Source organism: Canis lupus, chromosome 7, assembly GCF_011100685.1.
Source record: "Canis lupus familiaris isolate Mischka breed German Shepherd chromosome 7, alternate assembly UU_Cfam_GSD_1.0, whole genome shotgun sequence".
Taxonomy (NCBI): Eukaryota; Metazoa; Chordata; class Mammalia; order Carnivora; family Canidae; genus Canis; species Canis lupus.
Genome location: NC_049228.1, coordinates 10,315,200 through 10,603,557, shown reverse-complemented (window position 1 = coordinate 10,603,557; position 288,358 = coordinate 10,315,200). Strand labels below are relative to the sequence as shown.

The 288,358-nt window shown below is 44.6% G+C and overlaps 3 protein-coding genes and 4 long non-coding RNA genes across 25 annotated transcripts; 4 read left to right on the top strand and 3 right to left on the bottom strand.

The window, feature by feature from the left end:
- The first annotated feature begins 13,350 nt into the window (after positions 1 to 13,350).
- LOC102155202 lies at positions 13,351 to 95,724 on the top strand. Of its 10 annotated transcripts, XR_005361929.1 has the most exons (9): positions 13,366 to 13,474; positions 14,438 to 14,520; positions 22,693 to 22,801; positions 23,259 to 23,362; positions 56,930 to 57,045; positions 68,513 to 68,594; positions 72,948 to 73,080; positions 79,908 to 80,199; positions 83,605 to 85,445. It is a non-coding gene; the product is annotated as an uncharacterized LOC102155202 (long non-coding RNA). The 10 variants fall into 10 exon arrangements; XR_005361932.1 differs by lacking the exons at positions 79,908 to 80,199; positions 83,605 to 85,445 and adding an exon at positions 94,052 to 95,724; XR_005361928.1 differs by lacking the exon at positions 83,605 to 85,445 and having other exon boundaries at positions 79,908 to 81,833.
- Positions 13,881 to 16,957, bottom strand: LOC106559018. Its single transcript, XR_005361935.1, has 4 exons — positions 16,763 to 16,957; positions 15,504 to 15,605; positions 14,408 to 14,487; positions 13,881 to 14,275 (listed from the first exon to the last, which is right to left on the bottom strand). It is a non-coding gene; the product is annotated as an uncharacterized LOC106559018 (long non-coding RNA).
- A 6,027-nt stretch (positions 95,725 to 101,751) lies between the features above and the next one.
- Positions 101,752 to 125,236, top strand: LOC102155131. Of its 7 annotated transcripts, none has more exons than XR_005361921.1 (7): positions 101,752 to 101,901; positions 103,087 to 103,130; positions 104,813 to 105,013; positions 109,451 to 109,587; positions 120,737 to 121,553; positions 121,866 to 122,131; positions 124,077 to 125,236. It is a non-coding gene; the product is annotated as an uncharacterized LOC102155131 (long non-coding RNA). The 7 variants fall into 7 exon arrangements; XR_005361920.1 differs by having other exon boundaries at positions 101,752 to 101,914; XR_005361922.1 differs by lacking the exon at positions 103,087 to 103,130.
- A 296-nt stretch (positions 125,237 to 125,532) lies between these two features.
- On the bottom strand, positions 125,533 to 136,191 carry NENF (neudesin neurotrophic factor). The gene is made up of 4 exons (XM_038542081.1): positions 135,990 to 136,191; positions 127,551 to 127,611; positions 126,691 to 126,794; positions 125,533 to 125,843 (listed from the first exon to the last, which is right to left on the bottom strand). Exons 1-4 carry the CDS (start codon positions 136,170 to 136,172, stop codon positions 125,667 to 125,669), a joined length of 525 nt encoding a protein of 174 aa, XP_038398009.1. The 5' UTR covers positions 136,173 to 136,191; the 3' UTR covers positions 125,533 to 125,666.
- Positions 136,192 to 143,342: 7,151 nt separating this feature from the next.
- PACC1 (proton activated chloride channel 1) lies at positions 143,343 to 182,193 on the top strand. Of its 3 annotated transcripts, none has more exons than XM_038542079.1 (8): positions 143,345 to 143,532; positions 147,864 to 147,960; positions 169,221 to 169,430; positions 170,826 to 170,959; positions 175,696 to 175,838; positions 177,039 to 177,183; positions 179,430 to 179,537; positions 181,242 to 182,193. In XM_038542079.1, exons 1-8 carry the CDS (start codon positions 143,497 to 143,499, stop codon positions 181,401 to 181,403), a joined length of 1,035 nt encoding a protein of 344 aa, XP_038398007.1. In that variant the 5' UTR covers positions 143,345 to 143,496; the 3' UTR covers positions 181,404 to 182,193. The 3 variants fall into 3 exon arrangements, with proteins under 3 accessions (XP_038398008.1, XP_038398007.1, XP_038398006.1); XM_038542078.1 differs by having other exon boundaries at positions 143,346 to 143,532; positions 170,808 to 170,959; XM_038542080.1 differs by lacking the exons at positions 177,039 to 177,183; positions 181,242 to 182,193 and having other exon boundaries at positions 143,343 to 143,532; positions 170,808 to 170,959; positions 179,430 to 179,541.
- Positions 182,194 to 183,747: 1,554 nt separating this feature from the next.
- PPP2R5A (protein phosphatase 2 regulatory subunit B'alpha) lies at positions 183,748 to 246,983 on the bottom strand. Its single transcript, XM_038542077.1, has 13 exons — positions 246,767 to 246,983; positions 218,423 to 218,619; positions 215,592 to 215,693; positions 201,828 to 201,920; positions 197,814 to 197,944; positions 196,708 to 196,767; positions 195,725 to 195,833; positions 194,766 to 194,819; positions 187,999 to 188,049; positions 187,587 to 187,706; positions 187,378 to 187,505; positions 186,423 to 186,524; positions 183,748 to 184,951 (listed from the first exon to the last, which is right to left on the bottom strand). The coding sequence occupies exons 1-13, from the start codon at positions 246,966 to 246,968 to the stop codon at positions 184,819 to 184,821; spliced, it is 1,482 nt and encodes a 493-aa protein (XP_038398005.1). The 5' UTR covers positions 246,969 to 246,983; the 3' UTR covers positions 183,748 to 184,818.
- Positions 246,540 to 283,830, top strand: LOC111096623. Of its 2 annotated transcripts, XR_005361916.1 has the most exons (4): positions 246,548 to 246,611; positions 278,908 to 279,198; positions 280,193 to 280,386; positions 282,310 to 283,830. It is a non-coding gene; the product is annotated as an uncharacterized LOC111096623 (long non-coding RNA). The 2 variants fall into 2 exon arrangements; XR_005361917.1 differs by lacking the exon at positions 278,908 to 279,198 and having other exon boundaries at positions 246,540 to 246,611.
- Positions 283,831 to 288,358: the final 4,528 nt, after the last annotated feature.

Below are 288,358 nucleotides of genomic sequence, written 5' to 3'. Positions count from 1 at the left end.
GCTCAATATGCTTTCAATAAAAAAATCTCAATAAGATTCACTTTAGAATTTGACATTAACATTCAAATACTTACTGAAAGAATAATTCGGTACAAACAGCAAAGAAAATATTGAGCATGAAAAGTTATAACAAAGAGGCTCTGTCAGGTATGAAACCTTTTAAAAAAGAAGTATTAATAAAAGTGTGTAATTGATAAAAGAATAAACATACAAATGTACAAATTAATTTTTCATTATATTATCTAACAGAGTAGATATTTTGAGACCACATTGTACATAACAACTTCATCTATGATGAAGAAAGCATGCTAAATCAGTAGGAATAAAATTATTATTTAATAAACTGTGCTGGGTTCATTGATTATTTAGAAAAGAAATAAATTTAGAGATTTATTCCAGGTAAATAACTTTAGATGGATAAACAGATGTAATTAGATATAAAATACAAAACTATTAACATAAAACTAAAAGAAAATTAGAAGCGCATTAAAAAAATGTTCAAAAACTTTAGTCATCGAGGAGATACAAATTAAAACTATAATAAGCCAACACTGTACGCTCAACAGAACGGCTAAAATTTGAAAAGACTGACAGTATCAGATGCTGGCAAAGATAAGGAGCAGCTGGAACTCTCGGCGTTGTTGCTGGAGACCTAAAACAGTACATTCTCTTTGGGAAAAAGTCACAGTTTCTTATAAATCTAAACATACATCTCTTCTATGACCTAGCAATTCCATCCAAAGGTATTTCACCCAAAGAAGTAAAAGTATATGTTCACAAGAGGATATGTACAAGAATGTTCATAATGGCCCAAACTGGACATAGCCCAGGCAGGTGTCTATCGATAGAGAAATGGATAAACAAGGTGTGACGTAGATACGTAATGAAATATTACTCTTAGCAACAACAACAACAAAACTCCTGGGACGCCTGGGTGGCTCAGCAGTTGAGCGTCTGCCTTTGGCTCAGGGAGTGATCCTGGGGTCCGGGGTTCGAGTCCCGCATCAGACTCCCTGCGAGGAGCCTGCTTCTCCCTCTGCTTATGTCTCTGCCTCTCTGTCTCATGAATAAATAAAATCTTAAAAAACAAAACAAAGCAAAAACAAAACTCCTGATACAAACCAACACGGATGAATTTTTAAAACATGCTGAGTGAAAGAGACTTTACCCAAAAGAGTTCATCCTGTTTTATTTATTTAAAGTTTATATTTATATAAATTATATAGAATTTATGTAAAAATTTTTAATATAAAATTCTAAAACAGGCAAATATAACCTACAATGAAAAAATTAAAACCTGTGGCTGCCTCTGAGTTAGAGTGGGAGTGAGGGGCTCCTGGGAAGGGATGCCATGGAGTGTCTCGCATGATGTTAATTTCTCTCTATATATATTTTAACAGCTTTATTTAGATATAATTCGTATACCATACAATTCTCCCATTTAAAGTGTATAATCCAATGGTTTCTAGTATATTCATATATGTCTGTGCAACCATCAGCTTAAAAAAAACACAGCCCATACCCTTTGAACTTCTAAATCTTTAGAGGCTTATGAATTTGTCATTTGTTGGAATTCAGTGAATGATCCACTTAAGATTTGTGCATTTTACTCTAAATATATAAAATATATAAACTTTATGGTTACCAGAGGGGAGGGGGAGGGGGGTGGCAGGATGAATGGAATAGGTTAAGGGGATTAGGAGAGCTCTCATTAATGTACGGAACTGTTGGATCACTATCCTGTATACCAGAAACTAACATAGTGCTGTAGGTTAACTTCATTGGAATTAAAATTTTTTAGAAATTTAAGACCTTTTTAATTAGAAGAAAATGGGAAATAATTTTCAAAGTTCTATATGGAAAAGCTGTTTCTTCAGAAAGGAAAATATTGATAGTTTTGGTTACTTTAAATCTAAGCATCTTTGTAGGTCAAAAAATATATAATCAACATAAAAGTACAAATATCAAGCCAGAGGATGATTATTATTTAAAAATATTAGACAAGGGGGTCTTTGTCTGTATATTTTATATATGTGGAAACATTCTAAGTCATTGCAAGTATACCAATCAATATGTGGGCAAGAGTTCTAAATAGGAAATTCATAAATAAGAAATAAAACTTGTTAACAGACATGGGGGAAATTTCTTTATGTTTACAGAAACTTAAAATTACTTCAGGAGCAATATATACCAAAGGTTCTAGGATTTGTCTACTCTGATGCATTTTCCTTTGAGAAATATATTTCTTCTTGAGAAAACATAAAGTAAAAAGGAATAGCTATGCACAGAGGTTTAAGTACAAGCATGTTTATTATAGCACTAGTTAAAATAATGACAAATCAGTTATTACTCAAATGTTTAACATAGACTATTTATTAAATAAATTATAGTACAGATATAATAAATTAATTTAGGACTCTTGTATAATCTTTATGAAAAATATTATAGAAAAATACTTAATGATGTTGAAGATATTTACATTTTGAGTTAAAAAAAAAAAAAAGAAAAAACACTCCAGATTTCCTTGATCCTCTTGGGCTACTCATTCTCCTATATCCCTGCTGTGGACACAGAGACATTTAGCTTCTGTTAGCTCTCTTCCTTAGCTTCTTCCCCATTTCCCTTTGGAAGCTGTTTCTGTCTTTCACTTCTGGCTCAGAGGAAATAGACTGGCATTAAAATTGGGAAAGAAGATAAAACACTTAAAAATGGGAAAGGTATGGGGGCCCCTGGGTGGCTCAGTGGTTGAGCATCTGCCTTTGGCTCAGGTTGTGATCCTGGGGTCCTGGGATCGAGTCCTACATGGGGCTCCCCACAGGAACCTGCTTCTCCCTCTGCCCATGTCTCTGCCTCTTTGTGCCTCTCATGAACAGAGATATAAAATCTTAAAAAAAAAAAAAAAAAAGGAAGGGTATGAAATACTGCTTCACTAACTAGTTTTTTAATTGTGAAAAAGCATAGGTGCACATGATGAAAAATTGAAACAGTAAAAAAAAAAAAAATGCATATGATGCGAAGTCTCTATCAGTCCTAGGCACCTTAATCAGTTGTTCTCAGCTCCTAGATACATTTTTTAGAAAGAAATTTACCACAAGCACCAAGCAAACAAAACATAAGAAAACAAAGAAAGGGGAACGAAGGAAGGAAGAAAGGAAGGAGGGAGGGAAGGAAGAAAGGAAGGAAGGAAGGAAGGAAGGAAGGAAGGAAGGAAGGAAGGAAGGAAGGAAGGAAGGAAAGAAGGAGGGAAGGAAGCTAGAGGAAAGGAAGGGAGGAAGAAGGGGAAGAAGTCAAGAAAGGGACAATAAAGGGGGAAATTAGAATTAGCTTTTTCTTATAAGGGGTTTAAAAAGCCAAAATTTATTTTAGAACATTGGTTAAACATTTGGGTCTCAAATGTTCCGCAACCTGCCACCAACTTAATAATACTGTTAAATGAATATTAAACTATTTATAAATATTTATAAAATACATAAATGAGGATCAAAAGCTTTTTCTACTTGAGGTGTCTTAGAGGGAACAGTGACCGTGTCATTCAAACCCAAATTGGAGTTCCCGGCTTGACAAGCATCAATTTACCTGTAGGGATGATAGAGTAGGGGCTGTGAAATCAGAGCTGCCCTGGACATGCAGCCCTGATATGAAGAGACTAGTGGAGGTTCAGAACCTTAGAAATGCCCCCAGCCTGCACTTACCCCACTGGAGAGGGTGTCTAGGGTAGCAACACTAGTTGCTGTATGACAGCCACTGGGGCACACACATTTTCTCTCCAGGCAGATGTCTGAGATGAAACCACAGATCCCAATTCTTTTTAGCAACCACTTTGGGCTGATTAGCCGTGAATGGACTGGCTTATATTTACTGCTTGAAGTAAGACTGACAATATTATATTAATGAGTGAGGAGAGGACAGATCAGTCGATCCAGGTCATCTACAAAAACACACCTGGGCTTCTCAGTTAAGAGCAGTCTCATGGGGGCCCCTGGGTAGCTCAGTGGTTGAGCTCAGGTCATGATCCTGGGGTCCTGGGATCAAGTCCCGCATCAAGCTCCCTGCGAGGAGCCTGCTTCTCCCTCTGCCTGTGTCTCTGCTTCTCTCTCTGTATCTTTCATGAATAAATAAAATATTAAAAAAAAAAAAAAGGAGCAGACTCAGGGTCCTCAGTGTGTGTCTTTCTCTGGGAGTCCTCCCTTTTTTCCACAGTGCAAATGTAGAACGTTCAAAAGGATGTATGCTCAAGGGACGAGATTTAATTACTTTTTTACTGCTTCATCAAAGACATTCCTAAGTGAACAGGAATATTTTTGTGTGTGATTAAGCTTGGTAGCTTAAAAATAAACAACTTATTTATGAGCAGTTCATTTATAAGTGACCTTATAATTAGTTCAGGGCTTTTTCTTTATATATATATATATTTTTTTTAAATGTTATTGACCACTCACCACGTGAATGACTCCTTGAGGAAAGCTTTAAGAAAGTTTACACTATGAGAAGGAATGCTGGGGGAGGAAAGCAAAATTGGAACAAGAAGGGAAAGAAGGAGTTAATGTAGGGACAGAAGGGAGAGGAAAAAGAAGAAGACAAAGGCAGAGAAGCCAAAGCAGGAATGGAAAGAACAAGAGAACAGAGTCATCTGATGCAGATGTCATAAAAAGCTATAGCCACACTTGCAAGCCCATATCAAAATTTAGAAATCTGTCCTCACATATAAAATCAAGCGGATGTTTTTCTCATGGGAAAAAATGGCACAGTAAATTTTTCATAATTTCTCCTTTTCTTTTACACCTTTAAAAACATGCATGAGAGTGGAACTGTTGTTTTTAAGGGCTTTTCCAGCTCAAATATTTATCTTTCACCTGCCATCACAATGCTCAGACACTGAGTCGACTTTATGGTTATTGCACCTGTACTGATGATTGCAGTTCAAGAATCAGCAGGTGACATTAAGCCTGACAGTCTCCTGATCTACCTCCAAAGTATAAGCAAATTAAATTACTGCCATGCTTTTAAGTAAGCCTTCTCTAAAGAGTTTCTGGGTTGAGTGTTCTACTTTCATCTGATTTTAGCAGTGAGTCCCTAAGGAGATGAGTAGTTATTTTTCCTTATTAGCGTTAATGCCATGGGTCTCCAAGCGTGGCCCCACCTGTTGAGCACCCCTGGCTTTGGGCAGGGAGAACTAAAGGAAAGAAGACTAAATAAACAGAAGAGTAGAGTTCTGGTCTTCAAAGCTCTTACCTCATTCATTAATTCTGCAGGTATTTACAAGTACTTACTATGTGCATGGTCCAAGTTAGATGGAGGACTATGGTGATGGAGAGACCCTATCTTTGCCTTCCCAGAGCCCAAGACTCTTTCTCTGAGGTGGGTAAAACAAGTGTCTTTAATATTCCCATTAAGAGTCTGGGAAACAGGGACACCTGGGGGCTCAGTGGTTGATCATCTGCTTTTGGCTCAGGGCATGATCCCGGGGTCCTGGGATCGAGTCCCGCATCAGGCTCCCTGCAGTAAGCCTGCTTCTCCCTCTGCCTGTGTCTCTGCCTCTTTCTGTGTCTCTCATGAATAAATAAATAAAATCTCAAAAAAAAAAAAAATCAGGGATCCCTGGGTGGCGCAGCGGTTTGGCGCCTGCCTTTGGCCCAGGGCGTGATCCTGGAGACCCGGGATCGAATCCCACGTCGGGCCCCCGGTGCATGGAGCCTGCTTCTCCCTCTGCCTGTGTCTCTGCCCCCCCCCTCTGTGTGTGTGTGACTATCATAAATAAATAAAAAATTAAAAAAAAATCAGAGACTCAAAGGCAAGGAACAGACACAGTTCTGGAACAGGACTGAATAGGGGAGCCCTATTCTTCTCTCCTGAGGTCAAAATACTTGGCTAACTGTATTCAATGGCTCTCAAAATTTTCTCTTTAGAGTTTGACAATAGAGGGCATTTGCTGACCCCAGCCTTGGCCCCCATGGGCTTTCACTCCATATCCTTAAAATTGGGGAAATAAGTTGTCTTCCCGCTCCTGCCTTAGAAGCAGTACATTTCTTCACACAACTTTAGACTATAATTATAATACTGGCAATAAATTGGCCTTAAGAAATCATTTGCTGAAGTCTTTATTGTTCTCTAGAGTTGGGTATATAAAAATTAAGACCATAAGATTATTTTTTTCATAAAAAAATGATCAGACGTCTGGGTGTTCAGACAGCGATGCTAGAGCTGGATCCCTCCTAAAAGGGGACCTCTGAATTCACCTGCTTTTCATATCTGAATCCTTCCCAAAAACAAGGAACCCAGAGAGAAAGGTAGTTTTTCCCAAGAGCATTTTCTTATTCCTTCGCTCATTTCAGCTGTTAGCAGCAGCTGGTTTTTTCAGTGTGCCGAAACGCCCGCTGCCCTGTAAACATACTCTCTAATACCGTGCATTACTCATAGTTTGAAAATCACTTTGACTCCTGAAACATAATTATGTTAATGTCAGATGAGTCAGCAGGAGGGTGGCATGCTTCTCCTATGGCAGCTGCACCTCCTGCCAGCCTCTCAACCCCAGTGCCTGGGGCTTCAAAAAAAAATCAAAAAAAGAGAAACCCCCTTTTGATGGAAGGGAAGCCAATTTATACTTCTGGCTCCAGAAATGGCTTCAAAGGAGTGGTCAATTTCATTTTTGCTGCAATGTGAAAGGGAAACTCAAAGTAAAATCGCTAACCCTAGGTTAATCGGTTTACGTGAAGAATAAACAGGAATTTGGAGAGTTTCTCTAGAAGATCTGTGATTTTCCCGAAGAGATAAGTTGAGCCAGGTCACTCTAGTCCATATACAGTCGTGTGTTTTTTGTTTTTTGTTTTTTGTTTTTTGTTTTTTATTTCCAGGCTCCTCTCGGACGTGTTTTCACACCCGTGGGAGGTGATGCTGAGCCGGGAGGTACTGGGCTATTACCCTCACACATCCATAGGAAACAAGAGGCTGCTCCTTTGCTTGGGGATTCCAGGCCCTTGCTGGGCCCCCCGTGACCCTATGCTTTGGCGCTGTGCCCACTTGGACAGCACGGCTCCTTGGACAAGAATTTGTAGCTATTTTCTTGGACTGTCTTCAGCATCATTTACAACTCTCCATGGTTTCCCCTACCCCAGCTGCTAGGAAATCAAGAGGAACTGAGAAGGACAGGGCTGGAAGTTTCTATGGCTGACCACAACCCCTATCTCTTCACGCTCCTAGTCCTCGTCCAGCCTGCTAGTAACCCAGCTGTGCCCTTCTCAGCTGGCCTTACGCCCCCTTCTTCCCCTTCCGAATTCAGGGCATCACCTGAAAAGGCTTCCAGGGTCATTTTTGCATCCACGTCTCGTAATAACCCATGTTTTATAGGTGGGAAAAGTGAGGTTCAGAGAAGGGGTGTCTTTGTGCAAGATTGCACAGTGAGTGGCAGAGCCAGACATACTCAGACCCTAGGCCCTTTGTACTCTGCCAACAACAGAACAGTGAATCCACACTCAGAGGATGACACTGTGTCACTTAGGGTTGGCAGGACCCCAAGAGCCCATGTTTTTTGCAGACGACACAAGTAACCAAAATCTAAAGAGAGGCAATGATTTGCCCAAGGTCACACAGCTCAGAAAGTGGCAGAACCAGCTACCAAACAAAGTCTCTTAACCTTTGGTCCAAGGGCTTTTCCTCTCTGACCTCCTCATGTCCTCATTCTGGATTTATTCCAGTTTAGACATAGCGGGGGCGGTGTGGTCTGCTCTCCCCAGATAACGTATGCATCTTATACAGCGGACGCAAAGCATTCTGTTGCCAAAGCACAAGACCCTACAAGAGCTAGAGACGTCAAGGGGGAGGACACACGGTAAGGAAGGGGTTAACCACGTCCCGCAGCTTCCCATTATGATATGACTAATCAATATCCCAGATTGACTACAGCACTGATTCAGTGATATCTTCAAACCATGGCTTCATCCAGGCTCATTTCAAAGGCTAGGAGGACACTGTTGCTCAACGGGGTGCTGACAGGTACTCCCTGTTATGTAACCTGAGAGAGGAACAAATGCCTAATCCAATCTGGAGACTCTGCAGCACCCCAACTCCAGGCCTTTTCAATCCCCCTCCCTGGGGCAGCTACTCCCGGTGCCACATGGCCATCTTGTACCTGGTGCACAGAACTTCTTGCTTTCCCACCTTGCCACAGGGCAGCGCCCACTCTGGCCACGGTGGGTATTCCCCCCCCACCACTGAAGGCTTCCTGACCACACATCTTTCTCCTATGACACTTTCCCTGCTTGGCCCTAAAGACAAAGAAACGTCAAAACTCACGTTTTGGGATGAGGTGCCGAAAATCCCAAGGAAACTGTGGAGCACCCTATTTAGAGAAGGATTTCTCCTCTTGTCATGTCTTTCTGGCTGGTTCCATCCAATTTATCCTGGAGGTATGGTTGGTTGACAAAAGCTGACCCCGCCCCTGCCCCCCAAAGCAATCAACAGCTGTTACTATATTGAGTGGCAATATGATGTCATGTCATAGGTGACTAACTCACCGAGGCTTCCCTGCGAGCCATCATCTAAATATGACAGCCTTCCATCACCCTGACCTTTTCACGGGAGAAAGCTGAGTGAGGGGCTTGACACTGCCTCCCAGGGCTCAAGTTCATGGCTGACCTTCTGTGGCCAGCATTTCTGACTGAGCATGTGATTACACACACATGCCCACCCCCACACACAGATTCCCTTCCTAGGAGAAGGTCACTTTCATCCAAGATAGCTTTCTCCCACTGGCCTGACTTTGAAATTGGTGCATTGAATAATCACAGATATTATAGAGGAATCGGGGCGGGGGGGGGGGTGCTGTATCTATTTACCCTCGTGTTTATCCAAGGTACTGGGTTAGAAACCTTACATAAAGTTTTTTAATGCAGTACTCAAGATGTTCTGAGGAAGGCGTGATAGTCCTGTGGAGTTAGACAAACTGAGATCAGAGGGGTTAGGGAACTTTCCCAAAGTTAAAGAGCTGGTGGTGGTAGGGTCAAGATTTCAGTACAAGTCTCTGACTCCACAGTGGAGTGAACTCTACATACAGAAAGGTGTGGTCACCTCGTCTGGATTAAAAAAAAACAAAAAACAAAAAAACAAAAAAACAAAAAAAACTTCATTTTATAAAGCAGTTAGAGGTTCACAGAAAAGTTGAGCAGAAACTACAGAGATTTCCCATTGACCCCCTGCCCTCACTATCAACATCCCCTCTTGCCCACCCCTGCCAGGGTGGTGTGTTTGTTGTCATTGATAAACAAATCCACGACACATCATCATCATGCAAAGTCCCTAGTTTACAATATGGTTCACTCTTGGTATTGAGCATCCTGTGGGTATGGATAAATGCATAATGACAAGGATCCATCGTTATAATACCATGCAGACTATTTTCACTGCCCTAAAAATCTCTGTGTTCCATTCATCCCTCCCCCCAATCCCTGCTAATCATTGATCTTTTAACCGTCTCCATAGTTCTGCCTTTTCCAGAACATCATATAGTCGAAATCATACAGTATGTAGCCTTTTCTGATTGGTTGGCTTCACGTAGTAATACGCGGTTCGGTTTCCCCCACATCTTGTCATAGCTTGAGGGCTCAATTCTTTTTAGCACCGAATAATACTCTGTTGTCTCCGTGTACCACAGTTTATTTGTTCATTCACCTACTGAATCCCCTTGGCTTTGAAAACTATTCTAGTGTGGTTCACTAGGTCTTCCTCTTTGGGACCCCATCCCCACCTCCTCACTCTTGCCCCCCACACGGCCCGTGCAGGGGGAGATGTGCAGGGAGCTGGATATGCTTTGGCATCTCTCATCTACGAAATCATTTCAGCAGCCTGGGAAGCAGCTATTCCTCCAGGACAAGCTCTAGGGCCAATCTGAGGAGAGTGCTCACATGCACATGTACCATAAAATCAGAACATCCCCTGTCCCCTCCATTCCAGGTATACTCATGTTTGCGCTCTAGCCCCCAATACATCCTTCTTAACATGTCACCAGTTACCACATGGGTTTTTTTTGTTTTTGTTTTTGTTTTTATTCCATCCATTCAACAAGTGTTTACTGAGTACCTACTAAATGTTGGTCCTAGATGGCAAGTCCACAGAGGACGTTGTATTTGCATAAGTTTGCATACAGAGTTACACCCACAGCAGGGCTCCATTCCACTGAGAAATCCTATTTGATGGGGTGGGGGTGTGTGTGCATGGAGATAAAGACAAACATAGTGACTGAAAATAGGCCTGTGAGACCATCTGATTTAATCATTATCATCTTATGATAATATAATTATATTTATTATTTATAAAATTATAATTATTAAATTATTGTTGGTTTAAAAAAAAAACTCATATAGCACTTTCTGGTTTTTAGGTCTTAGGTGCATGCACAATATACTTGTTGCCTGAAAAGAGTGTACAGACTGAAAGAGAAGTAAAGAAAATTTCAAATAAATTCCTGGAGGGCAGATCTATAACAAGTTATTAAAGTGGAGTTAGGAATAACCAGGGTGCATTCCTAACCAGTGAGAATGAGGTCATGAAGGGTAAGTGCCATAATCCAGTCCAAGCCATTTTAGTGGCTCCATCCAGAGGCGTGTGCTCAAGTGGGGCAGAGTTCTGGGCTGACCCGGCGGGCCACTGCTAAGCAGTTACCATGGAACTGGATTTACCCAGGGACTTCTGAGCTTCCACTATGCTGGGAGCAGGCTGACCGGCTTCTCCCTCCACTCTGGCTTCTCCCTCTGCTCTGTCAGGGGAGCAGCCGTGTGTAATGTCCCACATGTCTCCCCCAACAAAAGCAACACTTTGCTGTGTGTCATCCAGTGAGTCACCAGCACGGGTGGGAACAGACCCAGGATTCCTGCTCCTTTCTTTGCTGGGACTGTTTGTTGGAGATGACAATCCTTCCACATTAGTGGCCAGTTACATTTGTGGTTCTTAATGACATTTAATGGGGCTTATGGGATAGGAAAATGATGGGAAGCAAAGGCTGAGAGATAAAAAATCAGAACCTGAAACGACACACCAGATCCTGGTTACCAAAAGTTTAAAAATGGCAATCCAATTCACCACGTCTTCCACTGAGAAATGGTTCCTAAGTCTGAGGAGGAATAGCCCCCACACCTCGACTCCAGATTGGGTGGGAGAAGAGAAGGAAAGGGGAGGAGGGAACAGCCAGGGGTCCTCAGAAACTGCCTTCTTCAATTCGCCCCTCTGATTTCACCTCTGTATCTGTTTCACGTCACCATTTGTTTTCCCTCTCATCGCGTATGTGACATGTCACAGTTTATCATGCACATTGAATGCCCATTGTCCCCCTTGAATGCCAATGCCCAAGAGACTTGTCAGAGAGGTCTGATCCATGGAAAAAGCAGTGGGTAAGGTCAGCTGGCCGGGATGCTCTACCTAACAGGCCGTGAGAGCCCGAGTAGGCCACCCCACCCGGATCCTTGTTCCCTCAGTTACAGAACAAGGGCTAGCTACGCTGGGGAGGCCTACTGCTCTAAGCTGCCACGTCTGTGTGTCCAGCCCCACAGAGGAAGACGCTGCTTCCCCCATCACCCATCACCCATCACCAGTCCCCACTAGCCGAGGCCGCCGGTGGGTTTCCCCATCTCCTCCTCAAGCTGCAGTGGAAGCACACAGGACGTGTTCGGTCAAAGGGAGAATAGAAAGAGCAGTGGACCGTCAGTACGACACAGAGGACGGGAGCAGGGGAAAGAGGAGTGATTGGTCCATCAGTACGACACAGAGGACAGGAGCAGGGGACACAGGGAGGACAGGACAGCTTTGCGGTGGCCAGAGACTGGGTACGAGGGAAGTTTTCAAAGTCTCTGAGGGGTGAGCTGCAGGGAGGAGGGTGCTTCTGCTAGACCTGGCCCATGTCCTCGGAGGATGTGGGATTGACACTCAGCCAAGGACGGTCAGAAGATAGGAGTGACAGCGGCCCACCCACACAGGCACCATCATTTTTGCTCAAAACTTTGAGAAGCCGTCGTTGTCTCTAGTTTGTTTTTGGCACAAACATGCCGTTCCCACAGGAACCTTTCTGTTGTTTTTTGGGGAAGGGGTTATGGGAGGAGAAACAAGATATTTCTTCCGCACTTGGGTAGAGCTGGCTGCGGGTGGGGCAGGTGGGGACGTTTTAAGCAGGACGGCCTCTCCAGTTTCAGGAGAGGGATCACAGGGTCGAGGGCGGGCCTGGCAGGGCTGGGACCAGAGCCATGGGGGCGAGATGCCTTGGGCCCTAACCTCCAGGAGGCACCTGCTCTCGGGGTGGTGCAGTGCAGGATGGGCACCTCCTCCCTCGCCTCAGCCCGTGTGCAGGCCCTGGGGCCTGGCAGCTTCCGGGCATCTTCTGGCAAGCAGGGGTCACTTGTTCAGAGGACTGGGCTTGCGTTATAAGAGAAGCACTGGGTCTAGGGGACTCAACCTACAAAACAAGACATATTTCACAGCCCACCTATATCCCCAACAACGTGGACTGGGGAGTCCAACCGACCTGGGAATGGTTCACGGTTTGCAATTCTTTGGCTGCGTGGCCGAGGAAAACATACTAATGTTTCCCCATCAATATTAAAACGGGGACGACTCCACCTCCCCCAGAGGGGAGGGATGAGGCTGAAAGGGTGAGGAAGGTAAAGGAAACACCTGCCTCTCGGCAAACCTCAGCGCAGCAAACCTCCCCGCGAGGCTGCGACGGTGCTGATGACCAAGTGCGGGACAGGGAGGCCTCTTGTCCTGAAGCTTCCTCAGGCGACACGGGCATCAGAGGAGGGCTTGGACACCACATCACCAGGGCCGCACCCAGGGCTAATAACTCGTTACAGGATGCACGACGAGTAACAGTTTGGGCACAGTCAAAACCCTGATAAATGGGCCGAGCTGCCCAACTTGATGGATTACATAAACATTCAAACCCCCGCTTCTCCCAGCAGCAGACATACCAGCATACGAGGGGGGATTGTAAAGGAAGGGACAGGGAGGCAAGGGCCATGAAAAACTCTGGCTTTTGGGTCAAGATCAGATTCTGGCGAATCAGGGAGGGCTCCTTGGAGGAGGAGGTTCTGGGGCTTCCAGCAGCCTCCAAGGAGGCTCAGTCGCTCCCTTTTTTTGCTTTCACCACCATCGCAACAGTCAGCACATCGCGGTACAGAGGACGGAAGGCGGACTCCGAGCCCACGGTTCGGCGGACCCGGGTCAGCTCCCCCGATCTTTCCCCCCCGCCCCCCGACGTCGGGTCCCTTTAAGGCATCGAAACTCAGTGAACGTTCTACGGGGCGGCCTCGCGGCCTCCGCGAGGCGCGCTGACGTCACCCTTCGGGGAAACGGCTGACGTCAGCGCGTCCTCGGCGAGCGGGGGCGGGGCCGTGAGTCATCCGGACCGCGCCCCCCGCCCGCGGCCGAGCGCACGTGAGCGCGCGCCGCGCTGGTTTCTAAGTTTAGCTCGGCGGCCTGTGTGGGGTCGGGAGAGGTAAAGGCGGCCGCGGGGACCCGGCGGGCTGGGGGCGGCTGTCCCGGTCCCTGCTCGCCTCGCCGGCGGGGCTCCGGGAGGACGAGGCCCGGGCCGCAGGGTGGAGCGCGGGTGCCTCCCGGCGCGGCGCCCCGTAAACGAGCCAGAGTTCCCTTCTGCTCGGCGACCCGGGACTTCCCGGACGCTCCGGGGTTCTGGAAAGTTCTCGGTGGATGGGGTGCGGCGGTGTGGGCTGGAGGCGGACTAGGCGCGGGCCCGAGCCGTCGGGGTTCAGCCGTCGGGGGCCACGTGGGGCCGGAGCTCGGCGTTTCCGGGCTGGCTGCGGGGCCTCCCGGGACGCCCCCTCCCCCCATTCCCCTCCGGGCGGTGACCCGGCCTGTGCCCTTGGAGGCGGGAGGGCCGCTGGTGGCTGTAGGCTCAGCCCAGGTGCGGGGCCCTGAAGGATGGGGAGCCCAGGCCGGCCCCCGCCCCCAGCCCTCCCGGGGGTTGTTCCAAGGTGACCTCCTAGGAAACAGATTAAGACCTCCGTTTTTTTGTTTTGTTTTTTTTAAAGCAGCGTCAGACCCCTCGAAAAACCGACACTCTCCCTCCCCCCCCCCCAAGTTCTTCTGGGGTGGGGGAGAGTTCTGGAAAGAAGCTGGGTCGGCCTAAGGTGAACGGAGGTTGTGACCCCGCAGAGGGGTCGGCGACCCCGTGACCCGCATCCTGTCGTTGCCTTGCGTCCTCGGGTTTCACAGGCTCGGTCCCCACCGGCAGCTTCTAAGGCCACGTGCGTGTGAAGCTTCTGACCTTGTTGGAGGACTGTTGGGTATTGCAGAAGAGTATTAAATTTGATAAACTGGTTTAAAAAAAAAAAAAAAACGGTAATAAAGGAACATTTTCTACCCGTAGGCCCGTTAGAAATTTATATTCCAGATTTTCGAAGGCCGTTACCTTGAGTTTTTTTTTCATGTGTTTTCTCAGAAGCGGCGGGAAGTTAGTGGTGGAATAAAGGTAGCTCTGCGGAAGATGACCTGAATGAAGGACAGAAACCCTGAAGTCCAAATGTATGGTTTTCATTTTTTGGTTTTGTTTTCCCAAAAATAACGACCTGGGCCCCTGCAAATTGGAGATTTTCAGGTATAAAGATGGAAACTGCAAGTGTTGAGGGCTTTATTCCCCATTCAGGATCCATCTCCACACAGTTTAAAAAAGGAACGGAGAGTTTAGGATCTAGGTCCAGACTGTGCATACCATTTTATATTGTTCTGTAGCAACAGAAATCGCACGTTCTTAGTATTGTACCATTGCTACCACATTTTCCCCCATGTGATGCCTATTTTGGGAGGGCCTGAAACGGAGCAGGTGTCAATGATGATGAATCACGTTCTCAAACTGAGCTAATTTCCCTTTGTGTAGGTTATTGTTCTGTGTGTATATAATGTATAAGAACCTTAACATAAACGTTCTTAACGTTCAGAGATTAAGGTTTTTTTAGTCCGGAAATTGAGTTTTTTGTTTATAAAAATACTTATCCTTGCAGTGGGCCACCTGCATCCTGTAGGCAGCCTGGTAGCGTTTCTGTAAAGTCCTCCCTGCCCCCAAGTTGTACCTGTTCTCTTCGAGCTACATCTGTCACTCGTCTATTGTGCACTGTGTTTTGATTGTTTGCTTACATACAGGTTTGTTTCTCCCACTACACTAAGCTCTTGGGACCATGGACTAGTGCGTCTTTGTATCTTTGGCATCTAGAATAGCACAAGCATATAATAAGGGCTTTATATTTTTCATAGTGTTTTGTTCCATTGAATAAATGAGGGGTTTCCCAAAGCAGATTTTGGGAAGGGAAAGGGTTTTTTTTTTTTTTTTTTCTATAGTTGAGGGGATTGAGCTGCAAACCTATCTCATTGCTGTAGGGGACATAGTTTCCTTCTTTTGCAAGCCCACCTTCCCCCACTCCCATCACCACCACCACTCATGAGAAAAGAACCAAAGAAAATAAAACAATCAAACCCTAAATTATTTTGGAATCTTAAGTCGTATGGTGTACCTTTAGGTTTGAGATAGTAGAACGTTGTCCTGCTTTCCAGGCCATAACTGTAATCCACACACTGGCATTAATTAGGTCCTTGTCTCAGGGAAGTTAACTAGTCTTTATTAAAAAAAAAAAAAAAAAAAAAAATTGGAACACCTGGGTGGCTCAGCAGTTGAACGTCTGCTTTCGGCTCAGGGCATGATCCTGGTGTCCGAGGTTTGAGTCCCACGTCCGGCTCCCTGCAGGGAGCCTGCTTCTCCCTCTGCCTGTGTCTCTGCCTCTCTCTGTGTCTCTCATGAATAAATAAAATGTTTTAAAAAAACAACAAAAAAAGGAAAACCTGGGTGGCTTGGTCCTACTCGTGATTGGGGGCTCAGGTCGTTATCTCAGGGTTGTGGGCTTGAGCCCGGGCTCGAGCCTGCTTAAGAGTCTCCCTCTCCTCTTGCTCCTCCTGCCTCCCCGCCCCCCCCCCCCCCCCAATTAGGAATTTCAGAAATGCTGCTGCTTTTCTAGGCCTTAAAGACTGGTTGCTAAATGGAATGTTTACATTGAGATAGATTTGGTTTCTGCACAGTACTTCATACCTACCCTGAGAGAAGACTTAAGGATATGAGATGAAGAGATCTAATTTATTCTCTCCCTTAGAAGTTACCATGGTGTGATTTTTACCATCAAACTTTACTCGCTAGAACTCACCAAGCTGCATTGATACCACACTCAGTTTTACAAAAGGCTGATGAAAAAATAAGTTACTATCAGAGATTTAATTTTGAAAAAACATACATAGTTTGTTATAGAGGCTACTGATATTTTCAGTAATAACCTATACCTCTGCAAAATCCTAAATTGGAAGGTCCACATTTTAATAACTACTATGTTTAGTCAATGAAGAGTGGTATGTATTTGGAAGATTTTAATTAGGATTTTAGAAAGTGGTTCAGCTAAATTTTCTCACACAAAGAGTTTCATGACTATGATGAAAGACAGCAACTTCATGGAAACAGAAGAAACCTGGAAGGGAAGACCCAAGGGATGCCTTGGTATTAGCTAGGTTCAGCTTTGACAATTCCTACTCCCTTTCATACCACCCTCACTATTTTTAAGCACTGTTTAATGTGGATTTTTTCCTCAAAATAGAGCCTTCTGTCATAATAAAAATAACTACCATTTGTTGAGCATGTGCCAGGCCCTGTGGTCAATAATTTATGAAATTATTTCAGTTAATATATATATGTATGTGCATAAGAGATTTATTATAAAGAATTGGCACTCACGTGTATGGAGGTTGGCAAGTCCTAAGATCGGTAGCGTGAGTCAGCAAGCCAGAGACCCAGGAGAGCCAATGCAATGGTTCCACTCCAAGTCCAAAGGCAGGAAGAATTCACTCTCACTGGGAGAGGGTTAGTCTTTTTGTTTTTGCAGGCCTTCAACTGACTGGATGAGGCCCACCAGCATTATGGAGGAGCTACTTAATCTACCAATGTAAATAATTAATCTCATACAGGAACACCCAGAATAATGTTTGACCAAACATCTGACCACCCTGTGGCCCAGTCAGGTTAATAAATTTGTTAACAATCACAGGCTGACTTGATTTCCAAAGCTCATGGGATGTGAACCCACTTTCCCCACTTACCTGGAATGTTGTCAAAACGCATTGCACTCACACCTGATGGACACACCTAATTAGGGCAGGTTTTTAAATACCAGTAACCATTTCAGAATCCCCTCCCCTAGTAGCCTATATACAACATAGCCAGTTCCTTCCTTAGTCTAACTCTCCAGCTTTCTAATTCTATTCCAAGCTCTCTGGTTTTCTCTTCACCTAACCCTTTAATTCCCTCCACACTAGCACATCTTACCTGACTCCTTGGTCAGTCCCCTTCATGTCCTCTTCAAAGGGCACCAAGACAGTGAGCCCATAGCCTTCCCTTCTCTCAGTTGCTTCTTTAGGACCAACCTTTGCTATTGCTTACTCTTGACTCACTCCTCCCATCATTGTCACTGTCCTTTTAGAGCTCTGACCTCTCCAACCCCCCTTCTCCGAACACAAGCAACTGTCACTGCAGGGACTTCACTCCGTTGAGTTTCAGACTTGTGAACCCACATCCCAGAGATAGCTTATATAAAAATAATTCCATGATCTATGTACTTTTAATAAATACTGTTTATTTACTTGATCACCGTTTTGGAAAGAATAAGAATTCTTAGAGTATTTTTTTTTAACCTAGTTGGCACTTTTTCTGTTAAATGCTAGGATACCTTATGTAGATATCATGGATGCCCTGATACCACTTCTTCAGCGTTTTTTTCCCACAAACAGCCTGAGAGCATTTGTTCTCAGCAAGTTAGTTGTCCTTTAATATCCAGAACGGAGTCATTCCCAGTGAAATAATGCTTTGAATGCTTTCTCAGATTTTTATGGAGTTTTTCATTGTTATATATTATTAAAGTTAAAAACGTTAGAGAGCACTTAAACACATGGGCAAAATCAGATTTTACTGGTATTCAAAAGATACAGTTGAGCCTGTGTAGCTTGTAAAACTGAAAATGTTGGAATCTGGGTGGCTCCGTTGGTTAAGCGTCCAACTCTTGATTTCGTTTCAGGTCATGATCTCAGGGTTGTGAGATCAAGCCCTGCGTTGGGCTCCACCCTGGGTGTGATGCCTGTTTAAGATTCTCCCTCCTTTCCCCCCTCTCCCTCTCCAAAACAAAACAAAAAAACTGAAAATGTTAAGATGGATATTGAGAGATGGCAATTGTTGCAGATGTTATAGATATTTGCACTTGAGGGATTTTTATTCTTCGCAAAGTTAATTTACCAAACAACACACTTAAAGGACATTTTTAGTACGGTCACAAATAAAAAATCTACTTCTGTATTAGGAAATAATCATGTATTAATTGATTGATAAATGATATCTTCCACAATTATATTCATTTAATCAAAATGAAAAGTTCTTTCTACTACACAATACCTTTGTTACAGGGTTTCCAGGGCTTGGAATTACATAAACCCTCTTAATTTAAATTGACTTGGTTGGCTTTGGTATGTCTGATAAAAACAGAGGGTATTCAAGTAGAGATCTTAAAAATCTAAGTTGAGAAGTTTGATTTGGTACTGTTTTTACCAGCCAGATACAGGGACTTTGGTCTAACAATTATGACACTGGGTCTTTTGTAAATGGTTTCTTGGATGCATTTTCATCTATTGAAACCTTAATAAAGAGGAGACATCACTTAATTACCCCTTCCTGTGTGTTTTTTTTTTTCTTTTTCCTTCCTGTGTTCTTAATATTGTTATCTTTTTAAATCCAGGTTTGTTGAAAACAATCCTGTCTTTTCCTATGCCTCTTTAAATTTTTTTTTTTTTTTTTTTTTTTTAAGATTTTACTTATTTATTCATGAGAGACACAGAGAGGCAGAGACACAGGCAGAGGGAGAAGCAGGCTCCTTGCAGGGAGCCTGATGTGAGTTCGATCCCAGGACTCCAGGATCATGCCCTGAGCCAAAGGCAGACTTTCAACTACTGAGCCACCCAAGCATCCCAACCTTTGCCTTTTTAAGAAGCAGAGCTACAAATGTTTTAGAACACAATGGAATCTATCAAGTAAAAAAGCTAGCTGGCAATACTTTGTCTTTAATGATTAAATGTAGAATTTCAAAAAAAAAAAAAAAAAAAAGGGATCCCTGGGTGGTGCAGCGGTTTAGCGCCTGCCTTTGGCCCAGGGCGCGATCCTGGGGACCCGGGATCGAGTCCCACGTTGGGCTCCCGGTGCATGGAGCCTGCTTCTCCCTCTGCCTGTGTCTCTGCCTCTCTCTCTCTCTCTCTCTGTGACTATCATAAAATTAATTAATTAATTAATTAATGTAGAATTTCCAGCATATTATGTAAGCAGCATTTATGGTGATCTTCTGAAAGTTTAAGTCATTGAAATTTTTAACAGACTTAGATTATCTTGAGATTTAAAAAAATATAGAGAGCATTGCCTTAGCGACATTAAGATTATAATAAAGATTTTGCAGTCCAAATTCCTTAAAAGAAAACTCAAAACATTTTTCTTATATCCTATTTTAAAATGTTGATATTATATTGAAGTATATAAAGTCAAATTGGATTATCAGTGTTATAAATAGAAAAAATTACTAGATCTGCTTCACTCTTGTAAATAAGGTTTGTTTTACATCTAAATTGTAAACTATTTTTAGCTGGGTAGTTAAGATCTCAGGCTTTTTTTTTTTATTTTATTTTATTTTATTTTATTTTATTTTATTTTATTTTATTTATTTATGATAGTCACACAGAGAGAGAGAGAGAGACAGAGACACAGGCAGAGGGAGAAGCAGGCTTCCATGCACCGGGAGCCCGACGTGGGACTCGATCCCGGGTCTCCAGGATCGTGCCCTGGGCCAAAGGCAGGCGCCAAACCACTGCGCCACCCAGGGATCCCTCAGGCTTTTTTTTTTTAAGTCAAGTTTACTGAGGTGGTTTACATGCAGTAAAATTTATTCTTCTAGGTGTAAAGTTCTATGAATTCTGAAAAACACAGCCATATAAGCATTACCACAATCAAGAGAGAAAATTTCTACCACCCCAGAAAGTTCACTTGTGCCCCTTTTAGTTAATCCCTTATCCTGAAAATAAAATTTTATTTATTTAAATATTTTATTTATTTATTTATGAGACACAGGCAGAGGGAGAAGCAGGCTCAATGCAGGGAGCCTGACGTGGGACTCGATCCCGTGTCTCCAGGATCACGCCCTGGGTCAAAGGTGGTGCTAAACAGCTGAGCCACCCGTGCTGCCCTGAAAATAAAATTTTAAATAAAATTAATGAAATAAGACTTTTAAAAGCATGCCTGGTACACTGGCCTTGGACCAGTGTTATTGTAAACCAGATTATAACTCACTTTAGTGGGAAGGCAAATGTAATTGAAACAAACTTAAGTTTTTAAAAATATATTATTCTAAAATGATTGGATAGAAGTGTTAAAAACAAAGTGAAGGATCAATTTTATTCTCTTATTCTATTTCCCTGATGTATGTTTACTTTTCTTTGACCTACGTCCATCTCCTATATCTTGATATAACTAAATCCTTAAGGTATTTTCTTTTGCCTGCTTGTATTTTAGTCTTTTCAGTGAATATTAAAAGTGGAATAGTTTTTCTGTCCTTCTGAAATAAATAAGGGCAAGGACTACGTCTTCATTGTTTATTGCCGTCTTTTCCATACAAAAAACCCCCAATATTTGTTAAATGAATGAAATTTTCTTTGTTTCAAGCCAAGCAGAGAGGGATGTAAGAATGACTTGGATTTTTTCAAGTAAACATTGAGAGTGTTGGTAGTGCTAGGTTAAAACTTAAAACTCAGTTAAAAACCTAGGGTTTAGGGACGCCTAGGTGGCTCAGCGTTGAGTGCCTGCCTTTGGCCCAGGGCGAGATCCTGGAGCCCTGGGATCAAATCCCACATCAGGCTCCTTGCATGGAGCCTGCTTCTCCCTCTGTCTCTCATGAACAAATAAATAAAATCTTAAAAAAAAAAAAAGCCTAGGGTTTAGAGTTGCATCTAAGTTTCTTTCATTCTTTTTTTAATTGAAGTATAGTTGATGTATAACGTTATGTTTCAGCTCTACAACTCACTAGTGATTTGACAATTCTATACACTGTGCTATCCTTACCACAAATATAATTACCATCTGTCACCATATAACATTATTATAATATTATTAACTATATTCCCTATGCTGTACTTTTAATCCCCTCGACTTACTTATTTTATAACTGGAAATTTTTATCTCTTAATCTCCTTCACCTATTTTGTCCATCCCAACCCCTTCCACTCTGGCCAGTGTGTTCTCTGTGTTTATGAGTCTGTTTCTGGTTTTTTCTTTGCTTGTTTACTTGTTTTTTAGATTCTACATATAAATGCAATCATATGATTTTTGTATTTCCATGTCTTATTTCACTTAGTGTAATTCCCTCTAGCTCCATAAATATTGTAAATGTCAATATCTCATTCTTTTTTATACCTGAGTGATATTCTTGTGTGTGTATACATACCACATCTTCTTAATCCATTCATCTATCAGTGGACATTTAGGCTGCTTCCATAACTTGGCTATTGTAAGTAATGCTGCAATAAACAGGGGTGCATTTATCTTTTCAAATTAGTTTTGTTTTCTTTGGTTAAAAATCCAGTGGAATTATTAGATCATTGGTATTTCTATTTTTAATTTTTTAAGGACCTTCCATACTGTTTTCCATAGTGGTTGTACCAATTTACATTCCTACCAGCAGTGCCTAAGGGTTCCCTTTTCTCCACATCCTCACCAACAATTATTTCTTGTCCTTTTGATGCCAGCCATTCTGACAAACATAAGGTGGTAGTTCATTGAATTTGCATTTCCCTGATAATTAGTGATGCTGAGCATCTTTTCACGTGAACCCACATTTAAATACTTTATCATTTATTTAGCTGAAACTTTAGGCAAATTCATTTCTATGAGCATCAGTTTTCCTATCTATAAAATGATAATAAAACAATCCTATTAGAATTGCTATGAAGAGGAATTTGAGATTAAAGCCTTTGCAGATCTTGCTGATAACTCAATTCTTTCAACTTGAAATCTTAAGGCATTTTATTTTTTTTTTTTTTTTTTTTTTTTTTTTTTTTTTATTTTTAATTTATTTATGATAGGCACACAGTGAGAGAGAGAGAGGCAGAGACACAGGCAGAGGGAGAAGCAGGCTCCATGCACCGGGAGCCCGACGTGGGATTCGATCCCGGGTCTCCGGGATCGCGCCCTGGGCCAAAGGCAGGCGCCAAACCGCTGCGCCACCCAGGGATCCCTCTTAAGGCATTTTAAATCAGATAACACAGCTGTCTGTTGTGGAGGAGAGAATTAGCTTTTTTTTTTTTTAATTTTTTTTTATTATTATTTATCTATGATAGTTATACAGAGAGAGAGAGAGAGAGAGAGGCAGAGACACAGGCAGAGGAAGAAGCAGGCTCCATGCACCGGGAGCCTGATGTGGGATTCCGGTCTCCAGGATCGCGCCCTGGGCCAAAGGCAGGCGCCAAACCGCTGCGCCACCCAGGGATCCCGAGAATTAGCTTTTAGAATGCAGATGTAGGTGGCTGGATCTGACCTGTGGGCTCAAGTGGTATAATTGCTCGCCCAATTTGTGTTTTGGTTAATTACAGATTTTCATTTAGGGGATTTTCTCAGAGGAAAGAAAGAAGAGTGGCAATGGTGAAGAGAAAGGAAGAGAGATATTGACTAAATGAATGATGAATGAATGAACAGAGCAAGGTACCAAGAAGAGTTGGTAATATTATCCCACATAAGCCAGTTTACCATATGGCTTCTATAATAAAAAAGAGAAAGGAGTAAAGGAAGTTATACAAACAACATGGAAAAAAATAGGTACCTAAATATTTTGAAAAATATACAGTGAGAACCTCAAAGTTTTCCTTTATACAGTGTTACGTTGTATATATTATACAGGATTGAGGTTCAGAAAACTGGTTCAGTTTTTTGCTTTGATTTCCTAAAGTTGTTAAATAATTTGATCAGTACAATGGTATTAGAGCAGCTAAATCATTAACCAATATAATGAAACAAAGAATGCTACTTTTCTATGCCCAATGAGCACAGAAAAAAAGACTTTTCTTTGCCCGGCCAAACTATCAAGGGTGAGGGTAGAATAAAGACAATTTCAAATGAGCGAGATCTCAAAAAAATTATTTCTCATTTGCCCTTGTCTCAGGAAACTGCTAGAGGGGGTGCTCTGTCAAAATGAGGGGAAAATCCAAGAGGAAATTGTCAGATCCTGGAACCAGGGGCCCCAAGTAGTGTTGCAAAGGACTAAAGGTAACTTTCAAAAATATTACTAACATACATGATTGAAATAAAAAATCGAAAGAGTACAGGGAAAAGAAAAATTTAGTTAAGAAAATAGAAGCTAAGTTTAAGAGGAAAGAGAAACACTTTGAACCTGTACTGTTTCAAGAATGAGATGGCAAAATGGCCCTTAAGTTTTCTAGCATCCAAAGCAAAAGGGAAAGTATGTTTACTTGTAAGTTGTATAAAAATCCTTAAGATAAAAACAAAATGGTTGTTTCCCAAAAGACCTGTTGCGGATCTTATAAAAAGGATCCCTTGCTCTTAATTTTATCCCCACAACAGAATATTGTGTTTCACGTGACTTTCTTAGAGTGTACCTTATGGCCCTAAAGGATTATTAAGTAAAGACAATTCTAAAGAACTAAGTAGTACTGTCCAAGGTGAACCAAGAGCATGTGAATGGCTGGTCAGGATATTATTAATTGACATCCCATTAAACTTCACGGGAGGCTAGAAGGAGGTTGGTAGGTTAGTCTGTTATCCTGAATCATTTAGCTCTTTCCCCACAGTAGCCCCCTTAAAGCAAAACAAGTTCTCTTAACTTCACTTGTCCTCAGTAAAAGGTAGTTTAGTGACTCTGGATGTTGAAGTATGTTCATTTGGGGGTCTCACGCCCTACTCCAAATGGCTTATCAGAATATGCTATCCGATCTCAATTTCTGAGAGACATTTTGGTAAATGCGACTTTCTCTAATGCATTACATTTCCATTATTGTTTTAGTACCTTTAGACTATATTTTTTTGGCTCTCCCATTAATCTAACTCTGAATACAATCTAGACAGAAAACTTTCTGAGAGCCCTGTTCCTTTAACAGGTAACATTCAGGACATCATAGATATCAAGCAATCTTTCATAAGTACTTATTTCATATAACCAGACATATTAATAATTAAGATTGCATTTAGTTAGAAGCTGTAGTTTGGACAACTAACTAGAACTTTCAGTTACCTATCGCATATCATCCCCTAACCACTGATGAGAATTTACAGCACCATCTGTACAGTTATCAGTTTTGAAAAATTCAACTCCTTATGCTTTCATGTGATATATTTTCCATTAATAATAATTCTTAATGGAAAATGAAGTGTAATTTTTGTAACTTACTGTTTGCCATTATTTAACCTATAGTTCACTGGTTATTGAATAAACCTTAGAAAGAAGTATATTTTTTAAATAGCTTTTAAACTAAACTTCAGAAAGAAAAGTTTTTGCTATTAATCTCTTCTGTGCCTAGCAGAATATTTATTTACACATAAATAACTAAATCTCTCTGACACTCTAAAATTTGAAACCTTAAAAGTCGACTTCTCTTTGTACAGTATTATTATTTGTTTTTTTACAGGAAAGTTATTAATTGAATTATACTTCAAAATAATAAACTGCCTCCCTCCTACTTATAGGTCAGTTATTACTGTGGTAGCATTTTGTTGTCTTTAATAGAGTTTAGATATGGTCGAAACTTAAAGACTAGAAGATGCTGTGGTAACCCAGTTAGAATCCATGTGACATTTTTATTCTGACCTGAAGTAAATTTCCATATTTTAAATAAAGGTTCAGTAAAACAATATTTCTCCTCTATTAAGTCAACATTTGTCATTGCTGCAAAAATTATCTAACCAGTTCTTTTATTTTTTATGACTGTTGTTAATTTTTGGCTCTTTTTAAAAATAGAAAAATGTTTTTCTCAAACTTGATATGATTTATAAACAATGATCTCTGAAATCCTGAATGATGTATTTTTATAAATAAAACTGTCATAAATTTAGAAATCAAGTTTTGTAAGTGAGAAAATATCACAGATGTTGAAGAGGGATTTTTTTGTAAAAAAATTTTTTTCCAAATTTAGGCAAACTATTTTGAGTTGAAAAATATATACAATAAGAATTTTCAGAAGTGATGTTAGCAAGATGGCAAAGTAGGAAGCCCCGGATCCTGCTTCCCTCACACTAATTCATCAGCAATTCATGAACAAATTCATTTTATGTAAAATCTAGAAACTAATTGAAAGGCTCTCACACCGTAGGTGAATACAAAACCAGGCTCACCAAAGCCAGTAGGGAGATTCAGGACCCCTTTTTACCAGAGTCCCTACTCCGAGCACAGAGCCATGTAGTCAGGAAGATAACTTTATTTTTTATTTTATTTTATTTTTTTTTTATGATAGAGAGGCAGAGACACAGGCAGAGGGATAAGCAGGCCCCATGCCGAGAGCCTGATGCAGGACTCGATCTTGGGACTCCAGGATCGCACCCTGGGCCAAAGGCAGGTGCCAAACCGCTGAGCCACCCTGGGATCCCCAGGAAGAGAACTTCTAACTCCCAACTACTCCTAGGGGAGGGAGAGTTTGGTTGATGCATCCAACTCCCTGGAGTTGCGTAGGGGGCTCCCAGAGGACTGGTTTCTATCTTTTAAGTCTTAGAACTCTGGTGGGTCCAGCATAATCCAGCCATCTGAGGGGGAACAACAGACACAGTAGCTTCGGCTAGTAGTTGTCATAGATCCTCCCTCTTGCTAAACAAAAAGTGAACAGATGTCAGTCTTGGACCTCTTGGTGCTGTCCAGCCACCTCAGGGAGACTGGGGACTGTGGTTTGGACTGGTAGATACAATAACTTCCCCAGCCCTGGCTTAGCACAGAACAAGCAGATAAAGACCACAGCTTCCTGCTTCTCCCTATGGACAGAAAGAGTTGACAGAGGCCCTCCACATCCCTGGCAGGGCTGACAGGTGGGAATCTTTTCTTATATGGGGTCAGTCCATGAAGAATGAAGACTGGTTCAGGTACCTGCTTTGTCCAATATACAGACACCAACACAGAGAAAGTGAATCAGGCTAAGGGATTCTGAACAAAGGACAAAAATAAATTTCTAGAAACTGACCCTAATGAAATGGAGTTACAGGATTTTACCTGACAGAGAATTCAAAATAACTGTCATAGAGATGCTTTCTGAGGTCAAGAGAAATGCATGGACACAGTGGAAATTTGAACAAAAACATAGGCGATATTAAAAAGTACCAGACAGAAATCATGGAGCTGAAGAACACAACAACTGAACTGAAAAATCCACTAGAGGGGTTTAACAGCAGACTAGATGAAACAGAAGAAAGAATCTGTGAGCTTGAAATCAAGTCATTGGAAATAATTCACTCAGAAGAGCAAAAGAAAAAGAATGAGCGAGAATGAAGAAAACTTAAGGGACTTCTGGGACATCATCACACAGAATAATATATACATTATGAAGAGAAGGAGAGAGAAAGGATCAGAAAGTTTATTCAAAGAAATAAAATCTGAACAAATCTGGGGAAGGAAATGGACATCCAGATCCAAGAAGCCCCCAAAACACTTAAGATGAGTGCAAAGAAATCCACACTGAGATGCACAAATTGTCAAATATCAAAGACAGAATTTTGAAAACAAGAAAAAAGCAACTTGGTACATACAAGAGAACCCTCATAAGACTATCAGTGGGTTTTTCAGCAGAAGCCTTGCAGGCCAGAAGAGAGTAGAATGATATATTCAGAATCCTGAAAGAAAAAAAATGTCAGCAAAACTGTCCATCATAAAGGATGGAGAAATAGACTTTTCCAGGCAAACAGAAGTTCAGGGAGTTCATCATCAATAGACCTGCCTTACAAGAAATATTACAGAGAATTCTTCAAGTTGAAATGAAAGGATGCCAAATAACAACATAGTAGCATAAGAAAGTGTGAAACTTTGGTAAAGGTAAATACATAGACAAATACAGAACATTCTATTACTGTAATGGTAATGGGGTAAATCAACTTAATTCTAGTACAAAAGTTAAAAAGTAAAAGTATTAAAACTAAATATACCTAAAAATATGTTAAAAGATGCACAATATGAATGCATGTAAATTGTAACAACAGTAGTAAAATTTTGGGGAAGAAGTTGAAGTGTAGAGTTTTTATATGCAATTAAATTTAAGTTGTTAAAATAGACTATTACAGGGGTGTCTGGTTGGCATAGTTGGAAGAGCATGTGACTCTTGATCTCAAGGTTGCAAGTTCAAGCCCCACATTAGGTGTAGAGATAACTTAAAATTTCTTTTTAAAAACATAGACTGTTATAACTATAAAATATTTTATGTAAGATCCAAGGCAACCCCCGACATACACATAAAATTCCTATAGCATTTACACAAAAGAAGAGAAAGGAATTAAAGCATAGCAATGCAATACATAGAGACATATGTGTGTATATATATGTGTGTGTATATATATATGTATATATATGTGTGTGTGTGTGTGTGTATATATATATATAGGCATATATATCCATGAGTGTGAATCCATTTATCTATATATATGTACAACCATACACAAAGGAAGACGAGAGGAAAAAAACAAACAAAAGAAGTACAAGACTTCTAGAAAACAACAAAATGGTAATAATAATTTTTCCCTATCAATAATTAAATGTAAATGGAATGAATTCCCTATCAAAAGGCACAGAGTGGCTGAATGGATTAAAAAAATAAGACCCAACAATATACTGTCTACAAGAAACTCATAGTTTTAAGGACACACATAGGCTAAAAATGAAGGGAAGAAAAAATGTTCCATGTAAATGATAACCAAAAGAGTACAGAGGTGGCTATACATATATTAGAAAAAATAGACTTTAAGTCAAAAAATGTCACAAGACAAAACACATATATAATGATTGAAGTGCAATCCACCAGGAAGATATAACAATTATATATGCACCTAACATCAAAGCACCTAAATACATAAAACAAACATTGACAGAAATGAAGGGAGAAATACATAGCCATCCAGTAATAATAAGAGTTGTCAATATTCTACTTTGAATAATGGATAGAAAATCTGGATAGAAAATCAATAAGGAAACAGGACTTTAACAACACTGTTGACTGAATGGACCTCATAGATGTGTATGGAACATTCCACCCAAAGCAGCATGTACCTTCTCAAGTGCACACAGAAATTTCTTCAGGTTAGATCATGTGTCAGGTCACAAAACAAATCTTAGCAAATTTAAGAAGATTGAATCATATCAAGTATCTTTTCTAACTACAGTGGATTGAAACTAGAAGTCAATGGCAAAAGGAAAACTGGAAGAAAATTCACAGATATGTGCAAATTAAACCACACACCTTTGAACAACTATTGGGCCACAGGAGAAATCAAAAATGAAATTAGAAATACCTCAGGACAAACAAAAATGAAATCATATCATACCAAAACCTATGGGATGCAGCAAAAGCAGGGACGTTCATAGTGATAAACATTAAAAAAGAAGAAAGATGTCAAACAGTCTAACCTTATACTTCAGGGAACTAGAAAAAGAAGCCCAAAGTTAGCATAAAGGAAATATCAAAGATTTGAATACAGATAAAGATAAAAGCAGAAGTAAAATAGAAAAAGATAAAAAAGATTTTTTTTAAAAAAAGGAGCTAAGAGTTGATTTTTGAAAGGACAAACAAAATGGGTGAATTAGACCAAGGAAAAAAGGGAAGCCTTGCGTAAAATCAGAAATGGAAGAAAAGACACTATAACTGATGCCACAGAAATAAAAAGGATAAGAGACTACTGTGAACAGTTATAGACCAACAAACTGGATAACCTAGAGGACATGGATAAATGCATAGAAACATACAGCCTATCAAGCTACATCATGAAGAAGTAGTCTGAATAGACTTCTAACTAGTATGGAGATTGAATCAGTATAACTTCCTAACAAAAGCCCTGGACAAGATGGTTTCACTGGTGAATTCTACAACATATAAAGTAGAATTAATACCAATCTTTCTCAAACTCTTCCAAAAATCTGAAGACTAGAGAATACTTCCAAACTCATTTTATGAAGGCAGCGTCACCCTGATACTAAAGCCGGATGAAGATACTACAAGAAAAGGAAACTACATGCCAAGACTCCTGATGAATATAGATGCAAAAACCATCAACAAAACACTTGCAAGCCAGTCCAGCAGCATGGAAATAAATCCACATGTGTACCATGAACTGGTCTTTGACAATGGTGTCAACAATACACAGTGGGGAAAGGATAGTGTCTCTAACAAATGGTGCTGAAAAAACTGGATATCCATATGCAAACAAATGAAATTGGACCCTTTTCTTAGACCATACACAAAAATCCACACAAAATGGATTAAATACTTAAACACAAAACCTAAAACTATAAACGCCTAGAAGAAAGAAGGGAAACATTTCATCACATTGACCTTGGCAATAATTTCATGAATATGACACAAAAACACTGGCATCAAAAACAAAAATAAATAGGACTACATTGAACTAAAAAGTTTCTGCACAACAAAGGAAACAACAGTGCAAAGGCAACTTATGGAATGGGAGAAAATATTTGCAAACCATGTATCTGATAAAAGGTTAATCACTGGAATATATGAGATGGTTAGTTTATGTGTCAGCGTGACTGAGCTCAAAGGTGCCCAGATATCTGGTAAAATATCATTTCTGGATATATTTGTGAAGGTGTTTCTGGAAGAGCTAAGCATTTGAATCAATAAACTGAGGAAAGAAGATCCACCTTCACCAAAGTGGACAGGCATCATCCAATCCATGGAGGGCCTAAACAGAGCAAAAATGTGGAGGAATGGTGAATTCTTTCTTCTGGAGCTGGGACATCAATTTTCTCCTGCACTTGGATGTCAGAGTTCATGGTTCTTGGGCCTTGAGATTCTAAGCCTTCCACCATAGGTTCCCCTGGTTCTCAGGCCTTTGAACTCCTACCGAGTTATACCACTGGCTTTACTGGTTCTCCAGATTGCAGATGGCTGGTTGTAGGACTTCTCAACCTCTGTAACCATATGAGTCAATTCCTATAATGACTTTATTCTTGTATAAATAGATATATTGATACTGTTTCTCTGGAGAATCCTGACTTACATAATATATAAGGAACTCCTACAACTCAATAGTAAAAAAAATAAACCAACAACAACAACCTAATAATCTGATTAGAAAATACATTAAGGACTTGAATAGACATTTCTCCAAAGAAGACATAAAAATAGCCAGCAGGTATATGAAACAATGTCCAATGTCACTAATCATTAGGGAAAAACAAATTAAAATCGCAATGAGATACCACTTCACGCCTTTCAGAGTGGCTATTACCACAAAACAAATGACAGGTGTTGGTGAGAATGTGGAGAAATTGGAACCTTGCATCCTTTTGGTGGGAATGCCAAATGGTGCAGCTGCTTTGGAAAGCAGAATGGAAGTTCCTCAAAAATTTTTCAGTAAACGTACCATATGATCCAGCAACCCCATCTCTGAATATTCAAAAGAATTGAAATCAAGATCTCAGATATTAGCTCTGCTATGTTCATTGCAGCACTATTCACAATAGCCAGGATACAGAAAGAGCCTAAAATTGCCCATCAACCGATGAATGAGTAAAGAAAATGTGATATATACATGCAGTGGGATACTATTCAGCCTGAAAGAAGGGCAACTCTGCAACATGCGGTAACATGGAGGAATCTGAAGAACATTATGCTAAGTGAAGTCAGTCAGTTACAGAAAGACAATTATTGCATGATTCTACTAATAGGATGTATCTAAAATAGTCAAGTTAATAGAATCAAAGAATGGAATGGTGGTTGTCAGGGATTGGGGAGAAGGGGAAATGGGGATTTACTAATCAACCAGCATAAAGTTTACTAAGCAAGATAAATAAGCTCTAGAGATCTACTGTACAATGTTGTACCTATAGTCAACAATAATGTACATTTAAATTTTTGTTGAAAACATAGATCTTACCAGTATTCTGGAATGACTCAAAAACTAAGGTTCTCTTATTCTTTGTTCTGAAATCTCCCATTTCATACCCTTGAATGGGCATGGTCTGTTTTTGTCTATATTCTCGGTGTGCTTGGTATACTTGGTTTGTGTGTGTGTGTGTATGTGTGTGTAATAGGAATGTTTCGACAAGGTACCTGCCTCTCCACACCTACCTTTTCTTCCATTTTTGTACCATAGGATCAGAAGAATTTGAGGGATAGTCCTTATTTTCCCACACCTTTCATAAAGGAGGTATCTTTACATAGCCTAGGTGTCCACCAAACATTTTCCTCAACTAAAGATATATGATCCCCTTGTAATAGATTTACAAATCCATACAATTCATAGAGGGAAAAGAGAAACATAAAATCATTTTTAGAAGAGGGGTAGGCATAGGATGGGCAAACATCAAGCCACTGGAAATGAATATTCTATGGGAGGAGGGGGCCAATAGGAAACTGGAACGCTGACTTGGGGCATGTGGATTCCACTACTGGTGCCTCTCTCTCTCTCTGTGAGACCTAGACTAGTCCCTGGGTCCCGGTTTGTTTCCTTGTCTGGAAAATGAGGGGGCTCAGTGACCTTTAAGATTCCTTTCACTTCTATGTTTCTGTGCCTTAAGTGACTTTTAAAAGAGTACTTGAGTTGCCAGAATTTAGGCCTTTGCCTTTTTTTGCTTTGCTTTGTTGTGCCTTCACTACACTGTTGTGATGTAAACATGAGTCCTTCAGAGTTTCCATTTTTCAGATGGGAGTCTGAGCTGGGTGACTTTGGGTCATGTGATAGATTGCCTAACCTCATGTTAGGCAGCTTCCTCAGATCATCGTATGTTTAGGGGAAAAACAAGCTAGTCTCTTCAGAACAAAAGAGCTTATTCTACATCGCTAGGATGTTGGCCCAATCAGTTATTCCTTAAACTTTTCAGCTAGATTAAATGGAGTAATTTCATTTTTTTTTTTTTTGTAATTTCACTTTTTATATTTTTCCCCAGCTTCCCTCTCATTCTCAAACCTATATTTTTTAGAACAACTGCAAAGTGAATTCACTGGCCAAGTTTCGTGGTATAAGCTCCTATCACAATTCCCTTTAGCCTCTGCGAGGAACTCATAAGGATTATTCCCTTTCCAATATTAAGAGCACTTTCCTGGAGTCTTGATGTTAACCCGTCTCTTCTCCACCCCTAACACCAGATCTCTACTCCTTTCATTAGCATTTTAAAAACTTTGAGGGATGGATCCTCAGGCAAAACATAAGGATGCCAAACATTGCCCAACTATCCACACATACTCTAGTTTTTCAGGCAGCAAAATGAATGTATATGCAAACAAATTCAGTTTGCATATCAGACAGTGGAAGAAGTAACTTTTTTTCAGACTCCAGACCCTGAGTCCTTCTTCCCAAAAATAGTACTTTTGAGTTTTCTGCCACAATTAATACTTTTTTCAAATAAACTATATATTATATGAATTACCTTCTCTAAATGAAAATTACTGACTTGTTGCTTTTATGCTGCATACACAAATTGATTTGGTATCATTGTTAAACACCTTTACATGCTCTACTTTAAGATGAAAAATAGACAAAATCAAAATTATATTGGAAATGAAAAAGGATTAAAGGAATACCAAACTGAAAGCAAAGTCTTGGTTTGGATACCGGCTCTACCATGTGAATCAAGTTATCGGTAAGAGCTGTCCACTCTAAATTCTGTAGTTCTGTAACTTACTTACTACACTTACATCTATAGTTACATGACAGTCCTCCATGATCACAATCACAAATTCATGTGATTCCTCTGTTAATGAAGGGAAGAAGGAAACATTTTTTGAGAGCCTAATATACCCCAGATCTGGTGTTAGTGATAGATAACTACCTCATTTTGTTTATGAAGAGCTTTAGGAAATAAGTTTGTTCTTCTTTCTTTCTTTTTTTTTTTTTTTTTTGAAATAAGCTTGTTCTATGTGTAATCTTCAGGATAGATTGTAATTTTTTTTTAAAAAAGGTAAAATACAGATGAGCATGTGTAGCATGATCCCATTAATTTTTTTTTTTTTTAATTAGGTCCTGTATATGCCTAGAAGAATTCTGGAAAGCTCCAGAAGAGAATGTTAACAGTGATTAAGTCTGGTAAAAGTTAAAAAAAAAAAAAAAAAAAAAAGTCTGGTAAAAGTTACTGGAGGTTGAGAGTAAAGAGAAAGATTTTTGCTTTCATTTTATATCCTTTCGTGCTTTTTTTAAAAAACCAGGAGCCGGTATTAATCTACCTCTTATATCCCCTTTAGGAGAAAGGAAATAAGAGTAGACTTTGAACAGCCAAGAGAATCGGTATTTGTAGTACTGCTTATTTTATTGTTTTCTTCATGTGAAGAAAATGATATTAAAGTAAAAGAAAAGATAATTACTTAAGTGTAGATAAACCCATGAGATTGTTTTGTTTTTGTTTTTTGTGGGGGTTTTTGGAGAGTTAGAGGGGAGATCCTAAGTTGTCTTTGTTCTGCTTTTAGAATCTAACTTCCAGCTTTTTAGCAAATGAGGCTCAGAGATAGATGGATGTGGGGTGAGAAAGACTTCCATGTGTAGTATGATATAATCACAGGATTAGTTCTGGTTGTTCAATGTAAGACTTACTCATTTCTTTATTCTTCTTTGCTTTGGTGTATAAAGGTGTTTTGTATTTGAATAAAATGCCCTCAGGTATAGGAAAAAATTCTGAAACTCTACATGGTACTCCTATCCTAAGACCACTCCACAACTCAGAGATACTCATCCAAATATAGAGTCGGCTGAAGATGTGGTATGTTATGTTTACAGGTTTGGGTTTAAATAAAATGGCATCCCACCCTTAGTCCCAGGCAGGAGAGACTTCTTCCGTGGATGCTGGGCTTCAGAGGACCCTATAAATACACAGACACACACTGTGCTAAAGAACACATGGGTACCTCTATCTTAGAATCTGGTGCTTAGCACTGACATGGCACAGCCTACAGCCCTAAACATCTGCTTCAGCGACTAACACAATGCAAGTCCAAAAGAACAAATTATGCGGAAATCTTGATTATAACCACATACCAATTGATTTTACTAAAATGAAAGCAATTATATAGCAATTATGAATTATGCATGTCTTTTTTTTATTATTCATCTAATACAGCTCATCAGCAGAACACCCAGACATATGAAATAATAAGGAAATTCTGTTGTCTTTAATATTTTGCTCATGTAAAAAACCACAACTTTCACTGATTTTTCAGCTTTGGTGTTTTATTAGTCAGCTTGGGCTGCCATAACAAGATGCCACAGACTGGATGGCTTAAACAACAGATATTTATTTTCTCACAGTTCTGGAGGCTGACAGTCCAAGGTCCAGGTGCCATAGGTTGTTTTCTGATGAGTCCTCCGTTCCTGACTTGCATATATCTTCCTCATCTCTATTTTCTCACATGGCCTTTCTTCCACGTGCCTGCAGAAAGGGAGAGATCTCTGGTGTCTCTTCCTCTTATAAAGATACCAGTCCTATCAGATTAGGGCCCCATCATTTTGACTTTATTTAACTTTAATTACCTCCTTAAGGGCTCTATCTCCAAATATAGTCTCACTGGGGGTTAGGGCTTCAATGCATGAATATGAGGCGAGATGACGCATTTCAGTTCATAACAGGAACTGTTAGGAAGATGTTTTTGTCAAGGTAGATATAAGGAATAAGCTTTACTCAATAGTTTGCTAGCTTGATTTATGACTTTTACACATTTAGACATATGACATGTGGTCCTCCATTTGTGGTCTTGACCCAGACCCCACAAATATGATGGGCAGACCTATAACAAAGAATAAGTATATGCTACAGTTTGTGGCTAAGAGTGGCTTCCATCAAACCTAGCTCACGGGGTATTTACGAAAGAGTTTGTCAATGAGTAAGGGTGTCTTTCAGTGGAATGATCTATAGGATGAGGTAGTAAGCTCTCTGTCCCAGGACATGTGAAAGCAGAGGATGGTTGACCAAATGGCAGGAATGTTGAGAGGTATGCCTATGCTGAGTAGAAGGCTAAATGAGATGATCAATAAGACCCTTCCTAATTTTAAAATCCTATGAAATCTCCATTATCTCGAAATATAGGCTGTCAGGTCTTTTCCTTAGTTATATCTTTTAAAACAATACTAGCTTTCTAAATACTGGAGTCAGAGAAATTTTCCTAGGGTACTTAATGTCTCCTGAATGTTTTGCTTAATATCTATATGATCTTTTGAGCCACAAAAGCTGTTTCTGAGTTGTATGTGCTTTCAAAGACAAGAAGACTTTTGGCATATTTCAGGTTAAGCAGTAAAACTGCTATTGAATGAGAAAACAGTGCTCGCTTCGGCAGCACATACACTAAAATTGGAACGATACAGTGGAGAAAACAAAATCCCAAACCAAAAATGCATTGCTTTCTATAAGTGTAGTTCAGATAATCTCTAGACAAGTTATTTGCTTCATATTTAATCACAGTCATAAGGGGATATTACAACAGATTTTATGTTCTCTAGAAAATAGATGATATACAGCTATATGGAGAATATGAAAGTTTTGTTTGCTAAGATCTAACTGTGAAAAAGCTGTTATTGATGGTCTTCCTTACCCCAGAGAGGTTTTTTTTTTTTGACTAATGAGAACTGTCTTTGTTTTTATAGGAAAGGAGACAAATGTACTGGGAATAATAAAGTAGGGAAAGACCTTAGTGATAGGTCATCTAATCCTTTCAACTCATTGTACTAGTAGGAAAATAGAGGAGATGGACAACTTGCCTAAAGTTACACAGCTAGTTACTAGTAAAACCAGGATAAGACCAAAGTCTCTCCTGCTTCCAATACAGTATTTGTTTCCATATACTTTGTTGCTATACATATAGTATAACACCCAGTGCTCATCCCATCAAGTGCCCTCCTCAGTGCCCATCACCCAGTCACCCTTTCCCCCCACCCGCCTCCCCTTCCACTACACTACCCTTTGTTCATTTCCCAGAGTTAGGAGTCTCTCATGTTTTGTCACCCTCTCTAATTTTTCCCACTCATTTTCCCTCCTTTCCCCTATAGTCCCTTTCACTATTTTTTATATTCCCCGTGTGAGTGAAACCATATGACAATTGTCCTTCTCTGATTGACTTACTTCACTCAGCATAATACCCTCAGTTCCATCCACATCGAAGCAAATGGTGCTAGTAATATTCCATTGCTATGACCAGTTTCATTAAACCACTTAGAACCTGGATTCCCAATAATAAGGATCAAAAGCACACTAGTTAGGATCATGTTCTTGTTTACAAACAAAACAAAATTTACCTAACAAAATATCTAATGTTGTGATGATAATTTCTATGAGTTCTATTATTCTAGGTATTGAAATCATACAAATAGTCCAGAATTTCCAAACTAGAAGGCCATCAGTGGAGGTATCACATTCTCTCTCTCTCTCTCTCTGCATCTCAGCAAATGACATTGAAATCCCATACTTCCTTCTGTCACTGTTTACCCTTTCTTTATAAAAACTAACACAAAATTTGTAGGCATTTATAGTCCTTTCCAATATAATATTTTAATACACGGCAGAACATGAACCAGAAAGTTCTTTTTGAAGTTTAGAGGGCTCCAGAGGAAACCCCCATAAGGCACTTGTGTGTATGGCAAAAGGATATAGGAAAACTAGAAAATCTTCAATGAAGAAAGAGATGGAAACCATAAAAGGTAACTTCACTTGCTAAATGCAGACTGTGCAAGGAACTGAAACACGAAGGAAAAGGCACTCAAAGTGGAACTTAGATCACATCCCCTGAGAAGGGGAGTGAGACAGGGCAACACTAAGGCTCGTGGTGCTCACAGCAGAAAACCCCAAACAGGAAATGAAAGTCAAATGACAAAAGGCAAAGGGAAATTAAAATTCTTTATAGAAGGAACTAGAGGAATAAAAAGGAAAATATTACCTTATTAGGTGTTGGGGAGGGAAGTACATACCCACTAGCCCAGTCAGCACACATGGATTCTGAGGGAGTCAGTGCTCTTCTTGTCTCCCAAGAGGCTTCACATGTGTTACTCATGGGGATTTATCTCCAAAAGCCCCAATTTCCTGAACTGTAAGTTGGTAGTAACAGTACCTTCCTAAAAGGGTAAATCAGACAATGTGGGTGAAGCATTTAGCATAATGCTTGGTACCTAATAAATGCTGGATACTTGGTAGCTGTTATTAATGTCATTATGAACTAATTAAACCAAATTTCTATTCTTTCCTTATGCTAATAATTATCACAGATATAGTATGGCAGTTACATGACCTTCAAATACACGGGTAACTACGCTTCCAGAAGATGAGGCCATTGTTTGTAATCATCCGTTTTTGTCAACATCCTTGATGATGGGTCATCAGTTACAAATTTTACTGCCTCAAATTAAAAAAAAAAAAAAAAGAGTCAGCTTAAGCAGTTTTCCCAACGTGATACAACAAGTCAGTGACTTAGCTGAATATAAGACCTGCATTTCAGAGTCCTGTACTCTAGCTAGGATGTCCTGCTAGGATAAAAATAACCAATTAGTTATTTTACATTCTTATTTATAAGCTGCATCATGAAGCATAATCTAAGCCATGATTTAGACTGATTTAATTATAGAAAATCTGCATTTTCCATATGGTATTAAATATTTCTTGAAAGGAATACCTAAAGCACCATTTATATTTGCAAACTAGGGACAGCAAACAAGGGATGGAAGGGACAGATGCATTTAATATTTAAGGCATGTTCATATTATTGCAAAACAAATCATTGACAGTTTGATGTACTGATTAGAAAACCTCCTGATCTTACATTCTTATCACATGAAAAATTTGTATTTCATTTATTTGGCCTTATTTTCTATCCCTCTGCAATACTAATATAAATACAAGTGATACTGCTATTAATACTGATATTAATAATCAGTATTTTTTCCTGAATTTTTACCATACCCTTCCCTACCTCTCAGGTCTCCAGCTTTTAGTTATAAGACATTAACATAGAAGAAGGATGTAAATTGATAAGGAAGCCACAGAATGAGCATTTATTCATCTTGAATACTCTAGTAGGACCAAAAAGGTCATAGAGGCTATAAACATCTAAACAAGGGGTTTCAGATTTAAGGTTTAGAGCTCAGTGAATTCCCAAAAAATTGGGGAGATTGGCATTTTAATTTTTACCAAGTAAAGACATGTAAAACAACAACTAGTACCATATACTAACAACATTCCTTACTGAAAGAAAGACCATGTGAACTTTAAAAAAAAACCTGCTAGGGGGACTTCTGGCTCAGTCAGCTGAGCACCGATTCCTGATTTTGCCTTAGGTCATGATCTCAGGGTCATGAGATTGAGCCCTAAATTGTACTCCACAATAGGCATGGAGCCTGCTTTTAATTCTCTCTCCCTCTCCCTCTGCCCCTCTGCACCACCCCCACTCACCCTCTCTCTTTCTCTCTCTCTAAAAAAAAGAAAAACCTACTAGGAAAGACCAAAATATCAGTGTAAACTCAATTAACAAGAAGTGATAATAAACTGTCTCTTATGCATGTGTGTGTATTTTCTAAATTTTTAAGTTTTTTTCTCATTTTTCTGGAGACCAGTGAAAGACTGGCTTAATTCATGGACTGATGTTTGAGAGCTGCTCCAGAGACTTCCAAAGAATCCTTTTGGGGGCCAGATAAGTAATAAAATAAGTAATACAATTCTGTAACAAAATACAGAAATAACTTGGTGACTCTTATTGGGGGGTTACTCTGTTCCAGGCCTTGTGCTAAGCATGTGGCTTGCCTGCAGGGTAATACTTGGTGATGCTTGAATAGAGGAACCAGTCTCTGCTTCTTTCTGATTGTCATCACCATGAAGGCCACTAGGACCCCACTTGGACCCCAGAGATCTCATTGGTGAGCTGCTCTTTCCAAAAACATGATCATTATATGACAATTTAAAAGTATAACATAACAATGGCTTGACTAGCGCTTTGGAGGCAGCAGGATCTAGCCACAACTGGGATACAGTGTTCTTTCACAAAGGGACAAAAAGTTGCCAGGTTTTTTGCCACAAGCTTCTGTGCTGTGACAAAGCACTGCTTTGACCAGTGTACTCGGCCTGGTCTGAGACTACAACAGCCAGCCAGTGATGACAAATCAAAAATAGCCCCAGAGTCTAAATCAAGACACATGGTGAGTGACCACCCTGAGTCACCGCAGACCCATTTGTTACATACTTTATTTTTGGATAATTTTAGTAGGGACCGAAAGTATTTCATTTGCTCTTTCTTCTCTCCAAATAAGAGTACAAAGAAAGGAACTAAGTCATGTGGTTTTGTTTAACTTATCATAAAGGTTGCAGCTGGTAGAGATGATGTGATTCCTCAGCTTTGTAAAGCCCATGGTTAATTGGTTGGGATGATTCGTCCCTCTGAATCGCCTAAACTGCCACCAAGATAGTGGCTCACAGTCTATTGCATAAGAAAATTTTGCTCCCAGGAATGCCTGTTATCGTCCTAAGATCTTTGTTGCCATTCAAGGTGACAAAACAAGTGAATGAGAATGTTGATATGAGACATTTCCTACATGTAGGAAAAAGTTAGTTTGCCTTATTTAAGCCTATTTCCTATTTAAGATTTGAGTTAATTCTATACATGTTTATAATTTGCATTGTAAATATTCTAAGTATAAATATTTCATCTTAGCAAATGTATTATCCTTGTCTTTAAAAATGATTCCCATGAGTACATGTAACCTAGATTTTTCACCATATCTGGTCCTCCTACCACTCCAAAACTATATCCTATTGTTTTCCTTCTATGCGCTGCTCCTCAGCCTTCTCTTTGTTCTTGTAAACTGCCAAGATCATTCTCACCCTAAGGCTTTGCATTTGCTGTTTCTTCTGCTTGAAGTGATCACTCTAACATCTTCACATAACTGGCTGCTTCTTGTCACTTAGGTCTCTGTTCGAACATCGTTTCTTGGAGAAACCTTCTCCAAGAAACCTTGGCTGGAGTAATCCATCTTTTCAGTCCCTCTCTAATACTTTATCTTATTTTATTATCTTTATAGCACTTGCAAATATTAGAAATATCTTATGCTCACTTATTTATTAATTTATCATTTGCCTTCTCTAGCATGAAAGCCCTAAGAAAACAGGGACTTTGTCTTGTTTGTTCCTACAGCCCAACTAGAATAATGTCTGCCACACAGCAGTGCTCAATAAATGTTTGTTGAATAGATGAATGAAAAGATGGAAGAATTCACTAGCATTTTCATATTTTGTCATTTTTATCCCATAAAGTTCATGTCTAAATGGTACAAAGGCTAATGCATTCCATTAATTCTGTTGATCATTTTATCAGTAAAGGTAGGCCAATTGACTCATTATGTAAGTTATCTGGGCTTCACTGTCTCTAACTGATGATATCACTGAGCAGTTGCCAAAACTCCCCTTACATTATATAGCTCAGTCTAAAAGAACAATCAGATAAGAGCACAAATAAAATTTTAATATAAAAAGTAAAGGTTGGATATAATGATTTTAGGGTACACAAATAGTTCTTTAAACAAATATCTGGGGCAGCCCGGGTGGCTCAGTTGTTTAGTGCCGCCTTCAGCCCAGGGAGTGATCCTAGAGACCTGGGATTGAGTCCCATGTCAGGCTCCCTGCATGGAGCCTGCTTCTCCCTCTGCCTGTGTCTCTGCCTCTCTCTCTCTCTCTCTCTCTCTCTCTCTCTCTCTGTCTGTCTCTCATGAATAAATAAGTAAATAAAATCTTTAAAAAAAATCTAAACCAACAACTAACATGATCATTTTTTGTAGGAAAAAAGTCATTAAAAGCAAGAGACCTATTCTTTCCATTTAAAAAATATTGGTATTGAAATTCTAACTAATGCAATAAGATAAGAAAAATAAAATGATAGAACTGACTTAAAGACAAAACTATCTTTACAAATAATGATTATCTACCAAGAAAACTTAAGATAATATTTTTAAAGGACTAATAGTGAAGTTCAGTGAAGTAGAGTTACAAAATAAGCGCATAAGAAGTGATTTTATTATAGAGAAGCCATAGTTCCTTAGGAAACATAAATAGCTAGCGGTGCCTGGGTGGCTCAGTCAGTTAAACATCCAGCTCTTGATTTCAGCTCAGGTCATGATCTCAGGGTCATCATCAAGCTTGAAATTGTCCCTCTCCCTCCCTTCTGCTCCTCTCATCACTTGTATGTGCACATGCATGCCCTTGCTGTCTCTCTCTCTCTCTCAAATAAATCTTGGGGCGCCTGAGTGACTCACTTGATCTCTGGGTCATAAGATTGAGTCCTGCGCCAGGCTCTGGTCCTCAGTGAGGAGTCTGCTTGGGCTTCTCTCTCCCTCTGCTCCTACCCCTGCCTGTATGTGCACATGCTCTCTCTTACTTGTTCTCACTCTCTCAAAAAATAAAATAAAATCTTTTTAAAAAGATAAAGAATGTTATGGATGTTAATATACCAGCTACAGTTTTTATTTTCTTTTCCTAGTGTCCAAACATGGTATTAATCTTAGACTGTAGAACAGGACTATGGATTTTAACATTAATACTGTGTTTTTCTATAAAAATGCATAACTTATCACTTGTTCATTCTTCTAACACTTATACTTGTCCTGTATGTGTAGTTTTGTAAAAGAACTACATAGAAAATGAAGGGAAAAGAGGAAACGTAGTCCCTACTCTTAAGGGATTTATAATCACGATGGAAAGAAATAATGCATGAATGTGAAACCATTAGAAAATTGTTTCTGGTAACCTCTATTTAATAAATACTTATTCAGCACTCATAATGAGAAAACCCTTTTGCAAGTTATATGTGGGGCAATGGGTAGACTTGTCACAAATGTGATTAGAACTCAGTCCTCAACGTCTTTGCAAGCTGTTAGGGAGAACAAGGCACACATCTTTGAGTGAGCTCTAACTTGAAACAGAAGAGAATTTGAGGAGTGCCTGGGTGGCTCAGTCAGGTAAGCCTCCAGCTCTTGGTTTCAGCTCAGGTCATGATCCCAGGGTCATGAAATTGAGCCCTGCATTGGGCTCCATGCTTAGTGCAGAGTCTGCTTAAGATACTCTCTCCCTCTCCCCCCACCCCCCACCACACTCACTCGTACATTCTGTCTGTCTCTCTCTCTGGCTCAGTCAGTCAAAATCTGACTCTTGATTTTCGCTTAGGTCATGATCTCAGGGTTGTGAGATCGAGCCTTGTGCCAGGCTCCCTGCTCAGCATGGAGTCGGCTTGAGATTCTCTCCCCCTCTCCCTCTGCCCTTCCCCCCACTTATGCTCTCTCCTCTCTCTCTAAAATAAAATACAAAAAAAAAAAATCTTTAAAAAAGGAATTTGAGAGAATAGAGGTGGACCAAATGGCATTCCACTTGGAGGGCACAACTTTGCATAAGACAAGAAAGTGTGGGATATGTTTGTGAACCCTGAGGAACCCTATCTGGTTGGAAGACAGGTGTACATGAAAGGGAACAGGGTAGTAAGACCAGAAGGAAAGATGAGAGCAAGCTCAGGTCACAGGATGGGAGTCTTGAATTTCTGACTGCAGAATTGAGATTATATTTGCTGAGCTTTCAACATTTCAAAGCAAGGAAGCAACTTTAGAGGTCTGGTGCAGGAATATTTGATGGTGGCATCTGGGCTGAGTTGAAGCACAGAAGAGAGGGAAGATGGAGGGTCTGTTAGTAAACTTTGGAAGATAAAGAAACAAAATTTTAATAGAAAAAGAAAAAGGAAAAGTTAGACCTAACGATTTAGGATAGACAAATAGTTCTTAAAAGTATCTATCTTAAACCAACAGCTAACATGATAATTGCTAGTAGAAGAGATAAAATACTAAAGGCAACAAGCCCATTCTTCCCATTTAAAAAAACATTGATCTGGAAGTTCCAATCAGACTTAAACTCAACTAGAGTAGACTTGAGAGACACTGCAGAGGTGGGATTGAAGGACTTTGTACCCAAAATTGTGCCTGGCTTTTAGTAGTTATTCATGAAACATTCATTAAATGAAGGAATAATTTTCTGTTCTTCCCTTATAATAAGTTCTCTGGGATAAGATCTCTCTCCCTCCCCCACTCCCCTTTGGTTTTTCCACACTACATCCCCAGAGTCTGGCATTTGTAGGCATTCAATTAATGCCACCTTATTATATATGTCACCTCACTAGATATGGGATTGAGAGAAATGAAGGAGTGGATGATTATTCAGTTTGGGATGTATTTCAAAGTCAGTGACATGTTTTCTTTCACAAGTATTAAAAAGGGAAGTTAGGAGGGGCTGGTTTGAAGGGAATGTGATTCGCTCACTTTTAAATGGCTTCATTCGAAAGACTAGGATTATTTACACAATGTGGTCCAGCAGAAAGCTGAAAATATGAAAATAGAACTCTGTAGATAACAGTAAGGGATAAAGATCTGAGAGCATCTGCACAGAGGTGTTAATTGAAAGAGTAGGAGTAGTTGAGATCCCCAGGAAGGAGGTATAGACAAGAGACATTCAGTTGAGGACACATCTTAGGATACACCATGTTTTAAGTGAGGCACAAGAGGAGCCAACAAAGGAACAGAGATGAAGTTAGAGGTGGGAGGCAAACTGTATTCTAATCACTCCGAAGATGAGGGAAGGAGATTTATCAAGAGGATAGTTAATAGCTACATCAAATTCATTGGGAAGATTAGTGAGGGTAGACTTTAAGAAAAGCTTTTTATCTGGATGTTAGCGGGAGCATTTCAGAATATGTGCATCTGTGTGGAGAGAGTGGAAAATAAAATCAGAATTTTTTAAAAAAGATTTTATTTATTCATGGGAGACACACACACACACACACACACACACACACACAGAGGCAGAGACACAGGCAGAGGGAGAAGCTGGCTCCATGCAGGGAGCCTGACGTGGGACTCGATCCTGGGTCTACCAGGATCAGGCCCTGGACTGAAGGTGGCGCTAAACCGCTGCACCACCTGGGCTGCCCTAAAATCAGACTTAAATGGACAATGCATGAGATAAAAGGAGTAGATACATATTCCTCAGTTAAGAAATTTGCTGGGAAGATGCCTGGGTGGCTCAGTGGTTGAGCGTCTGCCTTTGGCTTGGGTCATGATCTCTGGGTCCTGGGATCGAGTCCCACAGCGGGCTCCATGCAGAGAGCCTGCTTTTCCCTCTGCCTGTGTCTCTGCCTCTCTCTCTCTCTGTGTCTCTCATGAATAAATAAAATCTTAAAAAAGTAATTTGCTGGGAACAGGAGGGAAGACAGAGGAAAGATTAGAGGCGTTTGACTAGTTTCTTATAGATGCTCCACCATTAAGTGGTTAACTTGCCCCAAATTTTCAAACCATGGCCCAGTCCAGTTTGGAACTATCTGTTACATAGCATCCCGTCATATATTCCATTGCCAATGGCCAAGCAACAGATAGTTGCAGATGATCTCCATGTAGCAGCATGGACTGGATTCTGTGGAAGAAGATGTGTAAGTACAGGGGAAAGCAAGAGACAGCATGTCAGAAGAAACTACATATGAGCCAGCAAGGAACCACACAACGAGTGATTAACTTGGATCACTGACATCACAGACCCCTGTTCTGAACTAGGCCCTGGGATCTGGTTAAAGGATGATCCTAGGGTTGACTATGATCTCTGCTTAATGGTGGGATGAGTCTAATGATGTCTTCAAAGCTGGAATAATGAGGGACTGAAATAGCAGGAGGGGTGTTCCTAAGTTGAATGTGAAGGTTGGTTTTAATTAGAGTGGGGAAGAGAAGCAATTTCCAGCCTGTGGGACACACCTGAAGATAACACACGTATGAGGACTGCCTTCCTGTGGGCCAGTGAAATGTCCTTCTGACCACGTGGATGTGGAGGTCTTAGAGGTGACTGAGATTTACAAAGGTGATCCTGAAAGCTATTCACTGACATAGAGGTACCAACACCTCCTTAAAGCTTGAATGAAAGGATTTTTTCTGTTTGTTTTTTTTTCTCTCCCACTATTTCTCTGAGCTGGAAGCGGAAACATTCTTCTGTGTCACGATCACCACACTAGTTAGAAAAACATCTTCCACCAAAATAGAAAATAAATAAATGCTCACAATCTATGATATTTATGGGAAGATCCATCTCAAGACCAGGGAATGCTTTACCATTCACCTTTTTGGAAAAAGAGAAAGGAAGAGCTCATGATAGTCATCAGAATCAACCCACTCTTTCACCCATAAACTGCAAGGCAGATGCAAACATCTTCCCCAGATGCCCTGTCATCTTGTGTCATCTTTGTCATGAGACCAGGACTGTGCCCCTTAAAGACTCATGTGACTCCAAGATCCTCTCCTGCTATTTAGCATCCATCATTTCAAAGAATTTGGTTCAACTTTATCCTTCTTAATACCACTCGGTTTAACTGGTCAACTCTCTTGAGGTCGGGAGATCTCTTTACTCCAGTAAGAAACATCTAAAATATGAGGAAATAAGAACTTCCAAAGCTTTAGGAGAGCGCGGTTGTAAGGAAGTGACTTTATGATGTTCTACCAAGGGCTGTTTCCTCAGGATAAAACAACAGGAAGCAGAGATATCCACTGGGAGTGAGGACTGCAAATCCAGGCAGTAATTTAGAGGACAGGTGGGAGTTTCTTTCACCTATGATATTCCAGAATGGCTATCCTTGAGTTAAATGCAATACGTTGTACATCTTCCATGATTCAAAAATTTACCAAGAAATGTAAATTTCAGGTAAGTCCTGAGGGCTTGGGAACTGCAGAATTGGTATGAGATACTCAGTGAAGAATAGCAATCCTATCTTACAAGTATTTAATATCCATGAAGTAGATGTGCTAACAGTCGCTGTCTAGAAAATCATGATCATCCCAACAAAAGTTCCAGTTCAATGAGTTTTGAAGAATCCACAACCTAACTTTTCTGTTCAGTCTGGCTCATGTAACTAACTTTTGGAATTCCTTGGGGGTCATTTGGGACTTTTAGTGTTTAAAATCAAGGGGTAGGTCTAGGAAAAGGCCTAATGTCCAGGAGCAAAAACAACATAGTCTTAGGCATCTCAATGTACTCATCTCAGCTGGCCTCTAGAGAAGGGACCTGTTAGGCATGTGTTGGTGGCTATGCTTCAATCTTACCTAACAATTTATAACAAAGAATTAAGAACAGGTGGCACAGTTGTGCTATGCTAATAAGCACACAGAGATGGATACAAAGATTTCTTTGGACATCATTGTTTTGGCTGTTAGAGGCTCATGGCTCAGGTATGCAGGTTGCTGTGAATGAGAGGAATGATACACTTTGTTAAAATTTGCCACGGTTCCTGAGTACAGTCTAGATTCCCTTAGTAAGAGGCTGAAACCAGGAGGAATTCTGGCTTTCATTTACAACAGGACAGTTCTGATTCCCTTCTTTTTTTCCTTCCTTTATGTGTACAAAAAATATTTGGCAATAGTCAACTGTAGTATAGGGACTCAGAGCTCTCATTCACTGCATGTTAAAGGTTTCTTAAAGGGTCTCCATGTTTTTACAAAGGAAGGGACCAGGGAGAGGACCCCACATGAGAGAAGGCTCATCTACACTCACAGTTAGTCCTTCAACCCTCTACCCTACTCCAACCACTGCTAACCCTACTGACCTTGTGGTATCTATCTCCTCCCCTAAATTGGTGCTTGAAGTTTACTTTAACTCAATTTCACCTGGATACAGATGTTAATAGGAACAAACTATTTCTAGACATGAGCACTTGAATTTTTCATACAGTCCTGATCTAGAATGTAAGAGCCCACGGGAGTATAGCAGGACACAGGTTTTCTCTGAGTGAAGCTTTCTTTGTTCTCTCAAAAGAAGATGACTCTTGGATTAGCTCTGGCCACTTGATCAAGTCTGGAGTCTTGGGAGTTTCATCCTATTACTTAATTCAGTGTGAGCTCGATAAATCCACAATATGAATTCTGAGAGACCACTGACTTTCTCAGACACTCACTTTCTACCAGCATAAAAGAGAGAATAATGTTCCTCCTCTCTTAGGGTTGTTAGAATTGTGAGCTAAGGTATTTTTGAAAGTGCCTGACACAGTGCTTCTCAAGAGTTTGCCTCTTTGTCAGCTTTTACTTGAGCTGCTGGAAGCACTCTTTCTCCTGAAGAGTGCTCGAGAATGCAACTGCAAAGTGACACATAGTCTTAGTATCATGGGGAATACAGTTAATGGGAAATGACTTCAGTTTACTGCATCTGCTAGTAATCCTGTGATGCCATCGCAAAACAAAAGGCACATGACTACTCGTAAGCCCGCTGCACCTGAAAAAGAAATTGGATTCGACTCAGAAAATCAGACTGTAAAGCTAATCACTCTGATCCAATAACGTGGCCCTGCAGAGTGGCATCATCAGCCCTGAGACACAGAGAGGAGGAGGGAGGGCAAGGAAGGAGAGTGAGCACTCCGGGAGGCAGCTGCCCAGCTCTCCAGACACTCAAACCAATGAAAAATTCATAAGGAGATGCTTTATAGCCAATGTCTAATACCACGCTGGGTCACAAGCCCATCTGAGCCAATCAATAGTATTCATCATCCTGAAAGGAACTAGTGATTGCATGTTTACAAGAACTGGGAGGTTTTCCAAGCCAAGGCCAGTTTCTGGTTACTTGGCATGTGTCACCCCTAAAAATATAGAACTTAGTTTGAAAAATGGAACCCAGGACTTAAAAAAAATATTACACAGGGTGGAAGAGGAAAGGAACTTTTCAAATCTAGGTATGGGCGGGGGGATTTTGAGTTATTTTTTAAGTCAACTTAAGGCCTAGTTTTTAAACCAAAGCTACTTTTTTGTTTCAGTCTTTAGTGGCTATTCTTTGTATCTGATTTCTTTTTATTTAGCTCCAGAGTTTTTGTTTAAGATTTTATTTATTCATGAGAGATACACACAGAGAGAGAGAAAGGGAGAAGCAGAGACACAGGCAGAGGGAGAAGCAGGCTCCATGCAGGGAGCCTGACGTGGGACTCGATCCCAGGTCTCCAGGATCACGCCCTGGGCTGAAGGCGGCACTAAACCGCTGAGCCACCCGAGCTGCCCTGTAATCATTTTTGAGTGTCAAAATATTCCAACTATGGGGTTTTTTTTTTTTTTTATTGTCTAGTTAGAAGTCTGTTAAAAGAAGTTGCCATTATGTGCCATTCCTCTGTTGACAGATGGGCCATGCGTTTTTAAGCCCCAAGCTTTTGTTCATCACAGGCATGTAGCCCTGCTGTCTCCATCCGTTGAACAAACCATACCTGACCAGTGCCACCTATGCTAAGCCTGCCCATCTCCTCAGGTACAATGAACGGCACTTAGGGAGTGTACTGGTAGATGCGGGGGGAGGTGGTCTTTGGGGGCTGACAAGCCTGGGCTGTGATTGGGGCAGCTTTACCAGCCGTGCGACCTTGGGAAGCTTCTTCACCAAGACTCAGTTTCTTGCCTATAAAATGGGAATAATTCTCCCCTCCTTGGACAGTTAATATAATGATGTGTTGTTTCCTGCCCTCTGCCATTTTAGCTTTTTGGCTTCTCCCAAGAGCAGCTGTAGAGTGGGAGTTAGGAGCTTGAGTGAGCTTGAACAAGCAACCTAGCTTTTGTGCCTTAATTTCTTCCTCTCAACCATGGGGATGATGATACATATTATCCCATCTCTGCATTCATAAGTTTGTAGGGAAGATTAAATCAGATGATCAACATAAGGTACTTGGTGTCTGGCACAAGTAGGAGCTCAGTAAATGTTGGTTCTTCTGTAATCTCCCAGGACCTCTCATGATGTGATTGTTGTTTTCACCAGAGCTCCTTTATGGCTTCGCAGTGGTTGGTACATTCCCCACTGTTGGCTGCCTCTTGGAGTCACTCTCTGGTGAGGCTTCAAGACCCGGGGAAGGACCCTTCCTTACCTGTGGCCATATCCTGTGAAGGGTCACCCAGATTTCCCCAGCAAGCCCTGCTTGATGGGTATCTGGACCAGAGGAGCCCTTTGGGGCGACTGGTCTGAGACAGAGAAATGCTACTTAACCCTGCTCAGCAATCAGATGTCAGGCCAAAGGAAAGAAAGTTAAACTGTGAGAGAACCACCTGAGCACGGACTGAGTCACTTCTCAGAAAAAGGCCTTAGTGACCTCAACCCCCTCTTGAGCCTAATCCTCTTGGCAGGGAGTTCTTTTCCTGACAGAAGGTGGTACCATCCTGGCTTTGGTGCCATGAGGCAAGATCAAAGTGAAAGAGTGGGATTCCCTCAGAAACCAGGGCGTGGTAGCAGCCTTGGAGGGTGTCTGCCCTACACCAACAGCCATGTTATACTCTAGCATTGGTTCTCAAAGCATGGGCCTTGGGCCAGCAGTGTCAGCATCACCTGGGAATGTATTAGGAATGCAGATCCTTGGTCTTGCCTTGGATGTGCTCAGTCACAAACTTGGGGATGGGCTTCCCAGAAGTTGGTGTTTTAATGAGCCTGTTGGTGATTCTGGTGCATTCTCAAGTTGGAAACTTACCGGTCCATGAGAAGCGATGAGGAGAAGAAGTGTGCTAGTCCTCTTTCCCAGGCTCTCTCTGAGGACTGGCTAGGTTCCTACCTGACATTCTTATGTCTGCTTGAGCTGGTTTCAGCAGACTTCTAAGCTAAAGCATTCTGAGTAATAAACCAAGGAAGGTCCCTTCCAAGAAAACTTGTAAGAAAAATGAAGCATTGGGGTGTCCCCTGCTTTGGCATTTCCCCCTTTGGGTATCCCTAAAGTTCATGCTCAGAAAGTCTGGTGGTGATGAGTGCCACCCCATCCTTCCTTCTGGGCAGAGACAAACCATGCCAAAGTGGTTTGTCACGCTGTCACTCAGAGTTCAGCCCAAGGGAAAAGTCAGATTTGTGCACAAATATTTAGGTACAAAGATGCTTATCACAGTATTACCTATTTAGGACAAAATGGGGGTGGAGAAGAAACAACCCAAATAAATTATGGCACACCCATATGGAATTCTATGAAGCCGCTGAAAATAATGTTTTCATAAAACATTTGGTCAAGAGGCAAGTCAAGTGATACAATATTGATACAAAATAGTATGTACAGAATAAATCCGCATATGTGCATAGAGAAAAATCTAGAGGTAAACACACAAAATGTTAACTGTAGTTATCCTTTCTGGGCAATGGTATCATACAGTGTTTTATTTTTTTCTTTATACTTTTGGTAATTATAATTTTTTACCTTCTTTTTTTCTTTATGCTTTTTAGTATTTTCCAATTTTCTGCAATGACTATGTATTACAAATAGGAAAATAGGGGAAAAAATCAATAGCATTGAATAAACTTGGCTTTTACCCCTTTTACCCCTCGCCCCCAAGTTTGTTTCTTGTGCCTCCATGGAGCCCCTCTGGGACCTTCCATCCAGTGAAGAGAGAGTGACTATTGGCAGCTCATCCCCCCAAAAATGTGTCCTCTTATAATCTCCACTTTCACCATGTTGTTTATTAAGAGTCAGATAGATCTGGTGGCTGTTTCAAGTCTTTCCCATCCTCTGAACACCTTACTTTCATGACAGCAGTGTGTTTCCTTTACTGGAACAGACTTGGAGGTAACCATGCCAGGCTGAGGTCTGGCAGGAAAGGGCAAGAAACCAAGCCAGAGTGGGCTGTTAATGCATAGGGGAGATGGAAAGGGGTCCAGCTGTGCCACTGGGGCTGGCTGGAGCTGGCCACAGCAGCTATGCCAGGGTGCCCCAAGGACAGAGCAAGCTCTGGCAACTGATGATCCTTGGGTCAGTGGCCCAGCTTTGGGCAAATTCAGGCAGCCAGAAAAAAACACAGTAGCCCAGCACCTGACAAATAGGGGATACTCAGTAAATATTTGTTGGGTGCAGCTATAAATGAAGCTTCACCACAGGCTCTGGTGATCAAGGCCCTCCACCAGAGGAGGCCAACAGGGCCAGGGGTCTGGGCAAAGACTAGCTTGCAGACAAGGGAACTACGAAGAAAGCGCTCAGCTGTGTAGAGAGAAATGGTGCGGAACGGCGGGAAAAGCAGAGGCCTTAGAATCCAATCCAGGTTGAAGTCCCACCTCTTCCACTAAACACTGGGTCATTTGGGGTGGTTTTCCTAACTTCCCTGGACCTCATTTCTTCCTGAACTACCTGGGAATACCTCTCCCCACCTTGTGGGTTTTTTTGCTATATCCGTGAGATAATGTAAGGCTTGTGAAGGACAGTTACAGATCTGCTCCAGTGGCTCAGCAGCGGCCTGAGAGCAGATGAAGGCAGGAGCGGTACTGTGGTCCGGGCCAGCACCCTACCCAGGCGAGGTCGGACGTGCTGCCGCTCGCCCAGAAACCTGAGCAGGTCGCTGGCATCAGGTACCGACCCTGCTCAGCAACTGGGGCCACTGCCTCTGAACTGCCCAGTGCAGGGGCTGGCCAGGCCGGCCTGGAGCTGGGTGGAAAAACTGGGCTGGGGAAGCAGAGAGCTTGAAGGAGAGGAGGGGCATGGCTCAGAAGCCAAAAGGATAAGGAGACAAAGGTAAGGTGAAGGCTTGGGTGCCAACAGGATCCTCAGATCGACGATATAGGTTTGGCTTTCTCTTTCTCAGGGGTGATTTTGGAATCTCGTTTACTTGAAGTGACTTGGGAGTTCTAACAGCTTTGATGTGTGTGTGTCAAGGTCACTCAGACCTCCTGTGCACACCCTGTTTTCAAAATAGCTCCCTAAAACCGTAGCAACAACCAAAGGCCCCCAAAGCCAGGTCATTTTCAGAAATGAGAGGAATTTCCCCGACACACACATTCCTTCTTCTCACACCCGCTGGCTCTTCTTCCCGGAACTTTCTTGGTGCCAAGTGCTACCTTCACATCTTTGGGCTTATCCTTACCTGGAAAATGCATCATGTTCATTGTTGCCTGGCTAATCCACCAACCCTGTCATTCCTGTCTGCATCTTGGGGCAAGATTTGCCAGCACACTTCCCACTCTCTAGAGGCTGCCTTCTGACATAATCACCTCTGCCTTATGTCAGATTGTACCAGACCATGAGCGTACTTGGCGTGAGGGTTGTACAGTATTCATCTTTCTGCCTTTTGCAGATCCTAGCACAATACCGGTCACACAGCAGGTGCGCTCAGCATTGGCTGGGTGTAATAAAGACGGAGGGGGGTTAGCAGACACTGTGGATTGACCACCCAGAGCCTTTCATGACTTTGTCTCCTGGTCTCCTCTGTTGTGTGGTTGGAAACAGAATACAGTTGATCCTTGAACAACATGGCTTTGAACTGCATGGCTCTACTTCTGCATGGATTTTTTTTACAGCACACTATTCTAAGTGTACTTTCTCTTCCTTCTGATTTTCTTAATAACATTTTCTTTTTCTCTAGCTTTATTGTAAGAATACAGTATGTAATACATATATAAAATATGTCTTTGTTGACTGTTTATGTTAATGTTAAGCCTTCTGGTCAACAGTAGGTTAATAGTTGGTAAGTTTTTAGGTTGTCAGAAGCTATACATGGATTTCCCACTGCACAGAGACTTGGTGCTCCTGATCCCCGTATTGTTCAAAGGTCAACTGTCCTCAGTTTTAGCTACTCTTATAGCTGGAGGTGGCCATGTGAAACAGTTCTAACCAGTGAAATATAAGTGCAAATCTTCAAGAAAAAAGCTTTCTTTCCTGAGTCAGAGGCAAACCTCTCTAAGAAAAAGCCTTTGATCCTCTTGCCATTCCCTTTCCTTCCTACCTGGAATGCAGACATGATGGCTGGAAGTGCAATAGCCTTCTTGCAACCGTAACACAATAAGCAACAGTCAGAAGGGCCAAGTTAAAGAAAGAAAAGAAACAAAAACAAAAGAAAAGGAGAAAAGAAAAGAAACAAACGAACTTGATTCTTGATGGCATCATTGGTGACCATTATTGCTAGGTTGACCAACCTCTTGGTTTGCTTGCGACTGAGGGATTTTCTGAGATGCAGGATTTTTGATACTAAAACAGGAACAGGTGTGGGCACATCTGATCCCTAGCCCAAAGTTGGTCACCCCATCCTAGCCCTGGGTGCTTATTTCCAGAGATGACTTACTATATAATAATAATAAAAAAGAATTGCAGAAAGTTGGTATTTCTAAGATTCGATGAACAGACATGGATAGAGTTGCAGATCACTGGTGCTAGCGGCCTTCACAGACATTCTCCCAGTTGAGTCTCATAATGATTCTTCATGGTAGGTTTTGCTAAACTCATTCTACAGGTGAAAAAACTGAGGCACCAAGAAGGTAAATCCAACTGGAATTTAAGTCCTGTATATTAATGCCATGTCCTTTTCCCCTAAAGCCATTCTGGCTCATTTTCTCTTAACTCAATATGTGATCATTCAATGTTATTCTAGGAATGGGCATCATGCTTTTCAAATGAATAGAACCACTGTGAGATGCAGTCATTCCCTTTCTTTTTATGATTTCTTTCTGGACAAGAAAAAAAAAAAAAACAAAAAACAGTGATCTGACTTGTTTCCCCATCACTACAATCAGTGAACAACAGAGAATTGGTTTGCATAGATTGTTTTTTAAAAATTACAAATGAATGATTCAAAAGTTGCAAAGGGGCATGTAGCAAAAAGTATTTCTACCCCTATTGCTTTATAGATGAATATTAGGAAAACATCTATCAGTTTTGAATTAATGGTTTTGAATGTGGGTAATAATGATAGTATTTGTCTTCAATTTTTGAGATTACAAAATACTCTCAAAGACACAGTCTCATTTTCTCCTCCTGGCTCATTGGGGACTTTTTCTTCAGACCCTCCTCCGTACTCACAGATCCTCTCCCCCTAGTCCACCCCACCCCCATCTGCTGAGGCCAAGACTGCTCTGTGGTCCCTCACACCTTTCACAGGCTATGTGCCTGTGACCAAGACCCCACTGCGGCTGGTGTGGACTGTCCCAGGGCCTCCTGAGTTGTTTTTTTGTTTTGTTTTTTAAGAGTTTATTCATGAGAGGCAGAGAGAGAGAGAGGCAGAGACACAGAGACACAGGCAGAGGGACAAGCAGGCTCCATGCAGGGAGCCCGACGTGGGACTCGATCCGGGGTCTCCAGGATCATGCCCTGGACTGAAGGCAGCGCTAAACCGCTGAGCCACCGGGGCTGCCCCCTCCTGAGTTTTAAGTGAAGGCCCTCCATGTGTTCCTTGTATCACTCACCATGGTGAGAACATGCCCTCCTGGGAGACCTGTTGATGGGCTGGCTGGCCTGCTTTTGTACTTGTGCCACATGGGAACCCCCCTCAATCAGCACATCTGACTCACATTCGCTGACAGTTTGCTTATTTATTCACAGTTTGCCCATTATTCAAAATAATGTTTATGAAACATCTGTAATAATGTGAGAAAGTATTATGTTAATTGAGAAAGCATAATATATCAATAGCTACGTAAAGGTACATCACTGGGTATCATATAATTTAGACTTAGCACAAACCCTACATGTCGAAGAATTCTGGAAATAACTCATTCTTTCTTCCCTGTCAGCCCAGTTGTACTTCTTCCTCCCAATTTTCTCATCTTCACTGGGCTCCACCTAGCTTCCTGAGCCAGGTTCCTTAGCATTCTCATTCTTGGCTCCTTTTCCTATACCCGCATCCCCAGCACTCTTGGCCCCCTGCCAGGCCAGGCTGTCACTAGTCCTGCTCCTGCTAGCTCCTGCCCGCTCACAAACCCCTCTGCTGCTCTCTGTCTCTGCAACTAACTCCCTAGGGCATCCTCTGTCAGCTCACACCCAAACTTCTGTAACATCCTTGAGACGGGTCTTCTGAGTCCTAAGTCTTGCTCTGCCTTGGTGCATTCGCTCTATTTCAGTTAGGGGCCTCTGTCTTTAAAAGAAGGAAAAAAAAATCATCCTATAACACACCTGCTTCAAGGTCTACTTGTGCCCCATTGTCCTCAGGAAAGAGTTGAATTCCCTGGCTCCTGCTCACTTCTCCAGCCCCTCCCTTGCCTTTCCAGACTCTGCCCATCGCCTCCTGCTGTTGCTAAGCCCTCAGCTCAGGCCCTAGGTCTCACTTCCCTCTGGACATACTCAGCTGCTCTGCATGTTTTGACTTGTCCCTGGTTTAAGCCTCACCAGCTTTAAGGAAATAAGGTAAAAACTAAAACATCAATTAAGTTTTAGCTGAATAGTGATGATACATTCATCATGATGTATATATAATTCAGTCAATCCATCAACCATTCATTCGCCAAAGAATCATTAATTCAGATTTATTAGGCATCATACATACAATGAATAGCTCAGGGCCACACTGGCTTCTAGGTGTCAGCCCATATGGTCCTGTAGCAGGATTCTTGCAGATTTGTTCATTCAATCTGCATTTCTACCTTTCATTTGTATTTATTCAACAAATGGCCCTGCAAAAATCAACAGAATGGAATCCCTGTTCTTAAGGGTCACAGACTCATGAACACATCATCGTGCCACCTGGTCAAAGGCATGCAAAGGAAGGCAAAGCACTGCAGGAGGGAAGAGGTGGTCTCATAACTGACCAATGTTGACAGTTAGATGGGACATGAGACATAGGGGGACTAGGAAGCAAGGGAGAGAGGTTCTTTCCAGAAGAGGAAATAGGTAACAAAGGCTGGAAGATAAAAACTTGGCTCTCTTGGGACTTGGGTAATGTGTGCACTGCGGCCAGAGTGCTAGGAGCCATGCATCCCACCATACAGTCCACCTGCTGTTGGCACTTCATCCTCCACCAGAATAGAAAACCTTCCCTTCTAAGTCCTATCCATTCTCAAGACCCACTCAAGACTTACTCAAGACCTACTTCCTTCATAAACTCTTTTTGGACTATGTATCAAATAGATGGGCACTTAATTCTATTCTGTTTTGTACAATGCCATTCAAAATTTCATAACAAATTTCACCTGCCTACCCAACTGTAAACTCTTTGAAGATGGGGACTATGATACACACTTTTTCTCAAATTTGTGAGTATCCAGCAAGAAACCAAGCACTACTCTGTGAATGCATATTGAAGCAACACTCACCAGGCCTAGAACCTCTAAAGGCAGAGTCCCAGGCAGTGCCCATGCACCTAACCTCAAGCAATGACTGGTGAGTCCCTTCGTATATGCCTTTTGTCCTCCTACAACACCTGCTAAGATATTGGATCATGGGTCTATGATGAGGGTAGATTAGATGTCATTAGCCTGATTTTATGATTCCTAGAGAAGAGATAAGTAACAATGTTATAAGGAATTTAAAGGGATCCCCATTAGAAGTGCCTAGCTCTAGTCAGCCTTTGCACTGTTAATAAACTTGACGGCCATGGAAAGTTAAAAAAAAAAAAATGTTATCTGTGAAAATCCCTGTACTTATAGATAGAAGGACCAGATCTTTTGTCCATCTCTACCATGTATCAGCTTTGTGACTGGAAAAATCATCTATGCCTTTTAAACCTCAATGTCCCCAGTCTTTAAGATGGGAATTATAATACCTCATAGGGTTGCAGCTACTCTCACAGGGCTATTGTAAGGATTAGATGTGGTAATGATGTGAACGTGATTGGTAATATGTGAAGTGTGTCACTTAAAAGTCAGAGAACACATTAATTTTTAGTATAAACTAGAGTTCTCTTCCCTCTGTTTTATTCTCAGCATTCAAAATCCAGAGACAAGCTCTCCACAGGGAAGTACATGAACTGTGCTTATTTTTCTTTAAGGAGAGAGAGAGTCCATCATCTTGCACCTAGGAGATCTACCCTAACTACCTTCTCAGAGACTGTATGTGTTGGAACAGTTGTGTCTGCAGTCCCCAGGGCAGTGTGGAGCCCGTGAGGTAAGGTGCCCTGTCATGCTCAATACCTCCATGGAATTGCACCTGCTTAGAAAAATTGCCCAGGCTCCACTTTTCCCAGGGAGAATTCTGTGTTCCAGGCCATCTCCTTCCAAAAGAGGGTTCTGCATAGATTTGTCAGGGAAGGTGGTTAAGCAATCAAACAACAAAAGTGGGCCCCAAACCAAGACCCTAAAAAAGAAGAAGAGGACACTCTGGAAGGAAAGACAGTTATGTCTACACAGTGGGCACCAATCTAACCTGTAATGAGTAGCCTGGACTCAAAGCTTATCTCTGATGCAAACTGACTGTGTGGCTTTGGGAAACACACCCACCTCTCTGATCCTTTAAAATTATGCTTTGTAAAGTAAGCATAATAATGCTAATCTTCTGGTGTTAATTAAGGGTTACACTTATATGAGTTTTACAAAATGGAAAATGCCATGTAATTATGAGTTGATTATAAATTTCTCTGCCTAAAGTAATCGGTTGTTCAGAATAACCCAAATGAACTGTGTGTCTGTGGGCATCCATAAGGTTGTCCACCAGGGAGCCTTAAGTGGGATTCTAAGAACCAGCCCAAGATCTGAAAAGGCATCTCCTGCGGATGAAGGACTAAAGGCCTCCCTCAAGTGGTTGGCCTTGGTTTCCTGCACACCTCCCCTGCCCTGGGACAGGGATGGAGGACCCGGCTGCATCTCCCACGTCTTCCTGCACCCCAGGCTTTATGGTTCCCAAGGCTCTTCCTTTTGCCCCATCTTTTTAATTTTCCCAGTTAACCTGTCAGGCTAGCAGAGCAGATAAACCCTCTCTTCACCCACATACACCTGTTCTGGATGACTTGCCCAAGGCCACAGAGCTCAAAACGACAGTGTCAGGTCTTTGGCCTCTGTGGTCTGGAACCCCAGCTTGGAGGGTTAGCTGGGATTTGAGCCCAGGTTTCTAAAATCTTTGCCTATAGACCACACCGTGAGCCCCTGAGCCCAAGCTTAACCAAAGCCCTATGCCCCACAGCCTTGGAGGTAAACGGCCCCACATTGACACAGAATTAATTCCCTGGCAACCCTGGCTAGGACCTGAACATCTTCTACCTGTGGCTTTTTTTTTTCTTGCATGTGTTTCCAAGGGGACCAGTAGGCACTTGCCCTCCCCACTTTGGTCCTCGCTCCCTGTGTGTAATTGGGGTGCATCCTGTTGGCCCTGCACCGTGATGAATGGGCTTCTTCAGGCAAGCCGGCAGTGACTGAAGCCCTGCCAGCCCTGTGGGCTGCTCCTGTGCAGCATCGTGCACTCAGATGCGATTAGCCCTGTGTGTCACAATGCTTGGCAGCAGTTCCAGGAGGCCGGGAGGTCTTTGTTCATGCCATTGTCCTGTCAACTAGCTATAACTTCATTTGGCCGTCAGCTTGCTTGGCCTTATGCATCATCCTGGCCCGCTGTCTGCTCCCTTGGGTCATGGTTAGTCTAACATTCCAGATATTTTTCAGGGAATATCCAGGGTATGTGTTTGAAGTTCCTGCATCTTCCCCCCGAAGCCGCTTTGGAATGAACACTGTAGACAATGAACAAATTCTGCGTGGTTTGGGAAGTAGGCTTTCTGGGACTTGCCCCATTCCCACTGGTGCAGGGGAGGAGCAAGTGCATGTGGTAGACTGGCTCCAGCACCCAGGCACTCTAAGCTGTATAGCAGGGGCGTGTTCAGATATTCTGTGCTTCCACACAGTTTAGTTGAGCACATACTATGTGCCAGGCACTGATCTAGACCCTGGGAATAAAGCAGTGAACAATTAAGACAAAAGAGCCACATTCTGAGGTGGGGAAGTGAGTGAGGAGAGACAGGCAAATAAACTGAAAAATGGGTTAAAAGATGCTATGGAGAAAAATAAAACTGTGAAGAAAAAGCTGGCCATATGGGGATGCTCATCCAAGACACACACACACTTTCCCCCAGTGCCTAGTGCAGCGTAGGTCCCTGAATCTGATCTGGCCGGCTCCTGGGCTGGGGTCTGATTCCCACACCCCTAGCTACAGTTGGTTAGAGCTGCCAAAATGGAAAGAGCCCCTAGAATTACCCACCAACCCTGCCAGCGGGGGTATCCCCCATGAGCCAGACTCCACCCGATGCAGCCCCCTCCACCAAACTCTGCCAAAACATCCTCTTCTCCCATATTTTCCTTCTCCCGCCCCCAAATACTGGCTTTGCAGCCATCCAGACCTGTATAGTCCAGTGGGGAGACCGGCTAGCCAACAGAGTATGACAATGCAGAGACAAATGATTTGGTGGGCCGGTGCATGGGTTGTAGAAGCCCTGAGGTGGGGATGGGAGTGGGTGGAGGGCAGAGGTTTTTGTAGGGGGCTGTCCTGGGCAGTGTAGGGTGATGAGTGGCATTCCAGGCCTCGACCCACCAGATAACCAGAACCACTGGTTTAACTCCACATCATTCAACTTATTTGACCCAGAAGCACCTTTTTTTTGGGGGGGGGGGGGTTGTCTATCAATACCGCATGTACCGTGTGCCATTCTAAACACTGTGGGTTGTGCTGCTTCTGGACAAAGCCAATTCCCTACCACAGGATCCGGGGCCTTGAGCTCTGGGCCCTGCCTGATGCTCTGGCCCTGGCTCGGACCACATCTGTCTCTACTTTTTGCTTCAGCAAAGCCCGACCATTTGTCATTGCCTATATACACCCTGCATTTTATGTCATGGGCCTTTGCTTAGGTGCTCCTGCTGCCTGCAATGCCCTTCCCACCTTGCCTCCCATGGTTCACTGTTTGATTCTTCAGGATTCCACTTGGGCGTCACCCCCGGCAGGAAACTGCCCCTGAAGCCCAGACAGTGCTGAGTGGCCCACTTTGCTCCTGAGCTCCATGGCACCTGGCCTTGGTCCTTCCTACCTCTGAGGCCTCAGACAGGCCCTATTGTCCTATAATCCTCCCATACTGTAGTATGGGTAGTTGGTGTCCCCTGGTATAGGCAGTAGGGGTCCATTTCTCCCAGTCTTTTCATCTCCAGAACCTGACAAATTGCCTGGCACAGAGTAGGTGCTCAGTAAAATGTCAAAATGAATTGACAAGTAAATAGAACACAAAGATGGGTGTGATAAAGGGAGTGAGGATGAGAGAACATAGGCTTGAGGACGGAAAGAACCAAGGAGAAATATTCTTTTTACAACCAGGAAGGGATGGTTAAGCTGCCTGCCTCTCATTTCTTTCTCCTTTGGGCTAACCTTTAATCTCACATCCATCTCATCTCCCAACCCTCTGATTGATCATCTTTGTCATTCACATCCCTCTGTGCCTCCTCCACATTTTCCATTTTCCAGTGGCTGCTTTGGTGTTTAGTGTGATATGTTCAGAGCAGCAGGAGCACAGAGCCTGTCTCCCTAGAGCAAGAGCATCACTTCCTCTTAATTAGCTTGAGATTCCATAATTCCCTGAGCCTCACCATCTCCCTGGCCTCGTGGCTGTGAGAGGAGCAAATTATTTTCACAGAGAAGAGAGTTGGAGAGAATTGAATTGGTGATTATGCTAATTATTTCCTTTTCTGTGTCAGGGCCTGCTCCACAGGAAAGCCCACTCCTGGAACCAGGAGGGTGGGCAGGGAAGAGGTGGGGGATTCGGAGGAAGAAGCCCGGGGCTCTGAGCTGGGGTATGGGAAGTCTGCACTTAGGAGACACCTGAGGGATGTGGCTTCTCCGTGGAGTTAGGGTCTTTGGCTGTGAAGGGGTGGGTGGAGGTGCAGGGTCTGTATAAGTTTCTGGGCTCTTTCATCCACAGCGTGACCTGTGAGGGAGACACAGCTCTGTCTTGCTTTGTTTAGCCTTTATTTATTTGGAAGAGAAAGTGCGGGCAGTGGGGAGGGGCAGAGAGAGAGGGAGAAGCAGGCTCCCCACTGAGCAGGGAGCCCAGGACCCTGGGATCAGACCTGAGCTGAAGGCAGACGCTTCCCCCACTGAGCCACCCGGGCGCCCCAACACATCTCTGCTTTACAGATGGAAGGTGTGAAGAAGCAATCACAGATGGACGGACCCAGCCAGGGGGGAAGGTGCAGTGAGCAGAGAGGGGGTCCGTCCACCCCCTCTTGTTAGGTCTTGTGACTCCCAGTCCAGATGGTTTCCCTTACCTCCCGGCCCCTACTCCGGGCAGACTGTCGGGGTCTGCGACGGCAGCAGCCGTGGGGCCGGGAGCCTTTAGCAGGCCTGGCGTTGTTAGACACGGGCCCAGGCCCGGCTGGCCAGCCTGCTGCTCTCTGGTTGGCAGCTGCCCTCCACCCGCTTGAAGCAGAGCTGTCGGTTCTGTCCCACGTCCCTCCCGTCCCTCCCGCGGCCTGCCCGTCCGCCCCGCCTCAGCTCTGTCTGGGGAGCCATCCGGGCCCCCTACCCTTTGACAGCCCAGCAAAGTCCTGCCACACCGGGTTCTGTTTGTCCCCGGGGCTGGCCGGTGTTGGTCAGTCTGTCAGGCAGTCAACAGATGTCTGTCGAGGGCCTGGCACGGTTCTGGGTGATGGAGGTACAGAGCTCCTACCCGCGGGGAGGTGGGGTGGGGCGGCTGTAGGGGGGAGGGACAGAGGACCCTGTGGGCCCTGGGCCTGCCTTGCCGTTGAATGAGGATGAGGTCTGGCCCCATGGCGGACGCTCAGAGGTGGCTGTGAGGCAGAGAATCCTGTGGAGGCTGCTGCCGGGGCTGCGGCATGGAAGCAGCAGGAGATGCCCCCTCCAAGCCCCTCCTCCTCCAGCACACAGAGGCTCCTGAAGGGACGCAGCGTCGGCCGCTCCTGCCCGTGGTAGTGGGTGGCAGTCCCTTAGCCTGGATGTGGTTTCCAAAACTGAGTGCTGTGGCCCAACTTTATGCCACCCCGATGAGAGGCAGTAGGTGCAGAGATTTAACACCACAGGGGGACACGCAGGTGGAGCCTGGGGCCAGTGACCTGAGTGACTCTCCGTGCCTCATTTTCCCCCGTACGGTAGGAACTGCACTAGGTTCACAGGAGTATGTGGATTGACAGAGACACAGCTGATGGCGTGGAGGGCACAAGGCAAGGGCTCAGTAAAGGACAGCTCGGAACTGCACCCTCCAAAGGAGGTCCTCTTTCGGCCTGCTCATTCACACCTCCTTGGCAACCGTCCAGAGTCCAGAGAGTGAACTGCCTGGGAAGAATGCAGTGACAAAAATACTCGGCCACATCCGGAACTTCCCTGGTACAGCTGGTCCTTGATCGTGGGCTTCCCCTGGGAGCTGCTCTATGGGAGAATGATCGCAGATCCTGGCTCTGTCACGCCCCTAGCGGTGGCCTTGGGGAAGTCACCCAAACTCGCCCAGCCTCAGTTTCTACCCTTGTCAACTGTGGGTGAACTGTCAACTCCCTCAAATACTAGTTGAGATCATTAAGTAATCCAATGTAGGAGTGGCCACCTTTCTTTTACTCGCAACAGAGCATGAGAGGACGGAGAGCCAAAGGAGAGGACAACGGGAAGCCAAGTGAGGGGTCATGAGCCAGAGGGAGGCACGTGGCCCTCGACTGGAGTCCGTGATACCAACAGCTGCGCTTAGGAGCACTCGCTGCGGGCTGGCACCATGCTGAAGGTTCTCTACCTGACGTACCTCACTGAATCTTTACAAAATCCTCGCAGATTAAGGATTATCTCTGTTTCACAGATGAAGAAAGGGAAGGCTAGAAGGATCAAGGAACCTGCCAAAGGTAGGCTGGCTTAGAAGTGGCAGGATTCAAACCCAAGCCCCCTGCCACCACAGCCCCTCCACAGTGCGGCCTGCTGGGCGTGGGGTACAGGGTCTGGCCTGCGGGGCCTGGGCCTCAGGGGCCGAGTCTCTGCATCCCTCACCTGTAAAGTGGGCATCCTCATTCCAGCTCCACAGGGCATGTGTGACATAGACTTGGTGGTCCTCGACCCCTCTCCAGCCCTCGGCAGGAAACAGTTTATAAACAGAGGATGACTTACCCGCCCTGCTGCCTGGAGCCAGATCTCTCGCCATGCCAAATTGTTGGAATGGTTCAGTGACAAGTGTGTTATTAGGAAGAAATTTACGATGCCTTATTCAGAGTGAGTCACCGAATCCCTGTGGTGAGAGGCATGGGGAAGGGGCCCTCTGCTGAGACAAGCTGACTTGGGGACCCGAGCCCCAGCTGCCCTGGGCCTGGCTACCTCCCCAGGCCCCCACTAGAGGGTGGGCACTGACCAATGATGAGGGTGGGTGAGGTGTGGGGTAGGGGGACAGCCTTCCACCTTAGGGAAAGGTGGTGCCCTGTGGTGGGTTTGCATGGACCTCACAGTTGGCGTGCTGGGCCCCAGAAATCTCTTTCTGCTTGCCACCAAATTTCTAAGCCTGTGTGAGTCAGGCTCCAGTCACTCTCTGACCACTCCCCCCCCCCCCCCCCCAGGAATGGGTCTGCCAGCAAATATGGCACAAAATGTAGGCGAACCCTCTTCTCTGCCTTTGAATCACAAAAGAGGAAGTTGGTCTAGAATTAAACTTCAGGGAGAAAGAATTAGCTGAGATATTGCAATTCTGCTGGGACTCACTTTCTTCCCTTAAAAACTGCAACACTGTGTTCATGAGAAAAGCCCAAGACTTAAAAGTTGACTCTTGTAGGCATTAATGTGATGGTAGAAGAACTGGAACAGGGAAGTATCTGTCAAGGAATAGCAGGTGACCTCCTTGGAGAGATGTCGCTGCAAGTAGCCAGATAAGGCTGACCCTTCTCTGTCTGCTCCTGGACTCAGCACGAGATTTCTTTTTTTTTTTAAGATTTTATTTATTTATTCATGAGAGACAGACAGAGAGAGAGAGAGAGAGGCAGAGACGGAGGCAGAGGGAGAAGTCCATGCAGGGAGCCGGATACAGGACTGGGATCAAGCCCTGAGCCGAAGGCAGACGCTCTACCACTGAGCCACCCAGGCGTCCCAGCATGAAGGATTTTTTTGATGCACCCAAACCCTGAGGGTAGGCTGGAACATTCATGCAGGGCTCAGGACACGTAGACCTCCTGCCAGCACTGGCAATGTCTATAGCATGGACAAGGTGAAAACCAGCTCACTTCGCTGCTGGCTGCTTACCTAGCCACCCATACTTCACAAATCACTGAAGAGCAGCCAGGAGGAAAGAGCAGACCACTGGGCAGCAAAAACAAAGTCTACAGTGTTATTAACATGATAATTTCATTTTTCAACCCAGACCCCATGAGAAGCATATACGTTGGAAGGATGAGAGAGTCTCTAGAGCTCAGATGTTCAATATGTGGGGGATTCCCAGAGAGTGATCTCTCGGGAAATCTAACCCAAACTGTGGACTTTAGCTCCAGAAAAATGCATACGCTCCCAGCCTGTGTCTCTGCCTCTCTCCGTCTCTGTCTGTCTCGTGAATAAATAAAGAAAATCTTGGGACACCTGGTGGCTCAGCGGTTGAGCGCATCTGCCTTCGGCTCAGGACATGATCCTGGAGACCAGGGATCGAGTCCCACATCGGGCTCCCTGAGAGGAGCCTGCTTCTACCTCTGCCTATGTCTCTGCCTCTCTCATGAATAAATAAATAAAATCTCTAAAAAAAAGATTATATATAAAAAAGAAAATCTTTAAAAAAAAAAAAAAAGAACGAGAGCTGTAGAGATAGGCACACGTGTGAGCTGGCTGCCCAAACCCTAACCCTGAGTGAGCACACACAGTGACTTGTAGCCCTGTCCCCACTGTATCAAGCCATCTCCCCCAGACCTGACTGGTAGTGGCATTATCACAATGGCCCTGCCAGGGCCGGGCTATGCTTAGTACCTCCAACCTGAGAAAGCAAGGATGTACACAAAACAATTACTGAACATGTGTGAAGTGTCAGGCATTCTTCTAGATGCTTTCTCCATTTGAATTTACTGGATCCTCGCCGTGGCCCTGTAAGATATTTCTGTAAAGAGCCCGGACTTAGATTAGTCTTGATTTCTCAAATTCCATTACCAGTGGTTACATTATTAGAGATGTGATGTTTTTCCAGAAAAATCCGTTACTATCGCTATTAAACACTTGCTTTGTGTCAAACATTGTGCTAAGGATGGATTTTACACATCTTGATTCATTTATTATACACAAAGCCACGTTTTACAAAGAAGGAAATTAAGGCCTTTTACCTTTTGGAACAATGCTCTGAGATCACCCATTAAGGAAGCTAGTCTGGGTTACTGGAGGATGGGGGACCAGTGAGAAGAACTGAGGCTCCCCAACCGGTAGCCAGCACCAACCACCAGACATACGGAACAAGGCCAACTTTTATTTCCCAGTCCAGGCAACCAACTGAATACAGCTGCATGGGTGAGGCCAGGTAAAACCAGGTGAGGAAACACCCAATCAATCCTCAGACTCATGAAAAATAGTAAATGATTGTTGTAAGCCCCTACATTTTGGGGGGATTTGTTATTCAACAATCGATAACAAATACGGCCTCCTAAATCCCATTTCACTCACTTCTTTCCCCTAATAACCACTAACAATGGAATTACAAAGACAGTAAGCCAGAATGAAGAGAAGAGGGAAGATCACTGAGGAGGGAAGACCTCTAAACATTTTTAAGATGGGCAGGTGAGGGGATCCCTGGGTGGCTCAGTGGTTTAGCGCCTGCCTCTGGCCCAGGGCGCGATCCTGGAATCCCGGGATCGAGTCCCACGTCGGGCTCCCGGCATGGAGCCTGCTTCTCCCTCCTCCTGTGTCTCTGCCTCTCTCTCTCTATGTCTATCATAAATAAATAAATCTTAAAAAAAAAAAAAAAAAAGATGGGCAGGTGAGTAGAGGAGCAGTCTCTGACGGAGTAGAGCTGAGAAGCTCACAATCCACATGCGTGCAAGAGAGGCAAATGATGACACCTGGACCAAGGAACACCATGAGCGCTCCAAAGTTTGGGCACTTAAAGGTACCAGGTACCACATAAAAACAGAATTCCATGATAAAGGAACAGTCAGAGGAAAGAGTTCTTGAAAGTTTAAAATATAATAGGGTTAAAAATACAGTAGAAGGTGCCCAGCATGATGCATAAAAAACAGTCCACACCAGTGCCCATCGGTATGAAATTTTAGAACACAAAAGCATAAAGCAAATACCTGGAAAGCCCCAGAAAGAGAAAAACACTTAACCGACAAAGAAAGAGAGATGACAAGGGCATTAGACTTCTCTCTAGAAACACTGACTAGGAAATAATGGAGAGATATCTTCAAAATTCTGAAGGAAAATGATTTTCAACCTAGAATCTTGTGCCCAGCCAAATCAATCCAACGTGAAGGGAAAACGAAAAACCTTTTCAGACATACAGGACTCAGAAACTGTGCTGGTTGGGAAAGAGGAAGCCATGGCACTCAGGAACAAGGGGCTTCCATGAAGGAAAGTCAGAGGGAAGTCCAGGGCCAAGAGCGAAAAGCCAGCCTGGGGAGGGGAGGTCACCAGGACCCCAGAGCCAGGAGGAGGATTGACACATGATCTGGATGAGTGGTGGGAAGATGATCACTGGGACTCTGATGGATCCACTAAAGGAGTTGGGGGAAATTGCTTTAAATAGAGGAAACTAAGAAATGAGAAAGAGGTGGGAGGATGACTTATTCTCAAAAATAATATATTGGGGGAAATTGCTTTAAATAGAAGAAAACTAAGAAATGGAAAAGATAGACTCATTTGCAAAAATAATATGCAAGGAATAGAATTTAGATGACTTTTTGAAATCCAGGAGTTAAGAGCGGGGGGAAGAAGCTGCTGCTGAGTTGGAAGTGGTTGCCTCTGGGGAGCAGAGGAGGTTGGAGCTCGCTTCTGGGACTTCTTCTTTTAATGCTGTGATTTTTCACTGTGGGCATACATCGTGTGAATAAAATCAACATTTTTACATGGAGGGCATCTGGGTGGCTCAGTGGTTGAGCATCTGCCTTTGGCTCAGGGTGTGATCCCGGGGTCCTGGGATCGAGTCCCACATCTCCCTCTGCCTGTGTCTCTGCCTCTCTCTGTCTCTTGTGAGTTAATAAATGAAATCTTAAAAAAAAATTATATGGAAATCAAGAACATGGGCTTGAGAGTTGGATCACTGGGTTCAAATCTCTCTGCTCTCTTACTGGTGGCAGGGCCTGGGTCAAGCCTCAGCCTCCATGTCCTTAGCTACCTAGCAAAACTGAGGTGAGGATTCAACCTAAGTTCTGCAAAAGGCCCAGCACAGAGGATGTGCCCAGTAAGTGATAACCATTATGGTTTTTAAGGCTTCTGAGAAATCCCATGGGAGACAGTGAAAGCAAACCCCACTCGACGAGGTTTAGGAGGAGTCGAGAAAGCCTGGAGAAATGTCACCCTTGCATCTGGCAGGAAGCTGTCCAGCTGTTGTTGAGCGGCAGGCCTTCCGCAGGCTCCCGCCCCGTCCACTCGGTATCTCGGTTATTAGCGATGGCACGGTCAGCTTCCAGAGCGGGTTAGAAGGAGCTGGGGTGTGCCGGGAGCAGCTTTTCACATAAAGGCCCGATTCATCCCCAGGGGACTGCTGGCTGGCGGGATTTCCTGCTGACACAATTGTCCCACACAAAAAGCTGCCACCATGGAAGATGGGGCATTCGGGGCAGGGCTGGGAGAAGGCGGCTCCAGGCTCATCTGGGGGCGGGCACACTGGCAGCAGGCAGAGGGGTCCTGCCCCCATCCTCTGGGGCCTGGGCTGGAGCCACCAACAGGGCCCTGGTGTCCCACCCAACGACGGCGGTCTCAAAGGATGGCCTGAGGCAGGAGTATGCTGACCCCCTGGCCTAACAGTAGACACATATTTATTAAACAAGTATAGTTAATGGGGGAAAAGTCTGGAGAAAGAGAGAGAGAGAGACCCTAAGATGTTAACGACAGTTCCATCTGACTGGTGGGATTTGAAGTGGTTTTCATTTCTTCTCACTTATCCATATATCTCGATTTTTCTACAATAATCGCACATTATCTTTGGTTTTTCAATTAATAACAATCCTAAAGGACAAGATGACGACTCCCTGAAAGGGGAGTGAGTGCAGTAGATGCTCTTTGGCCTCAGAGATTCGCGAACAGCTGGGCACATGTCAGTCCGCTGCCTGCCAGGATTTCTAGAATTCAGAGAACCCGCTTCGGGGGGCGCAGGAGGATTGGGGAGCGGAAGGATGATAACCTGATGACGGCCTGGGGCTTCCCCACCCCTAGGCCTGCCCTGTGCCGCTCCAGCCTCCAACCCACTCAGTCCTCACCGTGACCTCGGGACATGCGGTCAGTTATCATCTGCACGGGACAGAGGACAGCCTGAGACCCAGGGGAGTCAAGCCCTCGTCCAAGGTGTCAGCTGGAACTGGGGGTCCAGCATCGGGCTGCGGGGCCTGGGCCGGCATCCACCGCAGTGGCGCAGCTGCAGGCGCTGGGCGGGGAGGGTGTCTGGGCAATGCTTGAGGGCCGGGGAGTCTCATCTTTCCCTGAAGAAAAGCCCCCTTTTTTTTTTATTTCCCAGGGGGCTTCCAGTGGGGGCACAAGGTTGCAGCCGTGGACTTAGAAATCCACCACTTCCAGGGGCTCCTGGGTGGCTCAGTAGGGTAAGTGTCGCACTCTTGATATTGGCTCATGTCATGATCTCAGGGTCATTAGATTGAGCCCCACGTTGGGCTCTGCGCTGAGCATGGAGTCTGCTTAAGATTCTCCTCCTCTCTCTGCTCCTCCCCCTGCTCTCACACATGTGCCCTCTCTCTCATGGAAGGGGAGGGGAGGGGAGGGAAGGAGAGGGACGGGAGGGGAGGGGAGGGGAGGGGAGGGGAGGGAAGGGAAGGGAAGGGAAGGGAAGGGAAGGGAAGGGAAGGGAAGGGAAGGGAAGGGAAGGGAAGGGAAGGGAAGGGAAGGAGGGAGGGAGAAGAGAAGAAATCCACCACTTCCAGCTTGGAACTGAGGCTCCACTAGTATCTAGCGAGCATTTCCTCCACAGTCGTCAGTTGATTCCACCTCTCACTGAGTCTGTCAGCGTTTCCTTCCCATCATACCAAGAACTCCCGAGGCCAGGGATGCCAGGCACCTGGCTAGGTTACTTGGTATCATCTGTGTCTAGACCTGTGTCCCGCACATCAGCGATTGTTCTGTACTGATGATGTGGTCAGTAAGGAAACTGAGACTCCGAGAAGTTGAGGAAAGCACTCAAGGTCCCACAGCGAATAAATATTGGGGCTGGAGTTGGAGACTGGATTCTGACCCCAGGAACCGTGGCTCACACTCACCCTGATGGTGAGTCCTGTTTCAAGGCAGAGTGTGTCACAAGAGACACACCTGTGGCCGCCTGGGAACAGCAGTGGCCAGCCATCCCAGTGGGCGGTAGTCTAGGGGCAGGGGTGAGGGCCGCTGGGCCACAGGAGGACTGAGTACGTGGTGAAGCCAAGAAACAGAGTCACGGACAGGAGACAGCGTGGAGTGGTCGTCAAAGGCCTGGACTTGGGGCCAGATGTCCAAACCTGGTCCTACTTAGTGACCCTATGACCCTAGGCAGGTTGATCACTCCGAGCTTTATTTTTTTTTAAGATTATTTATTTATCTATTTATTCATAGAGACACAGAGAGAGAGATGAGAGGCAGAGACACAGGCAGAGGGAGAAGCAGGCTCCATGCCGGGAACCTGATGTGGGACTCGATCCAGGGTCTCCAGGATCACGCTCTGGGCTGCAGGCGGCATAAACCGCTGCACCACTGGGGCTGCCCCACACCAAGCTTTAGCTGCTGTGTTGTCAAATGGAGGCAATATCACACAGAGTTGTTATAAAGATTAATTAAATTAATATGTACAGAATTCTGAGTACAGCAGCTAGCCCATGACAGGGATGTGTTTGTGTGTGGGGTGGTGGTGGGGGGTGTAATAAACAGCACCAAACTGGGTAAATATCCACACATGAGGATCCAGACACTTCTGTGTTCCATGTCACGTAGAGAATATGTGCAAATACACAGCAAGGGACCGCCATTCACCAAGTGTCCTGTATCGACCTTTGCTGCATAAAAATTTACCCCCCCTAATTTTTTTTTTTTTTAGATTTTATTTATTCATGAGAGACACAGAGAGAGAGAGAGAGAGGAGAGGCAGAGGGAGAAGCAGGCTCCATGCAGGGAGCCCGATATGGGACTCGATCCCGAGACTCCAGGATGACACCCTGGGCCAAAGGCAGGCGCTAAACCGCTGAGCCACCCAGGGATCCCCTGAAGCCTTCTCTTACATCACATTTGCTGATATTCCATTGACCAAAGCGGATCATATGGTCAAGCCCAGAGCCAGGGTGAGCAGGGACTACACAAGGGTGTGGGAACAGAGGCGTACTGGTCTGGAGCCGTCACTTATAACCATGACCACAGTTACTTGTCCACCTCGACAATGGTGAGTGTTGCCGGTACGCACACAGCACCAGGGGGAGGGGCATGTGACCTTGGGCAGGTCTCTCTCTCTCTGTGACCTCATCTGCACAATGAGGGAGGGGCTTTTTCTGAGTGGTCCCTAGCCTCAGCAGCTCAGATGTGCTAAGAGAGAGAGTTGATTTCCTAACAGGCGCATGCTTCACGTCGGCAGAACATTCCTTGGTCCTAGTGCAACCCAAACCCTCACCAGCTGGCCCTGCTGGCCTTTCCAGATGGTTTTTCCCAGGCTAGAAAACCTGGGATTTTAAAATACAAACAGGACAAAATGCTTTCCAATCCAACAACATCTTGCGGTTCTCAAAAAAACATCTCCATGCTCTATTAGGTAAGATAATGCTCAGATTTTCAGTGTCCTACCCCAATAAAATCTTAGCTAACTGTCCAGTGCAGGTGGTCCTGACTCAGTGGGGGAAGGCACCCTGTCCATTCAGGAGTCCGGGCTGAGAAGATGCTCCCTTCTTGATAACAGAGCTTCCATGTTACCCGAGGCAGGGACATCCTACTGGCAGAGGAAAGGAAAGGTGAAGAATCACATGGGAAGCAATCATGAGCCAGACCCGGGCATGGCCACCTCCCTCTGCCCATGATCCATGACCCAGAACTCAGTGGACATGAGAAGGGACAAGAGCTGGAAATGAAGGTAGCTGTGAGCCCAGGAGGAAAGGCAGACAGACTCCTTGAAGTCAGAGTAATTTCTGCCACTAAAACACACTTCCTCTTGTCTCCACAAGGTCCCTGGTAGGATGGGGATGTTCCTGTGTGTTTTCCGCTGGGCCTCTGTGTGCTGAGACAGTAGGGACATGGGCTCACCTTTGACTGATCCAAAAGTCAGAGCCAGAGCTTCTTTCTTTTGCCATTTCATCCAATATACAATTTATAATATGATATATGATATATGTAATATAATATAATGTAATATAATATAATGTAATGGCAGGCCCTGTGGGGCATCTTCGATTTCTGTGACCCGGTTACTGGTATGCCCACCCCAACTTCTTCTGTCCTCTGCATCAGGGCTTGGGTTGACTCAGGAAGTGCGGCACAGCTAGAACAGGGAATCCAGCCTTCCCCTTCTCCCCTGCTCAGGCTCAAGGTGTCAGCCCTGTCTCAGCCCCTCCTTCTGCTCCCTGGTCCATTGAATTTGTTGTTGAGCTCTAGAGCACATCTCCTGGGTACACCTCCCCCGCTCCCACCCTGCAGTGCCAACACTGCTCTGGGGTCACACCCCCATTACCAATTCAATACCCCTCCCCCCCCTCCCAGCCTTGGGCACAAGCCCAGCTTTGAAGCTGATCATTAGCATTGTGACTTTGAACAAGTGACTTCAAGCCTGTTTCTCCATCCATAAAATGAGGATGATAATAATGTCCAAAAGACACAGAGTAAAAATTGTGTGAGCCAAAAATTCGGTAAAATGCCCTTTGGAAACTACAAAGCACCAAACAATGCCCCTTGCTCCCACTGCTCCCCATCTGGGGAGGGGACCCTTGTCCACACCCCCAGGTCCCCTGCTGCCCACAGGGACCGTCCATCCTTACCCTGTCAGTCTATATCTTCCACGGTCCAGATCCAACTTAGTTTGCTCATTTTCCCTTTCTGGATCCAGCCAGAAAGAAGACTTGCTATCTCCCATGCGTGCTCCTTGTTGTCCCCTTCCTCAGAATTTGTCTCCATGCCTTTGTCTGACTCCATTCCTCCTCCTAAAATAAATGCCTCTTGGGTTTTCACATGCATCATCTCTCCCTGTGTTGCAAAGCATAGCAGGATACCAGCTCTTTCCTCGGGGAGCCTCCACCTCTTCGGAATTCTTGTCATTCCCACTTGGAATCACTGTTCTGCTCATACTTAATGCTGCAAGTTAAATCACTGCACATCAGCCTGGGTGTCCGGGGCGGGCACGCAGAACAAGACACGGCCAGACCCGTGCAGGGAAAGATCTGATCCTGGCTCTCGAGGGGCTTCCTGACTGCCCAGGGGAATGGACACCAGTACAGTCCAGTACCCAGCAGCAGAGAAAGGCCCGAAGATTCAGTGCTGAGGGGACGAAGCAGGTCTGGATTCTGCAGAGAGGCTTCCCAGCGGAGGTCAAGTGAACCGGGCCTGGCTTTGAAAGGTGCCTAGGATGCCAGCAGGTGGAGAGGGAGAGGGAGGGCCCCCAGCAGGGGAGGCAGGAGGTACAATGCTACCTGTGGTTCAGGGATGTGGTTCACACTCCTTAAGGGTGGGATTCCTGCTGGAGTATATTTGCCTCCCCCAGCAGTTTCCAGCCACAGGACAGTTTCTGCTCCCCCGTGATGAGTGCCATGGGGCCACTGAGCATCAGGGGCACCAGGCTGGGGGTGCTCTGCGCCAGGAAGAGCCACCCTGCTGTGTCCCCAGAATGCCCATGGTGTATACTCAGAATATCTATTAAAAGTGATAGCAGCCTCCGAAAGAACCCCTGGGCGTAGGCTCAACTGTGCTGGAGCCCTCTGTGACCTGAAGGAAGGCATTCTCCCCTCCAGGTCTCAGTGACCCCACCTGTCAAGTGAGTTGATGGCAAAGGCCCAAGGGAGCCCTACGGCAAGGAGATGAAGCCCATGAGCTGCAGAGTCAGGATACCGGGGTACAAATCTCCAGCTTCCTGAGTGATTTAAAGTAAGTAAATTCATCTTTCTAAGCCTCAGTGTTCTCCTGCATAAAAGGGAACAGTAATACTGCAAAACCTAATCAGAACACCCCAAGGGGCATCCCAAGAATTCAGTTGCACAAAACTTGGGAGTCTCGTTATGGTGAGGATAAAGAGAAGATGCGGAGATTGGAACGTGTAGTGTTGTGTCTGAATTCAGTTATGACGAGGTGTTAGCAGTAGGATTCTTGTGGATTAAATGTATTTATATACGTATGCACACACATAAATGTTAATATATATAAAATGCTAGCCCCGTAAGTGTGCAATGGATGTGACTAATTGGTAGTAGTAAAACAAGAGCCCCCTAGCTGGGCTGAAGTGTGAGCTCACTGAAGACTGCTTGGTGGGCGGGCTGGGAGCATTCAGGGAGGGATTCTGGCGGCCAAAGTACTGCCTGAGGCCTGGAATCCTGCTCGCCTCATACTACAAATGCTTCCAGGGCTGGTTCTGCTCTGTCCAAGGTTGGATCTAGAAAGTGGGTGGGCAGGGGGGAGACCTGATTTGGGCATTACCTGCAGGTGAGCAAAAGAAAGAACTATTTTTCAAGTTCCCAAGAGGATAGCAGGAAGACATGTCAGAGACCGCCCTCTTCCTTTTATATAAAAATGCCCCAAATCATGTGCAAGATTAATATCCCAATCACTCACTCCCCTGTTGGCCTCTATCACAGGAGAATGTTAAGCTGGTTTTTGCCCACAGGGGGAAAGCAGTGTCTGAATAAAGCCAGATCCTGGGGAGCTTGGGGGGCTTGGTCAGTTAAGCATCTGACTTCAGTTCAGGTCATGATGTTCAAGGGCCCCGGGATGGAGCCCCACGTAGGGGCTCAGCGGAGATTCTGCTGCTTTTTCTCCCACTCCCTCTGCCCCTTCTCTCTCTCTCTCTCTCTCTCTCTCTCCCTCTCGTGCGTGCGCACGCACACACATATTCTCTCTCTCTCTCAAATAAATGAATAAAATCTTAAAAAAAAAAAAAAAAAAAAAAAAAAGCTCTTACCACTCCAGCCCAGGTAAGAACCCCTTGGCACTGGCCTTCTCCCCTCCCCAGACGGGGCCTGCAGACGGCTTGCTGGGGCAGGGCTGCCAGCCTCCTCACTCCTTACCCCTCCTGGTGACCAGCAGCGTGAGGCCATCTGCAGATGCTCCAACACCAGGGAGCTCAGTCAGGAGCCTGGGTCCCCACGTGCCTAGAAACGGACGAGGCCTAGAAAGGGCCTTCTGCTGTGATCTGGGCACACCTCCATTCTGCATCCTATAAGCGCAGGCATTAGAGTGGGAGGGGAGGCCAGAGAGCACCCCTTTTACGGATAAAGAACTGAAGTTAAGCCAGGCCTCCCTGGCTGATTCTTCTCTCTCACTTCGTGCTTCCTTCTCACCTCTTGATTGTTAAATATTGGCGTGCCCCAGAGCTCAGCATGTGGGCCCCAGATGCTGTCTCAGGGGTCTCACCCAGGCCTGCGGCTTTATATACTATACATGTGTACCTGGGAACCACTCAACTGCGGATCTGCAGCCCAGGCTCTGTGCAGAACTCCAGACTCCTACATCCAGCTGCCCACTGGGCGCCCCCTCTGGGAAGACTCATAGGCATCACCCTCCGCGTGGGTCCAAACTGAGCTCCTGATCTTTCCTCCTCCCACACTCTGCTCCATGTGAGTTTATGGCAATTCCATCATTGCTCAAGCCAATAACCTTGGAGTCACTCTTGGCTCCTGTTGCTAAGAGACTCATGCCTAAACCATCAGCAGACCCACATACATACGGATTCTGGCCATTCTTCCCATCTCCACTCCCACCAGCTTGCTCTGAGGCACCACCAGCCCTTATGTGCTTTGCCATAGTCTCCTCCATGGTCTTCCTGCCTCTACTCACGCGCCCTGCAGTCTGTTACAAACTAACTCAGCAACCGGGCAATCCTGGGAAGGTGAAAGTCAGCTGAGGTCCCTCCTCAGCTCAGAGCCCTCCAATGGCACCTCCTCCCATCCATAGGTGGTCCATGTTACCTCTCCATCTGAGGCGGGTCGTAGCCCTCACTCCCTCCCTGCTCCCTGCACCCCCGCCACAGTGGCCCCCAATGCACCAGGTGCACTCCCAACCTTGGGGCCTCGGTGGCGTTTGCATCTTTGCTTGGACACTTTCCCCCCACGCCCACCCCAGGTGTCTGCATGCCTGCTCCCCCTCCTCCTGGGCACAGCTTTACTCTGTGTCCTTATGCAAACCCCATCTCTTCAGTGAGGTCTTCCCTGACCTCCTTCATTTAAATCGTACCCCCCTCCCATTTTCTCTCACCTCTTTTGGCCTTATTTTGCTCCATGACACTCCCCACCAAATATACTATGTATTTATTTTGTTCATTATTTGTCTCCCCTAACTGGAATGTAAGTTCCCCAAGGGTAGAGGTTTTTATCAGACACACAGTAAGTGCTCAATAAATATTTGTTAAATACACGAAAGAACAGGAGTCAGCGGTTCCGGTGTGTCTGTGTCAGCTGTCCCCCTGAGTACCGTTGCCCTTAGCCGATGAATGGATGAGCAAGAAAACACCTCAGATCAGGTTCAGTTCCTCCTTCAGTTGAGAGACCCTGAGGCCCAGTGAGGGGGAAGGTATCCTGGATAATCACAACACCCTGACTTTAGAGCTGGGGCTGGGCCTGGATACCCTCCTGCCCCCACCCCCGCATCTCCCAAACAGAGCCCGTGCTCTCACCTCCCTGCCACCCACAGCTAGAGGTCACTCCATTTTGACAGCAATTTCCAATCTCGTGAGCTTAAAATAAGAACCAGGAACTACAGAAAATGGAGAAATGAGGTATAGGGAGGGGGTATTTTTAGCTTTGCTGGTTTCTAAGTGTATACATATATAGACCTCTGTCTATAAGTGTGGCTATATATAGGTATTAAATCAGGAAGCGAGTTGAGTGGTGGGTCAGCTTTTCCGGGGGCGGCTGTGAGCCTGTTGCAACAGGACCAGTTTCAAACCAGAGTGGCTGATTCCAAGGAAACTGGCCTGCTGAGTCAACGGGAAGCTGCACACCTCACATGAGATGTTCAGAAAGAGCTGAGAAGTTAGATCCTCCTTTTCCTTCTCCTCAATCAGCCAAAGCACCAGTGAAATTCCAAGGCCCCCCCAACCCAGTAACTGGCCAAGGCTTTTGCAGTCAAAATCTGCCCAAGGTAGATGGGGATTCTGAAGAGGGACACTGAGCGGAAGCCTAGAGTTTTTGCAGCACCCAGTTGACCAGAGACACCTCCCTGGGCTCCAGCCCCTTTGGCTACCAGGAATTTTCTCAGGCCTCAGATCAGGCCTAAAAGCTGAGGCTGCGGTCAGTCAGCACGGAGCATTTCTGTTAGCCAGACACTGTTCGCCACCTATGATCTCATTTCATACAATGTAGCAGGGAAGTACATTTATCATTTTCTCCATTTTACAGCTGGAGAAACTGAGGCAAAGAGTGGGTAAGTAATGTGCCCAGGTTTCAGTTTAAGGGGCAGATCCAAGCAGTCTAGCTGCACAGTCCATGTGCACAGTCCCTGGCTGGAAGGCAGGGAGCCTGAGTCAAAGCCCAAACTATGTGGCCTTCATTCATTCAACAAGTATTTACTATTTACTATGTGTGGAGTATTTCTGGGCTCTGAGATGCACGGCTGGATCCAGGGCTGGATGCCACAAATCTTTGGCTGGACATGGAGCTAAATGATGAGTGTTGGAGCAAGCGCATTGGTTGGTTGTGGATAGTGAATGAGGGCAGGTCTTTCTTCTCACCTGTGGCACCTGATGGAAGTATCCTGATTCATGCTGTGGAAATAGGGGCTAGTATCTCTCTGCAGGGCAGGAGAAGGACCAAACACTGGATTTGGAGCCGATCCCTATCCTCACGTAGATTATGTTACAGTTGGGGAGACACAGAGATGTTGGGGAGACCACAAATAAATGAGATAATTAAGATGATTATAAGGGTCCTAAATAAACCGGGGTGATGGGGCTGTTATAGGTTGAACTGTGTTCCCCAAATGTTACGTGTTGAGGTCCTGTTCTCTAGAATGTGGCCTTATTTGGAGATAGGGTCCTTACTAGGGTGATCGAGTTAAAATGAGATTAGGGTGGGCTCCAAAGCAATATGATTGGTGTCCATATAAAAAGGGGAAGTTTGGAGACAGGTACATGGGGAGAATGCCACGTGAAGATGAAGAAAGAGATCAGAGTGATCTGTCTACAAGCCGAAGAACACGAGAGAGCGCCACAGAGCGCCAGAAGCTAGGGGAAAGGCCTGGAACAGCTCCTCCTCCCTGCCCTCCAAAGGAACCAACATTTCTGACATCTCTATCTTGGCTTTCTAGCCTCAGGGACTGTGAGAAACTAAATCTCTGCTGCTGAAGCCACCCAGTCGGTGGTACTTGGTCACACAAGCCCTAACCAACTGACACAGAGACAAAGAGGGTCTGGGGAAGGAGAGGATTACTTTGGCCAGTACACGGGATGAGGCCCATCTGAGGAGCAGATGCACAGGCTGAGTCCTGAACATCGAGAAGACTGTCCTGGGAAGAGCTGCAGCAGATCCGCAGCCCCAGGGATGAGCACAGACTTGGCATTTCTGCAGGAGACATGGCAGGGCCAGGTGGCTGGAGCGGGGGGGTGAGGGCAGAGAAGTTCAAGGTGAGGTCAGATGGAAGGCAGAGGCCCAGGTAGGCAGGGCCTCGTGGGGACATGCTGGGTATGTGGATCTCACACTGATTGCACTAATTCACAGTGGAGGGAGTGACAGGAGACCTGACTTTCCCCTTCGAAAGGTCCCCCTGGCTGCAAGTGGAGATGGCACTTGAAGGTCAGGTAGGCAGAGGCCAGTTAGCAAGTGAGGCTCATGTTCCACAGAGAAATGAGTGCCCTGAGCTGAGGGCACTGGAGAGGAGAGGGTGGAATGGTTGGGTGGCAGTAAACTCTGGAGAACCCCAACAGGACCCGTCAGGCCTGAGATGAGCGGAAGAGAGACATCGAGGATGAGCCCTGGGATTTTGGTCAGAGCGACGAGAGAACAGCAGTGCTTTTTACAGTGAGAGAAGGAAGAGGGGGGAATAGGGGCTCCTCGAAGAGATAAATGAGAGCCAGCTTCCATCCCAATAAGATTTCTAAGATGAGGCCAAAAGGCAAATTGAGAGACTCATAGTCCCCGTGCTAGGACTCCCAGCCAGAGAGAGTCAGACATGGAAGCAAATACTAGAAATACCACGTGCCGAGTAGCTGACTGCACACAGCTGAGGGCATTACTGTGGGGCAGTCGGGAAAAAGAGGAAAGGTTTTTGTTTTGTTTTGTTCAAAATAATTTCAGACTTACATAAATGTTACAAAAATAGTACAAAGAACTACCGAGTATTGTTCAACTAGTTTCCCCAAACGTTGACAGCCTACAGATTTACAGCTCCATCCTCAAAACGGGAGTCAACATTAGCTAGAAAGCTCTTTCAGATTTCGGCAGTGGCCTCACTGATGTCCTTGGTCGGGTCCAGGAGCCACCAGGCCCACGCGCGGCCCTTAGCTGTCGCCGTTTCCTTAGGCTCCTCTAGTCCGGGCCAGCGGGGAGGGCCGGTGATGCTGTCGAATGTCCTTCGGTTTGGCTTTGGCTGGTGTTTCCTCAAGCTGTGTGTGTTTTTTGTTTGTTTGTTTTTTAAAGATTTTATTTATTTATTCATGAGAAACACCGAGAGAGAGAGGCAGAGACACAGGCAGAGGGAGAAGCAGGCTCCATGCAGGGAGCCCCATGCGGGACTCGATCCAGGGACCCCAGGATCACGCCCTGGGCTGAAGGCAGGCGCTAAACCACTGAGCCACCCAGGGATCCCCCAAGCTGTGTGTTTTGACAAGAACACCACAGAGGCGATGCTGTGCCCCCTCGGCGCATTGCATTGGGCCACCCAAGGCCTACGTGTCGCGGGCCCTGTTACGTTGACTCCGATCAGCTGGGTAAGGCCGTGCCTGCGAGGCCTTTGCACCGTCCAGACACCGTTCTCCCCTTTGCCATTAACAAGCACCTTGTGGGGAAATACTTGGAGGCTGTATAAACATCCTGTTTCTCATTCATTTTCACCCACGAATGTTTGTTCCCACTGACGATTCCTGCTTAAAACAGGAGGTGTTTGCCAAATGGTGGCTTTCTATTTCTGTTGTGCCTTCGGAACATCTATTAATTGGAGTTTTGCTGTAAAAACTCAAATACCTGTCTAGGCCGCCTGGGTGGCTCCGTGGGTTAAGCGTCTGCCTTCAGCTCAGGTCGTGGACTCGGGGTCCCGGCTCCCTGCTCAGCGGGGAGTCCGCTTCTCCGCCTCCCACCACCACCCACCCTCACACGCTCATGCTCTCTGTTGCATGATCTCTCCCTTTCAAATAAGTAAATAAAATCTTAAAAAAAAATACCCATCTATATCTGTATAGACCCATATTCTTTATTTTGCCTTTAGTTTATGTTATAGTCTATTTGATTATCATTTATTTTGTTGCTGAAATTACCTCAAATGTGGCCATCGTGAGCCCCTTCAAGTTGGCTCCTCTGTTGAAAAGGAAAGTTTTGAGCTGGGTCATAAAGGAGGCCTAGGGACTTGTAGGGAGGAAGGAGGGCTGAGGCTTCGAGGCTCCAGGTGACCCTAAGGGCAACCATGGGCCATATATGCCCAGGGCTCTCTGGGGATGCTGGGCGGCCTCTGGGCTCACCGTCCCTGACCGTGAGAGCCAGCAGGAGGCAGCCACATGCCTTGCTCAGGTGGAGACGCCTCCACTGATGACACCTCCCTCCCCACCCTGCACACAGGACTTCCCTAGGGACCAACCCTTTAGGGACGCAGCTGCTACAGCTCCTTCCAGCATTTGGGCTCTTGGCACACCTGCCGGGATTTGCTCAGGAGAGGCCTTCCACCAAGCCCACCGGCCCCTGCAGCCACTTCCTGCCTGCCTCTGCTCTGCTGGATAGGCCATCACTCAGCCTGTGCTGTTCCCACCGCTTGGCCAGTGACCAAGCTGTTCCCTGGACTCCTCTGCTGAAGGGCTTGATTCGTGGAGGTGGTGAGGCTCGCGGAGAACCACACGTCCCAGGGGCCATCTAGGTGAGACTGGCTCTTGTTCTGACTGGTTTGTTGCCTTTTTTTTTTTTCTCTTTCAACCTAGGGCCTCTGTGAAGTCTTCAGGGATGCCCAGTAGTTTACCTACCGGGCATAGGGGGCAGGACAGTGACAGCTGGATGACTCTCAGTCTGGTCCATCATGGCCCTGCTGAAAGGCAGAATGACTTATCTTAGGTCACAGTGGCAGCTGGTGGCAAGGGAAGCCTAGGACCCAGTGTTCGGACTCCTCGTGTCCTCCTCACCATTCCAGACTCCCAGTCTGTTCTCCTCCTTGTTTCTCAACTACTGACGAGGCCACAGTCTGGGTGACTTGTCCATGTCCCTCATGCCCCCAGCAGGCGGAGAGACAGAGGCCAGTCTTCCGGCCCCTTTCTGGGGCAGAGCCTCTAGGCACATGAGCAGCATGGACTCCTCACCCATAGGGAAGGAGAGCTCTGGGTCCTGGGTCGTTTTGCAAGTGCAAGGCTGAGGTCAAGTGCGGGCTCACCTGGCGACCTCTCAGGGCTGGAGGCCTGTGACCTCCCCCAGACCCAGCCCTGAAGGGCTAGAGGCTGGCCACCCTTTCTGCCTTCGCTCATTCCTCTTCCTTCAGTTCAGGATTAGAAACGGGGTCCACTCTTTTTCTCTTTTAAATTTCAAATTAAACTTAAAGATAAGTTAAATAGTCACGATTCAAAATTTAAGAAGTACACAATTTCCACTGTCGGAAATCTCCCTTCCAATCCGTCCTTTGCATACCCCCTCCCCAGAGGCAACTGCCGAGGGTCATTTCTTATGCAGCTTTCCAGAGAGAGTCTATGTAGGATCAGCAAACTTTTTCTGTACAGGACCAGAAAATAAATCTTTCTGGCTTTGCAGGCCCTGGGTCCTCTTTCCCATTGCCCGACTGCCATCGTAATGGGAAAGCAGGCGCGTTGGTACATAAATAAACGTGCCTGTGTCCCAATAAAATTTGATTTATGAACACTGAAATTTGGATTTCCTGTAATATTCATATACCATAAAATATTTTTCTTTATGTTTTTCCAAACATTAGAAAATGCGAAAACCATGCTTACCTCCCAAGCTGTACGAAAACATAGTATTTCAAGGTACAGATAAATCATAATGTATTTGAACAGTGTCCCATTGATGGTCTTTCGTGCTGGGTCTGGTCCTTTGTGGTCACATAAAACAGTGCAGGGAATATGCTTGCTCATATGTTATGTCATGTGCAGACGATCTATCTACAGGATATATTTTGGGACAAGTCTGATCAAATCTGAACAGCCTTGGGGCTCCTGGGTGGCTCATTTGGTTAAGCATCGGATTCTTGATTTCAGCTCAGGTCATGATCTCAGACTCATGAGATCGAGCCTGGTGTTGGGCTATGGGCTGAGCATGGAGCTTGCTTAAGATTCTCTGCCTCTCCCCACCCCCACTTGCACCCATGCTCTCGCTCTCTCTCTAAAACAAACAAAAAGTCTGAACAGCCTTTCTTCTCCTCCCAGGCTCCTCTTACCTCTCTTGACATCTCTTTAAAGTCTTCATCTTGGGGGCCCCTGGGTGGCTCAGTCGGTGAAGCGACTGCCTTCGGCTCAGGTCATGATCTCAGGGTCCTGGGATCGAGCCCTGTGTCAGGCTCCCTGCTCAGCAGGGACCTGCTTCTCCCTCTCCCTCTGCCTACTGCTCTGCCTCCTTGTGCTCTCTCTCTCTTTTAAATAATAAATAAATAAAATCTGGGATGCCTGGGTGGCTCAGTGCTTTAGCGCCTGCCTTCAGCCCAGGGCGTGATCCTGGAGTTCCAGGATCAAGTCCCACATCGGGCTCCCTACATGGAGCCTACTTCTTTCTCTGCCTGTGTCTCTGCCTCTCTCTCTCTCTCTCTCTCTCTCTCTCTGTGTCTCTCGTGAATAAATAAATAAAATCTTTAAAAAATAATAAAATCTTCATCTTGTTCCCTCAGTAATGCACAGAGAGCTTCACAAGCCGGGCTCTGCTCCAGGACAGCTCCTCAAGTATTTCTTGGACTCCAGCCTCCTAATGGGCCCTGTGCCTTGACTCTCTCCCTCCACCTGCCCTTCCTCATGGAGCTCCCAGGGGATGCCTCAAAGTCACAAGTGTAATTCTGAAGGTCTTGTGTGTATTTCACAGATCCAAGCAGGGAAAACCACACCCCTTAGGGTGGTTTAAGACCCCCACCCCACCATGGTCTGACCCCTTCCGACTATAGCTTCATCACTACGGGGAGACCCTTGAGCCAAACTACGCTGAATCTGGGCTTTCCTCAGGGCTTTGACATTGGTGAGAGCTTAGTGTCATGACCTGTAAAATGAGCAGAACAGCAGCCCTCGCCTTCTAGGGTTATTGTGAGTTAATTCACAGAAAGCGCTTAGAAGGGTCGGCTGGCACCTCTTACAGGCCCAGGGCCTGCTGACCACCATTAGTTTTATTTTCAAACTCAATCATAGCTTTATCTCCCACACTCAGCACCCAAGGTTCACTGCCTCTGGCTCCCAACACTTGTAGCCTTGCTAGGCTGTGACCATTTTGGAATCACTCCATGCGGGTGACCTCGCTGTGTCCTGTTCCCTCTGCTCCTTCAGTCTGGGCCAGCCCTCCCCACCCTGCCCCCTGTTGAAACAGCACTCCTGGGGATCCCCGGGTGGCTCAGTGGTTTGGTGCCTGCCTTTGGCCCAGGGCGCAATCCTGGAGTCCTGGGATCGAGTCCCGCGTCAGGCTCCCTGCATGGAGCCTGCTTCTCCTTCCTCCTGTGTCTCTGCCTCTCTCTCTCTCTCTCTCTCTCTCTCTCTCTCTGTGTCTATCATAAATAAATAAATAAATCTTTAAAAAAAAAAAAAAGAAAAAAGAAAAAAAGAAACAGCACTCCTTTTCCAGAGCCCAGCTCAGATGCAGCTCACCTCTGAGGCCTCAGACCTCCCCTCCTCTCTGTTTCCTCCTCCCTCTCTACCTCTATGATTGCCTCTCCACATCCCCTACTCTCAGGGGGAATCGTCTGTGCTTATGCCATCCCCTAGCTAGATTGTCAACTCCCTCCCCGAGGGCAAGGCTTGGGTCTTCTTCCTCTCTGAGTTCCCCCAGCACGAAGCACAGGAACTTGCACGCAGGACATGCACAGCAAACGCCTTTAGATTTAACTGCGAGCTTGAGCTCACGTGAAGAAATAATTACCTTGGCCCAAGGTGGAACTCAGTGCTTCCCCCTGATCTAGAGCCCATGCACTTATAAACAAAATGGACTAAGTTTTCCCCAACCTCAGAGGTGAGCTGGAGGTCCCCCGGCCTCTGCTGGTCACCCCCCCTCTCGCTGCCCATGAGGTAGCAAATCCTGTCGAACTGCAGTGTTGGCTTCTCCATCCGCACTCATCTGCCTCGCATTCCTCCCATAGGTACCAGGCGGCGGAGAACTTGAACGCACCACCTCATCGGCTGTCAGGCACAGTCACCCTTTGGGAATCTAAAACTTCCTGTTCCTCACACATGGGGTCCCCAAAAGTCTAGATTGTTAGGCAACTTTGCTTATGACCTGAGTCTCCTGGAATACAGTTGTGACCATCTGTGTGAGTGGAGCTCAGGCAGGGCCACCAAGCCACTGATCCATGGGATCACATGGCTCCATGTAACAGGACTCTTAGAGAACCCGTGCTTCTTCCCTTATGTGACATAAGCCCTGAACTCCGGTGGACCATGCCTTCGAGTGTCCCAGGCTGCTTCTACTCTTTTGCTCTGCCATACTTAGCATGTGACTTCTGTTTTCAGGGCTGCCATGTGGTCATGTGACAGGGCCCCTGTGACTTCAGCTCATCACATTCACCTTCCAGCCAAGGAAAAGGGGGAAATAGTGAGGGACAAGAGCACAGCTGAATCTGCCTATTTTAAGGCGCCTTTCCCAGTGACTATCACTTACATCTCATCGGGCCTACGTGTGACCCATGTGCACCCTCACTGCAGAGGAGTCTGGGAAATGTAGCTTCTCAGCTGGGCACGTTGCTGCCCATAAATAAAAAAATTGAGATTCTGTTCATGAAGGAAAGGGGGGAGTAGGGTTGGAGTGGGTACTTCGCTGTCTCTACCCCAGTTGGGATAATCGAGGAAGACTTCATGAAGAAGCAGAGCACTGTAGGATCAGATAAGTTGCCATGCACCAGGTGCTTTACCACTTACAGGTAGGGGAAGGGAGGCTTCTCCTATTACCCTCCCACGTGAAGGAGCAGTTCCAGCGCCCATTTTAGAGATAAGGCAAACAAAGCCTAACGTTCAATAACTCACTCAGTGTCATACAGCTAGTAAATGGCATCCAGATTCAAACTCCAGACTCCACCACACTCCCTTCTCCCCTCCAGGCTCACCTCCCATCTCAGGATGCCTCTGCAAAGAAGGAAAGAAAGATCCAGAGAGTGTGTATCCAGACCAGGACCCTGACAGGGAGGAATAGGGAATAGAGATTCCCAGATTGCTCCAAGTGGCAATTTTTGAACATAAAGATATTTACCTATGGCTGGTTCCCAGAAGAATTTATTTTACACTTTAAGAAAAGAAAAGGCATTTGCATAAAGTAAAAGTCAAAAATCACATGGAAGCCTGGGATGAGAGCACCTTTTGTGGGGAACCCCAGGGGCAAGGCAAGGGACAGAGGAAGAGGCCGGCCCCTGGCTGGGAGGAGCAGCAGGGCAGGGGAGCAGTGGGGCTCTAGGCACCACCAAGTCCCTCCTGCTCTGGCCAGCAGCCAGCAGTCTGTCACCTGCCAGGAGCTGGGGGGAGGGAGGCAGGTCATGTGAGGAACAAAGCCTGGCAGCTCAGTGTCCTGGGAACACTGTCACCCGTGGCGAGGTGACCCTTGGCAAAGCTCTGAGTGCTCTCTGCTTGGGGCCACATTCCTGTCCTCCGAGGCTTCTGTGTGGCTCAAGTGGAACAGAACTGGAGTCCCCGACTCCTACAGGGGTGTCCCCAAACCAGGGAAATCCTAGGGCCTCAGGTTTCACCTCAGTTTTGGAAGTTTAGGGGTTAGGGTGCACCTGGGGCGCCCCCTCTAGGCAGGACCTGGGACTGCAGTTACCTGCTAATCTCATGAACGGAGAACTTAATACTGTTGTCTGGTAGGTGACCGTCCTGTTAACTAAAATCTGGAAAAATAGGGACGCCTGGGTAGCTCAGCCGTTGAGCCTTTGGCTCAGGGCGAGATCCTGGAGTCCCAGGATCAAGTCCCACATCGGGCTTCCTACATGGATCCTGTTTCTCCCTCTGCCTAGGTCTCTGCCTCTCTCATGATTGAATAAATAAAATCTTTAAAAAATAAAATAAAATAACTTTAAAAAATAAAAACCTGGAGTGTAAAAGGAGGGACAGGTTGGTGGGGGTGTCAGGAGAGGCTGGGCATGTTATTGTCTTTTCAAAGAGAAGATGGAGCTTAGCCCTAACTTCAGTTAATAAAACGGCTGAAAATGGCAAACAGAGCAAACCATATTTCAACTCTGCATGGATTTATCAGTAAACGGGAGTCTGCTAAGCCCCCATAATGTGCTCAGCATGATTCTAAGATCTCTGACAAATCTATGAAAAGTAGAGTGAAAACCCAGCTAATCCAACCGCTGGGATATGGTGGCTCTTCTGGACACCTAAAAATGCACTAACCCCACACTTTTTTTTAAATGGTAAACATTTTGGATGAAAATATGTTTAAAACACACTATGCTCATCCCTGACTTCTTAGAGGCTATTGAGCTTGGTTTCATTGTGAACGTCATCTATTCCAATGGCCCTGGAGGCTGTGGAGTGGAGGTGGCTGTTTGCTTCCACACTGTGGGGTCCCCAGGCACTATTTTGTTTATTCATCGGCTTTTATACTTTTTCTAGGTATTATCGTACTGTCAGGCCTTCAAATGTTCATTTTTCCCTGTTCTTTTTTTTTTTTTAAGATTGTATTTATTTATGACAGACACAGAGAGAGAGGCAGAGAACCAGGCAGAGGGAGAAGCAGGCTCCCTGTGGGATGTGGGACTTGATCCCGGGACCCCGGAATCACGACCTGAGCTGAAGGCAGAGGCTCAACCACTGAGTCACCCAGGCACCCCTTCCCTGTTCTTTTAAAGCCTCCTTTCGTTTTATTGCTTCTAATCTGTTCTAAGTTTGGAGCTCAGACTTAAATGATTCATCTTTTACAGCCCATCTTGGTCCAAAATGGCATTAAGGAGACTGTTAAAACTTATCAAGTACCTACTGTGTGCAGCGCATGTTATCAGCTGTCTTGCAACCATTATTTCGTTTTTCGCAACTGCCCTTTGAGCTGGGAATTTTTATCTCCACTTTACAGATGTGTAGACTCGGAGAGTTTCAACAACTTGCCCAAGGTCACACAGCTGCTAGGGAGTGTCAGGGCTAGAACTCGGATGCAGTGTGTCTAGCGCAGGGACCATCCATGCTTTCAGTGCTCTGTGTTTGTGGTGCATGCTGTTCCCTAGTGCTGCTTTTTGTGCTGGCCTGTGATGGTTTTATCTTCCTAAATAGAATGTAAGCCCCTGGAGGGCAGGGACCTGGCTACCCACTCGCGTACTGCCCACACCGTGGCCCAGTGGCAGGATGCCAGGTGATCAACAGTTGCTGGTTGAGAGCCTGGAAGAATGGGGGCAAGAGAATGGAGGGGGCCATTGCCCTTTCCTTTCTGATTCCGCATACCTCCCTGCTACTCAAAACCTTCAACTCGCCACCAGGCATTTGCTCAGCATTTGCTCAGCTGAATGCTCTGTCTGTGGAAAGGCCAAACCTTCCCTTAGAGTTTAAACCAGCAATATCTGAAGCTCCCCCACATGGGCCACTCTGGATTGGGAGGAAGGGGCGCCAGCTTAGGCAGCCTGCCTCTCCCCGGGGGCCCACACGGAGGCCAAACCCGGATGGGACAACGTGGAGACTGGAGACGTAGTAGCCCAGGAGGGGAAGGCTGGCGTTGGGTCCAGCATTTTCACTAAAGAAATTCTTGAGCAGATTCCTTTGAGGAAACTGTCATGCATAGCTTCTTTCCTGAAAGGAGAGTAACTGGGATTCCGACTTTCCAGCCAAGCCAAAGCAGGCCAGCACCCCAGCAGGGCCTGGTTCTGCTGAGTAACGCCTGCTCTGGATCTTTGCTCTGTGTCAAACTCTGGGAGAGAAAAACTCACGTGACTTACAGATTTCATCGTGACAGGACAGTTTCTGTTTGTGTTTTGGTTCTTCATCGGAAACACGGAGGTCAGTGGGGAACCCTCCCACCCCCTATGTGACCGGTTGCACAGGAGACATTACATGACTGTTGTCCTCACCGGGTGAGTGAGCATTTCTCACCCTTGCTGATTGCCCAGGTGTCTCAGGGCCTCCCGGGGCTGACATGGTGTTTGCATCATTTCTGATACTTGGCTCTGGATTTGTTTGCCTTTGGTTAATAGTTAATCTGGACTGGGGTTGAGGGAGTTTGTTGAGACCAGACGACGAGACGACGAGACGGGTCCCATAGAGAGCTTGCTGGGACTTGGACAGGAGCTCCCCACCCATCCCTGCCCCAGGAACCTTCTCAGGTCTTCTCAGCTCAGATCTGAGGCTGGAGGCTGCTGGGCCAGCCCCTCCTAAATCAGGCCCAGGACTTACTGCAGATTGGGGCCAGCCTGGAAGGGCCAGAGCCAGGTGCTTCTGTGTGCCTCTTCCCTGGTTTCCCCTCCTTCAGAGGAGCCAGCACCGGAGGCCCCTGAAGTCCCCTCCTTCCCTCTGCCCTGGCCATTTGCCTGGAGTCAGAGCTCAGCCTTCCCATCCTTGGGCCCATGGCACGTCTCTTCACAGAGCTGTAGAGGGCCAGGGCTGAGGCACTCTGCCAAGATCCCCCCCACTGTTACTTTTTGGGAGAGGTGACCCAGGCAGGCAGGGTGACAGCTTAACCCACTTCACTCACCCTCACTTTCCAGAGCACCTTCACCTCTCTGGCCTCAGTTTGCCCACCTGCCAAGGAGTGGGAAATGAGCCCCATTCTCCCTACCGCAGGATAGGACTAGGACAAGCCGGGTTTGCAAGAGGGCACATTACCCATTGGCTCCAGCAGTCCGCACACTTGAGCATGCATCAGAAGCCCCCAGAGGGCTGTGAAGACACAGAGTCCTGTTCCTCTTGCCTGAACCCCAAGGTCTCTCATCATTCAGTCTGGGGTGGGAACAGAGAATTTGCATTTCTAACAAGTTTTTGGTGACCACATGCTGAGAACCCCTGCTCTAAATCCCATAGCTCCTGGGCACAGCCCCACCAGACCAGTTGCCCAGAAGGGGTGAGAGTTGGTATATGCAGAAGCCAGCTCCAACTGGCTTTGGGAAGTTGGTAGCTTGAAATCAGCCATGGTGGGAGTATTTACACTTTGGAAATCAGCAAATGCTACAAACCAGAGCTTTTTCTCCAGATTGCTGGTTGTTGTGTTCTGTTTTGTTTTAAAGATTTATTTATTTGGGGAGAGGGGGGAGGGTGCAGAGGGAAAGAATCTCAGGCAGACTCCCAGCCACAGGGCTTGATCTCACAACCTTCAGATCAGGACCTGAACCAAAATCAAGAGTCAGACACTTAACTGACTGAGCCACCCAGGCACCCCCAGATTGCTGGGTCTTGAACATTAACTAGCACAACTGGATAAAAGTGCAGCCTTTCTCTTCCTTTGCACTCTGAGACAGGTGTTATGCCTCAGAAACTGGACAGGAAAGCTCAACCAGAATTTTCTGTACCTATGTTTTCTTGCCTATAAATTGGAAACAATAATAGCATCTGCCTCTCTGGGCCACAAGAATTAAGTAAGAGAATATGTGTAAATCAGTCAGTGAAGTAACCGGCACAGAGTAAGCGCTCAAAGATATCAGCTACTGTCATTAAAATCCTTTGGATTTTAGGAACAAAGGAACCTATATTATAGGTTGGATTATAGGAACCTGTGTATTTCCTTCCTACAAGATTAGAAAGTTTTCTGTATATACCCAGGAAGGGTGGAGAGCATGGCATACTGAGCTTGGCAGCATGGGGGTGTCTGCTAGTACAGTCTTCTGGGGGTGATCCTCAGCACCCATCATGAGCCGCAGCACCTGGATTTGTTCACGTGACACCACTGGCCATAGCAGCTTATGCTAGATGCTCTGGGAGCTCTCAGAGCCTCTCTCTTGAGAACTTGGACCTCCAACCCAGAGCCAGCCTATGACTCACCACCTGAAGGGCTATGGGGCAAGCAGGACCAAGGGAACGGGTGCAAAGAGATGACATAGATGGGCAGAGGCAGACGTGGGAGGGAGGGGCCTGAGGATACCCCACTTCTGAATCAGGGCTCCTCTTGTCATCCTGCCCTGGACCTGCAGCCTCACAACCAGCATCCCCTTCAGTGTAAGTCAAATCAAGTTGGTTACTTCCATCAGCTACAACCTTAGAACCTCAGCTTCTCCGCTTGCTGCCCTCTTCCTACACCCCCACTGCCCCGCTTCCCCCCACACGGGCACAGGGTCCAGTGCCAGCTCGGCCCTGCCCACTGAGGGCCTGGGGCAGGTCTCCAGGCCTCTCTTCTTCGATCTGCTCATTGAACGTGAACTTGGGCAACAGCAGGCCTCCCTCTGAATTCCCCCCGTTATGTGACTCGAAATGAAAACCTTAACATTATCATCACCCCCTGTGTAAGGCCCTGCAGCAACTCCCCAGGGCTCTTGGATGGAGTCCAGTCTCCTCTCATGGACCGAGGTTGCTGCCTGAGTCTCCCCTGCCTCTCGCCCCTTCTTCTTCACTCCCTTCCGAGCCATGCCAACCTGCCAGCGGTTCTCCCCGAGAACCCTCATTGTCTCTGACTTCTTCCTGTGTAGAACAGAATTTCCCCCAAGCCTATAGCCGACCTCCAGTCTCTCTCCAGGCCTCCCCTTGGACATTATTTCCCCTGGGTCACCTTCCCCATCATGGCCCTGGCTGCCCCTCTGTGCCTGGCACCACAGCACATGGCAGTGGCCTGCTCGTTGGCCACATCCTCTGCGGCCCCACCACATCCCAAGGCCCAGGCACCACGTGTCTGCCCCCCATGGTTCCCCAGAACCCACACTGAGTGCTCAGTGAACGGTTCAGTGTGTGCCGTGGCCTAAGGCACGTGGGCCCCAGGAGACCCCACCCCTCGCTGACTCCAGGGCCCATAGTCATTCCCACGGTGGCCTCTGGGAAGTCCAGTTTCCTAGAGCAGGGAGGGGGGTAGGGTGGCCCCCAGATAAGTCAGGTAGAGGTTATTGAAGAGTCAGTTCCCCGGGTGACTATATGGGGAGCTCCAGGGGAGGAGAAGGTGTGGCTTGAAGGAGCCATGAGCTTGGCAGGAAAGAGCTAATGTGAGGTGCACGGGATGCAGGTGCAGAAGCTGGAGGGGAAGTGAGGGAGAGAAAGCGAAAAAAGAGCCCTGGACATTGAGTCCAAGCCCTTCCTGGATGCCAGGCTCGTACCATGCATGTTCCCAGGGCCCCAGGGGCTCCTGGGCTTGCCCACGGCCTGGCCACACACGTGCCTGACCTGATGGAAGTCCTTGTTGGGCCAGGTTATGTCAAAAAAATTCCCAGGGATTCTCTCACTGTAATCAGCTTGCTAAAGCCTCTCTCCAAAGCTCACAGTGGGGCAGTCCCAGGGCCCGGTGCCAGGTGGGATGTCACAAGGCCCCCGGATTCACGGCCGCCTTGCCCTCTGCTCCAGGGGGGGCTTCTCTGTGGGGTCAAGTGGAGGAACAAGCGGTTCCCCTCCCTGGGGCACAGGTGCCAGGGTCACGACACCTCGCGGCCTTGCCCCGGCTCATGGATGGCCCCCCTCAGCTGCCACCGAGGAGGGCTACCGTTCCTCCCACGGGGCAGAGGTCCTCATTTCTCTAACCTTCAGAGAACCCTCCCAACGAGCTAGGCGGAATGAGGAAGTGGGGCTTCTGGTCCGTAAATTTTCAGTCTGGGAAGCCTATGGCGTGAGGCCTCCTGTAACCTGTGACAGAGTTTTCCGAGTTGCCCAAGAAAGATTTTACCGGATGCCTAATAGATGGCCTTATGAAAATTGGGTACACAGACAAGAAGCTGAGAGAGTTTAGAGAAAGCCTGCATTCTCCTGCCTTCGCCCAATATACAAAATAGTTTTACCCCGTAGAAGCTTAAAAATGAGGCGGGGAAGGAAAATTGATGTGCGTTTTTTTTTTTAAGTGCAGAGAATAATTAAATATTAAATGGTGCAATGCTTGCCGGCTGCAACAGGATTGTAATGTGGCTCAGGGAGTCAGTTCTGCGTCAGAGAATTCACGAGAAGGGGGAGACCAGAGCCATAGATTTGGATCAGTGGAGAAAAGAAGGGAGGGGTTCCAGAGAAGGGAAATTGCATGGGTGATTGCCTGCAGAGTATGTGGGCCAGGAGGGGATGGACAAACCAGACTGTAGGTTAAATGCAGGAAGATACAATTGGCGAGAAGGAGGAGGGGTGTGGGAGGGGGCGGGGGGGGCAGTTGTGAAGTCTCTGCCTTTGGGATGATGGAAATGATGGAAGGAAGGATGGTGAAGGTGGAGGAAGCATCTGAGGGCTGGGGAGGAGGGAGCTGGGGAAGTTTCTAGCAATTGTGGGTCACCAGCCGGCAGGGGTGGCTGGGTTTCCTTATGGGGTGGCTGACTTGAGAGCTCAGGGGACCACCCTTCCAGCCGGGGCCTGTGTCCCGCAGCAGCAGCACAAACTCCACTAGCCCCACCATGAGCCTCCCTGTGTGCCTGAGGTCCCAGCCTGTCACAGGCCCCAGGGAGCCACCGCAGGGCTTTGCACAGGGAACGGCAGGGTCCAACACTCTGACCAACATTTGGGGGCAGTGACTAACACAAAGCAGCTCAGGATGGGTGACAGGGACCCACAGTCTAGGGGAAGAAACACTGATGGGAGGATGGAACGGGGCTGGTGCGCGGGGCGACCGGGCCCTGTATCCCTCACGAAGGTCACGTAGCCCTTCTGTGAGCAGGTGACAAGCTCTCAGCCCCTGTACCTGAGCTCCTGTTACTCCCCCTTCGGGAGGCTGCAGGTAGAGCTGGGGACGTTGAGGCAGATGCTGAGCGCCAGGTAGGAAGAAGGGCTCAGACTGTGGGTGCTGGGTTTGGGCGGCATTCCCGGAGCACCTGGCTTGAGCGAGACGGATTAAAGCGCCAAGAGGCATGAGACAGCCTCAGCACCGGGGTCACCGGCCAGGAGTAGACGCCGGATACAAAGATTTCTGCTGGGCATTGAAAAGGCTCGGTCCTGTGGGTGCACTGGCCAGGGAGTGCTGAGCTCTGCCCTGGACCTGGGCCTTGGGGCAGGGTGGGGGTTCCCTGAGTTGGGGTTGCGAGGGGGCTTCAGGCAGGGTCAACACGAAGAATGGGACAGTGCTACTAGAGGGCAAGAAACGGAGACAGGCTGGTGTGGTGTGTGCATGTGTGGGGGTGAGGGGAGAGAAAGAGGGAGAGGGAGAGGGGGGAGAGGGAGAGAGGGAGAGGGCAGAGAGAGGGGGACAGAGGGAGGGAGAGAGAGAAGGAGGGAGAGAAGGAGAGGAAGGGGGGAGAGAGGGAGGGGGCAGAGAGAGGGTGAGGGGAGAGAGGGAGGGAGAGATAGGGAGAGAGGAGGGGGAGAGGGAGAGAGAAGGAGATGTGGGGAGAGAGAGGGAGAGAGGGATGGGTTAGAGAGAGGGAGAGAGGGGGACAGAGGGAGGGAGAGAGAAGAGAGAGAAGGAGGGAGGGAGGAGAAGGGGAGAGAGAGAGAAGGGAGAGGGCACAGCGGCACCAAGGCGGTTGACGGGAGAACAGAAGCCAGCAGAAGCCATTCCTGGGCGGAGGTGCACGGGCCTTGCTCCCCAGCAGCAGGAGGGGTGAGGAGGGAGGGATGGGGGCGGCAGCAGGCTTTCCAGGTTTCAAAACTGGGGAAGGGAGTGTGAATGGCACAAAGAGAACATCTAGGAGCTGGCTATGGGGGTCACATGCAAGGTGGCCCAGGGTGGCCGTGTGGGGAGGAAAGGGAGGACCCCATGGGAGAGACGCACGTGGATGGAGCCTCAGCCGACCTTGGCCACTGGACATGGAGAATGGCTGGAACAATGAATCATGCTGGTGCTTTAGGGGAGAGGCTGCACTGGGGGGGGGGGGCAGTGAACCTGCTCAATCTTGGGGAGCACGGGGCATCACTGTCAAGGCGTCCGTCTGAGCGGGTCCTCCAGGAGGGACCCAGTGAGCCTTGAGCCAGTGATGGGCAGGGTGGCAGGACCGAGAAGGTGGCTGAGCCCGGACGAGAATCCGGTCCCCTGGCCCCAGCGGTCGTCCATGGCCCCTCAGGGGCAAGTGACTGAGCAAGGCTTGTTGGGAATGGAGAGTTCTAGTTCATTCCTCTGAACGCCCCCCCTCCCCGGGGCTCCCTCCCCAGTCCCTCCCTCCCTGGTGATTCCTGAGCTAACAGGTGTGTGTCCTGTGCCCAGCAGACCAGGGGCTCTCTGAGCATGGGGGCCAGTGTCTCCCTCCCTCGGGCTCCCCAAGCCCAGGACGGGGTCCACGTGTGCAGGTGGACGGGGGGGGCACACCGTGTGATACTCAGTCTCCCAAGTGGACAGGAGTGCTTGAGATCCAGTTGCTTCCAGCAGGAATTTGGGCCGGATCCCACGGGCACACAGACTTCCTGGGTCGGACAAGGGCATTCAATCCAGAGGGTGGTGTCCCTGCCCCTGACTATTCACCTGACCCGGTCCAACTGGGGAGGTGCCTGGGTTCGGGGTGAAAGGGCAGGAGAGGGTTGTTTTCATCTGGACCTACTCGGCCCACCTGTCCAAAGGCCCCATGTTATCAAATGTTTTCCTGTTCCTAGGGAAACCCGATCCCAGAGGCAGGAGTTGTGATTATTCTGGGGAGAAAAGGGAAAGGCCACAGAGTGAGGACTGACGTCCATGCGCCATCCATCAGCCAGGCAGCTGAGTCACTGACCACGGTCTGGTGTGTTTGCAGAGTCACTTCCCTGTGGTCTGAGGCTCCCATGGCCTTCCCTCTGCCTGGAGCCTGGTCCCTGGACTGGACTGCATCTGTCAACAAGTGCAGGTGACAGGGCGCCCCCCCCCAACATTGCAGGTGGCGAGCAGGGTGGGGAGGGAACTACTGAAGGGGGCACAGTCCTGCCTTTGGGGAGTGACAGTTCATGGGGAGAGAGGACATCCTCCGCCCTTCCAGAGTACGCTTGTGTATTCACAGACAGCTTCTAGGGCCGCCCAGCAGCTGGCTTATGCTAGGACCTCAACCAAGATACCTGACCTATCTGAGCCCCAGTCTCCTTTTATACAAAGCGAGGAAACCGGTACCGTCTCATCAGCTGTTATAGGAGAGGAATGAGCTTGTGCCAATGCAGCGCTCAGCACCGTACCTAGCTTTCCACAAAGCACTCCAGAAATACGCATTTATGGTTATTGCTGATTGGCTCGACGCTGCCCACACATCTCTGGACCACCTAGAAGATGGAGCAGAGGGAGCTCCTGCTGCTTCCCCCCCAAACACAGGTGCTGCCTACCTGTTGAGCAGCCACAGGGGGGCCTCGGTGGGCACAGCCACCCCCAGCCACTGCCACCAAGAAGTGAAATAAGGAGCCCCAGTCTTCAGACATAGAAGGGAAGAGAACAAGAAAGTTCATAGGTCAGCAAGAGTGTGAGGACAAAGGAGAGACAGTGAGGCAGACGTCTCAGAGAGAAGGTGCTCGGGCCATCCAGGTGTGCTCTGGGCTCCTAAGACCTCCCTTGCCCCCAGGGGCCCAAGCCCCTTCTGAGGACAGCCTGGCTTTCTGGATAAAATTCCCCGCCAAAGGGAGAGCGCTGATGGGTGAACGTGGTTCATCAGCCCACTCGGGGCTGTATCCTCACTGTGAGTGGCTGACTCAGCACTGGTGCTCACGCTCGTGTTGGAGTGAGTCACCCCTGAACACATACATCCATCTCTCAGGCTTCTGAGACCAACTCAAGAGCCGAAGCCTGGGAAGTGGAAACCCAGCACTGGAACATGATGACCACAGAAAGGAACTACCCCCAAAGGGGAGGCAAGCCTTTGGCAAGGGGAGTCCCACATGACATCCATTCTGCAGTCACCTGATGGCCCCCATGGCATGTTCCATGCTGACCTCTAGATGCCATATCCAGGCCAGCTGAGAGCTGTCTCGACGGGGCTGACCTGTCCTGAGCAATGCTCTTCACACTGGGGAATGGAGACCCCAAAGCGGGTCATGGAATTAGCTCCGTGGATCAGATGAGCATTTTTAACAATTAGAATAGAATCACACACATCCAAGTGCATTAAGGGAGTAAGGGTCGATGTTACTTCAGAAGTCTTCTGCATTCATGGGTGTGTGTGTGTTGTGTGTGTGTGTGTGTGTGTGTGTGTTGTGTGGATGTGCGTATATACACACACACTACATGGATATGGCAATAGAAAGATGGCACATTCTGATCAGGTCATTGATTTCTATTATTATTATTATTTTTAGATTTCACTTATTTATGCATGAGAGACAGAGAGAGAGAGGCAGAGACACAGGCAGAGGGAGAAGCAGGCTCCGTGCAGGGAGCCCGATGTGGGACTCGATCCCCAACCCTGGGGATCACGCCCTGAGCCGAAGGCAGATGCTCAACCGCTGAGCCACCTGGGCGTCCCCTGATCAGGTTATTTAAAGGGCATTAATAAGAGGGACTATTTACAAAGACGTGGGCAGGCTGTAGGGAATCACAAGAGCTAGGGCAGAGCCAGGTCTAGGAACTGCAGGGTTTTGTTATCACCCTGAGGCTCGAGGCTCGAAGGAGGAAGGTGTTTCCAGAACTTGGAGACAGGGAGATGCAGAGAGGGCGCAGACAGGAGCTGCGCTCATCAGCCAGGGCATTGCCAGCCAGGCTGGGCTGACCTCCAGGGGGAATAAATACTTACTTTCGCCCCTCTCCCTGCCTCCGGCTCCCACCAGGGCTTCCCAGCAGCTGCACCCTGGGGAAGCCTGAAAGCAGGGAGCTGCATATGGGGTCCACGTGTGGAGGTCGTCGGGTGCCTGATGTGTGCACAGGATGCGGTGTAGGATGCACAGTATTTCTTAACCGTGGCTCCCAGTTGCTGAAGTTTTTAAAACCCTAGACGCACGTGTCTAACACTGAGGTTGCTCCAAGGAAGCAGCCAAAGGTTTGGGCATAGCCCCAGGTCAGGGTCGGTGCACCTGCGGAGGGCTCAGGGCGGCAGTGCCCACGCCGGGCAGGAGACGTTTGTGCTGCTTTCATCAGCAGCACATTCCAGACACGCTCTCTGTGCCCAGGGTGGGCAAAGCACCTGGGCCCAGATGCCAGACGGTGGCCCTGAGCGCAGGCCCTGGGGTCCAGGTGGGCGAAGCACCTCAGCCCAGATGCCAGACGGCGGGCCTGAGCGTGGGCCCCAGGGTCCAGGTGGGCAAGGCACCTCGGCCCAGATGCCAGACGGTGGGCCTGAGCACGGGCCCCGGGGTCCAGGTGGGCAAAGCACGTGGGCCCAGATGCCAGACGGTGGGCCTGAACGTGGGCCCCGGGGTCCAGGTGGGCAAAGCACGTGGGCCCAGATGCCAGATGGTGGGCCTGAGCCTGGGCCCCAGGGTCAAAGTGGGCAAAGCACCTGGGCCCAGGTGCCAGACAGTGGGCCTGAGCGTGGGCCCAAGGGTCCTTGAGCTGTGAGCTAAGGCCAGGGGGGAGGGACGGAGGGGGACCATGTGAGCGAGAGGAACAAAGGGGCCTGTGGTCAGGGACACCCACCAGGCAGTTGCCTCGCTGCTCAGGACGAAGGGCAGAGTGCTATTCCGAGCTGCCCGTGGGAGCAGGGTGAGGGCCGTTCTGTCCACAGGCTGGCGCTTGGCGCGCGAATCCTTGGGCGACGTGAGGTTGTGCCGGACTCACAACACCGTCTCCGGGCCCCGTTCCACGGCCCACGCTGCTGCTGAGCCCCGGGGCCGGAGCCGCCAAGCTCCGAGGCTGAGTCTCCTGAGCCTCAGACGGTCCAGCCACCGGGAGCCCCCGTGATGCCCAGGTTCGGGTCCCGGTCAGACCTGAGGGTGTGAAAACCAGGCCCAGTTCCCAGAAAAGATAGACTTCTGGAAAGGAAAGGAAATTGTTTGTTCAAATGATAAAAAAAAAAAAAAAAAGGACAGGTATCAAGGATCAAGGTTCACAGCAACAGAACTCTCATTTTACCCTCGCGGGTTCCGTGGGCGAGAGAGCCGCCCGCCCCTCAAGACCGGGGTTCCTTGGCGCTGACTCACCCACACTCGGGGAGGTGTTTACTCAGGAGTTAACAAGGTGAAGAGCATTCTTTTGCCCTTTGAACCTTTCTCTTCTTCAGAGGCTCTTAATTTCTCTGGGCCATGTTGTGGTTACAGGTAAGGGCAGGGGGCAGAATGCCAAGGGCACGTGGAGGGGGCTCCTGGACGCACGTCCCCTGCAGCCCAGACCAGCAGCAGGCCGCGGCCTGGCCCCGGTGTTCCGTCCTAGAGACCTAGGAGATGTCTTGCCGGTGTCATATTTTTCTAAGTCAACCAAACACAAAGTGGTTGCTTTACTATTTCATCAGTCTCAACCGAGTCATTATTCAACTATCAGGTAGGGGAAAAAGGAAGGTCCCAGAGCATCAGTGTCTCCCCACATTCTGCGCGCATCAGCTTCAACCCCTGGACCTGTGGCAGCCAGAGTGCCAGTGGCAATCCCGGGTTAGCGTCTCTTTAGTGCTCTGCTTTTCTTTCTTTCTTTCTTTCTTTCTTTCTTTCTTTCTTTCTTTCTTTCTTTCTTTCTTTCTTTCTTTCTTTATAATTTAAATAAATTAAAATTTTTATTTATTTTTAAATTTTTATTTAAATTCCATTTGCGGGCAGCCCGGGTGGCTTAGCGGTTTAGCGCCGCCTTCCAAGTCCCACGTCGGGCTCCCTGCATGGAGCCTGCTTCTCCCTCTGCCTGTGTCTCTGCCTCTCTCTCTCTCCTCTCCGTGTATTCTCATGAATAGATAAATATAATCTTAAATAAATAAATAAATAAATAAATTCAATTTGCCAGCATATAGCCTAGCACCCAGTGCTCATCCCATCGTGCACCCTCCTTAGTGCCCGTCCCCCGGTTACCCCATCCCCCACCCCCCTCCCCTTCTGCAGCCCTTTGTTTCCCAGAGTTAGGAGTCTCCCATGGTTTGTCTTCTTCTCTAATTTTTCCCCACTCAGTTTCTCTCCTTTCCCTTATGGTCCCTTTCACTATCTGCTTTATTCTTCATTGTTCTGCCAAGACCTGCATGGTGTTAAAGCCCTCTCTGTTGCACCTTGCACGTCGACCACGTGAGATCAGTGGTTGGCTCTGTCTCCCTTGGTGACTCGGGATACTTCTCAGAGGGCAGCAGCTCTGCCTTCTTTTAGCCCCGCTGTCTACAACTGTACCTGGGCTGTCAGAGGGGCTCCAAAACCTGTGTATGGGTTGAAAGAATGAATTAAACCTTCACTACACCTAAGTTTTTCAGTATGGAAAAAAAAAAAAAAAAACACATGAAGAGCTAGCCACTTTCATGCTTTTGGCAGCGAAATCTTAAATCCAAGAAAAATCTAACATAAGCCCCAAAGCACATCAAAGAAAGGCAGCACACCCAAGTAAGGTTGCCAGGTTTAGCAAGTACGAATACAGGATGTCCAGTTAAGTTTGAATTTCAGAAAAATAAATAATTTTTAAAGTATATCCCAAACCTGCATGGGACACACTTACACTACAAAAATTGTTTGTTTATCTGATATTTAAATTAAACTGAGTGTCCTATATTTAACTGGTGGCTCTCCCCCTGGCCTGTGCACACATGGAACCCCGGGGGCTTCCTGGGGCTGTGCAGACCTGCTTATGAAACACTGTTTTAGGAAAAGCCACGACCCCCATATTGTTTTCCTTCTCCCATCTCTGGAGCTGCTCTCCTAAGCAGGGCCGAGGCCTCCTCCCCCAGCATCCATGCCCTAGGCTGTGGATCCCAGGCTGTGGGGAAAGGCTATTGCTAAAAATGGGTCAAAATAACTTGATTCATAGCCACCATTTATGACAAGCAGCTAGTCCGCTCACCCAACCATTTCAAGTCCAACATAGGTTGCTTCACACCTTGTTTTCACTGGAACCTCGCCTCTCACTGTTGTGGCTGTTCTGTGAAGGCATCCGATGGAGCCGGGGCTGTTGTGTTCCTTCTTCCTTCCTGTTTCCCAGCCCATCCTTCTGGGGCAGAAGAGCAACCACCTCCAAGCCAGTTAGCTTGGTTCTGCTGGGTGGACGCTGGTGGTCCCTGTGGAACCGATGCCGAGCAAATGCATACCTCTCTCTCTTCACTCTCCCTGAAAAAAGCAGTGAAGGGGCTCCGTAGAGAAGCACATGAATTCCTGAATGCCTTCCAGATGAGCTCATTTTGGAGAGGGAACAGGTAACTATCAGTAGACAATGTCTGCTGATTTTTGCCTGCCCACATCAGAGCTCCCTTCCCTGTTGGGGGAGATCCACAAGTGTGTGGTCTTAGAGAGGGGCAGACAGTCCTCTAAGCCTGTGTGTGATGCAGACTCAGCCCCTGGGATGCTCATGCTCTGGGCTTTGACCCTCAAGGGACAGACAGACAGCTAGAGGTGACGTGATAGGGTCGAGTCAGCAATCAACGGGACCAGTAGCAGCATCTACACTGGTGTCCTAACCAGACTGAGTGTCTGTGACTGGGCTCTCAGCTGCTGGACCTCCCTTGGGGGTACCCTGCCCATTTCACTGAACCTGGTTTGCCAGGCTTCTGGTCAGTTCTCTGAATCACCCAATATCCTTTCCCATCAGCTCATTAAGAAGGCTGAGTTCCTGCTGTTGGCACAAGAGCACTCCCAGGTAAAACCTGCAGGTTGTCAGGTCACCCTTGCTGTTCATTGCTCCCTTTCCTTGTGCCCTGGTGGGTACGGAGACCCAGTCAGAGATGTGATGACTCTGTGCTAAAGGGTGTAAACCAGGATCTTCCTCTGGAGCTACCTCGTCCCATGGTTCCCAAAACTGTAGTGCTTTCTAAAAACTAGTACAGGACCCTCCAGGGGCCTCATACAGGATTGCACTCCCCATCATGGGAGAATCAGCGGCCAAAGAAATACAAGTAGCAGTGATGAGTGTCACTTCCGGGAGGAACTGGTGTGAAAAGCCAGCTCACCGCGTTTCACCACGTTCCCCCTCCTTACCCCCATCACAGAGGTCAGACACACTCCAGATAGTGGCCACTCTGTCAGTCTGGAACCTGTGATAAGGACAAGTCATGTGAGAGTTCCTAGCTAACCCAAGGTGATCATTTGAAAGGAGTAAGCAAGAAAGAAACTTCCCTTATGTCAAGTCAGGAGAAGTTAGGGTTGTTTGTCACTGTCACAGAACCTACCCGATGCTGACGGATACACCAGCCCTGTCCCAGACCTCCTGGATCTGAACCACCGTGGGAGCCTGGACTGAAGCACTTTCCACGTCCCATTAACACACTTGTGATTCTGGTGATCGGCCAGATTTGGGAGCTGCCCGCATTTGTTCCACACAAATTCTGAGGGCTGGCTCTGACCAGCCTCATAATGGAGACTGGTGTGGGTTGAATGGTGGGCTGGAGGCATAGCCTGGAGCCCCAAGCTGACATTCCTGCGTATTGACATATTGATGCATATTATACAGCCAAATGGTAATTTGAAAAATTGTCTATAATTTCAAAATAAGACGAAACTGTTAAATTCAAGATTGTATTGATACTCTGACCCCAGCAACAAATATATACGTGTGTCTATATATATATATATATATATATATATATATATATATATATATATAAAAGAGGGCAAAACATGACAAAATCATGGAATGGACTTATGAGTTCTTTTTCTTTCATTTCTCATTGTTCTTGAAGTGGCAACACTTTAATGAACAAAAGAACCCCCAGAATGAGATGTCTGGGGTTAATATGGAAAGCATAAGGAGCTACTGAATGTTCTGGAGGAAGGGTGGGGTGAGGGGGAGAAAAGGAAAAGGGATAAAAGTACTTGTTAGGGGGATCCCTGGGTGGCGCAGTGGTTTAGCACCGCCTTCAGCCCAGGGCGTGATCCTGGAGACCCGGGATCGAGTCCCACGTCGGGCTCCCTGCATGGAGCCTGCTTCTCCCTCTGCTTGTCTCTGCCTCCTGCCTCTCTCTCGTTCTGTGTCTCTCATGAATAAATAAATAAAATCTTAAAAAAAAAAAAAAAGTGCTAGTTAAGGAAGTAGTTAAGGAAGTTGGGGCAGCCCCCGTGTAAGGAGCGAAGGAGGAGCAGCAGAGCCGGGCCAAGGGGCTGGGCACCGTCCCAGGGGGGATGGCAAGGCCAGCAGCGCCGCGGAAGGACAGGAGGACGGCAGGACAGCAGGACCGCAGGGGACCCCGGCGCCCGCGGGCTCAGGGCGCCCTGCACCGCACTGCCCCCCCGCGGCCGGAGCCGGGAAGCGCGTCTGGGCCGCGGGGCCGCGCGGCGGGTCCCGGGAGCGCGTGGGAGCGGGAGGCCGAGCTCCGCGACCGCAGGGCCGGCGCCTCCACCGAGCGTGGCGACTCGTGGCAGCCCTGTCCCGGCGCCCGCCCGTGAGGCCCGGGGGTGCGAGGCCCGCAGCGCGCAGGCGGGGGAGCGAGGCCAGGTGTTCGGGAAGAGCAGCGGGAGAGGTGAGGCCCACAGGTGAGCCGAGGCCGCGGGGCGGGACCTGGGAGCCAGCGGGGTGCAGACCGGCTGCACCGCCCCCCCTCGGTGCTGATCCACGGGGAGCCCCGACGTGGGGAGCGGTTTACCTTCACCTCCTTCATTCAGCCTGTGTCCCCCTCCCTGAAGGTCCTCCCGTGGCTCGATGATCCCAGGGATCCCAGGGGGTGTCACACAGGGAGAAAGGAAGGTAACAGGATCACGTTGGCACTTGAAAAAGGGACTCCTCTGTCCCTTCCTTGTTGGTTCATTAGACAGGGTGCCAGGGACGGTGTGCCAGGCTGGGGTCCCCAGGTGCCCGCATACACCCCCACCCCCGCCTGATGCAGAGTGGAAGGAAGCCACCCACCCGCCCACATGCTGAGCCAGAGAATCTTGGCCCTGAGATACACAGACACTCAAGGGATCTTTACCTCTGGGCGAGCAAAGATTGTGCAGGAAGACTGGGCGCAAACCAACAGTGGCACCATCCCTGTGCTCCCCCTCAGGGGCTGGTCCAGGACCTGGGGAGCCTCAGAGAGGCCAGTGGGGTGAGGCCTGGAAAGCAGTGAACTCCCGCCGCATAGCCAGGCCCAGGAAGCAGGTGACCCTCAAAAAGTAGGATTTACATAATGATGGCTCTTTAAAAAAAAAAAAAAATTATTTATTTATTTGTGAGAGACACACAGAGAGAGGCAGAGGCAGAGGCAGAGGGAGAAGCAGGCTCCATGGAGGGAAACTGATGTGGGACTGGATCCCATGACCGGGGGATCACGACCTGAGCTGAAGGCAGATGCTCAACTGCTGACCCATCCAGGCACCCCCAAAATGATGACTCTTAATATTAATTTATTGATTAATAAATAACTGAATAACTAAATAACTAAATAGCTGAAGGCAGACACTCAACCCCTGGCCTCAACTTTGGGTGGAAGTGTTTTGATTCCCACCTTGACTTCTTTGGGAGCAGCCACCTCTGTGGGGGTTCGGGGACTCCCCACCCCTTATACACACTTAGCATGAGCTCTTCTATGCTTTACACTGACCTTCGCAGGCAGCAGCTGGAGCCTGGTTTGCGCGGGCAGGTCAGCGGCCTTCTTGTTTAGCACCAGCTGGCATGTTGATCCGTCACAGCCTTAAGGACTAAATATTATTATGTCCCCATTTTCTAGATGAGGAAATGGAAGCACAGAAGAGGCACCCCACAGTCGCACGGGTGAGGCAGCACTGGCAGGAGTAGAAGTTTGGCTCCCCAGTCTCTGTTCTTAATCACATGCTACGCACCCCCCCCTTTGTGCTGATCACACAAGGATGCCCAAAACTACTTTGGGGAGCATTTTACCTTTCACCACCCTCTATCCCATTCACCACCTCCATTCAATGACCTCCCTGAAGGTCATTTTATGGCTACATAATCCCAATTAAATAGTGACTCTGGAAGGGCCCCTCTGCCTTCTCCCCTGGAACCTCCTTCCCCATCTGCTTAGAATCCCAGTGGTCGCCACAGTGTCTGTGTTTTCCGAGGATCCATGGATGCATGGGTGCAGTCCACTAGGACTAACCGGAGGCTCAGCCTCTGATCTGGGGCCAGATCTTGATTGAGGAGTCAAGAAAAACTCTCTGGTCTGTTCCTTTTTCTTGCTATCAGTGTGGTCAGCTAGGTTTTTGTTGTTGTTGTTGTTGTTTTTAATTGTGTGAGTTGCCACACATTGGGAGTCATGAAAACAATTTAGTACATCTCAAACCGCATTTTATTTAAATCGAGTAAAATAAAATTTTACTTAAATGAAATTGAACAAAGTAAAATTTTTTTTTTGAACAAAGTAAAATTTAAATGAAATTGAATAAAATTGAAATGTCCGGTGCGTTTCATGTACTATGGCTAAAAATTGTTTCAGGGATATTTGTTTTAGCTGCGTGCACCTGTGTGTGTGTGTGTGTGTGCACGTGCACTTGGCTGATATGAAATGTTTCTCACCATGAGTGCAGTCAGAAAGATTAAAGAGCCACATGTCTAAATGTTTCCCCTTTTGCTTTTCCAACACTTACTTTGCAGCAGTTTTTCAACTGGAAAAGTAAAAGTGAGTTTCAATCAGCTGGTCTACACTTCCCGTGCTGGAGCAGAGGAGCCACACAGATGGTGGCCCAGCTCACGCTCCCCTGACCTGCTTAACTCGAGCACTTAAACCCTGGGGCCTGTCAGTGAATTACATTGTTTGAATTAACACACCTTGTTGGAGGCCAAACTCAGCTATACTTTCCCAGTGGATATTTGTCATTAAAATCCTATTATAAAATACATATTTTAAAAACCCAGTTTAGGGCACCTGGGTGGCTCAGTGGTTGAGCATCTTCCTTTGGCTCAGCTCGTGATTCTGGGGTCCTGGGATTGAGTCCTGCATCGGGCTCCCCACAGGAGGCTTGCTTTTCCCTCTGCCTATGTCTCTGCCTCTCTCTGTGTCTCTCATGAATGAATAAATAAAATCCTTTTTAAATTAATTAATTAATTAATTAAAAACCCAGTTTATGAATTTGCCATTTATTCTTCCCTGATCCTCTCCAGCCAGTCCTGGCATAGTTTACTGGGCTTCCTCCCCGTATCCCAGGTACAAATGCACGGGGGTGTGGGTGGGAGAGTGGTGTGGGCACCACTCACCAGCCCGGAACCAGCAGGCCTGGTTTGGCTGCTCCCAGGGAGCCCCTCCCACCGCACCCACCTCCACTAGCAAGACCCCCAAGAGCATCCCAGACCCTGGGATCACAGGGATTCCCGGTGCTGAAGCCAGATAAACACTCACACACCTGTAATACATTCCTCTTTCCTCGACAAACCTGATACCCCTGAGCCACCTTCTGGGCAGGGTGGATTGTATCTCTGTTTTTGTTTTTTTCAAGAAGCAGATCTTAAGAAGTCAGAGAGAGTGGAATGCAAATTCAGACAGCCCGGACTCTCTCATCCCAGATCTTCTGCTTATGAAATAATGCCTTTGGGCAAATTGTTGAACCAGTTCAAGCTCCAGCGGCCTCATCTGTAACACGGAGGATGCCGATGACACCTGTGTGGGCAGGTGACTCTGAGGAGCCAATGAAGTGATACAGGTAAGGCATGTTAGCCCCATACTGAGCATACAGTAAGTGCTCACTGTGTATCACCTGCCACTGTCATGGTGGTTATGATTATTACAATGTATTATTTATCATTACAGCGCCCTGGGCAGCCCCAGAGTGGCCAGAGATCTGAGAGCCACACAGGCCCCTCCTGGTTAACCCCAGTGTCTATTTCTCCAACCCTCCCCTGTCCCTCCCCACTATCAGGCCTCTGGCTTCCCACAGGGCCCCTTTGTCCTGCCCCCTGTCTCACCTGGCCATGGCTTCTACCTGCAGCTGCACTTCCTCCATTCCAAGGCTGGCTTTTTGAGGGATGCTGGGTCCTCAGTCCTCACCACAGACTGAACAAGATAACGTGTGGCATGGCATGGGAGGACCCGGGTTCGAGGCCTCACTTTGCTGCTTCCCTTTAGGAGGCATAGCTGTTTGCTTGGAGGGAATGAGAACGGGCTGGGGGGAGGGTCATGCCAATGAGGCAAGGCCCAGGGCTTGAGGTATGTTGGCAGCGGATGCTCACAGCAGGCCGGGGAAGGAACTGGGACTGGGGGTGGGGTGGGGGTGGAACTGGATGCAGGCTCTCAATCCATGACCATCTCCTGTGGGGCTCAAGGGAGCCTGGAGGGGAAAAGGGACACACAGTGGGAGCAGGGCCGCAGATCAAGGGCACTGAGGTCAACACCCAGACACGTGAACCGGGCAGGACTTATTTTCATGAGAAAAGGTTGGATGCACACCCAGGTGATTGACGGGTTGCCACCTCTGGAATCCATACGGGGACAGTCTGTGAGCACTGTGCCAACAGATAGGCTGCAGTGGTCAACCTGGATTCCCTCTTGCCCCGAGAGGCTATGTAGGGAGGGGCTGTTGGCCACCTGGGGCTTCCTGGCTCTGCTGGAGGGAAGCCAGGGAGGCAGAGATATGGGAAGTGGGGTCTGGGGTTATGAGGACATCCCCCGAGCCTCCTTTAACTCTTCCAGAACATGGGAAAGGTGATGTCCCAAATAGGTGGGTTCCTGGTGTGTCATAAGATGAATATAAGAAGTGGTTGGGAGCAAGCTAAACTAATGTTCTTCTATTGTCATTACTGTCGCTGGTGTAGGCGCACAATCTCCTCTCAAGCTAAGGACTTTACTAAAATTCATTTACAATATAAAAATGATGCAACAAGTTGGGGGATCCACTCTCTGAAATCAGAGAGTGCATCTGAGCAGGAATGGTCCCTGAGGATCAGCCCAGCCTTGGTGACAATGAGTATCCGTGTGGGAGGTGAGGGAAGAGAGTTATCTTGGTTCAAAACTGGTGACGAAACAGGGCTTTGAATGTTTCTGAACTAGGTGCCTGCCCACCGCAGTGCTGGGCTGATGTCCAGGCGTGGTGCCACCATGACTGGGGGCCCCTGGCCTGAGACATCCCTGCTCTGAGCCAATCCTGAGGGTGTCTGGGGAAGGCCTTTGGTCAATGTGGGCAGAGTGCGTACCGTCGTGGGCAGGGAGCTGGTTCAGCACTAGCCTGGGGTTAAATGAGCCACAGCAGCCACATCAGGCCAGCACTCCCTTTATATCTGAAGAGATTTGGGGGCTTTGCAGTTTTCACATCCACTCAAGCCTTTCATCCTCTCAACAAATCAGTCCAATTATTATCCCTTTTTTAAACGAATAGAAAAACAGGACTCAGAGTGATTTGCCTAAGGGCACACAGCAAGCTAATGGCCAAGTTGGGCCTAGAACTCAAATGCTGGGGTCCAGATCTGTCCAACCTCCCCATGCGTTTGGAGGCGCAGTGGCCCAGGAGCCAGGATCAGACCCAGGCTGTGGCCCAGGAGCACAAGGCACCAGACAGAAACCGGCGGTTCTGAGCCTGAAGACACATGGACAATGTCTCAGGGGATGAAAACAACGTCTGGTCATAGCCTACAGGACATAAGTCCTTTCCTTTTTATAGATTTCTGTATTTTTTTAAAAAGATTTAATTATTTATTCATGAGAGACACAGAGAGAGGCAGAGACACAGGCAGAGGGAGAGCAGACTCCCTGTGGGGAGCGTGATGCAGGACTTGATCCCTGAACCCCAGGATCACGCCCTGAGCCAAAGGCAGATGCTCAACTGCTGAGCCACCCAGACATCCCTAGTTTTCTGTATTGATCAGAATTTTTGCATAAACAAGTTTCACATTCATAATCAGAGAAAATAATCATTACTTTTCTGGGCATGGAGCAGGTGGAAATCTGTACACAACCACATTAGGGACTTTGCACAACGACAAATGCTCTCACGGGCGGGTCTCTGGTCTCATAATACCTGAGCCCCCAGTGCTCTTTTCCCAGTGATGGTTTCCTGAGTTCCAGCTTGCAGTTTTCTGGGCACAATCCACTTTTTTTTTTTTTTTTTTTTTTTTTAACAAACACAGCCACCCTCCCCTGTCCTTCAAGGGTTTTCCAGCAACCCTCTGCACTCAGTTCCTTGGCAGACGATTAGGGGATCACATGGCTGAGTGAGTGGCATTTTCTGAATCATGGAATGGAAAGAAACACTATACACAAAAGCTGCACACAGGGCCTCTGTTTCGAGCCTGGATGACAACACAGCGTGGGAAGTGATTCATCCCAGCCCGCCTGGCATGTGTGCTGGCCAGCGGAGGGTGTGCAGCTCCGGGCTCATCTTCTGTGGTGACTAATGGGGTTTCTCACCCAGAGGGCAGCCCCAAGTGCCTCCCACACACACCAGGGCCCAGGCCACCAGAGGCTGCTCGAGAGGTGTCTGGGGAGGTCACAGAGAACAGGGCAGAGGTGAAAATGATGGAATATCCAGGATAGGGGAATAAGAGAAAGGAATTAGGCAGACAGATGTGGGGAGAATATGGTCAACCTCTCCTGAAAGCCAGGAAGCAGGCTCCAACTTTTTCAATCCACCTCCCAGAAACACAGCCCAGGGCCCTGCAGGCACAGGAGACATGAGCTCGCCAATGCCAGAGCGGGCTTCATAACTGATGAACATGCTCATGAAGACTTTACGGAGTCCAGGCATGGTCTAAGGCCTTGACGTGTCCTATCCCACTTCATCCTCCCAACAGCCCTATGAGAACATAGGTGAAGCCGTTTTGCAGATGAGGAAATTCTGCACAGAAACATGAAATGGCTTGCCCGAGGTCATGCACTCACTAAGGAGAATTCTCGCCCCAGGCATCCTGTCCCTGTCCTGCATCTGTGTGCAGAGCTCCTCTTGTCGGCCAGATACTGCCCTTCACCTACATTGTCCAATTTAACCTGCACAACAATACAAAGAAGGTATTATTTCCATTTTTAAACATGGGAAAACTGAGGTTCGGAGAGGTGAAGTGTGTTGCCCAAAGTCACACAGCTGGTAAGTGGTGATGGGCTCACCCATGTCTGCCTCACTCCAAAGCCCTTGATGTGTTTCATGACATCCGTGTTCTCATCTTCTGGGACTGTATCCCTCTTCTCTGAGTCTCCAGCATGCCCACCCGTGGTTTGTATAGGTTAAACCTTGACTCAAGAGTAGGATCCTCTTGGTTGTTTCACACAAGGGGCCTCCCTTGTTGGAGAGGGAGGAGAGAGGGGATGCCCCAGAGCTAAAGGGACAGTGTCCCCAGGGTGGGCTTGGAGGGTTTTGTGCAGGTGGGAAAGGATGAGGGAGGTGAAGCAGAGCTGGCTGGCCACCAGGTCCAGTGGGTCTTTCCTGGCTCTGTATCAAAATCCCCTTTTAGAAAACATAAGTTAGCAGTGGTAGAGATTTGGGTGGAAGTTGGGGGTGACTCCAAGGAGCAGCTAGGGCTGAGAGGTGCTCATCACACCCACTGCTGTTTATGCAAAAATTCTGATCAATACAGGAAACTAGGGATGTCTGGGTGGCTCAGCAGTTGAGCATCTGCCTTTGGCTCAGGGGGTGATCCTGGGGTTCAGGGATCAAGTCCTGCATCACGCTCCCCACAGGGAACACCAAGCCCTGAGCTCTTTATTTCACATGCTTGGGGGAAGAGTCGAGGCTGTCACATGGAAATACACATCCGCTGACACACCCACAGGCATAAGGACACGTTAATTCACATCCTTGGCTTTCCCAAGTGAGGGATGATTGGGCCTGGCTTCAAAGTGGCTAGAGGCCATTGATGGAGAGGGAGGAGAATCTTCCTTCTCGTGTGTTTCTTGCTCCCATTATTCTTCCCCACAAGCATGGAGGACTTCAGTAATACAAAGACGTTCCCAAGGTGCCTGTGGGCAGGGCAGCCCTGGGAGTATGTGCAGCCTGGGGCTCACTGTTCTCCTGACCCCTGGTTCTCTGTGATGTTCTCTGGGTGGACAAGCGAGAATGTAGGGCTGCGGTGGGGACCGGGGCAGACCTCACAAGGTCTGCATGTCCACAGCTCCCCTCCTGGGACCTGCCAGTCAGTTACTTCCCATTCTGTTACAGGTCACTCCAACTGCCATGAGCCACTCCTGATGTGCCACCTGCTTCCTTCCCCTCTCTTGGGAGGCATCCTTCACCCTGCCACTGACGTGAGCTTCTCCTGTGTCCGAAACTCCCCCTCTTCCGGACCTCCCACTCAGGTAACGGTCCGGGACCCCACAGGCCACATCTTTCCCTGCTTCTACTGGTGGGGGAAGGCAGGGAGGTTAGTTTAGTCAGTTGAAGGGTGGAAGTGAAAATTGCTGTCGTGCGGCTGACTCTGAAGGCCCAGTGTTATGCCTGCTGTCCCCAAAGGCCCTGGAGCCCTCTCAGGGTGTCTGTCTAGGGACACTCACTTCATTTTTAACAAAACTCCTAAAAGCGGGGCACCTTCAGTGGTTGAGCATCTGCCTTTGGCTCAGGTCGTGATCCCAGGGTCCTGGGATCGAGTTCCGCATCAGGCTCCCCAGAGGGAGCCTGCTTCTCCCTCTGCCTGCGTCTCTGCCTCTTTCATGAATAAATAAATAAAATCTTTAATAAAAAAAAAAAACCTCCTAAGAGCCCAACTGTACCAAGAATGGTGGATGTGGCCGTGCTCTCCCAAACATATCCCTGCCCACAACTGAGCTGGTGACTCTCCAGGTCCCGTAAAGCTCAGCTCAGGAGCATCAGACAGGAGCTGCTCCAAATGCCTGCTGTCCTCACAGGTTCTCAACCCCAATCATCCTCCTGGAAGCTGCAATAACCCGGGGCAAGGGCTCCCCAGAAGGGCCACCTCCCCTCCCACACACATGGCTGGGAGCCCAGTGAACCAGAGGTAGAGAGTGGGCAGGATGCCGAGCTCCCTGCGTGGGCCAGGCTCAGGTAGGGCAGGCACTGATTGTAAGGCTGGTGTGCAAAGCTCAGTCTCAGAATCCCCCTCCCCAGCTCAGCTCAGGAGCCTTCTTACCCTCACGCTTCATTCTTCTTCGATGCAGGAAAGCCCTCATCCCCCTAGAAGCAGGCATCAGCCATTAGTCACTTGAGGCCACTCCTCAGCACTCCTTGACTGGACCCAAGTCCTCCTCTGAGCTCTAGGCTCAGAGCTTCCTAAACAAGGCTTAACTGTGAACTCTGTTTAACCTGCTTCTGGAACAGGCTGGGTCAGGCCTCCACCCTTTCCTGTCTTGTGGCAGGCAAGGGGCACATCAGACCAGGGCTGTCCCTAAGCGTGAGAAGGCTGTGGTGTACCTTACGGAAGAGACACGTGTAGAAGACAAGCCGCATTGTCACACAGAGCAAGATTCTAGGTCTGCCGGTAGCTTGTATCTTCTGGGGCCCACTCCGTAGGCTGGGCCTGCTGCTCCTTCCGCCCCATCCCCGTCCCTGCTTCAGCTGGTCCTGGGCAGCAGGCGGGGGGCAGGGCAAACAAGAGTGTCTGAGGGGGGTTGGGGGGTGTTCAGTGATATGTCAGCTCTAGGTGGGAGGAGGGTGTCCCAACTCCCCTGAGATCCTATTCTGGAGGTGAGAGCAGCACAAGGTTTGGCCTCGGCTTCAGCTCTAACACGGGCCCAGCTGTACACCCCCCTCTTGGAAATGTCCTCAGAGCTGCTGGAGGCCCTCAGGCCCATGCCCATGACCTTAGAGGTTGTCCGTGACACAGTGGGCAGCAAGTGGAGGGAGGCTTGGGGCTCCAGAATGTCCCTTCCCTGGCCTGTCCTCACGGATCTCCTCTCTACTCCCCCTTCCCATCTCCATCCCCAGATGCCTGGGCTCCTTCCCTACAGGAAAGCCTGACCCTGGCTGTCACCCCACCTCACAAAACACAGACCTCTCCCACTGCCTGCCCAGCAGGCACCTGAGACCCTGCTTGAGGACCCCCTGTCCACTGCATTTCAGGGCCCCAGAGCCCCGTGAGGAGCCTGGCTGGGGTGTGAGTGGGGGTCTGTGGTGAGGGCTTGGGTCGGTGCCCTGCGATGCCACTATTTTCCCTAACCAGGCGGGATGGGCCTCTGTGACCTAGGCTGAGGACCAACCTACCGAACATGATTTCTGCAGGGAAACCAAATTCTGAATCCTGAGCCAGCAGCTTGCAGAGACGTGGAAGTCCAGGATCTGTGGTGCTTTGGGTGTGAGGGGAGGGCAGCGTCATAGCGCAGATCCCACGGGGGCTGCTCGGCTGGCTTCGAGGCCCTCTGTGGACACAGCCCAGGCTGTTCTCCCAACCCTCCAGAGCACCCCCTCACCTTCTGTCCTCTGCACCTTCTAGCACCCCCTTCCCACCTCCCCTGCCAGTTGCCTTCAGACGCAGCACTTCGCTGGGCAAACGGAGCTATAAAGACACAGTGGATCCTCACTATTCATGGATTCCGTCTGCAGATTTACCTGCTCGCTAAAACTCGTCACCCCCCAAACCAATCCTCAGGGCTCTTTTGTGGTCATGCGTGGCCAACACGCAGAGTGGCGAAAATCTGAGTTGTCCTTCTGGACACTCGCAGCCGAGGGCGCGACATGACGCGTCCAGGCTGGGAATAAGGGTCCTTTTCACAGTCTCAGCAGGGACGTGGTTTTCTGTTTGGGTTTTTTCTATTTTTGTGATTCTGTTGGTGATTACACCAGGGCGGTGCTGCAGGGCTGTGTGGTGCTGCCAAGCACAAGACGGCTGTGGTAGGCGCTGCGGAGAAAAGGGGGAGTGTTCGGCAAGCTTCGGGCAGGCACAAATTACAGGGCCCTGGGCCGTGGGTGCAGCATTAAGGAATCGCAATACGTGTGACAGTCTCTCAACTAAAACACACATAAAACAAGGTTATTGATTGAAAAGTTCGTGTCCAGAGGCTGCAGGAACCCAACGCTGTGTATCCCCAGGGGCAAAGGTTCAGAAGGTGCTCCTTCACTATAAAGAGACTATATGGGACGCCCGGGTGGCTCAGCGGTTTAGCGCCCGCCTTCGGCCCAGGCCGTGATCCTGGAGACCCAGGATCGAGTCCCACGTTGGGCTCCTGCAGGGAGCCTACTTCTCCTCTATGTCTCTGTGTGTGTGTGTGTGTGTGTGTGTGTCTCATGAATAAATAAATAAAATTTAAAAAAAAGAAGAAGAGACGCAGGGTCTGGGTGGGAGCCACTGCTGCGACGCCTCGAGGCACCGTGTGAAACCTGCTGGGTTTGGACAGTCAGGGTGGCCATCTCGAAACAACCTTCCATCCAACTGGAAGGCGATGCATGCGTAGCACCATGTGGGGAGCAGAACATAGGACTGACCAGGTGTTAGGGCTCTGAAGACTCTGTGTGACCTCAGGCAAGTCATGTGATATTCAGGGACTCGGTTTCCCCACCCATAACATGAAGATAATAGAACTGACACCTGGCTGGATTTGCTCTGAGGGTCAGACGTGTCTTGTGAGCTCGGATACCAGGACTCCACTGGTATCTTTTGAGAAAGAATTCATCCCAAGGGAAAAGGCAGATGGTCTTGGCCAAGAGTGACTAGCACATTCCCAGGGAGGAAAAGGAGGAAGGACAACTTGGAGAACCAGTCTGTGTCGGCCACTCACGTTGGCTTCTAGCCTGGCCCTAAGGACTTGCACCTGAGGGGACTACCATGAAGGCTGCTTGCCTAAGAACCTTGGTGAGACCCAGGGAGCCCAAAGCTACCAGCATTGGAACTGACATATGGCCCCGGGCAGAGGCAGGGTGTCTCCCCTCAAAGAAGGGTGCCATGTACCATGGCCACCTGGCTCACCCTGTAGGAGCTGGTACCCACATGGGCAGTATCCCACCCACCCCATCCTTCTCCCACAACCGCTTGATGCAGCACCTTCCGAGGGAGCTGAGGGAGGCACAAAAGCCCAAGAAAGACTGTTAACTCCTGTTCACATGACCTTTTTTTTAATAATTTTTTTTTAGATTTTATTTATTTATTCATGATAGACAGAGAGAGAGGCAGAGACACAGGCAGAGGGAGAAGCAGGCTCCATGCAGGGAGCCCGACGTGGGACTTGATCCCAGGTCTCCAGGATCACGCCCCGGGCCAAAGGCAGGCACCAAACCGCTGAGCCACCCAGGGATCCCCCCATGTGACCTTTTTATTTTCCCTCCAGATTTGCACAGCTAGGGAGACGGGGGTCCCAGATGCTTGACAATCAGCTGGGCTGGTAGCTATGAAAGATTTTGAAGAGGTGCCAAAAAAGCCAGACAACGCAAGGGTTTTTTATATTGGTCCTTTCAGAAACACCCCCTGGCAGGGTGGCAGCCCTCATGAACCGGAGCTGCGTGGGTCCTTCGGGTGCATCTCTGCAGTGAGGCCAGGCCTGGTGGAGGACGTGTGCCCGGAATGTCCCTCCTCACCCAGAAGCCCGATACCCAGGCCAGCCGGTGTTTACCCACACCACCTGCCTGCTCTTTCTGTCAACAGGGGTATATTTTTCACAGTGTTTGTTTGTTTGTTTGTTTGTTTGTTTGTTTGTTTGTTTGTTTTGCTGCTTTGGGTTGAGAAACTGTATCTCCCCAGTCACCTCCATCAATGGGAGCTGCTCCCGGGACGGTGCTGCTACGTGGCAGGTCCTCGGTATATAAATGCTGGGTTCCTCTTCCTTCCTTCCCCTTCCCCTTAGATTCCACCTCCTGGGCTTTTCTGGTGCTAAGTCAAGTTACTGCAGGAAGAGCTTTTATTGGCAAGAAAGACACGAATGGGAAACAGAAACTCTTGACGAGCTGAGGCAGCAGCCCCTGTCCCTCCCGGAAAGGCCCCAGAATCAGTCTGTCCTCCATCTCCCAGCTCTGCCCAGCTTCCCTCTACCCCTGCTCGGAGTCCTGCTGGCATTGGCCACCTAGCTCAAGAACTCCCCCCTCAGTGCCCTCAGCTAGCTCAGCTTCTATGATCCGTTGGAACTTTCCAACACGGGAACCGAATAGCCCACCTCTTCAGGGCACGGTTGCTGGCTGGCCAACCCCGTGGGGCTGCTGCAGGGGCGGGTGACCGCGTGCTTCAGCTGTACGGCAGATCTGGAGCCCTCTGCTCTGGCCTGGGCTTAGGCATGGCCACATCACACTCACAGAGGGACATCCAGAACAACCACCCCTTCCCCAAACTTCACTGGACACTGGGAGCCATAGAGAAGCCTGCGGCCTTGTCTCCTGGGAGTGCTCTGTGGACAGGCCAGGCCGGGGGTGGGCGTGGGGGGGTAGGAAGGTGCAGTTCAGCAAGGAGACAGGGGAGGGGTGAGGTGTGCCAGAGACACCTGGACCTGAGACGGCACTTTTCCCCTTTTTCCTCACTGTCCCCTCTCCCGGAGATGCAGAGGCCTGCACTGGGGCTGAGAACAGACTCTGACCTCTCTTGGGACAACGTGGCCCTTCTTTCTCAGGGGATGTCAGTGACTAATCACCTGCAGGGTTTTGCTCTTCTTCCCTGAGTCCACTCTGGCACGAAAGGATCCCAGAGGCCAGAAGATGGTTTGGGCCCCCTGACACTGATGTCAGAGAATGCTACAAATGTGTCACACAGGTGGCATGGAAGTACCCACCCCCCCCACCCCCCGGGACGAGGCAACAACAAGAAGCATTTGGAATTTTGAAAACTTAGAAACAGGGGCGCACCCAGGCCTCAAAGGTGGGGGCACGTGCCTGCAGGTGTTGACATCTCTGGGGTGGGTGAGGGGGTGACAAAGCTTCCCAGGTGTTAGAGTGGGAGGTAAGGAGGGGGCGGCAGGTGTCCCCTCCAGCTTTCCAGCGCCCTCTAGCGCCTCCTACTGGCACCCACCAACAGGCAGCAGCTGGCAAAGCCACAAGTGGTTTGAAGCCGCACAGAAGGGAGGTGAGAAGAAAGATGGGCACACCGGTGAGCTGGAGCTGGAGTCAGCTCCCATGCACCTGTGTGTGTGTGTGTGTGTGTGTGTGCGCACACGCGTGCAGACCATAAGCTCCCTCCCTGCCAACAGACTGTGAGTCCTGCCCTGTGGGTGTCAGAGCTGTCAGCAAACCTCAAGGCTCTGGCTGCCGGGGACTTCTCTGTTCTGAACTGCCAGCCCCTGGGCCCCATACCCTCTCACCCCAAACAGGCCCTGCGTGGAGATCTTCTGTCCAAAGGAAGCTCCAAACCCTTCATCTCTGGAGGGATCCAGTAGAAAAATGTTATAATGCCTGCCTGCATGAGGATCCCAGGAGCTCAGAGAAAAGTACCCTCTGGGCTACCTTGCTCAGCACCTAGTAAACACAGCGGAACTCCTTTACGGATGGGAGGTACAAGCTAAAAATGCAGCATCACCTCCTTAGAGAGGTCTTCGCAGCCCGCTCTAATTAGGGCCCCCTGCCACCCTGTTGTTCTCCATCACCGTGCGTTGTCATTCTCATCAGAGCACGTGTCATGAAGCGCAGTTCTATTTTTCATTATCGTGTGTTTATTGCCTGCCTCCTCTAGACAGCAGACTCGCAAGGGCAGGGCCATGCGGCTTCCTTCACCACTACAGGCCTGGGACCTCGCCCAGTGCCTGGCACACAATAGGTCTCAATAAGAGTAGGTGAAATGCATCACCTCAAAAATATAAAATGGCATGTCTGTGTGGCTCAGTTGGTTAAGCATCTGATTTTGGCTCGGGTCATGATCTCATGGTCTTGAGATCGAATCCCACCTCGGGCTCCACACTCAGCCTGGATCTGCTTGGGATTCTCTCTCCCTCTGCCGTTCTCCCTACCATTTGCATGCTCTCTCTCTCTCTCTCTCTCTCTCTTTTAAAGAAAATGGCTCTAAGGATCCCTGGGTGGCACAGTGGTTTGACGCCTGCCTTTGGCCCAGGGCGTGATCCTGGAGATCCGGGATCGAATCCCACGTCGGGCTCCCGGTGCATGGAGCCTGCTTCTCCCTCTGCCTGTGTCTCTGCCTCTCTCTCTCTCTCTCTGACTATCATAAATAAATAAATTTTAAAAAAATGTTTTTAATGGCTCTAGATGAGTTGTGGTAAACCAATGGGTGAATTGGTGATGAATTGGCAGTATTTGTGGCAAAACTCTCCAAGAAGAATGCTGTAGAAGGCAATCACCCTCCGTTGACAGGATGGCAGGCAGGAGGATTGCTGGGCCCTCCGTGTGGTTTCTGTTGTGCCTCTGCCCTGCTGTACACCCAAGAGGATTAGGGCCTCACCCTCCGTCATCAGGACTTCGCCTCCAGAACCCCAGATGGAGTTGAATACTGGAGCTGGAGGGACTCCATGGATTCGAGGATAGCTCCACATCATGATCACCTGGGGAACATCTAAAAACACCACTCTGTGGATCCTGCCCCTAGTTCCTGACTCTTTCAGGCCCATAATTCAGTGTAGCAGAAGCGTGAACCTGAGTCCTGACTGCCGGGCACTGTGTGCTTGGGAAGGTTACTTATCCTCTCTGTGCCTTGATTTCTTCACTTATAAAATGGGAACGATGACCCCAACCTCAGAGGTTTGCTGTGAGGATCAATGTGACATACCTAAGGCTCCTGTTGCAATGGCTGACCCGGTAAATACTGAATCAGTGCAGCTCTTACTGTGCTTATCGTCTCACGGCGAGGCAGCGGCTGATGTGGGGTGAGCCTCCAGGCCTCCTGACCCGGACCCGGGGTCCTTTGCAACACGTCACTCCGATGCACACACGGCATTCCCTCTGAGGCCAGACTCGGCAGGAAGGACAGACGGCCGCTGTCCTGGGCCCCTTCCATCGAGCCCCGTGGAGGGGAGCCTCGCACCTGAGACCAAGAGCGGCCGAGCCCCGCGACCAGAGGGCTGGAGGGCTCTGCCCCGGGCCCTTGAGAAGCCCTCTGGCTGCTCCCCTTAGCCTGTCGCTATGGAAATATTGGGAACCCAAAATAGAAGTTCTTGAGGAGAGCTTAATCCTCTGGGCTTTAGGGAAACAGCTGCTGGGGAGCGCTGCGAATCACCCACCAGGAGGCACTGTCGCCCCGTGCAAGTGGCCACGGGCGGGCCAGAAGTTTCCATGAAAATCCCAGCATCCCTCAGCAACCTCTTGCCCCAACTTTTTTTTTTTTTAAGATTTTATTTATTTATTCATGAGAGACACAGAGACAGAGAGAGGCAGAGACACAGGCAGAGGGAGAAGCAGGCTCCATGCAGGGAGCCCGACGTGGGACTCGATCCTGAGTCTCCAGGATCACAGGATCAGGCCCTGGGCTGAAGGCGGCGCTAAACCGCTGGGCCACCCGGGCTGCCCCCCACCCCCACCCCACCCCGTCCCAGCTTTGTCACACTCGGGACCCTGTGGCTGGGGTCCCTGCAGATCACCAGCTCCTGGGGTAGGGAAACCGCTTTGCCACTCAAGCCACTGTTCTCCTCCTCGGAGACCCTTAAGGGCCCGGCCAGTCCTCACATTTATTTTCCGGGCTTCTTCCCGACCCCAGCCCCAAGACCGCACACAGTGCCGCGCACACAGTGGGCACGAAGTATACCTACGGCAGCCGGGTGAACGGCTGTGTGAGACCTGGGGACAGTCACACACTGTGGAAAAGAGACTGCCCGGGCTTCACGGGGACGGGAGCCAGTCTGCAGCGGCGGGGACCAGAGAGAGGGTTCCTGCTGACAGCTAAGGGGAAGGTCATGGCTAAATGGGAAGAGGGGCCGAGAGGGCTCAGGCAGGCGGGAAAGGGACAGATGTCTTTCTGGGACCCAGCTAGTGAGAGCTGCCCAATGCTGACGGCAAACCCTTAGGTCAGGGCGTAGGGCAGGAGCCCCAGGAACACGGGCTCGAGCCCAAGCGGCCCCCAGCCATGGCTCGGCTCCCTCCACGTGGGCACTGCTGCTCGCGTGGCTTGTTCGCCTCTCCTGCTTTCCGGGGTGGCTCGCGGCTGCCACTGTCAGGCTGTGAGCTCCTCCTGGGTCACCCAGCCTCCCTCTGGGGTGATGCCATGGGGCTCAGCATCCTGATCCTGTTACCACACATCCTTGGCCCAAAGGAGTCTCTTTCGAGAGAACCTCAAGGATTTCCGAGTCTCTGCCCCCAGGCCAGCCCGCCGCCTCCTACTACACCTGCCCTGGGCCAGGCCTCGCCTCGCGGACTCGATGTTCAGGTGGAATGAGTCAGGGTGGGAGGAACACAGGATGGAAGGAAGACTGGTGCTGGGGGCCCAGCTCCAGGCCCCGGCTGCCATCAGAGGGGTGGTTTCTCTGGCCCGTTGCGTGCTCCTCCGGAGACCCAGTTTGTCACACGTAGAACGTTTACACCTCCCTCCAGAAGGTCAAATGAAGTAGCAAGTGAGCAGTGCTGGCTCAGGGCTCGTGCCGACCTAGCTCACGACGTGCCACGTCTGCTACGTCACCGACAGAGCAGGGGATGCTAACAAGGGGCCTGCAGCCTGTGAGTGGGCAGAGGAGGCAGGAGGCAGTGGCAGCGGGAGGGGCGGGTAGAGGCGTGGGCTTGTCCGAGTCGAGGTGACCACAGCTGGCAGGACACCGCAAAGTCAATGTCCCAGGAGGGGGAATGAGCGGGCGGCCAAAGGCTGGCTCAGTCACCCGCAGGGAAGACACAGCTGCAGCATGACGGCCAGGCCGCACCCCGCCCAGGGCCACAGCCACCAACCACCCCTGGAAACCTTGGGCTCCCCATCCAGACACCTCAGCACCCCAGCGGCTCACTCCGGGTCCTGCCCCCGCCTTTTCCTCTCAGAGCTGGGTTCCCCCCTCAGGGGGGCCTCCCCTAGAGCCCAGCTTCCTGCAGACTGCAGCTCACGCTGGCCTCACCCTTTGGCAGTGCTTTTCTGTTGCCTTCCCTGGCACCCTCGGCAGCTCCTGACACCGCCCCCCCGACTCCCACACCCCAGGTGCCTCCAGAACCTCAGTCCGTGGAGCCCCAGGGCCTGTACTCATCCTAGAGGGGAGCTAGGTGGTGACAAGAGCAAAGCTCAGGCAGGGCTGGGGAGGAGCAGGAGGGCTGCCAAGACCCAGGCTGTGGGCCCGGCTGGAGGGTTGGGGGAGGATCTGGGACCCGGGGGCCGAAGGCTTGGGCAGAGACCCAGACACTCCAGGTGAGGCCGGGGACAAGCTTGGCACCATGGACACACCTGGTAGGAGTCTCGTGGTGGGAGCCTCATCTGGACAGGGCAGGGCGGCCAGCGGAGGACCTCACTGACCCCACAGGGAGGGGACAGAGGCAACAACACGGGGAATGACAGTGATACATGGTAGGGCAGATGGGCAGCTCCTCCAACTCATTTTTTCCCTTTGGGCCTCGGAGCAGGTGGTCCCCAGGAAGCCGAGAGAGGAGGAGAGGCCGCTCAGATGGCCCCTGCCCGGCCCAGTCCGGAAGCTACCAGTCGGAGTGGGCTTTCTCCTCCCCCCCGCCCCCCGCCGGCCTCAAGGCTCTCCAAGGCTGTCCGTGCTGGTTACCATCTGCTGTGGTGGTTGCCAGGGGAACCACTTACTATTTTTGTTCATTGCCCACATGAGGAGGCTTTGGAAAGGCTCAGGCATGGTTGGTCCAGGAGTGATCCCGGAGGTGATGCCCAGTGGGCTCTACTGGGGACCTTGGTGAGGGGTGGGAAGTTGTTGTGGTACCCCAGGATGGGGCCCAGAATGCAGACCTATGTCCCCGAGTGACGAAGGAGGGGGGCCGCCAAGGAGAGGGGTACCCCACCTGTGGGAGTACATTCACTCTCATTCACTCATCAAGCACAGGAGGTGCTGGGCATTCACTGTGCCAGGTGGTGAAGGGATGGACACACATTAAAACACAGTTCTGGGGCAGCAGGACCAGTGCTGCCACAGGGGGTGCAGGCTGCCATCTTGGCAGGGAGGGGTCGGGGAAGGCTTCCTTGATGAGGTGATACCTAAGCCAAGATAAGGTTTTGTAGGGGATGCGGGCAAGAGGAAAGTCATAGGGTAGGCAGTTAGTTGGAAGAGCATTCGAGGCAGAAGGAACAGCATGTGCAAGGGCCCAGGGGACATTGTAAGTAAGGCATCTTCTGGAACTGAAGTCACCTGACTTCTAGAATGTGAGGTATGGCCCAACCCCAGGGGAAGTGAATGGCAAGCAGGCACCCAGACCATCAGCTGAGGTAGGGGGTGGGACAAGCTGCACCACAGTGGGTACACCCCAGCACACCTGATACTAGGCCTCTGGCAGGGAGACTGCAGTCCAGGCATTGCTCCTGGGGGAGGTGGGCAGGTTTCCCCACTGCCCATGGGACTCTGGGAGAATCTCTAGGCCATCTGAGAAACCAAAGAGCCTGACGTGTGGGAGGGAGATGCCATAAGGGGAGCTGGGTTACTGCTCAAAGTTCTGGGCTGAGCAGCAAGTGTCCGGGGAGGAGAAGCGAGCATGCTGAAACCGGTCACCCTGACTTCTTCCACCCAGCCTGCTCCCAAGACCCTGGACGCACAACTGAAGATTTCTTCTGCTGTCGGTCTGTGAAACCTGCTGGGAAGTCCAAGAAGCATTGAGTCCTGAGGTGGCTGTGGAATGGAATGGAAGGGGAAGAAACCGAAAAAATGGGCACCCACCGGGTATTACAGTCTGCTCGGCACATTACAGCACGACACATCCGGTGCTAGCACCAGTCTTGTGAAATGGGAATTTGGGCTTTCATTTTAAACATTAGGAAACTGAGGTTCTGAAAAGCTAAATAACTTGTCCAGGATTATGGAGGCAGTAAGCATGGATACCGAGACTCATACCCACGTCAGTCTGACCCTAAAACCTGTCCCTCTCCGCAAGAGAAATGCAATGTACTGCCCACCTGCTATGTGTCAGCAGCAAGCTAAACACTGGAAACCTGGAAAGATGCAGGTTCTTCTGTAAGAATCTAATGAGATCATGTGCAAGGGACCTGTAGTAGATTGTATTTCCCCAAATCGGCCTGGTGTCCCTTGACCTGGGCAGGACTTTGTGGCTGCCATGGTGAGTGGGAAGTGACACTGCCTGATGCTAGAGGTGGGGTCATAATAGGAGGCACAGCCCAGCCACCCGGCCATGAGAAGTCACGCGTGGAGAGGAGTGAGTGGAACTCCCTGCCAATAACCGGCTCCACCCGCTGGACACGTGAGCGAGCCAGCCTTCATCATTCCAGCAGAGGCCCCAGCAGCAGGGTGGACAAGCATTCCCATCCACTGGGACCTCCCAGAGTCACTGACCCACAGAATCTCAGAGTACCAGGAACAGCCGTTTCATACCAGTAAGTCCCGGGGGTAATCACTTATACAGCTATAGTCACGGGAATGAGACTTTGTAAACTGTAAAGCGCTTACACGTGGAAGATGTTACTGGTAAACCTGAGTTTGGTGTAAGGCGATCGTGTTGGTGTCTGAGGAAGTAAGCTTGTGTCTTGCCCTGGGATCTACCTCCACTGGGTAGGGCTTGTGTGCAGGGACACACATGTGGGACATGATCCATGGGCTCCGGCTCAGGACACTGGGGAGAATGACACGGGGAAGGAAGCTCAGCCAGTTCAAGGGAGGGTTACTGAGCTGATTGCCACTGTGTGCAGGTGGTGCTTCCTCGGGAGCCTGCAGAATGAGCCTGGGGTATGGCAGTGGTCTGCGGACTCCAGTGGTCTGCGGACTCCAGCCCCTCTTGGCCGAGGGTTGTTCCTGGGGGATGTTCGCTGCTCCTTGCCCTTGCCGGTTGGAATGCCCTAGGGTGGCTCAGAGGGCTCGCTTGGCACAGGAGCCCAGGGAAGAAAACGCTGAACTTGGCGCTGAGAGATTACACCACGTGGGCCGGGCTGACAGGCAGCGAATTAGAGCACAAAAGGTGAGTGGCATGTCCATGGTATTAAATAAGTCTGGAGGCGGCGCTTACGTGTGATGTCCTGGGTGGATGCCTCTGCCCGGCCAACTTCCCCACGGCCCAGGAGGCAGCCTGCCTGGCCTCTTTGGAAAAGCCTGTGCGGTTGCAGGCCTGCTTAAAGCAAGCCTTTGTGTCCTCAAAGCAGAGACCTTTCAGAGCTGGGCCCTGTAGGTGGTCTCTAGAAATTACAGGGATCCTTGGGGGAGGCCCGGGGTCTGGGCACTCACTGCCTGGTGGAGACTGGGCTCCAGGCATGGATTTCCAGCTTTAGGCCCTTGTAGAAGCAACCGCAAGAACCGACAGTCCCCCAGCAGGCCATGCTCTTTGGAGACAGGGGCTCTGAGAAGTAGCCTTTTAAAGGCAGCCAATGCAGAGGGTGAGGTTGCTTATTCAGACCCTTAGCTTTTCTCCTAGAAGCTAATGATGTGGTGAGGAGCACCTCCACCCACAGGAGCAGATGCATAAAGGACTGAGGGGTCTGAGTCTGCAGGCCTGTCCAACCAAGGGTGAGGCTGGAATGTGGGCCAGATGCCCTCTGCATGACCTTGCCTCCAGGAGCTGGGTTGCTGGTCAGCTCCAGCGCTCACCCCTCTGGAGCATTCAATACTTGGCGGTCTTATTTTCCAAATGGAGAACAGGGCTCTGTTTCCTGCCTTTAAGCCGCTTCTTCCCTGTTATGCAAGGGAGCTGGCTTGTGCCAGCAGCTTGGGAGGAAGAACCTGCAGCTGCAGACCCTGGAGCACAGAGAGGGAGGGAACTGGGCAACACTCCGGGGTGCAGGGAAACATGACCCAGGAACTGCTCCCTTTCCCCTGAGAGAGGCTGTGGATGGGCTGCACCTGTGGAAGGAACTTAGATTTAGGAGAGGAATTAACCAATTATGTCTGCATCAACAACACGCTGATGTGGGGACTGGCGGGGAGCTGCCCCTCTGAGAGGTTGAACTTGAACTTGTATGGGGACTGGTTAAGAACCCACCCCCTTCCCACTCTCCAATGCCTCTCCTTCAGCCCTCTCTTCTCCTGGGTAAAGGCGCAGAGCTCCTTCCTCCCTTCTTCATCCCAAGCTGGCACTAAGCCTCCCCATTATGTCTGCAGCCCCTCTGCTGGGAGGAGGCCTGGCTTCAGCAGGTGCTATGGCTTGGTCCCCTGGGGTTTGCTCCACACTGAGTTTCCTGGGAGGCAGAAGGTGAGCCACTGTCAGTGAGGATCTGTGCTGGGCCCCGAGGTCCTCCTGTTTGGGGGGCGGCAGGCTTGTAAGCAGGCAGTTAGAGCCAAGCAGGTGAGTGAGAAGCTATAGAGGACCCCAGAGGATGTGTGTCCAGAGTCTTGTAAGGATATAATACTTGAAAGCAAAGAAAAGATGATAGGTAAATGCGGGAGTTAGGGTCGATGGGCCATCTGCCTTTGGGTCCTGTGCACATCCCATGATGCCAGTCCCCAGGCAGGCCCGTTCTCCTTCCCTGAGATGCACACATCCTATGTGGAGCCCCTTCCAGCCACCCAGGTTTCTGGGAGCTCTATCCTGGAATCTCTAAGTGAGGGGCATTCTGCTTCAGAGAAGCCCCTTGCTGGGGTGTAGGGCAGTGAACTGGGCATAAATGCCCCAGGAGTGGGGAGCCTGAAGCCCTGAGGGAAAACTGCTTTGCTGGGGGAGGGGGCAGGGGCAGAGAAAGAGGGGAGTGGGGGAAACAGTGGTCCTGGAAGTTCCCACCCTGCAGACCAGGCTCTAAGGAATGGAATCCTACCCCTCTCACTGCCTGATGATGGGGGGAGCGCGTGGCACATATGGAAAAGAAGTCCTCTCTCAGGTGTTTCCAAGGACTCGTAACCATTTGTCTTTTTTTTTTTTTTTTCCATTTGTCTTCATTCACGCGTCATTTGTTTTCGGGCCACATGTCCCAGTACAGACCGCCTTGGCCACGTGAAGGACTTTCTGAATTCCAGGCCAAAGGATCCCGTCTGCTAAGTTCCAGGCCCCTTAATCTTGGGCAGGTGGCTACCAAGCTCCCAGCTTCTGAGCGGGACCCAGGAGTTCACCAGGAGCATCTCTAGTCTGGACGCACAAAAGAGTAAGGCACAGGCCAAACCTGGTTCTCAGAAAGGCTCTGGCTGGGTTCTCCTTGAGGTGAGGGGGAAGGCGGAAGGCGGAAGGCGGAAGGTAGTATTTCTCAAAGTCTATCTGAGCCCATCCATATGGACTCCTGGAGTGGGCAGGGGGAGGGCAGTCATTAAAAATGCAATTCCCAGGCCATGTTCTAGAAATATGGAATCAAGAGCCCTGAAGGTGGGACCCAGAATCAGCATTTTGAATAGTCACCTTAGGAGATTCTTCAGCTTAATGTAAAAATTCTTTCTTGGGAGTAGTTGCTATTTATTTTATGTCAAAGAAATTCATCTCTACTATAAAATTCCCAGGATAAGTTTAATGTAGGCTTTCTCAAGCTCAGCACATTTGACATGCTGGGCCAGATCATTGTTTGTCTGGGGAGGGAGGGCTATCCTGTGCCCTGAGTTTAACGTCTCTGGACACTAGAGGGAAAAAAATCCCCCCTCAAAAGGGATGAAATCCTTAGGAGGCGGAGGTCTGACCCTAGTCCTGTGTGTGGTACGTGCATTCCCACACTCAGGACGACCTCCAGGCCAGACTCTGGCCACACGGCCCGCGGCCTCCTCACTGCTCCAGCTGCAGAAGAGCTGAAGCCAATCCACATGGTCATGCTCTCCTGGAGGTGGCATAAAGCCAGACCCTTTAACACCCCCCTTACTGTTCCCTGCCACATCCGTGCATCCTCCCGGTTTCTGCCAGCTTGGGGACAGCCCCTCACAGGCGGGGGGCGGGCAAGGCAGGACGGAGATGGGGTGGCCCAAGCACAAGACTGCCCCTCCCCACGGAGCAGATGAGGCCTCAAGGAGAGGGCGTGCTCTCTTGTGAAAATGAGACTCCTGGGTTGCTCAGCGGTTTAGCACCGCCTTCAGCCCAGGGTGTGAATTTGGAGACCTGGGATCGAGTCCCACATCGGGCTCCCTGCATGGAGCCTGCTTCTCTGTCTCTCTCTCCCTCTCTCTCTCTCCCTACCTCTCTGTGTCTCTCATGAACAAATAAATAAAATCTTTAAAGAAAACAAAACGCACAGTGTATTTTTGCACTCACTCTAAAGTAAACCTGGTCACGGTAAATTTGGCAAGTACAGAAAAAGAGAAATCTAAAGAAAAAGTAAATCCCACGTAACTCCACTGCCCAGATAGCCAGTGGTGACACTAGAGGGCTCCCCGCTTCGGCCATCCTTCCCCACCTGGCCAGTGTGTGGGGAGGATGCCACGGGGACAGAACCCTCAGCCAAGCTCAAGAACAGGCATTCGGTGTCCCGGGTTCAACATCGGCTTTATTCAGGTCCGGGGAGCCCAGAGGCTCAGGTGGCCTGTTTTGCAGATTTGGCACATGAGGTCTCCCTGCCCGCACCCCCACATATCAGGAACAGGCTTCTGCAGATAGAACATCAAAACTCATCTTTTGTGTCAAAATGGGGCTGGTCTTCAGGCTGGAAGTCCAGGTTGGGGCTGCCGTCCTCGTTGAGAATCCTCCGGGCTGTGTAGCCCACAATGGGGTACTTGGCTTTGTACACTTTGTTGAAGACGTCATCCAGGGATTTCAGCTCCTCGGCTGTCAGGCCCGTCTTGGGTGGGGGGGGGGGCGGTGTGGAAGCCCAAGCAACATGGGGCGGGGGGGTGGGATGAGCCAGTCGTGCCTCGCACTGGACCCTCACCACCCCACCCACCTCCCCGCACGCCCCTAACGCCAGCCAAAAAGTATCTCAGCTAATCAACTGACTTTTCAAGAGTGTCTGTGGGTAGGGTGGTGGTGCCAGGGGCAGGCCTGGCCTCATCAGGGCTTGCCGTTTGACTGATGGAGGAATTCAAGACTCCAACCAACACCAGGCCTGGGGCAGGGTGGGGTACACTCTGTGCAGTCTGCACCCACCTCCTTTTAACGGCTCTCTGCCCCCCTCCCAGTACAGATGCATGCGACCTTCCCCGCTCCTTGACTTCTAAATGTTTCTGTAATGCTGTGGTTTAGGAGTTTGACTCATCTGAGCACAGTCAGCGTGAATGCTGGCCCCTCTGCTAGAATTACTGAGGCCCTGAAATGGCTTTTGCCAATGCTGTTTTCTCCTTCACAAGAAATATGAACAGAGGGGATACTCTGCTTCTCAACCCTGCTCACGCTCAGTGGCCTGGGGAGTGGGTTATCCGAGACCCAACCAGCAAACCTACAAGAGGCTGGGGGTGCCGGGTGCAGACTGCAAGTGGGATGGGGCTGCCAAGGCAGGCTGGAGCCAAACTGTGAAGATCACTGAGTGTGATCACCAGTTCACAAGAGTCTGGAGACTTGACCATGGAAGGGTCCTGAGTAGGACTGGAATGTCAATATGCTAATTAGGAAGCTTTGCTATTGCCTAGGGGTCAAAAAGGCCATGGCCAAGGGGGTGGGACATTTTAACAGAAGCTCATAATGTGGCTCACAGTGTCATGGGTGAGGTCTGCAGGATCCAGGGACATCTTGGCCACCCCTCTGGTGGAGTCCTTCCCAGTCAAGGCATTATAGGGGGCTCCTCGTCCATAAAACTCTGCAGCGAAGGAGAAGGAAGAAGACATGAGTCTAGATGTGCGTGCGAAATAGGCAGGAGTCTGTACAGGGCAGAGAGACGGGGGCTTCTCAGATCCAATCCAATACTGAAAAAGCCTCCAAGCCCAAGGAGAGGGGAAGCAGTGAAGATGTGAAGCCCAATAAGCCACCCTTTGCCATTGTCTGGATTCCACTAACTCAGAATATGGAGTTAAGTCACCCATGCTGGACTGAAGGTGATTTAAAAAATGCATATATATACAGAATGAAAATAATCTCTTAAAAATATTTAAAATGCAAACAAGAAGAGAGTTCAGTCTTCTTAAACGTTCGTGGAAGCCAAGTCTACTTCCGTTCAACACCTTTTGTTTGGTATCAGCTAAACAATGAACCGCAACAAAACTACCTCCACAATATCATCTGTCGTCACCACTGGAGAAACCATAGAATGGCATGAATATGTTCCATCATGTTCTATGACCCCAGAGCCTTGCAAAGCAACACATTTCCTCTCACTGCTTCAACCGTGGTAAATTTGAAATTGATGCCATTAGGCAGTGGGGAGCCATGGAAGGTTCTTGAGCAGGGGCATGGCATTATTAGAAAAACTGTGGTAGTACAACACTGACAAAGACTGTTAACTCAGTCTGAGGGTAAAGGACCTGGCCAGCGTTCCCTCCTTTTCTGCACGCATCCAGTGCCCACTCTGGCTGCAGAGCTCCCCAGAAGTAAGCATTCGTAAAGCCGAGCCACTTACCCTTTCCAGAGGTGACATCAAACACCACTCCTTTCACAGCCATGTAGATGGGCTGGTCCTCCTGGGAAGCAGGGGAGAAGCTGTTAGGGGGAGCCCAAGAGCTTTGCTCCTCTAGCCCAAGTTAGTAGCATCTCTTCCCACCACAGGCTGTGCACACGGCAGTGGCTGAAGGTACAAAGCAGCCTGAGCGGGTCCTCAGCAAGCTGGTCACTCTTAGGAGCTTGCCCCTACCTGCCCAATGTCATGTCCACCCACAAACTTTGGAAAGGTGATAAAGTATCCTGACAAAGGGCATGGCAATACCATTGGGGGCGGGGGAGGGAACAACCCAGGGACTGAAGTAACTCTGCACAGATAAAAATTCAAAGGATGTAAAATGATTAATTCTCTAAATCAGCCTAAATTTCCTTTTATCCTTGTCAATGCACCTACATGCAGCAATCACTATAAACGATCAATTTTATTTTATTTTTTAATAAGATTTATTTATGGGATGGCTGGGTGGCTCAGCGGTTGAGCATCTGCCTTCAGCTCAGGTCGTGATCCTGGGGTCCTGGGATCGAGTCCCGCCTCAGGCTCCCTGCATGGAGCCTGCTTCTCCCTCTGCCTGTGTCTCTGCCCCTCTCTGTGTGTCTCTCATGAATAAATAAACACAATCTTTAAAAAAAATTTTATTTACTTGACAGAGAGAAAGAGTGAGTGCATAAGCAGGGGGAGGAGCAGAGGGCGAGGGAGAAGCAGGCTCCCCGCTGAGCAGGAGCCCCACTCTGGGCTCCATCCCTGAGCTCAAGGCAGATGCTTAACTGGCCGAGCCTCCCGGGTGCCCCTAAATGATCAATTTTATATCTTGCCTCTTACAGGCAATATTGCTTCATATAAACATTCCCATGTATTGAAATAACCAAAATGGTTGTCACTGAAACAGCAGTCTCTTATATTAGCCATACTGTGTACCTGTTGGTTTAGCTATTCTTCTATTTTGGGTATTTGTGTTCTTTCCAATTCCTTAAAATTATAAATATATGGAAGGATTATGAATATCTTTCTATAAGCTACTTTATAATTTGGTGAGTTATTTCCTTGCAGCGTGGGATATATGGAATTCCTGGACCAAAGTATATGAATGATGTAATCACTTTTGTTAAAAATTTAACCAGTTTTTCCTTCAAAAAACCATTTATAGTGCCAGAAACACACAAGCAATGCTGTTTCCCCAAAAGACTAAGTGAATCTTATACTGTATTTTTTGCTATATCTGTAGGTATAAAATGTTATCTTTAGATTCCTACCCCCACCCCCCATCCCTGACCAAAGAGAATTACACAAAAACAGCAAGAATTTTCTGGATTCTATCCAGGTGGACTGGGGGCTGGGGCGACTGGCACAGTTCTTAGACAGACAAGCCCAGGTTTCCTTTGTCTTGGCCCCCCTGGAGGTCCAGGGTCACCGACCAGTCGGCTCTTAGACTGGGGTGAAGGGGGGCATTGCAGCCAGGGGTTCAGGAATCTCTGGATCTCCAAGAGCACATGGCTTGGTCTTCTCTGGGAGGGGCCTTTAGGCTCTCACCCTCCATGGAGCTTAAAGCCAAGTATTTTCATGACCTCATTTAACCGAGAGGAGCTGGGGCTCAGAGAGGTAAGCAACGTGGCCAAGGAAACACATCTCACTGTCACATAACTTTGCAGGCCTCAGTTTCTCTAACCGTTATATACGGTTAACACCCACTGGCCTTGCAGGAACGCTGAAGGGAACAGTGTACGTGCACACACGGTAGGCCCAGCACAGGAGCTCAGTAAATGGCTGGTTATCATAGTCCCTATTAGCTCAGACATGTAGTCCCCAGAACTTCTGCTGCTTGGTGGACGCTTGCTCCACTTCAACTAAGAGTTATTTTTTTTTATTTTAAAATTATTATTATTTTTAATGATTTTATTTATTCATGAGACACACAGAGAGAGAGGTAGAGACACAGGCAGAGGGAGAAGCAGGCTCCCTGCGGGGAGCCCGATGTGAAACTCAATCCCAAGACCCCGGGATCATGACCTGAGCCAACAGCAGATGCTCAACCACTGAGACACCCAGGTGTTCCTTTTAATCGTTTTTTTTTTTTTTTTAATGATTTTATTTTTAAGTAATCTCCACACTCAATGTGGGGCTCAAACGCACAGCCCCGAGTTCAAGAGTTTCGTGCTCTACATACTGAGCCAGCCAGGTGCCCCAGTAAGGGTTATTGTAAAAGGCCTTTTAAAATCACCAGCCAGCAGCCTGCATTATTCTTTACGGCCTTTCTTTCACTGTGATTATCTATATCTTGATTTCAGTTGCTTATCAAGTGGGGTTATATATCATTTCAATTTAAAACATATATTAAGTTATAATTTTACCCATGGCATTTTGTCATATTTCTCATTCTGTTGCTTTTCCTTTGATAGGTTATTCCTTTTTTGCGTGCAAAAAGGCATATAAACGTGACATTCACATACGTATAAAATATAAACGCGTGCATCTTATCACTCACACCCTCAATTTCTCCAACAGTTACATTGCTTATCTCCCCATGAAACCATACTTTGAAGGTCTAAGTGCTAAAAGGAAGTCCCTGCAAAGGGGTAGACAGGAATGTTGTTACCGACATTCCAGAGAGGAATGGCTTTATCAAAACCTCAAGTGTGCTGGGAGTGGGCGTGGGGGTAGTTCCTGGCCTGTGGAGCTGGGTGTCCGCGGGCAGCAGAGCAGCAGGCATGGTTTCCAGGCCCCGGGGGTGGCAACTGAGAAGGTAGAAGGTGAGTAGAAGCCTTGGGAGCATAAATGCAGACTCCGAAACAGAAATGTCCACAGAGACACGACAGAGGCACACATGCTCATCACCAGCTTCACACCCTAGCCCCCCACCTTCTCATCCACCTGGAAGGATGCTTCGGTTTTTGTCTGCACAGAGGGTCTGCCTTTTTCCAAGAGCCCAAGGGAGTAGTGGTGACTCCAAGCACAAGTGTTCAAGTCAAACAGGCCTGGGTTTGAGCCACCACTCATAAGCTGCGATGCCTTGGGCAAATGACTTACCCTCTCTGTGCCTCAGTTTTCTCCTCTGTAACAAGGACGATAATGAAAGTATCCACCAGGCTACTGTCAGGATTAACCAAGGCAAGAGATATGAAGCACGTCACAGTTTGGGGAAATAAATGTTAGTTCCCTGGATCCTGCTCCAGATTTTGAAAGTTATAAGATCAAAGAGGAATCAGATAACCAAGTGGAAGAAGACTGGAGATCTTCCCAAAGGAAAGATAGAGAGGAAAAAAAAATGCAATTCCCAAGGGACAAATAAGGCTTCTAGAGGAATTTTAAAACTGAAAGGGCCTTGAAGATAATCTATCCAACACCTTCATGTTACAGCTGCAGCTCTCCAGGCCAGGAAATTAGGAGACCTGCCCAGAGTCACAGAGGGAATTAGAACAGTCTCTGGAACCTGGAGCCTTGGAACCCAAGCTCATTCCACTCTCTGGCCTGCTCCACCAGAGGGCACACAGCACGAGGACAACACACTTGCCTGGGACCAGGAGGGTGAGGGTGGCCTGGAAAACTCATCCACGAGATTCAGGACCACCAGGTGAGACACGGGGTGGGTCAGAGGCACCCAGGGGGAATCAGGGAACCACCTGCATGAATGAGACCTGGCCTTTCTCTCCTCTGGGTCTTGGGCTCGCCTCACCACCTGGCCTTCCTCCCTGCTTAGAGTCAAGCAGGGCCAGTAGCATGCCATGGGAACTACATGGAAGGGCATATGAAAGCAGCAGGGCAGAGGAAAGAGGGACTCTCCCACAGCTGGGAGGGAGAGGCCAGGAGCCTGGGTGCAGGCAGGAAGATGGGCCCCTGAGCCTCAGACCCTGCACCAGGGCCTGGGGACAGAGCCAAAGGGCCTCGCTGGTAAAGAGCGAAACCGCTGTGGATATTTTCTTCTGCAGAAATAATGGGGCCCTCTGAGGATCTGAGGCCGGGTTAGTTTCTGACTACAGTTGGCATCGGTAACCTATTAGTGGATCACGGGATTAATTTAGTGATTTATTAACCAAGTTTTGTGTAATGAAGCAGAAAAAGAAAAGTTTAAAATAGAACAGAAAATAGAAAACGTCGAAGTGCATCACACATAGAAAGAAAGAATAGGCATTGTCTTCTGGAACTTTTGTTGTGTATGTGTGTCTGTGTGTGGACGAGGGGGAGGATGGAGAATGTATTACATAACACAGGTCAAACGTCTACAAGCCATCACTTGATTGTACGATTAGAGATGGTGGTTTCACCTCTTTATTCACCAGCCTCCATCCCACAGCCTTCACTGCTTATATAATCTTTGTCCAGAGCGATCCTTTTGGAGAAGTACAGTCTTGCTCTTCACTATCACTAAGTTTTAGAAAAGCAGAAAACAAATGTCACCCTGTCCGCCTCCCCACCTTAGCACAGATTTCCCAGGAGAGCCGGTGCTGAGCACAGACAACGTCTATCTATGAGGAATAACCGTGAAGCCGAGGGGGCCTTGGCAACTCAGGGCCCAACATCACACTGAAGATATCCAGATGCTAAACTACATTTCTGGTCACGCTTGCACTCTGATATGATACCTTCTTCTAGAACCACTATCCCCCTGGATCAGGTCATTGCCTGAAGCCATGGCGGGGGGGGGGGGGGGGGGGCTCTTGGTAGTTCATTTCCCTTGTACAAGCCAGAGGGAGCAGCGCCTGGTTCACCTCTATAACTCACTTGCTGTGTAATCTTGGGCAAGTTACTTAACCTTCCCTTGCCTCCTTCACCTCTGAAAAATGAGATAATAGCACCTACCTCATGGGCCTGTGGTCATCATTAAATGAGTTGGTGCTTTAAAGTGGTTAGGAGGGGATCCCTGGGTGGCTCAACGGTTTAGCGCCTGCCTTTGGCCCAGGGCGCGATCCTGGAGTCCCGGGATCAAGTCCCACATCGGGCTCCCGGCATGGAGTCTGCTTCGCCCTCCTCCTGTGTCTCTGCCTCTCTCTCTCTATGTCTATCATAAATAAATAAATAAATCTTAAAAAAAAAATAAAGTGGTTAGGATAGTGCCTGACAGAGTTAGTGCTATATGAGTTAAATACATACATCTGTGCCAGGCCCAGAAGTCAGGTGGGTGTGGGGGCAGGCGGGGTGACCCTCTCTGCCCTTGATAGCCTCCAATGCAATTAAGGCAGAAAATACATTTTTCTGATGGTAAAAATCATGTTGCACTAGGAATGTGGAGGATGACATCCCCTCTGAACCAAAGAGAATCCTCAAAGTCACCTCATCTTCCCTATGGAGGTCTCAGGCAGCACCCCAAATCAACTATATTAATATTGCCACAGTAAAGAATGAACGTGAATATTCACTCTAAGTATAATATGTAAAGATGATAAGTAGACTCGAGTCAGTTCTGGCAAGGTTCTATCACCAAAGGAGTTAAGATCAGATAGGGTTTTGCTATTAAATGATTTATTAAAAAACAAAAACAACTCTTCTGGGGCACCTGGCTACCTCAGTTGGGAGAGCCTGTGACTCTTGATCTTGGGGTTGTACGTTCAAGCCCCATGTTGGGTGCAGAGATTACTTAAAAAATAAAATCTTCAAAGAAAAAGACAAATCCTACTTGTTTCAGAGCTTATTTGATTTTTGAACTGCATAAAATGATTATGGACCTGTTATACTGCCTCTTGCTTATAACTTTAATAATAAGCTAATAAAAATAGCAGCTAAGATTTATCAACTTACTACGCTAAGATTACTGCAGGCCTATCCTACAGTTTGTATATCACTATCTCGTTTTTTCTTTTTTAAAATATTTTACTTATTTATTCGCAAGAGACACAGAGAGAGAGGCAAAGACACAGGCAGAAGGAGAAGCAGGCTCCATTCAGGAAGCCTGATGTGGAACTCAATCCGGGCACTCCGGGATCATGCCCTGAGCCAAAGGCAGGCGCTGTAAACCGCTGAGCCACTCAGGAGTCCCTCACTATCTCATTTAATCCTCAATCAACCCCTATATAGAGTAGGAACTCTTATGATAGCCATTATGATGGTCAATTTGATGTGCCAACTCTGAGTAACTACAGTATCTGGGTGTTGCTATGAAGATACTCTGTAGTCTACAATCAGTTGACTTTACACAACGGAGATTATCTTGAATAATCTTGGGTGGGCCTAACTGCATCAGTTGAAGGGCCTTAAGAACAGAATTGAGGTTTCCCTGTAGAAGATGAAATTCCATCAGTGGGCTGGGGCATCAGCTACTGCCCAGGGGTTTCTGGCCTGCTCAAAGGATTTCAGACTTGTCTGGCCAGCACCCATGATTAGATAAGCCAATTCCTTGCAATAATGCAAATATAGGTTCTATTTCTGGTGGACTTCTGACTAATAAAAGCATCTTACAGATGTGGGGAAAAATGTGATGCCAAGAGCTTCAGTAATTTGCCCAAAGTCACATGGTCGAACAGGGACTCATAGCCCGGCATGATCCAAAGGTGTAAGGCTCTAACAAGGATACCGTATCATGTATTATATAGACAGTCACACTTCTGAGAGTAAAGGGGGGTGCTATTAGTAATTCTTCCCAGGCAACAGGCATAAACCAGAACCATCTAGGGTGGATCAGAGCACAGCACGCTCTACTCAACTGCACTCAACTCTCCTACCTGACTCTTCCTCTCTCTGCCTATAGACACCCAAAACAATTCTCTCCTTAACTTGTTTCCATCTCAAGCTTCCCTTTCCCCTTCCCTTAGTTAAGTATCAATCAATAATGTCAGCATAAAAAAGCCAAAAATCTTTTCTCCATCCTCACCCTGCAGTCCCTGGAGCTGTTGCGGCAAGTATCCTCGACCCTGAACTCTCTCTTCTCTTGGGTTCTGGATGGGGAAGGGGGTCCTCCAAGTTCGCCCCCATGTTTGAAGATTTACTAGAAGGACTCACAGAACTCAGCATCCGGTTGTACTTCCAGCTCAGATTTATTACACCCCTAGAGAAGGATACACAGCCAGATCATAAAAGGACACGGGCAGAGTCTAAAGGAATCCATGGGCGGATTTCCTTATGCTCGGTCTTTCCCAGGAGGGGTCACACACAGCACACTCTTCCACCAGCAACACAACACAGCAACACGTGTGCGATGTTTCCACCCAGGGAAACCCATTAGAGACTCAGAGCCCAAGGTTTTTACTGGCAGCTGGCCACGCAGGCCCTCTCTGCTTAGCAGTGTTCAACATAAATACACTGTATAAAGAGCCCAGATTGAGCCACCCTCCTCCATTACGGAAGTGTGGAACACCCTGGAATTCCAGACATCAGCCAACAGCCGCTCTTGCCAGCAGGCCTTTCTAAGGAGAGTAGGCCTGTTAACTCCTTTCAGCACAGATTCCTGGATCCCCTATTATCTGCTTCCCTGCTGCCCTGAGATATGTGTCCCTTAACATCTAGTCACATCCCGGTCCCCTCCCTCTATGTTCTCTTCCACTCAGGCTTCTAAACAACATCTCTTTACAGAGATATTCAAACTAGCCATCCCTGCCTAAGGGCCAAATTTCTGACCGCACCCCCCCACCTTGGGAACCCCTCCCCCCTTGCGAACCCAGTCTATCGAAGGGCTAGCCAACTTACGGTGAGGGAGCCCAGGCTGGAGGGTTTTAACAAGACAACACTGGGTCTCTTTGTCGTTCTACCACTAACTGGTGGCATGCCTCAGTTTCCTCGTGTGTAAAGGCAGGACGTCCGACATGCTACTACGGTAGGGTGGTTTCCCCACCAAACTGCTCCCCTCTCTTCCCACATCAGCCCGCTATGGCCCTGCCCCCCGTGCAGCATCTCATTCCCGCTCTTCTTGGGCATCACACGGACCCCAGCAGCCCAAATGGACGCGGGGTGAGGAGTTTCCTGGACACCCCCAGGCTACTGACCGATGTGGGGTGCTGGGGGGAGGGGGATGGCTGTCTCTGCCTCTAACCTCCTCTCCCCCACCCTCACCCCCACCCCCAGCTCCAGCTCAGCCGAGAGCACAGGCACTAGAAGTGGGTTTGAGGAGTCCCGGCAGGAAGCCGGATCGCCCCTGCGCCTGCCCCACTTCCCACTTCCCTCTCTCCCTCCCTCGCCACTCACCCCGCGGAGGACGCGGAGGCTCTGCCCCCAGCCGGTGCTAGCATTTAAAACCCCGGAGGTTCCGAGGCTCCCGGGCGGACCCCCGCCCAACGCCGGGGGGGGGGGGGGGGGGGAGGAAGGAGGGGGAGGGGGGAGAAGGGAGGGGGAGGGGGAGGGGCAGTTCGCCGGAGGGAGGGGGCCGCGCGGGGCGGGGTGTGCGGGCTCGCTGCGGGGGCCTTCGGCCCGGAGAGAGGAAGCCCGCAGGCCTGGCGCCCAGCTCGGGGCCCGCGCCTCCCGCGACGCCTCCCGCCGCCTCACCTCCTCGCCGCCGTAGCGGGCCAGCTCCTCCTCCGTGAAGAGCCGCACCGGGGGCCCCTGCTCGGCGGGGCGCGGCGCCTGCCCGGCTCCAACTGCGGGCAGCCCCGGGGCCAGCGCCAGGAGCAGGGCCAGCGCCGCCAGCCGCCGCCACCGCCACCGCCGCGGGGGCGCGGGGCCCGCCATGGTGCGCGCGGAGCCGGGCCTGGTGGCCGGGCGGGGGGCGGGGCCGCCGGGGGCGGGGCCTGGGAAGGGGCGGGGCCCGTGTGGCCTGGGAAGGGGCGGGGCTACCTGGAGCGGGGGCCCTCGGGGTGGGCGGGCCGGGGGCGTGGTCTTGTTGGGGCGGGGCCCGCGGGGCCGGGAGGCGGGGCCGGTGCCCACCAGCCCCGCCGCCCCGGACCCTCGGGACCGCGCCCTCGGGACCGCGCCGCTGGAGGCGGGGAGCCTGGTTTCTCCTGCCCGGGGTTTCTGACTCCCCAGTCACGGGCTGGAAGCTGTGCCAGAGAGCGAGCTATGTTACAGTAGCTCCTGAGCAGGTGACACGCGGGCGACACAGCCCCGCGATTCGGCACCTGGGAAGATCTATGTATAAACCCAGTGATGGAACAGAGGACTAGCTGAGGACAAAACACATGGACAAGTCCTTGAAACAGGGAGAGGGGCACTCCTCTACAGACTCAACTGCCTCGATGTTCATACTTTGCTAAGGGCAGAAGGCAAACTTAGCCCGACCTCAGGATCCTGTAAGTCTACTTTGACATGTAAAAATTCCTTTAGAAATGTCCTTTATCTCTAAATCCCCAGGATACATGCTGGCAATCATCCCCCCAGCACATGGCCCACCAATACACATCTGAAGAGTCTCATGATTCAGGTTTTATTAGACGGTAATAAGTGACCTTTTCCCAACAATAGCTAGGCCCCTCAAGGTCCTGGAAACCTTGCTTCCAAAACTCCTCAGAGAGTACGCTGTATCCCCAGACCCCTCCCAACTCCCAGGTCTACAATCAGCCAGGCTCACAGGCCGGGGGCAGCAGCTCTTCCTGCCGACGGGTCCTAATCCTGTGCTTTAATAAAACCACCATTTTGCACCAAAGACATCTCAAAATTTCTTTCCTGGTCATCGGCTCCGGACTTCACTAATTATATTCCAAAACTTCATCACCTAGGACCCCAGCTTTATTCATTCCCTTACTTCTGGGGTGCACCTGGTTGGCTCAGTCCTGGAACATGAGACTCTTGATGGGGGGGCGGTGTAAGTTCCATCCCACACTGAGTGGAGAGTTTACTTAAAAGTCTTTTTAAAAATCCCCTTTTACTTCTGGCTGATTTCTTTTCTTTCCCAGTTGTATCCCCAATGGGATTTTTGCAAATGGTAGGGCATGGCGCAGAACTGCACTGAAGTGAAGTGCTAATATTTGTGCAAAGATTCCTTCATTCATTTATTCAGCAAATACTTTTTTTTAAAGATTTTATTTATTTATTCATGAGAGACACACACACAGAGGGGGAGAGAGGCAGAGACACAGGCAGCGGGAGAAGCAGGCTCCATGCCGGGAGCCTGATGCAGGACTCGATCCTGGGACTCCAGGATCAGGCCCTGGGTTGAAGGCAGGCACTAAACCGCTGAGCCACCAGGGGATCCCCAGCAAATACTTTTTGAGAGCCTCTGTGTATCAGGTCATTGGGAACAGCTCCCTGAACAAGGGATCCACGTCCCCCATGGAGCTTACATTCCATGAGTTTACATTCTGTGGGTGAAATAGACAAGAATAAGATACACACATTTTGGAATAGATGATGAATACCTGGGAGAAAAATAAAGCAGGGCAAAGGGATAGGGAGGATTGGAGGGTTGCAATTTTAAATAGGCTGACCAGGGCTGCCTGGGTGGCTCAGTGGATTGAGAGTCCAACTCAGAGTCAGCTCAGGTCATGATCTCATGAGTTATGGGAAAGCCTCCCCTCCCCCCTTGGGAGCTTGGTTCTTGCGATTCTCTCCCTCTGCCCATCCCCCTGCTCCTGCTCACTTGCTCTCTCTCTCTCTCTCTCTCTCTCTCTCTCTCTTTCTCCCTCCTCCTAAAATAAATAAATCTTACTAAACAAACAAACAAACGGGCTGATCAGGGAAGGTCCCACTGAGAAGGTGATATTTGTATAAGAGGAGGTGAGGGAGGTAACAAGGGGGGAGGGCATTCTCTGCAAAGAGAAAGACAGGTGCATAAATGTTGAGGAATGGGATGCCTGGGTGGCTCAGAGGTTGAGCATCTGCCTTCAGCTGGGGTTGTGATCCCAGGATCCTGGGATCGAGTCCCACATTGGGCTCCCTGCATGGAGCCTGCTTCTCCCTCTACCTCTGTCTCTGCCTCCCTCTCTCTCTCTTTGTGTCTTTCATGAATAAATAAATAAAATCTTTTTTAAAAATTAAAAAAAATGTTGAGGAAGGACAGTGCCCTGCTTACTGGAGAAACAGTAGGAGGGAACAGTTGTGGGAGATGAGGCCTGGGAGATCAAGGGGAAAAGAGAATAGAGATGGGGGGCAGGTCTCATGGGACCTCACAGCTCATTTTTAAAGTATTTTGGCTTTTATCCTTAGTGACTGGAACAGAGGAAGGAGTCAAAATGTTAGTGGAATGACTATGGTATTGAGAACAGACTAAATCAGGGAGCTACTGCAGTAAGCCAGTAATCAGGCAAGAGGTGATAGTGGCTTGCACCAGAGTGCTGGCAAGGGAAGTGGTGAGCAGCAGATGTGTTTCGAAGCTGTGGCTGGCAGGATTTGCTGACAAATGAGAGGAGACACGGGGTCAGAGAGACAGAGCAGAGTCAAGGATGACCCAGAGGGTTTTGGCCTTGGCAACCACAAGGGTGGAGTTGCCGCTTACTGAGATAAGGAGAGATGGTGAGAAGAGGAGGTTTGGGGGGAGAAGCGCAAGATCAGCCTTGTTCAGTATGAGAACACATAGATCTTGAAATAGAAGTTTCAAATTGACAGTTGGCTATATGAGTCTGGATTTGAAGGAAGAGTTCCAGGCTAGAGATATAAATCATGGGATCATTAGCATGTAGGTTGTATTTAAAGCCACAGAATGGATGAGCTCATCAAAGACATGCAGGTGGATAGGAAGGTGGAAAGGACCAAGGACTGAGTTCTTGGGCCCTGGCCAACATTTTGTGGGTGGGAGAACTGGCAAAGAAGGACTTACCATGTGCCAAGCACTGGCTCAGCATTTTGACAAGTATTAACTCATTTAATCTTTGATTTAACTCCATAAAGCACTAGTATCATCACTCATTTTTATAGATAATGAAACTAAAATGCAGAGATCTTAAATACAGTGCAAAGATCGCAGATAGGTGGCAGAGCCAAGAATTAAGCCCAGGCCCCCTTCCAGCGTCTTCCCTTAACCATCAGGCTACACCTTCCCTCAGTGACTACCAAATTTTCATACATTTACTTATTTACAGAATGAGCTTCTAGTACAGAGCGACCTGAACAGAATCTATCACAAACCCTCTGAATCTTAATTTCCGTATTAGTAACATACCAACCTGCCTCCTTGATGGAATTGTGCTGAAACCAAAAATGGTAATGGATGTGAAAGTCCGTGTAAGCTGCAGCGTGCAGAATCTATGTTACACTGTGTCACAGGATCTTCAGGTAAGAAGAAGCCCTTCTAAACCCTTAAATAGAATATCATCCCCTTCCTGATGCATCATGCTCCTTAATAATGTCCCTGCCATATAGTGTGCTGCTTCTTTGCTTGAGCCCTTTCTCTCTACAGTTCTATTTGTTAGTAATTTCTTTGAACCAGAAGATACTCCCTATAATTTCTACTGATCAGATCTAGCTTCCCCTCTCTGAGATACTGAGTATAAGTCTAGGATTTCATAGCATGCTCACATATGCCCTTGGATTTTTCTAGGCATTCCTCTGATTGCCCTTTCCTACTTGAACCCAGTTTCGTCTTCCCAAATGAATCAGTCACCTGCAAAGAGAATACAGAATGTTCTAAGAGAAACAGAATGATTTGTTTTTTTATAAATATTTTATTTATATATTTATTGAGAGAGAGAGAGCACGAGCTGGGAAGAGAGGGAAGAATCAGGCTCCCTGTGAGCAGGGAGCCGATGTGGGGCTTGATCCCAGGACCCTAGGATCACGACCTGAACTGGAGGCAGACGCTTAACTGACTGAGCCACCCAGGTGTCCCAAACAGAATGATTTGTAATAAGACAGTTGGTTGCACAGGGGCTGAAGGAGGCTGAGAAGAATCCCTGAGGTAACCAGAAGATTAGAAACAGCAGGAAAGTTAACACCATCCTACCCTTAGAAGGGAAAGGGTGGTAGTATTAGAGTCTGAGGACCTGGGTCACCAGTTAGAACCACAAAAAGCCTTTGCATCAGGGGCTGGAGCCATGGAAGGGAAACTTCTAGGAACAGGGAGCCAGGAAAAGAAGAACCCTGGCTTCTCTCTTGTCCTGACCCCCTCCAATCTCTGAGCAATGCTTCCTCTTAATTAAATTCAGTGGAAACCTAGCCAAGGGCCAGTCTCTGCCCTCTGTGAAAAATGCGTTTTCATCGGTAAGCAGCAGGTGAATAGTTAAACCCACCTTGGTTGGGAGACGCATCATTGTGATCTCTGCTTCTGCTGTAACAGGGCATTCTCCCTGTGTGTCCATCTTCCTATCATCTTCCATCTTTGTGTAAAGACCTGAGTCATAACAGATGAAGGGATCACCTTACTTTGTATGATCTCATTGTATCTAGCATGTCTACAACAATCTATTTCCAAATGAGGTCACATTCTGAGATACCAAGGGTTAGGACTTCAACATATCTTTTTGAAGAACACAATTCAACCCATAACAAGAATCTTTGGGATACAGATGGTAATTCAAACCATGAGACTAGAGAGGAGCCCATTTCACTAACCCCTAGGGAGTGAGTGGAAGGGAGATCAGAGATCTAGCTTGGTTGGGAATGACATCTTGGAGAATTGAGTGGATGGGGAGAGACAGCAAAGGAGCCTGGAGAGAGAGCAGTGAGTGAGACAGGAGGCAATGTGGGAGCATCTGGGGTCCTGGAAGCCAGAGGAGGAAAGGAGACAGGGAGCTGAGGAGCGGCTGAGGCCAATGCTGCTGGCAGATCAAGAAAGAGGTTAAAAAAAACGAATGAACAAAGAAAAAGCAGAATCATACCTATAAATACATAGAACAAACTGATGATTGCTAGAGGGGATGGACAAAATGGGGGAAGGGGAGTGAGAGATGTGGTTATGGAACTTATGAGCCACTGGAATAAAAGGCACAGTATAGGGGATATAATCAATGATATTATAATAGCATTGTATGGTGACAGATGGTAGCTACACTTGTGGTGAGCACAGCACAACCTATAAAATTGTTGAATCACTCTGTTGTGCAGCTCAAAATAATGTAACATTGTGTTACAACTATACTAAAAAAAAATTAGAAAAGAGGAGGATAGGGAAATGGACATCTGATTTGACAACTCTGAGGTCATTTGTGACCTTGACAAGCATATCTCTGTGGAGTGGAGAGGATGAAAGTCTGATTGATGCGTATGTGCTCATAAAATAAAGGGAGGAAAGGATTTAGGAAAAGCTAATACAGAAAATTCTATTTATGTGTTCATGGTTTCTCCATTCTGACATGGAAGAGCCAGAAGGACGAAGACCTGAGAGTATTCCATTTGTTTCTCTATCCCAGTGTCCAGGGCTGTATTTGTAAAACCATGTTAAATGTTGTTGCACCAGTATCTCCTTCAAAGGTGGGACTCTGTACTTTTTCCAGTTTGGCCACAGCAACAAAGAGTAGAAAGGAATGATAGGGCTGAAGTAGATTTTTCCGGTTCCTTCTAGCTCTAAAAATCTATGATTATGTGACCCACTCTATCAACCAAACTTGTATTAATACAGCTAGGAATTTGATGAGTTGTTTGTTGTCATTTGTATTTACAAGCAACAGTTAGATGGCTGGAATAAGTGTTCCGTTCATAAATTGAACACTGTTGAGCACCTTCAATATGTTAGGGGCTATAAATATATACACAGTCCCATTAAAGATGCAAGACCTAGAAACCCAGGATGGGGAGGGTGGTCAGAAGAGGGGAGGGAGGCCTCCCACTGCTAATGATCTGGAGGTCCAGGGGGCTTTGATGTGGTTGGTGCTACTGTGGTTGCCGCTGAGGAGGGAAGAGGCCCCGAGTGGCCTGCATGCAGGGCGTTGCAGAGCTGCAGCTGCCAGGACACAGAGTAGCATTCACCAAAGCATAAGCAACCTCTATTTGCCTCACCACTAATCAGCCCGGGGTGGCCACACAGAATAGCCCTTCAGGCAGTGGGAGGACGGGAAGATGCCATCCTCAGATTCACCGGGCTACAAGGCAAACACCATATTCTCCACCACGTTCAGGACAGAAGGCTTCTGCTGCAGGGAACAGCGCTTTGGGTTTTTGTTGCATGATCTGTTTAGACTCATTAAGGCCCTGTGAGCAAGGCACGGTTTAGGCAAAGAGAGGAGGGTACTACAAGACCTGCGGGAGAGAGGCTGGGGGCCTGGCCAAGAACAGAGGGATCCTGACTCCAAGTGTCTGCCCTAGGAATAATGGAAAGCACTTGGATCCTGTAGAGTCCATTCCTGGATTAAATAACCTTCACTTCAAAAGAAAAACAAAAACAGGGGATCCCTGGGTGGCGCAGCGGTTTGGCGCCTGCCTTTGGCCCGGGGCGCGATCCTGGAGACCCAGGATCGAATCCTACGTCGGGCTCCCGGCGCATGGAGCCTGCTTCTCCCTCTGCCTGTGTCTCTGCCTCTCTCTCTCTCTCTCTCTCTCTCTCTCTCTGTGTGACTGTCATAAATAAATAAAAAAAATAAATTTCAAAAACAAAAACAACCACCACCAAAACTTCTTTGCTGCCCTTCCCAAATCCTTTCTGAAACGAGGTTCCTCAGTTTCCCCTTCTGTAAAACAGGGAGAAAGATGTCCGGCTCACACAGTTCCTTGCAGGATCGAGGGAATAATATGAGTGAAAGTGCTTTGTAAGATAAAAAGTGCCCTGCAGACATTTATTAGTGGTTATAAACCACCAGGCTGCCTCTTGCAGTTATAGATTAGGCTCTCCCACATATCTGACTTGACCTCTTTATTGCACTTCCACTCATTTCCTCCGTCCCTCCTCCTCCAACAAACAGAGGAAGTGAGAGATGGAGAGAGAGCACGTGCCTTCTAGAATACCCTCGGCTTAAAGGCGGCTCAAGCTGTGCCTCTCGCCCAGAACTACATTTCCCGGCGTCCTTCGCGGCTCCAGCGGGAGCGAGGCGCAGGCGCAGGCGCGGAGGGCCGCCCCGCCTGGTCTCCGGGCCGCACCTCCGAACCGGTTTCGCCGCGGGGAGCCGGCAGCTCGGGAGGCTGTGGTCCCGGTGCTCGCCCCGCGGCTTCTCCCGGGCCGCAGCGGTGTCGGGGTGCCTCGGCTCGGGTCAGTGCCATGATCCGGCAGGAGCTTTCCACATCCTACCAGGAGGTACAAGGCAATGGGGCGCCGAAGCAAAGTTTGTCGTGGGGCTCGGGAGCCGGGTCCCGGGGGCGGGGCGGGGGGAGTCGCGGCGGGTCGAGCGCGCTTTCCGAGGCGTGCGGTGGGGGGGGTCCCCGCGTGCGGAGGGGCGGCAGCGGGAAGGAGGCGGGACGCCGAGCCTCCCCCGGATGCCGCGGGCGCGGGATGGAGCCGGGGCCCCGGAGCCGCGACCCGTAACCGGCAGGTGAATGATTAAAGCTGCGTCGGGCCCGGGCTGCCCGGGCTGCCGCGCGCCGGCCTTGACCTCGGCTGTGCTTTGCAACAAGTGGAGGCACCGGCGCCCCGCTCCCGGCTGCAGCGGACGTGCCGGGGTATCAGCCCCTCTGCTAGCCCAGGGCCTCGTGGCCCCTTGCAGGTGTACGTGCCGGGAATTAGCAGGGCTTGTTTGGGGGCCGCCCGACTTTGGAAAGGTGCCTTCGCCCCCGCCACCCAGGTGCTCCGCGCTGTGCTCGGGTTTTCTCACCAGCCCCCAACCGCCTCCTCCCACTACTTTTACTATCACTTTTCCAGCTCTTTGTCTCTTTCTTGTTGGTCCTGAGCTACGGGTTCCAGCTTTCCCGCAGACCTCCTGGCTCTCTGGAACTAGTGACCTGCTCTCCACCTCTTGTCTGGCCTTACACCCTGGTCATCTCTGGTGATCATCTTCCCCCGTGGCCCGCGCGGTGGTCCCCTCACTTGCAAGTTGGGTCAGTTCCACATCTTCGGCCCTCAGGTTTGTGTCCTTATGTCTGCTCTGGCCACCTGAGAGACGCTGTGTGTTACCACCTCTCCCTTTGGTGTCTTCTATGCTGTGCAGGTTTGTTTTGTGGCCCTGCCATGATCCCACCACATCCCTTTTAATAGACCCCTGATGCTGGCCTTGCCTTGATTTACCTGCAACAGTCCAGACTTCTTTTTTATATTTTATTTTATTTTATTTTATTTTTATTTTATTTATTTTTATTTTTTATTTTATTTTTATTTTTATTTTATTTTATTTTATTTTATTTTATTTTATTTTATTTATTTTTTTTATAAGAGACAGAGAGAGTGAAAGAGAGGCAGAGACACAGGCAGAGGGAGAAGCAGGCTCCATGCAGGGAGCCCGACGTGGGACTCAATTCCGGGTCTCCAGGATCATGCCCTGGGCGGAAGGCAGGTGCTAAACCACTGCCCCAACAGTCCAGACTTCTTAGCAGCTTTCAGAGCTGCACAGCTCAGAGCTATATGTTGGATTATCATCTCACCCACCTATATTCAAACCATGCTGGAAACTCACTGTTTACCAACGTGCACCTGCTTTCCTGTCCCTTTTTCCCCTTTCTCACACCATTTCTTTAACTCGCTCTCAAACTCCATTGGTTAAAATCCCTGCCCTCCCCCCTCCCTCCACCATTACTCGGGGAGGGATCTTAAGTGCCACATGCTCCACGGAGACTGACTCCCCAGATCAGACTAGCATTTTGCAGATCTTGCTCGTTTGTACTTCCTGCCATCTTGATCAATACTGACCAATATTGATGTACATTCCTCCCTTTGTAAATAATACTCTGTGGATTAGAGAAAGCAGATGGCTTAGTTGGGATTGAAGGCAGCTGGGACTTACCTAAAACTTGCTAACTTTTAGTATAGGACCTGGTTTGGAATCTGACTTTGGGACAAATTTCTGTATTTTTCCTACTGTCTCCTTTATCCAAAAGAAACCAGATGAATTTTAACCAGTGCTGTGGATTCTGTGGGCTCCTAGATTCTATACCCTAGACAGTGAGGGAATTCTGAGGAAAAAGTGTGTCTTTCCTCTGAAAGTTTTTAGGTTTACAGGAAGTAGAGCATAATGGATAAATACTGTTTTGAAGTCAGAAAGTCTGTGTTACTATTCTGGCTCTGCTTCTGGCCATCTGTCAGGTCACTTAACTTTCCTGAGCCTTGGGTTTCTTCATTTGCAAAGGAAGATAGTGATAGTCCTTATCTCATATACCAGTGAGTTGGTATATGGAAAGTGCTTAGCTCAGTGCTTGGCGGGGAGTGACCCCTCAGTGAACCATGGCTCTTGTTAACAGGATGTGGGTAGCTCCTGCTTCTGGGGAGCTTTGGGGTCCTGGTTTGTAGGACCACGTTGCTCACCATCCATACATAACCTGCAGTATCTCCTTCCCTAGCAGGGCTCCCAAAATGCTTATTAAAATATGAGCAGTTATCCTGCTTGCAGGGGCAAAGCCAAAGGTGGAGTCAACTTTCTATTTGGGGGCACTCCAAGATGGAAGACACTGGAAGGACCCTCCCCCTTACCTTCTTCAGGGGCTTGTTTTGAAGTCCCTGTCTCTTGCCTTCTTCAGAAGAAGGAGGCCTCCCAGAGAGTGGCCTGCATCTATCTTGCCTGGATCCTTCTGAGAGTGGACCTAGCTCTGAGTTAACGTTTCTTTGCTGAAGGGAGATTTTGGCCTTGGGGATGGGGCAGGCAAGGAGTGGGCTCATTATGGCTGCAGGTAGTCAGGAAGGAAACTGGGTTGGGCCAAACTGGGTGAGGCTTGGATCAAAGAACTCTGGGCCTTCCCAGAACTGACATCCTTTATTTGTTCTGGAGAGCTCCTGAAACCTCTTGCGGTGTGCTCCCACTGCCTGTATCTCATGGCGTCTTCCCCAGCCTCCCAGCCCTCTCCCACTTGTTGGTTTTCTTGTGAACTTAGAAGTCTTTAAATTGGAGGTTTTACTTGATTCTAAGGGGCAGCAGTGGAGGCATAGAAAGGAAGATGGAGACACCTGGCTGACTCAGTTGGTAGATCATGTGACTCCCAATATCAGAGTTGTAGAAGTTCCAGCTCCATTTTCGGTATTGAGATTACTTAAAGCTAAAATTAAAAAAAATAAAAGAGGGAGAGATGGAAATATAGTAGATACATAAGAGTTTTATTTTAATCCAAGTCTCTCAGAGATTAATTTTAATGAAAAATTTTTGATATGTTAAGTGTTGACACTGTGAACCTAAGAAAATGCTTAGGAAAGTGATCCCCTTTCCCCCTCTCCCAATCATTGATAGGTCCCCTATTTTCTTGTCTTGACCTCCTTTGCCTTCCTCCTCAATGCTGCAAGAATTGTTGGTTATCATTGTATCCTTTTTGCCCTCTATCCTCTTTTTTTTAAATGTTTTATTTATTTATTTATTCATGAGAGACACACACACACACACACACACACACACACACACACAGAGACAGAGACACAGGCAGAGGGAGAAGCAGGCTCTATGCAGGGAGCCTGATGTGGGACTCGATCCCGGGACTCCAGGATCACGCCCTGGGCCCAAGGCAGGTGCCCGACTGCTGGGCCACCCACAGACACTCCCCTCCCCCCCCTTCTCAATGGTGTTTCCCCCATTTGGCAGGTGAAAACACTGATGAGGGGAGGTTGAAGTTGCCTACCACCAGGCTGTTAATCAGCTCTATCTCTGGAATGGACTGCCTTCCCCATTTTGCTCTGTTATTTGCAGCCTGAGTCGGTGGACATGAGCCAGAGTCCTGCAGAGCCCTGCTACCAACTGCAGTTTCCTCCTCTCTCTCAGCAGACTCTTAGCTGTGTTTCCTCCTCCTCTGGAAAGCCATTAAGATCATAGGCTTTGGATCTAGACCAACTTGGATTTGACTTCTGGCTCTATAGCCATGGAAAGTGTTGTGGTTAAATTATGTTCCTCCAAGAAGATATGTGGGGAGTGCTAACCCCTAGTACCTCAAAAAATGGCCTTCTTTGGAAATAGGGTCATTGCAGATGTAATTAGTTAATATGAGGTCATTCTGGAATAGAGTGGGCCCTAATCTAATATGGTGTCCTTGTAAGAAGATGACCGTGTGGAGACCAGAGACACAGAGACTCCGTGTGAAGATGGAGGCAGAGGTTGGAGATGAGATGCATCTACAGGCCAAGGAACGCTGAGGCTTGCCCACCATTACCAGAAGCTAGGAGAGTGCCATGGAAAAGATTCTTCCTCACAGCCCTCGGAAGGAACCAACCCAGCCAACACCTTGATTTTAGATTTCTAGTTTCCGGGACCATGAGGGAATAAACTTCTGTTATTTTGAGCCTTGCAGCCCATGGTGCTTTGTTACAGCAGCCCTGGGAAACCAGTATACAGGAAGTTACGTGACTTTCTGAGCTTCAGTGTCCTCATCTGTAGAATTGGTATAACACACCCTACATCGTGGTGTGTGTGTGTGACAATTGAAAGGCAGTTTCTGCTTTCTCATTCCAGTCCCGACCAGCAAGGCTGCTATAGCTGACCGGTTTGCCCTCTTTGTTTCCCCCTTTAGCTGAGTGAGGAGTTGGATCAGGTGGTTGAGAACTCAGAGCGAGCAGACGAGCAGGAAAAGGAGACGGACAGAGTCCAAGGTCCAGGAGTCTTACCAGGTAAGTGGATTCAGTGCTGGGGGCAGAAGGGCTGGAAAGCAGGGCTCTGCTGTTGCTTCAGTGGGAGGCTCCAGTCCAGGCGCCTTGCCAGCTGGGTACCTGCGGAAGAGGAGGAGCCCCCTGCCCTGCGCCCCGGTGTCAGGTCTCAAGTACTGCCCTAGTTTTAAAGCTATACATATTTAACCAGCCTTGGGACAGGGGATGTGTTCAGGCCAGTATCTGCTCTTTTCTGTACTCTGGTTTGAGCCAGTTCCTGAGGCCAGGCCATTGGATTCAACAGGTCTCTGCTCTGATGTTTGTTTTTCCTTAGGAAGCAGGTAACAGTTGAACTTCTTCTTTTTTTTTTTTTTTTTTTATGATAGTCACAAAGAGAGAGAGAGAGAGGCAGAGACACAGGCAGAGGGAGAAGCAGGCTCCATGCACCGGGAGCCTGATGTGGGATTCGATCCCGGGTCTCCAGGATCGCGCCCTGAGCCAAAGGCAGGCACTAAACCTCTGCACCACCCAGGGATCCCTGAACTTCTTAATATCTGAGTCACTTCCCAGGGCCCTCCAGGAGAATATCTAATAGGCCTCACCTCCTGGACATCAGGTCTCCCCAGTATCGTCACCCAGCTGGGCAAGCAGGGTCCCATCAGTCAGGTGGCGTCTTACGGAATCTTATGGTAATGTTGGATAATGTTGACCACTTCTTCTTCCTGGATACAATCTGCTCTCATATGTGATGTGACACTCTGCTTCCCAGACCTGCTCCTTGCAGCTGCCTTTGCAGTCACCTTCCAGCTTTTGGGTGTTAAATGTTTGTCAGAGGCCTCCTTGTCTCTCTAGTAGGCCGTCCTACCCAGGCCCCTTCTCTGCTTCCATCACTGTTTGCTCACATGTGACACCAGGTTTACACTCCCAGCCCAGAGGTTCCATGTAAACTCCAAACTTACATATCTTATATATCCAAATGCCCAGGCGCTAGCTCTGCTGAGACGTCCCAGAGGTACCCCGTACATCTGCAGCTGACCTCAGGATCCACCCCTCCCCAACTCACCTCCAGCATGGCCCTCTTCCAGTGTTTCCTGTTTTGGGGAATGGAACCCATCACCCAGCCAGTCAAACCAGAGAACTCTTTTCTTCCCCTTCCTTCCCTTCTTCCCCTTTTCTCTCTACCCCCCAGCCATGCTGGCCTTCTTTTATTTAGGCTTTACCCTCACCATCGGGCCTTTTTGTTTTATCCCTGTGTCATCTAGTTAACGCTAATCGTCCTTCAGCTCTTAGCTCCTCTGCTGTTTTCCACAAAGCATCTCTGACGTCCTGGTTAGATCGTCCTGGTTAGATCGCATCCACTCTCTGATCTCGTCCCTCATGGCCTGCGCACCTCTCCCTTGTAGCTATCTATCCGTGATGGGACTATGTATTTGTTTGCCTGGCACTTGATGAACGTCGGTTCTGCTGGCATGTAAGCTCCGTGAAGGTAGAGACCAGTCCGTTTTGCTTGCCACCGTAGCCCTGGCCTTACGATAAAGATCTGTTGAATAAATGAGTGTATGGAGCCTCAGCCTGACTCCCAACTTCTTGGGTAGGTTGAAGGAGATGGGCTTCTGCTCCTCTATCTTTGCATCTATAAGGGAGAGGAATGAACTAGGACATTCTGTGAGTGTGCCTAATCCTTGAGACTTTGTAGAAGGAAGGAGGCTGGAAGAGTAGCTGTTTACTGACTGCTTCCTTGGGGCCAAGCTCTGTCATCCCCAGGGCCCCATTTAATTTTTGTAACTTTCACCTCCTGTGGGGTGGTCATCCTGATTTTGATGGATGAGGACCTGAGGCCCAGGGGAGTTAAGGAAAGTATGGAAAACTCACATAGCTGATAAACCGGATCAAGCTCCGCCTGCCCTCAAACTCTTTCTACTGCACCAGTGCCTCTTAAGAACTATTTTAAGCATCCTTTTATTAAAGCTTGTTGCGTAAAAGGTAGTAGCATTTACTGGCTGCCCCCACTCTGACTCTAGGCATTGCCTCTGAAGCCCTAAAGCCCCAGGGAGAGAACAGTACATTCGTATTTATTTGCATTAGCTCTGTGTATTAGTTTCTGTTGTTTCTATAACAAATTACCACAAACTTAGTGGCTTAAAACAACAGAGATTTATTATCTTACAGCGCTGGAGGGCAGAAGTCCAAAATGGGTCTCAGTGGGCTAAAATTAAGGTTTCAGCAGGACTGAATTCCTTTCTGGAAGCTCTAGGGGAAAATCCATTTCAGTGCCTTTTCAAGCTTCTAGGGGCTGCTCACATTTCTTGGCTCATGGCCCTTTTTCCATCTTCAAAGCCACCGGTAGCCGGTTGAGTCTTTCCTATATCATTCTGACACTGACTTCTGCTTCCTCTTCCACGTTTGAAGAACCCTGTGATTGCATTGGGCTCACCTAGATAACCCAGGAACATGTCCTTGTGTTACAGTCAGGTGCGTGGCAGCTTTAATCCCACCTGCTGCCTTAATTTCTCTTTGCCATGTAACTTGACATATGTATGGTTCTAAGAATCAGGACTTGGACGTCTTTGGCAGGCTGTTATTTCACCTGCTGTACCCTGCACTACCCTCCTTGCCCCCAATCGGGGGAGGATGGATGGAGACAGCCAGCAGAAGAGAGCGGCCAGACTTGGAAGGGTGAAGCGTTCTTTTGTGTTTCCTTTTATAGATAAGTGCCAGGCAAACTAGGAAGTGGCCATGATGACCTTTGCTTCTCTTTTTCCTCAGATTCCTGGGGCCTTACTTAAAGTGTGAAGTCAGTCAGAACAGGAAACCAGACCTCAAGCAGAGCAAGTTTTGGGGAGATCATGGATTGGCAAGAGCCTTGCGTGCTTTCAGGGAAACCCTCCTGGGCACATTGCCTTTGTAGACCATAGAAAATCCAGACTCAGAAGAAGTCTCAGTAGTGAGTTGGCCCAAATTTGATAACCTAATCTATGACTCTCAGAGCTCATTTCCTGCCTTTGAGTCCTCTAACAATAATACAAATAATGATAAGGATGTCAGTAGCCACCATTTGTTTATTGGGTGCTTTCATGTACTAGGCCTGCATAGGGTTTTGCATATATACTTACACAGAGTCTTCACCGGCCACGCTATGAGGGAGATGGTTAGTTTTGAGGCATGGAGAGGTCAAATAATATGCTCAGAGCTTATGAGTGGCAGGGCTGGGATTTGAACCCAGGGCTGTTTCCCGGATGATATGCTTTCCTGCTCCAGAATCCTCCCCTTCCTGTACCAGAGTCACTCACGGATTCCTTCACCTGTTATGCCATGTGCTAAGACCACTAAGAGGGCCAATGAAGCAGGGCCTACCTCCAGGAACTCAGGACATGTAGCGAGAGAAGGCAGGTTACCTAAAGAAGAACTTACCCTCCTCCTGCAGAGCCTGTCCTGAACAACCTAATGAGGGCCTTTTCTCCCTGCCCTGTGCCTTCCTGATGCTTAGTATTTTTCCTTTGTAGAATTTAGCACAGTTGAAAGAGCACATTTATTGAATATAACTTTTTTTAAAGATTTATTTATTTGAGAGAGAGAGAGCATACCCGAGCTGGGGGAGGGGCAGAGGCAGAGGGAGAGGGAGGATCCCAAGCAGACTCCCTGCTGAGTGCACAGCCTGATGCAGGGCTTGATCTCACAACCCTGAGATCATGAACTTAGCTGAAATCAAGAGTCAGACGCTTAACTACCTGAGCTACCCAGGCACCCCTTGAATTTAATTCTTTAATTAGTCGTTACCAACCCCTTGGGCCTGCCCCCTGAGTTCTGTGAGACAATCCCAGAATTTTTGTCTTTTCCTCCCTTTTTTTTTTTTCTTTTCCTCCCTTTATTGTAGCTCTGATGCCTAGCAGAGTACCTATGGGTGCTCAGTGTTTACTTGTACCCTCAGGGGGATGTGGGGCTTTGGAACAGGAACGTATCTCATCTGAGCAACTAGAATGAATGGTTGAGGGTCCAGGAAATGGTAGAGACAGGTGATTCAGGAATGAACGGAGAGGGGCAGGGTTAATGAAGGAAGCGGGATTGAACTGAGGAGGACGGATTGGTAGGTGGAAAAGAAGGGGCTGGCCGGGGAGGAGGGATGGCATACATGACCATGTGGACGTCCTGTAGGATAGAAACAGGGCATGTCGGAAACAGTGGGTAGCATGGTGTGGCTGGAGTGGAGGGTTGGTGATGAGAAAAGTAGAAGCAGATGAGGTGGGAAGGACAGATTGGGTCACATTACGGAGGGCTTTAGGTGGCAGGGAGTATTTCATGGGATTGGAGCAGAGGAGCAGGAGTGAAACGAGAATTCAAGGAGGAACAGTGTGGCAGTGCCCTAGGGCTGGAGAGATTAGGGTGGAGAGAGAACCGTGCTGGGTCAGAGGCTGCTCTGGTAGGTGGCATCGATGTGGGGGAGCGGGAGAAGGAAGAATCAAAGAAGATTCTGAGGTTTGAAGCCTGGTGAGTGGGAGAACATAGATATACATCATACAGCTCAGAGGGGTCAGTGGCTCGAAGAGAAGGTGCTTCTGTGCTGCAGGTGTCTGGGCTGGTAGGGCCCAGAGGCAGAGGGAGGTGAGGACTGGCCTAGTGAAAGTAGGAGCCTTGAAGGCAGCCAGGGACAGCATATAGAGGGAGCTGGCTGTGGAGATAGCCTTGGGGAATGGTCACAGTGGGGGGCCAGAAGAGAGGGTGGAGCCGGAGCCCCAGTGGGGGGCCTGGAGGTGGGAGCTGCAGGACAGGAGGGTACTAGGATGTTGGGCCTGTTGACATCGGGCAGCAGAAGTTCAAGTGAAGCACCTGGACGGGGCAGCCCGGGTGGCTCAGTGGTTTAGTGCCACCTTCAGCCTAGGGCGTGATCCTGGAGATCCAGGATCGAGTCCCACGTCAGGTTCCCTGCATGGAGCCTGCTTCTCCCTCAGCCTGTGTCTCTGCCTCTCTCTCTCTCTCTCTGTCTCTCATGAATAAACAAATAAAATCTTAAAAAAAAAAAAAAAAAGAAGCACCTGGACGTTCAGGATTATATTCCCAATTTTACTCTCTGAGATGAATATTTCCAATCCATAATATGAAAGCCTCAATTTGTTTCCTCTCCATTAAACAAATCACAACCACCTATTCTCTTCCAAGGGAGAAGTGAGAGCAGACATGCTAACTGAATAAGCAGTTTGTTATATCACATTTGTAATAAAAATGAGGAAGACACTTGGCTAATTAGTCATTGTAGTCCGTTCTCCGTGGAAACAACTGTATATTAATAGAATTGACGAAGATCAGCAACCAAAAGAAAAAATATATTGGATCTCATCAAAATGAGAAACTTTTTTTTTTTAAATGAGAAACTTTTGTGCATTAAAGAATACTACCAAGAAAATGAAAAGACAGCCCACAGGATGAGAGAGATTTTCATATCATAGATCTGATCAGGGAACTTTTATAATCCAATAATAAAAGGACAACCAAGTAGAAAAATGACCAGAGAATCTGAATATGTTTCTCCAACACAGATGACTGATACACACATGAAAAGATGCTTGACGTCTTTCATCATCAGGGAAACGCATATCTAAACTGCAGGGAGACGTATCATTCTGTAGCCTTTGAGGATGGCTACAATCAATCAGATGGACTAGGTTTGGTGAGGATGTAGAGAAATTAGGACCCCTCATAGATTGTTGATAGATATGTAAATTGGTTAAAAAAATTTCAGTGGTGAGATGTAATGGTGTCTTGTTTCAGAATTGGAGTGCCACAGCATATGCTACTGTGGAAAATAGTCTGGCAATTCCTAAAAGTTCAAATATGGAGTTACCATGTGACCCAGCAATTCCACTTCAAGGTATATATACCCAAGGGAAATGAAAACATCCACACAAAAACTTGTACATGAATGTTCATGGCAGCACTATTCATAACAGCCAAAAAGTGGAAGCAACCCAGAGGTTCATCAAGTGATGAATGGATTAATAAAATGGTATAGTCACACAATGGAATATTATTTGGCAATAAAGAGAAATGAAGAACCAATGTGTGTGCTACATCATGGATCAGTTTTGAAAATGTTATATTAGGTGAGAGAAGTCAGACACCAAAGGTCACATGTTGAGTGATTCCATTTACACGAACTGTCCAGAATAGGCAAATCCATAGAACAGGAAGCCAGTTATTGATTGCCAAGGACTAGGAGGAAGGAGGAGTGACTCCTGGTGGGTATGGAGTTTCTTTGTGGGTAATGAAAACATTCTGCTAATTACATAGTGGTGATGGTTGCACACCTTATGAATATACTAAAAACTAAATATAGTCATTTAAAAGGGGTAAATTTTATGGTATGTAAACCATATCTCAAAAACCCCACAATAACAACAAACTGACCACATCATTAAATGGAAAAAAAAAAAAAAGGAGAAACCGTTCATTCCTTCTTTGCATTCAGGATGCATCTTGGCCCCGTGCTGTTTGCAAGGTAGAGTTTTGCAGAGTTACAGTAGACCATTAGTTCCCCCTTCCTGTGAGTAAGGGTCCCACTGGGTTTTCAGCAGTTGGATCACTCATCACACACCCCCTTGATGGCTGACTTACGTTCTGAGGCAAGTCTGGGTTTTTGAAGGAGTGCGGTCATGGGTTTTGTAAAACTCCTAGATTACCTATTGCAAGAAAATCTTGTGCATTATTTTTGACTTTTTTTTTTTTTTTTTTTTTTAGATTTTATTTATTTGAGAGGGTGAGAAAGAGGGTACAAGTAGGAGGGTCAGAGGGAGAGGCAGACTCCCCCGCTGAGCAGCATGGGGCCTGATCCCAGCACCCCAAGATCATAACCCAAGCCAAAGGCAGCCACTTAACTGACTTAGCCACCCAGGCGCCTATATTTTTTACTTCCTACTGTCATGGGTTTGCATTCATATAAAGGGTGTATACTTTTTGGGACACCTGGGTGGCTCAGTGGTTGAGCGTCTGCCTTGGGCTCAGGGCGTGATCCTGGAGTCCCAGGGATCGAGTCCCACGTCCCTCTGCCTGTCTCTGCCTCTCTCTCTCTGCCTCTCATGAATAAATAAATAATTTTTTTTTTTTAAAAGGATGTATACTTTTACAACACATTCCTCCAGCTTGCCACAGAAAGCCAGTGTTTGGTTTTTCTGACTACAGAGTGCATAGGACATTTTTTTCAAATGTCCAGCATCTTTTTTTTTTTTTTAAATGGTAAGATATAATGGGGATCCCTGGGTGGCACAGAAGTTTGGCGCCTGCCTTTGGCCCAGGGCGCGATCCTGGAGACCCAGGATCGAGTCCCACATCGGGCTCCCGGTGCATGGAGCCTGCTTCTCCCTCTGCCTGTGTCTCTGCCTCTCTCTCTCTCCCTCTCTCTTTCTCTCTGTGTGTGACTATCATAAATTAAAAAAAATAAATAAAAATTAAAAAAAATTTAAATGGTAAGATATAATGGTGTCTTGTTTCATTTTTTTTTAAACATTCAACCTATTATGTTCCCCTTTTATTTATTTATTTTTAAAGATTTTATTTATTCATGAGAGACACAGAATGGCAGAGACACAGGCAGAGGGAGAAGCAGGCTCCATGCACGGGAGCCCGATGTGGGACTCGATCCCAGGTCTCCAGGATCACACACTGGGCTGAAGGCGGGCACTTAAACCGCTGAGCCATCCAGGCATCCCGGTGTCTTGTTTCAGAATTGGAGTGCCACAGCATGTGTGGATGATAAAGAGTTTTACAGTTTTTATTTAATTTACATTAATTTATTTAATTTACAAGAAAAGGTGGTAGAGAAGTTCACCTTGGCTTCTTTGAGAGATGCAGAGGAGGCACTTGGACAGTGTTCCCATGAGAGTAATTTGTCTAAGTAACTCTGCCAAGCAAATCCAAGGGATGCAAATTGTCATGTGACCTTTTTGTGCCTTCAGTTAGTTTTTTTAGAATTTTCAAGAAGATGTAGGGGGAGATTCATCTCTTTCCCTAACCAAAGGCATCATGAAGGCGGAACATTGCAAATCATGTTTATGTGGCTTATGATAGAGTGAATACCAGCCCACAGATGCCCATTATTGTTCCTCTTCATTGCATGGGTTAGCCAGGATGAAGGATACAGTTTACTTGAAAATGCCCTGAGGTTCTACTTGGCATGAAGTTATATTCTTTCAATGAGATCTCCTTTTGTCATTGCTAGTGACTGGAACTAACTACTAATGTTCACTGCCGTGTAGGGAAAGAACATGGACTAGAAGTTGGGACCTCAGGGCTTTTATTCTGTGCTAGTTACAGACTCTGGGGCCTGGATCACTGCACAGAGTGGGTTTGGACCAGATGGCCTTTTAGGTCCCTGCCAACTCTTAAAAAAATTCTATTCAGATGTTATACACCAAACCAGTCACTTCAGAGTTCTTTCAGTTTGGTCTTATGATTTTCTCAAACCTCGCTTGGATGTCGAAAACTGATCCCTGTTGACCCCGCGGTTATGAGCAGCTCGTGACAGGGAACGTTCTTTGACCTGCCATGTTTTGAAGTGAACCTGTGGGAGGCACCTGGCTGACCTAGTCAGTAGGGACTCTTGGTCTTGGGGTTCTGAGTTCAAGCCCTGTGTTGGGTGTGGAGATTACTTAAAAATATAAAAAGTCTTGAAGTGAACCTGCGATCCCACATGGGCCATGGGAACTGGGAGTGCCTGCCAGGCACAACAGCTATGAGTAGGTCCGTGTGTACACAGGCCACTATACCTTGAGTCCTGTGACCCTGCAGCCCGGCTACACATGACTGATCAGGAATCAGCGTCTGAGCTAAGGGGAAGCAGCAAGAGACTAGGTCTGAAGGACAGCAGTGTCCTGTGATGTGTGTGACAGGACACCCTATACAGGATACTCTCTGGGAGAGGGAATTCGCTGGTGCAGTGGAGCAAAGTCCTAGAGAAACATGGAGAGCAGGCAGGTAGCGAAGCCACCAGGGAGCAGAAATGGACATTGTTGCTAATAACAGTAAGAAGTGGTAAAAGTAGAATCAGAGACGAAAGTTCAAAAAGAGACTTGCTTTCATTCCTCTTGGAGAACTAGAGCTGTCCCCATCCATGGTGGCTCGTGCTCAGCTGCCCAAGGGGCTTCCTTAGGGCTTCCTGGTTCCTCACTTCTCTTTGTGGCTGTCAGTGGCTGTTTCCTGCACTCACCTGCTCTTTACTGCCCGAAGGAACCTCATAGACACTTCTGGGAATTTGCACTTCTGTGTAATACAAAAACTCTAAAGCATTCCGCCATGAATCGCAAGGCACACCAGTTGCTTTATGGTTTTACATACCTGCAGCGCACTGCTGTTCTACAAATGGAAGGTAGCTGTTAGCACTGCAAGACTTTGGTCCCTCTGTTATTTGGGTCATTCAGTCATCAAAAGGGCCTGGAAACATTACATGCCTCCTATGTGAAAGATACTGTTTTCTGCCTCACCTTCATTTTATCTTTGGCCTATTTTTTTCTAATTTATCATTATTAAGAGACTGTATGTAGTGCTGTGCTCTTCATTTTTGCTATCTTCATCATTGAAGGCTTTGTTTTTTGAGGGGTAGAGGGTACATTCCGTTTCTCTAAGAACATTAATGCATTAAGCAAACACTCTATATATATAGTGCATTTTGCAACATTCTCTCATTTCTTTTAGACATCCTATAACACTGAAATAATTATTTCCTTTTCACATGAAGAAAGTGAGGCTTAGGAGCACTAAGTAATTTGTCCTGGGTCTCAGAGTGGTCTGCAGCAGAGCTGGAGTCCAGATCCCTGACTAAAGTTCATGCTAAAGTTCATGCTTTTAACCACTCAACTGGATATCTGGACTCCAGTTCAGAAAATAAATTGAATAATGAACACCAAATTATTCCTTTGTCAGAACCTCCTGGTGCTTTGGGCACAGGGCTATGTGACCTCCACAGAGCCTTGGCTGATCTCTGCCCTTCTCCCCTACATCCATACTTCAGCCCAAGCAGAGAAATCTCACAGTTTACATCCTCCTGTCCTTCTGAGTTCTGTGGCACTTTTAGCACAGACCATCAGTTCTCCTCTCTTGGTACATCCCTGAAGCACCTAGCACAAAGTCTTGCACACAGAGTTGGTGTTAGTGCATGTTTGTAGAAGTATGAAATGAATGACTTACTTTTCTCTGACCTAAAACCCTTTGATAAGTCTGTGCTGATCCTGCTTTTGTGCTTTCAAATAAAAGAAAATGAAATAATTATGAGCAAATACTCGTCTATCTTTGGATTTAAAGTCCTTTTTTTTTTTTTTTTTAATATAGGGAGCATTATCGTTAGGTCTTGTTTTTAATCCAGGTTGACAGTCTCTGCCTTTTAATTGGAATGTTTGGTCCATTTACATTTTTTAAGTTGAAGTATGGTTGACCTTGTTGTACACTAATATATTAGTTCCAGGTGTACAACATAGTGTTCAACAATACTCACCACAATAAATTGCCATTCATCACCATACAAAGTTACTACAAAATTAATGACTATATTCTCTATGCTGTACTTCTCATCTTCAGAATTTACTTACTTTATAACTGGAAATTTGGGGCCCTTTTTTTTTTTTTAACCTAAAATGTGTTTATTGGGATGGTTTTCCACTCATTTTGATTCAAGTTGCTTTTAGTGATGCTTCTGTCTGAAGGAGCATCCTGGAAGCTTTGCTTTTCTTCCCTATAGGTTGGCAAAGGACAGCCAATACATAAAACTGCTATTTGTGCATGGCTACAGATGGTGGTGATTTTATATCTGTGAGGTAGGAATTAGAGCTCTGCACCAGGCTCTGCTTCTTGTGCCTCCTCTCTGTTCTTCCAGGGAGGGATAGAGGAAGTCATTTGCAAGAGGCATGTTCTGGGAGGTTGTCATTGCTGGAAAGCCTTGAAGTTTGAATCTCTTAGTTCCTTTCACCGATGTTGCTTGTCACCCCCACCTTTCTCCCCTCTGGCAACCTCCAACTTCTTTGTATTTATGAGTCTGTTTCTGTTTTGTTTTGTTTTTCACTTAATTTCACTTAGCATAATACCCTCTGGGTCCATCCGTCCGTCCATGTTGTGAATGGCAAGATTTCATTCTTTTTAATGGCTGAGTAATATTCCACATCTTTATCCATTCATCTATTGCCAGACACTTGGGTTGTTTTTATATCTTGGCTACAGTGCTGCAATAGACAGAGGAGTGCATATATCTTTTTGAATTAGTGTTTTAGTTTTCTTGGGGTGAATATCCAGTAGTGGAATGGTACTTCTAGTTTTAATTTTTTGAGGAACCTCCATACTGTTTTCCATAGTGGCTGCACCAACTTACTTTCCCACCAACAGTGCATGAAGGTTCCTTTTTCTCCACATCCTTGCCAACACTTATTTCTTGTGTTTTTGGTACCACTCATTTTGACTGATGTGAGGGGATATCTCATTGTGGTTTTGATTTGCATTTCCCTGACGATTAGGCATGTTGAGCATCTTTTCATGTGTCTTTTGGCCATCTGGATGTCTTTGGAAAATTGTCTATTCAGATTCTCTGCCATTTTTTAAATCTGATTTTTTGGGGGTGTTACATGAATTGAATTAGTTCTTTATACATTTTGGATATTAGCCCTTTGTTGGATATATCTTTTGCAAATAATGTTATCATTATTTAGTAGGTTGACTTTTCATTTTGTTAGTTTCCTTTGCTGTACAAAAGCTTTTTAGTTTGATGTAGTCACAATAGTTTGTTTTTGCTTTTGCTTCTGTTACATGAGGAGACAGATCCAGACAAGTGTTGCTAAGGCCAGTATCCAAGAGATTACTATGTTTTCCTTTACGAGTTTCTAGTTTCCAGCCATATATTTAGGTCTCTATTCCATTTTGAGTGCACTTTTGTGTATGATGTAAGTTGTATGGTGTACAAAAATGGTCCGGTTTTATTTTTTTTGCTTGTAGCTGTCTAGTGTTCTCAACACCACTTATTGATGAGACTGTCTTTTATCTATTGTATATTCTTGCCACTTTTGTTGTAGATTAATTGACCATATGTAAACATGGGTTTATTTGGGGCTACCAGTTCTGTTCTGTTGACCTAGGAGTCTGTATTGTGCCAGATACCATTTTGATTACTATATAGTTTTCTAGTATAGTTTGAAATCTGGGATTGTGATACCTCCAGCTTTGTGGTTTCTCAAGATTGCTTTGGCTATTGATGGTCTTTTTTTTTTTTTTAAGATTTTATTTATTTATTCATGAGATACAGAGAGAGAGAGAGAGAGAGAGGGAGGGAGGCAGACACAGGCAGAGGGAGAAGCAGGCTCCATGCAGGGAGCCCGACATGGGACTTGATCCCGGGTCTCTAGGATCACACCCTGGGCCGAAGGTGGCGCTAAACCGCTGTGCCACCCAGGCTGCCCTATTGATGGTCTTTTTTGGTTCTATACAGACTTTAGAATTATTCTAGTTCTTTGAAAAATACTATTGGTATTTTGAAAAGGATTGCATTGGATCTGTAGATTGCTTTGGATAATATGGACTTCTTAACAATATTAATTCTGACAACCTGTAAGTGTGGTATCTTTTCATTTTTTGGTATTCAATTTCTTTCAACAGTGTTGTGTAGTTTTCAGAGGACCAAGTCTTTCCCTTCCTTGGTTAAATTTTCTCCTGAGGTAGTTTATTCTTTTTGATATAGTCATAAATGGGATTGTTGTTTTTTTTTTTAATTTTATTGGATTGTTTTCTTAACTTCACTTTCTGCTACTTTGTTATTAGTGTATACAAATGCAACAGATTTCTGTATGTTAACTTTGTATCCTGCAACTTTACTGTATTCATTAGTTCTGATGATTTTTAGTGGAGTCTTTAGGGTTTCCATATATAGTATCATGTTATTTGCAAATAGTGACAGTTTCACTTCTTTGTTACTGATTTGGGTGGTTTTTATTTCTTGTCTGATTGCTATGGCTAGGACTTGCTACTCTGTGTTGAATAAAAATGGCAAGAATGTCTTGTTCCTGATATTAGAGGAAAAGCTTTAAGTTTTTTACTGTTGAGTATGATGTTAGTTGTGGGTTTGTCATATATAGCTTTTATTAGGTTGAGGTATGTTCCCCCTGACCCAACTTTGTTGAGAGATTTTATCATGTATGGATGTTGAATTTTGTCAAATGCTTTTGCTGTATCTATTGGGATGATCATATGGTTTTTACCCTTCATTTTGTTAATGTGGTGTATCATATTGATTAATTTGCAGATATTGAACCATCGATGGATAAATTCCTCTGGAATAAATCCCACTTGATCTTGGTTAATGAACTTTTTAGTGTACTGTTGAATTTGGTTTGCTAATATTTTGTTGAGTATTTTTGTATCTGTATTCATCAGGAATATTGGTCTATCATTTTGTTGGTAGTGTCTTTGGTTTTGGTGTCAAGGTAATCTGAACAGAAATCTGTTCAGATTTTTTATTTCCTCCTGATTTAGTCTTGGAAGATTATATGTTTCTACATCTATTTCTCCTAGGTCGTCCAATTTGATGGTGTATAATTTTTGTATTAGTCTTTTATAGTCCTTTGTATTTCTGTGGTATCAATCTTAATTTCTCATTCATTTCTGATTTTTTTCTTTTGAGTTCTTGCCCTTTTTTTCTTGATGAATCTGGCTAAAGATTTATCAATTTTGTTTATCCTTTAAAGAACTAGCTCTTGGTTTCATTGATCTTTTCTATTTTTATTTTTTTAGTCCCTATTTAATTTATGTCTGCTCTGATCTTTATTATTTCCTTCCTTTTACTAACTTTGGGCTTTGTTCCTCTTTCTCGTTTCTGCAGGTGTAGGGGTAAGTTTTTGAGATTATTCTTGTTTCTTGAGGTAGGCGTGTATTGCTATAAACTTCTCTCTTAAAACTGCCTTTGTTACATCCCAAAGATTTTGAACTGTTGTGTTTCTATTTTCATTTGTTCCCAGGTATGTGTGTGTGTCTGTGTATGTGTGTGTGTGTGTGTGTGTGTGTGTGTATATCTCCATCCTCTTTGATTTCATTGACTCATTTGTTGTTTAGCCTACATGTATTTGTGCTTTTTTCTAGATTTTTTTTCCCTTTAATTGATCTCTAGTTTCATACAATTGTGGTCAGAAAAGATGCTTGATATGATTTTAGTCTTCTTAAATTTATGTAGACTTGCTTTGCGACCTAGTGTGATCTTTTCTGGATAATGTTCTATGTGTGCTTGAAAAGAATGTGTATTAGTGGTGATTTTGTATGGAATGTTCAATATATATCTGTTACATCTATCTGGTCTAGTGTTGTTTAAAGATACTGTTTCCTTATTGATTTTCTGCCTGGATGATCTATCCATTGGTTGAAGCGGGGTGTTAAAGTGCCCTACTATCATTGTATTACCATCAGTTTCTCTCTTCATGTCCGTTAATATATGCTTCATGTATTTAGGTACTCCAGTGTTTGGCATAGGTATTTACAATTATTATATCCTCTTGTTGCATTATTTTATCATTATGTAATGCCCTTCATTGTCTCTTGCTACACAGTCTTGTTTTAAAGTCTATTTTATCTGATAGAAGTATTGCTATTCTGGTGTGTGTTTGGTTTTTTTCCTGCTTTCATTTGCATAGTAAATGTGTTTCCCATCCATTCACTTCCAGTCTCTATGTGTCTTTAGGTTTAGGGTGAGCCTCTTGTAGGCAGCATTAAATGAGTCTTGTTTCTTTATTCAATCAGTTGCCCTGTGTCTTTTGATTGGAGCATGTAGACCATTTAAAGTATTGATAGGCATGTATTTATTGCCATTTTGTTTGTTTTGTGGATTTTTTGTAGTTTTTCTCTTCTTCGTTGCTCTCTTCCCTTGTGATTGGTGACTTTCTTTGGTGTTGTTTGGATTCCTTTCTCTTTATATTTTTGTGTGTGTATCACAAATTTTTAGTTTATAGTAACCATGAGGCCCATATATGATATCCTGAGTATATAGCAATCTATATTAAGTTGATGGTTGTTTAAATTTGAACACATTCTAAAAGCACTAAATTTTTACTCCCTCCATTTTTTGTTTATGATGTCAGAGTTTACTTCTTTCTGTGTTGTAACACCCTTCATTAATGTTTTAGATAGAATTGATTTTACTAAAAAAAAATTGATTTTACTACTTTTGTCTTTTAACCTTTATACTAGCTTTGTAGGTGATCTACTATCTTTACTATATGTTTGCTTTCACCCATGATTTTTTTTCCTTTCATAATCTTCTAATTATGTTCTGTTTTGCTAAAAGAAGACCCTTTAATGGCCAGGTAGTGGTAATGAATGCCTTTAAATTTTGCTTGTCTGGGAAACTTTCTCTCTCCTTCCATTCTGAATAATAACTTTGCTGGGTAGAGTATCCTTGGTCATAGATTTTTTTTTCTTTCAGCACTTGAATATATCTTGCCACTGTAATGTTTCTGCTGAAAAATCAGATGATAGCCTAATGGGGTTTCCCTTGTTAGTAATTTTTTACTTTTCTCTTGCTCTTTTTAAGATTCTCTTTACCTTTAGTCTTTGATGTTTTAATATCTTGATATGGTACTCATTGTGTTCATCTTGTTGGGGACTCTAGATATCTCTTTCTTTCCCCGGGTTAGAGAACTTTTCAGCTATTATTTCTTCCATAAGTTTTCTGCACCGTTTCTCTCTCTTCTTCTAGGACCCTCATAATGCAAATGTTAATATACTTGATGTTATCTCAGAGATCCATTACAGGATCTATTTTCTTTTTTTTTTCAATTAAGATTTTTTAAAAAAATTTATTTATTTATTCATGATAGACACACACACACACACACAGAGGCAGAGACACAGGCAGAGGGAGAAGCAGGCTCCATGCAGGGAGCCCGACATGGGACTTGATCCTGGGTCTCCAGGATCAGGCCCTGGGCTGAAAGTGGAGCTAAACCACTGAGCCACGGGGGCTGCCCTCAATTAAGATTTTTAATATTATGACAGCTATATCCCATTTTTTTAAATTAAATTCAGTTAATTAACATTTAAGGTATTATTCATTTCAGAGGTAGAGTTCAGCGATTTATCAGTCTTCTATAATTCCCAGTGCTCATTACATCACATTCCCTCCTTAATGCCCATCACCCAGTTACCCTATCCCTCCACCTTCCTCCCCTCCAGTGATCCTCAGTTTGTTTCTTATGATTAAGAGTCTCTTATGGTTTGTCTCCTGCTCTGATTTCGTCTTTTTATTTTCCCCTTCCTTAGCCTATGATCCTCTGTTGTTTCTTAAATTCCATGAGCGAGATCACATGATAATTGTCTTTCTCTGACTTATTTCACTTAGTGTAATATCCTCTAGTTCCATCCACATTGTTGCACATGGCAAGATTTCATTTTTTGATGGCTGAATAGTATTCCATTGTATATATATACCACATCTTCTTTATTCATTCATCTGTTGATAATCTGTCCATACATTTTTTTCTTTTTGCTGTTCAGTGGGTACTTTCCATTATTCTTTCTTCCAGATTGCTGATCCGTTCTGCATCTGCTAATCTATTGTTGATGTCCTCTCCTGTATTTTCATTTCAGTTACTATATTCTTCAACTCTGGCTGGTTCTTTTTATATTTCCTATCTCTTTGTTGAATTTCTGAGTTCCTCCACTCTTCTTTTAAGCCTGGTCAGTCTCTTTATGACTATTATCAGGTAGGTTGTTTATCTCTGTCTTTGTTTAGTTCTTTTTCTGAAGGTTTGTCTTGTTCTTTTGTTTGGAGCATGTTTATATGCCTCCTCATTTTGTTTGACTTTCTGTGTTTGTTTCTATGAATTAGGTGAAAGAGCTACCTCTCCTGTTTTGAAAGAGTAGCCTTGTGTAGGAACTTACCTGCATAGACTGTGTGTGCCTGGCAGCTTTGGTTGGCTGACTGAAGCTGTAGTGGGTGCCAGTTAGGGGTCCCTAGGTGTTCTCTGCAGGGGCCATCTTGGTGGGTCAGCTGGTGCTTGGGTAGATGTGGCTGGGGGGCACCTTGGGAATATGGCTAGAGCTGGTGTGGGCTAGGGATCCAAGTCTCACTGAGGTAGTAGACAGGCTAGAGCATCCAGCCTCTGCTCTTATCTGTGCTACCAAGGTGGAAGGGAAATGTAAACAGTGGTGCTCACCAGTACCTCTGACCCCAGAGAAGATTCTAGCAATTTCCCCACCATTTGTCAGATGCTGTAGGGTTATTTTTTTAAACATTTTAAACCATAGCTTTTTTTGTGTGTGTGCCCCAGGGCAGGTAAATCTGCACAAAGGTTCTGCAGTGTGGTCCCCCTCTACTACAGTCTGCAGTGTCAGGGGAAGGGTGTCTGTTGTTACTGTGTTCCCATCTTTTGTGCCCTTCTCTGTTGGTTCCTCTTCTTTTGTTGTGCAAAAGCTATTCGATCAGCCATTAGTTCTTCAGGAGGAATTGCTCTATATGTGGGTGTGGAATTGGCGTGACCATGGGAGGACATGTGTTCAAGGTTTTCCTATGTTGCCATCTTGGCCCCTCCTCTAGTCTCTTTACATTTTATTTATTTATTTATTTATTTATTTATTTATTTATTTATCTATCTATCTATCTATCTATCTATCTATCTATCTATTATTATTTATAGAGATTGTACTTTTTTTTTTTTTTAAGATTTTACTTACTTATTCATGAGAGACACACAGAGAGACAGGCGGAGACACAGGCAGAGGGAGAAGCAGGCTCCATGCAGGGAGCCTGATGTGGGACTCAATCCCAGGACTCTAGGATCACTCCCTGAGCCGAAGGCAGACGCTTAACTGCTGAGCCACCCAGGGTCCCAGTGTCTTTACATTTAATGGAATTATTGATATGGCTGGATTTGGTTCTACCATTCTGCTGGTTTCTCTTCGTTGCATGTATTTTTTGTTTCTCCATTCTTCATTCCTGGAAGTTATAAACCATATCATATTGTTATATAATTTTTGCTTTAGAAAGTCTTATGTTTTAAAAAGACATAGCTTTTTATATATACCCACCTGTTTAGCATTTCAGTGATCTTTATTCCTTCCTGTACGTTTGAGAGTTATTATCTAGTGTTAGTTCCCTTTGGCTTTCAGAATTTCTTTAGCGAGAATTGTGGTGCAGATCTATTGGCAATGAATTCTCTCAGCTTTTATGTTTGAAAATATCTTTTTTTTTTTTTTAAAGATTTTATTTATTTATTCATGAGAGACATAGAGAGAGAGAGAGAGAGAGGCAGAGACACAGGCAGAGGAAGAAGCAGGCTCCATGTAGGGAGCCCAGTGTGGGATTTGAACCTGGGTCTCCAGGAACACACCCTGGGCCGAAGGCAGCGCTAAACCACTGAGTCACCTGGGCTGCCCTGTTTGAAAATATCTTTATTTCACCTTCATTTTTTGAAGGTTAAGTTTTGCTGGACTTTAATTCAGGGTTGACAATTTTTTTTTCTTCCAGCCCTTTAAAGATGTTCCATTGCCTTTTGGCCTCCATCATTTCTGATCAAAAGTTACTTATCGTTAGATATAATATCATGCATATAATGTCTTTTTTTTTCTAGCTGCTTTCAAGATTTTATTTATTTTATTTAAAAAATATTTGTATTTATTTATTCATGAGAAACAAGGAAGAGAGTGAGAGGCAGAGACACAGGCAGAGGGAGAAGCAGGCTCCATGCAGGGAGCCCGATATGGGACTTGATCCCAGGACTCCAGGATCATGCCCTGGACTGAAGGCGGCGCTAAACCACTGAGCCATCCCGGCTGCCCTGCTTTCAAGATTTTTTTTTCTCTTAACTTTGCTTTTGCAGTTAGACAATGATTGCCTAGAAGTGGTTTCTTATTTATTCCGCTTGGCATGTATTGAGATTCTGGGATCTGCAAATTGATGTTTTTTTCCTCTAGTTTTGGGATGTTTGGGCCATGATTTTTTCAAATACTCTTCTTGACCCATTTTCTCTCTTCAGTTACATGTTGTTAGACTGCTGGATATTGTTGCACAGTTATCTAGTTCATTTTTTCCTCCAGTTTTGTTTATTTTTTTCAAATTGGTTAATTTCTGTTCATTTAACTTCAAATACACTGACTCTTTTTTCTGGCTTCTTTTGCTATTAAGACAGTACAGTGCATTTTTCATTTCATTTGCTTTCCAGCTTTAGAATTTCCATTTGGTCCTTTTTTTTTTAAAAAAAAAATGTATTGATTTGAGAAAGAGCAAGAATGAGTATGAGTGGGGGTGGGCAGTGGAAGACAGAGAAGCAGGCTCCCCACTGAGCAGGGAGTGCAACTTGGGGCTTGATCCCAGGACCCTGAGATCATGACCTGAGCCAAAAGTAGATGCTTAATTGATTGAGCCACCCAGGTGTCCCTGGTTCTTTTTTGTAATTTCCATTTCTCTATTTTCCCTTTGTCTGTTCCGTATCTATATATTTTTCTTTAGCTCATTCAAGTGCTATGAAGTTCCTGTCTGCTGATTGCAACATCTGAGTAATCTTGGCTTTGGTTTTCTATAGACTACTTTTTTCCTTGAGTATGGGTCACGTTTTTCTTTTCTTTCTTTTTTTTTTTTTTAATTTTATTTATTTATTAGAGAGGGCACAAGTAGGCAGGGTAGCAGGCAGAGGGAGAAGCAGACTTCCCGCTGAGCAGAGAGCCCAGTGTGGGACTCCATCCCAGCATCCTGGGATCATGACTTGAGCCAAAGGTAGACACCCAACCAACTGAGCCACCCAGGCATACCTGGGTCACGTTTTCTTGTTTCTTTGCATGCCTAGTGATTTCTGATTTAACACTAGACATGATACTGTACATTATGGAGATTCTGGATTCTGTTACAAGCCTTTGAAGGATTTTTGTCTTAGCAGGTAGTTAATGTTATGAGACTCAAGTTCCAAACTCCTAGGCTCCCTGTATTAGCAGCAGCTGAAATATCCTCTCGCTTCTTCTAGTTTCCAGCTGCTGCTTTTTTTCTTGGGTCCTCTGGTGTCTCCAGCCAAGAATTTAAACCTATTTTATTTGCAGATTTGCAGGTTCACCTTCCCCATCCCTTTCAAGGTTCCCCTTAACTCTGACTGCTCTGCCTCATGGGGATGGTGAGCGCCCTCAGGCAAAACATGCAAATTTATAAATCTGATCAGGTGAAGTTTTTTTTCCTTCAAAGATGGATGCTTCTCCTTTCTGCCTGTTTTTGGTCATTCTCCAGTGCCTTCACATGATTTTTAAGGCTTTTGTCTTAATTCTGTAATTGTTGTCTGTAGAAAGGTCGTTGTTGGAAGCCAGAAGCCGAGCGTGTACCTTTTTTTTGTTTTTTATATTTATTTATTTATTATTTATGATAGACATAGAGAGAGAGGCAGAGACACAGGGAGAGGGAGAAGCAGGCTCCATGCCAGGAGCCCGACGCGGGACTCGATCCCGGGACTCCAGGATCGCGCCCTGGGCCAAAGGCAGGCACTAAACCACCGAGCCACCCAGGGATCCCCTACCTTTTTGAACTTAAACTCGCATGTCTCCTCAGCCTTGGGCGTAGCCGCTGTGGAGGGAACAGAGCTCTTCCCCTGGGGAGCGCCAGTTTCAGCAAGGAACAGAGACAGTGCAGGGAGCCCATGGGAATGTCTCAGGCTTGGGGGAGCCCTACCGAAGTACCCCAGGTTGGGTGGCCTAAACACCAGAATTTTTTTTTTCCTCAGTTCTGGAGACTGGGAATCCGAGATCAAGGTGTTGGCAGGTTTGGTTTCTCTCGAGGCCCCTCTGCTTGGCTTCAGTTTATGGGTCAGGGAAGGCTTCCTGAGGAAAGGCCTTTCTAGACCAGAGCCGCAGTATGAGTCAGAAGTCAGCTGGGGAAGAAGAGTGCTTCAGGCCAAGCATGGGGATGGCAGATGTGGAGGGGCCCTGGGAGGGGCCCAGGGCTGAGGGAGGATCTGCACGCAGTGGGGGGGTGGGGACACACACACAAGGTCCTTCTAGCACAGCTGGAGCAGGAGGGGCCGGAGGAGCGGGATGGGAAGGGACCAGGCCAGAAAAGTAGGTTGGGGCTGGTTTCCTTCTTGGACTGGAACTCTGTCTTCCAGTTGGGAGGTTCTTAAAGAGAGTAACTGTCTCCTTGCACTTGGAGCCCCCTTTCTGGCACAGGAAGTGCACAGTGCAAGTCGACCCCACCATGCCTTAGGGTTTGGGGGAGGGGGCTGAGGTGGGAAGGTGGGGCGTGCGGGTGGCCTCGCCTCCTCGGTAAAGCAGGTGGAGGGCCTGGAGGTCACCCGTGTGATGCTGTCGTTCAGGCCTGGACAGCGAGTCCGCCTCCAGCAGCCTCCGCTTCAGCAAGGCCTGCCTGAAGAACGTCTTCTCGGTCCTGCTCATCTTCATCTACCTGCTGCTCATGGCGGTGGCCGTCTTCCTGGTCTACCAGACCATCACCGACTTCCGTGAGAAGCTCAAGCACCCTGTCATGTCGGTGTCTTACAAGGAGGTGGATCGCTATGACGCCCCAGGTAGAGCCTGCGCCGGACGGGCGTCGGGGCCCAGGTCTGGGCGTCGGCTTACCAACGAGCCCCGTTGTCCTCCCTCACTGTGCTGGGCACCTCAGAGGCAGAGGACCCCGAGCACAGTCTAGGTGTAGAGTCTACACCTGGGGAGCTGCTGTCTGTACCCAGCAGAGAGTGTCCTGTGCCCGGCAGAGGGGCAGACGGGGCCTGGTCACTGCATAACTGGGGTGGGCAGGGAAGGCTTTGCTCAGACGTAGGATGTGAGCTGGGCTTTGATAGATGAGGGGAGAGTTTTTCTGGAAGGCGGATCAGCAGGAGAAAAGGTGAGCATAGGGAGACAGAGGGCATCTCTGCAGAGACGTGTCTAGCCTGCCCAGAGCTAGAGGCCGGTGATGAGGAGCAGTGAGAGTGAAGGTGTGGCAGGGGAGGTAAAGCCAATCAGAGGTGTTGGGGCCCTCCCTAGGGGTAGGGGGCTCCCTACCTTTCCTGGCCCAGTGGGAGGCCAGTCCCTGAGGAGGCGGTCATCTCTGCTGTAGGGTGTAGTGTCTGCTTCAGGGCAGTGAGGCTGGCACTGGGCTCTGGAAGTGTGGGCGAGAACCAGCAGGCCTGGGCTCTGAGGGCTCCGGCTGCGCCCTCCTGCTGTGTGCACGGGCTCTGCCCACAGGGGGCCTGAGTCTCCCTCTGCATGGCCTGCCCACAGGGCAAAGCCAGAGGCCCAGGTGCCTTTTGCCTGGGCTTCTGGAAAGGGTGCTGCCTGCAGCTTCCTCGCCCATCTTGGCCTATCTGGTGTTTGTCCCTCTTCTCTGTGTGTCTGCTCTGGTCCCTTTATCTGTGGGTTTTACTTTCTCTTTCTGATCTCTGGGCCTCTCTGAGCTGTGCCTGTGCCTGGTGCCACTGCTGCTATCACCTGTTTCTGCCACGGAGGTTGGACAGGTGCCATCAGTAGAGCCTTGAATGAGGTGCCGGGAGTGGGGGAAGGGAGGGACCGTTGGGGTGTGACTTGCACACCTGGGGCCCCTGATCAGAGCAGGAGGTGAGAGGCAAGGTGAGATGTGGGCAGTGCCACAGTGAGGGCCTCTCCCAGTGAATCCGCAGGTGGGCGGTGGTGCCAGTGGGCTGGCGCTGCCAGGTTCAGTCACTGAGGCACCCTCGGGTGTGCCGAGCAGGACTGCGAAGGAGGGTGGGGTTTGATGCAGGCACCAGGGAGGCTGCACCGCAAGCCAGGAGAGGGGCCTTCTGGGAAAGGGATTATGTCTATCGTTAGAGTAGGGAGTCTTGAACTTGGGTTGTTGGTGGGTGTGAAAAGAGCGTGTGATGTAATTTGAGGGGTGCGATCAGGGACCGTGACTCTGACACTCCCTTTCCTCCCTTTGTGCCCCTGAGGGATTGCTCTGTACCCAGGTCAGGCCCAGTTGCTCAGCTGCAAGCACCATTACGAGGTCATTCCACCCCTGAGGAGCCCTGGCCAGCCGGGCGACATGAACTGCACCACCCAGAGGATCAACTACCCGGACCCGTTCTCCAACCAGACCCTGGTAACTCCCGTTGCCCTGTGCCACCCTGTGCCGCCCTGTGCCACCCTGTGCCCCGTGGCAGCGCCATGGCCCGTGGGCCCCAGTCTTCTTCCTGCCACGGGGTGACTCACTCCCTTTTGTGAGCCTGTCCCGTGTGGAGTCATGGCCATGGCTGGCTGACCTGCACCAGGAAGGGCTGTGAAGGCTTCAGCATTTTCTGAGTGATCCTCAGGGATTCCTGACAGTGTGGTTAGAGGCTGTCCTTGATGGACGGACGAAGGGCCGCAGCATGAGGCCAGTGTGACGTAGTTAAGCGAGTCCTATACCCGAGTGCCCAACAGAACTGCCAGGGTAGGTTTGCAAAATAAAGCTTTCCAGGTTCCACATGGGCCAACCGAATCATTCCTCCTGGGGATGGGCCAGGCAGGAGGGGGATCTGAGAATCTGTGTTTTGAAATAAATATGCCAACATAAAGAATCCCGTCTGGGAACAAGGGTCCCCAGCCATGGTGGCACCTGCACAGGGTTTTGAAGGCAGGAAAGGAATTTTATATTTATTTACACCTTCTCTCTTGCACCCCATATCCTTGTTTCAGAAAGGATCGAATGGGGCTGAGTAAAGGTTTTCCGGATTAAAGAGAGGAAGGAAGGGTGTCCCGGTGGAGGAGGCCGCGTGCTGCCGTGTGTCTGTGCACAGTGTCCGCAGGGTCAGGTGCCCCTCAGGAGCGGCAGGAGGCGGAGCTGCGGACAGAGTAACGGCTGGTGTGCAGCCACGCGTGCTCCTGGGGTGGGTCTGAGGTCGAGAGTCCCGCCGAGATGGTTCTGTTGATGTGCGTTCGAGGCTTCCTCCTGAGATCTGGCTGAAATGATTCCTCTCCTGCAGCAACTAGAGTAAAATAAGGCTGCCGGGACGCCCCACAAAGCCACCACAGGTTCTGCGACTGGATGAGATACTTTGAACTGGTGTGAGCTGTAAATCGGGTCGGGTGGACCGAGCAAACAGAGCAGAGAAATCCCACGCCCTAAAACAGGCGCAGGTGACGCTTTGGTAGAGGCGAAAGCCTTCCTTGCGGCTCCCAGCTCCGTGTCGGCGCGCTCAGAGGGCAGGGCGCTGCGCAGGGCCGTCATCACCGGACAGTTGTCACCAGACCGCCTCATGGTGGGACCTGCTGTGCTTCCTGCCCTCACAGGGCACCCAGAGCTGCCAGGGAGAGCGTTGGCGTCTGGGTAAGAACATTCTCTGTGTAGCCCAAGGAGGGCCCTGCCTGGGCGCTGGGGCAGCAGAGGGAGACGGAGCAGGCCTTGGCCCAGGGCCTCCGTGGCGGAGCGGGCGACAGGTGCTGGGGGGAATCTCTTCCCAGAAGAGGAACACCTGCTGGGGGTCCCTGCCTGCTGCCAAGGCCCGTCAGCCCCAGGCGAGCGCAGGCCAAGCGCGAACCGCTGGGGGGGCACCGGCACCCCACACCCAGGCTGGGCACCCCGGCCCGGCTGCCAGCAGTGGGAATGGGGAATGAAGGCTGGCTAGACACTTGCACGTGAAGCCAGCAGCATCGACGGAGAGGACCGGACGGACGGACGGACGGCCTCCGGAACAGGGGGCCGGGTGCTGGTGTAAATGAAGAGGAAAGGAGATTTTAGAGTGTAAGGAAGAGCGGACGGAGCCTAGAAGCACCGAGTGGGGTCCTGGCTCCTGCTGGCTGCCCTGGGACACGTAGCTGGGCCCCGGCTGTGTGCGGGCTCTCTGGGGACCCCTCTCCTGGTGCCGCAGCTGAGCCGCGCTGCCCCCGAGCCCCTGACCTTCAATCCAGGCCCCTTTGCGCCACTTGGACTTTTTTTTTTTTTTAAGATTTTATTTAGTTATCCATGAGAGACAGAGAGGCAGAGACACAGGCAGAGGGAGAAGCAGGCTCCATGCAGGGAGCCCAACGTGGGACTCGATCCTGGGTCTCCAGGATCAGGCCCTGGGCTGAAGGCGGTGCTAAGTGGCTGAGCCACCCCGGCTGCGCCCTTGGGATGTCATTTCAATAAATACTACAAACAGCCCTGAAATAAGGGCACAAAAGGAGAGTTGTTCCTTTGAGAACTACATTGAAGGCAGTTCCCGCCTCCAGCTCAGGGGTGATGGTTGGTCTCTGCAGCCATGAACTGGGAGGAGTCCTGTCCTCTCTGGGTGCCAGGCGCCCCCAAGCCCATGGCCGTGGAAGAGTGGGAGGGGCAGGGAAGCACAGGAGAGCTCCAGCGGGGAATGGGGGGGGAGTGCCCCCCCCCAGTGAGGCTGCTGGGGGCAGGCCTGGACAGGTCCTGCCCCTGCAGGCACCCAGGGAACACCTTGCTGGAGGTGCCTGTGCCCGCCATGGCCCCTGGCTGTGGCTGCTGGCAGGTTGTGCCTGGTGGAGGTCCTCCGTGGCTGAGCCTGGAGTGGACGCAAGAAAATACACCCCCCCACCTCGATCCCCATTTCCAGCATTTCCAGCCCCACTGCCCGGACTTGGAGGTTGGCTTGCCGCTGTCCTGCTCCGGTAGGCGCCTCGGTGGTAGGGTAGGCCCCAGGCCCTTGGCAGTGGGTGCGGCCGCATGGAGCTGCCCAGCAGGGCCTCCGCTTCTGCTCTGCCAGCCTCCAGGTCTCCCCGCCCCTGTCGTGCCCTCATCAGGTAGCATGCTCTGCCACAGCTCAGGCCGCCGCCCTCCCAGCCTGTGGGACCTGTCCCGTCCCCACCGCAGGCCGCACTCCCAGGGTCCAGATGTTAAGCCCTTGCCTCTCTCACTTTGTTCCCGGAATGTTCCAGTTCCAGAAAACAGCTCGTGTGTTGGGCAGAGAATGGGCCGAGCTGCTGTGCAGAAAAGCCCAGAACAGACACAGCGGCTGAGACCAGAGGGCAGCGTGTTTCCGGGCGTGTGGGCGGTGGGCACTGGGGGCAGGTGGTCCAGCGACGGCCCCTGTCACTGCCGTCCCCAGGGTGTGATCCCAGGGCCCGCCCCGGGAGGGTGCCCTGTGTGACGGGCCCGGTGCACGTTCCAGGAACCTCCTCACGTGGCCGCAGCTGGAGCAGAAATGAGGCTCCAGTGGGGTGGCCGTTCTGGGGAAACTTGGGATTGGGGAAGTGGTTCTAGTTCCCTGGGAGGAAGTGGGAACAGTTAGCATCCTCAGGCCGCTCGACCTGTCATGGAAAGGTGGACAGTAAAATGGACAGAGATCTCTCAGGGAAAATGCAACAAACACGCGGCAGGAAAAGTGAGGGGCGGCGTTAGACTGTACCGGGCGCAGGGGTACAGGAGGGGCGTGTGAGACGGAGCGAAGAAGCTAGGACTCTCCACTATGATTTAACAGTCAGAACTCTTGATGTGCAAAACAGCATTCCATTAGTATATTTTAGGCAGAACCTGTTAGAAATAAAAAATACCTGTTGCCTTAAAGGGTGACTAAATTCGCACTTTTCTCTCCCACGTCCACAGATGAAATAGACACAAAGGACAAAGGATAAAAAGTGAACAGCACAGTTCGCAAGTGTAGAGTGAGTGTGTGGGTAGCACTTTGTGCCTTTTCAAATACCCGCAGAGCATTTATAAAAGTTATTGATGTAAAGATTTTTTTTCCCAAATTAATGTCTAAATCCAGTCTCATCAGTTAAAAGTCCCAGTTGGTTTTTTCATGGAATTTAACAATCTAGTTTTTTAAAAGTACGTTTAGAAAAGCACATGTACAATATTATCACCCCGCCGGGTTTGGGGACGGGGAGCGGTGCCGTGAAGGGGACTTGCCGGGACACATGGTGGGACAGTGTAAATCCACGGGGATCAAACCCTCGTCTGTTTGTTGTCTGGGGAGTGGAAGGTAGATCCCTATTTCACACCAGATATAAAACTGAAAGCGGGGCATATAAAGCATCTGAAGGTAAAAAAGTTTAAGTGTTACAAAGAAATATAGGAGAGAGGGGCACCCGGGTGGCTCAGTCGATTAAAAGTGTCAGACTCTTGGTTTCAGCTCAGGTCATGATCTCAGGGTCTTGGGGTGGGGCTCAGTGGGGAGCCCCCTTGGGAATCTCTCCCTCTACCCCCCACCACACTCTCTCAAGGGCACACATGCACTCTCTCTCAAAAAAAAAAAAAAAAAAAAAAAAAGAGATACAGAACATTGATGTCATATTGGTTTTCCTTGGCAAGCAAAACCCAGAAGCTACACAGAAAAAGATCTACAGATACTACTATATCAAATTTAAAGCTTCATGTAACAACTGGCATTAGAAGCAAAGTTAATGGAAAAGCGACAGACTGGAAGAGAACATTTGTATGTGCAATGGATGTAAGCTGACATCCTTTGTTTGTATTTATTTATTTATTTATTTATTTATTTACGAAAGAAAGAAAGAAAGGAAAGAAAGAAAGAAAGTAAGTCAAGCAGAAAGGGAGCCTGATTTTGGGGCTCGATCTCACAACCCTGAGCTCAAGATTCAGATGCTCAACCGACTGAGCCAGCAGCATCCTAAGTAAAGGGCCCCCTAGTGCAGGGAGCCACTGAGAAAAGTGGACGGAGGCCAGTGGCTCTCAGCTCTGGTGAGCTGGAGAGGTGAGCAGAAGAGAGCAGGGGGTGGTGGGGGTGGCCTGTGCTCATCTGGGGTCTGCGGGGCGAGCAGCTTTCCACTCATACTCCGTGTCTGAGGTGGGAGGGAGTCTCACAAAGGTTGGGGTGGAGGGGTGGGGGGGCAGGAGCACAGCACCCTGGGCTCCCCCAGGGCTAATTCTGGCCTTTGTCTCTGCAGAAATCCGCCCTGATTGTGCAGGGGCCCCGGGAAGTGAAGAAGCGGGAGCTGGTCTTCCTCCAGTTCCGCCTGAATGAGAGTAGCGAGGACTTCAGTGCCATCGATTACCTCCTCTTCTCGTCTTTCCAGGAGTTCCTGCACAGGTGGCCTTTCAAGTCCGCAGCGGGCCTGCCGTGCGCAGTCCCGTCCCAGCTCGTGCATCCTGGGGCGGGGCAGGGCCTGGGGCGGCGGTGACCCCCGAGCCCGGGGACTGACCCGGAGCTCAGCTGCCCCGGGAAACCTGGCTTCACAAAGCGAAGCAGATCTGGGTGGCGAGTGTTGGGACCCACAGGCAGAGAGGCTTGGTCCTGTTGCTGCTGGGACCTTGTGAGCCCCCTGAGTTCCGGCCAGGTCTTCCCTGCAGTGTCAGGGGCAGTGTGGGCTCAGTGTGGGTTTGTTGCATGTTTTTATTCATTTATCTTTTAAAAAAATTTTATTTATTTTTTAAAAAAGATTTTTACCCATTTATTCCTGAGAGACACAGAGAGAGAGGGACAGAGAGAGAGGCAGAGACACAGGCAGAGGGAGAAGCAGGCTCCATGCAGGGAGCCCGACGTGGGACTCGATCCCGGGTCTCCAGGATTACGCCGTGGGCCGAAGGCGGTGCTAAACTGCTGAGCCACCCAGGGATCCCTGTCGAGTGTGTTTAATATGGGGATAAAAGTGCCTGTCTGCCTGGGGGACACTCTGGTGCCCTCTCTGGGGCCAAGTGCTCGTTGGGACTGGGAGCGTTCTCTGCATGTTCCCCGAGCCCGCCTGCCTCAGGTCCCTCAGAGCCCAGGGCTCCATTTAAGGGAAGGCGGGTGGCCGTCACCACGGCGGAGGGGCCGTTTCCCTGGCTGTGGCCAAGGACCACCTCCCCTTGGCTCACATCCCACTGCTCCATCCTTCCGTTTCAGAGCTTGCAGCCTCTGCTGTGGTCTCTTCTGCTCTGTGTGACGCCCAGATCCCCCTGGGGGAGGTGCTGGCTGGGCCGATGCCACGGGTGTCCGTGTGGTCCCCTACTGGGCCTCCCAGAGGAGGCTGGCAGGCCGGCGAGGCTCCTCGGGGCCCCTGAGGTCAGAGTCGTGAGGCTGGCCGATGCACCCGCAGGCACGGGGCCAGCGCTCTGGGAGGAGGGACTCCCCCACCCTCCAGGTGGGTGACAACTCTCCCTCCGTATGAAAACCAAGAAGCAGAGCCTGGAAAGGAAGCAGGAAGTGGGCAGCACCCTGGCGGTGCCAGCCAAGCAACCAGCTGCAAGCAGGGGCTGGAGTTTGAATCCTGCCGTCAGGCCTCACGTGGCCCTTTCTTTGTGTTCCAAGCCCAGACAGGGTGGGCTTCATGCAGGCCTGTGAGAGCGCCTACTCCAGCTGGAAGTTCTCCGGGGGCTTCCGCACCTGGGTCAAGATGTCCCTGGTGAAGACCAAGGAGGAGGACGGGCGGGAAGCGGTGGAGTTCCGGCAGGAGGTAGGTGGCGCTGGGTTTGCGCTCCCGGCCGGCCCCTTGCACCCTTGGCCCCGGGGGCAGGGAGAGAAGCTGTGCAGAAGAGATGAGCGTTGGGCAGTCTTCACAGTGAGCAGGGGCCCCGTGCCTGGGGGGAGACGTGTTCTGCAGCCCCTTCCCTGGGCCACCGTCGGTCCTCAGCAAACATGTGGGCCAAACAGAGACGCCCCACTTCAAGGAGCAGGTGACTTGCCCCCCACAGCCCATGACCTTGGCCTTCAGAGGCCGCATGGAAGATCGGTGATTTGCAGGGAAGAGAGACCAGGTACGGGGCCTCTGGAGTGCTGTGCACAGGAGGATCCACTGAGATGCTTGGGGCAAATAACTAGCTTGCTTCCTTTTTTTTTTAAAGATTTTATTTATTTTTGAGAGACAGAGAGAGAGGGAGGCAGAGACACAGGCAGAGGGAGAAGCAGGCTCCATGCAGGGAGCCCGATGTGGGACTCGATCCCGGGTCTCCAGGATCACACCCCGGACTGAAGGCGGTGCTAACCGCTGAGCCACCCAGGCTGCCCACTAGCTTTCTTTTTGTGTTAATTTCTTTATCTCCTCCTTTTCCTATTTCTGAATACTTTGAAAAGTGTGTAACAGAACAGTAAGAGTGACGTTACATCACTTCTAAGAAAGTCACGATATGTTGGGTATGTGCCCAAAGTGTGTTACCAGTGGGAAATGTGAGGGCTTTCAGCCCACCGGCCTGGAGCCCCAAGATGTGTGAGGGGTTTCTAGCCACGGTACCAGCCGGAGATGGGAGGGGACCTGGGCAGAGGCCTGGTGGTGGGGATGGAGGGAGAGGGCTGTTTGTCAGTCACCCCCGAAAGCAAGGCCGCACCCCCACCTTTGGAACTTCCACCCTGGCGTGGCTGCCCCCTGCCCCCATCCACGCCCAGAGCCAGCCATCCCACGTATTGGTGGCTGGGTGCCTGCTGAGGCAGTGAGGAGACAGTCTGTTCTAGAAAATTCTGCTCTTCCTTGGAGTTGTTCCATTGGGCTGGACTCTGAGGGGCAGCATCGGGAAAGGCGGTTAGATTAGGACTGACTCCCACCGAAGAGTCTCATTGGCCAGAAGCCACGTCCTTGTCCGGGTCCGTCCCGTCCCCGGGCCTCGGACCACTGCAGATCTGATGCCTTTGGGAAGGGCTTAAAGCCAGTTTTCTTCAAGAGGACAGGCCTTTTCTCATCCCCTAAGATGTGGTGACCCCCGTGGCAGTGGGTCCTTAAAGTATTCCTAGTTTGTCGGAGAACTGTCACGTCCCGGACTTTTGCTCCACACTTTCCTCTGGGAACTCCCAGGACTTTCCCATCTGGCCCTGGCCCGTCAGCGGCGGAGAGGAGACTCGCGCTCCCCCTGCGCTGCCCGGTCTCCCCGCAGCTCCCCCGTGACTGGAACCCAGGGGGGCCCAAATCCCGGCGAACCCAACCCGTATATAGATTTTAGAACGTTTGTGCTGTTCGTTAGGGCCTAAATTAGAAGTCTTTTGGTGGGTGGCGTGAACTCTTCTGAATGAAGTTTACAAGGTTTTTTATATCATGTTCTAAAGTTTAAGGTCCTTCTGTACGTACTGTCTTCATTGATGCCGACCATGCCTCGGTGGTGTAGGCACTTCACACTTCATCTGCGAGCGGCAGAGTGGGGCTCAGACGGGGCGGGGGCCCCAGCCCTCCGGCTGGAGCTGGGCTTCGGCCTCTGGCACCCGTCTGCTCTCCGTGACACCTCGCAGAGCTTCTAGTGATTGATAACCCGATCTTCCCAAGCACGCCTACTAAATATTTCCAGGGAATGCTCAGCCGGGTGGATCTGTGAGGTCGCACTTTGTCCCTGTAGACCCGAAGGGTTGAACTACTCAGCTTTTAAGATCAAGTATTTTGAAATTTGAGGTTTCTGTGACTTCTGAATATGCCTGAACATCACACGTGGAGAATGGTTTAATCCCCAGTCCAGGTACATAAGGGACCTTGTGGTGATAATCCAGAACACCTGTTGTACATCCCAGATCCTATTCGTTGCCCCCAAAGAACTGGAAACCAGGGTAAAGTCTCGGCTCTGGTACCAGTTTCAGGATGCTATTTATGAGATGTCTGGCTTTCTCCGTCCAGAAGCTGGTGTGGGGAGAACCAAGGTCCAAGATCCTCTAACTACCCTCTCCCGCCTGTGACCCAGGGCAGGGAGGGGCAGAGGTGGTAATCCTCCCTTCTCTTCTCTTACCTAGACCAGTGTGGTTAACTACATTGACCAGAGGCCAGCTGCCGAAAAAAGTGCCCAGTTGTTTTTTGTGGTGTTTGAATGGAAAGATCCTTTCATCCAGAAAGTCCAAGATGTGAGTATTACTGCACGTTACAAGAGCAGACTCCCTGCCCGAGGTATTTTGACTCATCCTTGCAGGCTGTCCTCGTCTTGTCTCATGGCACGAATCAGTTTGTCATTGGTGACATTCACGTTCTGGGTTGTTTGTGCTTAATTGGCCCTGCCATCACTAGACAGCTGGCCCTGCAAAGGTGAGGACTTCATCTTTTCTTCACCATCGTTTATCCGCCGTCTGGCAGAGTGCTTAGTACAGAGTACTTGCTTCAGAGTGATGTTGAGTCAATGAACCGAGCAGAAAGCATGGATTGCATTAAGCTTGTCTAGATGATGGCTGTTGGAAGCCATTCTATTTTAATGAGTCTCTGTTGGATAATATTCCTTATTATTTGTTGTCAGAGCAGAAGGGTACATAAAAAAATTTAACAATGCATCAGTGAATGCCAGGTTCTCAGACTCAGTCTTGGAGGAGAGGAATGCCGGGACAGCTTTGCTCAACATTCCAGGGAACCAGAGCCAGTCCCTGATCTAACACGGATGGGCGCTTAGATAATTCCAGAATGTCCCAATGTGGTTGTGGTATAGGGGAAGCACCCCTCCTGGCTGAGACCCACACGTGGAGGGCCTCTGTGACACGAGCTGCTCCATGATCTCTGAGCACCACCGTGAGCGTGGGCCGGCAGGGCCCTGTACACAGTGGCACGTGCCGCTTACCCAACGGGGTTCTGGGTGGAAGAAGGAACGCCTTCAGCTCTACACGTAAAGCGTGTGATGAGCCAGTTTTCACTTAGCTATTATTCAGTAGGAGGTGCCCATCGAGCCGAGTAAAGGCCGACACCCGCCCAAAAGAGGCCTGCCTTCCCCTTGAGGTCACTTAGCTTCTTCACGGCCCTGAACGGTGGTGCCGGTGTAATAAGCATTTAGCATCTGGGAGCCCTGACACTGAGACTGTCCAAGGTCACCCTGCTAAATGACCTAAGAGTGCTGTGGTTACCACACTGGGGACTCAGAAATCCACGACGTGACCTCAGCCTAGAAGTGTTTTAACATTTAGTGGGAGCACGATTGGGAGCGGTGCAGGGACGCATTCCAGACAGTAAGTGGCTGCCAGAGGAGCTTGTGGGTTAAATGTCTCTGCCAAAGTCAAGAGGGTTTTGGCTTCGTGGTCAGAGTCGTGCTCCAAGGAGCTGGGAAGGATCAGTAAGCTCGGTAGCAGGAAAGCGCCCCGGGCCGGGGAATGAGGGTACAGCCAGGAGGCAGGAGTCCAGGAGGTGAGACTGTCGCTGGACCAGGTGGAGGCAAGTTTGAGGAACTGTGAGATGGGAAGAAAGCGAGAGGAACTGACCCAACAGAGTGGGTATGGTTTTGGGGGAAATTTGTTTCAAATCCAGTTCACTTACTGGGCATTATTAGGCCAGAAATCTAAACCTCAGTATGGAACATCTGATTTGTGCAGAGCTTTTTTTTTTTGAGAAACACAACTTTTTTCCCTGGATGACTTTATGGGAGGAAGAGGTTAGTATCTTGTTTCTCAGACTCGAGCTCTGTATCCTAAAGATACAGTCAGAACGAAGTGGAGTTAGGGCCGTCGTAGAACCCAGGTGTTTTTTGTGTTGCTCCAGTAACCTGGGGGTGGGAGGCCCTTGGCAGTAACGCTGATAGGACCCAGCAATCAGAGTTGAAGCCAGCTGATGAGCTTGTGTTCGCTGCTGTTTTCCAGATCATCACCGCCAACCCTTGGAACACAATCGCCCTTCTCTGTGGGGCCTTCTTGGCGTTATTTAAAGCAGCAGAGTTTGCCAAACTGAGTGTGAAATGGATGATCAAAATTAGGAAGAGGTACCTTAAAAAAAGAGGTCAGGCAGCAAACCACATAAGCTGAAGCGGCCTTGTGGCGTCCGTAAGACTGTCCGCAGTGATGGAAGTTCTCTTCTGTGTGCATCGATGGAGCTGCCAGCACTGCTGTGCTCGCTTGAAACGGGCCTCGCTGGGAGGAACGGTCTGCGAAACCAGAGCTTCTGACCTGGCCCCCAAAACAGGATGTTTAGAGCCCGATGGAACAGATCCAGCAGATAACATAAAACCTTATTTAAGTGTTTAAATTATTAATGAACATTTTTTGGACATGTGAATAGGGACTGTGGAAGGCGGAATTGGATTATCAAATGTTCTGAAGGTTTGTGAAGCCGCCCTTCTTACCTGGTTTGGTGTATAGTTCAACTCTAACAGGATGATTAAGGCTCTACGTTTTACCTTAGGTTTTTTTTTCCCCCTGAGGGTTTTCAGGTCGATGGAAGAGACTGATTCCCCCCCACATCCTGACTATGCAGGTGTGCAGCTATGCTTTGAAGCCTCCGCACACTGCACACGAGAGCAAAATCCCTGGTCCAGAGACGTCATCTGCCAGTTACAATATCCAGCCTCCGACATGCTTTCTCATTTGTTAAATTCCAAGTGGGACATTTTTAAAGCTACTAGAAAGTAGTACTAAGGTTTCTTGTGGATGGACTAGCCACCTTCCTGTCGGGCCAGAGTATTTGTTGATGAAGGTGTGAGACTGCAGAAGAGAGTAACCTGCAGAAGCACCGGGACATGTGTACCTAGGAGGTGCCTACCCAGTGGACCCCCATGATTTTGTTAACAGGTAAATAAAAGTTAGGTTCATGCAAAAAGTCAGTTTGCCAGTGTGAGTATCTGCTAAACCAGGAGGCACCAGTATACTTTCATTCTGTAACGTCCCAGTAAGTGGCCATGTGAGCTTGGACTCCCAAGATGGATGGATCTGGACTCCTGAGGTACGTCATGGCTGCGTCCAAGGAAGCGCAGGCTGGGAGTGGGGATTGATGGCAGATAGGAACAATGACGGATCTAGTCCCACAAATAAAAATTCTGTTCCTGTCTCACAAAAGCACCCATCTGAGAAAGGGACCCTCAGGTGTGACCCTCAAAGTCGCCTTCAGCCAACTTTCGACAGAGAGGAGTACTGAGTATTTTTCACAAGGTAGCAACGAGATCATCGAAGGTTACGAAAGTTGTCTCCAGAGTCTGAAATCATGTACATGCCCTTTGCTTCCAAAGGGGACTCGCTCACATGTCCTGCATTTTAAAACCTGGCTTTAGGTAATTTAAAGAAAAACCCAAAGGTACAAGTGGGCATTCTTATCTCATGTTCAACCTAGCAAGACACAGTTATTTGATTGAATTACTAAAGATAAACTTGTGCAAAGAAATATTCCCTGCTCCTTTGCTGTGCACAGCAGCATGCGCATTCAAATGGGAGGCTAGATCTGGTAAGGTCTTCCTTGTAAAGCAAATGCAAAACCAGGCGAGCTTCCCTTAACAATACTGGAAACACGTGTCTGTGTGTTAAAATATCTCTAAAGATGACACACCGCTTTATTTGAGCTTATTAGAGATTTAAGTAATAATAAACCTACTGTGTTTCCCGTAGTGTGGAAATGTGCTTGAGAGTAAGTAGGTAGTTAGGAAGCGAGCATATTTAGCTTGTGGAAGAAAAAAACTTTAATGTCTACAGCTGCAGCCTGTCCGAATCCACTGTGGCTGCTCCTCAGCGAAGGAAACAACCTTCCACTACACAGACCTTCAGACCTAACCTTCGCTCTGCCCTGCCCGCCGCCAGCTGTCAGGAACACTGGCTGGCCCTGGGGAGCGTGGGGGGTTTGGCAAGGGCACGTTGATCTGGGTGGCCACAATGAGGTGGCTACCTGAGACCCTACAATATGAGCTGTGAACCGAAAGGAAGAGTTTGTCCTGGGGCTCCAGTGGGTGAAAGGAGTTGCTTTTACCTTGACCTAGGAATCTTGTGCAGGGCCCAGGCTGGAGTTTTTCATGAATGCAAAAGAGTGGGAAGTTTATAATATTGTCTAATTTCTGACTCTGCCACAATTTCCCTGGACACCTCGCCCAGGGAAGCGCTATTTATTATAAATTGTGGGTCTGTTTTAATGAAACTGACATTTAAGGTAATTTAAACCACTATTCTCTGAACACAGACATGCAGGAAGATGAAAGGGTATCCTAAAATTTAGAATTTTATGCAGGGATTCTGTAAAACGGATGTACTTTGCGGCCGTAGTGGTCAACTCTGGCACATAACCTGAAGTCTTTTCCACGTACACACGTGTATGTTTGTATGAACCTAAAGGGGCAGCAGGCTGCCTCTGGATGCCTCAGCTTAGAGCTGGAGAAAGCAAAGACCACATAGGCAAAATACAAACATAGACTTTATTAAATGCTGCTCAATCCCCCATTGAAGATCTTTCATTACAAAACAGTTTTCCACACAACTGCAAGTAAAGAGATTGGAATGGTACTCATAACAAAAGATGTGAGAAATACTTGACCAAGTGAAAACATACAAGACCTCGCTACAGTCAGGAACTCTACAGGGGCAGCCTACCGCATTTCCTTTAAATAAAGCCAGGCAGTGACAGTGAGCGCTCTGCGTCACCACATTGTGGGACTCAAAGCCTCCTTCCCTGGGTCAGGAGGAAGGGCAGGTTGTGAGGACTGGAAGGGCCCTGCCTTCAGCCTTCAGGAGGAAGAGGAGGAATGAACTGAGAGGCAGGCTCAGTGTTCACCTGCACTGCCTCCAGGAGTCTGGGCTCATCACTCTGGGGAGTTGCAGATGAAGGGGGGAATATTCATGAGGAACAATCTAAAGAATTTGGTTTACTTTCCCAGCTTTTATTTATATTTTGTGCTTCAGAAAGTCTGGAGATTTAAGTTTCTGCTCAAATTCCAGAGTGCAGTAATATCTCTAATGAAGGAAGGAAGGCTTAGGGCAGGTAACTCTCCCCATTGTATTTTCTGGGAGCAACAGAGGGGAGGGTAAGGATTATACCTTAGTTTTATTTTAGGAAATATTCTTTTTCCTAGGATGTAACTAAGGTCTGCAGCAATGTGAAAAGCACATTATAAAAGGGAAAAATATACAGAGCAGACTACTATATCTATGTGCAACACAATCAAAGAATTCAAGTCATAATTCTTACCACTCCCGTAATTATCTCACTCATATCATAGATGATAAAGTTCATTCATTTCTGTGAAACTTCAGAAGTGACACAATAAATCCATGATTAGACAAAGGTTACAATATACTATGGACATGATATAGCACAGGGCTATGTTTAGTCCATATTTTTCATTTACAGTTGCCAGAAAAAAAGTTGGCCTTTTTTAATTATATTATACTGAGAGGTTTGTTTCATAATTTTACATATTTCAAAAAAGTGTACAAAACTGCCTATCCAACAGAGGCGGTGGGCTTTTTTTTATTCATCACTTGTATTGCTGAGAATACTGTGCATGTTGTAAGCACTGTTCTGCTTTTCCAGAGCTTTCTTTAGCTTTAGCTCCTCTAATTTTTTCCATAATTCTTCACGTTCCAATTCCTTCTTTTTCTCTCTGTAGATAAACCAAGATTTTTGTAGTCAGAAAACCTTTCATTTAGAACCTAAAGAAACTTGCTGTTTGGCAGTTTGCAGGAGAGCACACTGTTCGCCCACATTTCACTTAAATCCATTTACTAAAGTATTTAAGGCCAATTACCAGGAGCACCTAATTGCTCTGTCACTCTCCTGTGATTACTAGGTCTATGGGTCTCCTGTACCAACTCAGCTACACCTTGTTTTCCCCTACATATTGCTACATCCACGACCACTGTTGTCATTCACACTCTATTACACTCACTCTCACCTAACCCTCTCATAGCTACCACAGCCAGGATGGTCACCTTTTACAGAAATCGAAGGGTGGCTGTGAGGTCAGGCTGGAGCCACTTCTGGCGGAATCACCTCTCTAGCCACTAACCAGTCTGTATCTTTGATGTCAAATAAGAACTAGAGTTTGATTAAAAAAAAACAATTTCAAAATATTTATGTTTCAACTATTTAATTTTAATTCTAAGGAAAATGCTTCTGAATAACTTGGACCAAACTATTTTGAACGGCTATATGAACATATAAAAACAAAAGAAGGGCTTACAGTTTTGTAGTTAAATACCATTTAAGGGGACAAAGGTACTAATTTTTGCAGTTATGATTATTCTTTGTGATGTGAAATACACAAGTTTCTTGTGATTATAATTATGCTTCCCAAGGGTTAAACTAGGTACCTATTTTTTTTTTTAGAGTTATTGATGGACTAGGATAGCCCTAAAGATATTCTACTTGCCACAGGAAAACCCTGATTAGGAACTTCTAGTCAAGAGAGACCAGCTTTTCCCAACAATAGGTAATAAGCTTCTTAGAGGTAAATGGTATCTATTATCCTCAAATGGTGGGTGGGCTCAGGTACAGTGGTTACTACCCGTCTAATGTTTGAAATAAATGAGAAGTGATTTTTAAGATGGTTATATATGAAGTTCTCCAAAAGAGGCGATCACTTAGGCAGGTTTGTAAATGCTCCTACATGCTACCATCTCTAAATATTGTTGCAAGTAACAAAATATTATGTGAGCTCCCTTTGACTGAAAAAGAACTATGTCAGACTTTAAGATACCACTTTGTAAAAATGGGCAACCTGACACTCCCAAACTGTCGTGCAAAGAGCAGTTGAAGAGTAAGGCTCACTATGGAAGCCCATCTGAACAAAAACAATTTTCATAAATACCTAACAATAAGAAATTGTTATATAAATCCAGCATAAATTGTGAATGAGATAAACAGGATTTATAATCCACATTAAAATTATAATCTAACCGGTAGAGTAAGTTTTTTATTTAGAAATTACTTAAAAGTTTAAGTATTACAATTTGAAAGTCTCTAACTGACTTAAACATTATAATTTTAATTTAGGCAAGCTACCTTATTGGACTAAATCACATTCAACTAACTTAAAATGTATAGATAACTTGGTAATTAAAAATGCCCAATACCTTTGTCTTTCAGCTTTGTATGAGCTAGTAAGGTCATCGAACAGCTTGCCGTTCATTTCCATTAGGGTTTTAAGCACGTTGTACACCAGTGCTACAATGGTCCTAAAATGAAAATAAACAGTGTTGGGCCACAGAAAATGTAACATTATCATCCCTAAATGGTGGCTGACTCAATCCATTTTAATTTCTTTTTTTTTTAATTTTTATTTATTTATGATAGTCACAGAGAGAGAGAGAGAGAGGCAGAGACACAGGCAGAGGGAGAAGCAGGCTCCATGCACCGGGAGCCCGACGTGGGATTCGATCCTGGGTCTCCAGGATCACCACCTGGGCCAAAGGCAGGCGCTAAACCGCTGCGCCACCCAGGGTTCCCATCAATTCATTTTAGAGATAACTAAGATGCAAGATGTCACACAGCCAGTGGTGATAGAGATCATCTATCTAATTCCAAAATTCATGTCTGTCTTATGCTTAAGCTCTTAAAAAATGTTAGTTACCTTCTTGTCTGTTCTACAGTCTACTTTCTCAAGCTAACAGTATTAAAAGATGAAAAGGAACTACCTACCATAACTTGTGAGAAAAACAAAGTAGGATAAGGATGTTCAGTCTGCACAATCTGAACACTGCTGATAGGACTCTAAGCACTTCAACTTCTCCCTGGGAGAGCACTAACCCAGAGCTGGGTTGGTCTCCCCAACTGGGTCTGACCACACAGTGGTGCAGAATGTCACACAAGATAGTTCTCCCTTCAGAGAGATTTGCAATTTTAAATAGAAATTAAGAACATACATATATTTACAGTTTTATAAAACTATATGTATGTCAAATACACAATAGAATTATGATGTTAACCTTGGGATAGGCTCCAAATCTGTATGGGTTTCATGTATGAATTACGAGATCGAAAGACAAACAGCACAAACACAATAATACAATCAACATAAAAGATACTTACGGATTCCAGTGTTCTTTGGAGATTTTATATAAACTGCCAAACATAATTGGCAGAATTTTATCAATGTTCTCCTCAATCAAACTAAGAATATACTCATTATTCCAGAAGTACAATGCCCTTTCTGCAACCTAAAAAGACATTTAGAAATGTCAAAACTAAAAGAGGAAATAGAATAATAGTATAAACATGGCTTCATGAAAATATCATACCTGAAAATGAGAACTGGATACACACTTGGATATCTGCTTAAAAAGAGGCTCCTCAATTTTTTTGAACTGTGTGGGTTCAATGACATCTAAGATTTCTTCAATTTCTCCTAAAAACATCACCTAGGTTAAAAAAATTTTAAGAAACATAACATGACAAATTATATGATGTTAACATAGAAAACTACAAAGGAGAAAGTTAATTTACAAATTACATAGTGGACAAGAAGTTGTATATGCAATTTACTATAATGTTCAGCTATCCCCCCAACTCCCTCTCTAACCCCCCAAAGACCATATCTTACACTCTGTAGTGGAGACAATACAGCCAGCTCAAAGAAGCATGGTTTATAATTAAGCCCTAAGATGAAAGAATTTTTAAAAAATCATACCATTTTTATTGAACAAAACCTACCTCTTTCTGACTGCATGTTTTTGGCCAAAATTTCAGCAACCCTCTGATCACCTGCAAAAAGGAAAAAGTTTAGCACAAGCAATGAAGTTGGCTAATACCAGGAAATTTTTAAAAATTGTGATTATATCAATAATCATTCTGAAGTAGATCAGTATTATTTAATATCTCAGTGTATCCCCAGATTTTCTGCTCAGCTTTACACTTTTAATAATTCAACAAATATTTACTGTGTACCAATGGGAATTATACATTAAACACAAAAGTAATTTTAATAGTAAATGCTACTTGTAAGAAAATAAAGGAAACTATGATGATGACGACGGGGTGTGGCTGAAGGAAGGAAGTTATTGTAAGGATAAACTAAGGCACAAAGAATTCCTGTTACTTAAAACCATCTGAGGCACCAGAAAGCTTCCCAATTTATTTCATAGCTAGCACCATCTTGATAACCAAAATACAAGGAAGGGATTATGAATTTAAGTGGAACCCAGTTGCAGAAATTTGTATTATGTTAAACATTAACAGTATATTGACAGAACTACTTGCTCCCTTATGCCTTACTCCAGAAATTCCAGGATAGTTCAACTCATTACAGCTTTATGTTAAAAGGGAAAAACTGTGTGATCATCTCAAAAGATTTTGAACAGTTATTTGGGGATCCCTGGGTGGCGCAGCGGTTTAGCGCCTGCCTTTGGCCCAGGGCGCGATCCTGGAGACCCGGGATCGAATCCCACGTCGGGCTCCCGGTGCATGGAGCCTGCTTCTCCCTCTGCCTGTGTCTCTGCCTCTCTCTCTCTCTCTCTGTGTGACTATCATAAATAAATAAAAATTAAAAAAAAAAATTGAACAGTTATTTGGTATGTTTGACTATATATTCTGATAAAAATTTAAAGCTAGAATGAAGATGTCTCAGAAATCAGCAGTCATTTTATATAATGATTTCTTGGAAGTAGGCTGTAAACTGTCAGGGCCAGGTAGTTTTGTAGAAATATATCTTTGATAGCCTTTTAGATTATTCTATAGCTGTAGTCCAGTTATATTTTATAGCCTGGTTCAGTAATAAACACTTGTTCAAATTAAAATTGGGAAGAACACAGTTCAGGAGACAATCCAGTAAGATAAAAAGAATGTGATGAACAATCTTGGACAGGAATACCAATACCAAATTATACTTATTTGTCTAAATATATAATGACTATATACCCCCTAATTTAAAAAACCTGAAAAATTACTAACAGTAGCAAAGTTCAATATGTGGCCAGATAAATATGTAAAAATCAATACCTTTATAAAACAAAGTATCAGTAATAAAAGATGCATTTCATAATAAAAACTAATGTAAAGAATAAAATTTGCAAGAAATGTTTACTGATCATGTAACACTTCAAATACGTGATTCAATATCATGTACTTACATTTTATGTAATTTCAATCAAATACCAACTGAATTACTTTTTTTTTTTTTTTAAAGATTTTATTTATTTATTCATGAGACAGTGAGAGAGGCAGAGACACAGGCAGAGGGAGGAGCAAGGTCCATGCAGGAGCCTGACATGGGACTCGATCCTGGGACTCCAGGATCATGCCCCAGGCTGAAGGCAGGGGCTAAACCCACTGAGCCACTCAGGGATCCCCCAACTGAATTCCTTTCTGAAATTAGAAATATTTATTCTAAAATCCATAAATGTAAGCAAATAACTAAGAATTTTTTGTGGGGGGAGGGGAAAAATTAATGGAATGGAACCTGCATTACTGATATCAGCAACTAAAACAAGAAGATATTAGCAAAGAAACTGACAAAAAGATATGAAATAGGGATGCCTGGCTGGCTCAGTAAAAGCATGCGACTCGATCTTGGGGTTATGAGGTCAAGCCCCATGCTGGGTGTAAAGCATACTTGATTAAAATGGGGGGTATGAAATAGAGGAGTATCTACACTCACGTGTAAATGGGGCTTAGTACAACAGTGGCATTTCAATTCCTTGGGAAATAGATGAATTAGCCAGTTAAGTGGTGGTATCTGACTACTGTCCCACCACTTAGAAAAAATGTAGTTCTATTGGTAGCCAGACTCCTAAAATGATCTTCCATGATCCTTACTTCATGAATTCACACACTTGTGTAATCCTGTTGCCACAAGTTGGGCTGGCCTAGTGACTTGCTTCTAACCAACAGAATGTGGCAAAAGACTGAATATAGCTCCCATGAGTAGTTTACAAAAGATTGTGACTTCCAGCTTACTAGCTGACTCTCTAGAGCCTTCTTATCTTGCAAGCTCTGATAAAGCAAGCTGCTATGCTAGAGAAGCCCACATGACTAGGAACTGTGGGTGGCCTCTAGCCAAGAGCCAGCTAGGAACCTGAGGCTCTCAGTCCAACAGCACTTGAGGAATTGATTTCTGCCAACAACCATATGCACTCAGAAGCAGATCCTTCCTCACATAATCTTTCCTATGAGACCCCAGCCTGGGCCAACACCCTGACTGCAGCCTTATGAGAGACCCTAAAAGCAGAGGACCCAGCTAAGTAATCCCTGGATTCCTGCTTCACAGAATAAGATAATAATAGTTTATTGTTTTAAGCCACTAAATTTTGTGATAATTTGTTATACAGCAAAAATACTAATATATTTTTTACTTGTGTCACACATTTCAATTTCAAATGCTGTAATGGGTTAAATGGTGGCCCCAAAAAAGATATGTCCATGTCCTTATCTTTAGAATCCATGAATATGAGTTATTTGGGAAATGGATCTTTGGAAATTTAATTAGTTTGAGATCTCAGGATGAGATCATCCTGGATTATCTGGGTAGTCTCTATATGGTAGCCCTATATGGACAGGCCCCAAATCCAGTGACATGTCCTTATAAAAAGACACACAGGACATGAGAGAAGAGGCAGCAGTGTGAGACTGGAGCCATGCCATAAGCTAGGAACACTGGAGACACCAGAAGGTGGAAGAAGCAAGGAATGGAATCTCTGCTGGAGCACCTGCTGGATGCCCTGCTGACACACTGATTTTGGACTTCTGACCTTCAGAACTCTGAGAGAATAAATTTCTGTTATTTTAAGACACCAAGTTTGTGGTAATTCATCATGGTAGCACTAGGAAACTATTACTGATATTCTACCTATAAAGTTTTCACAGGTAAAAACTAAATCCATAAAATAGGATACTGGAGAACATTTTTATAATCTCAAAAAGTAAAGGATTTTTCTGGGCACCTGGTGGCTCAGTTGGTCAAGTATCTGACTCTTGATTTTGGCTCAGGTCATGATCTCAGGATGAGATAGAGCAGCACATTGGGCTCTGCACTGGGTGTGGAGCCAGCTTAAGATTCTCTCCCTCTTCCTCTGTCCCTCCACCCAATCCCCAAAGCTCGCTCTTAAAAAAAAAATTTTTTTTTCTTAACATGGCACTAAGGCCAGAAACCATAATGATGAATAGATTAGATTCCACTACATAATTTTTTTTAAGTTTAGGGCAAAGATTAAAAACTATATTCAAATTTAAAAACTCCAAATGCATAAAAACTATTTGCAAACTGTAACAGGAAAATGATTAAAGTAAGCAAAGGACACAGAAATGGAAATGACCAACAACTGTATAAAAGGATGGTGTAATCCTTGTAGTAATAATAATTTAAAAAGCCTATTAAAATACTATTTCATACTAGGCATCTGGTGGCTCAGTCAGTTAAATGTCTGGCTTTAACTCAGATCATGTTCTCAGGGAGCCCCAAGTTGGGCTTCTTGCCCAACAAGGAGTCAGCTTGTCCCCCTCCCTCTGCCACTTCCCTTCACTCAGGCTCTCTCTCTCAAATAGATAAAATCTTTAAAAAATAATATTTCATACCTATTTGACTAGCAAAAATTTTAGAGCTTAATATTCAACATTGGCCAGGGTGAGGGAAGAAAATGCATCTTCAGACTCTGGACTGAAATACTAAATTGTTCAAACTTTTTGGAAGACAACTTGGATGGAATATGTTAAAATTTCCATGTAGTCTTTGACCCAGCAACATGGCTTTAATTGTAATGATTTTTAAACATTTATATACACAGGATACCTGGCTGGCTCAGTCAGTAGAGCATGCAACTCTTGATCTCAGGGTCATGAGTTTGAGTCCCCCATTGGGTAAAAGATTATTAAAAAATTTTTAAATTAAATACTTGAAAAAAATCACATTAAATAATAATAATTTTTGGTGTGCTGTTCTGAGAGCTAGATTTTTTTTTTTTTTCTAACACCACAGACAGGACACAGAACAATTCTAACACCCTAAACATCCTCTTACCCGGCAACATGTTTCAACTACTCATGTGTTCATTAACTGAAGATATGTTATGGTAATCCATATAATGGAATTTGATGTTACCAGTGAAAATAATGAAACAGATTAATAGGAAAGGTAGCCACATTATATTGAGAAGTGAAAAAACTTGATCAGCACTGTCCCACTGTTTAACCTACACACACACATACATATATGCATAGAAAAAATTTCTAGAGGGATCCCTGGGTGGCGCAGCGGTTTGGCGCCTGCCTTTGGCCCAGGGCGTGATCCTGGAGACCCGGGATTGGATCCCACGTCGGGCTCCCTGCATGGAGCCTGCTTCTCCCTCTGCCTGTGTCTCTGCCTCTCTCTCTCTCTGTGTGACTATCATAAATAAATAAAAATTTTTAAAAAATTAAAAAAAAAAGAAAAATTTCTAGAAATATATTAACCAAATTATATGGTTATCTTTTAGGGGACACGATTTTAAGGAACTTACTCCACTTTGTGCTTTATGACTTTATATTATATGAACTACACATTACTTTCATAAATAGAAGTAACAATAAAGCCACTTCCACTTTAGAAAATAAAATTTCAACTGAACATCTCGGTACATAAATAATGTAATAAAAAGCCAAAGCTCTGACTTATTTATAATTTGTAGGAAGCTTTGATATAAATACCAGGTTTCTAGAGACTGATATGTGAAGGCACAAACCCAAGTATCATGGTCATAATTTGGGTGCTGAATGGCCTATGGTAGAAACTGCAAGATCTATACATCTACAGATCATTATGAATTGAAAAATACTTTCCTTCATCATCTTGGATATTTACCTGCCTACCTCTTCATCCTGTTTCTATTTCCATTAACTCAGCTCACCTAAGTCAGACATCTGGCCATCATCCCTCTTCCCAATCTACTCTTTAAAAAGAAATCACCTATCTTCTCCTCGATCTACCTCATATTAACTTATGTTTAAATTACATGTCTATAATTCAATTATGAACCATGACTTACTATGTTATGGGTTTTGTCTCAATTCTGAGGAGAGGTACCATGGATTTATATTAAGTTTTAATTATCGTTAGAGGTTTATATGGTTTCATGTAAATACCAGGCTTCCAATTCTGATTTGTCTTTAAAAACTGGTTTTTTTTTTTTTTAGCTGTTTCCAGAAAGATTTGCAAGTCTAAAAGTTCAAAAACTCTAAGCATTAGGGAGGGAGTGGAAAGATATCTTTTTTTAACCTTTACAGGATGCTCAAGACAGAGGAAGAACATTAAGTTCATAATCTTTTTAAGCATGCCTAGGGATAGCCTCAGTAACTCATAATAAAGAAAATCTTATTTAAATCCTTCAAATCCTTTGTATTCTTTAAGAACTCTCAGTTTAAATATTTAGATTTAGGATGCCTTGAAAACATTCTCTCAAAATACTTTATCAGTGTTAAAAGGTTGTTTTCTCTGCTTTCATACTTTTCTATTTCTCCCTACCTTGTTTTTCTTGGATCTTCAATTTTCATAACATTCTTATTCTCTCCTGAATCTTCTCATTGTAGGCAAATAGCAGTATTCAAAGACTGAATTGCTATGCTGATTCATAAATAACCTTTATTCCAAGATTGCATCTTGATCACCAAAGGCAAGGAAATGTTTTCAATCCCTATCATGTGGTTTAACATTAATAAGAAGGAAAAACCTATTCTAAAAACAAAACAAAACTCCAAGAACCCTCACAGTATGTTTTAATTTTAAAAAGTGGATGAAGAGGGTGCCTGGGTGGCTCAGTCAGTTGGGTGTCTGACTCTTAGTTTTGGCTCTAGTCATGATCTCAAGATCATGTGACTGAGCCCCATGTCAGGCTTGGTGTTCAGCAGGGAGTCTGCTTGGGATCCTCTCCCTCTCCCTCTGCCTCTCCCCCAGCTTGTATGCATGTTCTCTCTAAAGATAAGTAAATCTTAAAAAACAAAAGGTGAATGAAGAATAAAAAGATTATTAGTGAAGATATTATGTATAAAAAATTTCACTGCAGTCATTGGATCCTGTCATCACACATCTCAACTATGATACTTTATTTTTATTTATTTTTTTAAAGATTTTATTTATTTATTCATGAGAGACACAGAGAGAGAGAGGCAGACACACAGGCAGAGGGAGAAGTAGGCTCCATGCAGGGAGCCCAACGTGGGACTCCATCCCGGGTCTCCAGGATAACACCCCAAGCTGAAGTGGAACTGAATCGCTGAGCCACCGGGGCTGCCCTCAACTATGATACTTTAATATTAATCTACATTTAAGTTATTCAAGACACAACTTACAACTTGTGGGAACTCCACCCTGTTCTTTGAATGCAGATTAACCTAATATCCCTTCTAAATGACTTTAAAGTATATTACTACTGTTTGATAACTTTATAGGGGTTTAAAGAAGGCTACAACAAAATGCTAAAACGTAGATTAGAGACAAAAAGAAATAGAGTACTTACTGGTTCTGTTAGTGTAGTATCCTTCTCCAGGAACTGTACGACACAGTAGGCTAGCTAAAATATAAGGGACAGTTTATAAATATTACTGAATGAAATAACAGTGATACAAGAAGTTTATATTTAGTTAACAAAAATGACTACATCATTTTAATAAATTTTACCCTATCTCAATATATAAACATGAATATCCTCACAACTGTGTAAATTTTAACCTTGAAAATAACTTCTAGGTCAAAAAAGATGTTCTTTTTTCATAGTAACTTCTGATACAACATGAAATGGGACTGACACTTTATTATTTATTTATTTATTTATTTATAAATTTAAAGACTGACACTTTAAAAGCTAATTTTAGTTTTCAGCAAATTTCTGCATGTATACCTGTGTTGATAGGATATTATTCTCTAAATTTTCAGAGATTAAAATTATTGTCCAACTACGCTATCAAGGCTACACGGAACATTCTATAGCTACGTGGGACTCATTCAAAGTCAAGGCTTGGACTAAAAAAGGAAGAAAATTTGGTATTATCTCTCCTATATTTACACTTGAAGTGTACTGAGCTTATTTAATAAAGCTAATTATCGTAATACTTTTATTTTTTTTATTTTTATTTTTTTTTAATTTTAATTTTAATTTTTAGATAGTCACAGAGAGAGAGAGAGAGAGGCAGAGACACAGGCAGAGGGAGAAGCAGGCTCCATGCACCGGGAGCCCGATGTGGGATTCGATCCTAGGTCTCCAGGATCGCGCCCTGGGCCAAAGGCAGGCGCCAAACAGCTGCGCCACCCAGGGATCCCAATACTTTTAAATTATAATGAAAATTTACCTTAAGCAATTTACAAAGCAAATTATTTAATTATATCTAAAATTGCTGCCTTAATATTCTTCAATTTCTCTGCCTTTATATCAGCCTTTGAAACAATATTCATTTTATTTGAAATCTGTCTGAAACTTACCTGAGCATGAAACAAAGCTAATCCTTTTGCAGTATGCATAGGAATAAGAACCTTCATTAGAAATTGTTTATGTTCTGCTTTCAGTGGCAATGCAAAGCCATTGATAATACTGGAGGGAAAAAAAGGCAGGGGGAAGGGTTAAGTAGTTACTACTTTATTTCCAAAAATTATATCCATGAGTACATAAGGATCAGTGTTCTGCTTTAATTCTGGTGTCGAATGACTTACCATTTTCAAACTAGTCTGTTCCTCTAAGTCATTCATGGACTGCCAATTAAAGTCCCACAAAGTAATTTTTATCTTCATTTTCTATAAAGCCTATCACTTTATTTATTGACAGGAGTATCAATATCACAATGTTGTTAGAACTTTCCATATTTTCTGAAGCAAAAAATATTTCTGAAGTCTAGAGTTTCTCTTACTTTGCTGAAAGATCTGAAATTAAGAATTTTCTCCATAATCATTCTCTAACTAGAAATAGAGGGGGCCTAATCTTCTCAAGTTAATACTGCTGTGTGATGAATAAGGAAGGCAAAATGTAAAAAAAAAAAAAAAAAAAAAAAGGCAAAATGTTTACATAAACTTTGAGGCTATAGATTCTTCTAAAAAGAACGATGGGTTTGGAATGGCCTATCAATATCTCAACAAGAACTCTTATAAGTTCATCAAACATTCACAATAGTTTATTTCATTTCTTCCCAATCAGATCTTAGAAATTTCTAAGGCAGTCTGGCAAGATCAGGCATAAAACATGCCACAGCTTCAAAAGCAGGAAGCCTATTCTAAAACAGATGTCTTGCATGGCAAGTACTTTAATATGCTGACCGCTTAAAAGCTATAAAAAGAATTCAGTTGAGAAACTATGTCTTGTGCTCTATATTTAAATTCTAAATACGAAATATTTTCTCCAACCCCAGCTAAGATTCTAATACATAAAACATTCAAAGTTATTTAACTCTTTAAAAACAAAAAAACTGACCTACCTTCCTAATATTTCAAGGAGTTCAGCAACACCATTGAAATGTTCTGTTTCATATATAAACCTGAATTTAAAATAAAGAGAGATGTAATGAAAACTCAAACATTAGAAAACTAAAATGAGAGGAGACTCAAGAAGGTAAAGAAATCAATCCTAAGGGCAACTAGAAGAAATATACAAGCATCCTTCAGGAACTCTCTGTAAGCTATTTTGTCCAAATTAGTTACTACTTTTGTTAAAATTAGCTATAAAGATAATGGATTATTTCACTTGGAAAGTTTTATTTATTAAAAATGTAAAAGAAAAATGGGTTTTCTCAAGCAAATACTTTTCAAAATAGGAAAACCTCTACCCATAGGAAAATCCAAGAGAAAAGGACCCATATGTAATAAAGCCACTTTTATTCATAGCTTCACTAAACCTAAGCTGCACAGCTGCCTAGCTTTCCAAGATTAGGCTTGCTGTTAAAGCACATAAATGACTACAGGACAGGGAAAGTGTTAAATAAGTGGACTTAGGAGAGGAAGAGACCTGCAGAAAGATGCTCTCTCTAGAGGAGGCAGCTGTTACTGATTTCTTATTGTTACAATGTGGGAATGCTAGCCGAATTTTGCCAGATTTCCAATTAAAACAAACAAACCAAACCTGAAATGTGGGTATATTAAAGCAAAATCTCCTAATTAGTAGAAGCAACTGCTTAACAGATTATCATTTATAAAGGAGTCAAAATACAGGTTCCATATAAATTTAATTAGCTTTGTCAGAAAATCTAATGAAAGTACTTTCAAGAGCTATTGATTTAAATAGTATTTATACACCTTTTTAAAGAAGCTCAAATAGGTAACTAGACAAATTCAATAAATCTTAAACATGAGTGTTGGTATTACATCCTAAAAACTGTCTTCATTACTACTATCCACTTAACATGAGAAGTAGGTTACAAGTTTGTAAAAAGTTACATGCAATCCATAACACCCACAATATAGGCTAAAAATGACTCAAATACTATCAGATTAACGGAGTTGATACTAAAAATTAATCTAAAGGAACTAGAATAAAAAGACATGGAGGGGGGAAAAAGTGCTACATATGAATATATGACCAGTTTACCTGAGGAAAATGTTGTTAATTTGTTTTCTGATGAATGCTCTTAATCCAAGAAATTTCCCATAAATTCGGTGCAGAACAGTCTTCAGGAAGTCACGTTCTCTGGGATCTTCACTATCAAAAAGCTCCAGGAGCTTTAAAAAAAATCTGAGAAATTACTTTTTAAAAATAATTGAGCTAAAACTTCACTTTATATTAATCTGATTTAGAGATAACCCAATGAAATCTTTAAAAAAATTTTAAAGATTCTTAGAGATTCTGCCTTAGGTTGATTTTATTCTTGCTAAATAATGAAGCTAAAGAAAAGCTTAAGGAGTATTTCGTTTCAAAAACAACAATATAAAAAAAAGTGGGATTTTTTTCCTAGCCATTCATTTTAAAATTCTATCCTATTCTTGGCTACTAACCATAGCTCATAATTATACAATGTTGAAATTTGAGAGATTTTTTAATGCTTTCTGATAATAATTCAAAACTACACACAAAAACCTTAAGCTTGCAAATTGCATGTCATTAAATAAATGAAGTTTAAAAAATACACGTGTAAATGAGTATTCACAGTTTATTAGAAAGATTTATACAAACCAAAGCTGCTTTGTGGTTTTACAATAAAAAAATCAAGTCAGCATATACATGCTAACAGAATAAAAAACATACATGAAATAATGAAATCAAACATGAGAAAGACCACACATTTTTACTTAAAGTCACTTTAGCAACTGGCTGTAAAATTTTAAACCAGTTCAAACTGGCCAAATCACCATTTTCCTATACCTCTCTGCACAACTCTTCAGCAAATGCACGATAAAGAGGTCTTTGAAAAATTTAAAGTCAAAAGCTCAAACTTCCATTTCTAAATGGTAAAGAAACTGAATTTCTTCTGTCAAAAAATAGTATTACTGTATTTTAAATAAAACATTGGATTTTCTTAGGAAAAATTTAAAAATATTCCCTATCTATATAATCACCTATATGAAGTCATCAAAAAATTTTATGTTCTGTACTTTGATATTGGTAATTACAGTCAAGATGGCAAGCTCTGAACCTCATCAAAGTTCTTTGCCCATTCTGTCTTGAATTATAAGTAATTGTTTACATATGCAGTTCTTCTAGTAGAGTGGAAGGCAGTGATGACTTTAGTCATATTTATATACCCCTAAACAAAAGTCTTGTTTATAGTTTGCATTCTTTGTTCACTAGGTTATTAAAGTCCGGAATGAGGCTCCAGCCAAAAATATCCAGAGTACAAGAATTTGTGTTTATATACTTAATAAATTCAGTTCAAATTATTGTAATTAAAAATGGCTAAACTACTCACTTGAGACACTCAAATCAGTTTCTGATGTTGGGTTTACTTAGAAGATAAGCTTTTAAATTAATAAAAGGGGCTCTTAATTGTTAAGGCCGACTTGCTTAATTCAAGAACAGAATCTAGTATAAATTGATCCTCAGAAGAAAAATATTAACCTAGAGAATAGCAATTAGCCAAGTGTCAAATTTATTTAAAGAAACCTATTTTGAAGTATTAATATAAGTAAAATAATCTATTTAGAAATACAAATAGATATAAATCAATATAAATTCATATAATAAACACAAACCTAGTTATTAGAAAATTGTTTCTTATTCTGGCGTTGATACTTATATCTACGCTTTTAAAAGGTAAATCATAACCTCTGTCATTCTTCATCATTGATAAAATGAGTAAGGTTGAAAGTAATCTTGTTTTTTTTTTTTACGTGAACGTAATAACATGGTCTAGTTCCAATTCTGACTGTCCCATCTACTAGCTGTGTGGAATTAAACATGGTCTAGTTCTTTATATAAATGCATATAAGGACAGTGCCTGGCACATAAAAGTACACCCTCAATAATTCTTAGTTTCCTTTATTCTTCTGAAATCCTAGAATTTGAACATAACTTGGAATTATGCAAGTGTTTTATTCTTTTGAAATAATGAATGTCCACATTTATACTTAGGGTTTTTTTCTCCCATATTTCTAAAAATTACTATGCAATCAAATAATTTCAAAATACTAAAAGCTGAGAATTCCCTTATATACAAAGGTAACATAAAAATAACTAGGAGGGAAAAAAAATAACTAGGAGAAGTGATCTATGCAAGCATAGTCATTTAAGCTGCTAAGAACAAATTACTGGGCTCTGGTTTCTCTAAACTCAGGTATTTAGAGAAGGTAGAAAATGGGTCCCACTCTAACCAGTTTTTTTCTTGTTCCCTCTCAAACCTATGAAATAATTCAGCAGCAGAAATACCTCAAGCTCCAGACTGAAGAAGCATTAAAGTAACTGCTCCCCTCAACTTGCTTTTATCTTAAACATAATTTAATATGGTATTACTAGAGTTCTTAATATACTATATTCCTTCTGTAGCACACAAGAGCTACAGAAGAAAATAAATATGCATTCATTTGCAATTACCAAAATAATAAAGCTCCATTTAATTTGTTTTTTTACTTGTGAATGAAATGTAAATTTTACTCTTAGCACAAATCTAATATTTCTTCATAATTTACGAGGAGCTGCTTGAATGGTTGAAGAACATATTCTTGACAGTATTCTCCATCAATCAATACACTCACAGCAACTAGTGAGAATACTTCATGTGAGGTCAGAGGTAGTTATGAATGACCAAAAATGAACTCCAAATATGTGGAATTCATGTTTGTAGAATCTTTACCATACAGTGTAGTAAGACGGAAGGAAAAGTTCTCATAATGATTTTAATCCTACCAACACTGGGTTCATCACTACCTTCTCACTCATCTTCAAATCTTTTTGAAAATGCAAATAACTCTAGAAGAGGAGAGCATCAAATTCCTAATGTGACCTTACATACTGGTAAGTATTTCCCAGAGAAAAAGTGAACCCAGAAAGATCTGGTCTACTTCACAATCTTGTCTAGGGCCAACCAATTCCCACAGTTAAAAAGAGGCATTTACATTGTTGAAAAGATTGTGAGGGATCCCTGGGTGGCTCAGTGGTTCGGCCCAGGGCGTGATCCTGGAGACCCGGGATCAAGTCCCACGTCAGGCTCCCTGCATGGAGCCTGCTTCTCCCTCTGCCTTTGTCTCTGCCTCTCTCTCTCTCTCTCTCTCTGTCTCTCATGAATAAATACAATCTTTAAAAAAAAAAAAAAAGATTGTGAAAATAAAAATAAAAATGAACACATTCTGAGGAGTTAATTTTCAATATATAGGTTCTAAAACTTAATAGCTAAAAAGCAATTAAAAAAATGAAAGGGGCCACTTGGGTGTCTCAGTCATTTGAGCAGGAGATTCTTGATTTCAGCTCAGGTCATGATCTCAGGTCAGGGTCCTGGGATTGAGCCCTGCATAGGCTCCACATTTAGCAGGGAGTCTGTTTGAGGTTCTCTCTCTCCCTCTGTCCCTCACCCCTACTTGTGCATGCTCACTTTCTGAAATAAATAAATCTTTAAAAAAAAAAAGTTTAAAAAATTAAGTTTAAAAAAAAGGTTATCACATGTTTCACTCTATCTCCTTAACTGGATGGCTAGAATGCCTAAAGTGGGAAGGGGAAAGGAAAAAGGAAAGGTCACTGGTAATTGATAACAGGAAAGGAGCCTAAGGCCCAAACTCCTAACAATGATCCCATTTCCATTTTTTCTTTGTCATTTCAAAGTCGCAATGCTTAAAACATATGTCAAAGTTCAAAGATTTAAAAATTTAAGAGGCGGCTTCTTGCCGCTAGATTGAACAGTCATTCAGATTGTCCAGAAAGGCTTGCTTTTCTTGTCTTTATAAAGTTACTATGAGAATTCAACATTGGATAAAATGACTCAACTTCATTAGCAGCTCACTCTTGATTAAAATACTCTCATTCTCAAAGCTACTTCATCTTTACTCTGTCTGGCAAGAGTATTAAATGCTGTTAAAGTGAAATAAACCATTTAAGTTTTGAAAAACTATTCTAATCACAAATTAATAAATCATTGCTAAGATGAATGTAAGAAAATTTAAGACACTAAGAATTCCTTACCTGTTGTACAAATTTCTGATCAATGTATCGCTTTGCAATGCTAGGCTGGAAATCAGGGCTCTCCAAAAATCTTAAGAAGAATTCATACACCAACTATGAAAGAAAGTCATATGAAAGCTAAGATGATACCTATAAATTTTTACCCTAATTTATCACTTCATATCAAACATACCTTCTCTATCAACCTAGGAGGGAGATTTCTAATCTCATTAGAAAATGTGATGAGTTGGTATCAGTTTTTAAAAACTAAATACATATTCAGAATTTGGCCTCCTACGCTAGTAAATTTGGGGATTTATTGCTTCATATCACCTGTTGCAACTGTGAAATTATAGGAGCTAAAAAATAAAAACAACACCTAAAAAATATTTAACTAAGACTATTTTGCAGTCCATACTCACTGGGAATGAGTTCTTGCTCCAGTGAACTCCTAATCCACCTTAATTTAATCTCCAGAGTTCTTTACAAGATCAGAAACCACCAGATAAGAATAAACTGGATTGTAAAGGATACTGTATCAATAACAATAAAGAGCAAAAAACTTCGTATCTCTTCTATAAAACTATAATGGGAAAAAGTTAAATCAAAAAAAAAAAAAAACAAACCAGCATACCATATTTACATTTGGGAAGTAATGAACTAAGTTATGTAAGTTCAGGGTTCAGGAAGCAATGTCTGTTTACCACAGTGAATAAACTACAAGTCATAGCAAGACTTCTACCTAGAGTGCCAAGCAGGGGCACTGGGATGGCTCAGTGGTGGAGCGTCTGCCTTTGGCTCATGTCATGATCCAGAGGTCCTGGGATCAAGTCCCACATCAGGCTCCCTGCATGGAGCCTGCTTCTCCCTCTGCCTATGTCTCTGTCTCTCTCTGTGTCTCTCGTTCGTGAATAAATAAATAAAATCTTTAAAAAATAAAAAAAAGTGCCAAGCATCTTGGGGCCCCTGGGTGGATCAGTCAGTTAAGCATTCAACTCTTGTTTCGGTTCAGGTCATGAGCACAGGGTTGTGAGACTAAGCCCCTCACTGGGCTCTGTGCTGAATGTGGAGCCTGCGCCCCTCCCCCCTCCTCCCATGCATGCTCTCTCTAAAAAAAGTGTGTGTATATATTTATAAAAAATATATATAATATATATATACATTAATATATATAAATATTACATATATATATCTTTTCATATATATATGGGTGCCAAGCATCTTAAAATAGGAAATGTTCACTTGCTGCCACAAATCAGAATTAAAAGTAAGGTTTAGGTGCTTGGGTGGCTCAGTCAGTTAAGCACCTGCCTTTGCTCAGGTCATGATCTCTGGGGTCCTGGGACTGAGCCCCAAGTAGGCTCTCTGCTCAATGAGGAATCTGTGTCTCCCTTTCCCTCTGTCCCTCCCCTTCCCCAATTCATGCTCTTTTTCTCTTCTTTCAAATAAATAAAATCTTAAAAAAAAAAAAAAAAAGGTTTAGTTCAACTTGCCTCCATCACACCTATATCTATCTTTTAAGAAGAAAGGAAAATACACTAAAGTTTTTTTTTTATTCTAAACCAACAGCTATAAAGGGCAGGAGGATAGCCCCAAATTGTGCCTTAATTTATTAGCTATCAAACAACATATTAATCTAGTGCCCTAAAAATAAACAAGTTAGATTACATCCCAAATAAAAACAGTCATTCAATAAACATTTAGGTAGTGAGGCCACATATAGAAGGGGGAAAAATTGCTACACTAAACGTACAGACTTTACAATACACACACAAAAAAAGCATTACCAGATTTGGAACTTGTCATTCACCATAGAATAACAAATTTTTCTACTAGGAGTTCAATAATATTCTAAGCTTATCAACAGTTTTGGGAGCTTAATAAATATTGGTTTTGTCTGATGCATCTTTGCCCAACTATCCAAAGGAGTGATACTTATCGGTTTAATTATTGTCTAACTTTATTGTTAAGTATGCATTGTAACACACACACACACACACAAAAACAGAAAATGGTATCAGTTTTTAATTTATAAATAATCAACCAACTATACAGATAATTTTGGTTTGGGTTGCATGCAAAAAGACACAAAAATTATCAGAGTCCTCTGAAGAGTTAGTACAGTCTCACAGACTGCTACACAATTTCACTGGCACAGCCTATTCAGTGCCTGCCTATTTTTCATGTCCAATACTTGCCTATTGTGATATAAGAAAATATATATTTGATCTTCCTCTCTGGTTATTAGCACAAAGCTCCTAAAACTCTTGGAATTTCCTGAGTGATAAGTAAGAGATCCATTTTTTTTTTTTTGTTCTGTATTAAGAAGCCCCTTTCAAACATGCTTGAGTTTAAGCTAATGTGATAACTAGGAAAATGAAGCCTGGTTATCACAGGAACCAACGTGATGATGAGAGGGTTGAAACTTTCAGCCCCTACTCCCCATCCTCCAGGGAGGGAAGAGGGGCTGGAGACTGAGTTCAATTCACCAACGGCCAGTGATTTAATGAATCATGTTCACCTAATGGGACTACCATCAAAATTCCCAACAAAGGGGTTTGGAGAACTCCTGGGTTGGTGAACATATCAAGGTGCTGGGAGGGTGGTACATGGAACCCCTTCTCCATGCTAATTATGGTAACTCTGGGTCATTAGTGTCAGGAATGAATAAATTATAGGACACTCAGTTGGTGTTTGCAGAGAAGTGGAGAATTTATTGGTGTGGAAAATCCACACATTTGGTGTCAAAAGTGTTATGGATAAAGGAAACAAGGTTTCCTTTTAGCTACGTATAGTGTGGCTCAGGCAGTCGAGCATCCAACTCTTGATATTGGCTCAGGTCATGATCTCAGGGTCATAAGATCAAGCCCCATGTCAGCCTCTGCTCGAGATTCTCTTTCCCCCTGCCCCCACTTGTGTTCTCTCTAAATAAAAAAATAAAATATTAAAGAATTATATGGCACACACACACAAAAGAATTATATGGCACAGACTATGGAGGAGACATTTAGAAAAAGGCTGTATCAATGTGGAATAAAGTCAGTAAGAAAAGTTTTAAGGAGGACGTGCAATGGAGCCCTACATTTGATTTGATTTTGGATCAGCCAAGAAGAAAGAGGGCTTATTATAGAAAGGTAGGAGATGTCTTGAGAAGCAGATGGTGTAGGGCATGGGTTGGTGGGTATAGAATCAGAGACTCAATCTTTATGTGGATCCTAGTTCAGTAGAAGTTAAGATGCATGGTAAGATGGGTTAAACATGAGTTTAACATGAGTTAAAGTTAAACATGAGTCAAGTATGGCATGCATTAGCCTATATGCTTTACTTCTTAAGATCTGCATCAGAAATATAGGGCTTAAGGCTGAATACTATTAAGAATAATCGCATGTCTTTTGGGAGACTTGCATGACAGCAAGCTGAATCCCCTAAATCACATATTCAGTTGAAACCTATACCTATCACAGATATCACATTATTTCTTACAGAGTTTTCATCTACATCATTTAACTGACATAATGAACATTACCTGACCAGTCAAGATTAGCAGCAAACTGCTTTTATGCAGCCAACTTAGCACCACTAAAGTGATGATAACAAAAGTTTATCTAATAAACACATGCTAAGTAATGTCAAACAGAAGTAAAACAAACACTAGTGATCTGAGCTGAAAATCTTCAGGATGCAAAAATTAAGACTTTGCTTCCATAAAATTGTACCCTGCCCCCACTGTCACTCTCTCTGCATTACTTTTTTTCTTGTATTTATCACACCCTGACATAGTATTATTTATTATTCTTTTCCACTAGAATTAAAGGATTCTGCTTATTTGTTCAGTACTTTATCTCCAGTATTTAGAACAATGCCTTGAACACATTTACTGAATAAAAATCATAGTTGATGAGTGACTGTTTCTGTGTAATTACTAAACTTTCTCTATATTCTTCTATATGAAGAAATAATTTGCTCTAAGAATCTAAGAAATGTGCTGCAAAGAACAACAGATACTTTTAGCAATGGATTAATTTCTCTAGTAAAATGGCAAACATCATATATGTTCAATGTATGGCTGGTCCTCCTTTTGTGAACCAAAAAAAAAAAAAAAAATCCTAAAAGATAAAAGTATAAAGCATAAAAAGATAACTAAAAAAGGATAATCTTACCATTCTACTTCATAATGACTGTACTTTCCTAAGGCAGTTAAAATAAAATATTTAAAATTCTGATCTTCACCAGTAAAAGACTTTATAAGAAGGTACAGCAAAAATAACATAGATGATTTAAGTATCTGAAAATAAGATCTATACAAAAAAGCTAAAGAAACCAGAAATGTTTGGCCCAGAGAGGCAAAAGACCAAGAACCAATTTTAATGAACTGTATACACACAAAAGGCTCTCTTCAAGGAATATGGTGGCCCAATGTTTTCCAAACTCTATTAAGAGGAAACTCATTGAAAAAAAAAAAAAAAAAAGAGGAAACTCATTGAAATGTTTTTTTTTTTTTTTTTTAAAGATTTTATTTATTTTTTCATGACAGACACACAGAGAGGGAGAGAGGCAGAGACACAGGCAGAGGGAGAAGCAGGTTCCACTCAGGGAGCCCGACACGGGACTTGATCCTGGTCGCTGAGCCACCCGGGCTGCCCTGAAATGGGTTTTAAAACTGATTTAATATATGAAAGAATTCGGGCAGCCCCAGTGGTCCAGCGGTTTAGTGCTGCCTTCAGCCCAGAGTGTGACCCTGGAGACCCTGGATCGAGTCCCACGTCGGGCTTCCCTGCCTGGAGACTGCTTCTCCCTCTGCCTCTCTCTCTCTCTCTCTCTGTCTCTCATGAATAAATAAAATCTTTTTAAAAATATATATGAAAGAATTCATGTAAGAATTAACATATACTGAACTAAATGAGATACTTCATATTAAGTGTCTAAACATTAAATCTAAGAGCTGTTTGAATGTGAAGGTGTATAGTGTAAAATGTTATGTTCCCAGTTTACATGTCTAATTATAGAGGTCACAAAGAAGAGTTTCTAGTCCCTAAAATACAGGTTATTACTAAAATGGTCTACATTCTAGTCTGTACCCTACATAATTACATCTTAGGTATCTGTGCCATAAAGAAAATAACTAATAAAAAAATTAAACTACTACATAATCTGCCTATATTCTAGGCTAATACAGCAGCCAAGCCTCCCTAATTACCTAAAAGTCAGCATACAGAGAATTATAATCTTGCTTATCCTCAATAAAAACAAAGCAATAATACTTAGGAAAGAAAACAAAAATAATTTGTAACTGTTAATAATCACCATATAGTAATATTTTATAAATTAAAAAATATGACTAGTTACCCACTACTAAAACAGTTTTTCTTCTGTCCCTTTTTTCTTTGTTTCTTTATTTCATTTATTCCATTTTTCCATTGTTTATAGTATTTCCATTACGGTGTGGAAAAAAATTAGCACATTTTTAGGAAATTCATGAACAGGGTTGAAGAAACAAAATTTTGAAAGGTTTTGAAATTACTTGTGATTTTTCCCCCATTAATTTAATGTTTATTTGTCATCCTATCAAATCGATTTCTAAAATCGAGTTTCTGATAAGCTAAATGCAAATGTAAACTTCTAACACAGAACAAAAAATTTCAAGTGAGTTGATACAAAGTATGTTAACAACAGAAAAACTTTCATTGAGCAAATTTCCTCAATGCTACAACTGTCTACAATCTCATTTACCAAAGCAGCTTTAATATACTCCACCCTAAAAAACAATAATTTAAATAATAATGTGGCAACAATATTCTTGACTGATCCTATAAATCAGCTCACTCAGCATTTAGTAGTTTCTGATGTACCTAGACCATTTAATTACCAAATTTAAAAACTGTATACCAAGTTTTAGTTACTAGAAAGATTTTAAACTATAAACATATATACCTAGGACAGAGTTTTTTCATCAGGGGATCACGGAGGTATGAAAATTTCTTGTATGTCTCTGTGTATTCTGTCTTGGGAGAAGACTCATTTTTTAAAAATCATAATTGATAGCAACTCACCACCCACCTAAAATGTTAAAAATAGCACCCACTGCTATTTTCAGGGAATTTTAATGAAATTTCCAATGAGGCCAAACAATATGTTTGTTTGGCTGAATTTTCACTGTTAATTTCCATGAGCATATAAAAATATCTTAACAGAGATACTATTTTTAGAAATTCAAAGACTGAGGAAACTTTTTCAGATTATCCAACTACCTGTGATTTAAAAAAAAAAAAAAAAAGACATTAACTTACCAGCTTAGGAGAATTTCATACCTCTAAAACCTTTGTATTATTAAATATATAATTAGTTTTATATCAACTATGGTCTCAAATTTCACATGAACTGGTGTACACTATTAAAAATTTTTCCACTTCAGATTTTCTAGTTCTATAAGCTCTAACATGCTGATAAATCTTAAAATTTTTATTAGCTTTTGCTAATCCTAGGATTCCTCTTCTACTTTAGATATATATGTTAGATAAAATAAATAAATGAATGAACAATACAATTACTTAAAGCATCCCCAAGAGTGCAGAATAAAAATTTTTTCTTGTTTTTTAAAATAAAATGGAATGACCACTAAAAATATAAGTTCTTGCAAAATAAAAATCAACACTGTAATTGGAAGTGAACAGCTGGCACCCAAATGTAAATCAGGGTTCCTCTCTACCTCCCAGGAACTATATAGAAAATAGCTGGTGTTGCTGATTATCCAACCTATTGTCATTAAAAATATATTATTTTTCATTTTACTCAAAACAGACTCTTCCCTCCAATGATTGTAGCCTGTGGCAGGCATCGCTGGTTGACTAATACTCATTCCCTTCCTCTTGCCTGTCTCTAATACTCACTGTCAGGCTGCCTTACAACTAACTAGAGAAAAGGAAAAAGGGAATAGAAATAAGAAAGATGAAAAACAATCCAACACAATAAAAAAAGAGATTAAATATTAAGATTTTAAGAGAAACAGAGAGCCAAAGAAGAGCCAACATATGAATAGCTAGCATCCCCAAAGAAGAAAAACAAAGCAGTACAGCAAAAGAAATACTAAAAACTAATACTGAAGAAAACTTTTCAGAAATAAAAGTGGACTTTTGTAAGGAAAGAGTAACGATTCAACTAAGAAAATTTATCTAGAAAAATCAACACTTATATGGAACCAGTAAAGCACTTGGCCATTAAAGGAAAAACATCCTTTAGGGATCCAAACAAGAAACCCACGTCTTTTTTTTTTTTTTTTTTTTAACCCACGTTGTTATATAAGGGAAAGAAAATCAGACTGAAATCAAGACAATGGAATAATATTTAAAATGAATCAAAGATTTCATATCAAATCAAGTTGATGTTTAAAAATTAAAGCTACACACAAACTGCTGTTGTACATGCAAAAACTCAAGGAATAATATTCCCATGAGTCATTCTAATAAAGAATGAGCTCCAGGGGCACCTCCTTGGCTCAGCTGGAAGAGCATGTTAGTCTTGATCTTGTGGTTGCAAGTTTGAGCCCCACAATGGGTGTAGAGATTACTTCAATAAATGAGAACTTAAAAAAAAAAAAAAAAAAAGAATGAGCTCCAAATTACCAAGAAATGATTAGAGGAACTTTGATATAAGGATTGGCAGTAAAATTAAATATATTACCTGTAGAACTAGTAACAAGCAAAGGGCATAAAGGTGACAGTAGTATACAATTACACATTCTAACTATGTAAGTATTATACAATAATAAAAATATAAAGTTGAGGAAGGGGATGGAGAAGAGTGTATGGAAAGTAGAAACTTTGAGGGGTGCCTGTGTGGCTCAGTTGGTTAAGTGTCTGCCTTCAGCTCGGGTCATGATCCCAGGGTCCTGGGATCAAGCCCCATGTCAGGCTCCCTGCTCAGTGGGGAGCCTGCTTCTCCCTCTGCCCCTCCCCCTGCTGTGTTCTCTGTCAAATAAATATATTAAAAAAAAAAAGGAAAGTAGAAACTTTGAATGTCTATAAAGGTATTTACTGTGAGAGTAAATGGGTTATTACTTTACATTAGATGCTAGGGAAGTAGGAAGTGGGGGTGAGAATTTCAGTATTGTTCATTTTAGGGAACTAATAAATTAGCTGTAAGAATCAAAGGTATCATATAAAGGTATCAGCATAAAGATAACAATAAGAACAAAAATATACTTCTACCCACATGCCAAAAGTACTTATCTTTTAAGAAAACAAGGGAAAACAGTATAGTCTTAAAAACTGTACTAGGTTCTATGCATATATTATCCCATTCAATCCTTATACAATCCAATCCTATTTTATTCCAGTTTTATAAAGGAGGATAAAGAGAAGTTAAGCAGCTTAGCCAAGGATCATTTCCATTTCACCATGCTTTGTAATGATAATAATTCTCTTACTTGTTAGAATTATTATAGTACATAAATTTTTGTTCCATTTAACCAAAGTACATCTGTACCTATATAGTAACACCTTTAAAAACTCACCTATGAGGGCTAAAAAAGAAAAAGTATGGCTAGTTGAATTATTTGGAAGATCTAATCTACAATGGTGTTACAATGGTGTTAAAATGAAGCTAAAAATGTATGAATTGATAAGCCTCACTAAGAATTGGTCTGTATTATTTTAGGGCCACAAAGTATATTTAGAAGAGGTACTAAAGCTTTTAAAAATTAAGAGCAAGTACTCAGGAGTAATACTTGAATAAATAAATACTTGAATAAATAAATAAAATCTTTAAAAAAAAATTCTCTAGATAAACATCATTGTGCTTGCCTGCAGATTTCAGGTCATTTTTTAATTTATTTATTCATGAGAGAGACACACACAGAGAGAGAGGCAGAGACACAGGCAGAGGGAGAAGCAGGCCCCATGGAGGGAGCCCAATGTGGGACTCGATCCCGGGACTCCAGGATTACACCCTGGGCCGAAGGCAGGTGCCAAACCGCTGAGCCACCCAGGGATCCCAGATTTCAGGTCATTAATATTATTTTTTCAGTATAAAATTTATTTGAAGCATTAAGGCAAGAGTCCTTTGAACTTTTACTTTCTCCCACAGAGCCCTGCTTAAAAATAAAAAGTATCATTTGAATATTCTCAGAATATTTTAACTAGACAACTAGGGAACAAACAAACAAATAAAAATCCATGACCACAGGCTAGTTTATATAAAAACATGTGCAAAAGAAACACTATACAGATGTGTGTATAGTATAATATTTTATGGCTATAATGGAATCTTTGTAACAGTTTGTAAGTACTGTAAGATGATCTACCCTGAATCCTATCTAAAGAGCTCTAGTTACTAAAGTATCAACTGAGGTAGTGCTAATGTGATTCTACTGAGTGAACCCTAGATGACATTATGTTAAAGCCACATATTTGAGGGGATGTTTGGATGAAGCAGTTAGAGCTAGATAGAAACAGGGAAGGTTTAATGGCAGAATTGCCATTAAAAACCTACATAATAGGTTTTTATTACCAATTTTCCAATTATGTCTGAGGTGTGAACTGTCACACAATGGCATTTAGGTCAGAAAGACTATCCTTCCATCAGTCTCAACTAAAGAGATGTGCTTCAGAGAAAGACTTCTGAATGGCAGACTAAGGACTCCAGTGAACTTGCTGACCCACAAAAACAATCCAAAACAGTATGAGTTGGCTTAAGAAAGAATAAGTGAATGTGAGGGTAGATCAATAGAGATTATCCAGGGGTCCGTGGGTGGCTCAGTCCAGTAAGTGTTTGCTTTCAGCTCAGGTCCTGATTTGAGTCGTGGGACTGAGCCCTGCATTGAGTTCCCTGCTCAGTGAGGAGCCTGCTTCTCCATCTCCTTCTACCACTTCTCTTCTGTTCTGTTCTCTCATTTTCTCTCAAATAAAAAAATAAAATCTTTTTTAAAAAAGAGATTATCCAGTTTGAGGGCCAGAAAGGAAAAAGAATGAACCAAAAAGGAACAGAGTTTCAGAGACCTGAGAGACACCATCAGTCATGCAACATATATATGATGGAAGTCTCAGAGAAGAGAAAGAGGAAGAAAAAATATCTGAAGAAATAATAGCTAAAACCAACTCAAATTTGATGAAACTATTAATTTACACAATGAACTCTTATTGGAGCTAAATGAACTCTAAGCAGAATAAAGTCAAAGGGATCCACATCTACACACATTACAATCCAATTGACAGAAATTAAAAACAAAGAAAATGTTCAAGGCAGCAAGAAAAAAATAGCATTGTATACATGAGGTCCTAAATAAGATAACAACTGACTTACCATCAGAAAACCATGGACACCAAAAGACCTGTGGATAACATAATCTAAGTGCTGAAGGACAAGTACAGTTAACCAAGAATTCTATATCCAGCAAAACTGTCCTTCAAAAATGAACGGGAAATTAAGACATTCCCAGATAAACAAACACTGAGAGAATTCACTAACAGACCTGCTCTACCAGAAATACTAAAGGGATTCCTTTATGAAGAAATAAAAGGATATCCACAAGAAGAAATAAAGAACATACAATTGAACCTTAAATAATGGAAGGGTTAAAGGAACTGACCCCTCCTCATTCAGTCAAAAACCCACGTGTAACTCTTGACTCCTCCAAAGTTTAACTAATAATAGTCTATTGTTGAGGGCAAGTCTTACTGGTAACAGATCAATTAACACGTATCTTATGTGTTATAAATATTATATACTGTATTGTTAAAAAAAAGTAAGCTAGAGGAAAAAATGTTAAAAATATCATAAGGAGGAATGCAAACTAGTGCAGCCACTGTGGAAAACAGTATGGAGCTTCCTCAAAAAATTAAGAATAGAACTACTCTACAATCCAGTAATTGCACTACTGGATATTTATCCAAAAAATACAAAAACGCTAATTCAAAAAGATGTAGCACCCCTATGTTTATTGTAGCGTTACAACAGCCAAATTATGGAAGTAGCTCAAGTGTCCACTGATAAATGAATATGGATAAAGAAGATGTGGTATATGTGTGTACACAACAGAATATTACTAAGCCATAAAAAAGAACAAAATCTTGCCATTTGCAACAACATGGACAGATCTATAGAGTATGATGCTAAGTGAAATAAGTCAGTGAGAGAGACAAATACCATATAACTTCACTCATATGTGGAATTTAGGAAGCAAAACAATAGAACAAAGAAAAAAAAAGAGACAAACCAAAAAACAGACCCTATAATTATAGAGAACAAACTGATGGTTGCCAAAGGGAGGATAAGTGAGGGGAATGGATGAAACAGATGAAGGGGATTAAGAGTAAATTTATCACAGTGAGCACTGAGTAAATGCACAGAATTGTTCAATCACTACACTGCACACCTGAAACTAGCACTAACACTGTATATTAACTATACTGAAATTAAAAATTTTTTTACAATCATAAGGAAGAAATAATACATTTACAGTACAGTATTTAGCAAATAAAATCTGCATGTAAGTAGACCCATGCAGTTTAAACTTAAGTTGTTCAAGGGTCAACTATACATATATAAATATAAAAGACAGTATAAATGTATTTATTCATAACACATTTATTCTACTGCTCTATAAGACAAGCACATAAAGGAATAATTACATTGATGGGCATGTATAAAGATCTAATCTGTGGGGCACCTGCATGGCTCAGTCAGTTAAGCATCGGACTCTTGGTTTCGGCTCAGGTCATGATCTTGGAGTTGTGAGACTGAGTCCTGTGTTGAGCTCCCCACTCAGTGGGAAGTGTGCTTCTCCCTCTCCCTACCTTTTTGTGCTCGTGCACATGCTCTAATAAATAAATAAATCTTAAAAAAAGAAGATCTAATTTGTATGACAACAATATCATGAATAACCACTAAGAGGAGGTAAGGAAGGGAATGGAGGTATATTGAACCAAAACTTTGCATGCTACTGAAATTAAGTTAGTATTCAACCAAACTAGATTGTTTTAAGATGCTAACAGTAATCCCCAGGGTAATTACTAAGAAAATAAAAAACACAGTTAATGATACAAAGGAGTTAAAATGGTACCCTAGAAAATATCTATTTTTTTTTTGAAAATATCTATTTAATACAAAAAGCAGTAATGGAGACTAGAGAAACAAAAAGGCATACAACTTATAGAAAATAGCAAAATGGCAGATGTAAATCCTACCTTATCTGTAAATACCTTAAATGTAAATGGATAAAACACTCCAATCAAAAGACAGAGACTGTCAAAACTGATTATAAAAACATGATCCAACTTTTACAAGACAATTTAGATTAAAAAAATCAGATTATAAAAGTAAAATAACAGAAAAGATATATCATGCAAACAGTAACTAAAAGAGAGGTGGAGTACCTATACTAATATCAGACAAAATAAACTTATGAAACCTTTTAGAGTTATAATGATAAGGACCATCCATCCATAAGTAAGATATAATAATTATAAACATAAGCAGCTAATAACAGGGCCCCAAAATACATAAAGCAAAACCTGACAGAACTGGAGAGAAATACAATTCAACAACAATAGTTGAAAACTTCAACAACTCACTTTCAATAGTGGATAGAAGTAAATAAAAGAACAAGGAAATGGAAGACTTGAATAACGTTAGTCAATAACCAATTAGACTTAACAGATTTCTATTTCTATTATTAGAAATGTGTTATTTCTATTTCTAACACTCTACCCAACAACAGAATAACATTCTTTTCTTCTCAAGTACACACAAAACTTTCTCCATAATATACTGTATGTGAGGCCCTAATACAAGCCTCAATAAATTTAAGGATTGAAAACTTTCAAAGTATATTCTCTAACTACAATGAAATAGAAATAAGTAACAGAAAGAAATGTGGCAGTCACAGATATGTAGAAATTAAACACATTCTCCTAAATAACAAAGAAGGAATCACAGGAAAATTAGAAAATATCTGAGGTGAATGAAAAAAAAAAGGGAACTTATCAAAAATTTATGGGAAACATTAAAACAAAAACTGGTACATCAATGTTCATAATAGCTCTCATTATAATAAGTCAAAACATCCATCAACTGATTAATGGATAAACAAAACATAGTATATCCAGAAAAAGAAATATACAGCCATTAAAAAGAATGAGGTATGGACACATGCAACAACACTGATGAACCTTGTAAATACTATGCTAAATAAAAAACCCAGACAAAAAAGGCCACATATTATATGATTTCATTTATATTAAAATTCAGAACAGGCAAATCCACAGAGACAAAAAAGTAGATAGGTAGTTGTCAGGAACTGTAGAGAAAGGGGAATGGGAAGTGACTGCTGTGAAGGGGGTTTCCACTTGGGGTGATGAAAAAAATTCTAGAATTAGATAGTGGTGATGGTTGCACAGTTTTGTGAACATTCTTAGTACCAATGAATAGTACATTTTAAAATGGTTTAAATGGTAAATTAAAGAAACTGAAAAAGTTTTGGGGAAAAGAAAATAATGATAAGAAAACGTACTAAAAGTCAAATATTTTTAAATAGACACTCAGATCAGGATGCTTGGGTAGCTCAGTGGTTGAGTATCTGCCTTAGGCTCAGGGCGTGATCCCGGGTCGGGGGATCGAGTGAGGAGCCTGCTTCTCCATCTTTCTGTGTCTCTGCCTCTCTCTCTCTGTCTCTCATGAATAAATAAATGAATCTTTTTAAAAAATATTCATATTCATATCTGAAAGAGAACTACCATGATTTCAGCAGAATATCATAAATGCAAAATTGTCAATATATAGTATGTTTCATACTTGTATGTGAGGCCAAGAGGCCTCAAGCGTGGGTTCATCCTCTTCTGGATCAAAATCTGGATTATCACTTGGAGGAAGAGTACGGAAGATATTAGCGCTGATCTGTAAAGAAAAAGAAATTTAGATTTATATTCTTTGTTGTACAATTAAATTAAACAACATAAACAAAATATTTTAAAGATAACTTTAAGGAAAAAGTTAAGTTGTGACAATATACCTAGTTCAAAACCTATAAACCTCATCAATATGTGAAGAAGGCAGGTATTTGTTTCTCTTTTCTCCATCTCACAATTATGACTTCTTCAGATGCCAAACTACCAAAGATTACATACAGATTACCTCTAGATTCCGCTTCCTTAAATTACAAGTCATTCTTTCCAAGTTTTGCTTAATGGGAAAAAATTAAAAAGGAGGGGAGGGAATTATGGGGGGGAAAGCATAAAGTTCCTAACTCTACCTATCTCTAACTTGGTCCTTTTCATCTTTCTGCAATTCCCTCCATATTCTAACCCAGCCATTTATTTACCTTACAATCCAGAAGAGTGTGATAAAAGACCTCCATTTATATACATACACACCACACTAAGGAAAAGGGTGGGGAGGCCAGAATACCTTCACTGCTATTACAGACGTAATTTATAATACCCCACTGGTGATGTAATCTAATGTATTTCATCTACTCTGAGCCTTTAAAAAAAAATCTCTCTGAAATCATGACGTGAGACTGAGATTCTTCACTTCAGATTCAATGAAATATAGTATTTATAATTTCTTCGTTCGCACTGTCCAGGCACCAAGGTAAACTTCGCATCTTTTTTCTCTATTAGACTGTGGTGCCAACTCACAATTCTTTGAAGAATGATGAACAGACTGAGAGACCACATGGTTTAGTAAACATTTAAGGCCAAACCATTAAGGAGTTGTCACCTGAGATAAACTACTTGAGGAATAAAGGATGAGACAAGACGTGTTTGGTGGGGCAAGCGAATTGCCAACTATTCTTATGAAGTGGCATCTAGAGTCAGCCAAAGAACTGTTAACAATTACTATAACCATAAGACTTGGAAAGTAATAACCTAGAATTTGATTGCTAGAACTCAAAGCCAGTATATGAAGGCAGAACCAATAAATAGTTTGATGGGTATCGATTTCACAAAGAATGGCAGAAAGTCACAGATAAAATCTGAAAAGTAAAAATATCCCATAAGAGGGCAAACTTTGCCTTTGAGATCATACTTATTATTGGTAGTAAAAGAATAAAATTAACCTTGTAGCCAAAACCAGAAGTAACTATATATAACAAATATATATAAGAGTTTTACAGGGCCAACAGGGTAAGTTGGCTTCATGCTTATCCAGAAATTCAATAACCAGAAGTTAAAAAAAAAAAAAAAAAAAAGACAAAACATACACACCTTTTTTCTTGGGGAAAGAAATTAAATCCCAGGGTTTATTATTATATAGCAAATTACAAAATAATTTGACTCAAATTGAGTATTTTCAATATGCAAATATTTAAGTATTTTCAATATCCAAGTCAATAACTTTAATCTCTACACAAAACATGGGGCTTGAACTCACAATTCCAAAATCAAGAGTTGCATGCTCTATCCACTGAGCCAGTCAGGTGCCCCCCCACCCCCCCAAGTCAGTAGTACCTTTACAGAGATAAAAAATAAAGTACCTTTCCAGGATTTTCAAAATTCCTGAATACAAACCATATGAAATCAGTAAAATGGAAATACTGCTTTCTCCTGAACATAAATACTGCTTTCTCCTGAACATATTTTAATGATAAACACAAAACAAAACACAAAATAAGTTTGTCAGTATTCAATATTTCTGTTTTCAAAGAGTCCCTTTTTACTGTCTGAGAGTTTTAGAAGCCAATTTTATTTTGATCAATGTTCCCTGTATAGCTAATCTCTTAAATATTCTTTAAGACTTTTATTTTCATTTTACAAAAACAAAAAACAAAAATTTTCTAGTACAGTGTGATGAAAGAAAACTCAACTAGCATAATAGGGTCAAATTTAACTACATTAAATTTTTGTTTTGTTCTTCCCCCAGAACATATATTGGGCAAGGGGAAGGAAATGAAGATAACTACAAATTATACTTGCTATAACCTTCTATACTCGGGTAACATTTAAGCTTCAATTATGTACTCAGTGACTCTCTAATTACTCCAACTCAATTTTTTGTATTTTGTTACTATGCACCAACATACAAAAATCCCAAATCCTAAACAAATTTCTGTTTGATGAAGAATAAGTTGAATTATTAATGAACAGTATCCTAACCTTAGTTTAATAAAGTTAGCAGTAATTTCTTTTTCACAGAGATTTGATACACTTATTTATATTATTTAACTTTTTAAGGGTCCTGAGTTTTTATTAAAATTTAAGTGTAATAGACTCTATAAATATACTAAAGTATTGTAAATTAATATAATTTTCAGACCTGACTCCTTTACCCAACTGCTGAAGCGTAGAGTCCCATAGTTTTTTATTCTCTTCCCACTTTAGGCATTCTTCTTGGTAACAATTCCACCCTGATAATTATCTATCAGTCTGTATAATCTTAAGCCTACATCTTTCTCTTAAACTCTACATCTGCATTATACAATATGGTGGCCACCAGCCACTGTGGCTACTGAATTTTCAATCTAACAGAAGCAAGAACAGCCTCACTGGAATGAATGGATAATTTTCCAAATGGACTATTTTAAAACCAGTTTGAGTATACTGATTATTACACATTTATTAAATATCAGTCTCAATAATTTTTAATCACACCTTAGATCTTACTTGAATTTATATAAATCTTACCATTTTTACTATATCAGAATACGCTGATTCAACAATTACACCACGATTAGTTGAAACATACTCAACCAGTTCATTCAGTGTTGCTCTTTTAATTTCTTTGCTCTTCAAGTCTGAAACAGAGTCCATGAAATCAAACAGTATACAACACTGCTGCAACTTCTGACAGAAAAGCTCTTGTTGTTCATTGGAAGTGGCATCTATAAATAAAAATAAAGAAAAACTTAGAAATTACCTATTCAGGGATTACCTTTAATATGGTTATTAATTTTATAGATGCTATTCATACACATAAAGCTTCTCTCAAAAATCTAGTGAGGAAAAAAAAAATCCACTGAAAAATTAACCCATCTAATTTCATCATTCATGCCAGAAACCAGGAAACAATGACTTTTCCTCCTCTCTCACTACCCCTAATATATCATTAAGTGTTACTGAATCTGTTTTTTTTTTTTTTTTTTTTAAGATTTATTTACTTATTCATGAAAAACACAGAGACAGAGACAGAGGTAGAGGGAGAAGCAGGCTCTCACAAGGGAGCCCGATGTGGACCTTGATCCCGGGACACTGGGATCACGCCCTGAGCTGAAGGCAGATGCTCAACCGCTGAGCCACCAGGCATCCCAATTTTTTTTTTTAAGATTTTTTTTATTCATGAGAGACACACAGAGAGAAGCAGAGACACAGGCAGAGGGAGAAGCAGGCTCCATGCAGGGAGCCTGACGTGGGACTCGATCCTGTTGACTCCAGGGATCACACCCCGGGCCAAAGGCAGGCGGCTAAACCACTCAGCCACCCAGGGATCCCTTCTGTTTCTTTAACATATCTGGAATCTATCCTTTTCTTGTCATTCCCACTGTCATTTTAATATCCTCATCATCCATCATCTAAAATACAATAGTGATATCCTAACTGCTCCTCTTGCCTGGTCCCATAACTACTACAACACCTGATTTATCTTCTAAACGATCTCAAAAGCTATGCTCTTGCTAAAAGGAGAATCATTCTGATCATATTCAGCACTTCTCGATGATCTTCCAAAAATTACAAATTGAAGTTCAAACTCCTCAGGATTGCATATAAAATTCAGCAGTCTACTGTCAACAATCATCTCTCAACACTTCTCAGCCATGTACCCTCACTTTGGTTAAACCATATTCCCTGCAACTTGTGAAGATTTTAGTTTCCTCTGCCTGGAATGCCCTTTTCCCACATTCCCATCCTGGGAACTCTCCCCATTTATTAAGTTTCAGCAGAAACACCCTCCTCAGAAACTCTAAAACAACTAAAGTTAATTGGTTAATCCACTTTTACCCAAATGTATCTTAGGTGAGTACCTCTACCATAGTATTTATTGTGCTATATGGCAATTATGTTTTACATGTACAATACACCTAGACTACGAGACCACTAAAGATAGGAAACAAGTGTGATCTTTATTTTTGCCTCTTCCTCCTCCTCCCAATCACCTCATATCTACCACAGTGCCTAGCACATAATACACACTCAGTAAATGCTTATTATTTTACCTTCTACTTTTAACAAAAATATGGGGACATTATATTGATTTGATTCTAACAAATATATTAAATCCTTTTGTTTCCAACATTTGAAAAATAACAAAACTTCAATCCTGAACTTTCACATCTGTAAACAAGGACCTTCAATTAGCTCAATTTCTAAGTTTCTTGACTACTGAGATTAAATTTTTAAAAATCACAGAGATGTCTACTTAATACTGATACTTAGTTTGAAAAAATATAAGACGAATACCTCCGCTTTTTTTAAGCTTCCCAAATTATGTTAAACTTATTAGATTTGGTATGTGTTATACACTAGAAAAGGAGTGATTATTTAAGCTATGAGACTCCTTCTCAACTCATACTGTAGAGGAAATACCCACGAGTTTTCTCAGTTAGTAATACCTTTATGTATTTATAAAGACTGAAATTTGATACCACTAAAAACATTCTCACTACTGTAAAACTGCATGGTCTTAGGCAGAAGGAGAATCAAGACAACTTTAGGAAAGTGAAACATTTCATCTTTGAAGAATTATTAACACAACTTTTAAAATACAAAAGCCCTGGGGTACCTGGTAGTGCAGTCGGTTGAGCATCCAACTCTTAGGTTCAGCCTAAGTCATGAGCTCAGGGTTGTGAGACAGAGCCTGTGTGAGGAGTCTGCTTAAGATGCTTTCCCTCCCTCTCCCTCTGCCCCAACAGTCACATGCTCCCGCATACTCACTCAGTCTAAAATAAATCTTAAAAACAAACAACAACAACAACAAAAACAGCAACTCACAAAAATCCTGTACTTATCTCTAAGCATTAAAAAAAAAAATGCAATGTGAATATGTATCTGGCTCACATTTTAAGAAATACTGTTCTGGTATGCCTAGGTGGCTCAGGTTAAGCCTCTGCCTTTGCCTCAGGTCATATGCCTAGGTGGCTCAGGTTAAGCCTCTGCCTTTGGCTCAGGTCATGATCCCAGGGTCCTAGAATCCAACCCCATGTCAGGCCCCCACTCATGGGGAGTCTGCTTCTCCATCTGTTTCCCCTCATTTGTGCTCATGTTCTCTCTCTCTTTCATAAATAAATAAAATATTTTTTAAAAAGACAGAAATACTGCTCCAGAGAACTATTTCCCAAGGTGTGAATTGTAACTCATAGGTGGAGAGTAGATATTTTAGTGGGTCATGACCAGAATTTTAAAATGTATATCAATGTGCTGCAGGGCACCTAAGTGGCTCAGTCAGTTAAAAGTTTGACTCTTGGTTTCAGCTCAGATCAAGATCTCATTGGGTCCTTGAAATCAAGCCCACCCCGTCCTTGGGATCATGGGCAGTGGGGAGTCTGCTTGAAGATTTTCTCTCACTGTCTATCCCCCCACTCTCACTTGTACACTCTTCACTGTCTCTCAAATAAATAAATCTTAAAAAAAAAAACAATGTGTTGCATGTATATGAGTACAGTGTTTATAAAACGTGTTTATTATAGTTTGCAGTCAAAAGGTTTGAAAGCCACTACTTTACAATATGTAAGGCACGCCCATGATCACAAAACAGATCTGTAATGAAAATGGGATTCAAATCACTTAGCATGCAAGAACAAATATATGACTATAGTCTTTGAAAAAGTATCAATTGCTCCAATAGCTATATTCTAAATACTTAACTAGAGATTCACAATGCATGTTAAAAATGACAAATTTGTTTACTTCTTCCCCTTCACTCTGAAATAAGACTAAACAAACAAAAAAGGAATGCAGATGTGTGTGTGTGTGTGTGTGTGTGTGTGTGTGTAACCCCACAATAACAAAGAGAATAGAAGAATAGGCCTTTAGGCAAAAAACTTCAACAAATTTTGGGAAAACTCAAAGTACAATAAGAACTGCTAAGTGAAAAAACCTAAACACAATAAATTAGAAACTGCCTGGTAAAATACAGGATGAGATTAAAACATAAACTGAAAATAGGAGATTACAGAAATCTGTATGGGGGCACTTGGGTGGCTCAGTGGTTGAGCGTCTGTCTTTGGCTCAGGTCATGATCCCGGGGTCCTGGGATTGAGTCCCACATCAGGCGCCCACAGGGAGCCTGCTTCTCCCTCTGCCTATGTTTCTGCCTCTGTGTCTCTCATGAATAAAGAAATAAAATCTTTAAAAAAAATCCGTATGTACTGAACAATCTACCATCTCAGTCTAAAAAACAGTCAAGCATTCATGCTTTAGGCAAAAAAATAAAATTTAAAAAAGGGGGTGCTGGTGGTGGTGGGCCTTCCTAAAGAAACTCAACTGTCCCAGAGAAGAATAGCTTTTACTAGTTAGTCCCCTGACCAATTGCTCGAAGCAAAAGCAGGTATTCAGTAAACCCATCCAACTTATAAAGTGACTTTTTTTGTTGTTCACTAATATTAACAGAAAATAAAGGATCACCAGATAGTCAAGGATGGCCTTGAAACATGAAAGATTTCCTGATTACTCAATCAGGAAAAAATTATTCCAAGCAATGGGTTAATTTAGCATATTACTTTGAAATTTCAGATGCCCAGGAGAAAAGACTAAAAGCTTTCAGATTAAAAAAAAATTAACCACAAAAGAACCAGAGGCAGAATATCCATTAGATTTCTTATCAGCAAGAGTGATGCCAGAAGATAATGGAGCTATAGCATTCAAATTTGAATCCTAGTCTAGAACTATGTAACTAGCCAACTATCAATTAAGTATAATGATTCAATAAGGATATTTTCAGACATGCAAATACTTGGAAAAATTGACACCCTCACCTTTCTTAGGAAATTACCTAAGGGCATGATGCAACAATAAAGGAAAAAGAGAAAGAAATGGAATCTAGGAATAGGGGAATCAATCTAGAAAAGCAATAAAGTCCTAGAGAGCAACTAAGCCATTTAGAACAAGAGGAAATAAGCCCCATGTGATGCCTACTAGAGGATCAATCAATAGGATATCTTATTACATGGAAGAAAAACTTGAGAGTATGTCAAAAGTACAAGAAAAACACAATTAGAAACTCCAGGAAAAAAAAAAAAAAAAAAAAGGAAACTCCAGGAAATACTAAAAAAAAACAAAAAACAAAACAAAACAAAAAACTATATAAGGAAATGTAATTACATTTTTTTAAAATTTTTATTTATTTACTTATGATAGTCACAGAGAGAGAGAGAGGCAGAGACACAGGCAGAGGAAGAAGCAGGCTCCATGCACCGGAAGCCCGACATGGGATTCGATCCCGGGTCTCCAGGATCGCACCCTGGGCCAAAGGCAGGCGCCAAACCACTGCGCCACCCAGGGATCCCTGTAATTACATTATATGGCTCTGAAGCCTATGTAGTCACACAACATAAGTCATGCTCACTGACTTTTGACTTTTAGAATTACAATTTAGAGAAAATTATAGTGTAGAAAATGTTACCAACCTTAAAAATGTAACGTAAAGATGACTAAAGTTGAAGGTGAAAGAGAAAAGGAGAAACTGAAAGGCACCACCTTTCCAAGTTCATTTCCCATTACTCCCCATGTTCCATTTATACTGACACTTGAAATTTCCTGATTTACATGAACCAGTTGGAATGCACTCTCTCATCATTATTCTTCAACCTCTTCAGAAGCGAATAAAGATAGTGCCCACCTATACACTAACCAATAAGAAAAAACTTTAGCCAAAGGATTTCAAATCTACCAGAACAATTAACGATGTTTAAACACGATAATATCCCCTGCTATGAGAGAACTAGGATATTTTAGCCTAATACCATTCTTTATAAAATTTCCTTTGTTCTAATTTCATGCTCAGCAAGTATACTAGTTTTAAATTTTGTCCACAAATTATTTGACACTCTTCTCTTCAAAAGGTGGAATTTATTTCTCCTATGAATGTGGGCTGGACTTAGTGAGACTTGCTTCTAAAGAACAGACTCGGTATTGCAGAATGAAGTATGCGACTTCCAAATCTAGGTCATAAAAGTAAGGCCTATAACTTTCGAGACTGGTTCTTCCTAAAAAGAACCAGGGTAAGTTATACAAGACCTCAAGGTTCATAGAGCAGACTGTTTGAGAAAAATAATACCTATGTGGTTGAGTATATTGTTTGGATGATTACAATAACTCATCTAATACTAGCAAACTTTGTAAAAAAAAAATTTTGAAGATTTAGAATCTCTAGGAAAATGTGGTAAGGAAGTTTTACACTATATTCTTTGGTGTCAATTTATGAAACTATTTAGGAAGACTACCAAGATAGCTTTAAGTTAATGTCTGAGCCTATTTCTCTGTCTTATATACTCAGATACATGGTTTCTTTTTATCATACACAGTACAAATAAAAATTAACCAAATTCATGACACAGTAATAAATGCCAATTTATTAATTTAGGATAAGAAATCATTCCCCCGTGTACAATATTAGAATATTATATTATGTGTTCCTTAGGCAGACCTAAAGAAGCCAAAACATAATCAGAATGATGTTTGGTATTTTAATTTTCTATTGCTTAGTAAAAATTATCTCAAATTTAGTGGCTTATTACCAGTTTCTTTGGGTCAGAGATTCAAACAGAACACAGCAAGGACAACTTATCTCTGCTCTATGATGTCTCAGGCCTCAGCTAGAAAACTAGAAGGCTAAGAGGTAGAATCCTGTGAAGGCTAAACCACTCATATGTCTGATAGTTAATTCAAGCTTTTGACTGAAGGTCTACCTGGGGCTAGTGCCAGAAACCCCACATGTGGCCTCTCCATGTGGCTGGAGCTTCCTCACAATACGGTGACTGAGTTCCAGGGTAAGGAATTTAAGAAGTCTAACAAAAAACAAGAAAGACTCTTAAGAAAGTTAAAAAAAAATTTTTTTAAGATTTTATTTATTAATGAGAGACACACAGAGAGAGGCAAAGACAGAGGGAGAGGGAGAAGCAGCATCCCTGCAGGGAGCCCAATGCAGAACTCAATCCCAGCACTCTAGGATCATGCCCTGAGCTGAAGGCAGATAGATGCTCAACCGCTGAGCCACCCAGGCATCCCGAAAGTTACAAAATTTTTATGAAATATATAAAAGATGTAAATAACAAAGATATACCATTAGTCGTGAATGAAAAGACTCAATGTCTTCCCCAATGAATATACAGGGAATGCAATTTAGACTGCAACATGATGCTGCCATTAGCAGGGTGTTTTGTCGGAACTTGAAGAATTGCTCTTAAAATTTATCAGGAAAAATGAAGAGCCAAGAAGTGCCAAGATGATTTCTAAGATGAAGAAGGGAAGACTAATCTTAACAATCTATAGTAATTAAAACTACATGATTTGGGGCAGAAAGAGACAAAAAGACTGGAGAAGAAAAAATAAGGTACCATAGGACAGTCTAGTGTACATAAACAAAAGGTTAATATATAATAAATAGAGTTGGCTTTTTTAAAAAAAGTCAGTAGTAAATTTTAATTTAAAAAGTTATGTTAGGACCACTGGCTATTCATAAGGAAAAAAATAGATCCCTCCTTCACACCATTTATAAAAATTAATTTCCTCCAGAGAGCTAAAAGACCAAATGTGAATAGGAAAACTACAAAACATCTCATTTTAAAACCAACTCTGGACTGGCATCCAAAATGCACAAAAGAATATCTGTAAACAAAAAAAGGGACAAATCTACAGAAAAAGGTACATGAAACATAAATGACCAACAGATATGAAGACATTCAATCACACAGGAAACAGAAAAATGTAAAAACGATATTTATAAATTTATGTATGAAATGCTATACATCATTTCATACCCATTGCATACGAATGACAAAGTGTGGGAAACTCTTCTGCTTCGAGCAGACTAATGTTCCCACTGTAAACTACTAAAAACCGGACAAAATATGTAAAATAACTGCTTTCAGACAGTGGCAAAGAGGCAATATGGGACTGTGATACCGGAAAGAAGGGAAACAGAGTGAGGCCCACAATCATACCAGCTCTCTGTTAACACTTTCCAGACTGTACCACAGCGAGAAGCCTCAAAATAGCAAGCAGCCTTACTGAGCTAAATAGGCAGCAAGTGGAGATCCGGGTTAATATGGTGCCTAGAATTTACATATTAAAGTACTAGAGAGAAAGGAACCATACAGAAGAAATTTCTATTTTTCTGTTTACATTTAAGTGATGACACTTTTTAAATCTGCTTACACAGCAAGTCTTTAAAAAAATTTTTTTTAATAGCAGGTGAATGAGAGAGAGCATATGCACACATGTGGGGATGAGGGAAGGGGCAAAGAGAGAGGATCCCAAGCAGACTCCATGCTATGTGCAGAGCCCCAAGATCATGACCTGAACCAAAACCAAGAGTCAGAAGTTTAATCAACTGAGCCACTCAGGTACCCCAGCAAGTCATCTTTAATATAAAATCAACCTTGGATTCTGTCATGAATATTATATGATCATGATGTATCATCCTATTTATATGTTGCTAAATTTAATTTATTAATGTTCTGTATAACATCTTTGCATCTAAGTTCATAAGGGATATTGGTCTGTAATTTTATTTTCTTGTAATGTCCTTGTCAGGGTTCTTAATTAGGATTCAATTAAACGGCTATAAGACTTAACTCAGATGTTTGTTTCTTTTTGTGTCAGTTTCAGAAAGCTCTTTATTTCACGTTATTTTTCCCAATTCCTTTTTCAAATTTGTTGGCATGATTACATACTTGAAAGCTATAAATTCCTAGGTAAGAGCAAGGTACTAATTATTACTACAAGAGAAGCTAAAATTTTAGTCCACAGGAAGTTCTAACTTCTAACAAGACGAGGTAAAAACCTCCACAGAACTGAAACACTGCCCACTGAAACAAATGAAAATTATTCTTAAAACATACTTTGAAAGCCTCTGGAAATGGTCCTAAGTCAAAGAGCAAAGGAGGAAACATCTATCCAAGAATACTTATGCAAATTTGTTAAGAACAACAAGCATGTGTGGTATTTGAACAAAGACAGCTACCTGTCTCTCTCCTCTGAACTTAGCTAGACAGATACTTCACTATGGAGGGGTGCAGCCAAGAACACAAGAATCCCTTCACTATCAGCTCCTTGTCAGACAGCTTTCTTCAAGTGAGAAGCATCACACTGGCATTTCTCACTTTGCCCTCAACTATCTATTACTGAGACTACGTTCTGAGCCAGTGCAGTTGAGAAGAGGGGCTCCCTTCTCTTGCCCAACTCATGGAACAAAGCCTCTACCTTTGGAGCAGCACCACTGAGAATACTGGTGCTGCCATTATCTTAGTCCTGGCCTATAAGGTGGTGGGGTTCCATGCTGGAAGAGGCAAGCCAAAAAGATCTGAGGCTATTGCTCCCTCTCCACCTCCTGTTCAGCTCCTGAAGTGGGTTATCACTCAGAGAGAAATATACCATTGTCCCTTTCCCCAGCCAACTCTAGAGTCCTAACTCAGAAATTTTGCCTGGAGGGAGAAGCAAGCCATAAAACAGCTGTTATGTCTCTTCCCAAAAGAACTTACTTTTTTTTTTTTGTATATTTTTTTATTGGAGTTCAATTTGCCAACACATAGCATAACACCCAGTGCTCATCCAGTCAAGTGCCCCCCTCAGTGCCCATCACCCAGTCACCCCAACCGCCCCTTTGCCTCCCTTTCCACCACCCCTTGTTCATTTCCCAGAGTTAGGTGTCTCTCATGAAGAACTGACATTTTTGTAACAGAGCACAGAAAAGCTCAAAGTTAGGGGTGTTCTCAAAAACAGTGGAGGTAGTGGCAAAAGGCAATGGGAAGATTCAATGAGGAAATAGGTTTTAACCAGCTAGTTTGCAAGAGAACACCAGGGAAACAGCTTGGAGGAGCCATCCTGGTGTCAGAACAAATATTAGACATTGACCTCAGGAACTCTTATTCCTTCAGAGGAGTCTGAATTTAACTGGATTAGTCAGAAAAAAATAGTAAAACAATTTATGCCCCAGAACATTGTTGAAAACAAGCAAGATGAAAGTCATTGAAATTTAAACTTGGTGTAGTTAGGAAAACATAAATAGAGCCCCGTTCAAAGTACTGTTATCTCAGGGTGCCTACTGGCATACCTAAAGCTGTATCTCTCTGAAGCACAACATTAGACCAGTCACTAAACACATAAACAAATCACACCACCTCTGAGGGCTGGAACTGGTACCCAGTACTGTATTGCAGTAATGTACTGTAATACAATAAATACATTATCTAAAATGTTCAGTATACAACAAAAAAGATTACAAGATACACAAAGAAACAGAAAAGTATGTCCCATGTACAAAGAAAAAGAAAAAAAAAAAACAGAGGCAAGAGAAACTGCCTGTGAGAGCAACCAGATGTTGGACTAATAGAAAATGACTTAAGTTGTTATATATATCCAAAGAACTAAAAATAACCATAGTTAATGAAGGAAAGATGTGATAACGTCACATCAAATAGAGAATATCAATAAAGAAACAGAATTTACAAAAGAGAGGGAGAGAAAGAGCAAATGAAAACTCTGCATTAAAAAATACATTAACAAAATGAAAAACTCACTAGAAGGACTCAACAGTAGATGTGAAATGGCAGAAGAAAGAATTAGGTAAGTTTGAAGATAAATAGAAATTATGAAATCTCATTAGAGGAAAAAAGGTGAATAAAAACGAACAGAACTTCAGAGATCTGGGGAACACCATAAAGTATACTACATGCACATAACAGGAATACCAAAAGAGAGAAAGGAGCAGGAAAAAAAAAAAAAGAAAAAGAAATAATGACCAATAACTCCCCAAATTTACTGAATAATGCTAACCTATGTACCCAGGAAGCTCCACAAACTCTAAGAAGGAAAAATACAAGTAGATTGATTCACAGATACACTGAAATAAAAGTGGTGAAAGTCAAAGACAAAGAGAAAATCATGAAAGTAGGAAAAGAAAAACAACTAGTCACAAGGGCTAAGATTAACAACTGACTCTCAGCAGAAACAGTAGAGGCTAGAAAACAAAGAAACATATTCAGACTGCTCAAAAACAAATAAAAAAGCCCATAACAAAACAAAAAAAACCTGTCACCCCAAAAAATCCTATATCCAGCAAAGTTATCTTCAAAAATTAAGGTGAAATAGAAACATTCCCAAATAAACAAAAATTGACTGGCTACCTAATCTGCCTTACAAGAAACACTAAAGGAATTCCATCAGGCTAAAAGCAAGTGACCATAGAAAGTAATCAAATACACACACACACACACACACACACACACACACACAAAGAGCTCCAATAAAGTTAATCATATAATTATAAAAAGCAGTATTAATGCATTTATTTTCTTTTCTTTTTTTTTTGCTTTTCTTATTTCTCTTAACCGATTAAAAAAAACACTGTATAAAGCAATATATATATATATATATATATATATATATATACATACACACACACATATCTTAAGTCATTACCATACAGAAGTGTAATACATTTGCCAATAACAGCACAAAGGAGTCGGTGGGAGCAAACATGTACTGGGTTAAAGAAATAACTACTGATGGTGAAGTAATAATTACAAAAATGTACTATTGGGGTTTATAACATCAATAAATGTAACTGAATAACAATAATGTATTATAAAGGGGAAAAGGAAATAGAGGAACATAGAAGTGATGTTTTTAGATCTCACTGGAACTAAGCTAGTATAAATCCAAAGATGATTCTACTAATATATATATGGTAAGCCCAAGAACAATGTGAGTTCAATTAAAAATGAATTAAAAAAGATACGGTAAAAAAAAATCATTAAACAAATTTAAGTGCTGCTTTGAAAAATATTTACTTAATACTAAAGAAAGCAGTAAAGAAAGAATATGGCACAAAAAAGACATGAGACATAGGAAAAAGTAAAATTTCAGGCATAAATCCAACTATATCAACAAATAACATTAAATATAAATGGATTAAATAACCCAATCAAAAGGCAGAGATTTCAGATGAATAAATAAGATCTAACTATATGCTGTATCCAAAATATAAACCATAGATTCAAAGACACATACAGAAAGTAAAAAGATAGAAAGTGATACATCCTGCAAACAAACACAAGAAAGCTGGAGTGATAGATATATTGATATTAGATAAATGGATTTTAAAGATTTTATTTATTCATGAGAGACACACAGAGAGAAGGAGAGACACAGAGGGAGAAGCAAGCTCCCTGTGAGGAGCCCGATGCAGAACTCAATCCCAGGACCCCAGGATCATGCCCTGAGCCAAAGGAAAATGCTCAACCACTGAGTCACCCATGTGTCCCGATACACAGATTTTAAAACAAAAAAATTATATTAGAGATAGAGAATCATTTTATGATAAAAGGGTTAATCCATGAATAAGATGTGATAATTATATAAATTTTTTTTAAATTTTTATTTATTTACGATAGTCACAGAGAGAGAGAGAGAGGCGCAGAGACACAGGCAGAGGGAGAAGCAGGCTCCATGCACCGGGAGCCCGACGTGGGATTCGATCCCGGGTCTCCAGGATCACGCCCCGGGCCAAAGACAGGCGCCAAACCGCTGTGCCACCCAGGGATCCCTGATGTGATAATTATAAAAATATGTTCACCTACTAACAGTTTCAAAATACATTAAGCTAAAACAGAAGTGAAGAAAGAAATGGCTAATTCAACAATGACAGTTGAAGAGACCTCAATATTTAACTTTTAATAATAGATAGAACAACTAGACAGAAGATCAAGGAAATACTTAACACTATAAACCCAACCAGACCTAACAGACTTCTATAGAACACTATAGAATTTATATTTACTATAGAATACCCCATCCAACAACAGCAGAATATATGTTCTCAAGTGCACATAAAGTCTCAGGACAGATCATATGCCAGGTCATAAAACCAACCTCAAATTTAAAAACATATAAATAGTAATATCAAAGGATGTCCTCAGACCATTATAAATGAAATTATAAACCAGTAACAGAAAACAACTTGGGACAGTTACAAATATGTAGAAATCAAACCATACACATTCCTAAATAACTAGTGCATCAAAGAAGATAGCAAAGGAAAATCCAAAAATACGAAAATGAAGATATAATATACCAAAACAAATGGGATGTAGCTAAAGCAGTTTAGAAGGAAATTTATAGCTGTAAATGCCTATAGAAGAACAAAGATCTCAAATCAGTAACTTAACTTTTACAATTGCAAATGATCCAGAATAGCCAAAACAATCTTGAAAAAGAACAAAGTAGGAAGACTCATTTCAAAATGTACTACAAAGCATAGTAATCAAGATAGTGTGGTACTGACAAAACAATAAAATATAGATCAATGGAATAGAATTGAAAGCCCAGATACAAACCATATGCCAAGTGATTTCAACAAGGCATCAAGACCATTTAATGGGGGAAAGCATAGTCTTTTTAACAAATGGTGCTACGACATCTGACTACCTACATGCAAAACAGGGGCAACTGGGTGGCTCAGTTGTTAAGCTTCTGCCTTTGGCTCAGTTTACGATCCCTGGGTTCTGGGATCGAGTCCTGCAACAAGCTCCCTACATTTAATATAAATGGCATGAAGGTTGACAAGGTTATTAAAATATATAGAGCTAGGTTTAAGTCTACCCCTCCCCCCTATTCATTCTCTCTCCCTCTCTCTCAAATGAATAAATAAATGTATGGGGGGAAAAAACCCACAAAATTACATTTGACCCAGCAATTCTATTCCTAGGTATATACTCAAGAGATATTAAAACACATGCCCATACAAAAACTTGTATACAAATGTTTATAGCAACATTATTCATAATAACCAAAAGGTGGAAACCCAAATGTCCATCAACTGATGAATGAACAAAATGTGGTGCTAAAGCCATACAATGGATTCTTACTTAGCCATAAAAGGAACAAAGTACTGAAACATCTACGACACGGACAAACCTTGAAAATATGTTAGGTGAAAAGAAGCCTTTGGTATAAAAGATTTACAAAAGACTATGTATGATTCCATTCATGTAAAATGCCCAGCCAGGGAAATCTATAGAGACAGGAAGTAGATTAGTTGGTTGCTTAGGCCAGGAGATGGATGAGATGAGTAACAGTTAAATGGTATGGCATTTCTGAGATTAAAATGTTCTAAAATTGACTGTAGTGATGGTTGTACATATCTGTACATATACTAAAAGCCACTGATTTGTATACTTTAAGTGTGGAAATAGTACAGTGTGTGAATTATATCTCAATAAAGCTGTTAAAAATTTTTGTTTCAGTCCTGGTCTCTAAAATACTTTCATATCAAATATGCAAAATATTAAAAGTTTAAAGCATTAAAAGGAGGTAAAAGTTTAAAGATCAGTTGTGGTTTAAAGGTCAAATGCTACTAACCAATAATAATAAAAACTTCATTCTACCAAAAATGTATGCACCACACATTCCTAGGATACCCCTGTTTTGTCTTTATGCCACCTATGTTAATTTATATGAAATATGTACATGAAACACAAAAACCACCACATAAAATGAGAAAGAATATTTTATCAATAGGGCTACATAAGGTTAGTTTTAAGAATAGTTCACTGAATAAAAAAATAAGTTCCATAAAGTAAGATAACTTGGAGTTTTCCTTTGTAATGTAGTTTTGCTGGTATGGTCTCAAATTCATGTTACCAGAAAATCTAGTTTATATTCATTTCTCTTAAGACCTCAGATATCAAGGAGAAGAACAATGGGATTTTAATATGCTCATTATCATAAAACCTTTCTTTTCTTGCCCATTTTCATAAAAGCCAATATGGTAAAACTAAAGGATAACCAAATTATTTCAAGTTGTTCATTGTTAATTCTCTATTTTAGATCTAAGAATAAAGGATCAAGTATAATTTGTAACAGAAATAAGTTTTATAGGTATAATTTTCCTTAAAGGAAAAACATGTCATATTTCCAATTACTGCTGCTCATATTTTTGAAATCTAAAGTAGGAGCTCATATAGGATTCATGCTACAAATTCTAGAACAAGCATCGTATCATAGCAACCCAGCAATACCACTACAGTGACACGCTGAAGATGCAATCCAAGATTCTAATTTAAGAAACTGGCACAGAATATAGGACATGTAGCTTTTTTTGGCAATACTCCTAGAACATTAATAACTAAGACTCTAAAATCAGCTTTTATTTTAAACTTTAGAGGCTCAAACTATTATAAAGGAACAATAGAAACATTTATTAACAAATGATTCACAGCTTAGCAAATAGGACTTAGTTAAGGATCTATGATTTCATTAAAATTGAAAAATGGTTGGAAAAAACTGGACGCATCACCTGTTAGGAAATTTGAACACATCCACCCTACCATTTTGATAATGAATCCTAGTATACAAATATTGTTCTAAGAAAACTGTTAGAACACAATCTAAAACTTTGAAGAATATTTCTATGCTTTACTCCATTACTATTCAGATGTGAATACATCCACAACTATTGCATTATAGAAGGATAAGAAGGTGCTGTTCGATTTTTATCTCAAAAAAATTAACTTTATTATCTTTTGTCTTCAGAAATAACTTCTGATTAAATAGAAAACAAGAAATAAGATGAGAGAATGGGGCTTGTTATATGAATTCCCCGGAATGTAGAAACTTGGGACTTCTGAAAGGCTTGTTATATGAATTCCCCGGAATGTAGAAACTTGGGACTTCTGAAAGGCTGAATACTGAAAGGCTCCTGAGAGAGTACAGGTATATACCTTATTTCATTGCACTTTGCAGATACTGCATTTTTTACAAATTGAAGGTTTGTGTCAATCCTGCATTGAGCAAGTCTGTCAGCACCATTTTTCCAAAAGCATTTGCTCACTTCATGTCTCTGTCATATTTTGGTAATTCTTGGAAAATTTCAAACTTTTTCATTACTTTGTTATAGTGACTTATGATCAGTGATTACAACTTTCTGAGAGCTGATGATTAGCAGTTTTTAGCAACAAAGTATTTTTAAATTAAGGTAGGTATTTTTAGACAATGCTATTGTACACTTAAAAGACTATATAGTACAGTGTTAATTTTTATATGCACTGGGAAATTAAAAATTCATTTGACTCACTATATTGTGATATTTGCTTTATTGTGGTGGTCTGGGATCAAACCTGCAATAGCTTTGATTTATGTCTATAAATGGAATATTTGTGTCATCTGCTTAATTCAATTTGTTTTTTGGTATCTGGGTTTTTTCTCTGATAAATTATGAAACATTGTTTTTGCTTGATTCATTTTGAATATAAATCCTGTTATTCATTAAATAAAATAGATTTCTAGAAGCCTTTTGTTTCTCATTTGGAATTTTGGGGGAACAAGAAGTATTAAACAGATCTTTGCAGATCAATGCCTCTATAAGCTATTTTCAGTTTTGATGACTGTGATGAGGTTCCATCTGGTAACTACTCCTCCTGTAACTCCTAAAAAACACCTGCTACCGTGTTAAGGAAAGGGACTAATGACTTAACAAGGTTGTTCAAGTCTCTAGAACAGGCCCCAAAGTCTACAAAAACACTCCTACTTCCCTCCACCATCAGACCATAGATGGGCTTCAGAGTGGTGGTGGTGGTGAATCAAAGAACCCCCAAATTATATACACAATATTGTATATAATATTTTCCAAGATGATACATCCCTTTAATCAGGTTTTCCAAGATATCCATGTATAATCTCCATAAAATTAAATCTATTATTGTATTATAGATTGTATAGTTCTTAGAAATGATTTCCTCTCCTTTTAATATAAGGAATTTTTCTAATCAAGGTTTACAGTAATTTGATTTAGTATTTCCAGAAATAAAAACTGTATTCAGAAACAAATCTAAATTAATTTTTTCTTTTCAGAAGCACACTTATAATATTCAATTAAAGTAAATAATGGGTTACACACAGAACAGCATATATTATTTAATCCCACTTAATGGGAAAATATAGAAAGGTACTCAAAATTTGGGGCACCTGGGTGGCTCAGTGATTGAGCATCTGCCTTTGGCTCAGGTCATGATCCTGAGTCTGTATCCAGCTCCCCGCAGGGAGCCTGCTTCTCCCTCTATGGAAGGCCTATGTCTCTGCCTCTCTCTATGTCTCTCATGAATAAATAAATAAAAATCAAAAAAAGAAAAAAGATACTCAAAATTTTAAGAGACATTTTCTCTGAGAATTTTTATTTCTATCTTTGTAAGATTCTTTTTTGACTTAACAGTGAAGTCTGTAAGTTTTTATAAAAATAATAAAGCCATTATAAAGGAAATAGGGTAGTTAAGAATATGACATTTCTTATGGCACGTCGTTAAGTGAGTTTATTTTAGAAAACCATGAAAACTGAAACTCACTCATGACTCACAGCAAGTATTGTATCCTAAAATAGTCATTCCTATTCCACAGGAGAAGCTACTTTTCTAGATCTTAAGAAAAAAAGAAAAAGAAAAAAGGAAAAAAAGCAGTTCTCAAAATATCAAAATATGTTATGTGTAAGGTCATCCATGTGGTCCAAATTAAAAACAGGATATCAAAATATATAAAATACCAACATCAAAAAAAAAAAAATACCAACATCAGTGCCTGGGTATTCAGTAGCTAGGTAAAAGCTGGGTTATTTTTAAGTTTCCTAAGTGAATGATAGAAATTTCCTATGAAGGAAATATGACTATTAAAACTAAATACCTCCTAAAAGGTACATTGTTACATTTACTACTTTATTTCCACTTTGGATTCAAATTTAGGCTGCTTAATTCACTAGAAGGACAAATCTATGTAGAAAACTACTTAAGGAGATGACATCATCCAATTTGTTTTTTGGAGGTTTTACAGAATAAAATCAGTAAAGTGATAGATGAATTAGCCCAATTTACTTTTATATCCAAGTCTCAGTTATCTTACTTCAATTTATTTCCTCTCTCAAACTGGGAAATGATGATCAGAAAGACTACGCTAATATGGCCACAAATACAAATTTTCAAAAATTGTGTGTACACAGCTTGTATAGGAGAGTTTTCCTAAACTCTCCAAAAGAAAGGCAAAAACAAGTAGACAGTCTGATCAATTCTTGATATCCCATAATAACTTATTAAAACTGCTTATTATTGATTGTAACTTTAACCCTAAATTATAAATCTAGCTCTGACAAAAGTGCTGACAAAAGCCACCCAGGTGCCCCAAACCTAGCTCTGACAAAAGTGCTAAAAATTCACTTCATCTTTTCACTACTCATTCATAAAACAAATGTTAAATATTCTCCAATGAAAAGTTTTCATTACTCTAAAAAAAGGAGGAAGTGCTAAAAGGGAGACACCAAAGAAGATCAATGAAGATTTTTATATCAGAGGAATTTAAGAAACAAAAATCCTCTGCATTGAAGATTCTTAGAAAAACTATGTTCAGTAGTGGTCTACCTGCCCAGGACCTAAAAGAAATCAATACCTTGACAAAGCTCAATTACTATTATTTCTCCTTTGTACTGTTAGAAAATAAGATGTTAATATTGCTTTAGTGCAGGCAACACATATCTTCAGTTTAATATTACGGAGGACGAATCAATAACTGATAAGATACTGACTTACACAAATATACAACCCACCTGTTTTGATTTAACAACAAAATGCTTAACTTAGGGTTGTATGTAAACATTGTAAGTCCGTATAAAATTATAAATCACTGTATGACACAAAATGGTGCTTTTCCTTAAGTCAATTTAATAGCTTTTGCTTCATTATTTCATTTAATAAATAATAAAACCAAGAACTGACTACCTAAATGCTGGTGAGAAGGTCTAGATCTCAGGTCTTAAACCAGTTAACTTAGAGTCTAAACACAGAAAACACTAAGTAAAGAACACTAACCTTACTCATGCATTCGTCCCAACATATTTTGTGATCTCCCTCACACATACACCATCTGGTATACACAGACATTCCACTGAATAGTGACTAGATGAGCCCAACAAGGCCAGAAGACCAAGTAGCCAACATCCCAAACTATGACCACTTTCTAACAGGCAAACTTGAAAATCTTCTAATTAATGTTTAGAAGTTACAGAAATTACCAAATGGGCACTCTGCGATTCACCCTTTCCAAAGAATATCTATTTGATATTCTTACTTGGATTGCCAAAAGGTATCTCCAACCTCAAATTTCCAAAATGCAATCCTGGATTTTTCCCTCTATATCTGGTTCCTTCTTCAATGTATTCCTTCTCTGTGGTGGTAGATCTACCCATTCTGTGGTCCAAGCTAAAACACCTGGAAATCACCCTTGATTCCTATCTTTCCATCTCCCCTCAAATAATTAACAAGTCCTATCTAAGATACATCTCAAATACATCTCTTTACTTTTCCTTTCAACTACTACCACCCTTAGCCGAAGCCATGCCATGTCTTGCCTTGCCCAATAAAATAATCTAACTGGTCCCCCTTCTAAAAATCTTGTTCTGCAGCCGAGAGCTAATGATGTAGTTTTTTTCTTTGTCAAGCTTCCTGAAAGAAATGTCCATACTTACTAATTTGACTTTAATAGTTTTCATTCATTCCTCACTTTACAGGAATTTCGTATCAATCCTCTGAAATGCCTCTCAAGTCACCAATGTTAGTAAGACTACTAAACCCATGGAGACTTTTCAGTTCTTATTTGACTTGTCAACAGCTCTTTTTCAATGTTACTAGTCCCCCACCCCCACTTTTAAATATTCTCTTCCCGTGACTGCCTTGCCTCTACTCTTACCCGTCTCCCTTTGCTTCCACTCAAGCTGTCTCTCTTGCCTTGAGATTACCCCCTTTCCTGTGACCATCATCTAAATGATGGTATTCCTTGGCCTCTTCCCTTTCCACACATTTTCAGTGGTTTCTTCTACGTGAATCATTTCAAATGCTACTTTTAATCTAAAGGCTCTCAAATTGTTTTCTCTAGGATAGCTCTTTCTGTTTAGGTGTAGACCAAATATTTAACTTCCTAGTGGACAGCTTCACTTTGAACCTGTCCAACAAAAAAACATTTTCTCCCAAATCTGATCTTCCTCTTTTCTTCCCTTTCAGTAAATTGCTCTTATGCCTCTAGGTTGCCCAAGTTAGAAATGTATCGTCATTGGTTTTTCCCTCTCACAAAGTCCTGCCTTAGACAAGGCTACTGTCATCTCTTGTCTGAATTACTGTGTCAGCATCCTAACTTACATCCTTACTCCCATCCTCCAATACACTCTTCGTGCTATTATCAGGAGTAAACACAGCACATGGCATTAAGATTATGATATAGACTCTAATTGTTGCTTCATCAGTCTCTTGTCTGATCAGTTCCCTGTTACAATATCCTTTATCACAGCCACACAGACTGCTGGAAGTTTCTCAAATATGCTATACTCATTCACCTCTAGGGCTACACATATTACCCTTTAGGTGGACCTCTCAGACCCCATCTGTCTTGGCTGACCACCTCTTTTAGGTCTCAGTGTACCTGCTGCTTTCTTCAGGAAACTTTACCTGATCTCTCTCCTTACATACCAAAACTGGATTGGGTCCCCCATATACTACTCTAGCCACTTACTGCTTACTCTTATCACAAAACATGATAGTAATTCAAACTGCCTTATATGTCTATATTCCCCACGAAACTATAAGCTCCTAAAGACATTTAATTTTTTTAAAAAGCATTCATCTTATCCACTTAAGTTTTAATCTCTAAATTTTAAGTACTATGAACACCAAAGAGAGGAAAATAGGAAAATATTTCTGCACCAGACTGTGAAAGCAAGTATATATATATATATATATCTAGTTTTAACAGCAGGCAAACAAAAATTTTCCTCTGGCCAATTAAAAGAAGAATGGTAGTGTAAGTTGGGTTTTTTGTTAGTTTTAAGCAGATACACGGGCGCCTGGGCAGATCAGTCAGTTAAGAGGTTAAGCATCCTACTCCTGGTTTCAGCTCAGGTCAGGGGTCTTGGGGTTGTGGGACTCAAACCCTGTGTCAGGCTGCCCACTCAGCAGGGAGTCTGTCTGGAATTCTCGCTCCCTCTGTCTCCCCCCCTCTCAAATAAATAATCTTTTTAAAAAAGCAGATACATATTCCTACAGAAATTATAATTTATGGCTTCAGCAGATGTTTATTATTAGAAAAGTCTGTCTAAAACACTCAGTTTTGCTAAATCAAAATTCAGGGTTTACAACAAAAACGGTTTCATCTTTTTCACTTTATTAATTTAAAGGCATGAGATTAACAATGTGTTCAAATAATCACTAATTTCTGATAACAGCTGTAATTATAGATTAACTTTTACCAATGGGTGTGAAACAAAGGCAAAATCACTTAAAAGAGAAAATGTATAATTTTTGAAGTCATATCTAATACTCCTGAACTACAAGTTTTAAGTCCAGCCATTAAAAAATTCTTGTTTTAGACATTTAACCTCTTTTTTCCGTACTGCCCATACAGTTTATTCATTAATAAAGCAAAATCTGAGAAAACATCTAAGAGCTTAAAAACCCCATATTTCCTCCTCCCTAGGTTAAAAAAAAAAGCTTCCCTGATGAAATGACAAGCTATTTACTTTGAATAGGAGTGAAACTGATTCCCAATGGAGATTAAACTACAATGACTTCCGAGGTCCCATTCACCACCAGAAGGCTCAACTAGATATAATATGGTGAGGTTATAGTAGCTGCAATTAGCATCACCATTCCAGTAGGAGGAGTGTGTTCCCAAGAAATCCCTTGCCTTCGGTGTCCAAGTTAGAAATAGGTTCTCTGAATATTATCATGTGAGCCTATCATATTCAGCAAATTATTCCTCTGAAAATCATAATACATTTCTTTAGGATTTCTGATCAAAATTGCAGATTTCTAAAATTCACCAATACTCACTCGAAAAAGCCCACATAAACAAATTCCTTCAGGAAAGACTTCAAACAGATATACATAAAAAGTAGCTTTGAAACTGCTTATTAGTCAATATCCTGTTCTGACAAGTAGAATTTATTTTGCATAAACCTACTCTGACATGTAAAACTCTTTCAGCAATGCATTTAGGTTCCCTGTTACACAATAATACATTAAAAGTAATTATATACTTAAAATCTGTTCCTTTCATCTCCTTCAAGGACATCCTTATAAAGATTGCAAGTCAAATTTGGAAATTACTGCAAACTAATTATTTGAGTTCATTTAATGTTTGCATACACATGTCCAGATTGAGAGTCAATTCAGTACTACTTTTCCACACAAACCTTACACAACACCTTTCCTAGTAGGAAATCTATCAATAATGTTACCTACGTATCACTTAAACCAGTTATTTGCAAAGCATAAAATACAAGAGCAAACATCCTTCATTTTAAACCTACATTTACTATTTACTGTCATGGTATCAAAAGCCCAGAGTTTATTTCCTTAAAATCCCTGAACTATATTTAGACACAAATATAGCTAAAATATAGATATATATTTATATCTATAAAAACAAAAAAGAGGGAGCCTGCGTGGCTCAGCAGTTGAGTATCTGTCTTGGGCTCAGGGTGTGATTCTGGGGTCTTCAGATAGAGTCCTACATTGGGCTCCCTCTGGGGAGCCTGCTTCTCCCTCTGCCTATTGTCTCTGCCCCTCTCTCTGTGTCTCTCATGAATAGATCAAATGTTTAAAGACAAAAAACAGAAGGGAACCAATCTGCTGATAGCATCAAACTTCACTGAACAAACATCACTGAAAGAAAATCAATAACTAGATAGGGGGAGGAGTGTTAAGGGAGGAGGGTCAGACAACTAACAGGTAATTTATTTGACAAGAGTTATTTTAACTACAGAACTATATTTACTATGCACAGAATACTGTTATTTGGTACAATAGGATGTGAAAACACAGATGACTTCTGCTTTCAAAGTCTTTCATTCTGGAGAAAGAACATTGTTCCATAACTGAACACTGACTTAAAAAAACAAATCAACAAATAGGAGTCTTACTCAAACTGCATAACAGAAAGGCCAAAGACAAAACAAGAACATGAAATATAAGTGGTCCTTGGTGTTCTATCTTCAATAAAAAGCTGTAGTCAAGATTAAGATGATAGAAGTAAAATATATTGTGCAAAAAAAATTTCTTGTCACTGAATACGTACAAGGCATGACCAAAAATACAGTTAAGTTCAAGAAAAGTTCATTGGTTCAATATCTAATATTCAACATATACGCTAGAAGCAGAACAATGCCTTTAGTGCATAACAAATACCAGCTTTACAATCCAAAGTGGTAGGAATCATCATGTTACCCTGAATGATGGGATTAAAACCCCGTTTTACTTCTCACTTTCATTTTACTCAGCCACAGCTCTAAAATCAGAGAAAAGAAAAATGGACCACCTATTATAAAATGGTAACAGTTGAGTTTTAATTATGGTAACTACAGAAAAATCCTATAGAATCATCTCATTGTACCTAAAACTCCAGAATCTAACATCACTTCAAGGAAAGGAGCTGATTAGCTATAGGGGGCAGCAAAGTTAAGAGAGTGAAAAGTAAATAGCAGGAGGTGAAGTGAGGGCAGGAAATGTTAATAGGCTGGGTAATGAGCCATGAGTATCAGAGAAAAGGACAAAGTCTCAATTAATGAATTAAATCAATAGACAGATAATGCTAACTTAGTGATTCTCAACCCTGGCTGCACATTAGAGTCACCCTGGGAGCTTTTAAAAATACAAATGCCTGTATCCTACCTTAGGCCAATTAATTTAGAATCTCTTGAGGATGGGCCTGGCATTGATATTTTTTAAAGCTCTCCAAGTATACAGACATGGTTGAGAACCAGAGTGCTAAACACAAAAATAAAAATAAGCTAGTCTCCATTACCAGCTTTTTACTATTTAAAAAATTCCTAAAATAAAGCATAAAAATCTATTTCCCAAATACATTATTTTTGTTGATAAACTTATCTTTGTCATTCAAAGAGGGACAAAAACTCATTAAGAACTAATTCATCTTTGTTATTTTATCACGGAAAAATATAATTCTCATAAATAAAAATGATTAAACTGATGCAAAAAGACAACTCAAGTTTACTATTTACAGGATAGCACTCTATCCCAATAATGATCACACTAGTCAATTAGACATTTCATAAAATAATCCAAAATTCAATTAAGGATCAGAGGAGGTAATAAAACTGGGGGGAAAAGGAATTTGACCCTAAATAAGAATTCTGTACATGTTAATTAGAAAAATTTTCCTTCATGTAGATGCCAGCAGCAAAGGATACTACATTATCAATTTCTCTAACAAACATATTCTAAAATTTAACTAAAAAATAAGTCTTCTAGAAGAAATATGACATTACTTTCAGAAAATAATCCTAAAATGACAAAAATGTTAAATCCCTTTGCAAACATTTTTCTTGATATATTCAGATGAATTTCAAGTCTCCTTTAGTGACAACCCAACTATAAAAAGGGGTTTGGGGTTTATAGAAAATGATAGTAACTTTGAGAAGACTTATAAATCTTAAAAGATGAGTTGGTAGTGTTTCCTCCACTACAAGAAAGTTAAGATAGTTAAGAAACTTCAGATCATTCAGCATTCTTGTTCCAGTTATCCTAAAACACCAAATACCTCATCAAGGGAAAAAAAATTTTTTTCCCTGAAGGTAAGCACAGCATTTCATATCAGCATCACTGTTACTGGCCTGGGTACCAGTGGGACCCAGTTTCTTTTTTCTTTCTTTCTTTTTTTTTTTTTTTAAGATTTTATTTATTTATTCAAGAGAGACAGAGAGAGAGAGAGGCAGAGACACAGGCAGAGGGAGAAGCAGGCTTCATGCAGGGAGCCCAACATGGGACTCCATCCAGGGTCTCCAGGATCAAGCCCTGGGCTGAAGGCGGTGCTAAATCGCTGAGTCCCCCCCCCCCCCCCCCGGAGGCTGCCTGGGACCCAGTTTCTAAGAATATACCAACAAAGAATCTGAGTGATACTTGGGAAATTTTTCACTTCAATCTCAAAGCCAGTTTCATTGTTCTTTGCTATTTACTGGCTGTCTCTTAGGAGAAATGCACATCTATACAATTCTATTGGTTAATTCAACTACTTTGCTTGGTAAAAATCTTCTAACTACAGCTTTTAATAATTTAAACAATCTTAACCCCACCCTATTTCCAGTTCCATACTTATGCTGAAAAATGATATAGTTTCACCTTACTTCACATAAATCATTTCTGAAAACTGGTTAAAAATAGAATCATTCTTGAAGTACACTAGCAAAGTTTACTATTTATATGAGTCCTTCATTAAAAAATATTCTTAATCAGGACTTTCAAATACCAAAGACAATGGGAACTAACACTGCCTATTTTTAGATACTTTACATTATTTCACTTAATCCCCACAATCCTGAGGAGCTATATTATGTCCCATTTTACAGATAAGCAAAACAACTCAGAAAGATTAGAAATTTACCTTTGATCCAAGACTGACCTCAATAACCCAACTCTACAACACTGGTTTAAATTTTTATAAAATAGGTTAACAGCAAAAATACTGAAATCATTTGACCTGAGGACCCATATCAGTTGCAATATCACATAAATAGTCACAGGCTTGAAACTAAGCTGTATAAGCTTCTACATTCTCATCAATAAAATGTAAATGAAAAAGTAAATAAATAAAATGTAAATGATAACTGGTTTTGCACAGAGTTGCTGGGATGACCCAGTGAAATATAATGTTTGTAAAAACACACCTAGCTATGGCTTGTCATGCAACAGCATGACCTTAATAGGTGTGAAAAAGCAAGGTATATCAAGAATAAGGATTCTCTATTTTTACTCCACCTCTTTGGACTGTTTCACTTATTATATACAATACTGCTTTATAATTGTAGGAAAAAAGTCTGAAACAATTTGTAAATGCTAAGAGTTATATAAATATAAAGCAGCTACTACTTTACTAAATAAATTCTTCCAGAGACTTAAACAAAATAGGTTAAAACAAGCTGGAAAACTTCCCTATTTTGAATAACAGATTTTCTTAATGTTAAAAGTTTCCTAACTGTTGTTACTAGAGTAAAAGTTTAAGGTAGAAAAATTAAGTCCTATATTAACTTAAATTTAAAAACAGGAAAAAAAAAAAAGGTTGATAAAATGCCTCTGTTTTTATTTTCTAGTACATAGTTCTCAGGGGGAGCTTATAGAATTAACATAACAAGAACATTTAAAAATGCTTAGAAAAAAAATTTTTTAAGCTATACAAATCAGGCAGTTGAATTTTCAGGACCCACATGGCAGGTCCTAATTTTTTAAAAAATCCTTTTAACAAGGCTTTTTTATTAAAAACTTTCTATAACAAAATAGTTTTCTCTGAACATTTTCCCTATTAAAATCCTGCAACCTACTTGGTAAATGATTTTGCACAAATAAACTTCTTATAGATGAAAAAGTTGGATTATTTTGTTAATCCTTACCCATAGTAAGCTTTGAGGAAAATAGCTGGCACCTTTCCAGCTTAGATCCATGTGGACAAAGTGTAACATAAGCAGGTTAGTATAAACACTTGAAAGATCTTGGTTGCCCACAAATATCTGAATCTCTCCACAGGAAGATTATATTTCAGAGCAGGAAGAAAAATTCTCTTTCATACACATACTAAAGGGTTTTCCACTGGTTTTTGTTAAGACCACAAATGGAAAAAACTACTACAGACAGAAAAAAGCACACAACTTTGTGGTATCAAGCACACTGCCAAGTACCATGTGAAGAAACTGGATTTTTTTTTTTTAAAAGCACTTTTCAAGCCTTTTGGCATTTGGAGTATAAGTAGCTCTTATTAGTGGGTAATCCCAGTAAGGGTCTTATTTCCACAATTATATTTGCATAAATTTACCTCGAATACCTGAACTTTCCTTTTAAAGAACACTGTATTTTCATGTTAAATATGCAGAATTAATCTAAAGTTCCAATTTTATTTTTTCTCCACTAGTGACCAAATACTGTAAAAAAAAAAAAAAACAAAAAAAAACAAAAACTCAATGGCACCTTCAACTTGTTGAACTATGCACCATATAATTTAAAAGGATTACTGGCTCTGCATATTTTTGTCAAGCTTTTAAAAACTGCATTAAAACTCCATCTCCTAACCATGTTTAATATGCAACTATTTTTATTAAATAAAAGTAAATGCATTAATAAGGACAATAGTAAGGACCCACAATACCTTACTAAAAAAGCAAATTTAATAAATATGAAAAACACTAGCAGCAAACTTCCGATTATGAGAAATTCCACAATTTAATGGGAAAAAATCAATGACTTAAAAACGTTTTAATTAAGTTTACAACTGAAATCCATGAATAGCAATCCAATGTCCTAACAGGTAAGACGATATTCTTTTATAGCTATGATATCACTCAAGAATTAAAATCTTGGCAATGCCTACCACTGTGGTTTACCAAGGACTATGATATGTAAATTTTAACCATTTTTGCATGCTGCATGGCAAACGATAAATGCAGCCACACACGTTACGCTACACGTTTCTTCAATAAAACCTTTCAAAAGCTAGTTGGATTCTGGCTGTGGAGGTCCCTGATTTAGAAGCACCCCCAAAAGACAGGGCAGTATAGGGTCTGAACGGGGTTCCAGATCTATCGCAGGTCAACTGTGATTCGATCTGGGGTTTTCTTTAGACTCCTAGCCAGACTCAGGCGAGGTCCAAAGACAAATCAGAACCAGATTATCCTTGAAGGAGGCGAAACGGATCGAAAAATCTCACCGCCGATTCTATTTTAGCATGAGCCTTTAATTTCCAGGCCTCGCAAAACAGAGGATCTAGATTTCTATCAGGTTTCTTTTGTGCTAAGAGTTGTCTGAAATATCTAGGAGGGTTATCCTCTCGTTCCGAGCGAATTTCTCTCTCTCACAGAGAAGCGAAGACACGAACACTACAAAATGTAAAGAGAATAACGCACCAAGAATAAACCAGACCACCGGGAAACATTTTATTAAAAGTCCCCTGAGCCCTTGTGGGAAAAGTACGCGCGCGCCGAGGAGCGCCAAGCTCTCCTGCAAAGCCCTGCGCGCGGGCACGAATCTGAATCACTGTCCAGACCTACGCGGTCCCCTGGAATCCCTGCTTCGCGAACCAAGTTCCCAATCCGCTGCAAAGCGACTGGATTTATGGACTCTTTTGCAACTTCCCCAACTTTACCGTGTACGTGTGTGTATCTATGTCTATATCTTCCCCGGCAACGAAGTATTCGGAGTCTTTCCACTCTCGGAGTTAACGATACCACGTGAACCTAAACGACCCAGCAAATAAGGCGCTGCACGAACGAGTGGGGTTTTCACGCCCGTTCTTCAGGAGCGGGTGTGCCGGGCAGCCGACTCCCCGTCGCGGTCTGCGGCAGGACGGCCACCGAGGGCCCGCTCGCTGTGACAACTGGGGTCGCTCCCTCCGCGGGCAAGGGGAGGCGAGGGTGCGCGCAGACGCCCGGCCGACTGAAGCAGTAAAGGGGCAGTGCCAAGCGTCGGAAGAGCGGAGGAGGGTCTCGGAGGGCAGGGCAGGGCAGGGCAGGGCAGGGCAGGGCAGGCTGGAGGAGCCCCCACCCCCACCCCCACCCCCACCCCCCGCGCCGCGCGCCCCGGGCCGGCGCGAAGAGCCGCCCGGCGGGGGCTGAGCCGCAGAGCTGCAGGCGCGGGCGCAGGTGAGCGAGCGCGCAGGTGGGCAGGGGGCTGGCATCTGCAGCAAACTCTGCAGAGCAAACCTGTTGGATGCGGGCGCGGGCGCGGGCGCCGGGAGGCAACGCGAGGGACGCGACTCCCGCTCCCCCCGCCCCGGGGCGGCCCCCTCGGAGGTTACCTTTGAGCTGGGGCAGGGGGTGCAGCTCCGCCTGGCTGCCCTGGCTGCGGAACTGCGACGAGCCCTGCGAGCGCTTCTGCCTCTGCGCCTTGCGCACCGATTTCCGGGTGAAGCCGTCCACTTTCTCCGAGGCCGAGATGGCGGCGCCGGCAGCCCCCGCCGGCGGCGGCGGCGGCGGCGGCGACGACGACGACGACGACATCGCCGCGGCCCTGGCGCCTGGCAGCTCCGGCTGCTGCGTGCAGGGAACGGGCAGCGGCAGGAGGAGGAGGAGGAGGCGGGGGGAGAGGCGCGGGGAGCTCGCGCCCCTCCGCCCCGTCCCCGTCCCCGCGGCCGCGCCGCCCTCCGGCTCCCGGGCGCCGCCGAGCTTCTCCGCGCCGCCCGCCCGCCGCCGCCGCCGCCTCACGGCCACATCTCAGGGCCGGCGGTTCCTGGTCCCCGCCGCGCGGCCGCCGCCTCCCGGGGCTGACGGAGGCGAGGGCGGGGACGGAGGGGGGTGAAGAAGTTGTTGACTCCGGGCGCGGAGAGCGGGTGGAAGAGAGCCCGAAGTTTGGACAACTGCGGCGACGGCGCGGGGGTGCGGACGCCGCGCGCGCCTCGCTCCTCCTCAGCCCCGCGCTGCGGCCGGCGGCCCCTCAGCGGCCGCTGCCCGCGCTGCCCGCGCTGCCCGCCCTGCCCGCAGCCTCCTCCCGAGGCGCTGCCATCGCGGGGCCCCTCCGAGCCGCCGCCGCCGCGGTGCCCGCTCTTCCCCGTCAGCGCCGGACCCTCATCTCCCGGGGCGGTGACCCGCCGCGGGGCTCTGGGCGCGCACGCTCGCTCCTCGCGGCGCCGCGCGGTCCGAGCGCCCTCCCCCGCGCGCCCTTCCGCCGCCCACGGACAAGCCCCGGCGAGCGGCCGCTAACGACTCGAGAAGGCGGAGGGCGCACGCAGGGGCGGGGGGAGGGGGCAGGACGCGGGCAGAGTGTGCGCGTGTGCGTGTGCGTGTGCGTGTGCGCGCGGCCGGGGGAGGGGCTGGCGAGGGGTGGGGAAGGAGGAGATTGACGGACCCCTTCCGCGGGGTCCCGCCGGCCTCGGACGTTCGGGGAGGGAGTAGGAGGCGGGTAACCATGCCGGTTCCCTCAGCCAATCGCAGGCCTAAGCGGCGGGACCGGGGTGGGGCGTGGCCTCCCGGGCGGGCTCCGAAGGGGGAGGTTAGGCTGAGGAGTGGGGCGTGGCTGTGTGACGGGCTTCTGCCACAGCCAATCGTAAGTGAGGACGGCGAGCGGCGCGCCGCTACGTCACAACAGCGCGATGAATGCTCCTGCTAGAAAGGGGAAGTGCCCCGCCTCCGGCGGGCTCCTCCGCGCGCGTGCGCGGCAGCTCCGGGCTCTCATTGCTCTCCCGACGGCCTATGAGAAGACCAGGGAACCGGAGTGGGTAGTTTCAGAGAGCAAAATGGAAGGCCCTTTCCCTTCCCCTGTGCTCCCCGCTGGCCAATGAGGGACTGAAGCGACTGATGGGGTCTGTCTGAGGTCTAGGGCGGGAAAGAGCGCCAGGTGTGTTGCATCACTAAGATGGGTGGAGCAGAAGTCAGGTTGGGGAAGCGGGCGGTGGGGTTAATGGGCGACGGGGCCCCGGGGAGGGCGAGGAGGCGAGTTGGTCCTGTCGGGAGTTGGGCCCTGGATTTCTGGGCGGGCCCTGGGGCCTCCCCTGGCCCTAAATCGCGTAGTTGGTACTTGGCGGACTAAAGGTGTAGCTAGGTGTAGCTCTTGAGGGGTTCGGGCACGGTGGCTCCAAGAACTGTTCTCGCGCCTGGTGCGGGCCACGTAGCACCTTCTGCTTCAAAGAATCCCCCCCGGCCACACCATCCAAGAAGAGGTTTCTCGTGCCCTGGCATCCCATTCGTCTTCACCTCTTCTTGCGCCGGAGGTCTTCAGCTTCTCCCACGTTACGAGTGCAGAGTGCATGATCAGTGGCTTGTGGATTTGGGGGCTTGCTCTTTACTCTCATCGTGGTCTCTTCCTTGGAGATTCCGCCTAGATTTGAAACCTCTTTTTTTTTTTTTTTAAGATTTATTTATTTATTCATGATAGACATAGAGAGGCAGAGACACAGGAGGAGGGAGAAGCAGGCTTCATGCCTGGAGCCCGACGTGGGACTCGATCCCGGGACTCCAGGATCGCGCCCTGGGCCAAAGGCAGGCGCTAAACCGCTGAGCCACCCAGGGATCCCCAGATTTGAAACCTCTTAAAGACCAGGATCGGTCACCGTGTATGTGTGTGTACGTGCGGTGCTTTGCGTATCGTGTTTAATAAAAATAAGTGAGTTGATTTGTATGAGAAGTACTCACAGGGAACCAAATGTTCTTTCTCCAACCTATTATAAGACTCTGGCTACCTAAAGCGCTAGTACTAAACGGAATTCGTGAATTGAGTTGTCACGTATGTAAAATGGATAAACACCTACAGAGTGGAAGAAGTCTTAGAAAACCTTTAAGCCTAAATGTAAGCCTAGAAAAGTTGTGAGAATGAAATACGTAAGCGCAACGGTCTCCCTTTGGCTTAGGGGTTTTGCGCTTGGGGGGCCCAGATCTCCGTTCCTTCTCTGAGGAGCTCCAGACATTTTCCTTTCCACTTGGTAAAAATAGGTGCCATGTGTTTAAACAAAAGTGGCCTGATGCCTATGTACAGAAGATTTCAACTTGGGGGGTAGGAAGTTGGATTCTAGATCCAGAACTAAATCGCTTCAAAATTCTTTCCTCAAATTCAAGAGTGGTGAAAGTGTATCCGACTCTCCTAGTCAAGGAGGTTCAAATCTCAGCAGCCAGTTTTGACAATCAGGTCAAGCTCCAGACCATATTGAATCTACCTTCACAAACGTTCAGACCAGGCCTTCTCACAATTTGCACAATTGGCTCCAAACATACTTCAGAGCTTTGAACTTCCCTGCCAGATCGGTCTTTTAAATCTCCATTCGTATCTTATTCACATGTTTGAAGAAAGAGTCCAAATTTAAGGCTCTCTTTAAGCTAACTCCTAACTACCTTTCAAGATATAAATCCCACCATGTCCCTACACAAACTCTTTTTTCAGGTCAGACACATCATTCCGTATACTGATCCCCTAGAACTAGTTATATTCCCTTGATCCACCACCCACCCCCACCCCCGCACCCCTGTGGTCTTTACTCTTACGACATCTTGAAGTAATCTTTCTTTCTCCATCTGGTTGAAACCTATATTTTTTTCAAACCTCAGCTCAATCCCCATCTTTTATGAAGCCATTTATGGTCATCTGGCCAGAAGTGATGTCTCACTTCTTTACGTTGCCCAAGCATTTATTGTCTGCATCACCCACATGGCCTGCCTGTCCTCACGTACTGTTGGAGATGGCACTATGCTCTTCCTCCTCTGAAAGTTTGTAAACACCAAGAGATCAAGAATTTAGTCTTTCTATACCTTCATATTCCCAATTGAGCCCAGGACAGACATATAGTACATAACCTAATTTTTAGTTCTCAAGAGCAGGGTTAATGAAAGTGTGGTCATTTGATCACCATCAGAATCTTCTGAGGTACTTATTTAAAATGCAGATTCCAGAGTGCCTGGGTGGCTCAGTTGGTTAAGTGTCCCATCTGACTCTTGATTTCGCCTCAGGTCATGATCTCAGGCTCCTGTGTTGGGCTCCATGCTCAGCAGGAAGAGTTTCTCTTCCTCTCTCAATCTGTCCCTCCTTCCATGCATGTGCTCCCTCTCTCTCTCGTAAATAAAATCTTTTAAAATAAAATAAAATAAAATGTAGATTCCTGGATTTGGTCCCAGACGCACAGAATGAGAACCGATGGGAAAAGCACTGAGAAATCCATAAGCTCCCTAGATTTATCCACACTGGATGTTTGAAACTACTATTCTCTGGATATTACTTTATTTTTTTTAAAGATTTATTTATTTACTTATGACAGAGAGAGAGAGAAAGGCAGAGACACAGGAGGATGGAGAAGCAGGCTCCATGCTGGGAGCCTGACGTGGGACTCGATCCCAGGACTCCAGGATCGCGCCCTGGGCCAAAGGCAGGCGCTAAACCACTGAGCCACCTAGGGATTCCCTGGATATTACTTTAAAAGGTTGTAAACGTCCAGAAGTCAGAGGTAGTATAATTAATGATAAAGAGAATTTATGTAGGATACGAAGGGGAAATAAATAGCAGAAAGCAAACCAGTAAAGTTAAAAATTCATCCTGAAATATGATAATGGATACTGGAAAATAACAGAATAGATGGAAAATAGATAACAGAAACTAGTTGTTGAGAGACGCGGAACCAGCAAAGATCTCAAGGCTTTCCCAAATGGCCCCTTGGGGAAGAATTTTGAGCACAATTTTAAAGAAAGAGTGAGTCAAAATATGAAAAGAGAGAAGGATAACATTCCATCTTGGGGGAGATGGGAAGAACAATAGCCCGAGAATTGAAAGGCCTGACTCTATTATTTACCAGTAGTATGATCCTGCCAAGTCACTCACTCTCTCAAGAGCCTTAGTTTCCACATGTGTACATCAGGAAAAAAATTAAGTGAATAGTCTTCCTTACGGGGTTGGCATGATTTTTAAATGTGACCCATAAAAGAAAATACTTGGGAAAGCAAAAACTATTCACATGATAATTTTATACACACATGATTTTTCATGCACTGACATGAATAAATAAGTTATCTGGGTCCTAAACAGAGATTTGGTCACTAAGAGTCATCTATCAGGAAACTGCAATTGCAGTACTAATCTATTTGAGCCTCTGATGCAAGAAAAGTGTTGATGATGTTTCCATGCCATAGACCTCCTGCCTCTTTCCATCTGTGAAGACCCTTGGCAGACACTGATTCAGAGGCCAAGGCTTCATCACTGGCAAATTCTTTGGATTGGTTTGTCCTCACATGACTTGACTTCCTTAGTCCATAAACATAAGTACAGTTACTGATCTCGTTCTTGTATTCATAATGCCTAGCTTGCTGAGGAAAATGAGCAATTCATGAAACAACAACATCCACAATAGCAGAATCATGGTTCTTTAATAGTTTTAAAGAGTGCATCAAAGAGAGTGTTCTTTCCAAATCACGGTGAAATTCTCTAAAACATACCCAAGCAAGGTTTTGGCTGTCAACATTCTCCTTCCTTAAGAGCCATGATTCCCAAACTGTGCTCTGACAGAACACCAGACAAATGTGCTTTATCTGCAGAATCAACTAGTGACGGTGTTTTCCAAATTTACAAAAATAAAAATTTGTCCTATATACTTTTCTTAAAAATTTCATTCTCATAAAAAATAGTGAAAGGGATTAAAGGGGAAAGGAGAGAAAATGAGTGGGAAATATCAGAAAATGAGGGACTCCTAACTCTGGGAAACGAACAAGGGGTAGTTGGAAAGGGAGGTGGGCGGGCGGTTGGGGTGACTGGGTGACGGGCACTGAGGGGGGCACTTGACAGGATGAGCACTGGGTGATATGCTATATGTTGGCAAATTGAACTCCAAAAAAAAATTTCATTCTCACTACCACTTTAATGGAAACTATCAAGAAGGTATCCGATTTGTCATAAAAATGTTGGTTTTTATTTTTTAAAGATTTTTTTATTCATGAGAAACACGGAGAGAGAGGGAGAGACACAGGCAGAGGGAAGAAGCAGGCACCATGCCAGGAGCCCGATGTAGGACTCGATCCCAGAACTCCAGAATCACGCTCTGAGCTGAAGGCAGACGCTCAACCGCTGAGCCACCCAGTTTTCCCAAAAATGTTGATTTTTAATACCTCCTTTTTTGTGTAAATACACTCATTATTTAAAATTTAGAAGGAGTAAAAGGGTCGGAAAAAGTCTTGCTCCCATCCCTGTCTCACAACATCCAGTTGCCCTCCTCAGAGGTAGCTATCAGATTCTTACATGTGCTTTTTTTCAGAGATATGTTTACTTCCTTAAGATTTCATAAACTCACATTTTAAGAAGCTCATGATTGTAGGTATTTCACACTGCTCCAGACTTCAGTGAGCCTTCTAGAGTTCTTACAGGTTTATGCATATTCATTCATTCATTCATTCATTCATTATTTTATTTATTAATTCACTCATGTAACATATTTATATTTGCATGTTCTGCACCAACAGAATTAGAAAGCTGAAGGCGTCTCAATGGCTGATCAGTACAGGTTTGGTTAATTGATACATGACTCTAGGTAGACCAAGAAGGTCCTTTTCACATGCTGCAAACTAGTCCAAGTTGGAAAGTCCTTTTTAATAAATATCTTACAGGAGTCTTTTGTTTCTATGTACAATGAGATTGTCTAATAACTTACTATGCAAGTAGTTAAAGCTTCTTGAAATTTGATTTTCATAAACTAAACTCAGCACTTCTCTAAAATTTTTCAAGGACTCTAGTTCTGTGTTGTCTTTCTGGCCCTTGTGCAAGCACAAGTGCTCACTGAGATGATTAGAATTCCTGCAATTTTCAGGAAGGGTCCTTTGTTATCAGGGCAAGATCAGTCATGGTTTTCAGTTGCCACTACTTTTGCTTTTTAATTATAAATTGTTTCTAGTCAAGCTTATCATTATTAAATCAGTTCATTGTAGTCTGTTATACAGGCTATTGTGTTGGTCAACCAGAAGTTTAGACAAGGTCAGTGGCAGTAGAGATGGGTTAAATTGGAGATCTATCTTAGAAGAAGAGTACATAGGACTTGCAGAAGGTATTATTAATCTCCCAAAACATGCTGATAAACTTACATGTTATGATTATCATGGAATCTCTCTTCCATAGCTGTGAGGTCTTTTGGTTCATCTAAACAGGCTTTAATCATAAATGTCTGAAAACCCCTGATGTACCCAGACCTTTATCTGTATAGATGAGGAAACAGGATAGAATTTAAAGGGACTCTGCTCATGCCATATCCTCTTGTCCTTGCAGAATGTGACTAAAAAAAAAACCTGTTGTTGGCAAACTCTCCACACTTCAATTCAACCCTGAAAGCATTTTTCAAGTGCCTGCTAGGTACCAGGCAATATGCGAGACACTAAGAATGGAAAGATAAATAAAGCATGGACCTTACAATTTAGTGAGGAGGGGCAACATAAACAAATGATCGAAGACTACATCATAAGTGTTCCTTATGGTGTTGTGTGAAAACAGTGAAAAGAAGATCCGAGTTTGTTTTGGGAGGGGGGACCAGAGAAAACTTAACAGAAAAAGTAATGTTTGAAGTGAATCTTAAAACAGTTTTCCTATGGATAAGACAAACAACAACAACAACAAAAGCTTGCCATTCAATAAATTAGCTTCCCCACATTTCTTTATCACTAAGAAGGTTTTCATATCTCCACCAATGAATTTGCTTATTTCACACAATATGTTGCCAAGAAGACATTCCAGTGCAACAGAATCAACTATGCCACACCTTGTGTCAGAATTTGACCTGGAGGTGGATAGTTAAAGAAAAAGCAGAGATTAAATTCAACATGACTACCCTCTGAATATATTTGGCAAAGCAATGATTATAAAAATACTATATGCTTTCTTAATGTTCCACTCATATGTGAATTTTATATAAATCTATAAATGGTTTTCCCTTTCTATCCACCTGAAAGAAGCGTCTAGGTTTTGAGACAGTCCCTGTCTTAAAATATCTAGCTCCTACATGTCAGCAATGTGTTTTCTCTTATTGGCTTGCTATTTGGGCTCCCACTTGCAAAAACAACCAATTTGAAAAATTCAGTAAGTTGATATTATTTCTTCAGTGTCAGGTGATGCCTATGATTTAAAGCAGCAATATTAATAGTATGGGATTTTCAGGTATTACATTGAACTGGAAATGCCCCAGTATTTTCAGATCCTAAACTTTGACTTCTATACCAAAGGATATAGCTTAAACACACACACACACACACACACACACACACACATACACACGTCTGTGGCCATGGATAAGTGTAATCACTACCATAAATTTAACTAACACCATTCTCATGAAGAATCCAGCAAAAAGAGATCAAACAAGATCCTCTCTTAAAGTCTCTCTTATCTGTGTGACACTCCTCTCTGATCCCCTGAGAGTTTGGTCCTAGTGACTCTTGTCATGTTCAGGAGCAATTTTTTGTATTCCAGCATCTCTGGGGTCCTCTATTATTCTTTTGTAAAAATCAGTGGATATTCAAATTCTTTTTATTCACTCTATACAGAGTCATTCACACACACAAAAAGATACTGAATAGATTGGACTGTCATGACCATAATATTGCCTAGCACTGTAACAATTTAGTATACCAAGTCCCATTACCAAGAAAGAAAATGAGACTATTGAGAGATATAATAGTGCTCAATATTTCCCATTCATTCATTCAAACAATACCCATTAACTTCCTATAATGTGTCTGTCCATTCCAGATCCTTGGAGAATAGCCATGGATGAGACAAAGTCTGTCTGCATGGAGCTCACCATCAGTGGGGAAAGCTCATATTAATTAATGCTCAATTATGAAAACAAAGTAGGGAATATGCACCAGAAGAAAAATCATGTAATTGAACACACAGATGTACACAGCTGTTTAGCTAACCAACAGGGTGACCAACTGGTCCTGGTTTACTAGGGACTTTCCAAGTTCTAACACTGAAAGTCCCTTGTCCCAGGAGCCCCCTAAGTCCTGGGTAAACCAGGACAGTTGGTCACCCTATAAACCAAACAAGCAATGACATCTATTTATTAGGCCTATCATGAGCCAAGGCTCATGGCTAAATATTGTGGTCTCAACTCTAAGGGAGCATGAGCCCTTAGGGGAAGAGATGATGCATGTATCCAGGAAAAGATAACTTTTCTTCATGAGAGCGGAGACCATAAACTCTGAGAGCTCATAGATGGTGTTTGTGTTGAGGAAGAGATGGAGTTTAAGCTGGACCTGGAAGGTTGGGCATAATTACATGAGTGTCTGTCAACTCAAAATGTCCAACTTATTTTTTTTTTCGGTCCACAGCCACATCAATATTTATTCTGCAAGTCCGGGTCCTCGCCCCCCCCCCCCCAAAAAATGTCCAACTTATTATTCCCACCTCTACCTCCCCTCTCTGTCACTACTTGGTTCACCGTCCACCAGTCAGTCAAGGAAGGAGTGATATGAAGGCATGCGTGGGGAAGCAGAGGCAGATACAGGGGAAGTTAGATGTGTTGGCTAAAGAAGGTGATTTCTGGGCAGCCCTGGTGGCGCAGCAGTTTGGCGCCGCCTGTGGCCCAGGGTGTGATCCTGGAGACTGGGATTGAGTCCCGCATCGGGCTTCCTGCATGGAGCCTGCTTCTCCCTCTGCCTGTGTCTCTGCCTCTCTCTCGCTCTCTCTGAATGAATAAATAAATAGATCTTAAAAAAATAAAATAAAATAAAATAAAGAAAGTGATTTCTGGAGGAGTGGTGGGGAGAAAGCTAGAAAAGCTATATTGATTCACTCGGCAAACATTCAGCACTTATTTTTGGCTATTTTCTGGTCTAGGTTATGGGAATAGAAAGGGGGGAAACCACAGGCTTTTTTTTCCTCAGAGATTCTGGCAAGGGAAAGAAAACCAGAAACCAAAAACCCCCACAAATGAGCATAGATAATACAATTTTTTTGGGGGGGGGGAGCATAGATAATACAATTAATACTATGACAGAGGTAAGCAACAGAGGAGAAGTGCAGAGTCTATGGGGTTGGAAGCAAGAAAAGCTTTCTAGAGTACAAGGTTCTAGACTTGAGAACTGAAGAACTATAAGGAGTTAGGAAAAGAAAGGGAAACATTATAAGAAGTTAGAGTAGAATATGTAAAGTGCAGAGCCTTGGGAGAAGGGGATACACCAGGAAGCTGAAGGGAATTTGGTATGAGCCTTCTACAGTGAGCAGAAGATGAGGGCAAAGCAAGTCATGAAGGGTCTTGTGTGCAGTTATTGGACTCTGTTCTCAAGTCCGTTGGGATATACTGATGGGCTTTTAAAAAGCGAGTGTCACAATCACAGATACATTCTAGGAAAATTACATTGTTGGCAGTGTAGAGGATAAATTGATTACAGAAGGCCAGGCCAGAGATAGGTAGACCAGCAGGCCAGAAGAGGAATACTGAGAACTTGAAAAGGTTTGTGAGGTAGGATGGAAAGTTCAGTCTTAGGAGTTATTGTAAGCAAAGGACATAGCGATCTACTGGGGAGTAGGGGTGGGGAGGTAAGGAACAGAGAGGAGAAAAGAATGCCTCATGGGTATCTGGATTGAGTAACAGGTGTACAGCAATGCCATTTAGTGAGACAAAGAGGGGAGGAATATAACAGAACATTATAAGTTGGACATTGATTTTGAAAGATATGCAGTGAGCAGCTGGATAGTGCCGTCTGGAAGGAAAGAGATGTAGCTGAACATAGAGATCTTAGAGTCATCAGTAAACAGATAATAGATGAGCTCTAAGAATACCCTTGTTGTTCTGGGCAGAGTGTGTAGCCTAAGAATGAAGGAGGATGAAAAAAAGCCCAGGGTACCCATATTTGAGAAAGCTGCAGAGAAAGAAGGTAGCATCCACTGATGACATGTTAACAGGTTTGGGCTTTATCCTGAGGTCAGTGGGGAAAATGAAGAATGTTTGAAGAATAGATGTCATGCTGAAAGTAGTATTTTCACCCAAAATACTGGGAAGTGGAAGCCAAAGAGATTGGTTGCAGGTGAGAACAGGTGTCCAGGTGATAAAGACCTGCCTGAGTGGTACTAAGCAGTTTGTCAACATCACCTGTGAAACTTACTCAGACTACACTGTAACTTTGAAAAAATTCACAAGTGACAATCCAACCTTCTCCCCACTGCCACCAACCCTGTTCATACCCTGTCCTCCATCCCCTGATGATCATGGGCTTAAATGAAAAATGGCATTGGGAATAGATGTGAGAGACATTACAAAAGATATACTGGAAAAAGTTAATTAAGGGAGTTGGCAAGTCAAAGGGAAGAATAATGAATGATGGCAAAGTTTTGAATTGGGTGGCCAGATGATCGGGGACCTCAATCAAAAAGTCCAAAGGCTAAGCCAGTTTTCTTTTGTGGGAGGGGGAAGAAAAGAATATCAGAGGAAGGCAGGAAAGAGGAAGCAAAGATGAGTCTGAGGCTACATATGTTGAATTAACAGAGTTTTTTTTAAGGTCATTGAGGCTGGAGACCTGAGTCTTTATTTTTAAAAGGAGGTGATGACATGTTGTATATTAATTTGGGGAAAGATGAAGATTAGCCTGGGCTGACAGCCTGGAGTAAGCCAGGGCAAAGAAAGAAATTACACAAACAACATGAGCTTCTTTTTCCTCTGTAAGAAAAAAAATTCATGACAGAAACAAATGGGTAAAAGATGTGTAGCCTGTCTTCAGTAGATTCCAGTGTCAAATGATCAGTGGGATGGCACAAGAGAGAACCAGGGCCCAGTGCAGCCTCTTGCATCGGCTGCGGCAATGGGCCAAAGATCAGGAACGAGGCATCCCTCACTATTCACAAAGAGAGCTCAGTCATGCCTCCAAAAACACCGTGTGTGCACACATGTGCAATGTGCACACACAAACACACACTCACCCACTTGCTTGTGTCCTTCACACAAAACTATGACATAATCTCTTCACAATGCCTTTATAGGGGAAGCAAAAAATCTATCTACTGACTGAGGATTTCCTTCCAGTTTCAAGCAAGGACTATGTAAGATTACCAGCTTTCCCAGCTTCTTGACTGGCTAAGGCCTTTTCTTGGCCTCAGTAGCTAAGACCCACTCATTCACATTGAATTATAGTGATTGTATTTCCCAGCTTACTTTGGGCCAAGGATATGGGATCAGACAGGAGAATAACTGTAACCTGTGTAAGATAAGATTCCAGTCCTCACACATGTTGGACTCCGTATTTCAACATGAATTGAGTATTAGTCTTCAAAAGAGAGAAAGTACTACATTAATTCATGATTTATAGTATCATTTCCTTCTGTATGCTAAGAACTATAGTCCATATGCTAGAAAAATAAAGGTGAGGAGGACAAAGCTTTTGTTCTCTTGGAGTTTACAGTTTCATGAAGAAAAAATCAAACACAGAGAGTCACAGTATAAGCTAAGATAAGAAATGCACAAATAAAATGCAATTAGAACTAAAGGAGGAAAGGGGTTACCTGGCTGGCACAGTCAGTTAAGCGTCCAGTTAAGTTGGTTTTGGCTCAAGTCATGATCTCATGGATATGGGATTGAGCCCCACATCAGGCTCCATACTCAGATTGGGAGTCTGCTTGAAGATTCTCTCCCTCTCTCCCTCCCCCCACTCTCTCTCTCTCTCTCTAAAATAAATAACTAAATCTTAAAAAAAAAAAACTAAAAGAAGAAAGATAATCCAATAGGGAATGAAGAACACATAAGAAGGAGGAATGGGCCATTTAAAATTAACCTTGAAGAATGCATAAAATTTCAATGGATAGATATGGAGAGGAAAGGTAGAGAACTACTCAGGTGGGGAAGAGCATGAGCAAGGTTGCTAAGAGGGGAATATGTGTGGCATATTTGGAGAACAGGAAGTAGATTAGTTTGGCTGGCGTATAGCAAAGTAATAAGAGATAAAGTAGAACACAGGTTGGGGGCCTACTACAGGGGGCTTTGAATGCCAGAGTAAGGAGTTTGTATTTAATCCTCAGTAGTGAGAAGCTGTTGATAGACTTTGGAGCAGGGCAGTGATTGACCAGACCTGGATATAATATGTTTAGCCTCCAGCTGTTAGAGAAATGAAGGGAGGAGAGGCTGCAAGCAAAGAGAAATATTAGACTTAATTGGGTTTAACACGACTGTGGACTCTCCAAGTGGAGATGTTCACTAACACTTGGAATGAGGGTCCGTGTTCAGGAGAAAGACATGGTTAAGGTCTTTGTGGCCTTAGTTTCTTCATCTAAAAAACAGGAACAACTACGTTTACTTTGAGAAAGAATGCTTTAAAAAAATAACACAGTGCTCATAACGGGTATGTGGGACAGATCTGATTATGATCAGTTGCGGTGGCGGTAGCATCAGTAGTAGTTGTACAGTTAGTTCTTCCTTGTAACCTTCCTTTCTCCCCTGATTTCTGCCATGTGTTCAGGAACTAGAGCCAAAGACCAAACCTTGCTTCAGCCAGAATTGCTCTTTCCCCAAGATGACCAAGGCTGTATATTGGGTCATGCAGGTGTATTTGCTCCTTGGTCCCTTAAGATAATTCCAGGAGATCTTTCAGCTCCTGGTAAATAGAGTTCCATTGAATGTCTCTTTGTTTTATCTACTGTGTCCAGAAAGAGAAGCTCAAAAAGCTATAACTCTGGATGAATTAATGAATGGAGCTTAAAAACACATAAAACAGTATTTATTGTTTAGGGATACCTAGATAGTATATTTATATAGAGTTATATATGTACACACACATGCACACAAAACTATATATATATTTCTAAACAATAAATAGCATTTTAAATATATAAAAAATTCGTAGGAATTAAAAACACCAAATTCAGAAATTTTACTCTGAGTTTTTTCAACAATGGAGTGATTTTCTGAATGGACCAATACCTAAAGGTGCTAGTTCAGGGAGGCAAAGGAAAGATCTGTAAGTTGGAGGTAACTGTACAACTTGTAATGTAAGAAAGTAGAAACCAGTCTAGAAGATACAAATACGGAAAGATAATAAAGGAGAAGAGATGGGCCATCTGGAGAACCTGAATATGGGAAGTACCAACATATTGCAGAGCAAGGAGAAAAACTCATGAGAATAAAGGAGGCTAGAATAGGATCTCTAGGTTTCTTCCTTTAAAAAAAATATTTGTTTGTTTGATCTCCTTCTCACTATAACTTATTTCTGGATGATAGTCATCTCAGAACTGGATTTGGAGCTCCATTCTTTTCCCTATCCAGTCTATCTTGCAGTTCACGGCTGCCAGAGTGGCCTTCTTACCCTAAGGAATCACAGCATTCCTCTGCCAGACATCTTTAGAGAAACTGGTACACTTAGACTGCCACAGGGATGGACCATGCCTCCCCACAATTAAACACATATGATTTGGCCCTCAGTTTCTCAAAGCTTCCTGTCTTTAGGGCTTCATGTTATTCCCTACTTTGTGTTGTTTTATTGAGCCCAAGTCTCTATGAGTTTATAGATTATAACAACCAGAAGTTATGCTTCATTTCCCTTCTTTTGCTTCTAAGTGGACCCACACCTGTCCTTTTAGTCTCTTCCATGTCCAGAGTTGTTCAAGACCTGTGTTGGCACTCTTAATCCCAGTTCATAGGCCTTGAAACTGGGAGGCCATCAGGATATCTCTTTGTAGCCAGAATTCCTGGCAAGGGGGAGGGGGAGCTGAGAAAGGCTTACTGGACTTAGAATCAGGGTTTGAATTATAGCTGCAATTCTGCTGAGAGGCAAGAGCTGTGTTGTCCAATATGATAGCCACTAGCTACTTTTGACTATTCAATACTGGAAATGTGGCTGGTATGACTGAGTAACTGAATTTAAATTTTTATTTAATTTTAATTAAATCAAATTGTAATTTAAAACCTAGAGCAAGCACTTGGGGCACCTGGGTGGCTCAGTGGTTGACCGTCTGCCTTTGGCTCTGGTTGTGATCCCCGGGTCCTGGGTTTGAGTCCCACATCAGGTTCCCTGCAGGGACCCTGCTTCTCCCTCTGCCTATGCCTCTGCATCTCTCTCTGTCTCTCATGAATAAATAAATAAAATCTTAAAAAAAAAATAAAACCTCAAGCACTCTAAATCATTTTGCCATTAAACACATTGCAGAAGATATTGTTATATTGTGTAAGTGTCAGGCACATGCATACACATAAACACACCTCTTATCTAACTGATATCAATGGATTGACTGGTTTGAATAATTTTTTTACACACCAGTGTAATATTAAAATGTTTTTTGAATATTTTATGTAGACAATGCAAGTTACGATGATACCTATGTAAATCATAATTGGTAATAAAATTGAAATACTTGATTTTAATTTTGATATAAGAAATTATGTTTCTGGTTTATTTTTTTTTTATGTTTCTGGTTTAAAACAATAAGTATGGAAAAATTTTCATGCTTAAAGTGCAAGCATACTACTGATGCAGAATTGAATAGAGATGCAGAAGCTAGGGTGTACTCTAAATAAGTCACTAAAGACAAAAGAGACTGAAAGAAGGCATGTCGCAAATTTCACAATTAACGACAATAGCAATTTGCTGCAGCAAAGCAAAGTGAAAAAGCTGTTTGCTTGTAAGAAATAATTTTAAAGATAATAAAGTGGGCAATATTAGGAGACAGTTTCAGCCAACACAGTGAATTTGCTAAAATGTTTCCTCTCAACAGTCAAAAGAGAATCAATATTAGTGCCTGAAATTACAATTCAATGTCCAAAAAATAAGTTTAAAACGATTTTAAAAAGATTTTATTTTGTTTATTAGAGAGAGAGAGTACAAGCAGGGGGATCCGCAGAGGGATAGGGAGAAGCGGACTCCCTGCTGAGTGTGGAGCCCGCTCCATGGGGCTCAATCCCAGGACCCTGAGATCATGACCTGAGCCAAAGGCAGATGCTTAACCAGCTGAGCCACTCAGGCACCCCTAAAAACAATTTTTAGCAGGATTCAAACTTCTAACTTTGGCAGCTATAAGATGACTTAGATTCTTGCACACACAAAAAAATCCTTTTTACATGAAGAGATAATAAAACTCAGTTATGAAAATTTTGTTGAAAAAGTATTTTTAAAAAGGTAAAACAGACGTTTTACAAAAAAAGTAAAAGCTCTTCAATTAAGTCTCTAAACAATTGCCCACTGGATACAAAATCTTTCTACTGTATCGAACTTCAATTGATTTAAAGTGTGAAACATAGCAAGAAGTTTCTTTAGCGTTGGAAAAATCATGCAATATAAGAGATGCCGTCCACTTAATACTTTGGATATGTTTTGCCTCAAAAGATTTTCAAATTTACTTGAAAAAAGTCTTATTTCACAGCTTAAAAACTGAACACATTGTGTAGATAAGGTTGAGTTATTTCTGTCTGTCAAAGAGAAACTTCATCTTGGTATGAAAACATAGTTTCTATCATAGTAATGTGTTCCCCAACCATGTAGTCAAAAGTCTGGATTTACTGAGTTGTTAATGTATTAAACTAATCTTTCTTCTATTGCTTAATTCTTTTTATATGATACATACTGGAGACGTTGGTGTTTAGTTTTCTGGACAGTATTATGGTTATAGTAGTTAAAATTGTTCCATTAATGTACAAATGCTATGAATTATCAGCTTGTGGAACTGTAGAAATAGAAAATAAAGCTCATTGGTTGAGTAAGGGAGGGCCTTTATAAAGATTTATCATACTGTTAACTCAGATTGAAGATTTTCTCTAAGTGAAAGGACTACCTGCCAAACATTCAATAATCAAAGACAAAAAGATAGTAGTGTGATTTATATTTCCTTACTGAATAGCACATTGGATATGAATGAACTAAATTTGAAGTTCCAAGGAAGGAAAAATGTATTTGCTAGAAGGTACAGCAATTTATGATGAAATGGAAAATTTTCATAATAACAACAATTTAACCCATTTTTCTAACATGAGTTAATATACAGAAAGTTTTCGTTGTAAGCAAGAGAATTATGTAAATTAATTTTAAAAACTAAAAAAATATGAAACTTCCACTATTATTTATGAATTTATACTTGCTTTTAGTTTATGCAGTACTCTGATTTCAATGTTAACACTACTGAGGTGACACAAGAGTTAGTGAATTATTCCAACTTAAACAATTTTGAAACACAGGATTTGCTTCAAAGTCAGATTATTTCTTCTAAAATACAAGAACCAGGGATCCCTGGGTGGCGCAGCGGTTTAGCGCCTGCCTTTGGCCCAGGGCGCGATCCTGGAGACCCGGGATCGAATCCCACGTCGGGCTCCCGGTGCATGGAGCCTGCTTCTCCCTCTGCCTGTGTCTCTGCCTCTCTCTCTCTCTCTCTCTCTCTCTATGTGACTATCATAAATAAATAAAAATTAAAAAAATAAAATACAAGAACCAGTTTTGACAAATATTAAAAGAATGATTTTTAGAATTCAACTTAGTTATTGAAAAAGTTTTAAGTTTGGGGAAAACTTGGGTATGTAAATCTACTTTTTCAGCTATAAATTATGTGAAATATAAATATGGATCAAATATTTCTGATGCAAATTTAGCATTTGAATTGAAATGTACTCTAAGTTGAAAAATACATGTTGGATTTAGAAGATTTCACATAAAAATGTGAAAACTATAATGAGACATTATTGATTACATTGTTGAAATGTTAATATTTTAGAGTTGTTTGGTTAAATATATGTATTATTAAAATTAACCAATTTTACCTCTTCCTTTTTACCTTTTCATGAGGCTACTAGAACATTTAAACTTACACATGTGGCTCACATTTGTGGTGTGTATTTTTTTTAACGCTCCAGTTTTATTGAGCTGAAATTCACGTACAACCTTGTATCATGATATTTCTATGGGCATTTCTGCATTAGAGGTTTCAGAACCTGGACTCTGAAACTCGACAGCCTGAATTTAAGTGTAGTCCAGACACTTCTAGTTGTGTACCTTGGGCAAATTTGCTTCAGTGTTTTTCCGTCTCAAAATGAGGACAATGGGGCACCTGGGTGGCTCAGTCAATTAAGCATCTGATTTTGGCTCAGGTCATGACCTCAGGTCCTGGGATTGAGCCCCACATCAGCCTACCTGCTCAATGGGGAGTCTGCTCATCCCTCTCCCTTTGCCCCTCACCCTACTCTCTCTCTCAAATAAATAAATAAAATCCTTTTAAAAAATGAGGATAACAATAGTTCTTACCTAAAGGGGTGGTTATAAGAATACTGGGAAATTGTGTCTGGCAAGTGTGAAATAGCTGTTGCTATTGTCATTTTTATGATTATCTATTAACTCTGTGACCTTGAAAGTTCCTTAACCATAATTTAGTAAAATCTAAAATAGTGACAACAGCATCTACATCACAAGATGTCCTCCTGAACTAATGAGATATCATATGTAAAACTGCTCGACAGGAGGTAGGTGACCACCGAGTGCTTGCTGAATCTTCAGATCTTGGCTGGCATTCAGAAGTCTCTGTAATCTGGCTCAGCTCACCATTCTTAAATTCAACAGTGTGTGTGTGAAAGCAGTTGCAAACCATTAGGTGCCCTTGAGTTCTTAAACATTATTCTTATTTTTTGCCACCATGAAACCCCTGCTTCGAATATTTGTTCCCTAAACTAGCCTTTCTTGGGGCCTCCCTAATTCGATCCTTTTATCATCTAGACTGAAGGCCCTCAGTTTGGACTCCACCCCCAGTATGATCTCTCTCTCTCTCTCTCTTTCTCTCTCTCTCTCTAAATTCCTCTAAATTCCTGAAATATTTGCCACCCATTGTGTATATTTGGCATTTAATCATATACTACCTTGTATTGTTGTTTAGTGTAATCATGGGTATGTCTCTCTGGTCAGGTTAGAGTGAATGTTTTATAATTTGTGAATTCCCCCAATAGCACATGATAACTGTTCAAGAAACATTTGGTCAATAAGTGGGAGCTATTGGAAAAATTAGGGGGAATAGAGAGTTCTGACTGGGGAGATCCGTGTATCTTCTACAAAGAACAAAGAGTACACCGAAGAGAGGAAGTTTTAAGCAAAACTTTGAGATAAGCATGAAATGGCCAGCCAGAACTGATATGGGAAGTGAGAAGGGTGGAGGGGGTAGGACAGAGCAAAGTGGGCATCCACCCAAAGGACAGTCCTATAACTCAGGACACAGCTGCTTCTTCCCACAGTCCATCCAACAGCTATTTCTTTCTCTTTTTTAAAAGATTTATTTGTTTATTTGAGAGAGAGAGAAAGAGCACACAGAGGGAGAGAGAAAGAGGGAGAAGCAGACTCCTCACTGAGCAGGGAGCCTGATGCAGGGCCGATCTCAGGACCCTGGAATCATGACCTGAGCTGAAGGCAGATGCTCAACCGCCTGAGCCACCCAGACACCCTCCAACAGCTATTTCTAACCACTCTGATTTTAGAAAGAGACACAAGGTCTCATCCCAATCAGTTCCCTTGCTGATGTCAGATGGTTTATTCCCAGAGCTTTCTTCCTCTCGCTCTGGGAGCATTCTCCACACATGGGTTTTTAAGATGTTTGGAAATCATTCCCTCTGCGTTAGTTTTGCTGACCACCTGAAAGTGAATGAGTTCAGGTGACCTTCTCTCCTCTGCACTCACAAATCCCCCCTGGGCATTCTATCAGAAGACACCTTCCTGCCCGGGTCATTGTAGAATCCAAACACAGTGCCTATCCTATAACAGGCACCCCATAACCACTGGATGAACTAATGTTACGTGGTTGATTCCTGTTCGGGCCACAGTGGAGGAAAAATACAGTTAATGTGGAGAGAAAAAAGGCTGTTGTTCAACATGACTCATGGATGTAACTTTCAACACAAGGTTCAAGTTTATTTTGCATTTGTGTTGCTCTAAGGTGAGGGCAAACTGGCAAAGGGAAAGGGAGGCAGCCTGGTGGGAGTCAGGAAAGGCAAGATTCAGGTCTTAACACTAACTTCAGTATGAGTTTGGGCACTAACCCATTTGGATTTGAAAAATGCAGAGGTGCTGTCTCATGTCAAACTGCTGTTATTCTACAGAAATACCATTGCCATTAGGTATGATGCACTAATGACAATCATACCTGGAAGGGGATGGACACTTCCCAGGGAAAAGGGCCACTAACCACTTGGCTTGGGGAAGTAGGACATCTCCGATCTGGTTATCTTGGCTACCAGGCTCAGGGACCTGTGACTAACAGAGGCCAGCTCACAGGGGAGGCATTGAGCTGTCTTCATCACTTGCTCATGCGCTCTCCATCCTCCCAGGTACAACCAGTCTCTTTCTCTCTCTTTCTTTCTCACTTTATTCCCAGCCCCCAAGCTGAAATCTGATTACGTAATTAAGTCCTCAGTAAGTGTTCTCCAATGCTGATTTTTAATGAAGTTGGCCAATGCTGCTTCCTGTTTTGAAAGACACAAACCCATTTAAAAAGCTAGTCCGTGCGCCCAATACCCACTGCTTCTTAGAAACCAAATGGGCATTTTAGCCATGGGTTTAGAGGAAGAATAATCATATGTAAATAGGTTAAAGTTCTCACAAAAGAGACAGTAGTGTTAAAAAGAGAAATGCTGGTAGCAGGATAGGATTGTGATACAAAAACTAGTACTGGTCTTTCTCTCTCTCTCTGTCTCTCTGTCTCTGTCTCTCTCTCGTGTATCCTACCTACTCTCAGATTGTTCTGGGCTAATATCATTAAAGATCATGAATATGACAACTCCTAGAGCCAGCTTTCTTTCATGGAATTTTGGAATGGCACGTAAGAGATATCTGTAAGAACTTTGAAGGCACTTTCCTAGCAAATCATTTCTCAGTCTCCTGAGTATCTTTGGAGACCACCTTTGGATGAATTCTAGAAATTCATATAGAGGCCTTCAAGCTCGACCCCGGGTCTGCTCGTGTTCCTTAGTACAAGTAGAATAAGGCTGCCCTCCCCAATCTTCTCCATATGCACACTGAATAGTACAAGAGGAAAAGAGAGAGAAACTTTGTAAGAGTGAGGGTTTGGTGGGCATTTGGGAAGATGTTGTCATTATTTTCCATAAGCTCTTCTGTTTTCTCACCCTAGATCCATGACTGCTGACTGCTGAAGGATTAAACTCTAACACTATGATTTCCCTACTTAAACTCTTTCATCTCCAGGTTTTTGCCACTGCATCCTTGGTTTGCCATTCAAATTCCAACCTGCCTCCTGCCTGTGCCTTTAAATTCATTTCTCAACAACATTCCCTGCCCCACCTCTCTCCTTTCAGTGCCTCTGCCACGCTGAACTCTCCCTGGGAATGCTCTTTCCCACCGTTTTCGCCTTCCATCTTCTGTTTATGCTTTAAGATAAGTCAGGTGCTGCCGTCCCTGATACCCCCTTGAGCTTGGTCTTCCTCCTCTGTTAGCTCTGAGCACCCAGGCAGATGTCCATCATGGTCTTCATGACAGGGTCCTCTATCACCTCTTTGCTTTACTGTTTCCTGACTAGACTGGGCCATAAGCTCTTCGAAAGGAAGACTATGTATTAACTATCATTGTATTTCTGGCATCTTGTACAAATGTCACTCATTTATAGAAGATCAATAAATGTTCAACTAGTTGATTAGGTATAGATTGGGGCTAGAACTATCCCAACCAACTAGCGTTGGCATGGTGCCATAGAATTCAGCTGGCTTTTTTTTTTAATTTTTATTTATTTATGATAGTCACACAGAGAGAGAGAGAGAGAGAGAAAGAGAGAGAGAGAGGCAGAGGGAGAAGCAGGCTCCATGCACCGGGAGCCCGACGTGGGATTCGATCCCGGGTCTCCAGGATCACGCCCCGGGCCAAAGGCAGGTGCCAAACCGCTGCGCCACCCAAGGATCCCTCAGCTGGCTTTGTTTCTAGTTCTCTTCGCACAAACTGAAGCTCCTTGGGCACTCTCTAACCTAGGCCCTTCTCCACATAGACTCACACTATTCTCACCTTCTAGACTTGGACACATCAACTCTGAGGGCCATGCTTTCCCTCTTTTGGAAATCTGTTTCCTGTTTAAACCCACTTGGTTCTTTTGCCTCATCTCTTTGACCCCCTTCATGGTTATGTGTGCTATATTTTGGGTGTGAGTTTCTGAGTCTATCTCTGCATGCATGAGTATGTTCCCTGTCTCCTCCACTCTGGTCAAAGTTTGACAGATGGCCGTGGCTCTCCACCGAGCCCTCTGCAGAGCTGTGTGCAGAATGCAAGTTGCCTCCTTCACTGGTCCAAAGCCTGTTTGGGACAATTCATAGCTCTGCAATCTTAGCCATCACTGCAAGAGGCCAATTTGTACAGCTTTCCCTGTATCACTTCATGTCCACTGTATACTGAGCCCTGTACTGGATCTATGCTGAGCTACTGAACACTAAGAGATTTCACTTCTGTCTCAGGGATGTTTGATGAGTTGATATGTCTTGACCTCAACAAGCTTAGAACAATTAAACAAGATATAATATTTCAACTGGGTTGGAATACCTCTAACCATTACCCAGTATACCTTTTGGGAGAGAAGGAGTACATATCGAGGTTTGGCCTTTCACTAAAAGGGATTTTTGGGATTCACTAAAATGTTAGGTCTCTACTGCAGATAGAAAACTATCTTTATACAAGGTTGTAACTCTTGACCATCCATCTGTAGGTTCATGCTTTTATGGCTTGCTTATTAATTTTCTTTTTCAAAACAGAGGGCTATATTAAACCACTTTGTTCTCATGCAGTGGTCTGCACTTGAAAAATGTTGGCCAAAGTCAGGACTACCATCCGTGACCACAGGATGGAATGGAAGTGAATTCATCCACAAAGGAATCAGAAATATGACCTTGGCCCTATTACCATTCACTCAAGTAGGAAATAGGCCCAGAGGCCTGGCAAAGCCGGAGCTTGATGATCACAAACTTGTGAAAGAACAGGCTACCCTGCAAATGACCAGTTACAAGTCCTTCTGGCTTCTGGGGCAGGCTGACCCCAGATCCCTGGTGTCCGGCTTCTTCCCCCAAATAGTTTCATGTTTGAAATAGTCTTCTCCCACTTCAGCAGGTGGGAATAAGTCAAGTGAAATGCCTTTCAAGCAGTGAGTCATGACGGTAAAGAGCAGGGGATTGAGAATGAGGCATACCTAGCCTGTATCCCAGTACAGCCACCTAGTTGCTCTCTGGTCTTGGGCAAGTGGCTCAACCTCTCTAAACCTTATTTCCTCGTGTTTACAAAGGGGATAGTGATAGCACCTACTTCATGTGTTTGCAGGGGGCAGGGAGGGGATTAAATGAGAAAAGGCATGTGGGTGCTTAGCACTGTGCTTGTCATATAGCTACGCACTCACTCAATGGTAGCTCTTCTTCCTATATTAATGACATTAAGAACCGTAATGATAAGAAGTCATATTTGAAATGATTAAGTCAAGAGAGGGCCCAGGTCAGCTGCACTCTCAGCGCCGCCCCCCCGACCTGCCTGCCCCAGTGGCTCCCGCCTGCCTTCTTCCAAGGTGACCCAGCTTGGCAGTGCCAGTTCTGTGCAGGGCTGCTGAGTGAGGTAAGAAATTCGGCCAGGATCAGGCTGCCTGGGCATGACCCCTGAACTGGAGCCATGGAAGGAAGAACACAGTGGACAGGGGAGACTTGGGGTGTTACTGGGCTGGCTAGGACTCTGCCAAGGAAGTGGGTTTGTGGTGGGGTGAGAGCGAGGTAAGCAGAGGGGAGGGGCAGAGCTTGAGAAGGTTCAGCAGGAAGGAAGGCAGTTGAGAAAAAAATCTATCATGTGTCTTATTGGCTTCTTGGTATCATTCTCTGGAAATGAAGAATCAGAAAGAAACCAACACAAGGCTTCTGGGGTGTCACAAAATATCAGGTCTCTCTCTCTGACTTTTCTTGGGGGGGAAATACAAAGGGGGTGCCTCACCAGCATCCTATCCGCAGTTCCAAAGAAGGAAAAATGGGCTGTGTTTTAAAGAGTGGTCAGACTCTCAGACCAAGATCTAATGTGCCCTTTTCGCCCTAAAAGTCTTGTTGCACAACCCAGTGTTATTTCCACAGGCAGCTGAAGTAATTCTGCTCTTGAAATCCTGCCCCGTGTGACTTTTTTTTTCTTGTTTGCTAGCTCAGTGATTAAATAATCATGGCAGAAGCATTCCTCAGTTTTGTGAGGTGTGGACATCAGCAGCTAGCCCACGTTTCCAGAAAGACGTGCTGTGTCCGGGTACTTGGGGCTGGAGTCATAGAGCTGGTCCCACCCTCAGGGAGCACCTGTCTAATGTCCTTCCCCAGCCATCAGTTAACCAACTGAGATGCAGCTCCTCAGAGCAGACTGAGTGCCCCACTGGAGCCGTGCCCCGTGGAACCCTGAGAAGGTTCTATCACAACAGGAAGCAAATGTCATGGGAGAGCAAGATGTCAAAAGCAAGATTTCTTCAGCACCTTGGAAATACCCACTTGCCTGCCCACCCTCCCCTCGGTTTCACCTCTTATCTCTGCTAAATCCCTCACAGTTCCAGATCTTTTTGGGCCTCTGTTTCCAAACTTGAATCAGGCTTTGTTGTGGGGAGGGGAGGCCGAAGTGAAAAATTTCACCAATGTTTTTGACTCTGAGTCTCCTCACCTCCCCATGAAATGGCCTATTGTTTGGAACAGTTTATTCTTGGAAATATGGGAGCTCGGCTGTTCTGTCCTCATCTCAGATTTTGCACATTCCCAACCAATCCTTCATCTTCAAAATCAGCCCAGTCTCCTCATCTCTCTTAAACACAACACCATCTGCCCGGCCGTTCAAGTTAAGCTTTGACTCACACCTGCTAGCCTCATAAACAGGCGCCACCAGATTCGGCTGATTCTTGATTCGTCTGAGATGTCACTCTACGGGCCCCCTCGTCATGGTCACCCCCAGACGGTCCCAGCCTTTATCACTTCCTTGTGCCTAGACCTCACTAACGACCCTCTACCAGACTTCTCAGCTCATTTTGTGCTGCCCGGCGTGTCAAAATCAATTCACCCAGAGCACAGATTTCATCACTCCCCTTTCTGCAGGGAAGCCCCATCACGGGTGGATGGTGCAAAGTCCAGCCAGATACCCAGCTGGGCATTCCCCACATTCCTCTGTGCTCTGGCTGCCAACTTCCCCAGGCAATCTCCCCACTCCCCAAAAGACACCCACTGCTCCCACCGGGCTGCTTTTAATACTGCACCCTGCTTGGTGGGGGGCAGATACTAACTCATGGGAAGCAAGAGAGGGAGGGAGGCCAGGAGGGAGGAAGCGCTCAGCTTCATCTCTTCCACCAACCATTCTAGTCCTTACCATGGGCACCCGCCTGGGAACTGTTCCATCTGTGTCTACACTCACTAAAAAACAAACAAGCAAGCCCCAAAGCTTTTACCATGGAAAATTCCAAACGTGCATAAAAAAAACCCTCATGGACTCATTTGCTGGCTTCTATGAGCCATCAAGTTTTGGCATATTTTATTTCATCACTCCTCCCTCTGTATTTGGGGGGGTGGGTGGGGTAGGAAACCATTTTAAAGCAAATTCCAGACATTCTGTCAATTTATTCCCAAATATCTCAGCATGCACCTCAAAAAAGGGACCTTTTTTTTTACACAGCCACAATGCCATTCTCACACCTAATAAAATCACTAACTCCTCCCTACCATCTATTTCTCAGTCTACAGTCAAGTTCCCTAAATTATCTTTAAAAATATGATTTTTAGAGCTGAGTGTATTTTAATCAGCATTCAAATAGCAACGAACTTTCTCATTGCATTTGGTTACGTCTGTGAGTTCTCTTTTAACACCTTCTAAACTAAAAGAGTCCCTCCTCCACTTTTTCCGCCATGCCATTGATTAAATAAACAGACCAGGTTAACTATCCTGTGTAATGTCTAACATTCTAGATTTGGCTGATCACTTCCTTGTGGTGTCATTTACAGACCACTCATTTCAACCCTTATATGTTGCCTTACACTGTCTTTGACTAAGTTTTGTCTTTGTCCTGCTAATTCCGCTGGAAGTACAAACTCCCAAAGAAAAAGTGCATGTGTGTGTGTGTGTGTGTGTGTGTGTGTGTATCTGTATGTATTTGTACTTTTGTTATGAAGGGTTGTTCATATACCAGATCCTCAATAAATACTTGCTAAATAGCCTTTCTTGAGCTCTACTGTCTGCAGAATTATGTACTAGAGAGAGACGTACATAAAGAGATGGATTTCTAACCTTCATGTTTTCAGTGCTGTTAATTATGCAGGACAGTGGTTTTCCCAACTTGAACATGCATCAGAATCAACTGGGGGGCCTGTTAAAAACCTAGATTGCTAGGCTCCATCCCAGAGTTCCTGATTCAGTAAGTCTGGAATGTGCCTGAGAATCTGCATTTCTCACAGGCTCTCACGTGATGCTGCTGTTTCAGGGACCAAACTTTGAGAACCACTAATATGAGATGTGAGCTTCAGAAAGTCTTCTACAGTCCCTGGGGACCAGGCCATTATGCAGCTTTGATTCCCAAGGCTACCTACTTCTGAGACTCGGTGTGTGACTTGGGTTGTCGAAACCTTTCAGCGGGACATTGCTACTTGGAAGGCTTGTTTTCTGGTGGATAGGGGTGAGATGAGGGAGCCTGAATGGGGCATAGAGGAGTGGCTTCCTCCAGTGGAGGGAGAGGTCAGCTAGGCCCTGTGAGGCACAGGAAGTTTGAGAGGAGCAGGGTATCAGGGGTCTGGATCCTTAAAAGCTTCAAGCCAGGGGCTCTGCATATAATATGTATGCATGCAGCTTTGCCCAGTATGGGGGTTCCCAGCAGCCCCAGTATAGGACTGTCACAGGCAGGATGTGGCTAAGGCTTTTTGCTCCAGTGTTGTATCCAGATATGGATGGAAAAGATGCCCTTAGGAAGGAGTGGGAAAAATGAGAAAACTTGAAAGTATTTTTTTTTAAAGATTTGTTTATTTATTTGAGAGAGAGAGAGAGAGGCCAGAGGGAGGGGCTGAGGGAGAGGGAGAGAGAGAATCCCAAGCAGACTCCCTGCTGAGCACAGAGCCCCACACAGGGCTTGATCTCATGACCCTAAGATCATGACCTGAGCTGAAATCAAGATTCAGATGTTTAACTGACTGAGCCACCCAGGTGCCCCAAACTTGAAAGTTTTTTTTTTTTTTAATTTTTATTTATTTATGATAGTCACACAGAGAGAAAGAGAGAGAGGCAGAGACACAGGCAGAGGGAGAAGCAGGCTCCATGCACCGGGAGCCCAACGTGGGATTCGATCCCGGGTCTCCAGGATCGCGCCCTGGGCCAAAGGCAGGCGCCAAACCGCTGCGCCACCCAGGGATCCCCCCAAACTTGAAAGTTTTTTAAAAGCATCCTAGAATCAAAGTGACTAAAAACAAAAACAAAAAACAACAACAACAACAAAAAAAAAACTTGTTACTTTGCTCAACTCTCAACCAGACCTTTCCCTATACCAGGCTTATGTCTTTCCCTGCAGATAGTAGTATTTTCCTTATGATAAATTATCCTGTTGTTTCATCTTTGTACCCCCTACCTCATTCTTGGAGGACAGACTCCCTTATCAATCTCTTAACTATGGACAGTCACCGTGTTCCGTACTTGGCCCGCAACTCTTCTCACTATATATATTCTCCTAGAGAAACATTAGCTACTTTTTTAGCTTCAACTTTTCACCCAGTGGCTCTCCCCAAATATCTACAGCTTAGATCTCCCTCCTGAGCTCCAGACTATAACTCCAACCTCTTGCTAGATGCCTCCAGGTAGCATGCTCAATACGTCTAATCTAATTTATTTTCTCCATCTCAACATTTATCCTTCCTCTGGCCTTGCACCCCATCATCCAAGATGGGGACACCATCTCTTGAGTATTCAAGCTTGAAGTCAGGGAGTTCTCTTCAAGTCTTCTCTTTTCCTCACCCACCATCTATCTAATCATTCATTAAGCTCTGTATTTTCACTCCTGAAATGTCTTTCTAATTCATATCCTCCTTGCAATCTCGCCTGCCTTTGACTTAGTTTCAATCTTCATCATCTCTTTCCTGAATCATTGCTAACTAGGCACCGCATACTTACTATGTGCCAGGAGCAGTGCTCAAACATGTAGATACCTTCTCTGATACCTTCTCTGATTGAAGTACAAACTAATAACATCTCCCTTTTACAGACAAGAAAATCAAAAGGCTTAAAAATACTAAGAAACTTGCTCAAGGTCCTCTGTTCCCTGGTGAGTACCTTGTACTGGAGGCACCTGGGTGGCTCAGTGGTTGAGCATCTGCCTTCGGCTCAGGTCATGATCCCGGGGTCCTGGGATCGAGTCCTGTATTGGGCTCCCCATAGGGAGCCTGCTTCTCCCTCTCTGCCTGTGTCTCTCCCTCCCTCTCTGTGTCTCTCATGAATAAATAAATAAAATCTTTGAAAAAAAAAAGTACCTTGTACAGATGTAGGAGAGTGTGGGATGCATATTAGAATCAACTGGGGTGGCTCAGTCGGTTAAGCGTCTGCCTTTAGGTCAGGTCATGATCCCAGGCTCAGACTTCTTGGGATCAAGCCTGGCGTCAGACTCCTTGCTCAATGGAGAGCCTGTTTCTCCCTCTGCCTGCTGTTCCCTCTGTTTCTGCTCTCTCTTTCTCTAATAAATAAATAAATAAATAAATAAATAAATAAATAAATAAATAAAATCTTTTAAAAAGAAAGAATCAAGTGGGGAGATTTTAAAGCCTACCATTTATCCCATTTGTAACCCAGACCAATTGAATCAAAACACTACCTACTTCTATAGCTTCAACTCTCTCCCCAGATGTTCATGTCTCTCCCAAAATATCTCCAGCCCAGACGTTTCTTGAACTCCATGCTCCTTCCTCAGGCGATGCTCCTAGGCAGTCAGAGTTGAGAACCACTATTTTACTGCCTCTATGCATAACTACTTCACCTGCTCCCCATCCTGCCTCCACTTCAAACCTTCCTCCAGAATGCTGTCTAGCTGTCCTTTTTTTAAAAAATTTATTTATTTATTTATTTATTTATTTATTTATTTATTTATTTATTTTTAGCTGTCCTTTTAAAACACCACCATGATCATGCTGCCCCAGTGGCTCCCCTGTGCTGACACAATGAAGCAGATACTTCTCAGCAGAGCGTCCAGACCTCCATGGTCTGAATGCTCATCTGTGAGCTCCCTTCCCTTACTCTCTACCTGCAGCCACACAACACACTTGAGATTTCTAGTACTTTGCACATGCTATTTGCTCAGCCTGAAGTGGCCTTTCCTGCTTTTCTCTTCTCCAGTTTAACTCTCTAGCAAATAGCTTCTCTTTTTTCTTTTCTTGAGATGCAGTTAAAATGTCACATCTATAACTTCCCTGGGTAGTACTAATGGCTTATCTTTTGTTCTCTTTGCAATGTGCCTCATTACTCTGAGCTGCAATGATTTATTTATACCCTTGTCTACTTCAAAAGACTTTGAGTCTCAAGAAGATCTGTGTCTTGTTCAAAAAAAAATCTGTGTCTTGTTCATATTTTTACTCCCATAATCTAGCCCACGTTAAGGCACTCGGCAAATGTTATCTGAATGAATGGATGAATGAATGAATGAACAAACTTCAAGACTCTTGCTAGCCTGTGTTGCCTACTGTCGCTGGGCTATATGGTCAAGAGCAGAGTCTTTGAGTCAGAGGAGTCCAAATCCAGGTTCTGCCCCCTTTCTAGCTGTATGGCCACTCCCCAGAGGCTAACTTTATTCCCTCTGTTCACAGTTTAGTCTCCTCATCTGTGAAATGGGGATACCAATGGTACCGACCTCACAGAATGGCTTTAAAGGTTAAATGAGATTAGTCCATAGCACTCGGTAATATCCATTATTATTATTTGCTTAGAAAACAGCTTTCCAATATATCATTTGATACCACTTATGAAAAATCACATCTATATGTGTTCTTGTGTGTGTATAAATATATATGTGTGTGTAGATATATATCATATGCCCCCCAAACACTCTAACCTATAGTATGCATATACCAGCCCCATGAGCACACATGTAAAATACACAAACACTCATACTCCCTCAGGAGGCAGAAATTCTGAGTCCAGATGTAGCTGGGCCTCGGGGACATTGAGAATGTGCCTTAGGGACGCGTGGGTGACTCCGCAGTTGAGTATCTGCCTTTGGCTCAGGGCGTGATCCTGGAGACCGGGAATCAAGTCCCGCATGGGGCTCCCTGCATGGAGCCTGCTTCTCCCTCTGCCTACGTCTGTGTTTCTCATGAATAAATAAATAAAATCTTTAAAGAGAGAGAGAGAGAGAATGTGCCTGTAGAGAGGACCTGTAGACCTCGCACCTCTGGCCCTCAGCCGGTAGGGAGGGGTGGGCACTCTGCCAATTCTGAAACAAGGAAGTGACATTCCTATTCATCCAAGCCTTTGAGTAAACACCTGACCTGGGTGTCTGGAGACAGACCCCCTTATGAAGTGTGAGCCCATGGAGGCCTGGCCCGGCGGCACAAGTCTGTTTCTCCGGGCAGAGGAGTGGGGTGAGGAGTGGAGGCCTCAGGCCCCCAGCACAGCACACAAAGGACAATGGAGAAGTTTCTAGAGTAGAAAGGAACTAACTAACTGCAGTCCGAACAGGACTTATTTTTATTCCCAGAAGTTTAGGAAATACAGGAGGGACTGGATGGAAGGAGCTCCATTCTACAGTTTAATTGGAAGTTCTTTATTTTTCCACTGAAAGAGAAAACGTGTAGTGATTTTTGAACTGGCTTTGATGCATAAGCCTCAATCTTGCTGGAGTTTAATAGCAAATATATTACCCTGGTGGTCACATTATATGCTTGCTCCGTGTTGGCATGTCTTGTGAGCAAGAAAAAGCAGGTATCACGTGACCTCCAGAAATCAAATTTGCTTTCCTGTTGAAGGGAGCAAATGATGCCAAGTATTAGGACAGAAATGAGGGAAGTTTCTGGAACTGTGAACCATCCCTGATCCTTGGAGAAAAAGGTAGAGAAATTAGCAGCCAATAGAACAGAGGATTGAAGACTCATCCAGCGTGGGCCCTGGCGTCAGGCCCCAGGTCTACATTCAGTTTAGAGTCAGCGTGGGGAGGTCACAGAGTCAAGGAAAAGAAGAGAGAATCCCAAATTCCCTCAAAGGACATGATCTCTACCCTCAGAAGTTTATATTGTAGTTGGGGGAATGAGATGGACACTAATGAAATCATTAGGAAAAAAAGTCTCCTTCTATCTCCTTCATCCTTATATCCTAGGCAGTGGAGACCTTAGGTGCTGAAGAAGTTTACAGAAATATATCACTGAGCAGGACCGCCACCGCGTACAGCCACAGAGGTCCTCCCTCCTTCATCACTTACATAACACTAATGATCCCAATCATCACCAGCCAAAAGAGGAAGGAGTACATATTAATACATTAATATCCAAAATTCTACTAACTTGCAGCCCCGATGAAGGAGGACTCCAGCCTCTCCTTCCACTGCCCCAAAGTTCCCAGTTCTTTTGTTTGTTCTCCCTTCCTCCTTCCTCCCTTCCCTTCTTCCTTCCTCCCTCCCTCTCTCCTTCCTTCCTCCCTACGTTTTGTTGAGATACCATTTACATACCACAAAATTTTACCATTTTATTTTATTTTTAAATTTTGTTTTTTTTAGGGATCCCTGGGTGGCGCAGCGGTTTGGCGCCTGCCTTTGGCCCAGGGCGCGATCCTGGAGACCCGGGATCGAATCCCACATCGGGCTCCCGGTGCATGGAGCCTGCTTCTCCCTCTGCCTATGTCTCTGCCTCTCTCTCTCTCTCTCTCTGTGACTATCATAAATAAATAAAAATTTTAAAAAAATTTTTGTTTTTTTATTGATTTATGATAGTCACACACACACACACACACACACACACACACACAGAGGCAGAGACATAGGCAGAGGGAGAAGCAGGCTCCATGCACCGGGAGCCCGACGTGGGATTTGATCCCAGGTCTCCAGGATCGCGCCCTGGGCCAAAGGCAGGCGCCAAACCGCTGCGCCACCCAGGATCCCAAATTTTACCACTTTAAAGTGCACAGTTTATAGGACTTTAGTATTTACATAAGGTTTTTGCGATCATCCACCACTAATTCCAGTACATCGCCATCACTGATAAAGAAACTGTGTGCATGAAGCAGTCACTCCTCTTCCTCTCCTGCCCCAGCCCCTGGCAACTGCTGATCTACTTTCCATCTCCCTGGATTTGCCTATTTCTGCACATTTCATGTAAGTGGAACCGTGCACTAGGTAGCCTTTTTTGTCTGGCTTCTTTCCTTTGGGTTTTCAGGGCTCATGCGTGTTGTATCAACGTCTCAATACTTCATTCCTTTTCTCAGTTCTTTCTGGGCATCCCAGATGGTAGTTCCCAGATGCTCAGGCCCAGGTCTGCCCAGGGACTTCTGCTCCGTGGAAGCTGCTTGGGAGAAATGCTCATGGCTGTCATCTCTGGCCACTTTGCAGATGTTCTCTTGTCTCGGTTTTGTCTTCTAGCATTCTTCAACCTGGAAACTCCTAGGTGTCAAAGGATCTTAAGTTCCTATCAGTCCTTGGCTCCCCCGCCCCGGGGCTGTACCCCGTGCAGACTTGGGAACATGGTTCCCCTCCCTGCCTGGGCGCTGGCCCTTAGGAAGATCCCACCTACAGCTTGTACTGACAGGCTTCTGTGGTGCTGGAAGGAGAGCCTGGTCTGCCTCCCTCATCTCTCTCGTTTACTCTGATCCTTGATATCAACGTGGGATGGAGCCCAAGACAAAGCAAGCACATCCTAAAACAAGAATTGAGGTGAGAGTGGTTTTTATGGGTGTGTTTCCAGGAAAAATCAGGAGTATGGCAACGTAGCCTGGGGAGTATGTGGAAGCCAAACAGGGAATGAAATCAAGTGACAAGCTCAGTCCCACTGGGGACCAACGCCCCTGTCCTGTCAGTCACTGGTCCAGGGCTACTCCATGGGTGTGGACGGTCCAGGCCCTCACCTCACAGGGTCCCCAGGCAAAGGACATCCTGACAGCCTGAGGACAGCCCTTTGACATAGAGACACAGGTGCTGGCTGTTAGAAGTGAAAGCACATGGGCTCGGCAAGGTTTCCTTTCCCCACAAACATCAGAACCTCACACATGCTATCACGTAGCATGATGCTGAGACTCAGCAACTATTTGTTGATAGCTAGATGATAGCTAGATTGGTTGATCGGTTGATCAGTTGGCAGACAAACTTCATTGGAGCCCTCAAGATAATTTTCTTCACAACCACAAAACACTTGAAAAAATTGGAGTATGTGTTATGCACATCACTGGCTAACCCCTTGCGCCTCGTTGGACGTGCTTTGGCAGTGAACACACACGAAGGTGACAGCCGCTAGACTGTGATGTAAGGGCAGGAAACGTGGAGCCCCCGTGAAGGAGGCCTCGTGAGGTTCCAGGTGATGAGCTCCACTGTCAACCAAGTGTCCAACATGTGATAAGCCAGCGATTCAGGCTCATGTTGTAACTCTCACCCTGGATACTAGAAGAGCCTCTCTCTGGCAACTGGAATGGCTCTTATTTTCCTCTTTTTTCTCTGTGCACAGAAGCCCAGGGAGCAGAGAACAGGGTTCTCTGACTGATTCGGGATCGGTTACTGAACCTCCTTATTTTTCTGCTTCCTCCCCTGCTTTGCCCACTCCCTGAGGTCCATGTAAAGATTACATCAGCGAATGTGAAGGGGCTTTGGGAAGCATACTCACCAAGCTAATGAATTTTTTTTTTTTTTTCTCAAATGGCTTTTGGCTTTGTAAAAGGAATCTTGGGCAACTGAGAAGAGTTTCAAAGGGTGAAGCTGAGAAGCTTTCCTTGAGACCTCAGTGAGGTCTGAGCCCCCATGGGAGGTCACCACAAGCCCAGACCTGGCCTGTGCCTGTCCACTCACTGACCCGTCAGGCTACAGCATGATTGCTCAGGAAAGGTCCCCCGGGGGCCCCAGCACAACGAAGAGGTAAGGAGAGAAGGCAAAGGGGGAATATAAAAAAGGGTATGGGGTAAATGAAGGAAAGTCAAGAGAGGATGGGGGGAGGTAGGCAACAAAAAAGACAGAGCCAAAGGAGGGACGGGAGACAGAGGTGGCCATGCCGGAGGGTGAGGGCCACCGTTGGTGAGGGGCACTGTTCCTGTGATGTCTGCAACCTGCACTTCTAGGCACCTGTTCGATGATGGAGGCCACATTCGCCACATCCTTGTCACAGCCCTGCTCTCCACCCTTCGGCCACCTTCCCAAATTATTGGAGGGGACAAATGTCCAGGAGGGTCTCCAAGGCAGTGTGACCTTGACCCCACTCCCCCCAATGTCCCGCAGGGTTTGGGCAGAAGGTGGCCAGGAGAGTCAGGAAGCTGCAGGCCCTGATCCGGGGCTGGCAAACAGAGGACTCTCAGTAAGTGTGCCAGCCTGTAAATTGTCCTTTTGTTTTGCGGGCTTTACCGAACACGGTTTTATTTCATGTGACTGTGCTATTTCGGGAGGAGTAAATATTGCCGGCGGTCTGTTTAAAAAGGCCAATGACCTGAAATGTGTGTGTGTATGTGTTATTTTTTCCCCCCTTTTCTTTTCCATTTGAATTATCTCCAAGAGACAGGTCTGTCCAAGCATCGTGGTGCTTTAATTCACTGGCTTTTATTTCTAACTTTCCCTTTCCGTCCCGTGATATGTGGAGCTGGTGAACAAAGGAAGAGACGAGAAGGGGACAAAGGCACGAGCGCTGCCCTAGGCCCGAGCAAAGGGGGGGAGAGGTCCAGGGTGCAGCCCGGAAGAGGGCAGGGAGCCATGGGCTCTCTGCTGCCTTGGCTGCTTCCGGAACTGGTGTCTGACCTATAATTACAGCCTCTTTCCTCCGATTTCCTCTGTGAAAATAGCAACATTCGGGCTAAGCGCAGAATAGAAAAAAAGCCCTACATAAAGGATCAGGGATTTATAAATATAGTTAAAATGGCAGGATGGTTACCCCCACGGTTTAGTTCTCTAAGAGTGGGTTGGGAAAGGGTGGGGGGGCACGGTTCTTGAAACTTGTCTCATTCCCTAAGACAGCCAGGTGCTCTCTTTGGAGGCCCAATCAAGGAGAGATTTGCTCCAGGTTTTTTTCCACCAGATGTCAATCATTGTAAGGGTGGATATCCCTAGCCAGGCACATTCCCCTCTCGGGAGTTTTTATTTCGGCTTCTTAAGGATTCCACTCCCATCTCATTGTTCAGGCTGTTCTCCTCAAGCCCTTATCTCTAAGGAGGGGGAAGAGGATATCCTTGTCTCAGCAAATACCTCCTAGTCTCCTGGACTCTTCCTCCAGGACAAACACTGCATTCCCGTTGGAATTGTCATGTATTTCTATGTCCCAGCGCCCTGGTCATAGCTTACCCGCACTGGCCCTTCCACAGGGATCTCTTAACTTGGGACAAGTGAGAGATCCCCAGCAACATTCGTGCCTAGTGATGGAGACTGTCAGGTGGAAGTATGGCCATGGGAAGTGGAGTCAGCCTGTTGCAGTGAAAAAAGGATGAAGCAACCATGTGTGAGAAGCAGAGGCCAGAAGCAGAGACCAAGGCCTGCCCGGGACTGACGTCCTCGGTTCTCATGATTCCTGAGGCCTAGCTCCATGTATCCCTGATCTTTGCATAGTTTAGATACTCAACCTTTCCTTGAATTCCATGAGTTAATACAGTCCCTCTTTTGCCTCAACTGGGTCAAGTGGGGTTTTTGATGTGTGCAACCAAAAATCTTGATGAATGTGGTAGTGCTAATGCCAAGAATTCTCTAGGGAAGTTGACAAACCAATATTATCAGTGCAGCTTCTCAAAACTGGTTTCACAAAGGGCTAAGAACAATGTTTATACCATGCTGATCTGGACTTACTGTCACTATTCTACTTTCCAGAAAGATGAGTGTTGGGAAGAGGAATGAAAATATCCCAAGCAGCATTTATGACCTAGCTACTGAAGAAGAGGAAGGAATCTGGGGACCAGACTTGTGTCCGGGCCTCTGCCTTCATGTGCAATCACACAAAACCTTTCCAGATAGGAGATTTCCAGAAGGAAGTACCAGAATTATCTTCCTATCACCCACCACAGTGTCTTAACTCTCACCATGGTATCTATACTAAGTTAAACCCAACTTCCACGTCTGCCTCTTTGTAGAGCCGAAGAACTGTGACTGATCGTGGTTAGCATAATAGTTCTTCCTATACTGAGAGTCATCATCTCCATGATAAGTGACTTCAGTCTCCTCTCAGCATCAAGAGGGCCGATGTCATGGCCTGGCATGATGGTGCAGAGTATGCCCTGGGCTAGGCATCTGAGGACCTGCATTGCAGTTGAGCTTTTGCTACTAGGCACTTAGAAGACTAGCTAAGTCCGTGGGTCCAGTTTCCTTATCTGCTAAATAAGGAATTGGGTTAGATAAATCTCTAAACTGCCCCCTCTCTCTCATAAGCCATTACTTCAAGGCAAGTTCCTGGCCTCGAGTCATTCTCCACAGTGAATACTGTTTGCTTTCCACCAAAAGCAGGAGGAACAAATGAAAGAGAACAAGAAATTCAGAAAATTTTGTTTTCTCAAGTTTAAGGAGAGATGGATCTTTTGACAAAATTAAGGCTATTTCAACATACTATTAGATTTTTAAAATACCGAGTTTATTATGCAAGAAACACATGTTCACTATAGAAAATGTAGATATAAGTAAGTAAAAAGGAAGGAACTCAAGTTATCATACTTCCTATCAAAGATAGCCTCAACATTTTGTGTGTATAAATGAGAAATTTTTCTGTACACATATATATGCTTTTTATGAAAACAGGATCAGAATATCCATTTTGTTTTTCAAGCTGGTCTTGACATATTGAAAACATCTTTCTGTGTTAATAAATACACTTACATAGCATTGATTTTATTTTTTCTTTTTAAAGGTTTTATTTATTTATTCATGTGAGAAAGAGAGAGAGAGAGAGGCAGAGACACAGGCAGAGGGAGAAGCAGGCTCCATGTGGGACTCGATCCCAGGACTCCAGGATCACACCCTGAGCCTACGAGATAGCTCGTAGGTTAGCGTGGGCCCATTTTATGGAGGAGAAAATTGAAGGCCAGAGAAGTGAAACATGTTCAGGTCACATAAGTCACAGGGGCTGGATTTTTGCCACCAGGCTTGTCTGGCTGTGTGGCACCTCAACACAGACAAGACCAGGTAAAAGGACTGGAGACCGCTCAGTGGCCTTGGGAAGGAAGCCCCTGGAGACCCCAGAGCACCACCGACTGCAGGTCGGGTCTGCTGGGAGTAGCATCAGACGCTCAACCGCTGAGCCACCCAGGCTATTCAATAGCTATACAGCTATTGATTTTAATAGCTGTATAGCAATCTGCTGTTTGGGTGGATCTTAATTTATTCAACCAATCTTCTACGACTGGATAGTTTTATTTTTCATTATTATTAAACAATCATATATATGTATGTATATATACACTTTGTGTGTGTGTATAATTTTTTTTACTTTTTTTTAATTTTAAGACTTCTAAGTGAACAGACAGTACAATTCAATATAATTAGGGATGCAAAGCAGCCACACTCTTCCTTGTGGGTTCCCGTCTTAGTCAAGCTCTTTCGGGTTGCAGGGAAGCATTTAATTCCTCTGTACCACATGACCTCCCACCACCCTGGTCACAACTGATTGGACTGGCATCCTCTCCTCTGCAAAGGCAGCCATCTGGAGGCTAGCCAAAAGCCTATGAGGGGCCTAGGCAGGAGTCCTGTGACCTGGAGAGGGATTCCTTTCCTGGGTGGTGCTGAGCTAACTGAGCAGATTCTCCCTCCGGGTGTTGAATGCATGACAGGCAGGTGACCTCCGTAGGAGGGGCAGGCACGGGGATGGATCTGTGGGGTAAAACCCCATGCACTGAAGTAACCAGTGGGTTTCCTACCACCTGGGGGAAGAAGAAATCTCTTCCTGCATGATTCCCAGGGTTCCCCCTCCCTGACTCCAGGTAGCGTAGCAAGGAGGATAAAGCTGTGGTCTCTGGAGCCTGAGAGCCTAAGAGTCATAAGTTCGGATCCTGGCTCTGTACTTCTTACCTGTGCGATCTTAGGCTACTTAGTCTTCCTGTTCCTGGGTTTCCTCATGTGACAGTAAGGACGACAAGGCCTACTACTAAAGGTTCCTCTGAAAACTACATGAGGTAATAGATGTCAGAGCCTTTAGAAGCGTGCCTGGTACACAGCAGATGCCATTATGATTATGGCTCTGCTAGTACGGTTTGCCCTACCTACAGTCTCAGGAATCTCAGGAGGCTTCCAGGTCACCGATGTCGGCAAGGACACACTGGGGACTTCAAATATCCTGCTATTATTAGTTTACTCTTGGAGTACTGCTGGTCCTTCCCACCTCTTTGGTCTCCAGCCCCACCTGCTCACCCATGGAGGCAGGCCACCAAATGTGGGCCTTTAATGTCCGATTGCTGAGCAGCCCCTGAAGCCCTGGATTCATATTAGCTGGAGAGAGGCTCAGCTGAGCCGGGCGACTAGAAAGTCAGGAATTCCAAGGACAGGCAGCAAGTTTAGTATAAAGGTGTCAGGGATTATTGAGCACTTCCCTGTGCCAGCATTAGGCTGGGTGTGCTGTGTAGTACTAATAACAATAATAGTAATAGCTAACACACACTCATACCATCTGCCAATTACTATCCTAAGCATCTTACATGTGTTTGCTCATTTAATAACCATTAACCCCAAGTCATTGGAGTAGACAGTACTATTATCTCCATTTCACAGGCAAGGAAACTGAGGCACAGAGAAGTCAAGTAACTTCCCTAAGTTCCCATAGCCACCCAGGGGCCCATCTGGGCACGTACTTCATCGCTACTCCTAAAGCTTTTTGATTGACAGTGAAGTATGGCCTTGTATGCATGTGCACGTCTAATTCTCACGGGAACTCGTAATAGCTCGTAGGTTAGCATGGGCCCATTTTATGGAGGAGAAAATTGAAGGCCAGAGAGGTGAAACATGTTCAGGTCACATAAGTCACAGGGGCTGGATTTTTGCCACCAGGCTTGTCTGGCTGTGTGGCACCTCAACACAGACAAGACCAGGTAAAAGGACTGGAGACCGCTCAGTGGCCTTGGGAAGGAAGCCCCTGGAGACCCCAGAGCACCACCGACTGCAGGTCGGGTGTGCTGGGAGTAGCATGAGGCACGGCAAAGGAGCCACACCTCTGACTGCCTGGTTCTTTGCTGGTTTCAGGGCATACCAGCGAGCTAGCTGGGTGGGCCGATTGAAGTCCCACAGTGGCGTGCCTTTTAGGAAGGAGAACCCAGCAGAGCCGAAAACTGGCTCGAAACGCAGCCACAACTCCAAGTGGAAAAATTTCAAAGCTGCTCTCACTCTCCACGCTCATGTTCTAAGCCATCTAACTTTTTTTTCTCTCCCCACTGAGTTTTTTCAGTCTCCTTTCAAACTGTGTCTGGCTCATGATCATTAAGATTCTAGAATCACAGAACTGGAGGGAACCTTAGTGGTGATCTGATGCCCCTTGTTAAGGCTATTTAAAGCAACCGTTGCTTCTCATTGTATGTCGAAACCATTTCTCCCTGAGGAAGAAGACTTGCCCCCTTGTTAAAGAGACTGAGGAACTGGCTAGTGGCAGAGTTATTTCAGGCGCTTGCCTGGAATTGGATAAAGGAGGCTGAAGGGACAGATGCCTCTGGAGACTTGGCTTTGCCTGTCAATTCCTACCACCGCCACCAGCGGCGGCCAGGTCCTCACTGGGGAAGGCCAAAGGGTCTAACCCACCTTTTCCAAATCAGAGGGAGGTCTGGGAAGGTCACCAGGAACACAGAAATGATAGACTCTATTACAAAATTCACAAATACATCATGGTAATACCATGAAATTGTATTAACAGATACCTGTGCACGGTTTTATGCGAACACTCAAACCAGAAACTATCAGTGCCTGCAGACTCCCAGACACCTGACCACCCGGGGAAAAGAAGTGAGACCTAGAGACCCTGCAGGCCTGGAAGGCAGTAGGGCTTATCAGCTGAGGGCAGGTGACACTGGTTTTGCAATCCCACTTTCCCCTTTCTGGCTGGGGGAACATAACCAGTGACACACCTTGGCATTGTAAGACTTTATTCTCACGTGCAGTCATCTGATTGGGAGGTTCCCACACTGAAGAGGAAATGAATGGTGACTATAAAATTGAGTTATACTTTACAGATTCTTATCATCATTGTTGCTATTACCAGCAGCAAGCACTAATTGATTACCCAGCACTTTTCAGAGAGAATGAGGAGGAGGTTGGTTCAGTGGACTGGAGGCTTATGTTGAGCTCAGCAAAGCTGAGTCCCATCCACAGTGGGGCCACAGCTATGGCATTGTGAGGCCCTGGGCTCCCAGCGGGGAGATTTGGACTATGGCACATCAGAACACGGACTATCTTTTTTTTTTTTTTTTTTTAGGATTTTATTTATTCATTCATGAGAGACACAGAGAGAAGCAGAGACATAAGCAGAGGGAGAAGCAGGCTTCCTGTGGTGAGTCCCTGATGCGGGACTTGATCCCAGGACCCAGAGATCACGACCAGAGCCAAAGGCAGACGCTCAACCACTGAACCACCCAGGTGCCCCAGGACACGGATGATCTTAATCACATGTCAGTTGTTTCTCAACGGAAGCTAACAGCCAGCATTAGATAAATGTCTGCTAAGTGTCAGGCACTCTGATGATTTGTTTACACACCTTCTCCAATGAATCAGTACATTATTATTCCCATTTTGCAGGTGAAGAAACTATAAGAGATTAGGTCATTCTGCCAAGGTTTCCCCTTTGTACTGTGATCTCCACGAGAGAAAGGATTGCCTTATTATTGCTGCCTCCCTCGGACCCGCAACAGTGCTAGGCATTAGGGGAGGTGTTCAGTAAAAACTTTTTGAATGGGTGGATGAATAGGTAACAAATGGTGAAGCAGAGAAGACTATACTCTCTAGGAAAATGCTTTAGACTAACCAAAAGAACTACAATAATCCACAGCTCTTTTAACCTTCTCTTTCTCCATGTATTTACCCATTGATTGTTTTCAATGGGAAGTGTCTTACTACTCTGTGGGTGTACAAGGTTGGTGGCTAATTTTGGAACACTTGTGAATCCTGGGCCTGGAGTCATGACCAAGGCTGGTGAGTCATATTCCCCACACAGAGCACCCTACACACTGGCTGTCAGAATAAACCAGAAGTTGCCATCTCGTCCCCCGCTCTGCCTGTCTCATTTTACCTTCTTGAAATGACGAAGGATGTTCTGCAGAGGGTGGAGCCAGGGTAACAGTAGACTTCTGGATACTCTTGCTCTCTGGAAACCTGAAATTGTGCAGGCTCTGCTGGAAGCCTCACATTCTACTGGAAGAGTCTGTGTCCCCCCACCGCCCCACCCAGGAGATCAGTGTGAACCTGAAGTGGCCAAGGCGTCTTTACCGTAGGCAATGTGTGCAGGAGCCCCACTATGCCATCCAGGCAGGTGCACAACATAACCTGTCACTAGGAGACTGTTAGCCTCTGTAACAAAGGATTTTTCTCATCCCTTACTCAGAGAGTAGAGTCTAAAAATACAGGTGCCCCCAAGAGAGGAAATACATTGATTTAAAGTTACACAAAGTTGCAAAAAGCTGTTGGCAGAACTTCCTGGGACAGAAAGAGGACAGAAATCAGGGGAATCAAAACAGGGGCAGAAGAGGTTTAGCATCTACCGCAGATTGTTGGGTACTTAAAATACAACCTACTGACTCTCATTCACGATGTGGATTATTCGGGCTCCTTTGTGTGGCTGGGGTAGATGACTGAATCCTTGCTTCCAAGTCTCTCAAGGGGAGAAATACAAAGCCGGGGTGGGGGGGTGGGGGAGAGAAAAGGTCTTTGGCTGGACTAGATCACTTGTGACCTGTGAACAATA

Excerpts from the sequence above, each read along its gene's own strand:
- NENF (XM_038542081.1), bottom strand. The coding sequence starts at position 136,172 with ATGGCGGGCCCCGCGCCCCCGCGGCGGTGGCGGTGGCGGCGGCTGGCG. Across the intron at positions 127,612-135,989 it reads CCCGCTACGGCGGCGAGGAG|GAGGACCAGCCCATCTACAT; the intron begins GTGAGGCGGCGG and ends CCTGCTTCCCAG. Across the intron at positions 126,795-127,550 it reads TGATGTCACCTCTGGAAAGG|AGTTTTATGGACGAGGAGCC; the intron begins GTAAGTGGCTCG and ends CCTTCGCTGCAG.
- PACC1 (XM_038542078.1), top strand. The coding sequence starts at position 143,497 with ATGATCCGGCAGGAGCTTTCCACATCCTACCAGGAG. Across the intron at positions 143,533-147,863 it reads TTTCCACATCCTACCAGGAG|CTGAGTGAGGAGTTGGATCA; the intron begins GTACAAGGCAAT and ends TTCCCCCTTTAG. Across the intron at positions 147,961-169,220 it reads AGGTCCAGGAGTCTTACCAG|GCCTGGACAGCGAGTCCGCC; the intron begins GTAAGTGGATTC and ends GCTGTCGTTCAG.
- PPP2R5A (XM_038542077.1), bottom strand. The coding sequence starts at position 246,968 with ATGTCGTCGTCGTCGTCGTCGCCGCCGCCGCCGCCGCCGCCGGCGGGG. Across the intron at positions 201,921-215,591 it reads CCTCTTGGCCTCACATACAA|TTGGTGTATGAATTCTTCTT; the intron begins GTATGAAACATA and ends TTTCTTTCATAG. Across the intron at positions 187,506-187,586 it reads TATCCAGTTCTCATTTTCAG|GTTGCAGAAAGGGCATTGTA; the intron begins GTATGATATTTT and ends ATGTCTTTTTAG.